Source organism: Nesoenas mayeri, assembly GCF_963082525.1.
Source record: "Nesoenas mayeri genome assembly, chromosome: 10".
NCBI classification, from domain to species: domain Eukaryota; kingdom Metazoa; phylum Chordata; class Aves; order Columbiformes; family Columbidae; genus Nesoenas; species Nesoenas mayeri.
The window spans coordinates 2551919-2770006 of record NC_137560.1 but is presented as its reverse complement, the minus strand read 5'-3'; the positions used below and the strand labels follow the sequence as shown (position 1 = coordinate 2770006).

General features: G+C 42.5%; 2 protein-coding genes and 1 long non-coding RNA gene across 4 annotated transcripts; 2 read left to right on the top strand and 1 right to left on the bottom strand.

Annotated features, from left to right (window-relative positions):
• The first annotated feature begins 26185 nt into the window (after nucleotides 1-26185).
• Nucleotides 26186-50123, top strand: TAMM41 (TAM41 mitochondrial translocator assembly and maintenance homolog). The gene is made up of 8 exons (XM_080350725.1): nucleotides 26186-26340; nucleotides 27525-27704; nucleotides 29425-29517; nucleotides 34333-34483; nucleotides 36726-36871; nucleotides 39439-39604; nucleotides 41724-41786; nucleotides 49009-50123. Exons 1-8 carry the CDS (start codon nucleotides 26203-26205, stop codon nucleotides 49083-49085), a joined length of 1014 nt encoding a protein of 337 aa, XP_080206851.1. The 5' UTR covers nucleotides 26186-26202; the 3' UTR covers nucleotides 49086-50123.
• A 12426-nt stretch (nucleotides 50124-62549) lies between these two features.
• VGLL4 (vestigial like family member 4) lies at nucleotides 62550-152072 on the top strand. Of its 2 annotated transcripts, XM_080350481.1 has the most exons (6): nucleotides 62550-62646; nucleotides 70487-70563; nucleotides 126268-126457; nucleotides 143778-144000; nucleotides 147117-147234; nucleotides 149045-152072. In XM_080350481.1, exons 2-6 carry the CDS (start codon nucleotides 70500-70502, stop codon nucleotides 149311-149313), a joined length of 864 nt encoding a protein of 287 aa, XP_080206607.1. In that variant the 5' UTR covers nucleotides 62550-62646; nucleotides 70487-70499; the 3' UTR covers nucleotides 149314-152072. The 2 variants fall into 2 exon arrangements, with proteins under 2 accessions (XP_080206607.1, XP_080206606.1); XM_080350480.1 differs by lacking the exons at nucleotides 62550-62646; nucleotides 70487-70563 and adding an exon at nucleotides 104575-105066 and having other exon boundaries at nucleotides 149045-152071.
• An 8415-nt stretch (nucleotides 152073-160487) lies between these two features.
• Nucleotides 160488-188599, bottom strand: LOC308044145. The gene is made up of 3 exons (XR_013922560.1): nucleotides 188527-188599; nucleotides 170649-170807; nucleotides 160488-160541 (listed from the first exon to the last, which is right to left on the bottom strand). It is a non-coding gene; the product is annotated as an uncharacterized lncRNA (long non-coding RNA).
• Nucleotides 188600-218088: the final 29489 nt, after the last annotated feature.

Here is a 218088-nt window from a genome sequence, read left to right as displayed (position 1 = left end):
CACCAGAGAGTTATGAAATAGATGCTGTTCTCTAAGGGCTTGTGCAGGGAAAGTGGGAGAAGGTTGCGACTCACAAACTATCATAAATTTCATCATCCCTCCTTCTGGAAAACAGATAAGTGGGTTGTTTCTCCTTTAATTAGAATGTAAAGGGCAGAACTGAGAAACTGTGGCACATTTATCACTCCATATGCCACTATAAAAGAATGCCAAAGAGACTCAAGCATTTTAGAAGATAAAAGTATCGTACAAGTGTTTAGACCAAGCTAAACAAATACTTTCAGCCTATTTCAAATCAAAACATCTATGATCATAAAAAAGTGGTTTTCTCCCTGTTGCTTTTCACCCTCGTTAATTTTGACCACTATGTTTTAACGTAATTTTAGCCTGATTTTTTTTTCTACCCATACAGAGACGATTGTGTCTTAACAATATTCCCTTGATTTATTTTTTTAATTAATGGTCTGTATGACTCACCATTTTGCAAATGTTTTTAGCAGTCTGTCCAGGCAGTCTTTTTTTCAGCTCTCAATGTTTTCCAGCAGCTGGCCTATTATAGCAGGCTTAGGATCCTCTTGAAAACAACTTCTACAATTTCCAAAAGATGTCTGTGTAGACATGGGTGGTATAACTACTTTTTAGCACAGAAAGGGGAAATGTAATAGTCTCTGTTTACCGAACAGCTCTGACTCACCCTGCCCAAGCTGTCTCAGCGAGGTGGAGAAGAAAAAAGTGCGTGAGAGAGCAAGAGAAAGCAAGTGCGATCATGTCATTAGACTGTGTTCCAAATTATACACGAGGAGCTGAATTAAGATCTTAAATCCCCAGTGTTAAGTGTTATATTTTCCACGTTCAAAGAGCAAAACCATGTGCTGACATCCTAATTGGTACTTTATAAAGGAAAAACAGCATCACTTAGGAAGTAAAATACTCATTCTGCATCTTCTCCCAGGCCTGTCTCCAAGCAGCATATTTATGTTTCGAAAGATGGCATACAAAAAATCATAGCTACTTATGTCACACTTTTGTTTTGCTTGAAATTATGATAGAATTTAATTTGATTATATCTGGCAGGTAAAAATGTAAATGCTTGATTTTACTGCTGTTATTACCCCAAATCCAAATACATAACTACATCCTTCACAAAAGTCAGTAAACCTACATAGGAACTTGGCTAAAAATAATTTGCAATACTTTACTTCAGAAGTGCGGCTGGTCCCTCAAAAAGTAACAGGGATTTGTCTTCCAAGGTTTAGCTGCTATAAACAATTCTGTAACACTCCTGCAAACAGCTCAGCCCTGCACGTGGTGTTGGCTCAGCATTCAGAACTCACTCTTCACTGTCAGTCACACGGCTTGGCAGATGAAAGTGAAAATATAGTTTCTTTCCCATCTTGCCCAGTTCATCACAAAATGCTGCCGTTTAGTTTCTTTTCAGTACTGTAGATGATGGATGGACAGAAGATTATTCAGATCACACAACAGCTGAGTCCTGAATATACACTATCAAGAAAATTTTCCATACGCTATTTCAGACAAGACATCAACCTGGTGGAGCGAGGACAGTGACCCAGGATCCAAGAAACAGCCTTCCTAATTTCAGCAATACTAAGTCATTAAGTAGCATTTCAATTTACAAATCCCATGTTTGTTTTTTTTAACAGAGTATGCTAACTTTGAGCCACAAACAAATTCTGGCTAATGAATAATATCAGCACTTCAATTAAATAACCCTCTTAATTTCTAACTGCCGTGATAAGGATTTCTGGAAAAGGTCACACAGTCTTTTTATTGACTGGTTTTATCCAGCACTTTTCAAAGCCACCCTATGGGAATACTTTAGAATTCTTCACCCTTAAAGACTTAGAGAAATGCTGTGACTTAGCACAACACTGTCACTCCCATGTTACTACTCATGGAAATGGTGGAGTAGCAAAGCTTGTATTTCTGAGTCCAGTTCAATCATTTGCCCAGATTTCTTACACTATGGCTATATGGTGCTCTCCACCTGCACTCCAGCTCGTGGAAGCTCTGAAATTGCAGTTTGTGTAGTGATGAGTCCAAGGTAAGTTCTCCAAAAGCAGGTGCACAATGTCTTGTCTCCTGCCAGCCCAGAGGGAGCAGCACAGCCCCTTGGGAAGGTCTCTTGGGCTTTATGTGGTAAAAATGTGACAGTGCAAGTCAGGCCACGCAACATTATTTTTTAAAGTCTCTACTTACATATGGGTCAGGCAGCAAAGTCCTTCAGTCACTGCAAGAGACGTCTCCTCCATCCATGGAGAACCAGCCTTTTTTAACGAGTATCCCTCTAGAAATGCATGCTTGTTTTCTTCATTCTAGGTAAGAAAAAAATTCCGTTTGTGGGTTGAGGTCAAGGCAAAATTGCTGCATTCATTCATTCTAAAGTGGATCTATTTGTTCATCATCTAAGGTGCCCATATACTTTGCTGAAAGAGAATATTAGCTGTGACTCAGCATAGCGATAGGCACCTTCCCAGCTCCTGCTCAAGGTACTAGCAGTGCCTGTGCATGCCCTTAAATGTCACTTCCAGAGGCACAAAAGGCCAGCAGTAATTTGGCAAAAGAACTGGGCTCTATAGAACCATTTTCAAGCTTGTTTGGAACTATTTTTTAACAGTTTTCTCAGCTTTCTTGCTGCCATTTGCTATCCCACTCCCTGAGGTAACAGGCTAATATAGACCTGCAGACATGATGCCTAAATAACTCAAGCATATTAGAACTTTCAGTGGAGTGACTGAGGGAACGCTGGCTTAGCACTGCATCTCACCTCTTTGCCAGACCATCCCTGATAACAACAACTACCTTCAGAGTCGTGGCAAGATATCCATCCCATATAGCTACACTTCCTCTCTAAAAATCTGCAGTATGTTCTCAAAAAAACAGTTAAATAAGTGATCAATCTAGGAGGATCATTTTAATCCATATGAAGTTTCTCCATTGCATCACCTTAGTAAAAAGAAACTTTCAGAAGTAACAATGAAATTGTCAAAACTGATTTGTTACAAATCCTGCTGTATTAGCTGTGCCAAGCTCTTTATTCTTTCCCCTTATGCACAAATCCTCTTCTCTCCAAAATATATTTGCTTGCAGGAAAAGAGAAGTTCTGTAGGTCTGCTGGGAAAACCCTTGATGTTCAGCTATCAAGTGACTAACAAAAGCTTTCCAAATATTTTTATAAATACATTATTATGAGTTATTTCCACAGCAGGTTTTTAGAGTGCCCTGTGAAGGAGACTGATTTTAAAATTAGAGATCCAATACCTTGTTAGATCCCATTTAGTTTTTCATAGAGCACAAGACCGACCCAGAGCTCTGTTTTCCTCCGTCTCTTGATGAGTCACTGCTTGTGACACTGAGACACTGTGCAGACTTCATGTCTTTATGAAGATTAAGGAGTCTCTGGAAATGCAATTAGAATGAATTTGTACTTGTCAATTGGAAATTGCATTCAGAACAAACTTTACATTAACAGCAAAATTAGAATCTAGCAATAGAGAAATGCAGTCTGCCAGGTTATATCTGTCCAGTTCATTTCCTAATAGCCATGGGCAGAGATTTCAGAAGAGAGCATTCCTTTCTGATTTCAGCAGGAATCAGTTCATGCCCTGAAGCACAAACTGGTAGCACGCAGCCAGGTACTAGGGCTGTCTCCAAAAATACAGAGATATCTGGCTCACGGCTACCAAATCAGATGCATTTCACTGGCTCCACTGAAGGGTGTTTCTGGGTAATCCAGTTAGCAAAAGAGGTCTGAAGGGCACGAGCTCTGGGAATAGCAAAATGGAGCTTGTTCATTAGATGAGAAAAGAAACATGTTTATGGAAGAGCTGAGGTTTGGGTACGAACCTGCAAAACACACTGCTCAGGCCAGGATGGACAAGCAGTCCACCCAGCCCTCCACACATAGCTTGCTTGTAAATTCATAGTAAATATCTAGACTGTGATTTAATTTTACTATTTCATAGTACCTCTTGTACCTCAAGTCAACTAAACTCTTAGCATTCATACCTAATTTTCTCTGGAAAGCTAAAAAGCATAACTATTAGAGTCAACACGAGGTACCACTACTTTCATTGCCACTTCCTCTACTTTTTTACTTGATTATGTCCACCACTTGGGCAAAAAGATACATGGATTTCTTTAGACGTTCCTCAAAGGAAAAGTTCTCACTAGAAAGCTCCATCTTGACTGTATGTTTCTACAGGACACACTGCTACAGGATTGCAAATGCTTACAACTGTGCTTCTAGCACAGGTTAGACATACAGTCAAAATACAATATGACTTCAGTTCTCTAAAACAGGTGACCCAGTCCTAAAAGAAGCATTCAAAACACACTGTTTTGTCTGGTATTTAACTATACAGAAATAATGAATGCTAATTACTATGCCCAGTACACTGTGTTTTAAGGTAAATTAAGGTAAATTAAATTAAGTTTTAAGGTAAATTATTTAATTACAACTCTTCCTCTGGAGCTCTGCGCCGCACCTTAATTCAACAGTCACATACACATGTATGCAGTAAAACACATGGCATTTTGCACATCAAAGTCTCAGTTTTGACATACAGAGAAAAATATTCAATGTTTCCACATGGGTACATTCACTATTCACTATTACTACACCCACTATGTAAAAAGTGCATTATGACAATGAACCAGCACTGGGCCCTTGTGGCCAGGAAGCCAGTGGTACCTGGGGTGGGTTAGAAGGGGGTGGTCAGTAGGTCAGAGAGGTTCTCCTGCCCCTCTGCTCTGCCCTGGGGAGACCACACCTGGAATCTTGTGTCCAGCTGTGGCCCCTCAGTTCCAGCAGGACAGGGAACTGCTGCAGAGAGTCCAGCGCAGCCACCAAGATGCTGCAGGGAGTGGAGCATCTCCCGTGTGAGGAAAGGCTGAGGGAGCTGGGGCTCTGGAGCTGGACAAGAGGACACTGAGGGGGGACTCATTCCTGGGGATCAATATGGAAAGGGGCAGTGTCAGGAGGATGGAGCCAGGCTCTGCTGGTGACAACCAGTGACAGGACAAGGGGCAATGGGTGCAAACTGGAACACAGGAGGTTCCACTGAAATTTGAGAAGAATCTTCTTCCCGGTGAGGGTGGCAGAGCCTGGCCCAGGCTGCCCAGGGGGTTGTGGAGTCTCCTTCTGTGCAGACATTCCAACCTGCCTGGACACCTTCCTGTGTAACCTCATCTGGGTGTTCCTGCTCCATGGGGGGATTGCACTGGATGAGCTTTCCAGGTCCCTTCCCATCCCTGACATTCTGGGATTTTGTGATGTGAAACGAGCCACCTGTGGTGGGGATGGGCAAACAGGCAGCAGCGCTGCAGGCAGAGAACTCGCTGGGGAGGGCACACCAGCTCTGAGCACCTCCGGGAGGAGAAAATTCAATGCTCTTGTTCCTGCAGATCAGTGACCCAGCAGATGCTGCATTCATCAACTGAAACAAGAAGAGGGTTGTCAGTCACTTGGAAACGCACATGAGGAAACTTTTAAAGCTATTTAATTTATACCAGCAATGGCATTCAAAGAACAGCAGTGGAAGAGCATTTCAGGACTGTTCAGAGAAGTTTTAATTACGTGTGATCTGGAATTTGCTAAAACAAACTCATTAGCCTGTTGGCTGTGAGAATTGGCTACAGTGTGAAACCCACCGCTTTAAATTCTTGTTCTGCCGTTCTCCCAAATCCCAAGGCGGAGGACGAGACAGCGGCCAGCTCTGTGCATGTATTCCTTCTTGTACAAATACTCACCATTCAGAGAGAGACCTTCTATGCATTGATTTCGGGCACATAGAATTGCAGCAATACAAATTCATGTACAGAGTTACACAGCTCCAAAAAGGACAGCTGTATGGAACCCTCTCTCAAAACTAGAGAAGATCTCAGCCATAAAGGCACACATTTTTTAACATGGGAGGCCACTGTTTCTGGGGAGAACATGGGTCTTAATCTAAATTTACTGTATTTTTACTCTTCTCAAAAAAAGTTTTTGTATTATTTAAATGAAGGGATTTTTTTCCTAAAATTCTGTAGAATAAGCATTTCTCTGACCAGCTTCTAATATGCAAAATCTGTGGTTATGCACCTGCTAGAGACTTTTGTTGGCTCATACCTATATGTGGTAAGGAGAAAATTACAACTGCTAAAAGCTACTGACAGTATTAAGTAAGAATGAAAGATACTCCTGAACTTACCTAAACATAACCAATCCCAATACGTGAACTCATTATCTTCAATTGTAATGCCTCAGACTTTGGAAATGATGCAAGTTCTTTTCCAACACAGCTATTTTAACTGTGTTTCATGCGTCTAGAAGGAGCAGACAGAGAGATCAGTCTCTTATTTCACTCAGAAAAAGCTCAGGCAAACAGACCTTCCTTTCCCTCATTATCTTGCCATAGTTTGTAGTCTATTCTGATCTTCCCCAAAGAAACTATCATGTTTATCTAGAGCTTGTACCAAGTACACAAAATGCTTTTTCTATTAAATTGTCTGTTTATTGACAGAAACTTACAGTGTGCTTATCTTCAAACACTCACTTTTACATTCACATCCATTTAAGTGTCACTATACCCTGTTCCAACACCTAATGATTAAAGTTTCCCAGGTATAGCCTTTAGGGTCTTGTGCCTTGGATTTTCGAAAGCAGCCAGAGTTCTGCTTGAATTTCTACAGCATTGTGTTTTGTTTCGCACTAATTATAAGCAGTTGAATATCACACATATACCAAAACACTTACTCTTGCTTTCTGATCTCTGCAGTTTGAGATACAGGTTTGCAAATCTGTATAGGAAACCACAAAACAAAATTAATGCAGGAGTGCAAGTTACTTGAAACATTTCAAGAAAACGCTGTTCTTTTTTCCTTACAGGACTCTCTTGTCAGAGTATACATGGGAAAAAAATTAAAGCGTTGCACAATGAAAGACACATTTACTCTAGCACGCAAGACATTTTTAATGCTTTTACCATCTGACACATCAAACGTGATGAATTTATTACGGGCCAAACATCAGGAGAAAAATGCATGAGTGACAAACACAGAAGAGGAGGATGGGAAAAGCACTGGTGTTCCAAGGATGGGGTCGTGGGCTTTCAGACACGATGCTCCCGTGACAAATTCCTTAAGCCAAGATCTCTGTTCACACTGAGTAGTCCCTAAGTACAAACTCCTTGGTGGAACCTGTATGAGGCCAAACCTTCCGGTACCAGACCAGGCAGACATAAGCGCTGCTTACAGGCCAGTTTGGCATCCATCGAGTTAGAGAACATGTTCTCTAATGAGAGGGGATTTATTGCAACACCTTGTTTGGAGTAATGACACAGGTAAGTAAAGCCACGAGTTCCACTGCCCTTTATGAACTTCTTGTTCAAGACCACATATTAGGAGTTTTACAAGCCAAGTTCTAATAGTTACTCAAAACCAGGCAAATCATCCCGCTGCACACACCAGAATTCCTAGTAAGCAATGGCTGGGGAAGAACAACCTTCTCCAAAAAAAACCCATACTCCTGTCTTATTTAAACCCCATTTACCCACTCTTAAATGGAACAAATACTTTCAAACAATGGCTGAGAAGATTTACCAACATAGTATAATACAACCAGCACGCCTCTGTGTTGGCACAGGATTGAGTGTTGTCTGAAGCTTGTACACTGAAATCAAGGAAAAAGCAAACTTGCAGGGTTTAATATACAGTAACATTTGTCCTATTTAGAGGAAACTACATGCTAGTAACTTAATGTTGTAGATAAGTTATTCATAGTAAATTTGAGATCTCCTGACCCGAGTGACTTTATACTCTAACCATGACGCGTATTCTGTAACACACACAGGTTTCTAGTTCTTAAAAAGAAAACTAGGCTTTACAGTTTGGCTTTGTGTTCAGGCTTTTCCTTCCTGGAAACCTCTAGTGTGGACAGAGAAGTGTTGATAGACCCATACAAGACGGATATGATACCAGGATGCATTACCAGAAAGCACACGTCAAATATTTTTGAAAAGATATTATAGCCTTGTCTGTTGATAATAGAATTCCAATACGATTAAAATACAAATAAAAGATTGAAAGTTCCATTTTTCATATAAAAATCTGCTTTAATTTTGCGTTCTAAGAAGAGACAGAGAAACAGAAATTCTGGATTACCAAAAAAGGGACAGATTATTTCCCCTAAATTTAAACACATAATTTTAAAGTTGCACCATGATTTTTTTAATTGCATTTTTAAAACCTAAAAATTCAAGGTAAAATTAAGTGTTTTAAGACAGCACTAGTTTTATTCTCAAAGTACTGAGTTAGCTGAAACACAAAGTCCATTAAAACACAGATGGCTGTCCAGTCAGCGAAAACAAGATATACAAGGTAATGGAAGTAAAATGGAGACAGAAGAACAAGCTGTACTATAACAAATAGGATTTTATACTTCTGTTATCTGAAGTACTCTATGCTCACCAATCAAAAATGGTAAGGAGCATCAAAATAAAGTCTGTTTTAGCATTAAAATGTTATTCAGCTACTGCAGGTAGGCAGCATTTATGGCCCTTATAAATCGCATGCACAAACAAAGAATTTAACTGTCGGGACCACATCACAAGCAGTCACAAACATCTCCAACTCTGAGGAATTCTTCTGTATGATTTAAGATATTAGAGAGCTATGCAGGAGCTCAGAAAAAAACAGCAGTTTTTTAGCGAATTATACTAATCCATAGATATGATTTTTAATGTTCTATGTGAGAAAGTATCCAAACATTTGTAAATGTCAGCATCTTCATAAGATCAAGACTGTTACAGACATAAGTGAAACCTGAGACTGAGATGTAGTTCTCTCCTCCTAGAGCAAGCAAACCCCTCCTTGCTGCCCTGGAAGAGGAAGAACTTTAGTTTTGTCTCCCATCTCTGGAGCACAGCCAGCCATCGCCTGCCCCAGGGCTGGCGGGTCCTGGCTGGTGGCACTGGGGACAGCCAGACAAGAGCAGGGGAGACAGCTGAACAGGTTAGTATTAAACTTCTGCTTTTTCCTCATACAAATTTCCTCAAAGTGTATCCTGTTATAATTTATGTCATGTGTACATATCAAACTGGAGATTAAGATATGAGACCGCACCTGGAATATTGTGTCCAGTTGTGGCCCCTCGGTTCCAGAAGGACAGGGAACTGCTGCAGAGAGTCCAGCGCAGCCACAAGAGCCCCAGCTCCCTCAGCCTTTCCTCACACGGGAGATGCTCCACTCCCTTAATCATCTTTGTTGCCCTACGCTGGACTCTCTGCAGCAGTTCCCTGTCCTGCTGGAACTGAGGGGCCACAACTGGACACAAGATTCCAGGTGTGGTCTCCCCAGGGCAGAGCAGAGGGGCAGGAGAACCTCTCTGACCTACTGACCACCCCCTTCTAACCCACCCCAGGTACCATTGGCTTCCTGGCCACAAGGGCCCAGTGCTGGCTCATGGTCACCCTGCTGTCCCCAGGACCCCCAGGTCCCTTTCCCCTACACTGCTCTCCAACAGGTGATTCCCCAACTTACACTGGAACCTGGGGTTGTTCCTGCCCAGATTCAAGACTCTACACTTGCCCTTGTTCTATTTCATTACATTTTTCCCTGCCCAGCTCTCAGCCTGTCCAGGTCTCTGATGGCAGCACAGCTTCCAGTGTCAGCCGCTCCTCCCAGCTTGGTGTCATCAGCAAACTTGCTGACAGTCACTCTGTTCCCTCATCCAAGTCACTGATGAATATATTGAACAGTACTGGCCCCAGCACTGCCCCTGAGGCACTGCACTGGATACAGTGGACTCTGCCCCATTGACCACGACTCTCTGGCTTCTTCCCTTCAGCCGGTTCACAGTCCACCTCACTTTTCTCAAATAAAAAAGCTGAGGGTAAGAAGAAAACAAAGTGAGCACCTTACTCTTCATTTGGACTTCAAGGCTTAGTCTCCAACAAATAAATGGAAAGGGTAAGTCTGAATTGTTGAAAAATACAAACACCCAACACACAACCAGATACACTTTTTCTAACTCCCTGCAAAAACCCTCGTGCCAACACCTCACTGTTTGATATACGGCTGGTGCTGTAAGCCTGTAGAGTCAGGCACGCTGGCACTGCCGTCACCGCGAGGACAGACAGGCTCTGCCGCTCCAGAAACTCCTGCCAACACGCAAGGGCACCTTCGCAACACCTAACAGGAGGTATGTCCTCCTAGTGCTGATATACACGGGCTGTCTCAGAACCCGTATTCTTCACATCTGTTCATTTTTACTTTTTTTTTTTTTTTAAATCTTGCCTCTTGTTTTTAACTTGTATTTGTTTTTAAGGATTCAATATAATTTATACATCATGGAACCTCTTCCAGACTATATATGTTGCTATAGGAACAGATTATTTCACTTACAAAGCTCTTAAATGGCCAAATTGTGTAAATACAGAAATCAACAACTGCAAAACTGAACCGATTACTCTTTTCAAGTTCATTTTGAGCACACCACATTTTAAGAGAAATGAATCAGCAGGACATTTGGCAACTGAAGTCAAAAAACAGATCTGAAGACAACTCTAAGGGCATCTTAAATAAGATCTTTAAGTAAACAATGTAACAGTCACTTGACATAGAAATCTGCTTGCTACTTATTTCTGGAGTGATTTCTTCACAGAAAATAACCGTGCAGGACAAGGTTATGTTTTGCCGTTATTGAAGAAAAATTCATAGTATTTCAGGAACAATATACAATACATAAGCTTGAGAAGAAATAGTCTGTTTTCATCTCAGTAAAGATAAATTGAAGGAATGCATATATGTAAGTCCTGTGGTGCTGCCCTCAGTGCAGGCACAGCAGCACAAAGCCCATTATGTGCTCACATTGAACTCCAGGCCATAAAGCCACTTCCACATGGGTTACACGGATCAGTGAAGAATATGTTCTTAGGCAGTAGAAATATGGTTTTGATGAAGGTACACAATATTCTTTTGAATAAAAGGAAATAAATGCAATTCAGAATAATATCAGATTCTGAATCTAAACAGTTTGGGTTTTTCATTGTTTTGTTTTTAAAAAAACAAAGGGTAAGACTTTTTACACAAAGCTAGACTGAAATAATATACATTTATCACAAATTCTTAGTGCTTAACATATTGGGTCACCATCAATTTCCTGTCAAAATTAGGTGAGGAAGGAAAATTTAGGAGGAGAACCATTTTAATTATTAAATCATATGCTGTACGAAGGGCTACATGGACTGGCCACAAGGAAAAAGGCCAAAATGATATTTCTGTCATGGTTAAAAACACTTCAGGTAGTCATCAGATGTGATATTGTTCAAATACAGAAAATAGAGTATTGACATTTAAGCTGGGGGAAGGAAGAATTGCTGTCATTATTCCATGGCCAGAAAATTACAGCGAGCTGGAACTCCACAGAAAACTTCACAATCTGAAAGCAAATTGCTTTTTGCAGTTTGGGGATGTTAAATATTATAGACATTGTTTCATGGATAAGATCTATAGAGTCAGGATAATAACCTGTAACCAAAAACCACCCAGAAATAAAACCACTGTGTTTCAGTAACATAACGCACAGACAATAACCACACCTTAACCATCCTCCTGCATTTAAAATATTTTATGCTATCAATAGTGTCGCCAGATAACACCATGGTTTGTTATATTGTATACGGACATTGCTAAAACTCTGCACTGCAGGAGGTGGGAGGGAGAGGCCAGGCTGGATTTGTCAGAGCTTGGAGCAAATGGAAGGGAGGAAAAATGAAAAAATGAGTGTTATATTCTGAAGGGGAAACTGAAGTTTGCAATAAACTAGAGATGATGGATAGGTGATGGTACATTGCACGAAAAACATGAGAAAAGGGGAAAACATAAAGGCATGTGCTGAAATAAAACACTGGCAACATGATGGAATGAAAAGTACACCAAGAAACACTGTATATGAACAACCTCGGACATCTGATTGAATTAAACATTGACATTCTTCCATGAGTAAATTGTACAGGAATACTGTTTATGTCTGTCCAAATCCAAAATCGGTTTTTGCTACCTGCGGAATACACAAAACTTGAATTTTTGATGCTTGAATAAAAAGGGAATCTGTGACTGCATTTTAAATTCCTGTTATGCTGCAGGTGCTCAAGTTCCTCTGCAGCACTTTGACTAATTCACTTCACTTCAGTATAATGAGTATTCTTCCTTACACATTATTATTCTTCATCCTAGAGCTGCATTAAGGATATGATTCACTTAATAATGAGCTGTTTCTCACATTTTAGTAATTTTCTAGCAAGTTAGATTTTAACTTCATGCCCACAGGGTACGTTACAGGCAGAAAATAGTTTTCTTTGCACAACTAGCAGCACTGTAAACACAAACTCACATTCTGCTCCTCAGGAGGTCTTATTATTGCAGGCAGGACAAGTTCTGGTCTACATGGAACCACTGGGCCGCATCTGCTCCGAGCAGCCCGAGCGCAGCCGCGCTGCAGGCCAGCAGGAACTGCACCAGACACCCAGAGTCTCCTGCTGAATAAGACCCTCATCTACTTTCCTCTGAGAAACATCTTTTGGTATTTTGCAGCTCTGTTTTCCCCCAATGGTCTCTGTAAACGAAAAAAGCAATTTGCTTCGTGATTCATTTTAGTCTGAGAATCTCCGCACATGTCACCATGCGAAGAAAGCACTCAGTGCCAAGCCATGACGCATCCTGCACTGCCAATGTGCTTTTGTTGTTGGGTTACTTAAGCTATGTACTATTTTTTAAATCTGAAAATGAAGTCTTTGCAAGTCAGAGGGCTTTGAAACCCACCTCTAAGATAGTCATAAGTATCCGTCTATTACTATTAGTGAACAGTATTTTTTTTTTTTTTTTAATAGTTCCCAGAAAATCAACAGGAACACTTGACATTGATTCCAGCTCTGGAATAGAGGAGTCTTAAAGAAGTGAGATCTGAGCAGGCTTAATTGGCTTGAATTCTTTACAAATCTGGCTTAAAGTGGGTGAACTACTCAGTCAACACAGTATTTCAGGAGGCTGTGCATTTTATTCTGAAAGCGTGAGTTCTAAGCAATGACATTTCATTTCTCTTGGAAGACAGCAGAAACACAGAGCTGAGAATTAAGCCTCCTACGTGGCCAGAGCCCAGCAAGAGAATGCACGAAGGAGCTGAACCAACTTCTGTGCTTCTGCCAATGAACCGCAGCGTTCACCTTCAGAAAGGCCTCCCAATATGACTTATCAGACAATTTTAATTATTCTGACTGATAACAATAATAAAAGCATACACATTTGATAGGAATACTCTTTCTGTGGGTGTACACAAACACCAAGAACTAGTAATGACCTGGACAGACGTGACATAGCCAAACTCTGTCACCTCCCATGCAAAATGTGTTCCAGTCATTGGACAAATGGTAACACTGACAGTTCCCTTTAATGATCCAGTATGCACATATGTGCAGGATTCCCCTTGTTCTACTTTTTAAATTCAGGTATCTGTAAAAATGAAACATGTCTTAATTAATACAGGAATCCTTTTCTTCTATAATATGTAATTAAGCTTGCAAAGCTAGCTATCCTATAGACTTGTTAGCAGCATATTGAAATACAAACCTTAAAAGCACTTACCCCCAAGCAGCCTAAAATAGGTAAAATGGAGAAAGGAACACAGTCTTGACCAGATTGTCAAAAACTGCTCTCCAAAATTCAAGAACATCAAAATATAACATCAAATTTGGGCATACATTGGCTATATAATCACTTATTATGAAAAAGAGGTTAACAGCAACTCCCCACATGTTGAACTCAAAGTATCAAATGTTTGTGGCCCACACATGCATGGAATAATTAGGTCACACAGTGTTAATGAAGCCCCACACAGTTGAATTCTGTGGTAAAGAGTTAGCAGAGCTGTACATCCCTTCTCGAAGGCTACAGGAGCCTCAGTTTCCTAAAGACCAACACACATCTCTAACCTGACACCACTAGAGCACAGAGTGACCCTTTTCAGTGTTTTTAGCTTTGCAGGAGCTGACCTACATCAGCAGAACAGACTGTTTCTAACTGGGAAACCAAATACCTGTGTTCTTCTAACAAGAAACTTTTGTTATTCTCATTTACTATGAAGATAAACAGCTACTGCAGGAATCATTTGAATTTTAACTGTGTTTCAAGACATCACTAATTAGAACCCAAGCAAAGCACTTAAAATCCTCAGCCATGCAGCTGACATCTCTCAGATTCAACGCGGGAACTGTCTGTGCTCACCGTGAGGCCCGGACTAACACAACTGCTTTCTGTGGTGCTTATGGAGGAGCACACAGCATGTACAAAACCTATTGTTTTCCTAAATAAGATGCATAACCAAGGTGAGTAGACTCCCCACCCTAACAAAAAAAACCAAAACAACAAAAAAAACAACACACACCAAAACGGACCCAAACCCAAGTCATTGCCAGGTCATGCAGGAATCCAGTGAACAGAGCAAACATCCAAAACCTAATACATCCAGCAAGCACTAGTTTCACACTGCTGGGAAAACAACTCTTCTGATCTGTATTCCAGGTCCAGCACTGCAAATTATACATATTTTTTTTTTTTTTTAATTTTTTTTTTAATAAGCAGACGCTTTCTTGCATTTCCAGGCTTCTGGTAAAAGTCTGTATTTTGGCTCTGACAGAACAGCAAATGAAGGAAGCAATAGTTCAAGAAGCAAATAAATTCAGGAACACTACCAAGTCCGAAAGAATGAAACCTTTTGCTCTGTACATCATACAACTTTTTAATGTTGTTACTTCAGATTAAACTGAAACATGATCTCAACACTAAGAAGGTTTCACTTGACACAGGATTCACATCCATGTATTAATCAATTACTCTTTGTTTTCTCTGGTTCTACAACTACCTCCAGTCAGACAATAGCCAAAAACCTCCATCTAGAGAAAACTCTGGAGGAATTAAACTATACTACCAGTAAACTATCCCTTTTTATTTCCAGCTGTGAGATCTGTTAGAATGTTACGACACTATTTTTACAGGTTTTATTAACACGAGAAAATACCCACCTGTTGAACAATTTTCAGACACTCAAATATGTAGTTAGAGCAAAGAGATACATTGAAGTAGAGAATTAGTTAAAAATTACTGGGGAAAATACTATTGAAAGCAAAGCAAGGTACCACTCTAGTAGGAAAAGGTGCCTAATAATATATATATATATATATATATATATATATATATATATATAAAAATATTCTAAATCTATTACTTGTTTAGTTAAGAGTTGTCTTAGGAAAGAACCAAACACGAATGGATCATATAAAGTACACACAGGACGAAAAAGTCTAAATAATCCAGTTTATTTTTTAATTATCATTTTTTTAATAACCTGCATATAAAGTAAGTATGAATTATGTTTCAGAAAATGTCAGAAAGAATGTTTTCTGTGCATCTGAATAGATCAAGGTGATGTACATCCTGATTCTTCACACAGTTTTCAAAGTTTCTCGTTCTCTGATAAGTTTAGTTTCCTCCCAATCCTAAACATCAGGGCAGGTAAAGCATCACACAGTGGTACTAGAACTCTGACAACTAGCCATTACTTTTCTCAGTTTTAGCAACTGAAAAAGGACACATTTAGTGTTTCTTTCTCCATAGCTGCATATTTGCATTCAGACAAGTTAACCCCAGGAAAACTGGACAGTTTCCTAGTTCCCTTCCTAGTTTTACAGGACCAATCCCGGATCCGGTTGCAGAAGGTGTACTTCTCTCCCAGTGACACTCTGCTCCCTGCTGTACATCATGTACTGCTTCGGCTAAGATCATTCTAAATGTGTGAAGCAATATTCCTTAGACCGTTCCCTTGAGGAAGCAAGCATGCTTGTAATTAAATAACTTATCCTGGAATGCATATTCAGCTCTTCATTTCTTAATTTCATCACTCACTGCTAAAACAACCAGTCACCTACTTTAATTAAAATCATATCTGTCCATACTGTTACATACCATTTCCCTCATAAAACACAAACAAGACTCTGTGAAACATTCTGATTTTAAAACATTGTTCCAGATAACACTCCCAACTAGAGCATCTCGAAGATGAGGGATGAATTATTAAAATTAACATGACTAGGAAATTAGTATTTTTAATGCAACGAAAAGGTTTCTTCAGATTTAAGAATCTGTTTTCACTATAACACTGGGTGTAACACTAACATTTAAGAAGAAAGGTTTTACAGATTATACTATTTCTTGCTTTAGCATTTCACATCTGTGGAAGAGTTTGGTTTTGTAAGCTTACCACAAGTTCTTCAAGGAAATTCAACAGTAGCAACCTATTTTATTTTGAAACACAAGAAAGACTCAAAATCCAAAGGATATTTTACACAACAGATACACATAAACAAGGATAGCAAAGCTGTTATTGAGCATCTCGAAGTGATAACAATGCCAAACCCAAGAACATCTAATAATTTAGCCTCTGGCACAACAAATCTTACACGTACATAAAACCAATACTGTGTTATTCACCACACTGGAAGGTTTAGCGCTCTATAACCAGAAACTACTGTTTCTGCACCAAAGTATTTAAAGGTAAATAAACTCCAGTAATTCACAGAAACATAATACTCTGCAACAGTCTGATTCAACTTTTGTAAACATGAGCAAATACTGACATGGGTGAGTGTTTCAGCACTGGAGTATCACCTGCTCCCAGAGTTAACCAGCTGGAGTGAATGATGAGCAAGCCCAGGTTCAGATACTGATACACCTGGATAAAAAAAAGACTATCGTACACAGGTCAAGGAGAGGGTGTGTTTGCACAGCAGTCAAACTCCGTGCTCTTAAATACACCTAGCTTCAAAGGAATAAGAATGAAATACACCTAGCTTCAAAGGAATAAGAACGCCAGGTAGTGAAGAGAAGCATTTCCAATAAGAGTTTGAAGGCAGTCAGAACCCTGCCGGCACCACTGCCTCGGCTTCTTCCAGCCCGGCTTCTGTACAGGGTATTTGGAAAAGATGGACCCAGTTTGAAATCACTGTATCTTTTAAGCTGGGCCCATCTTTTTGAAACACCCTGTATTTATCTGTGTTGAACTTCATGCAATTCTTGTAGGACCCATCATCCAATTAATTGAGATCTCAGTGATCGATTTTCATTCTGGTACATCTACCCCTTGTCCACTTTAGAGTAAGCTGTGAACTGCTTAACTACACATTCAGTGCAGTCACCCAGACTGTTGGTAAAGCTAGCGAAGGATACTGGACTGGGTTTTATCCCTGACGACCTGTACCTGTGACCAGCTGCCGGTTCAACTTTGAACCACAAGCTCCGGCCCCCCGAGCTGGGCAGGTCAGAGTTTTCCGTCTCTGCTCCAGCGCAGCTCTTCCCAGTTTGTCAGCAAGGACCTCGTGGCAGCCAAAGTGAACGCATCCATTCGCAACACAGAAAATATACAAAACATTTATGAGTGACTACGTTCATTCTATATCACACTTTTTATAAGACAAATTACTTTGAAGTTTTGAACTTTAAGAGAAACTCTCGTTTAACTGAAATTAAACGTCAACTGTTTCTTTTTTCTATTTATCCAATTATGGGTGCACTGAAGTGTAAGATACTGTGTTCTACAAACTTCTTCAAAGATTATGTAAATACAAGAGACCAAAAGGAAAATATTGACCATGAAAAAGATCTGGCTTATAATTACTACTCTGCGAAGCAGCTCATGTCCTCTGAGGTTCTTCTAAATGAGGAAAACAAGGCCTTATGGAATTAAATGCAGAATAAGAAAGTGAATACAACCACTGCTGAGGTGAACTGCAAATGTGGACTGGAGATATTTCAGACATCTACTTGGGCACTTCAAGAAGCAGCATTTATGGTAAAATAAATGAAACATTAACCCTATAGGACTAACTAGCTACATGAAAATGCCCTTTTAAATATTTTTCTGTCCCAACTATAGACATCCAAGTCTATGTGAAATACAGATAAGCATAGTTATTTCTAAATTAGTATACAAAATGTCAAGAGATACGTTCTCAGTTTTTAACAACCTGATGCATTAATTCATATTGCCATGACATCATAAACTAATCATCATAAGACATCAGTTTTTCACAGAATATTAATTCCACTGATTGTATCTCCCACTATAACAATTCCAAAGAAGTCAGCTTAAGCAATGCAAAAAAAGCTAGGGTTCCAGCAATAGCAACAATACAATGCAAGTGAATATTTTCAAAAACAAGAAACTACAATGACACTTTCATACATGGAATGAAGAAGGACAATCTAGAGTCTCCATTTGGACTAGAACCTAGAAAAGACAAAGAGCATAAATTAAGACTATACAGGGGACAAATGATTCCTCCTGATTGAGATCAACCTTCATGAAAATGAAATAAACTGTCTTAAAATGACACTTCTGAAGACACTGTCATTAATGGTGTGTCAGTCGTTTTCTAGGTTAACACCTTCCCTCATCGCTCTCCCATTTTCAGCCTCGCTGCCTTGCTCTCCTCTCTGGCTTCAGAACACGAAAGGCCTTACCAAGCCCCGTCAGATAGAGGAAAGCAGCATAAACTGCTTGTTTGGTAGCAGAATTGCAAAAAAGGATTGTAGGAGATAAGTTCTTTGTGCTTTCACACAGCCCACACAAGCATTAGCTTAAAATATCACTGTAATGTATTTTTCAGTGTCACTTGCTGTTTATTCTGTTTAATGATCCTTTTTGGTTTTTCTGCATGCACAGAATTTTAACACTGCTTTAGTAATAGATGAACAGAATATGTAGTTTAGTGGCTACAATTATTAAACTAATAAATAATGTCCTGTATTGAAGCTATAACTTTATTGCTTACAAATAGATTCAAAAGATATTAGTAATACTTTAGGCAGTTAAATATACTTTAATTCAAGCTGTTGTACAATGAAGTTCCCGCAACACAGAGATTGCACAAGCAAACTACAAAAATCTCACTCACTTTTACAAACTACAACGTAACGAAATGCAGCTAAGCCATAGCTGAGAGCTGATCAACTGAAATACTTAGAAATAGTAAGGCAGCACCCCAGAGGACATGGTGGGCCTTCAGAACCTCAAATCATCACACACTTAGCCCAACACTTCATCTGGCTTCACACCATCTACATGGATCACAGGAAAAAAGACAAGTCTTTAATAGGTGTTGTGGTTAATCATGCCATACTCTTTCAACTAGAAACACTCACAAAATGAAATTAAAAATAAGAATGGTAAGAAAACATCCTACTACAGTAACCACCCCAAAAGTATTATTACCAGTGTAATGACTTGTTACTGAAGTCACCTTCAGGCAGCATTTCATTGCTTGACTCAATAATTCCCACAAACAGAGGCACTGGTGAGCCAGCGGCTGGTGTTGCTCTGGGCTGGGAATACAGCCTGAACTCTGTTCCCTCTCCAGAGCCAAGGCTGTTAATAATTCAGGAGTGCGGAGCTGAAATAAGAAGTCACAAACCAGGGATAACCTACAACTCCTATTTGTTCCATCCAATAATGGCACAGGGGAATACCCTAATTTGTTGCTGTTTGATGTTTCCATAGGGGCCATGGAAAAAAAGTGGCTTTTTGCTTATCACTCCTATCCAAATACAGAAAATAAGGTGCAAATTCCGCAAAAGCTTTAAGGTGGGACACCAGTTCAGAGCATTCAGCAAGAAGACTGACAGTGCTATCATCACAAACCAGCAGCTCCCAGCTCCCCAGGACTTCCACTGGAAATCTGTGACCCCTGGTCTCACGCGGAGGCCAGTTCCCCACAGCTCAGAAGCTGCGGGGACACAGCAAGTCTTGTCCTGGGTGAGCAGCCTGCAGCACACCCCTGCATGAACACAGCACCGGGCTTGTCTGTCAGGGTTTTGCTGCATCCCACAGAACCATGAGCCTTGCTGAGTAAAAATATGTTCTCTCACACGTTGCCAGTCTGTCACAAAAATCCCTTCCCAACTAGAACAAGTAAGCACACAGAAACAAGGTGAGAAAACACAAATTTCAGTATTTAACCAGCTGTTATACTAAGCCTTGTTTCTATTATCTTGACTGTTATTGTTGCCTGGTAAAATTAATTTTGTGATTGATTGTAGCTGTTGCCTGGTAATAATCTCTCAGCAGGAGAAGGGTCAGGCTTTGTGTGGCAATGACTGAGCTCATTTCAGCAGCAGGTCTGGAGGAGACACCTGTCAATATCCAGCTATTTCTTTGTCCTTGTTGAAAACAATCCCTTGGATAGCAATGAGTCACAAATAAGCTTGTGAGGGTGGGGTGGAAGCTTTACTAGCAAAATGTAACGAAGAGCACACACCCCCTTACACTTCCAAGTGGCTTCACAGGTCAGCCTCTTCAAAGCTAAGCAAAAAGGTTTGTGTTATCCCCCCTCTTCAGTTTGTTTAGAATCAGTATTTTCAGTTAGAACCCAGCAGAGGATCTCTAGCAGATAAACCAGATCTGATACAGAAGCAGGGGACACCTGTTGGTGTTTAGCTGTTGGTGCACCAACAGCAAGCCAGTTCACACCTGTGCACAGCGGCACCAATGATTACTGTAATCCATGCTTTAAATAAAAACAAACGAGTCATGGAGAATGTAAAGTAATGTAATTGCAGAAACAGACACCGAGTAAAATCAGCATCTGCAAGACTCCTCAACTCCAGGGACCTAGAGAACACAATAGCAAGAAACAGAAACTACACCTGCAGATAAGCTTTCTATTTATGTGTGAGCTATTCAACGTATGCATGTAATTGTCAATGGCAAAAAGCAAAATAAAGGCTCAAGCTCAGATTTCTGTCATGCTCTCTCATAAGAAATACACCGTTTTATTAGAACTTGCTTGACTTGCTTCTCTTGCTTAACTTGCTTCTCCATCATCTTTGCCATGTCTTGGGAAACGGGAGAGGTGCCCGAGGATTGGAGGAAAGCAAATGTCACTCCAGTCTTCAAAAAGGGCAAGAAGGAGGACCCAGGTAATTATAGACCGGTCAGCCTCACCTCTGTCCCTGGGAAAGTAATGGAACAGCTTATCCTTGGTGCCATCTCAAGGCATATCAGGGATAAGAGGGTTATTAGGGGCAGGCAGCATGGCTTTACCAAGGGTAAGTCATGCTTGACCAACCTCATAGCCTTTTATGAGAATGTAACAAGGTGGATGGATGATGGCAGAGCTGTGGATGAGGTCTACCTTGACTTCAGTAAAGCCTTTGAGAAAGTCTCCCACAGCATCCTGGTTGCTAAGTTGAGGAGGTGTGGTCTAGACAATAGAGTAGTGAGGTTGTAGTCAATGGTGCGGAGTCTAGTTGGAGGCCAGTATCTAGTGGAGTGCCTCAGCGGTCTGTACTGGGGCCAATATTATTCAATATATTCATTAACAATTTAGACAAGGGAATAGAGTGTACTATCAGCAAGTTTGCTGATGACACTAAGCTGGGAGGAGTGGCTGACACGCCAGAAGGCTGTGCTGCCATCCAGCGAGACCTGGACAGGCTGGAGAGTTGGGCGGGGAATAACCTAATGAAATTTAACAAGGAAAAGTGTAGAGTCCTGCATCTGGGCAGGAACAACCCCAGGTTCCAGTACAGGTTGGGAAATTACATATTAGAGAGCAGCGTAGGGGAAAGGGACCTGGGGGTCCTGGTGGACAACAGGATGACCATGAGCCAGCACTGTGCCCCTGTGGCCAGGAAGGCCAATGACATCCTGGGGTGTATTAGAAGGGGGGTGGTTAGTAGATCAAGAGAGGTCCTCCTTCCCCTCTACTCTGCCCTGGTGAGACCACATCTGGAATATTGTGTCCAGTTCTGGGCCCCTCAGTTCAAGAAGGACAGGGAACTGCTGGAGAGGGTCCAGCGTAGGGCAACAAAGATGATTAAGGGAGTGGAGCACCTCCCTTATGAGGAAAGGCTGAGGGAGCTGGGGCTCTTTAGTTTGGAGAAGAGGAGGCTGAGGGGTGACCTTATTAATGTTTATAAATATATAAAGGGTGAGTGCCATGAGGATGGAGCCAGGCTCTTCTTGTTGGCAAACAATGACAGGACAAGGGGTAATGGGATCAAGCTGGAACACAAGAGGTTCCACTTAAATTTGAGAAAAAACTTCTTCTCAGTAAGGGTGACAGAGCACTGGCCCAGGCTGCCCAGGGAGGTTGTGGAGTCTCCTTCTCTGGAGACATTCAAGACCCACTTGGACATGTTCCTGTGCGACCTCACCTAGCCATTTCTGCTCCAGCAGGGGGATTGGACTAGATGATCTTTTGAGGTCCCTTCCAATCCCAAACATACTGTGATACTGTGACTGAAAAAGAATGAAAATAAAAAACAAGTGTGCAACATACAGAATATTGTATTCTTCCTTACATGACTTCAATGCATAGAATCAATCACAGCCAAGATCCTAAGTGAGAAGATATTATTACCAAAAAACACAAGCACTTGTATCTTTTGAACCAGCACTGTCAAAAGAAGAAAAAAAACCCCACTTATCTCTCTTGCTTGCACCAGTACAAACATGTGTGGTAAAGCACATTGGTGACCTGGTTAAAACTAGACTAAAAAAAAGAGAAAAACCAAACCACAGTTGGTTTTAACCCACATCAATTCCCCAATCTGTTCTGATACGCAGCCACGCAAACACCTACACTGATACAAGCAGCTAGAAAAAAATGCTCCCTTCAACAGCAGCGCCTGCTGGAAGTGCAAATGAAACTTAAGACCTTCTGGTGTTTGCAGATTTTTCTTACCAAAGTTAGCAAAGCAAAAGTTAGACTGAAAAACAAATTAGAGGCCAAGATCAAAAATCAGTATGAGACATAAGATAGTTTTACACAAACTTCCATGTAAGCTCTTCATAGACTCTCCAAATTTTGTCCCAGATCAGAAGTTATTAGTCTCAAAACTATTTGTGCTATTGGAAACAAGACCCATTTAAAAGTCAGTAATAGATACAAGGAAAAACCCTTTAGATTTAGCCTAAAATACATAAAAAACAGTTAAATAAATACAGCAAAGAACACAGTTATAGGAAAGTTAGAAAACAAGGCCTTAAGTTACATGAGCAAAATCCACCTTGGAGACATCAAGGAGATGTTTTGAACTGGTAAGATAGAGATAAAAAAAACCTCTACAGTTAACAACTTAGTTACTCAGATTTCCTCTAATATACAAATATTCAAACAAAACCACTCCAGATAACATATTGCCCTCAATAATTTGCTTTCTCACCTTCATTTTAAATGTGAGACAACTGCATAATAACTGCCTTCTGAAAGGTTACCAGGCTGCTTATCTTCAAACAAGCTTTTTTCTTTTTTTACTTATTTATTAGCACAAGTACATTCTAGGTCAACACTAGCCATAAAAATATATTTAATTTTTTTTTTGGTTTTTTTTGTTTTTTTAAAGTTTCATCAATTTAGACTTACCCTAAAAAAATAAGAGCCACCTGTTTTTCAGAGCTATGGATTTATAACTTCCAAACCAAGAGGCATCATAAGTTCAGCACAGTGAATTCGAAGAAGCATAACATCCTTCCCCCAAGCTACTGGCAGCTTAGTAAAGCTCCTGAATGGAATACAAAGGCAGGCTGGAATAGGAGGTCTTCCTTATTAGCTAATCATTTTCATTCATAACACCTTGTCTTAACTGAACATTTTTGTACCTTCTCCTGATTCCTGCTTTCCTCCAGGTAGTTCTAATGGTGAGGTAGTGTTGTCCAACTCTCTTCCAATCATTTTTTTAATCAAATTAATTATGGAGAATTACGGATCTCTTATTTTCTTGACTTTGCAGGTAGCTAGAAAGCAGGTGAGTTGAGTTTAGAAAATAAACTTGACCAACAAGTGAGCATAGACATTGGAAAGCTTTCTGATTAAGCTTTCTGTGGTGACAAGTTGAGCAATACCAGATACTTACACCACGTTTCTTTGTCAGCTGATTTAAATTCTTAAGTAATCAAACTAATTGTTTACTAACCGAAGAGGAGTTACCATTTATAGCAGCATGCAACAAACACAGTCCCATGTGGTGACTCTCAAGTTTTAGCCAATATACTAAAAAATTGAACATTTAGTAAATGTATTCACACTGGTGCTTGAGAATGTGTCAAATTAGTACAACTATTTTTAAAAACTATATCAAGCCAATATTTAAATGGGTAAACTATCATCTAGTATAATTTGCACCCCAACATTTTAGTCAGGATGAAAAATATCAGATAGTGCCCCAAAAACTTTTCATTGGATACTTACATAAATTGTGCTTTAGTATTAGATCCTCCTCTCCAAAGTATATGCAAAATCTTTTGCTAACCTGAGCAGCAGGGATTTTGAATTTGAGCTCAACAAATCTATTGCTCTTGATGTTGTGTGCTATGAAGTATTTAATTCATAAATATTACTTATAATCAATATGGATTAATATATCAATAGATTATTAATACCATTAATAATTATAATGCAAACAAGGTCTATGATCTGACTTAGGACCAGTTAAATCAGTGCAAAGACACTACCAGGTACTGAATCACAATCTTGGTGGAAAACACAAGATTCCAAACTCCAGCTACAGCTGGACCTTTGAGACTTTACTATTCAGAATAGTAAATATTCGGTTAGTTAAAATGTGATTATATCTAACGTAAACTATGATTTCTCCTCTGAAAGTGAGTATTTAGAGCGGAGGCGTCAGAAGGAAGGGTCCGGCCGAGCCATTTGATGGAGAAAAGCTCAGAAGAGCAGAGCTCTGCTGCAGTTCTGTGACAGCACCTGCCCTCAGAGTTTTACATCACCTGCCAACAGTAACCAGGGTTGTTCTCTCACCTCAGGTGCTCCTTTGTGATGGGCAGGAGTCACAAAAACAATTGTATAAATGGTGATGTAATGATATACATCAAACTGTGTTTTCTGTAATAGCTACAGATCCATTCATGTGTTTGTTTTAAGCAGACATTGAGTCCAGTGATGTCTAAGGATCTAATGAAGTTGGAAATTTAGCGCAAGTATGAAATTTAGCTTGGCAGCGCCTCAGACGGGACGTGAGCTGCCAGCGCTCCCTCAGAACAGCACACGGCATAAATAGGGCGTTTTGAAAGATGTAAAAACAAGGAAGATAAAACGTGATCTTTGAGAAGACAGATGCAGGGAAGCATAAAATCGTGAGGAAACAAGGCACGCTTCAATCTCATGAGTCATTTTTATAGATTTAGTACTTGGAGTCCAGATAAGTTTGTCATGTGGGACTTGAAAATTAAAACCAAGCGGGGCTCAGCACCAGTGTGAGACCCCTGTGCGCGCCGGCACGATGTGAACACTGAGGGGTGTTCGCTGGCCCACTGTTCTCCGGGAGGCCTCAAATCAGCATAAATTATGGAAAAAAAAGGAGGAAAAACAATTGAAAAAGGGGAACAGACACACAGACCTAGAATCATAGAATGTTCTGAGCTGGATGGACCCACACGAATCATGGAGTCCAGCTCCTGTCCCCGCACAGGACACCCCACAGGTCACCCCGTGTGTCTGAGGGTGTTGTCCAGTCTCTTCTTGAACACCGTCAGGTTGGGGCCGTGACACCTCCTTGGGAGCCTGTTCAGTGTCCAGCCCCTCTGGGTGAAGAACCTTTTCCTCATGTCCCACTGTCCCTCCCTGGCACATCTGCTGCCGATCCCTGGGCTCTGTCCCTGTCACAGAGCAGAGCTCACCCCGCCCTCCTGCTCCTGCTGAGGAACCTGCAGCCGCCACGAGGTCCCGTCTCAGTGTCCTCCTCTCCAAGATGAACAAACCTGCGATGACCTAAAAAAGTTAAAATAAAACTGGGACGGGGGGAAGGCTGGAAAATTAAACTCGTCTGCTGAACATCACGACCGCCGGAGCCGCTCAGCTCCACGGGCCCCCTGAGCGGGAACTCGGCCTGAAGCGCCCCGGGTCCCGCTCCCTCACCCCGCAGCGGGCCCCACCGGCCGGAACGCGGTGGCGGAGCGGCGGGGCTCGGGGCGGCCTCAGGGACCCCTCAGCGCCGCCCCGCACGGACCCGCTGCGCCGGGCGGGAACGAGCCGCTCCCCGCCGGGCGGCAGGGGGAGCTGTGCCAGGCCCCGCCCCGTCCCCTCAGCCGGTGGGCGGGACGGGGCGGGGCGGGGCGGTGGCGCCGCCGCCATGGCGCTGCCCGTGCTCTCCAGTTCGGGCGTCAAGTTCCGGCGGGTCCTGGCGCATTTCCCTCAGGAGCTCAGCCTGGCCTTCGCCTACGGGTCCGGAGTGTTCCGGCAGGCGGGCGCCTCGGCCGGGCACGGCGAGGTGAGCGCGGCGGCCTCCGCCGGCCCGGCCCCCCGGGTCCCGCGGTGTGTGGCGGGGCCGGCGGGACGGCCTCTCCGGGCCGCGTGTGCCGGCGGGAACCCCCCGCGTGCCGGCGGGGCCGTGCGGGGCGGAGCGGGGTCCCGGGAGGGCCGGTCCTGACGGTCCTTTTATAACCGTGTCTGGTGCAGGTGTCCCCGGGCCGTGTGTCCGCGGCCTGTGCCCGGTTCCCACGAGTCACAGCGTGTCCCCCTGCTCGCTCGCTGTGCCCCGCGTGGGGGCGACTTCAGCAAAGCACTTGACACATTTGAGGGGCATCCTTGGCCATTCCTCATCGTTTGGGGGCCAAGCTGCTTAGAAAATAATCATGTGTGTTTGACCGTTTAAAAATTGTTCATAGTCAGTATCATCATGGCTTGCCTTCTGAGCGTTCCTCACCAGTGTGACTTTAAATATGTCTCTGTTGTCCTTCCTGAAAAGAGAAAAAAGAGGATGATAATAATTTCAGAGTTCTAACAGCATCTCATCCTCACACAAAATAATGGAGAAAAAATCTAGCAGACAGACCGTCTTACAGTGTGAACTGATGAGCTGAGCTGCAGCCCAGAGCGAGTGAGCCACAGGAACAGGTCGGCCCCGTGAATTTGAAGCAATGTCACTGCAAGTATTAGTGTGTTGTAGGTATGAATTGTAAACTGCGAGCTCATCTGTGGGCTGTTTTTTCCAGACAAGCAGGGAATGCATTGTACGTTATAAATCTTTGGAGTTTGGATTGTTTTGTTGACCATAGCAAGTGAATATACTACCAGTGGAGTTTCTTGCTGCCAGCTCTGAACTGACTTTATCTGCTCACCTTTCCCAATTCATGCCCTCGTGTATTAGCAACAGCTGTAAACCTGAATGATGGAGAACTGCTCATGTGCTCCCCTGTGTTGGAGAGTTGAAGGTCGGTCACTTCACCAGGAAAATTTTGGACCATCTCTGCTAGACTGAGCAGAAAACTTACAATTTTGTCAGAACCTCTAAACTTAATTTAACACGAATGCTTGTGCTTTGGATTTATTTTTTTTCCTTGTGAAAAATGAGTAAGCAGGCAGTTCAATACTGTGTGTATCTTAGATTGATATGATTCACAGTGGTTGCTTCCTGACGTATAAAAACCCTAATTCTTTTTTCTTCGTCCACAGGACAATATGCTGGACTTCGTGTTTGCCGTTGATGATTCTGTGACCTGGCATATGATGAACTTGCAAAAGAACAGGAGTCATTATTCCTTCCTAAAAGTTTTTGGGCCAAAACAGATAAGTAGTATACAGAGCTACGGAGCAGGGATTTACTACAATACCTTAGTGCCGTGTAACGGTAGGGTAAGTACAAATAGTTTGAGTAAATAAAGTCAAATGTTTGTGTGTGAAGTATTGATATGCCTAAAGCAGATTTCTGTGTGGGAAGCAAGTTTTGTAGATTGTAACTGATTTTAACTTGTGGTATCTTCAGTGATTATGTCTCAAACTTTCACAAGCAGCATATTAATTAAAAAGCAAGCACAGCAGCTGCTCTTGAGCTTTAGAAGTGCGAGCAAGGCTGGCAGTTACAATTAAGCACTTCAGAAACTGGATTGGTGTTTCTCATTACTTGCTGTCTGCCAGTTTTGGTGGTTGTGGAATGTAGCATGTGGGCAAATGACCTTAATTTCAGCAGTTGACCATGTAGTTAACAGCAAAGTGGATTCTTACAGTTTGTTTGATGCAAATAGTTAACATAGCAAGTAGGAATTGACAGCTGTGTTGTTTAATGGCTAACATCCTGAGCCGCGAAGTTTGGGTATAATTAATACTTAATTAATTTAATGCAAGTCCTACCCCTGTACCTCTATGTAGGCTGTGTTTGGTAAGGGGGAGAGCTGACAAGACACAGGGGAGGGAAACACTGTGTCCGTCTTGGTGTTAATTTTGAGTAACTTTTGTCATGTGGGAACAAACTGTACCTAGGGAAAGCAAGTTATTTTAGGAAGGATGGGAAAATAAAGACAGTTGTGGAGAAATGCCATGTGAGCAATATATACCTCACCAAAATTTCTCAGAGCATCCACGACTGCAATAATGACAGGTACGTGTCAGAATTGTTCCTAGAAAGTTGGAGAGGTAGATAAAGCGGTCTGTTACGTACTTGCTGTTTTGTTTAGAGGCATCTGTATGAAGAAAGAATTTGGGGTTTAAACCTTGTTCTCTTCATGTAAAAAGGGATTTTGGATTTTATTTTAAGGACCAGTCATCTTTGCTATGAAATTCTGTTCTTGTCTCTTCATGCCTTTATCTGTTGTAATGACTCAAATCACAGTCTGTGGTCTCTTGTCACCCAGAAATCCTGGAGTTAGCTGCCTTGCTGTGGTGATAATCTTTGGAAACTCGGGAGGTGCAAATGCATAACAAATGGTTGAAGGTTCATATTTTTTCCAGTTACGTTAAATGAACTACAAAATCACAATTTGTTTTCTAACATCAAAGAGCAAAAGAAAAAGCCCCCTGATGCACCCCAATAACAGGACACGTAAATGTCTAGTTTTATTTATTTTAGATCTCTAACAAACCTATTTCTTGAGTGTTTTCAATATCATAAAGGATACTGTGGATTATTCCAGCTACTGTAGTGTTTGACTGGTACAAAAGCAATCGTAACCTTTCCAAAATCTTTTAATGAGTGTTTGTATTTTAATGTTCAGGTCTCTTCAATGGCAATATCTGTCTAGGCCACGTTTCTTTGGGATTTAAAGTCTTTTGCTTTACTGACTGAGCCTGAGGTGATTTATTGTATCTTTGATTATAGAAAGATTCTTTGAGGGTTCTGTGCATCTTCCTATTCCACCTTTTTTTTTTTTCTCAGAAGTTTGCCTGTAAATAGGATTTTTTTTTTTTCTGCTTGTGTTCATTTAATCATTAAAAAATGTTTTAATATTTTGCATCCTTTTTTTTAATTGGAGGTGTGTGTTCCTTGGAATTAACAGTTATAGTCAGTAGTGAAGTTTAATGTAGTGAAAATGATGCAGGTATATGGTTTTTCAACAGCCTTTATTTTGCTTTTTTCCAGATTATAAAATATGGTGTAATTAGCACCGATACCCTGATTGATGATTTACTCCACTGGAAAACCCTTTATGTTGCTGGACGCCTACAAAAACCGGTAAGCGTTAGTCTGTTCAGTTATCCATCTTGAAACGCAGGAAATTACTGGGCTGGAAAATTCTTGGTTGTAGGTTTCCCTGTTGAGGATCTGTGTGTCAGTACTGAACAGGTGATCTGCCCTGGTGTAGGGGTCTAGTCCTAGAGGGGTGATCTCCCAGAAAGGAGGTGAAGTGTAGTCCTTAATGATATCCTGAGTTATGTGAAACAAACTAAAGGTAGGTACATTAATCAGTTTTCTGCCTGTAGTAAATCTTGAATAACTGGACTGTATTAACTCGCAGTCCTCTTAATGTTAAATGTAACATTTACCTTTTATAGCAAATTATGGGAGTCACCAAAATTTAACCCACTTAAATAATGGAAATCTTGAAAGATGAAAGCTACTTTGCTGTGCAGTTACTGTCTAGTTCATTGTATTGTTAGAATACCTATTAATGACTGAACCATATGTTAAGCAAGTTGTTTTTTCACCTCCGTGTTTGTATCATGAAAACCCGAGGTTGTTGCTTTTCCCTGCATGCCCAATTCAGCGTGCTTTCAGCAGATGGCAGCAACGCTAAGATAAAGTTGCTGAAGAGGAGAGCGGGAAAGGAAAGAACTCTGTTCAAGGCTTTGAACAGAAGTTAATTATGCTTTTAACTAAAATTTTGAGGTGAAAGCTCTAATAGGTTATCTCAGCGCTGCTGCCTCTGGGGACATATAATAGCATGGTACAGCTTAGAACAGCTGTTATCTTTGTAAAGAATGAAACTTAATATATTGGGGAAAATAACTGAAGGGCAGAATTCTGAATTTCACATTAACAGTGATTAGGGAGTGTTTTCAGTGTAGCTGATTTGCTGCTGCTTTGATTTCTGAGTATATATAGTGCTTCATAACTTCAATTAAATTCAGTGGGAGTACATACTTGCACAAGAAGGAAGAATTTGGTATTTTGTTTGGTTGTTAACAAGACAGTGTGTTAACAGTGCATATGTGTTTACTTGATTAAAGAAGAAATCAGTCCAGATTACTTTCATAAGGCTCACAGGAATTTGCGTTGAGTAAAGACTGCAAGACTTAAACTAGGATTGGACCAAAAGATTACATGGTGAATGTTTAAGCTGTCTGTTCTTGTAGAATATATAAAATCACTGACTGGGATTTTAGTGTTACACAGTGTTGAACAAAAATGACTAGGTAATTGTTTAGATCTGTTGTACGAGTTTCACATATCTGCTGGTCCTGGCCTCACAGCCAGTCTGATGCTTTGATACATACAGAAAGCTTTTTTTACCTCCTTAAAATGTACAAATCTCTTTTGGAAGGGAGACAGGGTTAAGTTTGTTTTCTTATACACTATAATCTCTTGCTTGCCGGTTGCGCGAGCTCTGGACGCAGTTGTCTGAAGCCAGATTAATATTGTTGAACAGTTCGGGAATTTCCTCCTCACACTCATACAGACGAGGAAGAGCCCAATGCCTTCTGGTGTTCATTCCAGAGCCGTCACTGCGAGTGAAAGCCATCCAAACTATTCTAGCACATGAGCTAAAACATTTGCTCTGGCTTGGAAATCTTGGCTTAATTTTCACTGGAGGTTTTGTTTCTGTTATGAGCTGCTTGCCTTGACCGAGTAATCTTTCCAGAATGTTTGGCAGAGTAGATGGAGTTTGGAATTGCCACTTAGAAATGCTGACCTCTCTTCCCAGGCTCTTTTGTGTCAAATGTTTATTGGCTTTTCATCCTACGTGAAATTTATAGCCCTAGTTAGCTAAATTCCCATTTAACTGTATTGAAAAATTGAATAAACTTCACTGTAATTTTTGTCCATAACTGATGGGTCTCCTGAAAAAAAAATGCTGCTGGACCTAAAAAGTAAAATAAATAAGCACAGATGACGCATAATTACTTGTCAGAGGAAGAAGATTTTTGAAAGCATGTGAAGTATTACTGATTTTTTTGTTGAACATAGAGTATAAGTAATTGCTTTAGTATAAGAAGCTGTGTTTACTGTTGTTCTGGAGGAACTATTAAGAGAAGGAAGTGTTTAATAAATTGAAGTGAGGTGAGAGTGGCATATGAATAGTGTGTAGCAATATCTTGTGCTTTTTAGAGAGGTCTGGGGAGTTGTAGTTTTTCTGTATTATAAAAATTCCCATGAAGGGGAATGACAGAGCATATACTTGTTTACAGAATTTCTCCGTTTTACAAATCTGTAAAAACTTTTTTTGAAAGGCAATGGGAAAATCCTCTCATCGTGTTATATAGCGGAATGTTGATGTGGCTAACTAAATGGCGAACAGGAACAGTGCTTTTGATGCCTTTCATTCTACAATGAGATTATCTTTGTTTACTTTGTGTACACTTGCCTGCAGTGTCTTGTGTATTAATTTCCTAGAAGTGAGGTAGTACATTTCCCAGTTTCAGCTGTTCTGATGGCTGAGAGTCATGCTTATTTATAAAATTGAATATATCCCTCATTTAAAATATTTGTAGTTTATAGGTCTCAACTGTGATGTTAGTTAACTGAATTTCTGTATACTGGATTTCTGTATACAGGATTTTTCTCTCCTTCTGTGATCAGAACTGTTGTTCCCCATACTGTGAAAAAGCCTTCCTTAACTTTGCTCTTCTTTCAGTTTTACCCCAAGAATCAACATTCGTCCTTGTCGTACCTGGGTGATAACTGTTGCATTCTGTCTTTCTGGGAGATTTCTATCTATCTGAACTGTTTAAAATTTGTTCATAAGTGCTGTCGCTGCTGCAGTGTTTCATGCATTTAAATTTTGAAGCCTAGCATATTATTTCCCTTTGAAAAAATTATAGTTTGTGTTAGGGAGTATTTTTAGCAAAGGAGATTATTCCTTTTACTTCACTAAAGCGAATCCGTGGTTTCCCATGAGGAGGAACAGCGTCTCTGTGCAGTTTCACCTTTTGAAAAACTGTGATATTCTTCAAACGTGCCCATAACTTGCTGCTGTGTCCAGGGCCAGCCCAATGTCTGAGCAGTTTGCGTGGCTGCTTGGGCTGCCACAGACTCCTTTGCTGTCTGTGCTTGGGGTTTTCATGCAGCAGCAAGTTATGAAAGTACTTAGAAGCAAATAGTTGATGAGATTTTAAATATTAGTTTGTGCTCATGGCCAGCCTGTCTTGTCTATTGGATCTTATTGAGCAAGTCTGTATGCATTCAGTAAACTTCTGTATGCATTCAGTGAACTTCTCCCATGGTTTTCAAGGAAATAAAATTTACTCTGGGCTTCTTGGCAGATGAATGTTTTGTATTTTAATGTGTTTTATCACTGTCTTTTATTTTAATGCTAAAAATTACAAAGTAATTTGCAGGAGAAGTCAGGAGGAGTTCTGGAATGTTTGCTTGTACAGTGAACTCTTGGTTTTAAAATGAAAAAGAAGGGAAAACGTCCTTCAAGAATCCACCTTGGACCAATTCCAGACTATTGTATAGATTTGATGTTGTGCAAACTCATCCTTTAGTGTGGAATGATCGAAACAAGCAGCCTGTATACTGTTGCATTCACTACCATATCAGAATGAGATATCGTTCGAGTTTTATCCTTCTGAAAGATGTTGGCATCATTAAAACGTCTGCTCTGAATCTAGTATTGACCAGCCCTGACATTGCTTTGTCAATGGCCTTTGTATCAGAAGTTTTGTGTAGCAGATATGTCTGATTCTCTTTTCTTGTTTATGTGTTGGTTTGGGGTTTCTTGTTTGGTTTTTTTTCCTCACCTTCAGTAACAAAGTATCTACATTGCTAAAGGAAAATATTTGCTTGAAGGGATACCTGAGGTGTTTCAGGTTATATTTGGAGGCAGAATTTCAGGTAATACTGCAACTCATTTGCGTGTGAATGGACTTTTGGGGAGAAAAAGCAAGTTGGATACATTTGTTTATAACTGCCAGTCAGTTTGCAATTTTTAAGAGTAAACAAATACAAAGAAGCTGCCATTTATAAGGAAGACAGCATTGCTTAACTGGAAACAGACTCACAACAGGCAGGTGTTCTGGGGAGAGTTGTTTCTGAAGAGCATAGTTTGCCATCTTGTAAACCAGGCTGGCTGCTTCTGTCTCTTGTTCTCTAATAATATGTGTCTATATTCAGTCCTTACTGAAGATCTGCTCTTTATTTCAGTGTATTTCCATATCCTAGGTAAGCAGATTCTGTAGTGTGTCTCAAAACAGTTTGAATGTTTCCTGAAAATAAACTTGTATTTGTGGCACTTGGAAGCACTCAACTTCAGTGATGTGTTCAGCGTGTGTATGTGAAGTTCACATTCTGCTCATACAAAGTGCAAAATAAAGCCCCGCTTCTTCTAGAAGGACAGCTGATGTCTAAGAAACTGCTTGAAGCATATGACAGGAGTCCTCTGTTAAAAAAAAAAAAAAAGATAGAATGAAGACAAATAGGACAACTTACCTCTTTCCATTGTCTTTTTATGTGGCAGTAGTCTTTTTTTTGTTGTTGTTGTATAATCACATATGAAGTATTTCTGCTAGTGTGTTCTTACCGTTTGGATGAATCCTGAATTCATCAACATGAAAAGGTGAATAGCTCTTCAGAGATGAGTTACGGCTGTTGCTTATAGCAGTTCTGAACGTGTTTGTTAAAACATCCTTTTGTACCAGGCTGCTAAAAATGTTCCTCTCTCTCCCACTGTGTAAACAAAGCAGGACACTCTAGTCTTTATTGTACCATAATAATAGGGTCTAATCTTAAATAAATTTGTTATTTTTCATGTTGGCTTGAGTAACATTTCTAGCTCCATCTTCAGTAGCACTTTCCTGAAGTCTTGTTGCCTGTGACTTGGCTTTTCAGGTGAAAATCCTGACGCAGAATGAGAACAGCAAGCTGCAAGCTGCCCTTGTGAGCAATCTGAAGAGTGCGGTCACAGCCGCCTTCCTCATGTTACCAGAGAGCTTCTCTGAAGAAGATCTCTACATGCAGATCGCAGGACTCTCCTATTCCGGTTAGTGTACGGTGAGGAGCAAAGCTGTAGTTGGAGCTGTTGTACTACAGTCTGACATATAACAAGTCACCTGCTTTTTTGCTTTGTGCATATGCTGTTGCATGCTCCAATAACTGTGTTTTAATGCTGTGTTACGCAGCAGCTTGGCAAGGCTAATAGTGCTTATTCATAGAAAATAGGTATAGGTACATCAGCAAAACTTCTTAGACATGCTTGATTTATTAATAGCTAAGGATGGGTGATTGAATACGGTGAAATGTTGGGTTTTGTCTGTTTATATGGATTTTATTTTGGTTTTAATGGTTTGAAACATTTGGAAAACTTTTTCTTTCCAGTCTCAGTGTAATGATTCATCTGATAGTCTGACTCATGCTTCGTTATCTCTTTTTGAATGTGCTGTGTTGAAGGTTCTTATTTAGTTAAAGATCCAGATTATGTTTCTTCAGCGTACATTTAACACTCACCTCCTGGCTGGTATCTTCTAACCTTTCTTCAGTAAGAGAATTTCTTCCTTTCTTCAGTAATTAAATTGGTATGAATGGATATGGGAAAAAAAAGAAATTACTCCAAATGGCTCTTCAATACAAGACTCGATTGTTACAACTTAATCCAGGATTGCAGTTTCAATTTTGGTCTCCTTAATTAAATCACTGTGAACAAGTTTGGTTGGAGTTGGACTTTACATATCACTTGCTTTGCTCATATAGAAACGCAAGTTTGGCTTTGAAATGAAAGCACAGGTGGGCTGGCAGGGTTCATGAGCTGCCCCTTGGTTCTCCCGAGGAGCGTTCCTGTTCCTCACGCGGTGCTTCTCTGGTCAGCCAAGACTGCAACTTGTGCAGCTTCTCCGTGCCAGTTTTTTCTGAATAATTTTGTGTTTGAAAGCGACAGTCAGAGGGTGCTGGCAGCTCAGGGTTGCTAACCAGGGCGGTTTGCTGCAGCGCTGTGTTCCTGCCCACCTGAAACCTGTCCAGGAATGTCATTAGGTTCTTGGTGAGCACTAGTGACCAAGATACTATTTTACAGATCCTTTGAAACAATGCAGTTAACTGAAAACATGGGAGATCAGCTCCCATGCTGTAAGAAGTTTGACGTTGGTTTCACTGTGTGAACAAAGTAAACCAATAAGACTCCTAGTCCGGAATGTTCAAGAAAAAGGCTGTCAATGACATGTTTGTGGTTATTTTATTTTGCTACCATTTTGTTAAGTCTTAAACTCTTCAGAGGACAAAATTGGTCAAAATGGACAAAATCGATTTTATGTGTTACTCCTACCAGTCTCCTTGGAGACCAACAAAAACAGTTGTTCATGTTTTAATTTAGAAAATGTTTATCCTTTTATTTTTTTATGCATTTTTTGGGAGCGGTGAGTCAGTTCCATTTATAGGTGAAGTGTTTGTTTTGCAGCTTGGCATAAATTGAAATAAAGCAAGTCATGCTAGCGAGTTGCCGCCTTGCAACAACATTTGTCTCCTGAACGTGGGCAGTGGGCAAATGAATTGATTCAGGATCTCGTGTGTTGGTGTGTGCTGCACTGAGCCTCCAACTCCTGGCTGCTTATCCTGGAAGCCACCAGGTAGTACCTGACAGAGGTGGCTGAGCGCTCTGTTACAGACTGACTTCATTTTTACTTATTCTCCTTGAACTTGTCATGTATCATAAAATAAAGTGAAAAAGTCAGTAATGTAACAGTGGTGTTAAAAGTAGCTGGTTTTTGAAACTACTAATGAACTATGTGGCTAAGAGGAAAAGGCAATGCTGTGGTCTTATCGTGCCATTAGCTGAACTCCAGGCACGTCCCTTGAAGTGCAGAGACAATGGAAATTGTTTTCTTTCAATACTGGAAAATTGAAGGTTCTTTGTTTCTGGATACAAAGTATTGGGGCTGGTCAATCTGTTTAGTAGTCTCTGAACTGATGTATTGTTGTAAAGAATATTACTGTGTTACTGCTGCTTTCCAGGCTGACCTTGACAGCTGGAATTTTTTTGTTAGTCCATGTGAAAATGTGGGCAAGTGGGTTGATAACATGACAACGCATCAGAGGCCACACAACAATTCTGAATCTGATTTTTCCATGCTTGAAGGTATTTAAATAGTAAGCCTTATTATGGATTATAGACACATTGGTAGAATGGGAGAAGAAAGTTTTAGGTGACAGCTTTGTACTATGTTAGTTTCCATTATATTATTGAGTTTTGAGTTTTTTCCTGATGAATTAACTGCTTTTCTTTTCTTCACTAGGTGATTTCAGAATGGTAATAGGAGAAGACAGATGGAAAGTGCAGAACATAGTGAAACCCAATGTTCCCCATTTTCAGAAGCTGTACAGCAACATATTGCGGGACTCCCCTCAAGTGGTGTATAAGCACCATCTGGGAAGGCTAGAGGCAAGTTTTCTTCTTCCAAACATTTTTAAAACAAGCAAGTGGAAGTGCTTTATCACATTAACAGAAGGCAAGAATTATGCCATACACTAAGGCGAGCATTTGTAGTCATTGTACTTGCTATTTGTTATTTTTCTGTTGTTTAGTTAATTCTGCAACCAGAAGACTTGCCTTAAATACCCGGCTCTGCATATGTAGTGACTACTGCTCATTTGCTTTGAGTATGGGCACAGAACTAGAGCCCTAGCAAGGGAACAAGGGAAGATCGTTTTAAAACGTATGGTCTAATGACTACCATATGGAAACAACATTTCAGGAAGTGGTGAATAAACATATGGTTTGTGTTAAAAAGATTGGACCATAACTTAGAGGTGCAACTTTCTGTAGTCAAAACCTGCATCTCACAAACAAACCCTGCAGTGCTAGTTACGAAGATTAGTTGACTAAACCCAAAGAAAATTCTGCCATTATCTTTAAATACCCATACTAAAACATTTTTTTTCCTAGATTTGGGAAACAAGTATCCAAAATGAGCAGTATCTTGAATTTTGTCTTTCTGACATGAGATGTAAGTGTAACATTGCAATTAGGGGAGAGATGCCACAATCAGGGCTCCCATAGCAATTTTTCCTCTTGGATTGTACATGTCTGTGTGTGAGTGTTCAAGTGCAAATCACATTTCGACATGAAGTTGCAAATAGCAAACTCATGGGCATGGGTATCTATCTGCGAGTCACCTTGGTAATTATCTCATGAATGTCTCATTTTAGAATGTATCTTTGTTAGAAACTGAAGTACATATATAAGCGAACTTGAGTACAGTAAACAATTTTACTGCAGTGCTTTGGAGTACAGTGTAGGCAGATCTGCATTATACTGCAGCTGTCCCCATGTTTCCTCATCAGTGTGCTTTTGAACAGTTTGGTGGAAGAAGTATTTACATTAATTTTGAAAAGAATCACTAATGCTTCCTCCAAGAAAATGCCTGGTTAGAATAATACTCCCAGTTGTGTTACCTTTAAACAAATCCTGGTAGCAGACTACTACTTTATTCCTCACACCTTGGTCTGGTTATTGGCAGTTATTGCCCAGACCAAAGAGGGTAACTGCTCTCAGAGTGCTGTTTAATGCAGAGCAGAAACCCCTTCTCCAAGTATGCGTCTTCAGAGTTAGAGAAAATTATTTCTTAAAAGATTCCTCGAAAACAATTGAAGGCAGACCCTAGTTTGTATAGTTCTGGTAAAGGCCTGGATATGAAGAGCTGTGTGTTGTCGGCTCCCTCTGTAGTCAGTGGGTGATTCATCTGGATGTCATTTTCTCCCCATTGACTAAAGAGAGTGCATAGGGCAGCTGGTCTCCTGTCTGATGTCTTCAGGAACTGTCTAAAATCTTGTGTGGGAGGAATTGAACTCTTCACATTTTTTGAGAGATCTGCTCCATTATGCATTTTTCAGGACTTGTGCTTACATTTTGTATAAATGAATTACAGAACCCCAGAATGTCAGGGGTTGGAAGGGCCCTGGAAAGCTCATCCAGTGCAATATCCCCATGGAGCAGGAACACCCAGATGAGGTTACACGGGAAGGTGTCCAGGCGGGTTGGAATGTCTGCAGAGAAGGAGACTCCACAACCTCCCTGGGCAGCCTGGGCCAGGCTCTGCCACCCTCACCCCCAACAAGTTGCTTCTCAGATTTAAGTGGAACCTCCTGTGTTCCAGTTTGCACCCGTTCCTCCTTGTCCTATCACTGGTTGTCACTGAGAAGAGCCTGGCTCCATCCTCCTGGCACTCCTCCTTTCCATATTGAGCCACATGAATGAGTCCCCCCTCAGTGTCCTCTTGTCCAGCTCCAGAGCCCCAGCTCCCTCAGCCTTTCCTCACACGGGAGATGCTCCACTCCCTTCAGCATCTTGGTGGCTGCGCTGGACTCTCTCCAGCAGTTCCCTGTCCTGCTGGAACTGAGGGGCCACAACTGGACACAAGATTCCAGGTGTGGTCTCAAGTGTGTACAGGTTTGCATGCTAGTATCATTCTATTCGAAAAGGGTCCTTGAATTTCTGATTTAGACTGGAAAATGTGGAATGGATGTTTCCTTCAAATTACACAAACCAGATGTGGTTTGAGTTTAAAACAGAGAAAGCGTTTTTTTCAAACTAAACTTGAAATGTGTGTATATAGTTTGAACTGAGCTAAGTGGTCTTTTGGGAACTTTTTTTTTCATTGTAGTGTGCTTATGTTTCCAAAGGAAATTGTGTAGAGCAGAAATGATCCAGTTTCAATGAAATGTTGCTTGCAAAGGCAGCAAGATCATGTGTGTACATTAGTCTTCCCTTGGATAAAAATTAGCACCTTTGCATTGAGTGAGTTTCAGAACTGAGATTCTGCATCTCCCAGTGCTTGGGAAGTTTTCATTAGCATTATCTACAATTTTTATAAGTGAAAACAATCATGTTCTTTAACCTCTGACAAATATCAGAAAGATAACCGGAACACTTTACTGACTTCTTTGAAAAAGCGAACTTATTTTATTAACACTGAATGTTTTTACGGTCTTATTTTTTATAACATTCAGATTGATAAAAGTCCAGAAGGTCAATTTACACAACTAATGACTTTGCCAAGGACTCTGCAACAAAAGATAACTTCTCTGGTAGGCCCTCCTGGAAAAAACAGAGACGTGGAAGAAATTTTATTGCAAGTTGCCCATGACCCTGACTGCGGACTTGTGGTGCATCAAGGTAAGCCTAGGTCAGCGTCTGTCATCTCCTTAAAGACATTATAGGTATACAGACTGATACATGTTCCTTGAGTTCAGAAGGATGATTTAGAGAGAAGGGAGAAAACCCAAGAGATTAGTGTTGAGATACATTCTTAAAGTACACTTTTGTATTTGTTTCATTGCAAACAGGTTCTCTCAAATACTAGCAAATAGCATTCCTGCTGATATAGAAATATATGTTTTGGTTTGGATTCTGAAAGGAGTAATCTTTAGGAATTTGTGCCTAATTTAGGCCTGCTTAGAATATGTAAGTCTGTTTGGGATCCTTACACCTTCAGGATTTAACTTCATCTTAATAAGCTGCTTTTCTAGCTTGCTGATGTTATCTTTCCCAATTCTGATGGTCCAAGTATGTGAGCTCTGGTGGAGAACTCAGGCTCTGAGGAAAAAGGTTGAGGTGTTTCTCCTCATCACAGCCTCTCTGAGGCATGATAATGCTCATACAACAACTTAAAGCTTATGCAGCAGACATCAATATTTTATTATTCTGCAGAAAAATGAAAACATTTAGTGCTTGAAGAGTCATTTATATCTTTAAAGAACTTGACATGTTTTAGTTCCAGGTGGCCAGTTTTGCAAGCTCCTTGGGCACAGCAGAAGCTGCCTAGATGCCTGAGAGCCAGTAGACACTAGCCAGCTGCTAAGGGAACTCTCAACACTCATTTCTGTTGTGGGAAATAAAGCTCCTGAGAGTTGCAGTTCTCCATTGACAGTATGGGATAAATTGCACCTGGACATCAAGATGTCCTCCTGTCCTGTCGGTGCCTGTGCTGCTGCGGCTGGACTGCAGAGATGTGACAACAGCTGCATGTGGGGACAGGAGCCACAGCGGTTGCAGCTCCATCTGGCTGTAGAGCTTGGAGCTGTGCCCCCCTCAAGCGAGTGGTGCCCCCAAAGCAAGCTGTGCCCCCCAAGCGAGCGGTGCTCCCGTTCTGTTCACAGGGGGCCTTGCAGCCGTGGCCCGTGGGCAGCCAGGCACTGTCAAAGCATCTTCTCACGCCAAGCAGTTCATACTCTTAGGAGAACAAATCAAAACCCCTTTTTTACTTTTGTGACCAAAAGATTTTCCTAGTTCAAGAATCTGGGTGAAGGACAAGGCAACCCATGCGATAATCCTACAAGACAAGGCTGATTGCTCAAGTTGGATTGCCTTGTCCCTGGGGATTTTACTAGCTCAACATGATTTGTTCCCTTCCTGCCCCACCCCTACTCCTGCAGATTTTATTCCTGTGGAATATTGTACCTTCTTACTAATTAATGGATTTAATGGATTTCCCTAAGCTTTCTTCTTCATTATAGAAGTAACTTTGAAAGAAGAATTTTAAAATATTTGAAATTATATTCTACATTCTGGTTAATGCAGAAGAATAACTTTCAGTTTGGAAGAATAACTCTAGGACTGCTGCATGTCTACATTTTTAAGTATTTAGTAATACACAGTGGTTTTGTTCTGCACATATCACCATGCTTTTATATGTATGTGTTAAAACAGATAAAACAATACTTTTCAAAAAAATGTTTTATCTACTATTCCATTAATCCCTAAGAACCACTGTACAATGAGAACTGAATGTGGCAAACAAGCCCTGTCTACAAAAGCTGATGATTTTAAAAAGGCAAACAAGCCCTGCCCGAGATGAGCATCTCTACTTGATCAGAAAAGTGCAAATTCCCATTTCATCTTGAAGTAAACAATGAGTATAACTTGTTCTGCTATAGGAAGTTAATGTGCCGGCACTTAAGTGAAACAACTCTGAATGGTTTGTGACAAGTCATCTTAGTAGATAAATAATGGGAACACTAAATGAGTTAATTTGATCAATTCCTACTGGTTGTTTTCTGTTTTAATATTGATTTTGGGTTTGTTTTTTTTGTATGTTATATAAAATAGCTTAGAGAGTATTTTCAATTAGTATGACAAAGCAGAACAGAAACAAACATTCTCAGCTTAAGTGTATGTTGCAGTCTGGCTTGATTGTATAACTGGAAAAATGTTTAACTTTGTGTGTGTTGGAGGATAAAAAAGCCCCCACAAAACTGCGAAGATGGGTAACATCTGTGTGCTTTTCTATCTGCAGGCATTTCGGGAATTGTGAGATCTTCCAGTATAGTGCAGAGCGCTAAAACCATCCTGACAGCTGGTAAGAATGTGTGGGATTTCTATCAATAGAGGCCTTCTGATTTCACAAAGTGGAAACTACAGGGCCCCAAGACTGTCTTGTTACAGGAGTTTAAAGAATAAACTTTTTGGGTGTTTAATTGAAAACCCCTGCAAATAGAAGTAATACTTAAAGCAGAAGCTTTATATGACTATTGAGAAATTGTAAAATGCCAAAAGGAATTGGAGTCTATGTGGCTCTTAAACAAAATCCCCCAACAACTAAAAAGTAACAAAAACACAACTCCTGATTTCAATTTAATTTTATACGTGGGCCAGACTTGGCTCATGTGCACTAATTCTGCTCTTTTTGTTTTTTAAAAAATGGAAAGAAATACTTTATACTTCACTCTGGCTTTCCACATGTGAGCGAATCCCTAAATGATCAGTACATAGTATTTGTATCTTATGTAGAGTATGAGATTATTTCATCATACAATAAAGGAGGGGATGAGTGTTGAGGGAGAGAACTCTGACAGGATCCAACGTTTCTGTTGGGCTTGGCAGGCAGATGTGTATTTGAAGACATCCCATATTCCAAACTGAACATATATTTGGTGAGGATTGGATATTGCTGCCACTCTCATACTGCAAAATTAATTACTTTACAAAAAGCGCTGAGTATTACAAAGTCAACACGAGAGAAGGTATAGAAGGGAAAAAAAGGACTTGGTTGTGTAGAAACATAAAAAAACTAGGGATGCTCTTCAGCTATCAAAGTCTTCCAAACTGAATGAAATTCACTACCAGTTACACAGCTGGAGCTTCAGCCTGTTTTCTGAGTTCTGCAGTAAATCTAATTTTAAGGTGCCCTAATTGTTACATTTTACAAAGCTGAGAGCACTACAGCTCAGTTAAAAGACAGGCTTAAGACCTGAGCATTCATTTACTTAAAATTCCAGTTAAGAGATAGTCTTCATTCCTGCTAAGTGAAAAATCCTCCCTGCTAGCATGATGTTGCTCAAATGATTTTCTGAACTCATTCATGTATATTCCTAATTGTTCCACAAAAGCCATTCTATACAAATGATGCCATCACTGGTTTTAAAGGCAGCTGTGTAGTTTCCCGCTGGGCAATCCCTATCCAGACTTGAGCTGCTTTTCCCATGTAGTGTTAGAGTTGGTGACTCCACGTGACACTTTGTACCTCCTTGTAAAGAAATGCAAGTTATAGAGCTCAAGACCATTGGTGATCTGCTGAGTCAAATAAGCAGGAACAGTTGTAGTTTTTATATGCTTCTGTTAATAGTCTGATTTTATTAACGGGAAGAATCATAACAGAACTATTGCTTAATGTTGTTTAGTGGCTGGAGGAGACTAAGAACATGACTCCAACTGAGAAAAGCAAATTCTTTGTTTCGTATGAGTTAGGCATATGGCAGGGATGAGTTTCTAGTGGAAGGTTTCCAACCAAATAGGTGAGGCTTTTCTTTTAGGATTTGTTGTCAAAATTACCTCTTAGTGGCCAAGACTTCTTGTATTGCAACATGTCTGTTTTACAAATGTCATGTTGTAACCCAGCTGTTTCTGCGTCCATGGGGAGCAGATTCTGTAGAGCAAACTAATAGGAGAGGAGGGGTCGGAGGCACTGTTATGACCTGGAGGTGGGTGCTGGTCCGAGTCAGCAGCCCGGCCGCCCGCAGAGCCAGGCGCGTGTGCCTGCCGGAGTGCGCAGCAAAGCGGGCCCGCTCAGTTCTGATGGACAGAAAATCACCTCTGGGAATCATTAGCTCCTTCGGTGTGTCATGTGGTAAATCACTAAAGCCTGTACTGTTAACAGGGCTTTTGGGAGGTCCTAATCCATCTTTTAGTAGGACTTGTAGTTTTTACCATGTTCTCTGTTTTGTGCCCCCAAAACTAGATATCTATGAAATGCTATTTCTTACCTTTCTCTTAACTGCTTTTTGGCTTATATATAGTGTGATTTTTGTAGTTTTGTGTGTTGTTGTTGTTTTGTTTTGTTTTAATTTTAAAGCAAACTTCAGTTGTCTTCTAACCAACTATTTACATAGACCAACACTTAAGCTTAAAAACGCGTATTTTCTACCAGTGCTTTTGGTGTTGAAGACGCAGTTTCATTCAGAGCAAAGCTACTGTGATCCTTTGCCTCAAATGCAACCCAGATTTGAGTGAGGCTTGGGAGATTTTAGTTTTCTTTTAGCATAATGTATTTTGTTTTGTTTGAACTGTATTTATGCACTTCTGCCAGAATCATCTGGCCAAAACCATTAGCAGCAGAATTCAGCATTGATCTTTTGGGGTTACTTACAGGTTATGCACTGAGGGAAATCATTAGTAGGAGCCTTGGAATAAAAACCTACATTGCAGTTCGTACTAAAGAAGGAATTAAATTTACCTGATGAGGCCTGTGACCTCAGTATTTCTCAGATGCGGTGATTGTGTGTGCTACAGTGATCTACCCTGCAGTTGAGGAGCTATTTAGGAGAAGCCTTTTGCCCGTTTTTTGGTTTTGTGTTTTGTTTTTTAATACTTCTCTCCAAACATTTATGATTGAGTTTACGCTAAATCTTGCTGTATCTTCTAATGAAGATTTTCTCCCAATCTCGGTTTCTTTATTTAAAAAATCCGTCACTAGGGGTCAGGCACCATTGCTGTTCACCTGGCTTTGCCTTTCCTTGGGGCTCTTCTCAGCTCATGTTTTTGTAGGTGCACACTCCACACAGACAGAAACATTGTGGCTCCTACATAGAAAGTGTTTGCTTGACTTGTGCACAGAATGTGTATTACAGGAACGGCTTGAGCTTTTAAACTGAATCCCTAAGGACGTTGTATTTCTTTCTTCATTCTTTAACAGAATCTCGTCGGATGTTCTGTTCCCCCGACATCTCTTTTCACGCTTTCTAGTACAGACTTTAGGAAAAGTGTTATGGCTCTGTCTGCAGTGTTTAGTTAAGAATAGTAGTGAAAACAAGAGAATTATGAAAGAGATTTATTAAATCAGTGGCTCCATTAAATAATCTCTGGGGTTTTTTTCCTTCCTTTTTTCTTGCTTTTCTTGTTTCTTCTTTGCTTGCCTAGTAACTGCACAAGTACTCTTGTCTCATGGCTGCTCACAAAATAATTCATCTTCATGACATGGCCATCATTGTTTTTGAAGTGTAATGGGGGACACAAAATGATTTCCTTAGCTGATTGTTTTACCTTAACAACACCACCACAAAGTGAAGTCACTACGTTGGTCTGTAGCAGGGTAGTCCAATGGAGAGCATGTTTCTAAATGAAATGTTAAATCAGGGCTAGTCATTGCTGAGACGGCATGCTGTGTATTAACATTACTGGCAAGGAGAACAAGCAAAATAAAGCAATTCAACCCATTTAAGAGAACCTTTTTCATCCTCCTCTGCCAGTGTGGTTTTGAAGTTGAGCTCAAGCTCTGTGTTTTTGTTTGTTGTTAGCTGCCCTATTTAGTTTTTGAAATGTGCCTGTGTATTTCTTTGAGCCTGTGGTGAGGTTGCCTCTCTGTTTCCCATTAGGGATGGCACCAGCGTTTGATTTATTTTCCCACATAGCCAGAGTCTGTGTGGTGTTTGGGAACCAGCTCTGATGTTCTTATATTTAGCTCCTCTGAAGGAGATGTTGATACTTCTTTAGCTTAGATTCCTCCTTTATATCTTACTAGAAGAATGCTGCAAGCCTTGAAAATTTCTTATAAATAAAATAGTATGGATTAAATAATCAGTTGAAGGAGTTGTTCAAGAGACGTTTAAGTTAGCACAAATGCTTGGAGCTGCTCTGAATAACATTTGTTATTGGGAATTCGGATATTTGTATAGTATGTCTTCAGGGATTTTTTTTTTTTTTCCCTTTAACTATAAGGAACAGCTTTACATATACAATATTCTATAGATGTGTGGTAACTGCTCTCCTCATCAGCTGCCCAAGCAGATACTGCATACCACTGCACTTCACTGTGAATGTATAAAGTGTTGGCATGGGTATGCGTGATACACCAATAATATAGAACTGTTTGCCTCCACATGGCAGCTCTTCAGAAGTATATGCATTAGTCTTTCTTTTCAGAAGGAAATAAAGAATACTGCAGCCAGGCGTATCTGCTGGGGAACTTATAGCCAAATTACTATCTTATCACACTAACACTTCCAAAAACCCAACGTGGGACTGTTAAGTAAAAGCAGATACAATATATGTTTACACTGAAATGTTCTGGTCTTGATTCCATGTGCATCAGGTCTTTGTTCTGTATCACATAGTGGAAAATCTAAAGGGGAGGTTGAACCACCAAGTCATAGTTTCATAGCTGAAGTAGAAAGATGTTTTCATGTGGTCCAACTGCTTCAGATTCTGAGACTGAGCCATAATTACAGCCATCAACTTTTACTACAGATGTGACTCATCACCCTGAGGGCTGCTTTAGGAAACCAGCTGGATGTGTTAACCTGTATTTTGCTCCGTAGTGCGATGTGCCGGGGCAGAAACGCAAGTGCCTGATTGCATAAGGCTGCGGTGGGTGGAGTTCCGCGGTGCTCCCTGCGGGGAAACAGGAGAAAACCCTCCGAGTGCGAGAGGCGCTTGACGAGCGGGGGAAGGAGCGAGGACAGCCCTGCAGGGCTGGCCGTGTGTCCGTGTGCCCGTGAAGCAGAGCAACCTCTGTTCGGGGCTGTCCCCTGGAAGAGCAGCACCTGGGAGATCAGACAGTCCTTTCAAAACAGTACAGTTACATAGATTTAACTTTGGAACCGCTTCTTTCACTTGTGTGCTCTGCTGAGCTCAGCTTGGCCGTGTTCTGCAGCTGCAGTTCTGACACTCTGTGTGATTTTAATGCAGATGTGTGAGGCGCTTCAGAATTTACATGATTATTTACTTGTTATTTGAGATGCTGCAAAGAAAATCTTGTCATGACTTCATTAGTGTGCTTGCTTTTAGGAAAAACCTATTAAATACAGAAAAGTTTGAGCTTACATATGGGATGCACGTGGCTTTGTATTTGAAAATATATGTATGGATGATTCCTTACAAAAGGCAAAGTTGAGTTTATTTAAATTTCAATTAGAGACACAAGAAGTGCAAAACGGATTATTCACAGTATATTTGTTGTGATAGGCATTTTATTCTTGATCACATTCCTTTAAAAATAGAACATGCACTTCTCCTTATTACTGCCTACTCATTCAACTTGTGACTCTAGACTGCTAATCCTGAATGCATCTTTCATTTAAAGTATTTTATCTTCATTTGATTACTTTCTAAGGTCTTTTCAAAATCAATTTTTATCATACCTTTTTTTCCCCCCAAAAAAAGTCCAGCGCACTAGATGGCTAAACATGGGTCTAAGTTGCTTGTTTGTTCCAGAAGATCTTTCCTTGTGTTCTGGTGTGTCATAGTGTGTGACTTTTTGTTAAATTGCTTCTGTCTGCTTCTCATCAGTCTTGTCAGGTAAATCATGTTCTATTAAATAAGAAAGATTGTACTAAGTATAATCTACCATACTTTTTAACCTGTGTGTATAAGTGTCAAAATTAAAGCTTTCAGTGCAGCATTAACAACTTGCCTTTTCAGTTTTGAATGTGTAAGGGTATGATTAGACTGCGCTGTAATCTGAAAAGTCACTCTGTCTTTTATGTTGGGGTTTTTTTGGTGTGTGTTTTGGGGTGTTTTTTGGATCAAAACAAGCTGGAAGGAGGACAAACAAGTAGCTCCACTGACTGGGATCTCAGAACCCCACTGAACTTCCCAGACTAACGATATTTTGTTTTCATGTTTCCAAATACTTGCTGACTGACCCCAGCAAAAGGATGTATCTCTTTTACTCTAGGTCTGTAGGTGAAGGCTCATGCCCGGTAGAACATCAGGAGGTGTTTTAACAGGGTACACTTTAGAAATCGGGTGGGAGTCATCCTCAGTCCCTTTGTATCTAAAACATGTGAAAGCTCAGAGGCAATGACTGCTGCAAAATCCTTCTGCATCTTTGTGAAAGTGGAGAAGCTCCTTCCTTGGTTGTCGGCCTGGAGGCCTGGTGGGATTTACCAAAGCTGAGTTTACGTGGGCTGCTGCGGGATGGTGCTGGAGTCCGGCAGCCCTTCTGCCTTCCTGTGAGGTTTATTATAAACAGGTGGCACGCACGTTACTCTGAAGCAAAATATGTCCATACAACATCCCTGTGACAGGGTGTTCACACTGGCGTCCATGGGTACTTCTGATATCGGCAGTGTTGCCAAATTACAGCTCTTTGTCATCACCTTGTTACTTCTGCTTCTTTTGGTTCACCTGGGTATATTCCTTATTAATCTGGTTTTTGGTACCCATCATTGGTTCGGTATTGTCTTTTTTCACCTAAGGGCACAGATGTCATTTCATTATGCAAGTCGAGCAGTTTTATTCTCTTGCGGATGTGCTATTCTCTCAGTTTTCAAATGGTAGCTGCCATTAGTTAGGATGAGGGAATAGCAAATTATTCAAGGTGGTTATAATATACTTTACAGCTTGTTGATACCAGGACGCATTTCTACCTCAACAGCCAGCGGCACATTTCATATGAAAAAAACCAATTATCTTGTTTTCATTTTGAATTCCCAAGCCTTTGCATAGCCATGCTCTAGGCTGCTTGTCCAAGGAAGCCGCAGGCGGGGTGCAGGGTCTGATGACAGTTAATCAAGATGGGCATCAGCATGATGCTTCTCAGTTCTAACTGCGTAGAATTGCTCTGCAACAAGGCAACCAAGTGTCTGAGGTACAGCACCAGGCAAGGCTCGCTAAACTCGGGGCAGCAGAAGAAATTGGGAGGATAGTTTGTTGTCTGCTAGCTGTGCATCGTTTATTGGCTTGGGGAGGGTCTGCAGGAGACACGGGTGCTTTAAAGCCTTCCTGTATTTAGCATTTAGGGGCAATGATGTAAAGTTTCCCTCTCTACCAGTTCAGAGCTTTGCTACACTGTGGTCGTTGTCTACATAATGTGCTTGTATGCAACGTCGTCAGGCCTTCAGAATGAACCAGTTCTATTTTGCATGCTTTGATATTATTACAAGTATTTTTTATGTCATTATTTACTGTGTTATGAATGTGACAAGAAAGTTGTTTGCATGTCTGCCTGATGAATTAGGTTGTCATTCTTCTAGAGAAATAATGTAGTATGAAGCTAGTATTTGAGTGTTTGAGTTAGCCTTCCTAAATGTTGATGTTTTCTGGGTTTTGTTTTTCTCTTTTTTTTTTTTTTTTCTTTTTTTTAGGAGCAAAGAAATCTATAACTTACAGTATGAGGAAATTATATAAAATGACAAAGGGATGGTTAAGGAGGACATCTTGAGTCTTGACATACTCTGTATGGGTAAATAAATGGTACTTTTTTATCCAAATATTTTGCAGGTGTTGCTTTGTCCACTTGAGAAGATTAAAGTGTATTTAAGAAGTCTGTTCTAATAATTTACATGCCCAATTTTACTGTTAAATAGGAACTTTTGTTAGTAGTGGAAGGTTCGATGGCAACAGGGCAAAGGAATTATACTCTGTAAATACCAAAATGAATTTTCCTGTATAACATAGCCTGGATTTTCAGAAACCCTGAGTGAAAAGGAATGATTGTACATATGAATTAAAAACCAAAGCCACTAATTTTCTATGTATTGCTAACTTTATTTTCCAGAATACCCACAGGCTCTTTCAAAATATTCACTGTCCCATTTTAGTTCTGCCAGAGACTTATGGTACTGGAAAGTCCATTGAGTTTTCAGTAGATATGAAACTGTCCTCTTGAAACACGTTATTTCTGCGCTTCCAGGTTCACCCTTAGGATTGTGCTGAGGGTGCGTGCTGGCTGCTTCTGCACGGCACACTTGAGGAAAGGTCAATTTTTTCTCAGATGTGTGACATTCTGAATCCAAAAACTTCCAGCGATGGCTTTCAGTGTGGGGAAGTGCGGTGATTAGACAGGACGCACAGCGGGACGCAGACAGATCTTGTTCAGGAAGGAGTGCCGAGCAGAGAGCTGAGCCGGGCTGAGCCCTTCTTTATCAGTTACTGACAATGTATAGGATTTACAGATGCGGGCCTGGACTAAGATGTTACATAAGATGTTTTTCCAATAATTGTTATTAAAAGCACACCACACTCATGTTGTGTTTGTTTCAATTACGTTCTCACTCACAGACCAGGCCCGAGGACATTCACACATCCCATGCCCTTGGGGATGGTCATCCAGCCCGAGATACCATTCTCACGAGTCTGGGCTCTCCCTCTTTGCAATTATGAGAAACGTACTTCAACACAGTCTGTCCAAGGCCCTTTATATTTTGCCATGATCTAATTATGTTAGTATTATTTCTTTGACCGTCCAGATGGTCATGTTAGTATTGATCTTCCTTTATCATCCAGGTGGCTGGAACCGCACATCTTGCTTTCCCACAGGGAAGTGTTTGAAATGAGAGCCTTGTCAGGTGTCAGACCCTCTCATCTAACTGGCGTGTACCTCACACCACTGGGAGCACAACTCTTGGAGTGTTGTCCCAGTGTCGGGGTTGGGAGGAAAGTCATCCTGTCACTGACCTTCAGGATCTGCTTGTGCAGATGTCTGAAATGCCTGTTCTTTGGCGGAGGATTCAATTGAAGTGCTTTGAAATTGGGAATTTTATGAACAAAAGTACCTGTTGTTTGATTCTTTTATTATTATGTTTTCCTGAGAGTACTGTCCACAAAGATAAAACTTGTTCTCCCTTGCTTAATTGAATTAGGTAAACTAAAGAAAATTGGACTTGTGCATAGCATGTTACATTAATCGTGCCATTAAAGAATGGACATTTCTGGCAGTATTAATGTGTGATGCAGTAAATTTGGAGCATCTGTTGTAAATAGAATGTTTTCCGCACTGAATCAGGTGGGTTTGCCAACTTCTGATGTTTTTCTTAATAGAAAAACTTGAGAGAACACTTCATTTTATTTGTGAGTGTCAATGGTAAAAATAATTTACAGTAAAAAAACTGGAAATAAAGTGTATCTTTCCTGATTAATATGTATTTGCTTCTTGTCTCTTACGTGATCAGCATGGCCATCTCTCAAGCTACATTTGATTTAGTGATCTCACTTAAATATATATATATATATATGTATATATATATACACATACACATACATACATACATACATATTGGAATGAAGGTGGCTGCTAATTATTTCCAGGGAGCAGTTCAAAGCATGAACTTAAGAAGACAGAAAATATATTGTATGTAATGTGACGTGTCCCTTTTTTGTTGTTTTATTGGAAAATATTATTACAGTGAAATAGTAACTTGCTAAGGTCATGGGTAGATTTCTAGCATTTTGCATTATCTGTTGATGATAGCTTTAGAATTTTTAAGACAAATCCCCTCAAATGTCCCTTTCCTGAGGCCGACTATGGTTTCTAAGGTGGCACATTCTGTAAAAGAAGTGACTTGAACCAGCAAATGTTTGTATGTCTGGTACTAGCAGCCTCTGTCCCTATTAGTAAGAGGCCAAAGTCCACAATTTGAAAAGTTTATATTATAAGAATGAGGGAATTTAAGCTAGTGCTTAAATTAAATTAACCGTGTTTTTTGGCTGGATTTTTTTGTTTGCATGAAGAGGTTCCTTTCTGGACAGTCTAGAAGTCTTTTATACAAAATATACGCTATCCACCTTAAAATTAACCACATCTATAGTGAAGACTTGAAACAGCCATCCATTTTTTTTTTTACATTTCAGCATAAGCCCTAGTAAAAAGGAATCTGAAGTGAGATATTGACTTATTTAAGTTTGGAAAGTTGTTTCGAACAGAGAATACTGATCCCAGTGGTCGAAACAGGGCCTGACAGATACAAAGCCCTTGGACAGTTGAACAGCACGAGGAAGGATTCAGGATGGAGTCACGGCCTTCAGAATGAAATAGTTCCCAGGTAAGAGGCGCATCGCTGGCAGAACTGCCTGCGTCAGTCATCGAAAGAGGTAACACGTGGGATTTTTGGTCCCAAATGAAGTGCGCTGTAGGGGAAACTGCCTGTGGGCAGGAACATCAACAGAAGACTGATTTTCTTTTACACCAGCAATTGGTGTTAGCAAATTTTTAGTAGGGACCACTGTATTACTTAGGGGGAAAGAAAAATAAAAAGTCCTCATATGTGAAAGTCTTAGGGCACAAAAATAATTTGGAAACTGAAGCTGACACACTTATCAACTCCTTGGAGGAAATGGGACAATTTCAGAAATAACCCTCTGCATGAATAGTCAGCAGGTTTCATTTATTTATGTATGTTTAATGTAACCAAACCTTTTCTGTTCTGGGCTTGCTTTAGTAGGTGTGTTTATTGTCTTTCCAGGGCGTGTGGGAAGGGTCCGAGCGAGCCTGAACCCGTGCGCAGGGGATGCTGGCTGCTGGGGGCTTCTCCTCCACACATCCAGCGCAGTCACTGCTACTGAAACTGTGTATTTTTCTCTGTGCGTTCGTGAATTCTGTTCCTGTAGTCAAACTTCTGGAAAATTAATACTGTAAGCAGAAAAATATAGTCGTTTTTGTGTTTAAAAAAATGCCAATTGCTGCACACTGGGTTGTTAGAAAACTATTCCATGTGCTGAATATATTACCAGATAACTAAGGCTAATAACTAAAATATTATTCCAAATTTTGCCTCATTTATTTCCTCTTTGTCCCTACACGAAACTGTAACTATTGCATTTTGGTAATTCCCTCAAGGATGCAGGCTTTCCTAGGTGTTGTATAGAAATGTACAAGCTCAAAGGGTCAAAAAAGAGACATCTGTGGTGCACAGACGGAGCAAAAACTTATCCACAGAATAAGCAATACGACCCAATATAAAAAAAAAAAAGTAGGCAGTGTCAAAAGTAGACACTTTTGCCTTTTAAAGAGCTCATTGCTTCCTCCTGTAACAGTGCAATTAAGTGAACTTTCACATCATGGCCCATACTGGGAAGTAACATCATTCACCAAAACCACCCTGGCCAACCTGTGCTACTCTTATTTATTTTTTTTTTTTTAATGAAAAGATGAAGATGGGCCTTTTAAAACCTGGTTAAATAACAGCACCACAGGACGTGAAACCACTGGGTCATAAAACTGTTTCAAGCACTGGTTGAGACAGATGTGTGTCGTAAGGTTGCCCAACATCTGATTGAGAATTCTTAACAGCAAAGCATGTAATCCCATGCTTGGCTTAACACGCACACATCGCTCCCGTGGCTGAGCAGGTACGGAACTCCTTGTTGAGACGTACAACATACAGCTTGGGCTTGAATGTCCCAGCGGCAAACCGCCGGTGCGCTGTCTCGCTGCAGTGAGCCCAACAGCTCCGTCCTTCTGGTGGTTTGGTTTGGGGTTTTTTGTTACTTTGAGGTTGTGGCTGTTTTCCCTTCTATTAAGAGGGTACCTTGGAGGTGTGTGTGTACCAGAGCTTTAAACAGAGTATCCCATGAGGCTTTCTCATCCTTAGAGGCTCAGTGCTTCTCCTTCTCTGCAGTTCCTCACTGCTGCTCGCTGCGGGGACAAGCCGCACTTAAATCTAGAATTTAAATGATGAAATGCAGTTGTAACTCTGGGGAAGCATTTAAAAGAGCAGCTTTCTTTTAAAAGCCATTATCAATACAGTTAAAGGTAAGATCCTGAATCCTAAAGTAAGACACATTTAGAAGTGGTTTTGGTGTTTTGCTACTGAAATGGTGGTTCAAAACCTTGGAAGTCAGCGACGAGTCAGCCTGATGTGTGAGGACAAGCTGAGCTCAGCTCCCACACTGGAACAGCCGGCTCCATCCGAACCTTGCTAGCTAAGCAAGGGCATTTGTTCAAGAAATAATGTTCTTGTAGGAAAAACAAGAACATCCTGCTTGCTGTTTAGCAGCTAATTGAACATTTTTATGTGCAGCAGATGCTGTCGGGTGTCAGACCCTCCCGACCGCCAGCCCGGCTGTCCCGCTGCCCATGCCTGGCCGTTCCGTCCCAGGTGTGACTTTCCTGCCGTCTGAGCCGGCCCGGTTCGTCTTACGTGGCTGAAATACCCACTGCATATCTTGATTTGGCTTCACGGGCTTGCTTTGTGTATAGTAATGTAATGGGTCATTTCTTGTTCTTCGGAGAGAGTTTTGCAAATCCCAGTTTAATAGTTCCTAGTTTACTCCATCTGCTGATACATTGCCAGTATCCAAGTCTGTGCAGTAAATCTTTGTGAGACAAGAAGGCCCTTCCTCATCATCCATATAGGCTGAAATCTTAAACTGAACTCTGTTCTGTAAATCATTTATCACTGTGCTTTTTAGAAAGTGGCCTACCTTTCCCCTTGAGGCCATTGGTCTTGAATGTATTTATGTTTTTGGCCGAGGGCCATGGATGAATCATAGCCCAGCGCAGCTACAGTCTGAACTCCTCTCTGTTGTTACTGTGAAGTACTTTATGCAGTTGTTACAATGTTTTGCTGTGTAAAACTTTTAAGAGAAGGGAGATTGATTTCTGGCTTGTTAGTTGCTTTTGAAGTTCCTCAACAGTATGTGGAAAAGATTTCTTGTGGTCATTCAGCTATAATCCACTAAAATAACTGGGGATGGTTGCACGGGAAGTTAGGACGTGGGAATATGTTACTAACTCTTTGTTGTAATGAGGTGTGTTTGTTCTTTCACGAAAAATAGTCGCTTTAGCTTTTTTATTCCATTTGTAACTTTCCTGTTTATACCTTCCTGCTCCATTTCCGTACTGCTTTGTTTTATTTTTTCTACTCGCAATTCTCAAGTCTTTTCATTTCTGTTCTTCAGACATCCCTCTTTGCTGGTTTGGCTGTTCCACCGTCAATATTCCTTCATGCTCCATTCTCTTTTTTCCTGTGTAACAGTGCTTTCATTAAAGGCAACCAGGCAGATGATTTATTTCTTGATGTCCTGAAAGGTTCCTCTGCAATGTTAGAGCCTGGAGGCAATCAAACTGCTCAGGGTTTCCATGGGTGAGTCAGCAGCAAGGGCCTGGCTGGCTCTGGGTGCCCTGCAGTCCGTAACTCTGTCTCACGCTTCACTGGGAATAGACAAGATGACACAGGGAGAATGGGAAATCAGAATATGACTGCATACATAACCTCGATTCTGGCTTCCACTTTTCCTTCCAGTCTTTAATCTCAGTATTGTGTCCCTTTATTACCTTGCCTGCTGTTGTGAGCAGCCCCTTTGGCTAACAGTATGATGTATGGCTGCTCCTGAACCTGGATCTGGGGAGTGCTGTGTCACACAGGATGCTGACTCCTTCCACCCGCATGTGTAAGATGTGTTCTGCGTCACTTGCTCAGTTTCCCGTTTTCCAAGTATTTTGAGTTGTGATTCTGCCAGGTGGCTGGCGACACGACCCTCCAGGTACTGCCTGTATCGCATGCACCTTTGTTTCAACTGCAGAGACGCTGTTTTTCACCTGTGCTTCAGTGAGGTTTCTCTTTCGGTTTGCTTGACCTTTGCTGGCCATGGATGTGACTAACGGATGGAGTACCCACTGCAGCCTTTCAAAACCGAGGTGCAGCACACAGCTCAACAGGTGTAATTCATTCTGGCAGAGAGCAGGACCTGATAGCGTCCCCCGACAAACATATCTGCCAAACCGGGAAGATAAAGTGGGATGCAGAGGCCAGTAATCCTGGGTGGCTTAGGGAATGGAACTGTAAGGTCTACGTTCTTTCAGTTGATGGAGGAGGTAACACTAGAGCCTGTTCCGACTTGGGAAACTTTAGAATAAACATAGCACTTGGGGAGCGTCCAGCAGAGGGGGATCCAAGCAGGGTTGTGACTCATGCCTTTTCCCAGCAATTAATTTAAAAATAGAATTGAGATTGAAATATGCCTTGAAGGTCAGATTGCCAGGTCAGCGTGTGTCTGATAGCTTGTCATGGGTAAGGTGTTCACAGAGCACAAAGCATTCTTTGTTTTCAAATTCACCTCTGCTGGACCTATATTCTGAATACGTAGAAAATGAATGTTGTATTATCTACTGCAGGAAGAAGAGGCGTTACCTTTGTAGAGCTATTTTCTGGTATCTTTTTGAGTGAACAGCTGCTCTTTTACTTTTGATACTGTGGTTTCATAAAATTTTGCCGTGACCTTGTTTACCTGTTTTTCTAGATAAAAATCTACAGCACAGTTGCTAACTGATCCTGAACTTAATGACTGCTTTAGGGAGATGCTGGAATCCTCCTGCCCTTGCATGTTTTAACCTCGTACTCAGGCTTGTTAAATCAGAAATGTTAAGAAATCGATTAAGTTTTAGTACATGAACAGGAAGCTTCAGCTTCATTCTGAAATTATTCATAAAAACTCCAAATACTTGGGTTACATCTTTAGTCTAAGAACTTACTTGTCATTTTCGGTTTCAGAATCCAGTGTTCTGCCAAACCTTTTCATTAATGGTGCACGGCTATTTTGACAGTTATGCACATTTTTTCTGAGGAAATGAAGGTCACGCAGCTGCAAAGACCAATATTCTGATGTGTCTGAAACTCCATGCAAGTGTAATGGCTATAGAGGGTTCTTCCTGATTTTAGATTTGATTAGAATTTGATTCTAAGGAGTTCGCAGCCATAAGGGACTGTCTTTAGAGAAAAAAGTCGTACCACTCTGTCTTTGATTCCTTCACTTGCCTTTGTTGGACCATAAGACCTTCTTTGGAAGACTTGAGCCTGATGCTTAAGATATTTCCCTTACTCAGTTCAACAAGCTAGGTAAATATTTAACTTAAATATCTCATTTTGGCTTTATTGAATTAATTTGTATTACCTCTCTTACGTGGAATCTATCTAGCTCTATGGTGTACTTGGTAAATTTGAAAGGTTGTGTTCCCTCCTGCCAAAGTTTCTCCAAACCTCCCATTTTCAAATGAGTAGTGCAGCATGAGAAGGGGCCATTCAGTGTTGTTTTGTTTGTGGTTGTGTGTTTTTTCTGTTCATCTCGCCACGCTCAGGCTGTCCTGCTCTCCCGCGGTGATGCAATGTGTGCCTCGCTCCCTGTACAAGACAACAGTGAGAGCTGAGAACTCGGTACCTTCTTCGAGCGCGCAGCGGGGGAAGAGCTGACTCGAGTCTGGGGCACCTGTGGCAGATGTTGAGACTGCAGGTTCCACACACCATGGCCAACTCTGACTCCGCATCCTGGGGGGAGGAAACTGCCCAGAAGACAGTCAGTAGCAATTCCACCGTTTGAAAGAGAGTTTGTACAGACAACAGCAGATGATGAAACCACATCACTGTTCTTTAAATTCTTACGACATTCTTAAGTGGATTATATTTAAAGGTTGTACTTGCATAGGTGCTTTTATAGTGAAGCATCTGTTTTCTTCTGCTCTGGTTTTTGTTGTTTAAAGAATGTGTCTCCTCTGTTTCTTGTATAGTTTGTGACTAATCTCAGCAGGATTCCCTTTCCAATATAAAATTGAAAATGTGTGTGTAATTGTATTAAAAACAACAGGAAAAAAAACCCCAGAACCCCAAACCTTTCTACCTCCTGAGTTCCGACTAAAACACTGTGATGTGCCGGCTGATATGCCCGAGCAGTCCAGCCGGGTCCCGTCCCCAGGAAATGCAGCGGTGAGGGCACAGCTGGACCTGGGGAGAAAACCCACTTGTTCTGATGAGGTAACTGACGTTCGTCTGGAAACTGCTATAGTCAGGAAGAACTGAAAGTGCTCAGTGATTGTCCAGATCAGACTCCAGGAGCTATAAAGTTGGCACGCAGAAACAGTATGAAAGTTGGTGCAGGTATTCTCATCCAATAGATGTGACTAAACTTGATTCTTCCGGTGTGATTCCCTGGTGCATCTTTGAGCTGACGGGTGGGACATCCAGAGGGGCTTTAGACAAGTCTTTTGGTGTCCAGTTCCTTTAGGGCAGGCATGTTACTTTTGTCCAGTGACCTACTGCTGGTTTCTTTGGTTTAGAAGACATTCTGGTGACTAAATAACCTTTTCTTACAGCCTTGAAATGAATGTAAATTATGTAGTTTACAAGGAGTTAGTATGTAAACTCTTCAAATAATTTCACGTCTAATCATGAACTGCAACATGTTAATGATTTTAATGATCCCAGTTGCACTAAAGTTTCTCTTGTCCTCTGTGAAAGTTAGGACACAAATCTAAGAGGGAGTTATATCTATTATATGTATGTGTTTGCTGCACAAGAGGAGGGGCAGAATCAGAAAACAAGCGTATAATAAATAGATTACTCTGAATATTTACCGACATCTGTGTATCACTGATTATACTGACCTTTCATTTACACCAAGTTTGCTCTTCAGAGTTTTGCAGTGAACCAGTTGTGGTCATTTTATTGGTGCTTAACAAAACTTGAACAAATTAAAACCAGTGGGTTATAGCCAAAGACAGCTTTTAATTTGTTAATCTGACGCTTCTTTTTTTTTGCTCAGCTATCTTGTCTGTCTTCTATGGGAACCTCCATAGGGTGGAATCTTCCTCTTCTCTAGAACAAAGCAAGCAGAAAGTACCTGTGGTTAAATGTTCTGACAGAACAGAGTTAGTGGTGTTCATATTTCTGTATCTCATTGTTTGCTTGAAGATTACGCTGCTTTTAAGACCCTGCTCCAGCTGAAATTATCCTGTCTCTTTTCATCTGCCTTTGGCTGGTGGGGCAGACAATTACGAAGAGGGCAAGCTTTGTCTTGAAGCGGGTCATAAATAACCATCTCCATCAGCTCCCCGTTTGGATCAACTTGCCTGTCTGGAATTACTGCAATTTAACACATTATGGTCTAATGAAATAATAAGCAAATTTAAAGTGTCTTTTTAAACCTTATGTGCTCCAGTGTTTTGAATTTGGGCGTGTTTTTATATAAGGCAGCTTTGAGGTGCAGTGCCAATGAACAGATTTTTGCAGGGAAGAGTTTTATATTCAGAGTTTAGCAGTGTTAACATTGAAGAAAAGATTTTTGCTTCTGAGGCTACATAATTAGTTTGTGACAAAACATATTTTGAGATACGATTTAAAAGCTGCTATCATTTGGTGTGAGATTAACCTGTTGTATTGAAAGATGTGGACAGATGGAGCTATGTGTTGTAGCTGTACTGACAGATATTGTGAAGCTTTCAACAATAATGGTGTTTTGTGATAGCTTTGGAAAAGGCGTTTGCTTTTGGCACAAAAAACAACATTGTGCAGAGTTTAGTGTATCTTGGGCTTCTCTTTAGACTTAAGGTAACTTCATGTGTTCCTGTCTGTTGCAGCAGAAGTATCTGTATTGCCACTGTTTGGAAAACGTAAGTAAAATTGCAGTAAGAAATTGGAAGAACTCAGGAAAATTCCTCTTTTACGTGCAGTGAGTGCCAGCTGGGAAATCACTTCCTTAGAGGGGCACCTAGAGACACAAGAACCATCTCTTTGTGGCCTCACACTCGCGGTGTTGATGTGCCCCTGCTGCTGGTCTGACAAGCTGAAATCACTTGAAAATATCTTAATAAAACAAGATTGAGCCCCTTTCCACATTGATTATCCCTGTCCTGTTAACACTGGAGTGCTTCACAATAGTAAAGCATATCGCTTCTGTGGCCCATGTGTAGGGAGATACTTGCCTGAGGCATTTTTAACCAACTGTTATTACAGTGGAAATGTTTTATTTTCTTAGTTGGCCATGGAACACGTCAGGCTTAATTTCAATAGTAATTACAAGATTAATGGTCGAGTAGGATCTGTAGAACTAGGCCCATAGACTGCAGCTGCACTTGATATAATACCTGATTTTTCAGTGATTAATATCCATATGGAACAGGAGCGGCAACTGGAGCCTGTCCTGGCACTTGAGCCATCCCTTGGGTGCCCGAGTTTGGGCCGAGCACGACTTGTGTTTCAGTTCAGGTACAAACCCTCAGCCATCTCGGCCAGGTTTTGTGTTTCGGCAATGTTTTTGATGGGTCTGAGTCAACAAAGACCCTTTGATATCATTCAGTTATAAAGTACATGCAACACAGAAAGCAGATTTTAACACCCAAGCAACCCAAAAGATGGTTCATTGAACAAGGTTGGTTTTGCTTTATGGATTCGTGAATTTTTTTTTGGACAGCTTGGCCCAAGCGTAAGCATGTGTTGAGTTCAGCACCTTCAGCCAGGTTTCCTTATGGTATGTTAGCTCTTCAGATTTGTTTGCAAAGATTTCCAACATTGGACGACTTGCAGTTCATTTTGTTGTTTGTTTCAACACCTGACTTCAGCCTGTCTGCGGGAGCACGGTTCGCAGGGAACGCACGGGTCACCCTTCCCAGAGAGCTCATGTGCCCGCAGACTCTTCAGATGTTTAATAAATATCCTGTTCTCGAACTTGCTGGGAGCGGTAACAGCACATCCAAAGGATCAAAAGCTGTTTTGGCCTCTCCTTTTCCAAGCTCCTCCTTGTCCCAGGAGCTCGCTTTCTGTCTTTGAACAAAGAAACCCTTCCTACCTCTTCCCCTCCAGCAGTTATAAACAGGAGTGGCAGATTTTTTTCTTGAAGATACATATTAATAAGGTTTGTAATTAGTCTGTGGCAATTTATTCTCATGATACATACGAATGTCTATTTCAGGTCTTTTCTCAGTGCCTGTGGATTTGTTTTCCAGATTTCGTAGTATTTTTATTGTCGGGTACTTTATTTTTTTTCTCAAATAATTTTTACATTACTATTTTGACTACCATTTTCCCAAATATTAGATCATCAAACTCCTGTTCTGCTTGCTGGTAATGAAAATATTTTCCAGTAGTCTATTAAAACAATATCAGCTTCTATAAAAATATAAATATTACTATGTACTGTTATAAATGTTATAGATTAAGAGTTTAAGAAATGTATAAAATAATGTTTATGGTTGTTAATTGACAATATGCCTTTCTGTTTTTTAGCAACTGAAATCTCTCTCTTAGACTAAGTGTGTTGAGTCTAAATCTGGATCTCATTTAGCGTTTGGAACACGTTTTGGCTGGCTGCTGATGGCCCCGAGATCTCATGACCTGTCCTTGCAAGGATATGAAAATACTTCGGCATCAGCAATTCTTGCATGATTTTGATAGATCTCTTTTTCTAGTTGGAGCTGGACAGCACAGCCCCGCCGTGGACTCCGAATCTTCCACAGAACCAAACCCGGGGTGTGTGGGTTTGTCCCGACCCTTCCCTTTGGCTCTGGCTGCAGCCCCGGTAGGTGCGGGAGCTGCGCTGCCTCCACCGTTTCATATGGAAATCACAGTTTCAGGCTCTAAAATAAACCTGGCAGCGCCTTGCTGCTTTTTTCCTTGATGAAACAGACAGTTGTGCTGCTGTTTGTATACCGATGCATTTATTATGTCAGCCTATAGGTCTGTCCCATGGAGAGGAGCTGAATAGGAGAAATTCCACGAGCAGAATTGTGCTGAGGTGCTTTGTGCTTGTGTTCCCCTGCACTCTTTTCAGGTTCCACCACAAATCTGCAGCCCTAAGGCTTTATGGTGGGGCTCGGCTTGACTCCTTGTCCTTTTTCCCTTTGCAATGGAAGCCAAGAGCTGCCTGAAGCAACCTCAGTTCCTTGTGGCATTTGCCAGGGAAAATGCAGAATTATGGGGCCTGACTCTAGAAGGTGAGTCATGTTCCATGTGGACAACAATACAAACACAGAACTTTTTCCCCCGCATCTCCTCCTGCTCCTTAATTAATCTACGCAAGCTAAAGTACCTGTTGGAGAAAATGGAATTGCAGAGTTCTTCGGAGTACATCGGTAAAGTCTCAGCTCAGCTTCGGAGAAGTGGTTCTTTCACGTGTACAAGCTATTGTGTCAGTTTAATTTCATGAAATTATTCAAAGTGGGCAAAGTATTTTAGCAGGACCTGCTCCTCAGCTGCTTGGGTGTTGCCGACGTTGAAGTCGGGCTGAGCTGCGCTGCGAGCGCTGGCCCGAGGGAACGGTCTGCAGGGAACCGGGCGGTTCTGGCTCCTGGCCCGTTCAGGTGTGTGTAACTGTAGATGGGGGCTCGCGTGCCGGGAGGGGCAGGAGGGCTCTTTGGTGACTGCGGCGATCGCTCGGCTCTAGTTTCACACCAGCCTGACTTTTGGCAATTTCCCCGGCTGGCTGGGCGAGTCATATCAAATACGACAGGGATTCGGTAAAAATACGCGTCAGGAGCGCCAGCAGCCACGGGGAACTACACAAACTGCTGGATCTTCCCCTTGTATCAGCTCCATGGCTGTAACGCCCTGTGCTGTACCCGAGCACCTGCACACCTTGGCGCTGTCCCTGTGCGCGCTCTGAGCGCGTGTGCTCACCGCTGCTGGGCGGCGGGGCGGTTCCCTTGGAAATGCGCGCGTTTCTGCTTTAACAGCTGCTTTGCTTTGTTCTGTTGTGCAGCGACCCTTTTTTCTTGTTTGCCCTCAGTTCCAGAAGCGCTTTTTAGCACCCAGCTCGGAGTCAGGGAGGCGCTGCGCCAGCGTCCCCCGCAGGGCCCGTGTCTGCCTGTGCGTTCCCTGGGCGGGCTCGGCCCCGCCGCCGCCCCCACAGGCCCGTTACCGAGCGGGGGCGGGGCCTGGCGGGAGGGGCGGGGCCTGGCGGGGCTCCGTCTTCCTGCCGGCCCCCCGCGCTCCCTACCTGCGAGGATGTGATGTCAGCGCCTCATTACCCTAATTATGCTGACCTCATAGCCGGGCCCAGCCAATGGGGCCGCGCCGCTGTGCCCACCTGCTAGGAGCAGGATTCCATCATTCCTGGGATTCCTCCCCGGGCCCGTGCAGCGAGCGGCGCCGGGGCCAGCGGCGCCTGCTCCGCCCCGCTCCCGGGCTCGCCGCGGCCCTGGCCCGGGAGTAAACAGCCGGCCCCCGGCCCGCGCCCCCGCCGCTCCTCCCCCGGCCCGGCCGCCCCAGCCCCGCTGCCGCCGCCCGCCCGGGAGCACGCTGGTGAGTGAGCCCGCGGGCCGGGAGCGGCCTCGGCCGGGGCGAAAGTTGGAGGCGGGAGGACGGGGACAGGTGCCCGCGGGAGGCCCGAGGCAGCGGCCCCGCTGTCCGGCGCTCAGCGCGCCCCTGCTCCCGCGGCCGGGCCCGGGGCGCTGGGCGGAGTGGCGGGGGAGCGGGAGCGTCGCCCCGGAGGCGCTGGCGGGCGGGACCGGGCGGCCCTGGCGGGACCGGGCGGCCCCCGGCTCGAGCTCCGCGCCGCGGGACTTTCCCCGGAGCGGGCGGCGGAGCTGAGCCTGCGCTGCCGGGGGGGGCGGCCGGGCGGAACCACCCCGGGCCCGCCGCGGGGCTGTGCGGACGGGGGCACCGAGCCGCCCCGCCGCCGGGGCTCTCCGCGCTCTCCGGCGCCGTCCCACCGCTGCCGGGGCCCGCCCGGGCCCGTCTGCTGGGCGGGAGCGGGGCTGGTGCCGCCGCGGGCGGGGGAGTTTTCCCGGGTGAGCGCAGCCGCTGCTGCCCCGCTGCCGTGGGTCCCCCCGCTTCCCGCTGCCGTGGGTCCCCCCGCTTCCCGCTGCCGTGGGTCCCCCCGCTTCCCGCTGCCGTGGGTCCCCCCGCTTCCCGCTGCCGTGGGTCCCCCCGCTTCCCGCTGCCGTGGGTCCCCCCGCTTCCCGCTGCCGTGGGTCCCCCCGCTTCCCGCTGCCGTGGGTCCCCCCGCTTCCCGCTGCCGTGGGTCCCCCCGCCGCCCGCTCGGGCCGCTGCGCGGGTTCCAGCAGAGATGTGGAAGTTCAGCGTTAGGAAACGTCCTGCTCTAAGTTCTATCTGGAAAGTTAGTGCAGGGCAACAGGAGCAAGCAGGGAGTGTTTGAGTTCTACCTTAGATTCACGCCGTGACTCCGAGAGGCTGCGCGTCGGGCTGTGCTCTTCTCACAGAGAAATTCCATCAGGAGCGGAGGGTCCCGTGGGGAACACCCGCAGTGAGACCGACGGCACTGTTCAGGCTTCTGATTCTGCCACTGGTATATTCCATTTGTAGAGGTGTTTAAACTTGATCTTTAGCAGTGCAGTTTCAGTCTGTTCAGTCACGCTTATTACCTAGAGGTAATCAGAAGTAATTGATTTTCTCAGTCAAGCTGACCGCACATGATACTGGTGCACCCCTTTTCTGAAAGTGCCATGAATGGGAGTTTAACCACCGTTTCTACTGATCTTTGAGAAACCATGAAGCCAATTCACTCTCTTTTACACTTTTTGTGCTTTAGGACTATCAGGAACTAGAAACAACAGATATATCTTAATTAAACCAAAGAAGAAAATACAAATAAGGGCTAAGATGTCTGGAGAAGGGCCTTAAAGATAGTTTATGTATATTAAGCCAAAGAAGACTAATTGATCGAAAGCTCCAGGACTCCCACAGGACAGTTTTTCTGACTAGCTTTTCTCTAGGGTAGGGAGGTGTTCAAAGAACATTCCTCAGGAACAAACTGCAGGCTGTGAAACCTCAGTGAAATTCTCTTTGCAGACAGTGATATTCAGAACCCTTAGATCCAAAACTGTGTAAAATCTGGCAGCGATCTGCCTCTCCTGCCTCAATAATACACAAACTTTTCTTAAAGCTCTTCTTTCCTGTCTGCCTGCTTGTGGGGGTGTTTCTAGTGCAGAGTGTGTTTTGCTTAAATTCCCGACTTCTCTCTTTCTTCTTGTTGATACACCAGTTTTGATCTCAATATCTGGCGTCAGGCCACGAGGCTTTTTGGGATCAGTTACAAGACCAGCTTTCAGTCACAAATAACGCACAGGTCTCCTGATAGAACGCAGGTGTGTCTGCGCTGTACGTTCGCGTTGAATTTGGAAGCGAGCAGTCGTTGCTGAACGGCCGGCGCCCGCGCCGTGGGGAGCGGGGTGTTTGGGTGCAGGGCGCTGTGCTGCCAGCGCCTTGTCTCTGCTCCGCGGCTCCTGAGGTGAGCGCTGCCCGTGCTGCCACCCAGGCGCCCGCGCCCGCCTCACCGCAGGAATTAGAAGCGCCGAGCACCCAGAAGTGCTGCTGAAAGGGGTAGATCTGACAGTCTGGTTGTATAGAAAATAATGGGTCCAGACCTTTGGGGCATCTGAACTGGAGAAGCACGTTATGTTATAAGGTTTTGGGAGGTTCTTGTTTAAATATATGTAGCTGTGGTAACTAAACAGTTTGGAGACACCAAGGTTAATTTGTTTGTTTTCGGATACATTTGAATGATTTGTTATAAAAGATAATTTTGGTTCAGTTCCTTTTACTATGGTTGGCTATCGCATGAGGTGTTTGCAACAGAATATATAACGTATGCTGGACTGAGCGAACTTGTCGATACAAGACACAGTCAGGCTAGACTTTTCTACCTTTAATTTCTTACATTTGTTAGATTTTAATTCAAAACCCATTAATAATAGTTTTCTTTTTATAAAGTGAACTTGTTAAGGAGGATTTACACAACAAGAAAACAAAAAGCACAAAGTAAAATGCCAGAGCTTTGCTTTAAGCTTATAATTTTCTGTATGATGACTGAAATCGTTGTTTCTATTTGAAGATTTACTTGTTCAAACACATTTTCCACATGCAAAACAAGAATGGTAAGAAGAAACAAAGTACTGAATAAGTACATTAAAAAGGCATTATTTTGATGATTCCTTTGGCCTGAACTCCCTCTGAAGACTGAGTTGAATATGCAGAAGGATGCTCATTGCTACGTGGTAATCAGACTAAACTGAGCACTTCCGGTTCCCGTTTCACAGGAATATCTCAACACAGATTTACGTATTCACAAGTAGAAGTTCTGCTCTAGGTGCAGTTGAAGGAACTTGAAAGTAATGTGGCTATTGAGGACACATTGAGTAAATACAATGTGCTTATCATTCTCATTCACAGTACAAATACACTTCAATCTCTTCTATCTTAAAAAGAAAAGATGTTGACCTGTTTTGCATCAAACTGTTGCTTTAGCTTCCTTCCCCTTGTGGACTTATTGGTTGTGCTGATAAGTTTAGCCTGGATTTCCTCCTCAGTTCAGCTTTCTGCCATTGACACCAGCCGGAGTTTCTTGGTCCTTCTGGCGATGAATATGACTGGGCAGTATCGTGCCTGCATCTGCCTTGGGTGCAAACTGGAACACAGGAGGTTCCACTGAAAGATGAGAAGAAACTTGTTTGGGGTGAGGGTGTCAGAGCCTGGCCCAGGCTGCCCAGGGGGTTGTGGAGTCTCCTTCTGTGCAGACATTCCAACCTGCCTGGACACCTTCCTGTGTAACCTCATCTGGGTGTTCCTGCTCCATGGGGGGATTGCACTGGATGAGCTTTCCAGGGCCCTTCAACCCCTGACATTCTGGGACTCTGTGTGCTTCCTACGTGTCAGCTGCTTTTGACCTATTTGACCATCCTCTTCAATTAATCTTGTTTTCCTTATGTATGTTTATGCTTACTTGACTGTAGTCCTCACTCTTGATTGTTTCTTCAGTGTCTTTTTTTGTTGTTATAATGGGCTTTGTTTAGTAGTCCCCTTTTTCTCCCTCCAACCTTTTCTCTGTAATTTCAGCAGACACATGAATTCAAGCACCCAGTTTTTTTCTGCGTCATTGAAACGTTCAGCGTTTCTCTCTCCTTGGTACCGTGTAGCCGTGTGTCTGTAGTTCACATTCCACAGGTTTAGGAGACACGTCCCGCTGGTGTCTGCATTCGCGTCGTTCTTGTGCAGGTATTTGCAGTATCTGTTGGTCGTGCTGCTGTTCCTCATGTCCATCGGAGCTGTCATGTGAGCATCCCAATGACTGTGACCTCTCTTCAGATCGTCATGTCCCAGCTATATGTAAAGTCTCCTGATTTTTTTCCTATCTGCACAACATGTCTTTTGCACAGGCCTCTTGTTCTCATCACCCAACTTTTTCTTGCTTCTGTCATCTAACTTGTTACTTTGGTTACTAGTTAAGGTCAATTCTGCACAGAAGAATGGAGATGACTGCCACAGACGTGGAATCTCTCATGTTGCTCATTCCAGTCTGTACCTTCGCTATTCACCCATTTTTAAAAGTTAAACATAAAGTTCTTCTCTTTACTTCGAATCTCCCCCAACATGCCTCGCTGTGATTAATACTGGGATAGAATGAATGTCCCATTGTTCAGTCTGCACTTGGTGCTGCGTTCTCTCCTGCCTGTTTGCTTAAGCTTCAAACCAGCGACTTCAGGGTTTTTCCCCGCGTGCTTTCCCTGGTGCTTGGAAGGTGCTGTGTAAGTCCATTAAATCACTTGACTGTTCATTTTCAAAAGCTTTAATTTCTCTATAATTAAAAAAAAAAACATGAACAGGCATTTGCAAACCCGAGAGTACTCTGTGTGCACAGAATTTGCAAAAGCTTGAAAAAGACAGGGGAAGATAATGTGCTATTTCATCACACTAACGGGTCTTGTGTTCTTCAAGTGTTGCAGAACAAACTTACTGGTGGATCAGCGCTAATTTGTCTTTCAGACATTGTATCTATATGATTTTATATTCCGTGTCTTCAGTTTTTCAGAATGTTTCTTTGCTGCTGTATAGGTGAGATGGCGGAGTAGGGGAATGTTGAGTGGGAGCAGTCACTGATAAATGAAAGCACCGAGTAGGATATTAAACTAATGTTTGAAATTATGGTAGACAGAAATATCCTGAACTCTTGTAAAAAAGCTTTTGGCTTGTGTCTTTTTAAATCCAACAGTTAGGATTTTGTAACAACTAAGATCCTTATAGAACTGATTCCATAGTGTTTAAATCAGATCTGTCCAGAGGAAGTTGAGAGAGGTTCTCCTGCCCCTCTGCTCTGCCCTGGGGAGACCACACCTGGAATCTTGTGTCCAGCTGTGGCCCCTCAGTTCCAGCAGGACAGGGAACTGCTGGAGAGAGTCCAGCGCAGCCACCAAGATGCTGCAGGGAGTGGAGCATCTCCCGTGTGAGGAAAGGCTGAGGGAGCTGGGGCTCTGGAGCTGGACAAGAGGAGACTGAGGGGGGACTCATTCATGGGGATCAATATGGAAAGGGGCAGTGTCAGGAGGATGGAGCCAGGCTCTGCTGGGTGACAACCAGTGATAGAACAAGGGGCAATGGGTGCAATCTGGAACACAGGAGGTTCCACTGAAATTTAAGAAGAAACTTGTTGGGGGTGAGGGTGTCAGAGCCTGGCCCAGGCTGCCCAGGGGGTTGTGGAGTCTCCTTCTGTGCAGACATTCCAACCCGCCTGGACACCTTCCTGTGTAACCTCATCTGGGTGTTCCTGCTCCATGGGGGATTGCACTGGATGAGCTTTCCAGGGCCCTCCAACCCCTGACACTCTGGGATTCTGTGAAGTTTGTGCACTTGTGTTTCACTGGTCTTTGTTTAGCCGGGACAGATCTGGTGCTGTGATGTGCCGTGCGTGCACACAGTGCTTCTCGATGTGGGTATTTATAAAAATTCAGCTTTGATCCAGGGTGGTTTTTGCTGCGTGGGCAGGTTTCTGTGTGGCACAGAGAACTAGCTGCCTTTATCAGAAGTCTCCTTTGTAAGTGCCTTTTTTTTCTGTCTTGTCAGAACCCCGCAAATGGGCCTTTTCTCGCATTTCCGAAGCGCAACGGCTGCGGGCGATGCTGTTCTCGTGGGCCTGCAGCACTCGCCATGCTTGCCCAGGTGGAGTTAGGCTTTTAGGCTTTGAACTCTTTAAGAGAAGGTTCCTTCTCCCTCATTCTGGCAGGCAAACTTTATTTCTTTCTTGAACCGTTATCCTTGGCTTGTTGTTTAATTTAGGGTTAGAGGGATATTTCGTATTATTTGAAAAAACAATCTGGATGTTTATAGCTCCTTAAAGGTAATTTTCATAACTGCGTGTGCAGCGTGTATTGCACTCTGGAGTGCGCATGTCTCTTTTAACAAGCATCCCTTCAAAGAAACTCTTGAATGGACCAACATTCTCCATAAGACCTTGACTGTTAGAGAAACACTTCTGCAGCTCTCTCATGATATGAACTTAAATAATATGCAAAGCTACAAACCTGTATTGAGGCCGGTTTTAGTGAAGTTGTTTTTAAAGTGTCTAATTTCCTGAATAGAATTAGGACTTGGTTCCTGTTTCCTTCTCGCAATGTGGACTCTGTCACCAGCTCATTCTCTTACTAGGAGAGTGTTCCGGAAAGGACTGGGCATCTGCTGCTCCCATTATTGGAAAATTACTGATAACTTGAAGAAAATAGAGATTTCTTTTCAATAAAAGACATCTTAGTATCCTTTGTGTTGTTCTTATTCAAGAGGCTTTCTCTAAAGAGTTAACCAAAAGGCTTTGTATGACTGTCTTTGAAGTTTAGCACTAACCAAAGCTGGTTCGTGCTAAATCATGTGTCACCTTTGGTTTGCTGTAGCTGCATCATCTCAGCACACAGGTTTCAATATTATTTTTTCCAAATGAATTTTCACTCTGTTGGAGGAGTTTGTGTGAGAGAGTCAGGAGTCAACGGTTTGAGGAGAAATAAAGTGGTGTCATTTTAAACTCCAAGAAGGGATAAAGCAGGAAAGAAACCAAGAGTCCAGGTGTAAGCGATGGAAGTGGAACGATGCTGGATGCATCTATAGTGAATGCTCTTCCCAGTCTTTGCTCTGATTTTGAAGAGTGTGGCCAAACATGATACAGAGAAGTACATAGTGAAGACAGACTTAGAAACCAAGATCTTAGATTCTTATTTTACTTAAACCTCTTGCCTACATGTACTGTCTTTAAATGGTAGAGTTAACCAATGTTATAATTTGAGTTACCATAGTGTTCCTGAGCAAAAGCCGGTTGTGATGGGGCGGGCGGATCGTGTGTTTGTCCTCACCGCCGTACTCAGTTATTTCAAACGGGTCTCTTCTCCTTGCACAGTTCTGTGGAAACAAGACTAGGCATAATTCTTTATTGAAAACACATATAAGTATATATATTTTTAACTTAAAAACACTTTAAAAATTCTTTCACTTATGCTTTAAAAATCTTTGACTAGGTTTAAAGACTTTGGCATTATTTAGGCAGAGGGCGGGAGGATAGCGAGGTTTATTATTTCTAGTGCTAAGTCAAGGAAATTGCTTCCCAAACATATGCTTGTTGTTAAGTCGATCTACATGTGTTTGAGATTTCTGTAGTTGCCGCTACCTTTTTCCGCAGAAGTTCACACTGTAAGGTTAGTTACAGTAACAGCTCTTATGGCAGGCTGGCATGCTAGTTTTATGAGGGGAAAAAAAACGCGACAAAATTGTTAGCAGTCCTGAGTTTTTTCCCTTTCTCCATTTGTTCTCATAACAGTTCTGTCTATGCCGTTGCTCGCTTGTTTAAAAACACATATGAGTTGCTGGCCTTTTAACAAAGCATCTTGACAACATGTTGTTCTCTTCCCTCCTTCCCCTTTCATAACTTTTGGAATTTCATATTGGAAATTCTTTTTTAGTTTTGAAGCTATGCATGTGAATCTTTGAGAGGCTTATGTAAGCTGTAATACATACCTTTTTTTTTTTTTTAATGGGAGGGTCAGTTTTTAGTATAGTACTGAAATGTGTGTTTTTATGTAATGGGGTTAATTTTTCATATGTGGGAATTAAGTGTTATCAGGGGAGAAAAATGGGGAAAAGCAGCTGCTGAAGTGTGATGGTGATTATACAAGTGACAGTTTTCTGTCTGTTGTTATCTATACACGTGGCCGGTGTTCAACTATATGTTCACAAGCAAGAAAATGTCATAATGGCTTCTAAGCTCTGGATAATTCCGATTTGTGTGTAGGAGAGCAGCGAGTACAAGTTTATTGACTCCTCTGGATCAAAGCAATCTCTGAGGTTACTGTTTGAACTTTGACTTTTGCAGGATCCGGAGAGGAATGGAGACTCCACTGGATGTTCTGTCGAGAGCGGCGTCTCTAGTGCATGCTGATGACGAGAAACGTAAGTCGGAAACCCAGTTCTCTGCTTTGTTGGATCCAGATGCTTTGTGCTGTATGTCAGCCTAGATGCTGGCTTTACCAGTCTTTGCATTTCACTGAAACTAAGACGTGTGGAAAAAATGCCCTCAGAAGCCCTTGAAAGGTCGTCTTCCTCAGGTGCAAACCCAATGTGTTGCATTTGGATTGGTTAGTATGCAGGAGAGAATCATTCCTGTCATTTAGAAAAGGTACTTACCCATTCATATGAAGGTGCCCCTCTTTTTCCCCAATTACATTTGCCTTTTTAATAGCGAAAAAGTTGTAATGGAGCTGCTGTCAAACCAAGGACAGTTTGGGAACTCGCACTCTCTAATCGTATCACTTAGACTTGTTCTTGTTTAGGAATATGTAACTGGGTGGGCATGACAGGGTTGCAAAGACTCCTTTTCAGTGCTAAGAAGCAAAGAGGTAGACTGCTGTCATTAGTAACGAGTGCTTCGTTTTCCCTTCAGTACCGCTAAAAGGTGAGTACAGGATGTCAACATTGCAGTGACGCCCATTGCAGCAACAGAGCCTTGTGCTGCCCGTCGTTTGGGTAATACTTTTGCTTTTAACATTCACAAAAAGTGTTTAAGATAGGCTAACTACTGTTAGAGTAATATTTTAAGTTCTAGTAATTTGCAGCGCTGCTTTGTAGGTCGGGTTGTTACCTGCATGCTTAGGAAGAAATGTCTTTGTCTTTTTCTGAGTAGTGTGAGCGCTCAGAAGTGTCTGGATCTTGGGTACTAACTTGAATAGGTGCTAACTAGAAAAATGGTATTTTTGATTTCAAACTGCTTTTGTGTGTAGCTGCTGTGTGTAAAATCACCTTTTCAGCTGAATTCAGCTTTTCTTTTTTTTGTCTTTGTTCCTTTATTCTGTATATATTTTTTGAAAAATAATTGCCTTATATGTTGAATAAAATAATTGGTTTACTGCTGTTGCTAATAGACTTAGTAAAGTAATTGCAAAGTAAATAAACACAGTGTATCGGGCAAGCCCCGGAATTTCTGTGTGTGTTCAAGTAGTCAAGATAGCAGTAGCTTGCTCTTTCAGCAGTTGGTACAGTGAAGGTTCCATACCCTTGCGAGCTCCTCTGTTACTGGCTCTTAGCTTTATAATGAACATCGGTTTTGTTGCTGGATCACGTTCACCTTGCTGCCAGCTGAGTACCAAGCTTCTACCGAGCCCGCGGTGGTGGGGTTGGGTTGATTGCTCCAGTTACTCACAGGTTTTGGTGAAACGAACAGCCATGGAAGTCCTTGAGGACATAATTTCAACTGTGATTTTGGCCTGAGGGATTTCTCTTGTAAACTAAGATTTCGTAGAAAATGCAAAAGCTAAACCTGTTTTCTTTTGACTGCAGTTTTTAAAATATATTTTGAATACGTATTCTCAGTTTTCTCAAGCTAAATGCATTCTGTTTGATTAACTGTTGCCTAAGACTCTAGTTTGAGTTCCACAGGATAGGAATGTTGGGCTGATTTAGAGAATGCAGAGGAAGTCTGATTCAGTGCAGCTTGCATGTGAGGAAGCTGATCTGTATCTGGTTCTAATTTACATTCCTTTAGTCTTGCCACTTAGATTTAATTAGATTTATGCCGCTCTGCAGCTTCTAACTTCTGCTGCCTCTGAGTCTGTGCTGTTGTTGTGCTGTTGCGCACCCAGAGTGGGAGAAGCTGCTCAAAGGAAGAGCTGAGCAGCCCAGCCCAGCCGCTGAACTTGCGCTTTCAGTGTCAGCTTTGGGGCAGCGGCACCAGCCAGGCTTCTCTCTGTGTTAGACTGGGTACTAACAGCTCGAACTTAGTCTGGAGTTTAGCACTTAGGCTGGGATTTGCCGCGCAGTGCCGAGTGTGCTCGCGGGCTCCCGCCTCTGTTTCTGTATCCACGATTCATTTGCTCTGACATGTAGGATTCTATACAGAGTTTCTAATACTCCAGTCATGACCAGGAATGAAATCACAGTATCACAGTATGTTCTGGATTGGAAGGGACCTCAAAAGATCATCTAGTCCAATCCTCCTGCTGGAGCAGGAACACCCAGGTGAGGTTGCACAGGAACATGTCCAGGTGGGTCTTGAATGTCTCCAGAGAAGGAGACTCCACCACCTCCCTGGGCAGCCTGTTCCAGTGCTCTGTCACCCTTACTGAGAAGAAGTTTCTTCTCAAATTTAAGTGGAACCTCTTGTGTTCCAGCTTGATCCCATTGCCCCTTGTCCTATCATTGTTTGCCACCGAGAAGAGCCTGGCTCCATCCTCATGGCACTCACCCTTTATATATTTATAAACATTAATAAGGTCACCCCTCAGTCTCCTCTTCTCCATACTAAAGAGACCCAGCTCCCTCAGCCTTTCCTCATAAGGGAGGTGCTCCACTCCCTTAATCATCTTGGTTCCCCTACGCTGGACCCTCTCCAGCAGTTCCTTGTCCTTCTTGAACTGAGGGGCCCAGAACTGGACACAATATTCCAGATGTGGTCTCACCAGGGCAGAGTAGAGGGGAAGGAGGACCTCTCTTGATCTACTAACCACCCCCCTTCTAATACACCCCAGGATGCCATTGGCCTTCCTGGCCACAGGGGCACAGTGCTGGCTCATGGTCATCCTGTTGTCCACCAGGATCCCCAGGTCCCTTTCCCCTACACTGCTCTCTAATATGTAATTTCCCAACCGATACTGAAACCTGGGGTTGTTCCTGCCCAGATTATTTTTCTGTAAATCAGATTACTTTCAGATACTCAGTATCTGAACGAACTATTGGATTTAGTTCAGTGATGTTTCTTGTATTTAAGTGATACATACAGGCAATTTTATTGTTGATCCATTGGGAAGAAAAATCCCAACAGGTTCTTTTTGACATTTCTGATGACACGTGAAGCTGCCTGCTTCCGAAGTTTTGAGTAAGGATTTCAGATGAATTTAGGTTCGGAAACTTTTCTGTCTTACCCTGAGTCTGTTGTTTCTGTGCTGGAATAGGAATTTGTCAAATGTAACTCCTGACGCATTTTACGCATTTCATGATCAACGTTTTATCCCATTTTTTGAATGGAGAGCACAGGAATGTGGCTTTATGCCGTCCTGACGTGACGGGGCTACCAGTTAACTACTGGGTAGATTCTGTTAGTGAAAAAATAAATCTGCTTGTCAAGATGGTTGAACTCACCTCAGATATTCTCATCGAAGCTATATGCAAGTTTTGGTATTATTTGTATACAAACCCTCGATCCTCTTGCAGACATCTTAAATTGCAAACTTTCGCACCCTGACACGCTTTAATCCCGTCTCAGACTGATGATTTCTATACATCAGCAGCCCAGCAGCGCAATTACCTGTTCTAGGTAAAAACCACGGTTTATATCTGAAAACTGGAGGGTATGTAATTTTATTCTTGTTTGCCTGGCTGTATGTAGCGGGGATATTACCAGTATTTATGAATTCAGCTTGTTCTAACATGAAGGATACTCTTATCTCTGTTGGCACTCGCTGCAATGCCAGGTAATATAGAAGCATCTTGGTGTATATACAAACCAAACTTTGTTTAAAACAAATATGTTTAAACTTAGCAGCACTTGAAGAAATGAGAGCGATGTATGGCTATATAGATTTCCCTGAATGGTTATTGGTTTCTTAAATGAATATGAGTGGGTTGTTTGTTTGTTTGTTTCTTTTTTTTGGTCTTTTTTTTCCTTTTATTTTTTTTTTCCCAGCTGCACCTATATCAATAAGGTTGACCTTCCGTGCTGCATTTGCACTAGATGTTGTTTTCAGCTGCACCTCTGTTATATTTAATGAACTATACTGCATACTATATTTCAACAACTCCCCAGTTAAAGTCCCTCTGCACTTGTTATCAAAGACAATTTATGAAACACGCTTGGTTAACTGCTGTGTCGTAGGGAAGATTAATTATGGAGAAGAAATGAATACTGTCATTTTGCATTTGTCACCGTACAACTGTGGTGTAAACAACTGTTTAAGCTTGTGGTGTAGTGGATCTGTACTAACAACAGCAACAGAAGGCTGAACCGAAGAAGACTTGTGTGTGGGCTTCACGTGAAGTGACCACCAGTCAGATCTGTGGGTGTCACTGTCCTTTTAATGCCAATGGCTGGAAAGCTCGTCACATGCGGGTTATTGTGCAGTTGCAGTAATCAAGTGTATAATGAGGTGCTTGATACTCCTCGTGACTCTCCTGTTCCTCTTCTCTCCCTACACTGTCCTTCCTGGCCTTGTGCTGCTTTCTCAACCCTTCAGGATCTGAATTTTCAGGAGACCACAGTATAAGCGGGTAGCATTTAATTAAATACAAAGAATTACTGAAGGTACAGTTTTTCTTCCCACAATTGTGTTGAACAGCAAGTGTCCAAATATTAAGAAGGATTATTATTTTGTATTTGTCTCGTATAAAAAGAAAGAGTTTGGGAACGGATCTTTCTGTTATAAACAGAGTTTTTTAAAGCATAATCTTGTTATTGAGAAACCAGCGCAGCAGATGCAGACGAGGACGGGCAGAACGTGCAGTCGGCACCTGCGCTTCCCCCGGTCCCGTTCAAGAACACGGGAATGAATGAGAAAAAACCATGTTGTTTGTTATTCTCTCAGGATAGTGTAGTGAAAAGCCTGTTGCTGGCAAAGAGGAGGAAATAAACTTCCACGAGGAAATGAAAGGTTTGGAGACAGCTAATAAATGGCACAATAAAGTCCTGAGGAATAGCTTTGCGTTCTAATACTAAATCCATCCCTGATGAGTCTTGATTTACGTTTTCAAAAACTGATAAAGGGCTCATTTTAAAACAACGCGGTGTCTGCTCAAGCCGTGTTTCTTGCACATGGACCATCAGTCGGATGTGTCCGTGGCACGGCTGTTCCACGCTGTGAGTGCTGCCATTGTCTGGAAACTGTTTATTTCATGTACTCTAGTTTAATCCGCTTCAAATAATTAAGCTAGACCATGCAGTTGATATTTCTAGTGCAGGGGAATGATTGTGCTTAAAAATCCCTGCCCTAATCCGCTTTGTAATAAAATCTTCATGTAAACAAGGCCCACAAATCGAGAGAATGAATTTCATCTGGCTACCATCTTATAATTAATAAATATGCAGGGATTTGTTATTTGGGATAGCTGATCCTAAAAAAGTTATTACTTGGAGGCTGAGTTGAGTATTATTTGTTATTTTTACATACTGCTGACAAGGATGATGACTCTGTAGTCTTAATATCTTTAAATACAAAACAAGCAATATGTACCATAGAATTAGACTTGAATTGTTGCTATTTGTGCTGAAGATACTAACGATGAAATAGTTCTCACGTCACCAAATTATGGGCAATGAGCCAAAGGCACATGTTTAATATTAATGTTAGCAGAAGTTTAAATACCTTCCATCCTACTGTATGGACACTTAGATCAGCGCTGAAAATATTTCAGATCCTGAAGGCTTTTTGACTGCCTATAAGTAGAGCAGTTGTGTGGAACTGTCTGGTATGAAAACAAGGGGAATGTCTATAGGGATGTTTGTTTCTTCTTCTATGGTAAATTAAAATATTGATTTTTGTCGTCATTCTGCCTGGTTGGTGATTGGATAAATATGCCTGTTGGTTCAGAGAAGAGGCAGATATTGGGTGAGACAAAGAGTTTGGTCTTCAAAATCAGAGGTATTGGTGTTCTGCAACCCAGTTGGTAGGTCAGAGAGGTTCTCCTGCCCCTCTGCTCTGCCCTGGGGAGACCACACCTGGAATCTTGTGTCCAGCTGTGGCCCCTCAGTTCCAGCAGGACAGGGAACCGCTGGAGAGAGTCCAGCGCAGCCACCAAGATGCTGAAGGGAGTGGAGCATCTCCCGTGTGAGGAAAGGCTGAGGGAGCTGGGGCTCTGGAGCTGGACAAGAGGACACTGAGGGGTGACTCATTCATGGGGATCAATATGGAAAGGGGCAGTGTCAGGAGGATGGAGCCAGGCTCTGCTGGTGACAACCAGTGATGGGACAAGGGGCAATGGGTTCAAACTGGAACACAGGAGGTTCCACTGAAAGATGAGTAGAAACTTGTTGGGGGTGAGGGTGTCAGAGCCTGGCCCAGGCTGCCCAGGGGGGTTGTGGAATCTCCTTCTGTGCAGACATTCCAACCCGCCTGGACACCTTCCTGTGTAACCTCATCTGGGTGTTCCTGCTCCATGGGGGGATTGCACTGGATGAGCTTTCCAGGGCCCTTCAACCCCTGACACTCTGGGATTCTGTGATACTGAATTCTCCAATTTTAGAAAATAATCCACCATTAAGTGATTGAATAGCTTGTATGAATTAGCAACTGTACTTGTTTATCTGTGATGTCTAGCGAAAGAGAAACTCAAGTTTTCTGGAGGAAAAGCTGATTTTGAAGCAGCAGGATCAGCAGAACTCTGCACTTGGGTCCCCCGGCAGCTCTGGAGGTGTTAGAGGTGGATTTGTCAGCTGGTCGTTTCCGTCACGTTTAGTCAGTGGGGGGGAAGAGTGGGGTCCCGGTAGTTTTGGAGTGGAATTTGTGGCATAAATCATCTTTTTTTACTGAGAGGGGGAAAAGTATAGAAGTGTGATGTTTTGGTGTAGTAATGTGATGGAAAAACATATGTGGTTCAATCATTGAGATGCAGCCTGAATCATCTGCTGTTATTGTATGAAAACCAAAGCTTTAAATAATAACACTCTATGAGTACAGCATGCATAGTGTTTGGCTTTTAAATTTATGAACCATACAGACCAGAAAATACTAATATCTTCTGTTTTAAAGATCAGTTAATCTATTTTTTTAGTAAAATACCTGAATAGCTGAATTCCTGACCTCCTGCTTTTTGTCATTCAGAACCCCTCGGCTGTTGGTGTCCCTCGGTGTTTCACAGGGCAGCTTCCCCTAAATGGTGTCAGGGCCATTTCCTCATTTTTAGGGTTTTCTTGGAAGCAGGAGTGTTCAATAGAATAGCTGTTTGTGTGCTTCTGTGTGTGTGTTTTGCGGTGATTTATTTTTGTAACTTACTGTTACCTCCAGAAAACTTTGCCCTTTTTTTTCCCCCGAAGTTTCTTGCAGCAAGGAGATAAAGAATGAGTAGAGTTATGTTTTCAGCTTGTTAAATAGGCTGGAAAATGGGCCAGTTGTCTGCTTGGCGCCTGGATGTGTTTTGATGGCAGTAGCACACCATTAGCACAGTTGGTGCAGTGATGGTAATGCCTTAGCGAACAAAAGTGTCTAAACATTTATTTTTTCAAATTAATTGTAACAAACATTCGCAGGAGGTTCAGCTGCCTGCAGTTTGTAAACAGGTTGGAGCATCATTTGACATACCAGATGTTTCTGCCCAAGCTGTGCCAGCTGAGGACATTTCCTGAGCAATGGCAACCAGACAAATGCCTTTTCTTTCTGAATCCTTTTTAGCTCATGGGTGCTAAAATATTTGCAGTGATTGGTGGCATTACCTCCAAGTAAATGGTGTTTACAGAAACATTATCTCTTTACGTGTTGGTTGGCAAATGGAGGGGAAGGAATCTTCCTCCTCGAATGGCATTTGTCATCAGATACCAACCATTGCTCTGAAAACTGCAGCTGACTGAATTCCAGATCGGGAATACATACCAAACCGAACGGAGCTTGTCAATGCATGTGCTTCTGAATGGTGGTAGTTTCTGAAGTGCTATCCTTGGAACTTTGCGCTCAATTTGTCTATTTTACAACAATGCATATTTGTCATCCTGGACTTTGAAACAACGCAGGGAATTTAGTCAGTCGTTTGGTTAAGTTTTCTGGCCATGACTGAAGCTACATAAACGGACTGGGTTTTATAGCTGGGCAGAATATGCTAGCATGTCAAAACCTGGCTGTTTGTCATGTGGTGAATGTTATTTAACTTCTTAGTTATTTAGCAAGGCTGCAGGTTGCTGGTGCCAGAGGTGGAGAATCGGGACCAGCTGGGGAATGTCTGTGTTGCAGAATTAGTGAGAGGAAAGGAGTTAACAAATCTCAGAAATACTTTGGATCCGGTCTATTTACTATAGTTTATCTACTTTTCCTTATTTAATTGTTTTGTAGGCACTTGTTTCAACCCTCGGTGGAGCGGGGCGTGTTCCCGCCCCCGTGCTGCGGGGGCACTGGGATGTTGTCCTGATGGCCAAGTGGGGCTTTGGGCAAGGAGGAGGTGGTTGCTGCAGTGGGAATGTTCTTTGCTTTGTTTGTGCAGCCAGACCTGGAGGTACCTTTGCTTGTAAGCAAATGAAAAGATTATATTTAAGAAAGGAGGACTGAGTAAACTTTGTGTTCAGTTAAGGTTTTAAAGCCGTATGCTGAAGGAAAGGCGACTTTTGCTTACATATGTGGCTTTTATACACACACACTATGTTAAAGTAGTGTTAATGTTGTAAAGTCAATTCTTTTAGCAGCAGCGTGGTGTTAAAATTGAAGTGGTCTTACACAATCTTTACTCCTTTTTCTGTTATGCAGCCTTTAGTGAAATGATCATAGATTGTTTACAATATTCTGTTAGTATATCTGCAATATCCTGTTGCAGATAGAGAGATGCAAGTTCTCAGTTAATGAGCACGTTTGGTACTTTCTTTTCCCTCGCTGGGAGCCCAGACTTTATTTATGGTGTGCCGTTCAGATCCCCACCTGAAGGAGGATGGATCTGAACATGGGTTTTTCCAGCGCAAGATGAGTGTCCTGATTCATGGTTTATCAGATAAAAGGAGGATACAGTCAAGTATCACCCTCTGATTTACTAACTCAGGCCTTTTGTTCTCTTGTTTAATAAAAAAACTGGAGAAAAAACCAACCAGCCAGCAACACTTTGTTTCTTTTTTCCCCAAGACACAAACACTTAAATTACTTGCTTTTAATTTTTCCTCTCTTCTGCTGAACCAAAAACCAATTACTTGTGTGAGCAGAATTCTGGCTACAAATCTGCTACATAGCTATAAACAATGTCAGTATAGAAACTTCTGTCATCCATAAGCTTAAAAGGAGAAATGGTTCTTATTTAGGAAATTGAAGAGTGAGGAGTGATTTATTACTCTCCTCTGATATTTTTTTTCCCTTCTGTTCTGATTTTAAACTTAATGACACATTCATTGGAAGGTCCCCCAAAACACTGCGCTGCATTTCAAGAGTATTTTTGTCCGTCCAGTACAACAGTGTTGTATTAGTTGATAATAGCTTCGTAACACTGGAATTAAGTTTGCTTTAGATCTACATTTATTGCATTGTAAGGGAGAAATTATAAACAGTTAAACAGATGCAATCTTTTGTTCTTGTTTTAAATAAAATAATATTGGTACATGCACTAGGCTTAATTTTCCTGCAGCTGCGGCAATAGCAGTAACCGCTTGTATTTTCTGGGTCATGCCCGTGTTGTCTGTTTGGTTCATGGGAAAACATCCGTGTGTTACAGTTGTAACTTTAAGACTGTAAATCTCTGGCCTTTATTTGCTTTCTTTAGAGCTGGATATATCTGGCTTACCGTGGCCAAAGAGTGACAGCTCATCCGTGGCTCCATCTGTCTCTTCTCCCAATGTTTGTGTCCTAATGCCCTTTTTGCTGAGCCTGGCCTGGAAAGCATCGGATTAAATAAAAACGCAAAAATGTAACTTTTCCCTTGAACTCGCCTCCAAATGATGAGCTGTGTTAAGGAGTGTTTCTCTTTCAGGAGTGTTTATCCTCTGTTATTGGTACAAAACACAGTGGTTTTCAAGTAGCGGTCTAGATTTCAAATACATTCAAGTTCAGCGGCGTTGGCCTCTGATTGAGATGCGTGGTCTTGCTGTGCGTGGCCCCAGCCCCGTGAGAGTGGCGGAATGCACTGATTGCACAGTGCTGGCACCTCACCATAATCATGTTGTTTGATGTGGTGTCATATTTACCCACTCAACCTATTCATTTATTTCAAAATGAAGAGCTCCATTTCTAGAAGTAGAAGTGAATAGTTTATTAGCTTTAAGTGTGTTAACATTTATAGTAGTCCTTAATAAAATTGTTATAAGCAGATAATAATCTTCTCTTAAATATGTGAGAAATTTAGGCTTTAGAATGTCATATTTCAATGTCTGCATGGGAAGGAAAGTACTGGGCTTTCCGCTGTCTTTTTTCTATGGAAAGGAAAGGCAATTTGGAAATTTTCGATCTGTCCTGTATATAAAAATTAAGGCAGGTGGCCAGTAGAGAAATCAGCAATGTCTGTGGAACCTGGGAGCTGCCGGGCCGTTCTGCCCACCGCCCATGTCAGGTCCCCCGGTGGCTCGGCTGCCCTCATCCCCTCGCCGAGCTTCCGGGGCTCCAGCAGATGTTCTGCCTTTAAAGGTCAGTTCAACTTTCCGAGCAGAGCGGCTCCTGGCTTCCCCAGCCAGCACAGTCAGCAGCTGCAGTGCAGGCTGACATCAGGAAAGTGGATTGCTCTCTCACTTCCTTAGTTATTAAATCTCATGATACCTGCTTTTGTAACAACTGGCAGAGGGTGTTTGAAGAGGGTAATAGAATGTCAGAGGAAAAAGATTATATGAAGAATTAGAATGTGTTGGTATTCTGAATAGTTTAAGGCAGAACCATTGCAGTTCCAAGCAGTGTATTTTAGCAATGCTTACTTGTATCGCAATAGTAGATAGAAGCGTGGGCTTGAAGGTCTTTTCCAATGTAAGTGTTTCTATGATCCCGTGGTTGTGCTAGGCACTGAAAAACATGCATAATTAAATTGCCTCCAAAATGTGTGGCGTGCATGTCTGCAATGCTAAAAGCAGCCACGGCAGATGGGCCAAGGAATGGAATCAAACACCATTCTTGAAAATGGAGGGGGCAAGAAAACTTTGCCCCTGGGAAGCCCAGCGAAAGGCGTGAAGTCTCAGCAAGTTGTGAGCTCTCGGGAGGAACTGTCAGCTCTTAAAATCAGAAACACTTGTATTGGAATGAATCTTCAGGCTGCAGGCGGCATCTCGGGATGGTGAATCTCTGCGGGAGTCCTGCGAGTATCTTGTGACTTGTTCCATTGATTGACTGTGGATTATGTGAAAGAACTCGCATGTGGGAATTACTACTGTGCTTGTTATGGTGCTCCATGGTGTAATTTACCGTGTCATTCGGTACATGTGTATACATTTTGTCAATCTACTGTATAAAAATTTCAGTATTTTATCGCCACTAATAATCGTTAGTAAAATAATCTTGCATAATATTGGCTTCTCAACCAGTAGCTGCGCTGGAGTATTCAAGAACTCTACTGCATTTGGGAGAGGGAGAAATTGCCATGTTTCTTCATTTGATTCTCCCTTCCAAACTCAATATCGCAATTTCTGTAGGTAGAGAAGGAGCCAACAAATCGGTACATACACATGACAACTACAGTGTCATGCTGACATAACAACCCGAATCTTATTTAGCTGTCTTTATTCTTATGCACTTCCAGTATAGATCTCCCTAGATAGTCTATTTTTTTTTTTTATGGTGATGTAATAATATTTGCATGTATATCTGATCTTTTGATAATCTGGCAGGTCTATTTTAAAATTAATTTTCTTTTTAATTCCTAGAAGTGGGGCACAGTGGTATTATGAGCTGTTCCACTGACCTTAATGCAGTCACATTAATCCTACGGTGTTTCTGCTTTCAATCATAAACAAATATTAATTAGTAATGAGAGGAAGATTGTGACAATAGCAAAACGTAGGTCTCCACTACTACGTCTGGCTATTCACTTCTAACAAGTCACTGATTTGTTGGAGCGTGTGCACTTCTGTTCTCTTCTCCTATTTTGGTTACTGATCAGAGTAGATTTGTATGTTCTGGTGGTGCTCAAGTCATTTCAAGTCACTTTTAAAACAAGACAGATATACAGAATCACAGAACCCCAGGCTGGCTGGGTTTCAGGAGCTCTGTAGATCCCCAGCCCCCCCTGCTCACGCAGGGTCACCGAGCAGATCACACAGGTGGGTCCAGGCGGTTTGAATGTCTCAGAGCAGGAGACTCCACACCCGCTCTGGGCAGCCTGGGCCAGGCTCTGGCACCTCCCAGCAAACAAGTTTCTCCTCGTGTTCACATGGAGCCTCCTGTGTTTCAGTCTGTGCCCGTTGCCCCTCACCCTGGCGTTGGGCACCACTGAACAGAGTCTGGTCCATCCTCTTAACAATGAGCTATTGATCCCGTTGATCAGATCCCTCTCAGCTTCTCTTCTCCAGCTCAACAGCTCCAGCTCTCTCAGTCTCTCCTCATAAGATGCTCCAGACCCCTCAGCATCTTTGTAGCCCACTGCTGGACTCTCTTCAGTAATTCCTTGTCCTTAAACTGGGGAGCCCAGAACTGGATGCAGAACTGCAGATGGGGCCTCCAGGGCAGAGCAGAGCAGGAGGATTCACCTCCCTGACCTGCTGGTCACACTCTTCCTAATGGACCCCAGGCTTTCTTGGCCACAAGGGCACATTGTTGACTCATGGTCACCCTGTTGTCCACCAGAACTCCCAGGTCCCTCTCTGCAGAGCTGCTTTCCAGCAGGTCCAGCCCAACCTGTACTGGAAACAAAACTAAGAGAGAAAAGGTCCAGGATGGGATGAATATGACCAGCCTGAAGAATTGTTTGTGGAGTGGCGGAGATGTATGTTCTGGCAGTGACCATGCGGGGAACCCCCGGTGGCGCTGTGACCCGCAGGGCAGCAGGTGAGCACTGCTCTCCAGGTTCCCAGGCAGGTGACGTGTCCTGGGCTGTGCTGGCCTCGGTGACGGGCACACGAAGCGGGCAGGTGACGTGTCCTGGGCTGTGCTGGCCCTGGTGACGGGCACACGAAGCGGGCAGGTGACGTGTCCTGGGCTGTGCTGGCCCTGGTGACGGGCACACGAAGCGGGCAGGTGACGTGTCCTGGGCTGTGCTGGCCCTGGTGACGGGCACACGAAGCGGGCAGGTGACGTGTCGTGGGCTGTGCTGGCCCCGGTGACGGGCACACGAAGCGGGCAGGTGACGTGTCGTGGGCTGTGCTGGCCCTGGTGACGGGCACACGAAGCGGGCAGGTGACGTATCCTGGGCTGTGCTGGCCCCGGTGACGGGCACACGAAGCGGGCAGGTGACGTGTCGTGGGCTGTGCTGGCCCCGGTGACGGGCACATGAAGCGGGCAGGTGACGTGTCGTGGGCTGTGCTGGCCCCGGTGACGGGCACACGAAGCGGGCAGGTGACGTGCCAGCGAGGCAGCGGCGGGTGGGCTGCAGTGGGGGCTCTGCTGGCCACTTCAGGAGACTGTATTTTCCCCCGTGGTGTGTAGTATGGGATTCCATGCGTGTTTAACAAACGTAATGAATGTGTGTAAAGTACTACAGACAGATTTTAGTGGAAGACCTTTTATATATTTCTCAATTTGGATGCTAAATATAGTTTTAAGTACCGTCTATTTCCTCTTCCCCTCTGGATCCCTGTTCCCTGTTAAGTGGGAAAGAGGTTATTTTCGTGTTATGGCTGGAATTGCATGTTCATTGCAGTAAGTGGAAAACATTTATACAAACAATGCTACTTTGTGACTTCTTTTCCTCTGACTGTTATTACACAAAAAATGATAACTAATTTCTCCAGAAAGTGTAGAATACCTGTTGTTTTCTATGTGAAATAGAGTCCGTGGCATAATTAAGAATCCTTTAAAAAAATCTCTTTCATGTGCTTACTATTTGTGATTACCTGTTGCAAGCTGCAGAAACTGCTCGTTACTGTTTGCTGCGTGAATTCAGCTCTGCGTGGCCTTGATTTGTTATGTCTGTTACCTTCTTTCAAGTGCTGTGGTCCTTTCCTTCCTGGTCACTTTTCCTATGGTTATGTGAGTTACTTCATGATGTACCAAAACCCCTGTAGAGCTGTGTCTTCTTTTAAAGAAACTTGGGATTCTCTTTGTCTCGCATATTGGAGAAAAATAAACAACAACAACTTAGTTGACTTTTTATTGCATTATTGTAAAATGCAGCATTTCAACATTTAAAGGCAAATGCATCTGGCCCAAATGTAAAATAAAAATAGTATTTCTTGGGAGACTGCTCTCTCTTGTGGATATGATAGCTTCCCGTCCCTAAGAGAGACAGAAGAACACATAAGTGCGGCTCCTGTGTTTGAATCTCTGGCGGTGAAGGCTGTGCAGGTACACAGGCCGGGCACTTAGTATTCCGCGTGTAGTTCTGGCAGAACTCACGGTTCTCTTTTCATGACACGATAAAGATGAATGAACCTACACTACGCACTGTGGTTTAAGCACAGTGGCTGTTCAGTGAAGACTCTGCCTTAGGAGAGGGGGAGGTGATTTTGAATTCTTTCCTCACGTGGTTGCACAGAATGATTACAAACAGTTTAAAAGGGAGTTGAAAGAAACACCCAAAAAGTGCAACCAAAAAGCATCCCTGAATGGTGTCACTGCAAGAAGTGAAGCCATCTGCAACCCCGGGAAGTACCAAATATTGTTTTAGACTGGGAGAACAAATAGTCCATGTGTTATGAACACCATTGTGGAGGTTCTGTCCCGCGCTGGGGAGGGACTGGCCGGGGCTCACACGCTCCCCCACTGCTGTGCTCACTGCCAGCTTCTCTAACACATCCTTTGCCTTGTCCTCGTTCTGGGGGATCTTATTTTCCAATTGCACTGGTAAGATTTCAAAGAAGTTTAATTTTTTTTTCTGTAGACCTTTATTTCCTTAACCATTATTTTCTGAAAAGATGTGGCAGATGTAGAAGCTTCAGGAAAAGCATATGCACTACTTCATAATGATTTCTTCTGTGTTTTTCTTAATTAGTTATGTGTAAGTTTTGGTCTGGATGGATAATTCAAAATTCAGTTAGCTTTCTGTGTGTATTCTCTATTTAAGCTTATGTCCCCAAGAGTAGAATTTTGGTTAGAGGCGTGCTTTATTTCTTGGGTTTTTTTAAGCCAATGCTTAAGTAGTAACATATGAAGGAAAATATTTACACACCTGTATTCATTAAAAAAACAAACAAACAAACAAACAAAAAAAAAAACCCAAAAAAACAAAACTGGAAGAGGTAAAACAGAGCAAAGAAAGTTTTGTTAGTCATAGTGCCCCAGGATCAGCTTTTCGAGGGTTCCGTTGTCTGTGTAAAGTGTGACAGTCCAATCTGTCTGCGCGTTCAGACTGAGCGTGAGAAAAATACCAGTCACGTCCTCATGTTTTGGGGCCGCTGCCAGCTGTTCCTAAACTAGAATTGTTGCGAATCCAGAAAAAGATGAGTGAATGTTGATAAATGAGTTATAAGAGTTGTAATGCTGAGAGGGGCTGGGGACACAGGTGTGGCATTGTTGCAGAATCCTTCACGTGGGGCCTGCACGTGTGAGACAGATGCCGCCATTGCCTATGACAATTGCTTTGTGCCCTGCAGAACGTGAAAGTAAAGTCTGTTATTTCGTGATAAACATATCGGCTCCTTTTTCACAATTAACCCTCTGCACTCTCTGAGGTCTTGCTTTCCATTTTCGTTCTACCTGCTGTTCCGGAGCCAGCCGTGTGTGGTTATTCTGTTTGCCCGTGTTGGGTAACAGATTGCAGGCTGAAAATGAATGTACAACTTATAGCTGGAATTAAGTTCGGTGGGCTAACTATTTCATTAAATGTTCAATGTGATTTGGTGTCTTTACACTTTGATGTTTATTTGGCTGCAAGGAAATCCACTTAATGTCATTTGTGCAGTAACAGAGATTATTTTAGTTTCCATAAATTGCACTGAAATTAATTTAATGTAATGAAATATTTAAACTATTGAATGCTTTTATCCAATAATTAAGCAATATTGCTAGTCTTGATTTGTTTTTACGTGAATTTCTTTTGCATTTTGCTGAAATAGCGAGAAATAATTTGAAGATACTTTGTTCCAGCTGAGAAGGTATTTCGAGAACGGTGGAGCAGGGGTTTGTGTTCAATGAAATGCCTCCCCGCAGTCTGATAGCTGCTCTTTTAGAGGTACGTTGCTAACAGGGAGTGGGACACGTGGTAAGAAATGTCATAGAAGGGGTGGAGGAATTGTTAGGCTGCCCTGTGTCAGTGCATTCTTACCACACTTAGCGCAGTTTCTTTGCAGTGGTGTGAGTTCTTTTAGCCTATAATTCATAAGAGTTTACGTATATAAATATTTTTATAAGGCATAATATCCAAGTAAATGTATGAGAAGAAAACTGGAAAAGCATAGGGAATCCTGGAGGGGATGAAGGTGGAGGTTGGGAGGTGGCGAGAAAGGAATTGATGACTTGACAGATCCTTTACGAGCCGCAACATTATTTCCTGAAGTCTGTAACAGTCATATTTTAGCTGATAAGGATTTTTTCAGACCGTAGGGTTTGGTTTTGCCACTATATTGTGAAGTGCGTGCTGAATCTGTTACGGTTTAAATCAATGGCAACAGAATGTATTGGTGTGATGTCAGACAAATCTGAGGAATAAAATTAACGCAATGCAACATGGTGACTGTTCAGTTTCTGCTGAATTCGAGATCTGGGCTGTGATTTCCTGGCTTTATAGATTACCAGACTCCAGGTTGTTTGGATCCAATATCTCCCTGTATTTAAGAGTTGTCACTGATTTCTTGGAGCCATTTTACACTGTTTGTGTAGCGCACACAAAGCCATTAATAGAACATCAAGCTTCATTCTAACTTTTAGCTTACAACTCTGCAGAAAAAACATGAAGTATGATGATAGTTTTAACAAGAACTTGGTGTTTCTGTTAGCTTTTGTATCTGCTCATTTATCTTGGGAGGCCTCACTGTCATCTCCCGACATGGTGCAGTTAGAGCTATTTCTCTAGAATCACTGTCTCGCTGAGTTTATCCTAAAAAATAAACCACAAGTTCTTGCACTGGCTTCCAGAGATACAGAATTTATTTTGAATGTCATGCAACACAGTTAATTGAGTTTAACATGTTTTTAATTGTAATGTTTTTCCTCACAACCTTGTAGATGATCAGGTATACAATAACCTCTGACAGCGCTCGGAGAGCCTGCTTGACATTTAATTCCAAGCCAGCTGGTGTGGCTAATGGGTTTCTTTGGGACTGTCTTCACTGCACAGACATTCCTGACACAAATTCCATCTCCAAGCAAGCAAAGGAAACCTAAATCAAGTGGGCTTTAACCTGAGCTGGCTGTCCTGTCCGGGAGATAGAATAAAGCCTAAATTAGCACAACTGCTGTAAACCGGAAACCGTGTTGCTCAAATATTATTCTATAATGTGATGTCTATCTCTTGTGTCAGTCTGACTGGAGTGAAGTTTCAATCAGTGTACAGAGTTTACTGAGAGCTTTAAGTGTTGAACACTCATTCTTAATTATTGAATATTTAGGAATGTGGAAGACCTCGGGAGAAAGTGGTATCTGGAACAGCAGCTGTTGGTCTGTTGGGTTACGCAGGTGGCTCAGCGGCTCTGTTGTTTCGTAGCATTGATAACATGAATTTACTTGTGGCGTATCTGCTGCAGTCAGACAAATTACAAAGAGCTTATTGGCTTTTGTGTGGGGAGGATTATTCGTTTAGGAAGATGAACAGGCCTGGCTTCGGCACCCTGTCTGTTCTTCAGGCTCCTGTGGAGGGGCTGCTCCCCAGGGTGGTGTGCTGGGGTGGGTATGGGGTACAGCTCTGGGGGGTTCCCTTGAGCCGCATCCTGCTGCTGAACTTTGATCTTGGGATCATCTGTACTGCACATTTTTTTATAGAGGCTGAAATCTTGCCACTGCTTATTTCCACAAGCAGTATTGTGAAATTCTGATTAATGTGATGTATGTGGATATGGAGGCCTCATTTTGATGAGGTTTCTTACATTTGACCTTGGCAGAGTCAGGCACGTCCCAATTTAAATGCAAAGAACCTCTGAAAGGATGTCTTTCTGAGACCAAAGCCAGCCTATGGTTTTTGTAGTTAAAGTCAGGAACAGCTTGTGCTCACCGGGACGTGTGAAGGTTCAGAAGCAGCTGGATGTGAGAAGATGTGCAGTTCAGCAGCTGCCCCGGGCTGTCTGCAGCACTGCGGATGGGGCAAGGGCTTGGGGCAAGGGCTTGGGGCAAGGGCTTGGGGCAAGGGCTTGGGGCAAGGCCGGGCTTGGGACCGGGAGCTCGGGCAGGAACGAGCTGCCTACGCTCCCTTGGTGGATCTGGCTGCTTTGCGGAGGTGAGAGCGAGCCGAGTGCCTTGTGAGGAGATCACATCTGCTCCCCTGTGGGCCCTGGAAGGATCTGAATTCCACCAGTATTTTTTTTTTTTTCCCTGGGAATTTCTGCCACTTTACAGGGGATTTTTTTTTTTTAATACGTTTCATTCTGCCTTGACCAGAGCAAGAAGAATAATGCAGTCCTCTATTTATTTATTTGTTTCCTGATGACTGAATTAATTTCTTTGTCTTCTTGTAAGCAATGCTTAGCGAAAGCATCTCCTCCCTAGAACAAGAATCTGGCACAATTTATATCCCCCATCATCCAAAACTAGAGTGACATGCAGAATGAACACAGTCTGGGGTACGGAAAAAGAGGTAGATATTCTACAAGAAACATTTATTACCAGGGTTCTTCTAATAAAGGTTCTTCACTGGCACTCTTGTGGCTTCTTCAATACGTTGTTGGTGAATTAACAGGTCAGACAGGTTCTGCCTGAAAAGAATATACAAGTCTTTCATTTTTAATGAGTAGAGCGGATGAAAGCAAGGTGTGGCGTTTGGCTGGCGGAGGGAGTCAGGACCCACCTGGCTCGTGTGCCCTCGGGGGGTCTCATCCTCCCGCCTCGGTTGCTCCAGCTGCCGCTCAGGTGCCACAGCTGCCTCGAGAGGAAACAGGATATGTTCGTGTTCGCAGGGTTCCTTGGAGACAGAAATTCTATACATGTAATATTTCTAATGCATTGTCCATATTAGATGTTAGAAATTAACCTTTTATATAAACACTTTAAAATAAAAACACTGATCAGTCTCGTTGCATTCTTTCTTCTCTTTGTGGAAAGTAACTGGAAAATGGCCTCTTAGGACATAATTTAATCATAAACATTTCTATATGATAATTTTTCAGTTTGTCCTGAGACAGAAGGTATCTAAATGATTAAATGGATTTGATGAGACACCTAAGAACAAAGCGTATTTTTACAGTATTTATCCCTTTACACTGTTTTTAAAGATACTGTATCTTACAAAGCCAAAACACTTTAGCCCTTCAAGACTGGCCTTGAAAACTGTTCAATTACAAAGTCTTCACTGCTTTCTAGTTTAGAGCTTTTGGGCTCACTTTGGGGCATAATTTACAGGATTCTTTGTTTATCTATTAGAATTAAAAGCTTAAAAATAAATTTTGTGCAATGTCTTCAGATGCCCTTGGGAAAAAATGAGACTTTAAGAAAAACATCAGTCTTGCAAAACTTTGCAGTATTGTGGAATTGCAACATAAAGCGCATGGGGGAAAAGGGGCCAGGTCACTGCTGGGTTTCAGTTTTGCAGTAGTGGTGTGTATTTCATTTACTTCACCCAGGCTGTCATCCTGTTTGGAAATGTGAAACTTAAATATTGTTCCAGGCCCATCAGGATTTTGTTCTGTTGAACCCAGCACTGCCATATCTTTGCTATACTTGATTTTTTTAAGACATATATATGAAATACTTGGAAATCGTCTTCATTCCCAGCACCGTGGGTTTAAATTGTTCTTTATTCACACCCATACGCTCTGTGGATGTCACGGGGTTTCGTACTTGCTGCGACAAACACATTCTGACTTGCAAGAGATGCAGCAAATTGCTTTGCTAATCCCTCCCACTGTAGCCTGTAGGATTAATTTTGGTGGCAATATTTGCTTTGCTTTCTTTGATACAGGATCTTAATGTGGTTTCATGGAGGATTTGCTTTATGTGTATTTAGATCAAAAATTGGATAATAATAATTTGGATTTTTCCTGCTACAAACAGTTTTACCATTTTTTAAACTCTTATTTCTCAGCATTGTCAAAACTGTATATTAAAATGCATTTGAGAACACAGAGGGATTTATTAGAGTATCTACTTGAATAAAGTGTGCGATAAATAGAAATAATAGAAATCAGCATTTCCAAAAAAAAAGGCAAACAGGTCATCAGCTCTCTTTAACTCAGCTGCATATCGCGAAAGTTGTATTTATTGGTTTATTTTTGATTCAGCCACTAGCATGCATGGGTAAATGTATTTCACATCAGTTCTGTTTTAATAAACTGAGGCAGAGAAAAATGAGGCTGTTTTTCAGAAGCTGTTACAGACACACACACGTGCACATGTACAGGTATGTACAAATGCACAGCCGGAATGGGTAGTACTGATTATTTTCATGTTTCCTGAGCGACTCGGCAGAGTCACGGGTGGTGTGTGTTGGCGCGCGGCCCCGCTGCGCCCCTGCAGGGACGCGTTCCCGCAGCAGGTCTCTGCGAGCCCGTCCATCCTGCCCCACCGCTGCTCTGAGCTGCTCCGCGCCCGCCGCCCTCCGGGAGAACCGCTTTGAAAAACCCTCATCTCCAGTAACTCTATATTCAGTGCACTCTAAGACTTCTGAGGTAATTTGTTTTCCTTGCTAAAGGTCTAGAGTAAGGTGTTGTGGCTTTTTTTTTTTTAAACATAAAACTCTTTTCCTGTAACTTCCTTGAGATTAAGTTACCCATTTCCAAAAGTAAGTTAAGAAATAGTGCAGGAAACAATAGGAGGAAAAAAAAAAAAGAAGAATTATTTTCTCCATATTCCCCCCCCAAGTTAATTCTGGTGACCTCATGTTCTGCGGAGGGATGTGCAGCCTGGTGCCTGCGCGTTCTGCTGCCCCGCGTGCGAGGGGCTGTCGGGGCACGGGGCCCTGGGGCACGTTGGCAGCACCGTACGGAACTGGGACAGGTCGGGCAAGAGTGTGGGCCAAGCAGGCACTGGCAAAAAGAAGCAGAGAGGGGGGAGGTGGGAGGCCGAGACCCGGGGAGCAGCTGCGGGAGGGAGCGGGGCCGGGGCGGGAGACGGGACGAGACAGAAGCTCTCTGTGTATTTGGTGGATATAACGTACTTTGGCCTCTCTGTTCATTCTTGTGGAGTAGTGGGGATAGTGCTGGGGGATGGCTGGTTCTTTTCTTTTTAACTTGCCCTGGTGGGAAGATCATTTATACTGAAACACTGTGTTGAAACAGAATTTTGAAGGTGGTGATTAAATTCAGCTTCTCTGTTAAAATTGCCAGTTATAAAGCACTCCTTACGATAAGCTACTTTATTATGTAAGGCCTTCATCTTGTTCAGCGAGACAGTGCTGGCTGAGGGAACTGTTGAATATTCGGGTGGGTTTTTTCCACATTGTGTAGTGTGGAGCCTGAACTGTATTTTCTGCCCACTATTCAAACAAAGCTCACCAGGAAGGACTGTGCAGCTGCTCACAGGTTTCTGTAAGGCTGTGCTGCCACAAAGCTTCATAAACCTTTAATTAATCTTCACAACACCTCTTTGATATGATTTAATTCAATCATTATTCAGCACCAGAGCCAGGAAATCTTTCTTTATACGAGATGAGGTGAGGTCCTGTGGGAATATATTCTGCAAGGTAATCCAACGTGGTTCTGCAGTACGACTGCGGAAGGATGCCCAAGCAGGGCCACCCCAAAACCACCTTTCCCTGGCGTTTCTTAACTTGCGAGTGTTTGATTTTTATGATGGTTGCGATACTCTTTCAACATTTTTCTATGTTAAAAGTCGTGCAACATTAGTTATCCTGAAAACATCTTCCTAACGTGTAATGGAAACAGTCGAACATTTCCAGCTCAGGATTTTTGGCTTTTTGATTTATTGTTATTTGTAACCTTTTTGCTACCTCTTCTTTTAAGACAAAGCCAAAGCAAACCAGCCCGGCTGAGGAAAGCGGCAAAGCTGAGGTTGTTTGCGGTGTGCGCGGTGCCGGGTGTTGGCAGCGGTGCAGGCCCGGCTGCCCACCCGTGGGGGGGTTCTGCTCCTGGACTGACCCCCAGCACCGACACGTATTCAGCATAACTGGGTTTTAAGATATTAAGGTTGAAGCTGAGAGCCTTTGATTTTGAGGATACAGAATCATACCTTTGTGCGTGGTTTAAATGCTTGTTGGTGCATGTTGTGTCTGTCTCTTCGTTTATCACCATTCAGCGAATCAGAAGCTCAGACCGCCGATATGACTCCTTATTTAACTGTCCTGACCCAGCCTGAGCAATCATTTCCATGTGACAGCTCCATTTCTCTGACTTCTGGAAACAGCAAGCCCAGAGTTTTTGTCAATAATATGACTTATGTAATTAGACTTTTGTGCTACTGTTGCCCTCCAAATGTGAATGGCTAAAAATGTCGTCTATCCTGAAACCACAGTAACCACAATTCCATGGCGTTCTCTGTCCTGAATCGTGAGAACCACTTCAAGAAAAGACTCCTGTTGTTCTTCTAAATGTAAAAATCACTTTTAATGGCTTTCTTCTTATTATTTATGGCTGAGTAAATTACTTTCATAAGTTAGTTAGAGAATTATAATATTGGCAATCTCAAAAGATGAGTTGATAAAGAGTATATATATATATATATTTTTTTTTTTTTAAGAATTGTCTGTAGGCAAATACTAATAATTTGTACAGTATATTAATTTGTATATTGTATTCTTATGTATGCTTGCTGTATTGAATGGTGTCATACTTATAGGATGTTTCTGCTGAAATAAAGTCTAGGAAAAGTTTAACCTTATTGTAAAACTTAGTAATTCTCCACTGCCTTATTTCACAATGGGGTTGGCTTGTTTTTGTTTCTAACCATGTCCCAAAATGGAATTTGATGCAGGGAGTGTGAGCCGCAATTTTACGCTGTGGGTGGACGGAAGAACTGAAGAGTTAAGTACAACGTCTCTTCCATCCCGCCAAGTTGCCGGGCTGTGAAAGGGCAGCGCGCGGTACTTTCTGTGCAGCAGATGCCTGGACAATTGAATTCCAGTTCCACACTGGTGTATGCTCATTACCTACGTCTTAATTAATACATTCATATTCTTAGTTAGATTTTGCTAATAAGGTTTGCAATATAGCAGCGTCAGTGATATTAGGATCCTTATTTAGCATTTGTGTGATGTAATTAGGAAAAAAACCCATAATTTGTTATGGAAATGAATCTTTTTCCAAGAAAAGGCGCTAACTGCAAATGTATTTTTTTTTTAAAAAAGTGATTTTTTAAAAGTTCCTGAATGCAGGCCTGACATAGGTAGATACTCACTTTGTATGAATACAACTAACAGTAAGAGAATATTTTTGCTCAAGACAGATATTGTTGTCTCTGTGCAATCTAGTCATTGCTTTATGGAGAATAAGGGGACCGCTGGGACCAGTCCTAATCACCGCAACCTTCCAGCATGCTGTGGTTGTATGTTGTCTCCTGATTTACAAGCCAAGTGTGGAAAATAAGTCGTTAACTGGTTTTTGCCTGTACAATTATTTCATTGTAAGGCACGCTGATAACCCTGGCATGTATAACATGCCTGGTGATGCTAATAAATTTCATGGTCAGCGTCTCTGAAAGAAAATGTTTGCTTCAGTAATGCATCATTTTTCTTGTGTGTTATATGCATAAAAAGAAAAGGAATGGTAATACTCAGGTATCAGAAGCTTCTCCAGCGGGTGGGATTCATCATTACACAACAATTGCTTTGTAGAATGTCCATCTAAAGTGTTATCAACCCACGCTGATGACCTGCATTCTGTAAGTTTAGACAGATTTAGGCAGCATTTTAAAAGCAAATGAGATTTATGCAACATCTCATTCTATTTTTGTAGGACAGTGGATCGTAGCTGTGGGTTTCCTCGAGCCTGTCAGTGCTGCTGTGCGTGCTGGAGTGACGCACTGCATTGTTGTATGCGGCTGGCCTAGAGCTGCCTTTTAAGAGTTATTTTTATTTCTCCTGCCCTCGAGGTACATAGCCCTGCAGATTTGTGATAAACATGGTTTATGCTGATATCTTTTAAATGCATGAGAGGGTGCCCTGGGCTGGTTTCTGCAGCATGAGCAGTGTGAGTAGCACAGGTTTGGTGACTAGAGCAGATGACACTGGCAGCTAATGGGTGAGCACTGAGGACAGTGCGTGGAATACATGCAGTAATTATATTAATAGGAAGTAACTGTTTGGATTCTGTTATAATACCATACCCAAAAATATACATTGTGATATTCTTCAGTCTATTGAGGAAGGAATATGCAGGGGCTGGATGGGCTTAGACAGTAAATCTCACCTCTGACAGCTGGGGTCTGTCTGCGGGGCAGTGTGACCTGCAGTGGGGTCTTCATCAGAAGATGCTGGGACCATTAGGACCTATTTCTCATTAGGGGTCCTGTCACAAAATAATGCCATTTTTTAGTCTCTCAAAGGCAATTCTGCCTTTTTTCATCACTTTGGGAAGACGATGGTATATTACCAGGTTATAGAAGCACATGTTGCTTATCTGGATTCCTTATTCCTCTGGCTGAGAGGACGTGTCGCTCAGAGAAAGGCAAAGGTTCAAGACAGAGAGGGATAAGGGGGTATAAAGCTAAAACTGGGACTTGCCCTTTCATTTGGGGGATATTGGCACCTCATGACTGTCTTTGTGCTTGGGCCTGTCCTATCGCTGCAGGATTGGCTGTGACCACAAGTAGAGCCACCGAGCAGCTGAGCCGGTGGAGGGTGAGGAGTGCGAGGGGGTGTCCAGGGCTGGGTGCTGAGGGGCTGCAGAGAGGCGGGAGGCTTGGGGACTGATGAGATGGAAGAGATGGATGGAATGTGGGGCAGCTGGAGAAAGTATCTTGATTAGGGGTGATGTTGAGGTTGTTGGAAGAAGCTTGTAGGTAAATGGAAGGGGAGGTTAAGATGGGCAGCACTTTAAAAGGCTGAGGAAATTTTGGGGTCATTGCAGAATATTTATATCTTTGGGAAGCACTGAATGTCAGGAATTAAGGAGGTGGTGGATATGAGTCTTGGGAAAAGACCTGACATCTGTCCAAACGTCTGTACACCCAGGTCCTTTTTTGTTGGAACGATAAAGGACTGAGCATTCCAATTCAATGTGAATCACTCAAAGCCATTTATTACAGAAACAATCCTCCTTATGTATGCAACTGTTCTCTGATCACACGTCCACGCTCCAAGCATGCATTCGCTAACTGGATATCATCTGTGTTCACGAGATGTCCACACACTGGAGTCTCACTGCTGGTAGGTCTGTTGATTTACGTCATGTTGAGGCCTTATTATCGTAGAAATGCCTCTCTCCCATGGCAGGTCCTGTTTTCAGCTTTTCGAAGTGGCCTTGAGATTTCTTTGGGCCTGGCTAGTTCCATAGCAAATCTCCATCTAATAGAAACCCATCCACACTTTTTGTCATTAAAATTTGGTAGTTCTGATCCTTTTCATAATGCTCTACCTTTCTTTTCCCTCCCCAGCGATGGGGTCAGCCAGCCTGGGTGTTCCTGCTGAGCCCTGGCAGTGCCAGCTGCCACCAGCCAGAAGGGACAAGCTGCTCTTCTCCTCCCGCGGGTGACACTACCTGCGGTCGGTCTTCCCGCAGTTTGCAGAGGGAGGACGGGGGCGCAGGGCCCTGTGAGGCTGAAGCTTGCCCACTATCGCAGGGTTTGGGGTCAGGAGAGTGACACGAGGTCTGGTTTATAACAAAGGTTTTCCTTAGAAACTGGATTTCAAACGAGCAGGTGATTAAAACCTGACAAAGCTTTGTGCTCTGCTCGCGTTCGCTCTCAAATAACTGCAGTCCGTGATTCCGGGTGAGTAAAATCTGTGGCATGGGCAGCGTGCATCAAAGGGAAACTTTGGCTTCTTTATGGTAAATCAAAAGCTGATGCTGGGTTTCAAAATGCCATTTTTAGCCCTGCATTTGGAAGCCCCGTGTCGCTGTTACATTTTCTGTGCTGTGCACCAGTTGCCTCTGTTACAGCCGGTGATGGTGCCCGCGGTGTTCCCGGAGGAAGGGGCGAGGACACGGGAGATACGTGCAAACAGAATTCCCGAGACGTTGCTGTTCTGTCAGAAAGCTGGAAGTCAGTAACAACTAAAAGAAGTGTCTTTTTAAACGTAAAACGTGAAATAATGATTTAAATCTTCTTGTTTCCATTTGTGGGGGCAAAAGAAGGCAAAAGCCCGGTAAGAAAAGCTAATGCTGTTTCCATTGAAAGAGAGTTTTGATGGAGACCTTCCAGCAGTCTCTAGGTTTGATTTTGAGACTAAAAATAGTCTTTCTGGAAGGAAAAATGTCTTACCTTGTGTACCTGTCGAATGAGAAATGCCAGCTGTGATCCGCTGGAGTGGCACCACAGCACCCCTGCCAGGGCCCAGCGTGCAACAGGGAGCACTGGCGGCTTCGAGAGCTTCTCCCTTCTGAAGGGGCTGATGGGGAAGATATATATAGAGTAGTATATTACATATTATTGTATATAATATATATTATATATTCTTATGTATATACGTGATATACTGTATATATATGCACATATATTTCTGAGGCCTGTAAATTTGTAGTTACAGACAGCGAAGGGTGTTCTCTGTAGTAGCCAGTGGAATTAATACAATTTTAAACATTTGACATGCGTGTAACATAATATCACACACATGCACATGTGTGTACCTATAAAACATATACAGTTAAAACGTGTTTGTTCTTTCTTGTGTTACTGCTTTAAGCAGTGCAGGGGTAACACTTCATAACCGAATGTGGTGATAATTTTTCCCTGTTTTCTTCTGTTCGATGCAGAGGACAATAGATCCATCAGCATCTCGAGCAAAGGCGCCGTTCTCTGGGTTTTGTGAGCACTGCAACTTGGGACGTGTATGTTTAGTTCGTTTTGTTGCATTTTTTTAGTGTGGTAAGATAATTTATGAAGGTCAAATACTTTTTATGTAGCAGAGAACGAGACCCTCATCTGGAAAGGAATAGTCTTAGAACTTGAATGAGATTTCATTTTCATTCAATGAAAGAGTAAGTTGCAAGTTACATAATTGAGTTCTGTAATAGGTACTTACTAACATTTTCATCCTGAAATCTAGGATAAGTAATTAACGTTTAAAAGCCAAAATGAATTTGTTTTGTAACAAAAGTTGCAATGGATTATACTGCCTGTTTCTTTGCATTGTTATTCATGGTTTTATCTCATTGATGAGGTTGTTACCGGTGTTGTGTGTAACTCTTGGTCTTTGCGGCACGTTTCCATGCGCTGACATCGGAGTTGAATTCAGCCCTGTGACCATGTCCGATGTCTCGCCAAGTGAGCTGTGCATGGGGAATCCTTCCAAAGACTTCAGCAGCCTTCGAGCTCTTTGCTTTATTTCTGAGCCCTGTGATTAGTGGTTTCTCGAAACTGGATTTTCTTCTTCCCAAAGCTGGGGATATGAACAGTCATTTTGAAATCCAACTGCTAAACATGGTCTGGCTCCTAAGTATTCTAAGTAAAAAAAGAGTTCTAGATGCCTGAACAGCAAGCTAAATTAAAATGGGCTTTTTTTCTTTAATACACTTCTTTCCCTACCCCTTTTTTTTTTCTTTCTTTTCTCATTTCTTAGACTGGAAAATGTATTTTCTTTGCCCTGTTAACACAATATTAGTGCATGGCAAGGTTAACACTTCACTGTTTGCGTCTGGAGGCTCTGCCACGTTCAAGACTCTTCGTAGTTCAAGATAAATTATGTTTGTGATTATCATCAACCCTTCAGAAATTTAAATTAGTATGCAAATAGCAGGGAGGATTATCAAGATTTTAATTAGCAAGTAACAATTTTTCAATGTAGATAAACTAGATTTATCTGCTACGTGTTCTTGCTGCATTTTCGAAGTGTTGTTAGCCCAGTTTAAGAGAATAAAAAGAGAAAACCAGCAGCATCTTGTGAATTGCAAGGTACTGCTGAGAAATGAAGAGTGTTCTTGGGAAGCCTGCTGTGCAGTTTGAGTAGGCAGGCGAAGGAGGAGATAAGGCAGGTGAGGAGCTCTTGAGCTCTGCTCCGTGTTTCACCTGAGAGCCTGCACCGCCCGCCGCACGGTGTCCTGCCCCGCAGTCCTCCTGGGAGCTGTTCCACTGTGGGCAGGGGAGCGTTCAGAGTGGTATGCTTTTAAAAATCTCTGTGCCTTCAGAGAAGTGAGTAATATAGAGTAACAACTGCGGAACAGCTCAGCGTTTAAAAACCCCGCAGTCCCGGCAAGCCATTGCTGCCTGCTCCTGGGGCCCAGAAGAGCCTGCAGCTCGAGGTATTCTCAGGCATTGGTGTGTTTGTGGATTCCCTGGCAGTTCTGTTCGCATTAGGCCAGTAGGGAACTGGAGCTGGGAGGGGATGGCTGCTGGCTTTGGTTCCTCAGGGGACGGGCGGCTGCAGAACGCGGGTTACCTGCAGGTCAGCGCTGCAGGTGCAGCTCAGTACACCTGTGGATCACACACACAGCGCCTTGCTAGGCAGCACTTCTGGAACAGGATGGCATAAGTGACGGTGGGACAAGAATGAAAGGAAATATACAAATGATTTTGCTACAACTTAATAGTAGGCATAAGTCTAATATTTCAAACTTGAGGAACTCCACTGATGAGAACAAAAGTATCTTTTGTGTTCCGTAATGTCTGACGTGTTGCCAAAACCTTTGGTTAATAAAGGACAGGTAAAACAAGAAGACGTGTGCTAGCTTTAGCTCAGAGATGCTCTACCTGCTGGGGCTCCTTTCCCTTTCCCTTTCCCTTTCCCTTTCCCTTTCCCTTTCCCTTTCGCTTTCCCTTTCCCTTTCCCTTTCCTTAGGCTGTGGAAGGGAGAAGGTGGTTTGATATCACTGAAATCTATTTGCAATGAATCTTTTTGTTTAAAAAAATAAATTGATCTGGAAGAACACATGCTTGGATATCTTTTGTTCTCTGGTGCAATCATTATTAATTAATGCTTCGTAAAAAGTACATAAAGTTGGCATATTTTGTGGTATCTCACTCGCTGAGTAAAGAGTTTAGTTACGCGTTATTCCATGTGGAACGGAGAGGCTCGGCTCTTGAGGTAGCTCTTTGCAAGAAACTTTAAATGTCATTTTCCTTATGCATCTCTGAGCTTCCTGCATGTTTAATGCATTGCAACTGTATTTCCGTATCACATCTGGAAGTATTTAAAAGCAAAAACCGCATCTTGCTTTAATAAGAATTTCTGTTTACTCATTTTTCCTGTGAAAGAATAAAACCAGAGGTGGTAAGTGCAAAAGTGGAAAAGGAAAAGCAGCATTTTTCCTTCAGGCACATCGCCACCTAGCAGCTATTCACTACAATTTGCTCAGTTTTTAGTTAAAGAAAAAAGGTAAAACCTGTATTTAAGTCCTCTTGCTTTATTCCTCCAGCTTCTCCTCGTAGCGTATTGAGTTATCAGCTCATAGGTGGTGCATCAGAAAGGCCCGTCTGACCTCAGGAGCTGCAGCAGATACTTTTGTCTGTTCAAAAATGGAATTACGCTGAGCAGCGCTGTACAGTGTTCGATATCAGAGAAATAGGCCCTCTTTGCTGATGGCCATCAAGGGTGAAATTGCAGGTTTCTCCAAGCGAATGGCTCACACGTTGTTCTTCTACCACCTCGATTTTCAGCCAGTGTCATGCATTTTCCCCCTAAAAGATGTTGAATGGCCCAGAGTGTAGACTAAGTTCGTACAACTGCACCCAAACCATTTTGGGAAGCAGAAAGGAGAAGCTCCGTGGTAGCTTACTCTAAAATATTTATTCGGAAGCAACTCAATATATATTTTTAAGTGCTGTAAATACCATATGAACTCTTACTGTCCAATCTCATATTATGGGCTTGATATATTAAGGAATTGCCATTTTTTTCCTACAAAAATTCAGGTAAACAAACAATACCTAGTTATAAGGATTTGTTTTTATATTATTGCTCAAACAAGCCAGGACTATATATTTTTATAGTAGCAAAACTTTATTGGCATTGAAGAGGCAGTGTATTGCGTTAATAGCATGCACTGGGACTCTTTGAAAACCAGGTTTTGAAAAATGCTCTTCTCACCACGCACGGGCACATCCGCACCGCGGCTTCGGCCGGGCAGATGTCTGCGCAGCTCCGGGGTCCCTGTGCTGAGCTGCACGCCAGGTGGTGATCAGGTGAGAGCGGCTGATAGAGCAGTGAGAGAGCTGCTGTGCCACAGTGAGCGCTGCTGTGCCACAGTGAGAGCTGCTGTGCCGCAGTGAGAGCTGCTGTGCCGCAGTGAGAGCTGCTGTGCCGCAGTGAGAGCTGCTGTGCTGCAGTGAGCGAGCTGCTGTGCTGCAGTGAGCGAGCTGCTGTGCCACAGTGAGAGCTGCTGTGCCGCAGTGAGAGAGCTGCTGTGCTGCAGTGAGCGAGCTGCTGTGCCACAGTGAGAGAGCTGCTGTGCCACAGTGAGCGCTCCTGTGCCGCAGTGAGAGCTGCTGTGCTGCAGTGAGAGCTGCTGTGCCACAGTGAGCGCTGCTGTGCTGCAGTGAGCGCTGCTGTGCTGCAGTGAGAGCGCTGCTGTGCTGCAGTGAGCGCGCTGCTGTGCCGCAGTGAGCGCGCTGCTGTGCCGCAGTGAGCGAGCTGCTGTGCTGCAGTGAGAGAGCTGCTGCGCTGCAGTGAGAGCTGCTGTGCCGCAGTGAGCGCTGCTGTGCTGCAGTGAGCGCTGCTGTGCTGCAGTGAGCGAGCTGCTGTGCCACAGTGAGCGCTGCTGTGCCGCAGTGAGAGAGCTGCTGTGCTGCAGTGAGCGCTGCTGTGCTGCAGCTGCCGAGATGCTGGTCCTGCTGCCCAGAGCAGCCCCTGCACTGCAGCACCAGTAACCTGGATGGTTGGGCCCATCACACCAGTTGCTTCCCACCACCTTTTTTATGTCTCGATTGCTTTCCTTGCCTCACAATACTTGTGTGATAAAACAGTCTTGTGTGCAGACTAAGTTTAGGTTGCTGTCCAATCAGATGATCATGAAGAGATTGAACCATCTCATCTGCTATGTGCTCTAATTGGAATAAAATCTAATGTACTTTGATGTTAAGTCCGCAGTTATTCAGAAAGACACGTGGATTTTCAGTTACCTCTAGGGGATGCTATTGTTCCAGTGTTTTAAACGCTTTTTATATGAGATACGGGTATTTATCTGCCTTACGGAATAAGTGTGTGCAATCCCATAGGAAGTAATCTAGTGAATATGACGCAGAGATGCCACAGCACATAATTGTATTTGCAACTATCAACACGCAGAAGAACAGAATGAACTAACAAAGGTCCTGGGGTGATGCTAGTAGCTTGTTTTGTTGTGTATTTCACACCTGGCCTGCGGATGCATTGATGATGAGTTCAGTTGGGTGTCGGGTACCTCAGACTGGGGAAGGTTTGATGAGCAGCAGCTTGAATCGAGCAGTTGGGAACTCTTGGCTGGCAGGAACAGAGTACTTGACAGTCAGCCTGTCAGTATTCGAGGTTAATGTCTGCTGGACTTGGATTTGTTGAGCTGTTTTCTTTCAAATAAAGTTTTCCTATCAATGGAGCTTGGTTTCAGAATGCTTGAGATACATTTACATTGATAATTTTCCCCCCTATTCATTCTTAGGCATTGCCTTACTTTCAGTATAGATATTTTAATTTAGAAATTCATAAAGGTCCCAGTGTTTGTTACCGGTTTATTATTATTTAATGTGAAGCATATTAAGATGTTCATTATGCAATGTTCGACAAGCGTTAATCATAGTGTATCCTGTACTGCTGAAAGCCATTCATATGAGAAAGTGATAATTACAGTCTAAAAACCTGTCAACCAGTGACTACTGGTCTAATAAAGAAATCTTTACTTCTTTATTGGGGTCTGGACAGCAGTACTGAGCAGTCAGTGATTTGTAGACAATACCCACCCTTGAATTTCCAAACAACTTGAAGAAACATGTATCTTTGAATACAGAGATGAATGTATAGAGGACTTTGAACTATACTGCCTTGCCCCATTATGTGCAAGGCATAAGAATATTGCTTACTTTACTTCCTCATCACCTGCATGTCCCACAAAAATATAAGTATTTTAAACTGGAAAGATTAAATACTTGTATGTTCTTATCCTTCCCAAGCATCTATAAAATGTGTTGTATTCCTGTAAATTCAGGGATGCTATCTATATTAAAAACTGTACATATCAGAAGTATTTTCCCCAAAAGCTTTGGCATAATTACGTAGTTTGTATCTTAAAGGGCTAAGACTTCCCTTGACGCCTTTGTTAAATGTCTGGTTCTGTCTGAAGCATTGGTATAGAATACCTTTGAATTTGAGTACACACACCGCGATCTGCTGTGTAAAATTCCTAGTCCCCTTGCTAAAAATGATAATGTTCTTTGTTCAAAAGATTTTTCTTTCTAGAAAATACCATGCACTATTTCAGTCTGGAGGTATGGGGTTGCACCTTTGATGGTAACAAATCCTGTGAGGCAAGAAAACAACTGCAGCACTTTTATTAGGTACCATCCACGAAATGTGCTGTTACCTCGGCATTAAGTGCTGGTGAGCTTTTACACCATGTTAAAGTCTTAAAGATGAATAGCGCTTCAATTAGGAGAGCGCCCTTTTTGCATATAAATAATCAATAAATGCTTCTTGACCTTCATCTTCCCAGCAATGCTGAATTCCTTGCAGGTAATTTGTTTCCTGCTGTGTTGAATTCAGCACTGTTAGTGGACATGGACATGTATAAGTAGACAACACACAAGGCTTTTTGTATTTGAAGTGAGGAGACACCTTATTTGGGTTCTGGGGAATCTTCCTTGCAGATAAATGTCCTATTCCTATTTCTGACTAATAACTTTAACTGGGTTACCTGGTCTCACTGAAACATCCCGAACATTCAAGCCGTACTTTTCAAAATGCCTGACAAAACGTTGCTGTGTGAGTTGCCTCTGTAATGGAATATCTTCCCCTTCTCTGACAGAGGAGAGACATTCTTAGCATGAAAATGGCAGTTTGTTCCTGGTTCTTGCAGTCTGCTTGTGTGCACCATTAAAATTCTCCGTCCCAGGATGGCAGGGATGAATTATGTTCCAAGCCACGGGGCAGAGGGAAGATTAGAACTCTGTTAGCATCTTTGTTTGTCCTAGGCCAAACTTCTCCAGTATTTATTTCTCTTGTTCTGTCAGATCAGACTTCAGGTGCTGATCAGCCCCAGGAAATGCAAACTGATGTCTCTGAGGTGAGTTACACCCATCCAGATGTTCTGCCCCCACATCTGTCTGAGCAGCACGAGGCATTGCGATGCCCACAGAAGGGCAGACCGCATCCAGCACACAGGATGTTCGACTGCTGGGAGCCCTTAGAAATCAGATGTGGTAGTACATAGGTGGAACTGGAGCTGTGTGAATACACAGTACCTGTCTCTATGCATACACACATACCCACTGTTCCTTCTTTCTTTAATGTTACTTTATTTATTTATTCTTATTCTTCCCAAGCATCCATAACCTGTGTTGCATGACTGTAAACTCAGGGATGCTATCTATATTAAAAACTGTACATATCAGAAGTATTTTCCCCAAAAGCTTTGGCATAATTACGTAAGAAACTTGCATCTCACACGGAATAAGCATGCCTCTCTTCTGTTGGTGTTGTAGGTATGGATCTTTATCGCCGTTTGTATCTTAAGGGGCTAAGACGTCTCTTGACGCCTTTTTAAACGTCTGGTTCTGTCTGAAGCATTGGTATAGAATACCTTTGAATTTGAGTACGCACACCGCGATCTGCTGTGTTTAGTTTAGTGTCCGGATGGAACTGTAGCACATCTACCCGCTCTGCCTCTGTTCTTTAATGTTATTGTGTGTCCCGTTACTGTAGAACAGCGTTGTTTCTCAGCGCAGCGGCCCTGCGCTGTGTCAGGGGATTGAGCGAAGGGCGGTTCAGCACTGGCTTTCAGCAGCCCGCCCGGGGCGCTCTGTGGGGCGCTTCCGCCGCGCTCGCGCCGCCCCGCCCCGCCCTGCGCTGGGCGCGTTTAGCGCCTGACCTTGTGCACAAAACATCCCCGACATCCCGGGCGCTCCGGGGATGCGCGGCGCATGCGCGCTGCCGGCGCGTGGCGTCACTGCTCGCGGCTGCTGTCAGCGCGGGCGCGCGGCGGCCGCGGCTCCGCGCGCTTTGTCCGCCCCCCGCCCCCCGCGCCGGGTGCTTTGCTCTTTCTCTTCTCTTTCTTTAATTTCGATTGAGCGGCGCCGTGAGCAGCTCCAGACAGGCCGCTCTGTAGCCAGGGGCGCCGCGGGCTGCAGTTCTGCGAAGTTCGGGCAGGCGAGTGCGTGTGTGTGAGTCCCCCCGACGGCCCTTTCGTCGCTTTGTTTTGATCACCCGGAGGCCGGGCCCGCGCCGGGGGAGCTGGGGCAGCCGGGAGCTGCTCGGCACCATTTGCTCGGCCTCCTGCTCCCGAGCCTGGGCGAACGCGAACGAGCTGGTCTCTTTGGCGAGCCCGATAAATGCTGTTTATGAGGATGGACCTGTTGAACTACCAGTACTTGGACAAGATGAACAACAATATCGGCATTCTCTGCTATGAAGGTAACGCTTTCATTTCACCGAGCGTCTTTTGTCGGCTGTGTTTTCTGTCCTGTGTGACAGTGATTTTTTTTCCCCTCTTGAAATCGGCGCTGTTGGTTGTGAGGCTTTGTAAAAAGGACGAGCTTTTTTAAATGTGATTTTTCTGGTTTTTTTTGTTGTTTTTTTTTTTTTTACAAGTAGTATTTTTAGTGTTAACGTATTATTTTTTCTTAAAGATAACTTCAGTTAGATTAGTCTAAAGGACCGTGTGGCTTTTATGGCAGGTAAGTTTTTTGTTGATCATTTCTGTAGCTGCAGAAGCACCAGTTTGTAAGATGGGCGTGAGAGTTAACGCACAGTTCTGCTCCGAATGCCGAGCAGCAGTTGGGCACGGCCGCTGCTGGACCCGGGAGGCGGCTTTAGGTGGCGAGGCTGCTTCGGCGGGACCCGGGCCCGTCCCCCCCGCTCCCCCCCGGGCCCGTCCCCCCCGCTCCCCCCCGGGCCCGTCCCCCCCGCTCCCCCCCCGGCCCGTCCCCCGTTCCCCCGTTCCCGTTCCCCCTGGCCCGTCCCCGCCCGCTCCCCGGTCCGCACAGAGCGGCCCATTGTCCGCCCCGCGGTGCCGCCCCCTCCTCCGCCCCGCACACCCCTCCTGCCCGACTCCCCCCACCTCCCGGCCCTGGGGAAAGAATTACACAACCCGTTGGAAAACGGGGCCTTTTTTTATCCTTTTTTTCCTCCTGTGCCGGGCTCTGGGTCTCGCCGGTGCCGCGTTCCGCTGCCCCCGTGTCCGGGCCCCACAGCCCGTTCTGAGGTGCCCGCGGTAACTGGGTAAAATCGTTTCTTAATCTGGTGGAGTTTTCTGTACGTGCAGTTTGAAGCAGTGGTTATGGCTTGACTTTGACTGGAAAGAAAGGCACCACTGAGCTAATTCGGCTTGGCAGGGGAGCCGTGTTTGCTGTAGCCACACACAAGCGTTGCAGGAACCTTTCTTCTGATTCAGCAGGAATGCTTTCCTTGTTCGTTTGGAAAATAAACTTGCTGTAGTTGTCAGGAAAGAAACAAAAAGGAGCGTACACAGGAGTAGGAGCTATCTGTTCACACTGTTCAGAAAAGGACTGGGCCGGAAGGCAGAGAGCTGGACTTCTCTTTGGCAAATACCCTCTTTTCTTCCATTAAATCGGCATGGCCACATTTCTTTCCTTCAGGAAGTGGAGGGGCTTCCTGTAGAACTGTTAATATCCCAGTTGCATTTCTTACTCTTTCCTACACAAATATGTATATATTTGTTCGAATGAAGTTATTTTACAGAAGGCTGAGCTTTGCCCAGCAGTACTAAATAATTATGGAGCTGGGATTCAATAGAGCGGAGTTTTCAAGATCTTTCTTATCCCATGCTTTCTTCATTACAGCAAGAAAACTAGTTTAAAAAAAAAAAAGAGAAAAAAGAAAAAAGAAAAACTGCTTGCAGGATCCCTGAGCATTTTAATTGCTCTCTGTAGTAACCAGGGATTTGCTTGGAAGCGATTGACAACTTCTGATGAAGACCATGAAGTTTTGCATAAAATGCTGCTTACATGGTACGTGTTCCTGAGTGTTTTGTTGACTGAGGCAAAAAAACCTGTAGTTTTGGCTCATTAATTCAGTTCTTTATAGTTATGCCTGATATTTACGGAAGATTCTTTCAAGCCCCCTTTTTCCCCACCCTCTTCTCCAATAATTGTTACTTAACCAGATCTTAGCTTTAGTAGTTCAAAAGCAGAAGAAGAGCCTAAGGGACACTTTCTACTATAGCAGTCTTTGTTTAGCTTAAACATCTGTTGCTATTTTCCTTATTGTGGGAGTTAACATTTGTAACACTAAAATAAACACACAAAATGAAGAAAAGAAAAGCAAAACTTCAGTGGTGTTTATAGTGAGGTGTTTATATCCCACTGGTTTAAAAAATATAAACACTGGCAACATCTGCACTGAGCTGGAAGGGGGTTTTGGAGATGCCTACGGATCTTCCATGCCTCTGCCATGGTCTTTATTTTAGAGGTGAGTTGTGTCACCAGTGGTGGATCTTGTCTTCTCAGAGACACTGTTGTGAGTAACTATATTGACAACAAAGTGCCCTTCCAAACTAAATCAGGATTTATTAAAGGTCATACTAGAACTACTTATAAATAGATGCCTTCCTGCAAAGTACTTTTGCAGATTTTGGATAAGATGCAAGTACATTATCTGGTGTGAAAATAGGTTTGAAATTTCATCGGAAAGAATTATGGACTTATATGCCACAGGAAATAAATGGAAATAAATTCCTTTAGATTCTCTTGGAATGCTCGTGTGCATTGTGATTGGTATGCTGGTGAAATGTGTCATTGTCATTTTATGAGATGTGCTGGTGGTTTTAATCTTTCACCCCTGGCGCAAGCCACTGGACCTCTGTGCCATTGATGTGTAGCTGCAGCTCACGGATAAGAGATGTATTGGTAAATAAGAAATAGGAAAAGTTCTTCCATCGTGTGCGTTTGGCAGCCCCTCAGCTTGACATGGAGCACATCCCAAGACAATCCCGCGTTCCCCTGCCCAGCAGGAGTTCCGGACGGCGGTTTGTGGGGTGAGGTTCGGTGCGGAGCGGTGCCCACGGTGTCCTCATGGAGTGGCAGGTGCGGGAAACCTCAGCTGGGGCTCCATCTCCTCCTGTTCCTCAGCAGTGTCATTCATCACGAGGATGGGAATGTTCATTGACAGAGTGCTGTTCACTTCCTAAAGCGTATTTCTGGTTTTGGTTTACTTGGTGGAGGTCTGGAGGAACAAGGTAGAATGGTGACTGATACAGATGGGCTCTGCTTTCTGGGCAGAGAAGTGTTCCTGTTGTTGCACTTGGGGGCAAATGGGAGATCTGGCAGTTCTGTTAACCATGAAGAAATAAAGTTGTGTTGCAGGTTTGGCTGACCGCTTCATAGTACGGAAACTGAACTGAAGGTGACTGTTTTCTCAAACATAAGATCTTTTTTTTTTTTCTGTGAGGTTGCTCTAACGCTGGCACAGGTTGCCCAGAGAGGTGGTGGTGTCTCTGTCTTTGGAGATACTCAGAACCCAGGTGGTCATGGCCCTGAGCAACCTGCCCCAGTTGAGCTTTTGAGCAGGAGGGTTGGACTGGCGAGGCTCCACACTTGTGTGACTCTGTGACATGATGGACAGTCCTGCACACTCATGTCATTGACACAGCCACAGCCAGCAAAAGGATTATAAGCAGAGATGAGGCAAGAGGGATTTTGAAAGGGGGTCCATAACTTTTAACCACAGGTTGGTTGTTTTATACTGATAATTTGCATCCTTTTGAGGGTTTCCTTAATATTACTACTAGCTTTGAGCTCCTTGTGATGCTCCATGATAATCTCAACTCTAATGCTTTTGGAGTAAAATCTTAATTTTAACAACATAGTGTTTCTCTTAACAATTTGCATGAAAGAGAGCATTTGAGTTTTGCCTTCCTCTCCAGTGAAATAAAACTCTTAAATCATTCAAATGAAAATGTTTAGTCTTTGCCAGTGGGAAAGTGACACTTAATGATCAACCATTTAAAGCAATTCATTGTCATATATTTCACAGAATCCCAGAATGTCAGGGGTTGAAGGGCCCTGGAAAGCTCATCCAGTGCAATCCCCCCATGGAGCAGGAACACCCAGATGAGGTTACACAGGAAGGTGTCCAGGCGGGTTGGAATGTCTGCAGAGAAGGAGACTCCACAACCCCCCTGGGCAGCCTGGGCCAGGCTCTGACACCCTCACCAGGGAGAAGTTTCTTCTCATCTTTCAGTGGAACCTCCTGTGTTCCAGTTTGCACCCATTGCCCCTTGTCCTGTCCCTGGTTGTCACCAGAAGAGCCTGGCTCCATCCTCCTGACACTCCCCCTTTCCATATTGATCCCCAGGAATGAGTCCCCCCTCAGTGTCCTCTTGTCCAGCTCCAGAGCCCCAGCTCCCTCAGCCTTTCCTCACACGGGAGATGCTCCACTCCCTTCAGCATCTTGGTGGCTGCGCTGGACTCTCTCCAGCAGTTCCCTGTCCTGCTGGAACTGAGGGGCCACAACTGGACACAAGATTCCAGGTGTGGTCTCCCCAGGGCAGAGCAGAGGGGCAGGAGAACCTCTCTGACCTACTGACCACCCCCTTCTAACCCACCCCAGGTCCCATTGGCTTCCTGGCCACAAGGGCCCAGTGCTGGCTCGTGGTCACCCTGCTGTCCCCGGGACCCCCAGGTCCCTTTCCCCTACACTGCTCTCCAACAGCTCGTTCCCCAACTTATACTAGAAAAGAAAAAACAGAGAATTGTTGCCTCAGCATCTGAATGCTGATGGCGTGAATACATCTGATACCCTCCTTTGCTGCCGGGGATCAACAATGGCCAGTTTAATGAGTAGTGCTTCATCTTCACATCATTGTTTTCTTCTTAACGAGCTCAGAGACATGGGGAAGCTCTTGGGAGGCTGTTGTCCTCGCCGAGGTGCCAAGGCCTCGAGGCAGAACCATTTTGTACCAGTCTCCATTCCCAGCGCTTCCCATCGAATGATGGGCGCTCGTTGCGGGCAGGGATTCAGAGGTGCAACATCTGCGTCTTGTTTTGTGGTGGAAACTCCCTTCACTTCAGCTGAATATTCTCCGTCTGTGGTTGGTGTGTGCGGCAGCGGCAGGAGGGCCTGGAGCTCAGCAGAACGCTTGGCAGGTGACCCAGCTCCGGGGTGGGTGCAGGGACAGCCCCGTGAGTTTTGGCTCCTCGTTTCCCATAGAATATGGATGAGAAGGTGCAGATTTGTTTCATTTCGTCGTTTGTCTAAGGGAGCATACAGATGGTTGTGTGTTGGAAGGCAGATTTGTGTCTTCCTTCCTTTCTCGCCCGTGTTCAAATGCTTTGTGTTATTACTGCATTCTCAAGGCTTGACCTGCTGTGCTGGGAAAGGTATAAAGAATTGCAATAAGATGCTAAGAAATCCCCCAGGCACGTTATGAGGCTTGGAGCACTCAGAATGGTTATACAGAGTTCTCTGGACTGTCCAGAAGGCTGGATTTTTTTTTTTTAATGAAGAAAATTGGATCCAGATTTGTAGAAAAACACCTCTTTTTGGTTTCAGGACAGCTTACATTTGTTAGTGGCATATTATGTAATTATTTCACAGCCTTCCTGTAGCAGTGAGGCCCGAGCTGGTGCCGCTCTGAGCTTGCACAGCCACACGGCTTCTGAGGGCACTGCAAGGCTTTTGGAAGAGATGCATTTCATCCCAAAAAGGCCACTTTAGATGTTTGATGTCAAAGAAGGCACCTGAGACAGATTCTGCTAACTTCATTTGCTTTCTGATGAGATGCAACGTGTTTTCCTAAGTTCTAAAGAGCAGCTGCCGTCCGTTTTCTTTGCTGACCTTGCGTTTTACTTTGGGTTCATAACATCGGTTTCTCCTGTTAACTGTGAATTTTGGTTTAGTTACTAAATACATAAAAAAGACTTCAATGCTATTCTTCTATTAAAAATTAGTGGAACAATAAAGGGGATAAAAATATCTTTAATGGTGAATTGAGTTTTCTTATTTGTAATGCAGTGTGAAATTTCTGGTCGAAGTCATGTAAATTAAGATGCACCTACAGAAAATTCCCCGTTTATAGAAAATTCTGTGGGATTTGCTTTATCAATATCTTTTGTCTTCAGGGAAAAACAAAAGAGCTCCAGCTTCACAGCTGGGCTTTTCTTACTCATTTCCTCTTAGCTGGAAGTTGGGAATAACCTTTTCAGTACTGACATCAAAATTCAGTTCATTTTCCTCACTCATCAAAGGCAGGATAGATGTAGGTCATACGTAAGCATTTTTTCCCTGAAGTTGTGTTGTTCTCCTCATCCTTGATGCTGGCTCAGCATTTGTACTGAGAACTCAAACAAGGAAATTGAAAAAAACCAAACAAATACAATAGTGGGTTATCCCACAACTTTTGGTAGATAAGATAGGCAGCATATTTTTTCTGAGATAAGAGGCAGTGAGGTTTGTAGCAGTAAGTTGAATTCTGTGCTAATGAGCAATTTGCTTAAAGGCTGTAACTTGTTACTCACAAGTCAAGTTTGTTACGGTGCCAGGTCTCTTTGGATATAAATCCAGGGATTTTTAGGAGACACTGAAAAACCTTAAATTGCTCTGGAGTTTGAACAATGCGCTGTATTGTATGGAGAACTGTGAGAGGAAAAAATAGAGCTCAAACAACAGTCTTCATTGTGGGGCATCTAAAATTATGAATGAAAAGTTCATCCATATGTATTGGGTTTGCCTTTTTAAAATATCTGCTTTACATGAAAATAGTTGTCTATTAATTTCTTCTTGAGGATTAATACAGATGGGCCTTTATATTTGATTTTGGCTGCATAGAGTGCAGAGCTTTAACATGCTGCATGCAGACGGTGTGCCAAGCAATTTAGCAAAGTTGTTTACACTGACAATAATCCAGCAGGACAGAGCCTATAATTTTTCACTGATAATAGCATGAGGTAGTGATGAATACAAGTTTCTGGAGGAGAGTTTACAAAAACGGTATTATACTTTTTCAGTGTTAAAGAATCATGAGTGTTTTTTGGTTTAATTTCCTTTTTGAAGCCAGCCAATTTTTTCCTCATCATCTCGTCTGTATCATCTCCCTGAGAATCACTTTACAAATGAGCGTGGAAGGATTGCTGTACACAGAGTTGTTGTTTCCCGTCCCGGTCAGTAAAAGCCGTGTATGTTAGAAAAAAGCTGGTGCGTGCTATAGGTACATGGTGCGTGCTATAGGTGGAGCTGGAGCGTGGCTGGTCTGTGAGCACCATGAGGGGCTGGAGCACAAGTGTGATGGAGCGGCTGAGGGACCTGGGGAGTTCAGCTGGAGAACAGGAGCTGAGGGGAGACCTTCTGATCTCTGAACTGCCTGAAAGGAGCTTGGAGCCGGGGGGGTCGGGCTCTGCTCCCCAGGAACAAGCGCCAGGAGCAGAGGAAACGGCCTCAAGTTGCCCAGGGGAGGTTGAGGTTGGATCTGGGAACAATTTCTTCCCCACAGGGCTGTGGGGCATTGGAACAGGCTGCCCAGGGCAATGCTGGAGTCACCAGCCCTGGAGGGGTTTAAAAGGTGCATAGATAAGGTTGTTAGGGCCAGGGTTAGGTTAGGTTATGGTTGGACTCGATGATCTTGAGGGTCTCTTCCAACCAAAATTATTCTGTGATTGTATGCCAAGACACTCAGTGCAGTAACATATAAGTCATGATGCACAGTTTTAATTTCCTGGAGGCAGATCTACTCTAGCAGCCTTTTTTTCTGGGGAAGCTGATGTTCTCATGCCCGTCCCCACAGGTGCATGGAGCTTGGGGTGTACAGGCACGTCTTCTGGGTCCTGGTGGGACAGAGAGAGCCCATGGGCCATCCAGCACAACAGACAGCTGAGCTCTTGATTAGGGTTATCTCTGTCAACTTGTGAACCTCATCTTACAGATGGCTGGAGTTGGAAGAGTTTTCTCATCAGTAGTAGTGTGGCGCTGCTTCTAAGGCGAGGAGAGCTGGGAGCGTTTGAGTTGTTAGGAAGGAGCTCCATGCAGCATTCTCTTGTAGCCTTGGTGAAGCTGAAGTGATGATGTTCAGGGACCACCACAGCGTTGGTGCCAGCCAAAGAAAAAGTCATCCAGAAACCTCAGTGAGGTGGTGAGGCTTCATCAAACGTCTTTAGGTATCTGGTTTTCATAGGAATCTAAGTGCTGATTAGCTTGGTTAAAAACTAATACAAGTGTAGGGGGTAAAAAAGTGTGAAATGGAGTTCAGAATGTTTTCCTAAAGGTAAACCTAAGTTTCATGGCACTGTTTGGTACCATGTTTTTTAAAAGTAACACCTTTTTTTCTTCAGTTTTTAAGTTGGTTGTTGTTAGCATTTAAAACAAGCACTTGTCAAACACAGTAACGCATGGTGCAGTCCAGCCTTCCCCGCCAAAAACGCTACCTGACACTTCATGCCTCGTCTTGGGTTTGTAGGAGAAGCTCGTCCATAACGTAGTGTATGTGGATGGAGTAGGTAATTTGGGGATGAAGTGGAATTTTATAGCCTTTTGTTGCAAGTATGCCTTTAGCAGCTAGGTGCAGCTTAGTTACTTTGAAAAAGATGTGGCTCCGTCTCTTTGTAATACACATTGTCTATCGTTGATTGTTCTAAGACTGGTTATTTTTTACTCCTCATCATTTTGGAGTGTTCCTTGTCCGCTGTGAGAGTCAGACACAGCAGTGTATAACTTTCCTCCTGTTCTTCCAAGCATGGCTGGCAGGTTCCAGGAAATATATTTGCTCTCCCAGGAAAAGTTTGGAACCAGTTGTGCTCAAAAAGCAGTAGTTTTCCTGGAAACCCATGTGACAGGCATGGAAACCACTCGACGTTACACCTCCCGGATTTGCAAGACTTAGTATTTATTCCTCAGCATGCAGAAATAGTTGTTTTGCCTTTAAAGATGGGTTATAGTTAGAAGCGAGATTCAGGAGAAGGGTAGGAATGGCACAGCTGTACAGGAATGGAAGCTGATATTGCAATGTTTCTTCTTATTATTTTTAACCAGAAATCCCAAAACAGCAGATTGTCGATAGCTCCTGTAGTCACCATTTCTGATGTTCCCAGCCCAGCAATCCTTTGCACAGTACGAGTGAAAACTGAAGCTGCTGAGGGGATCTTTTGGAATAGCTGTTGCCTTTTGAAGAATGACTGTATACTCATTTTACAGATGGCGTAAGTGCACGCTGGTGGCACTTCAGGGATGGTATTGTGACTTCCAGTTTTGTTACTTAATTGTTAATGTTTGGTATGTCTCACTTCCAGAAATAAATGTGGGTATTTGCAAAATTAGAAGGTTTTGTCACTTTCAGGGCGGAACCTTTCAGAAAATTATTGTTTCTTGGCTCCTGTTTACTAAATTGGAGTTGTTTTCTCTGTGTTACTTTGCTAATTGTAATTAAATGGCTGTATGAAGAAAATAAAAGTTGTCCAGTTAAAAAGAAACTATTTCTCTGAATGTAAATTGTCTAGGAGGGCCACTGAATGCCACGGAAGAGCTAGCCAAGGAAAATAAGGCTATTGAGTTGTTCTGTTTATATTCTTTGGAAAGCAATCTGTTCTAAAGCAGGAGCTCTACACAAAGTACTCTTAGCATATAGAAAAAAAAAGCTGACGTAACTATGGTACGTCCTTTGTGGTGGTTTTGTGCAGAACACATTAAATGAAGATGGGGTGAGGGAAGTGCTGTATGATTCATACAGAACAAGTTTGAACTCAGCCAGTTTCTTGGATTTAGTATAAATATTTATGGAATTGAAGGAGATTTTTTTTTAATGTGCTTCCCCGTGCTCTGGATCTTTTAGATGTCCTCTCAGACATCTGGAGTGGATCGCTGCTTGTGTAACCCCCACCCTGCAGTTCCTGCCGTGGCAGCACGGGAGCCGCGGTGCTCTGGTTGGCGCGGGTGGGGTCTCAGCGAGCCGGCCCGGGGACGCTGACGTGGGCGCTTTTCCTGCTGAATGCTCTGGAACCAGCGGCTCAGTTACAGTCCGGCACTGTGCTCCTGTCGTGCTGTAGGCATCACACCGAGCTGTTCACCAGAGGTGGCAGAAATAGCAACTCCCGCATTAGCAGTGATGTTTACAGATGCTTGACTAGTTTCTCGCTCTTAGAAAAAGCTTCCCTTATCAGTGGTTTATAATAAATGTGTCTAACTTAACTTCATTTTTTTCTGATGAGCTATCTTCCTTTAAAAATCCTTAAAACTCCTAATTTCTGTGGCTATAACTGCTCTGAGGTACACGATGCCTTCGCAGCACCTGGGGATGTACAAAGTTCATTGTAGTACAGTAAATGGAACACTACCATGTTTGGTTTCAGGTGTTTCTCAATGAGTCCATTTAGAAGCAAGTACGATAACAAGCATTTTAATACTCATTGCAATGTATTTGTGTGTGTATATATATATATACATATATATACATTTTTTAATCCACTCTGCACAATCCTAGTCCTCACAGAAGCCTATTTAATTCAACCTTCAGCTACCTCCAAGAAGTAAACAATGAACGCTATCCTTATTTACAGAGGGGAGAAATATCTGTAGTTGGTTACATTCACATTAGTCAGGGATAAAGCTGATGGTGACATTCAAAGTGCCTTGATTGTAATAATTCACCATAGCTGCAAAAGCTTACTGTGATCTGTTAGTAAACAAAGAGTGCTTTCACCTGTTCGAGATGTGCAAATAGAAATTGTAATTAGCTAAGCAGATAAAAGCCCTGATCTTTAAGACTTGGAGTGATGATACATAGATGCTTCAGTCCTGCTCAGCAGGCATGGGGGGGAAAGGAGCTTTTGGGCTGAAATCTCTTGTGCCTGCGGTTTATCAGCCCTTCCAAACTGGGTTGGCAAAATCTTTTGGTGGAAGAGGTTGGGTCTTGTTAGCTGGTCCAAGGGATGAGCTCTTACAGGAGCAGTGCGACGGAAGAACTGTAAGTTGACTTGTTTGAGCTGCGGGGCCTCTGCAGGGCTGCTCTTTTATGTTTGAGCCCTGTCGAGTTGCGTAAAGGAGCGTGCCCACTGGTGCTGATGGTTTGTTCTGTGCTCCCTTCAGCAGGTGAGTTGGGATGAGAAACTTCAGTCAAATAGCAGCCCAGCTGTGGTCACGCAATGCGGGGCTGGGCCACAGGCAAGCTCATCGCCCATTTCTGACCCAAAGCGGCGCTTCCAAAGCTTTCTAATCAAGGCAACCCTCAAAGTGGCTGTTTGCTCCTGTTAAAAAAGGTCACAGTGGTATTTGATAAAGTGCCCGCTTAATTATGGGGTGAAATGTCTTTATCGCGTGATGGAGGGTAGAGATCTGCAGAAGTGTTTGGGATGTATGTCATTCGGGTATAATGGGGAAGGGTTTAACAGATAATTGTCTGGGAAGTTATACCATAGTAATGGAGTGAGAGATTTAATTTCCGGATCCTGTGGAGCTTGTATCATGTGAGTGGTGGGGGACAGATACACAACTGACATTTTTTGTTACCTTTGCTTTATCAACCCCTCTGCTCCTCCTTGCCTTTTCTGTGGTGGTGGTGTTGGTTGTTTGCTTGTTTGTTTGTTTTCAGGAGTGAGTTATTTCTGCAACTTTGAAATAAACAAACAAGAAGCCTGGAGTTAAGTTAATCAAAAGGGAGATTCAGCTAAAGACTAGTAGGTATAGGGGGAGGAATACGAAGCCCTAATTAAAGGTCTTTGAAGCACAGTGTAGCTTTGGTACTGCTCACCTATTGCAATCCCATGACTGCCAAGATAACATAAAAAATACTAATTTCTGCTTGTTCCTTGCTTTTCCGAGAGTTCTGGAAAACCTGCCCTCAGTGCCCAGAGAAGTGTGAGAAAGGCTGTCGGGGCAGCGTGTGATCTGGTAGCAAACACAATCCCTCCCTCTGTCTTCCCTGCTGGAGCTTCTCCTTGGAGAGAACATTTATTTTAAGTGACCCTGCAACTTGGCCCCATAAACCACGCTCCTTCTTGTGAAATAAGCAGCCCAGCTCTGCTTCAGGCGCTCCCCGCTGTCCCCGAGCCCCATAGCGTCGTCTGCCCCACTATGATGCCCCTCTGGATCTGGCAGCCTCCGGCAGTCCCTGGAGCAGGGCTGGCTGCTGCAGTGGGGCGGTAGCAGCTTCGATTCAGATCTAGTATCTTCAGTCCTTTGGAGGAGGAATTAATAATGTTCTCTGGAACCACGTTTTTCACAGCTGAATCTTCAAGCGGAACAATGGTTTCCAAGCTCTTGTGCTCTGTGGTTACCTGATTTTTTTCTGTGGATCTCTTCATAGCAAGTTTTTGGTTTGTTTTTTTTTTTCCCCCACAGTAAAATTACTTAGTTGCATGTCATGAACCAAAGATTAAAAACTGCTATGTGAGAGGAACAAAATTAATTGTATTTTTTCCTCAGTGGTGGTATGTGCCTGTTTGTTTGTTTTGGAGACAATCCTTTCAGCAACAATGGTAATACTTTTGATTTTTTTTTAATGTTTCTTTATACCAGCACCTGTAACCCTGGAGAAATCATACAGCATCCTCTCCATCTTATGAAGCACGCTGTTCTCTGGGCTCTTCTAGAAGGTGTAGCTGTTGCAAGGTTTTGGTTATTAAAACACTGCTGAGGAGGACTGCTGGGTTCTCGCAATGATACCAGGCCAGTGGGTTGAAGGATCTAAATTATCCAGCCTCGCAGTGCTGCTGATGAGCTCAAATCCCTTCTCTTGTGGCTGGCTCATATCTCAGCCCACTGCCAGCAGTTACAGTAAAACCCTGCCCAGAAGGACTTGGCAGCTGACACGTCCTCCTAATTTTCAATGTAAATAGCATGATTAAAAGACTGTCTTGTTTTCATCTCAATGGCTCGTGTCGTTTCTGCTGGATTCAGTGCTGGGCCGCCCTGCGCAGTTGTCATTGCTCTCTTGCTTTCCCACTGGAGAAGGGATTTTGGAGCCCCTTTTGAAGGACAAAGAGATTTTGTTCTTCACAATGGATTCTTTGTGGGAGATGGGTTGGAATTGTTCTGACGCTCTGTGGGTTTAAGTCTTCGCTGTTCTGTCCAGCTCGGTTGAAGAGGCTCAGTGTTCCTTAAATACATGAGTCCCTTCCAGACAGGCTGCTATCAGGTACCAGAAAACCGAAACTGAAATGGAAGCTTTTCTGTGTTCATTAGGCCCAGTGTAATCTGGGTTTAGGAAGAGATGGTGGTGTTGGTGAGCGGGGAGCAGCTGCTGGTCGTGTCCGTGCGCACGGGTGGTCACGGCTGTGCTCCTGCCTGCCTCCTGCCCTCTGTGCTTGTATTTGCTTTTGTGTTTGTATTTTAAAAATAACAGCATTTGTATCCACTCTTGAGGGCCTTCTACTGTCCAGGTAGGAAATCTGGGGAAAAAGAAAATGGAAATAAAAGAAACATTGCTTGAAAGTGCAGTATTGGCTCTTTTGGACAGCTCATTTTTATTGGTGCTGTGAATTTTTCCACATGTAGCAAAGGAGAACAATGTGAGAAAAGGTGTTCAGAGCATGTTTATAGTAAACAACAGAAAACCTTGCAGTGTATCTAAAAACAGACTCTAGTTTAAGTAAGTGGAATATAGTGGGGGTTTTCTGTTGTTTTTTTTTTTGTTTTTTTTTTTTTTTTTTACCTTTGCGTAGCACCTTTTGTTTCAACTTATGAAAGAAACAGTGCACAGTTTGGATTTAATTTCAGTATGAACCCATTACAAGTAGGCATCTCAAATTTTTTTTGTAAGCACGGTGCCGTAGAACATGCTGGCTGCTGGCATCCACAAGGGCATTGGTTACGCGGCGCAGTGGTCTAGAGTGTGATTGGTGTCGCAGGATCGTATCCATGAAATCTCAGCCACTGGAGCAGAGGGTGCTGTTCCAGACCTCAGTGCTTGCGCTGCTGCTCACCAACAGAAACAGTAAAATAACCAACCAAGTGGAAAAACCCAACCAAAAAACAGAACCAGAGGGAGGGTCGCAAATGTCTTTGTCTACTTAGGAGGAATTATTCAAATTGGAGCTTTCACAAGTTGAATTTCCTATTTGTCTCCCTTTGCCTTTGTGTGAAAATACAGTCACAAGGTATTATTTAGTATGTTGAAATGCCCAATCTAACAATTTCTCTGTTGTGACCTTGCTGTGGTTTCTGTCCCGTCTTCCATCAGGGCAGTTTTCCTCTTTGGTGTCACACAGCCAGTCATTCCACTGGGTGGCAAATGCAAGAACAGCTGGATCTGGAAACCACCGTCTCTTTGGAGAGCAGCGTCTTCAACGTATTAACCTACAGTTATACTTCATTCATTTTTTTTGGTAATTGATAGTGTTTTTACATTTCTAATAAAATCACATTACCACACTGATAAAAGTAAATCTTTTAATCTGTCAACTTTTCAGATGTACTTATCAGAAATGTGACAGAATGCTGTATATTAAAGCTTTGCAAATAAACTAAAGGAAGCAGAGTTCTGATGATATCATTATTATTTAAACTTTGCATGGTGGTAGTTTTAATTACATATTCTGGAGTTAACTGCTATATTAGGAGGTGCTGTAACCTGCTTGGTCTTTGTCTCCTGTTTTCTCAAGCGTGTGTGCCCCATGAGCATTCATGGGTGAAATGAGTGTCTCACAGACCCTCACCTGGGACCTTCAGAGATTGCAGCTGCACAGAGGAGCAAACATTCCTACCATGTTTCAGTATTGGTGTATGTGGAGTGTGGTACTCACAGTGCAGTATGTTTCGCCAGGGAGTTAAATGGATCATGTATCTCTTGCTGACCAGTAAATACTAAAGTAATGTTTTCTAAGCCTATACAAGAACGTGAATTTTACTGTCTTCTGCTCAAAACGTAAATGATGCGTCTCCCTTTGCCTTTCCTTTCCGCTCCCTGTTGGGATGCTGTTGCCGGGCCGTGCTGTTGTGCACCAAACACAAGTGACGTGCAGCTGTCTGTATGGGATGTGCACTGAGGCTGAGGAGTCAGCAGAGTATCATTGTTGGTTTTGAAGTGTCTAACGCGGGGCTGCCTGTGCACTTCTGGCAGTTTCCTTTATGTACCAGTATATTGACTGTTGTGGCTTTCACCTGAAAGCTTTGCCTTTCTTTGTGGGAGCCTCTCCAGTGTGTCAAGCCAATGTACAACGATCACTTGTCTTCATTTTTAGTCCCTCTTGGTTGACTTCAAGCGTTGGAGACAAGTTTTCCCTGGGAGAGCCGGCGAAGAGGCTGAGAAAGGAGTGTTCTTCGGGAGCAGCAAAAATCCCGTCGCAGTCTTGGACTCAGGGAAATCCTTTTTGGACATGGATGTTAACAAGGACGATTTTTTAGACTTTCAGCCCAGAAGGGTGCCGCAAGAGTTAGCGAAGTGGCACGTTACCTTAAAGGGGGATCTGCAAATCTATGAAGTAGTCTCAGGCTCTGCAGTTAGACCTAAGCTTGAGTTCAGTGCTGGGCTGGAACTGAACGCAGCCCCACAGTCACCACTGTTGAGGTGCAAAAACTGAAATTTGTCAGGAAATATTAGCAGACCGGAGCACTACAGTTTATTCCATCCTGCTTTCTTTGTGCTGTATCAGCTGCTCTTCTTTCCATGCCATCAGTTTCTTGCCTACTTACCAATATCCTTTTTAAAGTTTGGGTTTTTTTACTCAACACCAAAACTGTGTTTAAAGGAGACTCGTTCAATTGGTACCTGGTTGGCAGAGTGAAGAGAATTTATTTCAATCCTAGTTTACATGGGTCGCAGGGACTTTTTACTTCCTTTCGTGAAGTGGCTTGTAGGACCAAAACAGTTATCCATGCAAGTCAGTTTATGTGGACAGAATATGCATGCGCTGTTTTGTACAGCTGTGCTTTTGCAATAAAATAAGAGAGAGAATATAAAATAACGATGTCAGTTTTTCGCAGTCCATTTGAAGGAGCAAACCCAGTCTCAGTTAGGTGTGGGGAGGCACTTTTCCTGATGCAATTTTTTGGAATATAATACAGCATTTTCAAGAGCTGTTAGGTTGAAATCTACTTTAGTGTGTGCCGCTCAGCTCTGGTGGTTTTTGGAGGGCTCCTCCAGTGCGCACGCCTGCACTCTGCGCCCAGCTGCTGCGCCTCGTTCTTTGTGCCGTCGTTTGGCCGGAAGAAGAGGAAAGAAGTGAGGGGAGGTGACGGAACACGGAGGTCACCGTTTTCTGTTCCTGCTCGCGGTGTCAAGCGTAATATGTCTCCCATTGGCAGGCATGGTCAGATGGAGGAGCCAGAACAGAATAGTCGATTTAATCACTGTATTTTGGTTTTGGCCATGGGTTTTCTGGCATCCATATCTCTGCACAGTGGTAGCCAGACCTTGGTTCCAGGAGTAAGTGCTTTTCATATGTTTTGTAAGCGGATGAGCACAGCTTCTGCCAGTTTTTCTGTACATGTGTATGTGGCTTTTTGGTTTCTACTAAATTAGCTTTTTGTCATATTACACGAAAGTCAGTAAAATATGTGTCAGATAAATGAATCAGTGAGTTGGCTGCTGAAATCTATCAATTATACTCAAAAATATTTCCAAGATCTCATTTCATAGCAGCATTTTATGATTAGGCTGTTCTCATTTATCCTTAGTTTTTTGTTTTTCCTGCAGTGTGCTGTTTCATTATGCTCTCCAGGTAGGCCTGGTTTATATACTGCAAAGGAAATACAGACTACTGGGACTGTTCACAGTGGTTGGCAGACTTCTTCCCAGGATTAAATCTTAAATAAGCTCAGTTTAAATCATCTTTTATAGAAACTGGAATTCGGAAATAAAGCGGTGGTGCAAAATTATGTTTTTACATAAGGGGTTTTTTTTGTTTGTTTGAGTGGGGGTTACAGAACTACTAAGCAATTACATAAATAAATATACTTTGTGACTGCTGCTTAAAATATTTTTTCCATGAACTGAAGATTTGGTACTCAGGAGTCTGAACGGATTAATTAATTTCATTTGGTCAAGCATGTGAAGCAAATCTGCCATAAATTACATACTTTTGTCTGTAGTCTAACTATTTCGCAGAGATTTAATTTCTGGGGAATGTCACAATTTTAAGGATATCCATCCTCCTGCAGTGTATAATGTGCTGTGCAGTAATACCCAGACCAGGCAGCTGGCAACATCTGCAGATCAGTTCTGCAGTACTGTATGGTGATTCTGCTGGTCTAATAACTTGTTTTGATGACTTGTTGAATTGAGTAATTTGCGGCAACTTCCCTACTTGGTATTTAATATCTCAGATCCTGTGATTTTTGTTCATGAATTGGAATTTTTATGCCATTTATCCCAATTTATGTTGGCACAGACTGACTTCTGGGATTGAGATAGTGGAAGAAAATGTACAATATTTTACAAAATCGTTCCAACCTACTTGTGATTTACTCTCGTGATTGTTACAATATATGAGAAGGAAATAAATGCTTCATATGTCATGAGGGCTGAGTTTTGATCTTGGATCAGGAGAGAGAACTGCTCTTGAAGATCTTCATATATGGGTGATTCCTGGGAACATCTGGCCCTAAGAACACGAGGCAACTCCTCCTACTAATGAGAGTTTCTCTGCATGGAGGTATTATTCGCAAAGGTAATTAAAGGTGTAATGCACAGTAATTAAAGTCCGGTAAACTCTTATGCCCATGACTTAATTAATTGAGTGGCCTGAGGTCACAGTAATTCAACCTTAAAGGTAAGGGCCCCGTTGACAGAAACTACAAGTGATGATTTTTTTTTAATTGTTTTTTGAAGTCAATAAACATGTCAGGAATTTACTCTCATGGAGAATCCTTTTGTCAGATGCAGAATGGAAGAGTAAAACGGGCAAGGGCAGTGCTGGAATTTTCTTTCAAGGTGTTTTATTTTAGTCTGTCTCAAGGCCTGTATCATGTCATTCTGCAGTTGGAAAGACAAAGCCTTTCATTTCTGGGTTTGTAACGAATGCTCAGATTTTGTGCATTAGTGGCAGCCAGCGGGAGGGAGGAAACGCGGAGGGAGGAGGGTCGGCACGCAGCGTGGCGCAGCCGCCCGGGGGTGCTGGGCAGGGAGGAAGGAAGCGAGCTGCCAAAACACTGTGTATTTGTTTTTCCAGTCTTTGGTTCTCAGACCTGGAGTTCTCAGACCTACTTGAAGACTTCTCTGGTGTCTTGCTATCAAACGCACCCTTGTAAAAACACAGCTTCTGCTGTTGTGCTGTTTGTGCTTCACGGACATTTTGGTGGGGATGCGGATTCTGCTGATGGGGCTGCCAGAGAAGCACAAACAGGGTTAAAGATCCACTGTTCACAGAGAGCTGTCCTGGTGGGGTACCTGGCTGGAAAGAGCCATGCTGGCTTTACAGACATTTAATTTGCATGTGTTAATTTGAATCACTTTCAGTTTAAGCTCGTAAGTGGTTAAGATAAAGAATATTCTCGCTGACTGCACAGACTGCAGAACTGCTCTATAGGCAGACGCTACGTCACGTTGTTATCACTCTCTAGCTTGTCTGTGCTTTATCACGTTGCTGAACAGTTTTAATAATAAGGAAAAAAAGGCAACTACTAAGTTGAACTATCAGAAAACAGATCTGGAGTGCCTTACCCCAGCTGCTTGCTGGAACAAAGAGCTGCATTATGAGCGGCACAATAAATGTGTTTGCTATCTCTGCTCTCAGTGATGGCGCAGACACAAGCCGTCACAGTAATGGATTTTGAGGGCTGGAGTTTGGACTGGGGGAATTTTCTGAAGCCCAGTTGTTGTATCGGCGCTGCCTCGCCAGCTGTGATGCGAGTCTGGTTGCCATGGAGCGCGGGCGGGCGGGGAGACAAATCTAGGCAGTCAAACAGCATTTGTGTGGGAGACTGCTGTGGTTTCTCCCTCACTGGTTAAATTCACGTTCAGTAAGAAGGAAAGTGGTGGGGGAAAAAGTCCCTTTTTTATTTAAATAAAATACAGTCTTATCCCAAATCAAATTGCAGGCCACAAGATAACTCCTGGTGCAGTACAGATATAGTACATGAATATGCAATTCATCCCTGTAAACAGTGTAGGGTAACTTGTGATCTTACCCAGTTATCTGGACTTCTTTGTCTGGTACCTGTGTCTGGCAAGGTGCTGAGCACCAGCCACTCGTGTCCCCTCCTGAGCTGCTTGGTGGCCTCCTTGAAGTCCTGTTGGTTTGACTAACTTTGGCCAAGGTGCCCTGTGGTGCTGCAGATCCACGGGACGGTTCTGGGATGTTTATCTGGAGGCCCTAGTGTCTCCTGCATAATTACCACAGAATTAGGAAAATGCATTACCCAATTTGACAGGCTTTAATCAGGAGCCATTCCTTTCTTTGATGAATTGTTTTAAAATGGGTTTCTTTAATTCCAACGTAAAATAGCAATACCATTTCTACCAGATTTTGCACTCAATCAGGATATTAATATACAAACACTGTTGTTACCTTACGTGTAATAAGATGAATCACAGAATGTAGGGATTGGAAGGGACCACGAAAGATCATCCAGTCCAGTCCCCCACTGAGGTAATTGCAGCGTATCAAGTTCCCAGCTGCTGTTTGGGAAAAAGTTTCTAACTTACTAAATTGGACAATGTCTAGAGATGTTGTGTTTTGCGAACACCAGCGTTAGCTTTACGTGGATGTTTGAACTGCCCGCGTTCCTGTCATTAGCTCTCAGGAGTCAGCAGGAGTGTGGGGCCTACACGGAGTTCATAATTCCTGCAGTGGAGTTTCGTGTCTGAGTCTCCAGAGGTGATCTGAGATCCTGCAGAGGAGAGGGATTGCACAGCAGGGGTGGAAGTAGTGCAGACCTTGGTTGGTGGAAGTTTTGTCTTTTGACATTGCTATTAGCTTATTTTTTTTCAAAGATAGAAGTGAGGGAGATTCCTCAGTGAGAGAAGCTGGTATGATGTGGTTCACTTCTAAAGTTTAGAATATGAACATCATGTAGGTGGAGGTTTCAACGGGCAGAATATAAAGGCTTAAGGAAAAATGCAGAAACTTGACTAATAGGAAGATGATTTCTTATGGGAGATCTTTTTGTTAAAAGCTTGTGTTGTGCAGGGCTTCCCAATGAGCGGGGCGGTTGTTTCCAGCAGGAGGGTCTCAGTGTCTGTCTCGGGGCATGTGCAGTACAGCACAGTTTTTACTGTTTAGAGCTGAGATGGAAAGTTCCTATTTAGATTCAGTGCCAGAGTCTTTAATAGAAATCATGACTTGTGGTATATTCTACTAGTTTATATTATGCTGACTAAATTGGCAAAATGCTTGTTTTTACTGGTAAACATTCAGGAGGTTTTCTCCTCACTCGTTCTTTTCCCAACAAAATAGCAGTTGTTGTGTGTGGAATTAGGGCAGCATTTTATAAATCATCTGCCTTGGTGATGATGTGAAAATGCGTGGTGGTGCACAAAGGTTTCCATTGTCAGGTACCTCAGGACTGGACATGGAGTTAACTTTATCCTAATTTTAGTTCTGGAAATTATGGCCATGTAGAAAACAAAATGCTTCTGGCAGTGTAGGAAAAGTACAAATTTTAAACTCTAGCAAAAGCGGCTATTTCAGGGCTATTACCAGAATAGGTAACCCTGGTTAATTTAGCTCCTTCCTCTCCAAGCCCCTTATGAATCCCCAAAAGCGTTTTTTGACATCTTTAAATCCCTGTGAGGTCTAAATATAACATGACCTGTGGCTGGAAGGATGTGAGTTCCAGTGAAGTCCGTAAGGGCTAGTGAAATGCAGCACTGTGCTCTGGGCTATACATTGAGTGAGACGTTTAATTGAAATGGGAAAAGTACTGTGGTCAGACTTTAGCGTGTGCTTAGTAACAATTCGTGAATGTGTTTATGTGCAAGCTAATTGTATCGTTCCTGGAATTATTTATACACAGCTCCCACCTGCTGTGACTGGCATTTTCTGATAAGTTTTAGATCATGTAAAGTGTATAATCTACTCAGTACTCTACCACCAGTCCACCTAATTGAAAATTAACATTCTTAAAATTGAAATTTTGCGATTCTTGCGCTGAAGAATCGTGCTATTTAGTTCATTGCTCCAAACATAGTTTAAAACTACAGAGAAGGACATTTAAGGACAAACCTAAAACGTGCATCAGCAAGTTCCAGGTTTTTCCCTAATTTTTACCTTGCATAGTTATACACCAGACAAGCTTGTTTTGGATAGCTTTTTATAACAGGAATAATTTGAGAATTTGAACATTTATTCAGCTTTAGATCTTGAATGTTTGGCATAGATGTGAACTGCAGCCCTGGAATTTATAACCACAACCATAAGAAAGAGGAACAAAGCATATTTCATTGCAAATAGTCATGCTCTGCAGAATGAGGTAATGAGAGCTCAGCGCTGGGATGGCAGCTCATGAGAAGGAATGCTTCTGAATAAAAATGCTGTTGGAAAGATGCATGAGCTCAGCCACTCAGATCATCTGCGGCGGGTTGACCCCTCTCGAATTACCTTTTTTCAACTGTTTATTTCAGCACAAAGCACTGAAGTATGGTTTATGCTGCCTTATTTATCTTACAGCCGTGTTGAATGTGCCTGTGAAGACCTGACATCTGTTGGGAAGTTTCTCTGCAGGAAGGTTGCTGCATCGTGCTGGTGATTTACCCTCCTGGCCCCACCGTGTTCATTCTCGCTTGTGCTTTTCCCGCAGGTGAAGCGGCTCTGAGGGGGGAGCCCCGAATGCAGCCCCTGCCCGTATCCCCGGCCCTGCCCAACCACCGCACCGGCCCCCCGCCCATCAGCCCCAGCAAGAGGAAGATCAGCATGGACCAGGGGGACGAGGAGCTTGACTGCGAGAACGACCACGTGTCCAAAATGAGTCGAATGTTCAACCCGCACCTGTAAGTGCCTCGCTTTCGTTACCTCTGGTTCATAGAGTTTGGTGCTGTCCTCTTAATCTCTGTGTGCGCTAAAGTCATTCTGTGCCTAGAACTTGGTGCTAGTTTTCTCCTTTGTTCCACTTTGTATGGAGGATCTGCACAAAGGCTGGTGTGATTAGATGGGTGACTTCTGGTTTTCTTTTGTTTTCATACCGCATGAAGTAACAGGAATTAGCTCAGCTTAACTATTTATAGTAAAGCATACGTATTCACCTTGCAATGTCTGAAGTATTGTTCGTTTGTTCTGTGTAATCCGCTCCTTTTGCTTCCCCTGGACAGGGCTGGTGGGGGTGGGGCAGCAGCAGGAGGAGGATCAGAGTGCTTTGCATTTTTCTGAGGCTGGGAGGTTGCGAGCCAGCTGCTCCCCAGCCTGCCTTGACAACTGGGCAAGCCGCAGTTGTTGCTAAACATGACTTAAAGGATTGCAGCACGGCTCTGACAGTCAGATGTGGAATTTTTCATGCAGGTAAGGCGTTGATGAGTTAGGTGCATGTGTTGGGTAAGCAGCAGATGCCATTCTGGCTGTGTGCTCGTTCGCGGGAGCGCAGGCCCGCGGGATTCCTGGCGTTCCGAGCGGAGGGCGGATGAGCACGGGGCCGTGGCTGTGCCGCTGCTCCCCCGGCCCCGCATTCCCCGCGTGCCGCGCTGCTCCGCGGGCACGGCACGCGGACACAGCTATTCACCCTCCAATAAATCACCGCAGCGTTAGTCAGACGCTGGGCCTGCAGTCTGCAGTCTTGGAATTTGTTACAAATCAGGAATCCGGCGCTGGAGCAATGCGAAACAGTGCAAGCTCACAAGCAGAGAGAGGCTTCTTGTTTACAACATACCGTGTGCTTTCTCCCGAAAACTTAACTATTTATGGCCTTGCCTTGGAGCTGAGAATGCTGGTACTGGAAAGAACCACATGGTGTATTTCCATGGCACACATGCTTGACACAACTGAATAAATTTATGGCATTTTTGAATTATTGTGTAACTTTGTGGGAAAAAGTGTGATTTTCTTTTTCTTTTTTAAACTCATTTGCTAGTAATGAAATAAAACACAGCTGGCAGTTACGGACATTATAGCACTTTATACAGTGAGAGGCCATAAAAGTAATGAAGTCTGAACCAACAGACTCGTGTGCAACCAGGGTTCAAAGCTAAAAGCTACAAGTAGTTATTCCATCTGATTCCTTAGAAATCTTTTAAAGCTATCTGATCTTTTCCTGTATGGTACATTTTTACTCAATTGATTCTTGAAGTATGCATCTTGTGATAAAAAGCACTGGTTTTCTACCTAGTGTCCATGTGATGGGACTTGATCTATTTCAATTAAACCATCTACTGCAGATGGATCATAATCTAAAATAGCATACACGAGGCCATCTTTCTTTCCACTTCATTTTATAAGTTTAATCTGGCCATATGAAAATATGCTTTCAAGTGAATATTACAAAACTCAGACTTTTGTGAAATATCTGAAATAGCTGAATATCCAGATATTTCAGAAATATCAAAAAAGTTCCCCAATGTTCTCTGAATTTTATTCCCATTGCACTGCCACCGCCACTAAGGAAGTTGTTTTTTCAAATGTTTTTTTCATATTTTCCATCTTTTTGGGATTATGATGTTCTGGTTTAACAATAGAAATGGATTAGTCAAACTTGGTGGAACTGTCCTCAAAATTTTCTTTTGGGGATGGGAAGTATGTTGTAGAAACTTGACTTGTTCACACTAAAGACAGTAGATTTGGGGAAAAGAAAACTTTATGGATCACAAGAATGCAGTCGCATTGTAGCGAGTTGGAGGTTCTAGAGGTGTTAATTTGACAGCATTCAGTTTAGAAAAGCAGATCCATCAGAGGTGCAGAGACTAGATGGCATGATATCTTTGGTGGTGGCAAAGACATTTTGGTGCTTTGGACTATAAAGTCTGTGTATTTTGACAAAGTCCCCTGAAAGCACAGGACGCAAGAGTTGACAATCCAAGGAGTGCTCCTGGGCACAGCCGCTCCCAGCTGTGTTCAGGGTACAGCCTGCACACCTCTGCCACGGAGCGCTGTTTACATCCATAGCACTCTGCCCAAATGTCTGCAGTTACTCTAAGTGTCCAGATGGGCAGATCTTTTTGATTTGGGGGTCGGTGCTTGAAGACAAGAAGTCCTTACGGCCACAAGCAGCTCTTGTTCAGACACTCGGGTCTTTGTGATTGTGTTGGTGGAACTGGGAAGCAGTTGTGTGTTCATCCTCTCGACACCGGCATATCACGGTTGGAAGTGTAATTAAGTAGGACAAGAATTGTGTGCTGTGGTTCATTATAAATGTTAGAACTCTTTTGTGGCAACTTGGTGTTAACTCTTGGGTACCAGCTCTCTGGCATTTCAGTCACTGTGGTTCAGTGGGAATGTATCTGTTTAAATGCTTTGGATATTTTATCAGAAATCCAGCGATGCCAGCCTTTGCAGCTGAAATTCAGTGCTTTGAGATGTTCCCTGCTCTGGTGTAACTCCCTTCATTGATTGGGTTCTTTGAGCTGTGCTCAGGTATATTTGCTTTTGTCATGGGAAAACACAACTACTGGTGCAGAGTGAATGCAATGCCCTGGCAATCCTGTGTTTCTAAAATATGTAATAGCTTCCTGTGCAAAACACAAGTTATAGAAGGCTCTGTTTTTCAGGGGAGGTAACTCTAAGCTTTAGGATAATAAAATATACGTGAGAATTTAAGGATTAGTTTTTAAAAATCAGCATGTGAACCTGCTAACCTTGCTGACGGCAGCACTGGACTGTATTTATACAGCTTCTGTGGTTTTGTGGACATAGAGATTACACCCATAAACTTCTCACTTGGGAAAAACTAATATTTCCACCCCAAATTAAAGCTGTGGCATTGTAATATGAAATTTTTTTATTTGTATTTCACACTTTCTTCTAGATCCCTCAAATGTTTTGCTTAAAATGCATTTGCTGAAGCAGACTTTTGCTTGAAGTAAAACGTGCCTTTTGTAGCATACTGTATTTTCTGGTGCTCTATAAAGGAGGGACGAGCCTATTTTAAGCCTCAAGTTGGAACATGCCTTTGTTTTCCTATGACTTCACCGAATTCACCTTGCTTTGCAGAATAGTCATTTATGTAAGAATTACAAGCACTTTAAGTATGGGTAAAGTGGCAGGAGAGCTACGCCAGGCTTTCTTAGGAAATGCAAGGTGTATTTAGCGTTTTGTGGCAACCCCTGTGTAAAGTGACCTCTTTCTGGGCGCTGTGCTGTAGGGGGTGCGGATGCGGCATGTTGTACCTTTAAGCGGAGGTCCGGGCTGACCTGTGTTCTGTGGGGCTCTTGTTTGTCAGGCTGGAGGCATTTTCTCATTTTCACAGTTGAGCTGGAAACAAAGGGCCCGTTCTCCTGGCAGCAGCTCTGGAGCTGAGAGCAGCCCCCGGCAGCCACCTCCTACCAAACCAACCACTAAAACAGAACAAACCCCTTTTTTAATAATAATAAATGACATTGAGCTGTTTTGGGTCTGCTGATTTTTGGTAGGAACTAGCACATATGCAACTGAACTGCTTTTGGGCAAGGGCAGTTATGGATAACAGTAGTCGTAGTGGAGCAATTTTCAAAAAGGTTTGTACACTAGCAAGGTGGGGTCAAATCACTGTATTGAAGTTAAAAGTGAATTGATGTCACTGATGTGTTCACAAGGATTCAGATTTTGTGTTACTGCTAAAAGTTACACGTGAAACTGGCCATTTGAATTTGTATTGGAAGGGACTGTTATTTTTGTTCGCTTGTCGAGTGCATCAGCCAGAAAGTTTGCATTTTTGGTGTGGGACAGGCAGGCTTGGGAATGGAATATTTTCCCCTCAATCTCTTTGTCACAGTTCCCATTTTGTTTGGTGGCATTAGGATCACAATGACAATTTCTGCATGAAAACCATCTTAGGGCAAATGTTTGCAGCTGTTAAGTAGATGTCTGAGGAATAATAATTTCTCAATTTGTGTGATACACTCTTTGGCTTTTCCTTGTAATAAAATAAAGGTCTGTGCATGAATTTCATGTGTATTCTGTAAGATGTTACTTAGTTTTGGACATAACCATACAGACCTGGACACTTCTGGTGCAGATTCTAGGTTGTCTCTTCACTTCTCTTGCAGTGAAGAATCATAGCAAACCTGACCCATAAAGCCAGGCTGGATTCCTGGAGTTTGGAAGGGGCCAAATACTATAAGCTTCTTGCCATGAATATCCACCGGACTTTGCTCACTTTAGTGACACTGTAATAGAAATGACCCTGGTATCCCTTTTTAAAAAATCTGCCTCCAACTGTCCTGAAAGTTACCTGGGTTCAAAGATCATGGAGTAATTTGGGTTAGAACAGGCTATAGGAGCCATTCCATCCAAGCTCCTGCTTCAGGCAGGGTCAGCCGTGGCTTCTTCTAGCTGGTAGTAGCTCCCAGCGAGGAGTTTGGAGCTGAAGCACTCAATGAACCACAGTCCTTGTTAGAGGAGGACTCCATCACCTCCCTCCTCACCCGGGCTGAGGGTGCGGTGCCATTAGGAAATGTTCCGCAGAAATTCAGGTGGTGACAGCTGGTTCCAGCTCCATTGGGGCTTGAAAAGGTTCGGAACTGGGTTGCAGAGATAGCGCGGGAGTTCTCAGAAACGTTCTTTGCTGCTAACTACTGCATTTTTGGTTCTGCATTTCATGTGGTATTAAGAAATATGTTTACGCTGTCATTTTACTGTGACAAATTGAAAAAATAACCCATCACACACAACTTGGAATACCCAAAATGTCCTTTGCTTGCAGCATCTTCAGCGGGTTCTCTTGGCATGGAGGGTTTTAGGATTGATTTGGTGTTTTCAGAGCAGGCCTGTTGAAGCTGAAAGTCTCTGTGTTGCCAGTGAGACTGTTACAATGTGGCTGTTTGGATTATAAAGCACAAAGGATTACAGAGCAGGTTTCAAACTGCTTTTCCTAATTATTTTTTTTCCTGTATGCATTCCTTGAATGATGGAATCGATATATTTTCTTATTTATTAATGGAGATCGCACACTACATAAAATTATTTTTATATATTTTCCAACAAATGTACATTAAATTGAACCTTCAGAGATGCACTTGACAGAGCTAATATTTAACTCAGAGTTAAATATTAACTCTTGAGTTTTGCAGAAGGGGGAATTTGAGAAAATACTCAGGACCCTTTGGGTTGAGGAGAGTGTAGCCAAGCACATGTGAAATGGTTGTTACATGCAGTTTCAGGGGTAAAAATTGATTGATAGCTTATCAGCCCTTGCAAAAAACCCAGCATCTGATCTGTCAAAATCTGGATATCCATTGAAGTACTTTAAGGTCAGGCAATGTTAGCTCAGGTGTTCCCACTTGCAAACAGAAAGGTTTTTTTAGCTAGCTTCAGAATTTCGGGTTGTTTTTCCATTTCATTTTCCTTCTATCGTAAAGGAGCGTGAGGCTCCCGCAGGATGATGGGGCTCCGGGCGGCCTGCGCAGCACCGGCTGTGTCAGCGTCACCCCGAGGTGACAGAGGAAGGGAACAGCATCCTTGGGCCCCGTGCTGGCTTTGTACCCAGGGGGCTGTTCCTCGGTTTATTGAAAGGGAAATTTTACATTACGTAAATTAGCATCTACATAGGGGTGAAATCCAACACCAGTCCAAAAGCCTGAGAGAAGAGCAAGAAAAGAACTGGTAACATTTACAAACACACTCTAGATGTATATCCCAACCATATGGAAACAAAGGTTTAATCTCACTTCTTTTCATTTAACCATTTTCCCAGATGTTTCCTGCAGTTTGACAGATGTACCATTTACTAGAAAGTTGTGCTCTTGAGAGTTAGAATGTTATGGACACGGTTGCTATAGACAATGACTCTGTAAGGGGAAGGTTTGGAATAAAATGTTACATTAATTTCTAGTTGAATAAGTAGTTTTTTTTCCCCAGACTGAGAGCACCGGACTGGCTGGTCTCCTTTCATTTTCTCTCATGCTGTAATGCACTACAGAAACACGCGAGCTGGCTTTAACTCATTCCTGCAAAATTGCTGAGTACTGACTCTGAGAAAATGGCATCATTTCTTAGTGTTGACAGGGGAAAAGTATTTCTCTGGCGAGTTCTAACCACGCGTGGCCGTATTTCCAGTTCAGTAAGTGCCTCGGCGGCCGGCGTTTCCCCTCTCCCCAGTTTTTGGTCTGGAGAAGCAGAGGGGGAGTGCGCGGCTTCTTGTGTTGTGGTGCTTCATGCTAATAAGCCCCAAAAGTGATTTGAGGGGAGGGAGCTGATTAATCTCGTGTCTGATCTCTCCGCCTTCCAGCCGCCCGGGGCGGGGACTCTTATCGTGACGAGGCGGCGGGGGCGGCGCGGGGACTCTTATCGTGACGAGGCGGCGGGGGCCGCGCTCTGCGCCTCAGCCGAGGCCGTGAGGCCCCGGGCGGGCCGGGGAGGCGGCCTGGGAGCGCCGAGCTTGAGCTTAGTGCTGGGCCTGCCTTTGCCCGCAGTGCTCAGCCTGAGCTTAGTTCTGGGCCTGCCCGTGCCCGCAGTGCTCAGCCTGAGCTTAGCGCCGGGCCTGCCCGTGCCCGCAGTGCTCAGCCTGAGCTTAGCGCCGGGCCTGCCCGGGGCCCAGCTCTGCTCATCCCGTGCTTAGTACCAGACCATGCCCGTGGCCACCGGCCCCAGGCTGCGAAGGGCTGGGTATGGTTTTCATTGAGGATTTATCGTGAAAGCAAACGACAAGGGAAATAAGCGGACTTTGCCGCCATTGAAGCCGGAAGGTTCTAAGCTCAGTTATTTGACCAGTTCCCCCAGTGGAAAAGGTCGCTGGAGTCCCGTGGACTTTGTCCTTGCACTGATGTTGACTTAATTAGATCCCCATGTCCAGATTGCTTGACTGAAATTGAGCTGTCCTTTAAATTTCTTACGTAGCTCAGCAGTTCTCCAAGATTTCTCGTTGGCGGTGTGAACGTTCCTGAGCCCCAGCGGGATGTGCCCACGAGGGCAGGCGCGAGCGCTGGCCCCTGCGGCCCCTGCGCGCGGAACCGGCTCGATGCACGGTGTCCCTGCTCGGAACGCGGGCCGTGACTTGGGTGAGCCATGGCAAAGTCCCTCCAGAACATCTGGGGAGAAGTCTCAGCACAGCCGTTGCTGCTGCGTTAGGCTGTAACGTGACACAGGTGTGCAGTTACTGTGGATCCTGGAGGAGCCGCACATTACAGTCAGGTCAAGGTTGATACGCGTGTCCCTGTCAAAATCCTGTCTTTAAAGTCCTTGTCTGTCAAAGTTGTTTGTATTATTTGTGTTTAAGCCGTGTGGCCGTGGCTGACTCACTGCTGTCCGAGTGATAAAGAATGACACTTCCTGAATCTTTTTGTCACATTTTTAATCAGTAAATCACTCTTTTAAAAAGGGAGTAAATAAAAACACCAAATGCTTTCACACGTGGTTTGCTTTTCTAACTGAAGTCTGCCTTAAACCAGAAATTTCTGTGAGAGGATGCTATTGATGGTAGAATCTGGTGTTTAATGGGGGTGCTTCAAACCACAGGACCCTTACAAGCACTTAACTGCTACTGCTGGTATCAGCTCTTCAAAGGAATACTTTTGCTGTATTATTATGAATACTTGTCCAAAATACAAAGAAGCTCTTATTGTACTTCTAGTGCTTCTGCTGGACATTTCAGTAATTCAGATTTTATTAGCAATTACGAACAGTTTCAATAAACTTCTAATGAAATGTTTATTGCTTTTATAAAACAGCCCATGAAAAAAACTGATTTCTTAAAACCAGTTACTTAAACACCATTCTCAGTCTGAAGCTTGGGGTTTTGTGAGAATTTTTGAAATTGCTGTCTGAAAGTTAATTAATGTACTTTCTCAGCTTTGTCTGCTTCCCATCAGTGAATGTTACACCGTATATCTGATGAATAGGTACGATCATTTGTGAGATTTAATAATGATCTGGGCTCTTTTCCCTCCTTCTCTTAAGAATTTTTGAAGTTTGAAAAGAAAGCACTATAGTCCCATGTCCTGACAGTTTGACACAGTTAATTCTAGCATTGTGACCTTATTCTCAGAGACTGGTTTGTGTTGTTAAAGCTCTTAATAAACAAACTTGCCATTCTCATGTTGTTGATAGCTTTTAATTCCCACGTCATCTGTTTGAAGAAAACTATTTCTTCTGCCATAAGAGTCTACCTGATGCAGTCTTTTATGTAATGGAACTAAATAAAATCCCATAAACTTTTGAGAATTTGGGGTTCACAGATTGACTTAAGCTGGCACTCACTTTTACCAAAAAATGGTTGCATGACAGGTATTAAGTGATGAATGAAAGTTTGTTGTTTTTTTTTTTTCCAAATAAAAAAGTAGAAAATATTGTGAGAACCAACCCAGAAAATATTATAAGAAAATGTAACTGCCATTTTTTATTTCCTCTAACAGTTCTGCACAGTTTCACCACTGAGTTTCAACACCACCAAGTTTTCCCAGAGCCTGCAGAGCAGCCTGATGTTCCCTGGCAGTATTGAGCACACATGTATGTGGCTGATCTCGTTGCAGTAGGACATGACCCACTGCTATGTCTATTTTATGTGCAAGCTTTCTCCTGACATTGGCCCAGAGCTTTCTCTGTGTGATCATAAATAGTTGTTACAGTATTTTCCAGTGACTCAGTATAAAAGATTTGTTGCATGTGCCAAGTTTAACTTCAAAAGGATGTTAACATGACTGACTTATAAAAGCTTTGTATGACCCAGCATATGAATTGGTAGAACATAAATGTCTGCCAGAGGTGTTTGGGTGGGCATTGCAGTTGGGTATAAATCAATCATTTTATAGCTGCCTCTGAGTCTTTCCAGTAACACCTCTTACCTGCTGGCTGTTTTCGTGGAAGCTTCTTTGCTTGTTCCTTATCCTGTCAGATTTTCCTTCTTGCTTGTTAGAAATTTTAGGGAAAGTTTGCAGTGTCCCTTTAACCTCATCTTTTGTAATTTGCTTTTCTGGATGTTTTTCCCCTCTTAGCAATTCAAAGTACCTCAAGGAGCTGAAACAGTTCAGACTTCTGCACGGATACTTTTAGTCTCCATTCCACCAGTGGTTGCCTTTGTGGACCATGTTTTGTTCTTCCCAGTACATGCAGTAGCCTGACTCTTTCCCCAGATGTGAACACTGGCAGGTTCCGCTCTGTCACCAGCTTCATTGGACTTTCTCAGAACAAGGTTATTGTACCTCGAGCACCCAGATGTTGTGCTGTATAGTTTACTTTTGCGTTAGAAACTAAATCTTAGTTCTGGTTCCTGACTGGCAACTGTAGCATTGAACTTCAGGTGTGTGTTGATAAGTCTGCATTTTGCAGTTCTACTAAAACTCTTCTGCAAGAAAGTGCTCTCTGTAACTGTAGTAGCAGTGTCTTCTAAACACATCCCACATCCTCTGCAGAGCCTTTTTCAGCTTCTGAATCATTCACGTCTTCTGTCCTTGGTCTTCATAGTTGGCAGAAATAGTTGTTTGCTTATGCATTTTTCTAGTGTTTTGTGCAGGCTTTTAAAGGCAGCGGGAGCTACTGACGTTCTTTGAAGAGAGAGTTATGGGGAGGTGGCTGAATCAGATAAATCTCAAACGTTTGGTTCCATCTCCCGCCTCCCAAGAAACACGCTGTTCTCTGACAGACCGCTAGACCATAGTTAGAACAGGGGAACCAGTGATGCCGTGTTGCAGGTGAGAGGACCAGAAAGTTTCTCCTCTGTGGCTAACAAGGTTGGCAGGAGCCTGAGTGGTTTTTGTCCTCAGTCCTAGGAAGCTCAGAGCTGATGAGAGTTGTACTCAGCTATGGGTTTCCACCTAGATATAGTTTAACAAAACATTGAAGAGCTGAAATGGGCTTATTTTTACACTACTGAAATCATGGTGCGTTTTAGAAAACTTTTTATGATGGCTGCACTGTCCAGTTATACCCAGACACTTGTTACTGTGGTAGTACTGAAATGCTGAAACTCTCTGCTGTTCCAGCTCCACTTTTTGAGCCGTTAGTAATTTTTTTTTTTCAATTTATTTACTTTTCCTGACAGGCTCATTCACATTTACAGTTAGCAGAATTAATTAGATCAATTACCAGTTCAGAATTTTTCCAGATATTTATTAGATGTTAAAATTCTGATATTTACAACTCAGGTGTGGCCTCACATCAGACCTTTTCAAAAAATGATGGTACTTTAAAGTGAGCCACCAGATATACCACACAAAGTGAGCAGCTACCTTTAGAAGTTTGGAGTTGAGCGAGCAGGCAGTGGAAGTGCAGAGCAGAGCAATTAGGGGGCGAGCAGAGTTCCTGTAGTAACTTCTTTTTTTTTGAAGTTGATTTATGGCTTTTGATTTTTAGAAGTAACCTGCAGTCTGTACCTATTGCAGTAAGGTAACTTTGTCACTCTGGATTGTCTCTGCATGCATGTGTTCCAGCAGTGATGTAATTTCTCATTTAATGAATCCCAGAGCTTTACCTACGTATGGAATGAATGATTGCCATTTTAAGTCAACCAGTGCTGCCTTTTAAAACTGTCCTTTGAGTGTTGAAGATGGCCAAACAAACAAAAATTCCTGTGAGAAAAATAAGTAGGATCTGAGATTGTGTTAATTTATTTTACTGTACATTAGATTTAGATTTCAGTTTTGTGGGTTTGGCTTCTGACTCAGGTCTTACATCATGTGGTTCTCTTGCATTCTTTCATACTAGTGAATATGAAGCCTTCAGGAAGGGAAGCTCTTCTGTACCTGAGTATTTTTGATTGGTGCAGCCAGTAATGGGACACTCTTTTTATGCATTTCACAGCTTACTATTTATTTCTTTTACTGTGAAATCTGTTCTTCTGGCTGATTACATTTGCAAGTAACTATCTGGTCTAAAGTTTGAACTCTGAAAGTCTTGTCTTAGTGAGAACAAGTATAGAAAGCCTGACCTATGTTGATTTATATGTAAGATTGTTCTATTTTGTGGGGTGTTTTTCTATCATTTTATTTTGAATTCCCATATCAAAGGTCTTTCCATGGGCTGTAGCACTAAGCTGCAAAAAAATATTTCATGAATTGAAATTTTTTTAAGGCAAGAAACTGCAGAATTCTGATTACAGAGGAGTGGAGAGAGCAGAGAAAAATAGGTACAGACTGTGCATGCGGAGTTCTGACTCTGAGAGAGCTCGTGTGAATATGGTGCTTAATTCTCCAAACTGGGCCCGATGATCAGGTTCAAAATTTCAAAAGAAGAAAAACTCCTTTATGGGAAGAGTTCAGTTTAATCCTTGGTGGCTGGAGAAGCTTTGAGGCAGTGCTTAAAATCCTGGCTGCCTTTGCTTTTGCCTTAGCTGTTTCTAGCCTGAGGCAGCAAGTGAAACCTCAGCCACTTGCCTCTTTCCTTGTTGCACACACGTGAATGGGGCAGAAGAACGGGAGGGTGCAGGAGCCGCTCTGTGGCCAGCGGGACAGCAAACTGCTGGTCCCAGGCCTCCAGAACCAGAGCAGAGGCAGGGCTGACAGCGGCCGCTTTGGGAATGTGCTGTGCAGAGGAGAATATACTGTACAAATCATGTTTACATAAAAACAATGGCAAAAAGGAGGGCATTCTTTATCTTTCTCAGGCAACCATATCCAATGTCTGGATTTTGTGATTCTTGCCAAAACAAGTTGCCTACTTGAAAACTTTTTGGGCTGGAGTACTAAGCCATAAAAGGAAAATGCTACTCCAAGTAACAAGGAAGCACACAGAATGGGCTGAAAAAGGGTTATGCATTTAGGTAGCAGCTGTTCAAAACAGACGTGGATTGTAGAGCATATTGGTCTGATTGCAGTACTTTTTCATGTTACAAATACTTCACATAATTTGCTGATGCTCAAAGAGCAAACTGTTAATACTTTCACATTTTGTTTGAGTTTCTTGAGGGAATTTGGATAGTTTAAAAAATTCTGAGTAAGTGAAACTTAGGCTTTTCTCCTCTGGATATATATCACTGTATTTTGAAATATCACCTTAAATTCTTGTTCTCCCATCTCCCAGTAACAGAATTAATGTATGCAAGTAGATACTTTTGCAGGAAATGATCCTCATCATGTGGAGAAGATACTTTATATCAGTGGATTATAAATCCTTAAGTAGTCTTTAGCAAAAGCAGCTGTCCTCTTCTAGATTTAAGAGTTCATGAATAAATACAATAAAAGATGCTAGAAAATGCTGAAAATACTAAAATAATATTTGAATTAGGTTACACAAATGAAAGTTTTAAGCAATATTGAGCATTGTGTTTATACAAAGAAAACATCTTGCATGATAATTAAAAAGCACTGTAAGTGGATACTTGTTCTTTCTGCAAGTGAAACACGCTCCTACAGTAGAACCATTTCAAGTTAGAGCTCTATTTCTGCCAAAGGGAGTGTGAAACGTCTGTGATTTCTTCACTGGGAGGTACAGTAATACTTTTGGCATCTGTTCCTGAAGGATCTGCAGGCTGGAAGTGAGTGTAGGCAAAACTGTCCCCTTTGGTGGGCCCCTTTTTTTTCCTTTTCCTTCAGCAGCTGGCAGGGTTTGTCTGTTCCCATAGGCTGAGCGTGAATTACTGCCACTCCGTGCCAGCGAACAGAACAGCCGCGTTTAAAGGTTGTACAACAAAAAATATTCAGGACAATGCATTTTAGCTACCTTTGAACTGGTTCCTGAGGAGGACTGAAACATTGCTTTCAATTAAGAGCCATTATTTAGCCCCAAAGTGCCGCAGACTTTGAGCCAGCAGTCAGGATGTGTGTGGTTTTGGTATGACATCCATCCGAGCACATGATGCTTGGTAAGTGCTGGAGCCTCCGTTATGATTCATTGGGGAGAAACATGGAAAACAATGTCTGTTTTTCAAGTGTTGGAGAAATGAATCGAAGGTTGGAATCCTGTATAATTTTGCTAAAATAACCCTGCAAGTAGCTGGAATACCTCTGTTAGCAGGGCAGGAAGGGTGATGGGACGGCTGATGGAACAGCGTCTCCCTGCCCTATGTTTGCTCGGCTTCTCACCAGTATTGGTTGTTTGCTGGTTTTTAAGCCAGGGCAGATGCGCTGGCACATTGGCCACTGGAGATGGCGTCCAGAGTCACATACACTGAGTTTTAAGTTAAAGCGGAACTGGGATGGTACAGCTGTTTGGACAGCTGGATTTATTTGTAGTGTATATTCTTAAATTATTTTTCAAACATGGTCAGAAATCCCTCTTTGTAATTTTCTGTCTTTATTTTTGAATTAAGAGATGCATCTCTGCCCTTTTTCAATGCATGTGGAAAATTTTAAGCTAACTCACTTTAATGGGCCACAATTATTTTCAAACACATACAGTTTTGATCACCCCTTCAGACAAAGCATCTGTTGAAACAAGAATGACTTCTCTCAATAATAATATAAAAATTGTAACAAACTTTTGGTTTCTAATAGAAAATTACTTTTGAAGTTACATTTTAAACTACAATTTTTTAATAATATGAAATTGGATACTCTAAAAATAATTTTATGTCTAATTGTTTTACAAGTGGAGTCAGATGTCTGCAGGATTTGCTATTTATATTTAAGCAGGAGGGACTCAGAAGTGCTAGTGTATTTTCACAAGGGCAGAGCTATCATGTTACTATTCTACATGGTGCTGTAAAATTTTCAGCTGGGCTCAGAAAAAACAATATCTGATATGGAAGTAGAAGCTTCAGGGGTTTTTCATTTTTTGCCAAGACTATATATTTGCAGGTAGATGAATTGAGGAGATTTTTGAGGAGTGAAGTATGAACTGTTCCCTGCTCGGAAGAGGAGTTGATCTCATTTTGGAAGAGGGAACTAACTATTTGTCTGCAGAAAGGGCTGGGGTGTGGTCTGCTGAGATCACTGAGATAACTCGGTAATTTTGGGTATCTTTAGGGAAGCTGTGCCTACTATGCTGTGCTTCCTGGCGTCAGACCGATCCCCTCTCCCAGCAGCTCGGCCCCTTCTTCCAAAAATCTTTGCACAAAACTTTTTTTGGCAGCAAAACTAGCAGTTTGCTGATATTTAGGGCTGTGATTTTTTTTGTTTGTTTGTTTAAAGTATAGGATGAGTGAAATAGGTGCTATTGTGTAAAATGGAAAATTTCTTCTGCCTGGGAATTTCAGTAGGTTGGTTCATCACGGGTCACTTGAAAGGCCTCTCTTCCCCCCCCAACCCCAAAACAGCACTAAGTTGTTGAAATCCCAGTTCTAAGAAAAAAACGCAGAGAACTGATGTAGCTACATTTTTTGTTTCGTTTTACAAGTATTTGTGGTGGAGGAAAAAAAGTTTTTTGTTTGAAAATCAGCTTGTGCTTATTGAAACAAAATATAATCGTTCTGAACAGGGATGATTTTTTTTGAGGCAGTGAAAAGTAGGAATCTACTGGAGCTTTATAGGATTTTGCAGCCTCCAAATGGTTATTTAAATCGTAGTAGACCAGATAATATTTACTTGAAAAGTAAGATTTTTGGCTTGCAGCCACCAAAAATACTGCATTGCAGCGAGAAGCATGAGCCATCTCTCCACTGCGTTGCCTTTAGCACTTGCACAATGATTTCAGCGATGTCGTGTGATTGTTTCCCAGGCTCTCTAGCGGCTGTTGTCTAGGTACCACAACGCTCTACAAAGGCATCCTGTGCATGCGGTTCCATCCTGCTGCCTGGGGGTGCTGAGGGGCTGGTTTGCTGCAGTCAGTAGCTGCTTTCAGGACGGCAGTTCAGGGTGAGGCTGCTGTGCTTCAGATACACAGTCTGTTGTAAGTCACGTGTTTGCATCTGTCCTTAGCTCTGCAATGCAGTTCTACTCCTCCCTTCTGAATGCGGGTGCAGAAGGGCAGCCTTGTGAATGGCAGCAGTACCAGAGCTGGCAGAAGGTGGAAATGCAGCATTGGGAGAGCGTGCTGGTCTGTGTGCTGCTTACTGTGTCCAAATCTGGCCTATAAAGCAGGATTCAAGAAACACAGGATTTGCAGAGACATCTTAAGCACCAGCTGTGAAGCCTTAAAGGTTACATTTTATGGTCGATTCTGCTAATCTGCAACTACTAATTTGTAATTAGTCAAAAGGAACAAGCGATAGGCATGGGGGTGGAGAGCAGGGATCTGAACAGTGTCAAATTGTCTTGTTATTCTGTTGGCTGTTCCTTCTGTTGGCACGTCGGGGGAATTTGGCACAGAGTCTAAGCCGTGTCCTGAGGTGCTTCAGTCACTGGTTGCCTGGTATCATATTAACCCTGGCTAGTACCATGAGACAGGAGTTGAGATTTAATTTGGGCAGTGATAGATTTCTAGCTTAGTGAACCAAGTGACTCTTGAGTGGGCCAAGGAACAGCACCGCAGACTTCTGAGGAGTTAGCAAAGGTCCTGTTCCCCAACGCAGCAGATTCTGCACCCCAATCTCAAGAAAGATGGCAGCGTTTCTAGCTCTTACATGAGGGGGCCACAAGGATGGCAAAGGTATGGGAGCAGCATTTGAAGAAAGTAGTACCCTGGAGAAAAAAAGCTGTTGAACAGAGGGTGGTCTGAGGATGCGAAGCAGGGAGTGGTAGCTTTCTATCTCTCTTAGTACAAGAACTAGGGCAATAGCAGACCAAGCTATCAGATTTTAGGTTGAAAAGAAACAAAAAGAGCCTGTGAAGAAAAGGTACTTAACAAAGCATGTAGTTTGAACTGTGGGATCCATTGCCACAGGACACAGTCGAGGCTGAAAGTTTACGTGGTCTCAGAAGACGCTGGAAAAGGTTGAGCAGCACAACGAACCCAGCTGCGGGGTGAGGGCAGCGGCCCTGGCCATGCACAGGCCTAGGGTTCTGCCCAAACCACGCACGGGGCGCGTGTGACAGTGTGAGGTGCTGCTGTGGTGCTGGGCATGCCTGTGACCACTGGTGATTTCTCCATTTTATATGATATAGAGAAATAACCTTCAAGGCAAAGTAATATTAATATTATTGTCTGATTTTAATTAACATAAAAGAAGTAACCTAAGCAATTATTTCATTTCTATAAACCTGCAAGGTTTTTCTATGGCATTTTGGAGTTCCTCGTTTTCCTCTGTTGGAAGGGCTTTTTTTTACCCTCCACTGTTAGCATTGCTTTTTGAGAGACTTCCTCAGACGTTTATATAGGCAGTAGCTTCTTGGAGTTGTAACTTATTTCAATGTTGAATATTATTTGTACATCTTAATTTCTAGTATTACAGAAGACAATTTCTATTCCTTTTCTATCTCTGCTTAATATTCATCCGAGCATTTTTAAAGCTTGCTCCTGCATACCAACTTGCTATGCTATGCTTAAAAAAGTGGAGGAGAAAACATCTTGGAATTTGTCCACTTACACACAGGGCATGTAGGACACTCCACTGTTACTGCAAGAATCTTCTGAAGGCAAAATGTATTTTCCACAGAACGAGGTCTCTCCTCTGGTGCTTCCCTGTGTGACAGACGGGCCGGGTTTGCCGTGTCCGCACAGCAGCGGCTGTTGCAGCGGTAACTCTGCCGTACCGGTGCGTTCAGAGCGCCCCCCGTCCCCACGCTCACCCGGAGACTGCCCGCCGCAGTGAGGATGAGGCACCTGTCCCTTTGGTGCACTGCTTTTGATGACAATGATCTTGCTGTGTGGAAACTGTCATACCTAAGTCCAAAATCAGTATTATTTAATGGCAGTGAATGCTAGGCTAATTATGTGAGTATATCTACTGAGATATACTGTGCAGTAGTTTTTTGAAATTACTCTTAAAGAACACTTGTTAAATTCTTCTGAGATAAGTGCAGTGTAGTTTGCTTTTCCTTAATTTTCTGCTCTGAAAATTTATCTTCCTGCCTTGACTCACTGCATTTTGCTGGTATCAGCCCATGTCTTTGGAGTAAAATGAGCTTTTCTTGGGCTTCAGCAACGCTTAGAGAATATTGCAGTGTTAGGAGACAGAGTGGGATTAATAGTACGTTAAACAAGGAGGAGTCTGATCTTAACAAAGCATGACCAGTTAGTTTAACTGGTGCCTTTAGGTGAGAATGTGAAGAAATTCTAGGCTGAGGAGAAATGTTGGTTGCCAGAGCTTGCGAACGTAAAGTGTTGGCTCCCTATGCAGGGAGGCAGCTGGACAGACGGGCACCTCGCTGTGGGATTCGGTGCCCTCCTCGCAACCAAGCAAAATGCATTGCTTCATGTTTCTTAAAGGGATTTAATGTTGCATATTTCTTTGTAGCTTGTAGCAGTAGTAAGTCCTTTAACCGTTTTTTTCCTTTCATGTATTAGAAACAAGACTGCCAATGGGGATTACCGGAAGGAGCACAGAGAGAGGAGTCGCAGCCCCATCGAGAGGGCTGCTGCCCCAACAATGAGCCTTCATGCCAATCACATGTACGCCTCAATCCCAAGCTTGACCATGGATCAACCTCTAGCACTGACCAAAAACAGCATGGATGCAACCCGAACAGCCAGCATCACCCCTACACTGACTTCTGTGGAGCGGCAGCAGGTACTGGCTTCTGGGTTGACAAGAAGCTCTGGGTGGTTGTAGGAATCCTTGACGGAGACACAGTGAGAGCTTCCCTGCTGTAAGCAGAACGTGCTATGTGTTCCAATAGGCAGGCGATGCAATGCTTCAGGCAAAATGTGTTTTAAACACGCACAATTAATGCCACAGCTCATTGTGTTTCATGTGAATAAATTGCCAGTGTTTAAATATATCTGTCACAGATTTCTGAGTCTTCCTGCTTTTTCTAGTGCTTTACTAAGTGTGTGGATGTGTGTGTTTTAATTGGGCGTGCAAAGTCTAAGTTGCTCTGTGGTTGAGTGGGCTCTGGTGCCTGCTTGGCAATAAGTGCTGCAGCACACGGTAAAGACTCCAGCCCTGCTCCTCTTGGCAGTCTGTGCTGCTTCCCTCCCGCTGCCCCGGCTCTCTCCTGCCAGGACTGCTGAGAGAGAGGTGCAAGGCAGAAAGGGCAGAAAGGAGAATTTTGCACTGAACTTTCCAGGTGAAGGAAGCTGGAATGACCTTAGTTGTTGTAGCAAACCAAAAGCATTCATTGAGTTGTTCAGAGCAGTGTTGTGTCACTGTTTCATAATAACTTTTCCTAAAGCAAAGTACAGATTTTTAATTATTTTATAGTTCTATTACCATATGCTGGAGTGGGATTTGGGGTTTGGTTTGGTTTTGACTGGTTGGTTGGTTTTTGGCTTGCCCTTTCGTACATTGCATTTGTTTTCCTTCAGAACTGCCATCTCTATGCAGTTTATACAATAACAGTATTCTTATATGTCAGACTTGCTTTTCTCTCTCTGACAAGTGGAGAGACAAAGACAAGGCAAGATAATGGAGCTGCGATGAGCTACAGTGTTGAGAAATGGAACTGGCCCGTGTACCCAAGCTCTTCTTCCCTTCTGTCCTCCTCCCTGCCCTGCTATGGTGCCCTGCGCCACCCGCTTGAAAGGAGGGTCTTTCGGAGCTTGGGATCTTTCATACGCAATTTCTAAAAGCCGCTTTTTGCTGGAGCCCTATGCTTTCCGTCGGTGTGTAGATTTTCACGGTGGTTGGCTATGTACGCTGGTCTTTTACATTTTGCTGTGCCAAAATGCCTGGCTCTGCACTAGTGCTGCTGCTATCTTGCATCATTTGGCAGGCAAATTGCGGAGTTATTGTTCAGTGCAGGGCGGCCCTTTGCTCTGGTCACGTGGTGATGGCGGAGGGGGAAGGGCCAGGCCTGCGCTGATGGCGCTGCTGCCTCTGGACAGTGTCACCACTGCCCTTGGACAGTGTCACTGCTGCTCACAGACACTTCTGGTTCGATCTGTTTGACTTGGACTGAGTCCTGGGGCTCGTTATCAGGTTCCTCTCCCTTTTGTTATCTTTGACATTTTGAGCTCGATTACAATCTATTTTCTTGGGAAATAGGATGTTGAGGTAAGACCTTGCTAAGAGCACAGGGTAGAAATATTGTTTTTAAAAAGTATATTGAAAATAGGAAACCCTAGTTTGATGATTTGTTGTTTGTCTGGTTTTGAACCTTAATGTGTCGAATGGAATATCTATCATCTCTCTTTCTAATAGAGAGGTGGGGAAAAATACCTCCTTCTTTTAGGAAGGATAGGGTTATTAATCTGCTCTGGTCTCAGCTTATCTCATTATTTTCATACAAACATGTATAGTCTGCTCAGTGTAGCTGTACCCACAGAACCATACCAGAGGATTCTATGAGATGCCTTGTCCGGCCACTCAGATCCTTGGTGGTGTTGAGACAAGCTTTTTATTACCTGCCTCTCTCTCTACTTCCTACCTCTTGTATGTCTAAAATACTCTTCTGAAGAGATATGGATGCATATACACTTCTCAAAAAACACTTCATAGATGCATAAAATCTTAGCCCCTGTAAAAAAGAAAATAAATACTTCCACATGTGAACTGTTTACAGAAAAAAAAATCAAAATAATTCACTTTTTTCTTAACTGCACTGACAGCAAAGTAAATAAGATGTAAATAGCATCATTGCCATTGTGTCTAGACAATTAGTGTTAAACCTTTCCTTGAAAACTCATCTCTTACTTTGGTTGAGACTAAAGTGGCACTAAACAATGAAAACTTTCCTTCTTGACTCTGTATGGTGGTAGGTAAAGTAGTGATTTATTTGTGGGATTGCTGCGCAGATCTGTAAAATGGGCGAGAAACTAAAACTGTCGATTACATCAGTTGTATGAATCTTTTGGATGCTTCACAATTCACTTGCATTGAGTATAGCAAAATGGACTCCTCGCATCATGAAATACACCACAGATGTAAAGCAAGCATAGTTCAACACCTGTGTTGCTTCCCTTCAGCCACTTGGAGAAACCGGGACATTTCTTTTCCTAAGGTGTTGTTTTGATGTAACATGTACATGGTAAACAACTATAAGAAGTTATATATATGTGTGCACTTTGTACAAAGTATACACTGTGGAACTGAGATGATGTGAATAGGCGTTTTGGGGATTTTGCATGTGTTGAGAAGGAAAAAGGATGATGTTTATTAAGTAGTGCTAGAAAGGCAGATCAGTTACAACAGGAACGTACTTGTGGTCAAGACTCACTCGTATTTTACATCTTATGGGTTTCTTGTTTTGTGACTGAAGTATAGAACACAGAATTAGGCTAGGAAAACCTCCAAATGTAAAATGGTGCCATTAAAACTTGACTAACTCTAAAAATACAAATACCTGTAAAATTTGTAAAGCCCTTCTGAGTCCTGGAATCACAAGGACATGTGGACATAGAATGAAACAAGTATTTAATGTGTTGACATTTAGTTCTGTGTATGTAATGCCTGTGAAGTTGAATCACTTGATACTTTTAATTATTTGCTTTTATGCTGCCCTTTTTATAAATGGCTGCTTGCCACTAAGAACTATTATGGAAATGCAGTGTGAGCTTTTCTTAAGCAAAGAAATGATAGCTGAATATTTTGGGGTGTAATATGCTTTACTGAATTTGACAGTTCATGGGTTACTTCACTGCAGTGTTTGCACATGTCAAGTGATTATGCAATGAACTGCTGCTCACATATATGGCTCTGGCTAATTGCCGTAGTGAGTGACGGTTTTCTTTTTTCTTGCATACCAGAACCGTCCATCCGTGATCACGTGTGCTTCAGCGAACAACCGCAACTGCAACCTCTCGCACTGCCCCATCGCGCACAGCGGCTGTGCCGCCGGGCCCGCCTACCGCCGACCCTCCAGCAGTAAGTCTCACTGGGGAGAACGGGAGAACAAATCTCGTGCACCATAACGTGTGGGCACTGATGTATTAACAGGAATAAAAGGAGGTGAAGCAATGGATACCGCTGTGTATCCTGCCTACCCAGGGACGCGTTTGCACAGATCCCCTCTGCAGCCTTTCTAACCACGGATCCTGCACCGCAGTAGAAAGAATCATTTCTAAAGTAGGGAGAGAGAGGTGTTCTTTTTTCTTCTTTGGAAAAGCTTCTTAAAAAAACCCAAACACCCCACAGAGACAAATAAGTCATTATGTTTATTTTAGTCTAAGTGACAAAGAGCAGACAGGGGCAGCAGATCCAACCATGCTCTTATTTTAGGAGCTGTAGTTTCCTCCGTCTTTCAGTAGTCAGTAGGCCTTTATGATGCAGCTGCAGTCACAAAACTCTTTTCCTGCAGATACAAACGCTCTTCCTAAACACAAAGCCTCCACCTCTCTCTGCATGGAGAACACAAGGAGCTTTGGAGGGCCGTTGCTATGGCAACCCAAGCAGGGAGCTTCAGCTTGCTACCTCTGTGCAGTTAGGACTTTTCATGGAGTCTCATCATGCAGGACTTGCTGGGAAACCTTGGCATGTGTCTCTTCACTTTCCCTCCCTGTGTGACTGGGGACACACAGCGCTCTGGTTGTGAGTGACAGCCGGGCCAGCGCAGAGCTGGGACACCAGCGTTCTGTACAGCTCACGGCAGCCACAACCCGTCAGTGCAACAACACAGGGGTGACGGAGGGAGGAACCTACAAGTCCACAGTAGGGTATTATCATTATTCTTTTTAAAAAAAAAGATAGCTGTATTGTTGAAGACTAGAATTAGAAGGTGAAGCGAGATCCTGAAGGTTATATTGCACTTTAAACAATAGCAAGGGACCTAAGATGTTAGAGGTTCTCTAGAAAACTGCTGTTACTTGTCTGGGGGAGCATCCTCTTCGTTGAGCCCCCAGCTGTATTTACATGGGCTTTGGAACAGCGGTAAATGTTTTCAGAAAACATTTGTCTCTTTTCACTTGGAGGTCTTTGTGCATGATACATTTATTTTAGGATCAATCAAGCCTTTCTGCAGCACGAAGGACAGTGGCATAGATCTTGACAGTTTTAAGTATTTTTGAAAGATAAATCTCCTTTAGACAACACAGATATTATTCTAAATTATGAAAGTGCAACTCCCTCATCTTTAGTCTGAGGAATTTTTACTATTCTCATTCAAAACCAGATTTTTAAGGTTCTTTGTTCCTCTGGTATTACACCATTTTAATGCTCGTAGTACCTAATGCAGAGACAATGATTCATTTAGTGTTCTGACTGGTTCCTAGCACAAGTGTGTCAGATGAAACCCTGACATCATCTTCTGGCATGCTGTGGTTTAGGATGGGGTCTCCTCACATCAGACTGGAGCAGCAGGCTTGGGAGCTGATTTTAAGGAACCATTTCCATCTTTACTTCTATTTAAGCCTAAATATAAGTTCTACGTGATTGTTTTGGGAGAGTTCCCCTGCGATCAGAGCTGTAGCTGTTACTAGCCTGAGGGAGAACTATAATTAGTTATAAAATGCTTACCTTTTGCAGGTCACAGAAATGCAAACATACGTAACTCCATTTATTACTTTTTTTTTAAAACTCTTTTTAAACATCTTCCTCCCCATCCCATTTGCTACCAGATCTATAATGATGTAAAGAAGTCTCGCTTTATGCTGAGATGGTAGAAAAACAGGAGAAAACCCAGGTTCTGAATGCAGTGCTGGCGCCAGGGCTCTGTGCTAACGTGTCCTCTCCCCGGCAGCCGCCCCTGCCTGCGACCCCGTGGTGGAGGAACACTTCCGCAGGAGCCTCGGCAAGAACTACAAGGAGCCCGAGCCCGTGGCAAACTCCGTGTCCATCACAGGATCGGTTGACGACCACTTCGCCAAAGCGCTCGGGGACACGTGGCTCCAGATCAAAGCTGCCAAGGACGGTGTGTCCAGCAGTCCCGAGTCGGCCTCTCGGCGGGGCCAGGCGTCCCCCTCCTCCCACATGGTCAATCACACTCACTCGCCCTCTGTCGTCTCATGAAGACTGGGACGTTTGTGAATTTGCATGGTTTGACTGAGCTTTGAAGAGTGCTTAAAATAGTGTTGGGAGAGGGGAGATTAGTTTTCAACACATGTTTTTGTGTACTCACTTTGTATTTGTAAAAGGGTGCCCTTAAAGACGATAGCAGGAACTATTTCATAAAGATTCATACGATGTAGCATCCTTTTTTCCTGCCTCAATTACCAAAGAAACCTCTGATGCAAATCTGCTCCCCCTTAAAAAAAACATAATGCACGCTAATACACAAAAGCCATTACGCTTAGTTGGTTGACCCAAACGCTTTTTGCCTTTATTAGCTTCTCGAGACTAGAATTTGTCTGATTTGCTTACATTGCCTTTTTTTTCCCTCTGTGAAGTAATTTTGTATGTATATACTTGAAAAGAACTGTCATGTATGATTTGCACTATTGAAGGAGGACTGAAGTTGCGTAGCGACTTTCTGGAAGATGGTAATATTTTGAGGGCAAACTGCTGAAAAAAGGGTTTAAGGATGACATTTCTATCAGTTTGATTTTTTCTTAAAGCAAAACAGCTTTGGAAGGGGAAGTCTCATACAGGTTATAGGTCTTTCTCTCTTTAGATTTCGGGTGCTTAGTGCTTGCAACTGGACTGCATAATTTACAGAACACGGGCATTTTTTCCTAAACACTGCAGTTTGTTAGAATAGAGCCGAGGTTGGAGGGTTCAATAGTGCTTAACAATGCATGTTTTATGAAAAATAGCTGGTATCTATTAATGTATAGACAGTAAGAATCATAATACTTATTAGCTTTTCTTCAGAATTAGTTTATTTTTGTCAGTAACAATCCTAGATATACTTACTGCTGGTACAGTTGTACTCTATGATGTTTGTATTTTATATTCACTTTAGTAGCAGCCGGCGAGCGGGGCCAGCGCAGGACGGGCCGCGCGGACAGGGCTGGTGCGGGACGGGACGCCGCAGTTTGTTCTGTCTGCAGCTCCGTCTGCTCATGGGAACTGGCTTCTGGAAACTTCCATCTCTGGAATCCCCCTGTAGCTGCAGAAACTGCCACCGTTACGTATCTTGGCTGGACAACAGATTGTTACAGTTTGTGAAATACGATCTTTAATTTTTTTAAGCTTATTCATAAACTTACGCCAAGTTGCAGCATACATTCCTCCATTAGAAAACTTTATACAGGTATTACTGCATTTATTATCATTTGCTATATTAATAGCTGCTAACTAGAAATTAGGCAGTAGAGGCAGGTGTAAAACCACAGCTGTGCTAGTACTAAGAGCTTCTCTTCTTGTACAGTGTAACTGCTCTCCCCCAGACATTCCATCTTCCCAGTACAGTTGCAACTAGGGCTTTTTTTTTTATACTGGGTTACCTGAAATGATTGGTTCAGTGTAGAAAGGTAGAACTAGTTGGAAGATGAACTACACGTGATGTATTATGGACTATGTTACAGTATTGGGTCCATTGTGGCTTTTATTTTATGGTTTTGGGTTCTTTTACGGTTAAGCTATTTAATTTGGTAAAGGTGCAGGGTAGAAAGAGATCAGGAGATTGGCTCTTACTCTTGTGGAGAAGGTGGCTGCTCGATTTTCTTTAAAAAAGAAGAAAAAAGAAAAAAAAACCACACCTAAGCCCCAGTTTTACACATTTCACTACCATCCGACTGGGTAGTCAACGCTTACTTGCTTTGGCATTCAGTACCCTACTCTGTAGGAGGATTGTTAAAAGAACACTTTTTTATATAGGTAACTTTAAGACCATCGTTACGCTGTGCGTAAAGAATGTACAGAGAAATTTGTAGGTATTTTTTGAGGAACAATTAATTTGTTAATGATATGTAGCTATTTAATTTTTCCCTTTCCTTTATTGTAATCATTCATTTTTTTTTTGTTTGGAGAAAAAAGTTGATCTTTTTTTGTTGTAGATTTGTCTGTAATACAGTAAAAGTGCAGGAACACAGTTATTCTATGAGAACACTGCATTAGCATTAATAGCCACTAGTTTGTTATTGCTACGGGCTACTGAGCATTATAACAGTAAAATACTAATACTGTAGATGGACTCTGTGGAAAATGTGACTCCTATATTTCTTTGTAAACACAAATAAGATAATGTTTTTAAAGCTAATATTTTCAATAAAAGCTGTTTTACAAGGTTACATTTACTTATCTGAGATAGGTAAATGGATTTGAGGGCAATAAAGATTTAATGTGATATGTCCAGTAGAACATATATTAAACACAATAATGTCACGAAAGCCAAAGGGTTGGGGGGAGGTGGAAGGAAACTAAACTGAACTCACCATCCTGAGATGTGGTGAAGTTTCTTCACAGAGCCAGGTCATCTACAGTTCAGTCTGAAAGATTCTCTCTGTGTTTGTAAATCTGTAATATACCATTCTTTTGTGGCCTTGTTTCACCTGCAAAAAGGAGAAAAAAAAAAAAGGTTTGGCAGGCCATCTTTTTTTTTGTACTTAAAAGTAGCCTTAAAGAACAATAAAGTGCTCTTAAATCACCGGTGTGTTCGTGCTCCTCTGTGTGGCTGCTGAGAGGCGGCCGCGCTCTGCACTGAGAGCTGGGAGCAGCAACGCGCGGCTGTGCAGCCCTGGTTCCTCCCGAGGATCCCCGTCGTTGGGACTGCCACCTGCACGAGGGGCCGCTGGAGCAGGAGCCTGTTGGGTTTGTTCCCTACACGTTCAGGGTTCATCAAGAAGCAGTCTTTACAACTGTAGCAAGAACCTGTTGCTGCCACGGGGGCCATGGGCAGGAGCGGCCGTGGTTCGGGACGTCCCTGGCTCCAGGTGCAGGTCCAGGGGGGCTGCTCCCCATGTGGCTTTGCCTTGGAAAGACTCAGCGACTCGGGCACTTCTGTGCTGTTCATGAGAAGACCCACGTCTTAGTTTTCTTTAGTTTCTAGAGAACAGAAGCTACTTTCTAGAGCAGAGAGCTGTATTTCAAATGCAGCGATCCATGGCCTTGTGTTGTGGGTGAGCAGCGTGTCAGTATGTCACTCAGTCATTGGACTGGAGACGGTTCATCCTTCACAAGTGTTCTGATTACCTGAGCGGCAAAGCTCAGTGAACCAGATGAGCCACCAGGAATCCAGAGGAATCTGAATGTGGTAGCGGTGTCTCCAAAACCCCCTAAAAACAATGAGATACAAATTACTATTGTATTAGAAGCACCAGAATGGTTTGAGAAACAAACCAGGTGTGACATGTGTGTGCATTGTTAAAATAAATGTCTGGGGTGTGGGTGATTCCATGAGCAGACACAGGGAATCATTAGTTCAACACATCTGTTGAACAGCCCTCAGTACCCGTGGAAAGAAGCCCAACTCGATGCTTTCAGAGAGTTTGGTGGGAGGCCAACTACAACACGGCTCAGGCTGATGCTGGAGGGAGCTGGTTTCCTTTCAGGAAAGAGCCATCCCTACAGCAACTAAGAGCAGGAGCAGCAGCACTGTTATCTTGCAGGTCAATAACTTCTTAGTCTTCTATTTTTCTACATGGTAAAAGGAAAAAAAAAAACAAAACACAGTAATTTATTTTCCTACCACATGATTTTTCTAATTAGCAACAAGCAGTAATTTTGCATTAAAAGGTAGTGCCATGGCCTAGAAAAACAACCAGACACACTTTTCATGTTATTAAGTACTATACTATTTGTAATGGTTTCTCTGTGAGGTAAATTAAAGGCAACTTCCAGCTATGTATTTGTAATCTCACCCCCCGCCTCCCATACGCAGACATTATTTTTGCTAACTTATGAGAATTTTCATTTTAGAAAACAGGCCTGACATCATAAATATACTCAGGATTGCGTCTGGATCTCTCCACACAGCTCAACAAGTGATCTCTCCTGAATACAGTTTCTAAGTATTTCAAGCTGCTTCAGTTGTGCTCATGAACTTCACATGAACTTCGCACACGGAGAGCTGGCCGGGCGGCGCTGCTCTGCCACACCGGGTGCAACAGCGCAGTACAGCGGGTGTAGGCGCACGGGCTGTACATCTGCTCACTTTTAGCCTGTACTAACAGTGTCCCTGCTCAGTGCCCACTGACCTGCCCTGCAGATTGTGCTCCGCTGGTAGGGCTGAAGGGCACAACATTTATCCCCGTTACACCAACAACCACCCGGAGCGGCACAGGGAGGTTGCGGAGGGGCCGGGCAGGGTCTGCGTGGCTGCCGGCACGCACACTCAGCTGCTGTGGCAGAGGAGGTGGCAGGGAACCCCTACAGCTGCTCAGCTGCTCATAAAACAGCTACATCACTGCACCGTGTAACTGAACTGCTAGAATTTAAAACTGGCACATGCACAAAACCTGAACTTGTAACCAGTTCACCATCATGGACTGGCACAGCAACTGCACAGGGGGAAGATGCTTCCCAAGCAGCAGCTGAGCTGTCGATGCAGCTGGGCTGAACGCTGCCCGGGTGCCAGGGACGGCTGGGGGTGGGAACAAATCCAGCTGTTCTAGGAGGACAGAGCAGTCAGCGGAGAAAAACATGTAAAATTGTCTTTGAGCATTGTTCAGAAGCCTTTCTGCAGCAGCAGCACTGGGAGAAGACACTGCATATGCTGGACTAACTACTTAAGTTACAGTGATCCATACTGGCTGTGTGAATGAAGACTTCTCCAGTATCCCAACACCACGCCAATACGTCATGCTGCTTAACGTGACAGCCTGGCAAAACACATCAATGTTATTTGTGTAACAGCTCTACTCAGCAGCATTAGCACACGTATGCTTGGCTAAGGGGAACATTCACCACTATCTTTAGCCACTTGATGAGCAGCGAAATCAGAAACCAGTCTGCACCTTCCTGAGGCACAGGGGCTTCTGTTCGTCTGGCGTGGATACAGAGCCCAGCGTCACACGCCATGTCTGCAGAGCGGCGCCGGCTCCCTGCCCCACCGTGCACAGCTGGGTTATGCGCTGTTGAAGCACACTTATCCCTGAAGGGCCCAGGACAGAAGATACACCAATTGAATAACTAAATTATTTTTTAACTTCCTATTTAATGGGCACATTCTGCCACTCTCTTGTAGAACAGCTCTCACAAGTACATTTCTTGGGTATAAGACAGCCAAGAGAGATAATGTAATGGGTTGTTTTTAAACTGTGGCTACATCGAGCCGTTCTCAGGCAGAGCTCTGCTGCTCTGGGTGCTCTCCTGCCGCTGCACACCAGCAACAGCGGCCGGTGCCTCCCAAGGTGCAGGAGCCTGTGTCTGGTCTCAGGAGCACGTTCCCCTCATGCCGAGAGCGGTGCGATGTGCTTTTACACTCAGCAGCGGGGCTGGGAGGCTGGCGGAGGCAGCACTTTGCACCAAGAGTGACATTTTAAACATGTGGTTTTGTCTCCATCAGCAGGGAACAAGCTGTGAGGGCCCAGCAGACCTGGGCAGGTCCTACTCACCTTTCCCTGTGCAGCAGAACCACATCAGTTCCCGGCCATCCCACTGCTGCTCAACCTTCAGTCCCAGAATCTTCTTCACTGCAGTGACGTTCCCAAGTGCCTTCACATCTAATCCTGCGGAGCCACCAGCCCAGGGACACCGTCCCGAAACAGTCACTTCTGTACAAAAGGTAAGGGGAGAGCAAGTCATTTCCTCCTCAGTCTAAAAGCCATAGACCCCACTTCTTTCTCCAGTTCTCTAATTCCAGATTTTTCTGTGCCATATTTAATAGTTTACAAACTCAGATGTCTTGATAGGCCGAAGAAAAGCTGCAGGAAAAGTCAATGTTCAGTGTAGAACAGCCACTGCAAATACAGAGGTTAAACTGTGAGACAGTAAACTCAACTTTAATTAAACCGCCAAGGACAAATCTGGTCCTGGTACTTTTAGATGGCAGGAGGAGCGCCGGGCACCAGCCGGCTCGCTGCTGCAGAGCTCTGGAGCTTTTAGTTCAGAACTACAGTTTGAAATCCTAAGTCGTCCTCTGCAAAATAATTCCAATCAATCAGGTGATGCACTTCCTTGGTGTTTCTCCATGTCTTCTCTAGACTAACTGCTGAGCTTGGCATCAGGTTTGATTCTTATTTGCAGAATAGATTCAAGTTTGCTGGTGTAATTCTGCTCAGCAAATCTGATAATCACGGTTACAGGAAACCACCAATATCCAAAGGCATGCTCTGGTGAGCAGAGCAGCTCAGGAGCCACTGGCCAGTGCGGATGGGACCCTCCGCAGGCACCAGCACCAGCAGGGACGGGAACCGGCACCGCCCCAACCTTGCCCTCAGGGTTGTCGCTCCCCTCAGGAACAGCCGCACCAGCACACACGGGCTGCAAAGGGGCCGCTTTGGTGGGCCCAGAGCGGCAGCACCACAGGGAGCCCGTGGCTGCCCCCAGACCAGCGCCCAAGGCTCCACATGGGTTTGTGCTGAACCAGTGACAGGAGCAGCTGTGGCCCAGGGACACCCCTGCGAACAGACCAACCGTGCGCAAGGGAGACGTGGCGGGTCCTGTGCCAGAGCGCCAGCTCCTCCAGCCCCACCAGCCCCACCGGCTCCTCCAGCCCCACCAGCTCCTCCAGCCCCACCAGCCCCACTGGCTCCTCCAGCCCCACCAGCTCCTCCAGCCCCACCAGCCCCACCGGCTCCTCCAGCCCCACCAGCTCCTCCAGCCCCACCAGCCCCACCGGCTCCTCCAGCCCCACCAGCTCCTCCAGCCCCACCAGCCCCACCGGCTCCTCCAGCCCCACCAGCTCCTCCAGCCCCACCAGCCCCACTGGCTCATCCAGCCCCTCCAGCCCCACCAGCCCCAACGGCTCCTCCAGCCTCCCGGCTCCTCCAGCCCCACCGGCCTCACTGGCTCCTCCAGCCCCACCAGCACCACCGGCTCATCCAGCCCCTCCAGCCCCACCAGTCTCCATCCCCCATCGTGCTCCAACCGCAGCAGCACAGGAGGAAATTCTGGTATTTTCCTTTGTGACACAAGCCGCCCAGTTCATCAGCCAACAATGCGCTAACCTGGGGCTTGTTAGAGCTGCTAATTGCTTTATCGCTTCGGCATTTATCCCAGTCACCGTGCTTCTCTCTGAAGAGCGGCTGGCATGGACAGTCAGACTGACACACATTTATATTTGAGCAGAGCTGGAAAAAAACCCAGCATTTCTTTTTCTATAGGCTGCTTTTAACTAATGACAAAGCGGCTCCTGCCTCCCAGTAACAATACACTTCATTGCATTCACAGGAGACTGTTCCAGTCCTTTTCTGCATGTAGGCTGGCCGGTTACACTGCTCACTGCGCCACTCTCCATTCTCATTTTACATGCCATTTTGCTAAGCAGCAGCTTTCTTAAACGCCAAGGAGAACATCTGTCTTCTCTCCATCACAAGACAGACACGACAGACAGCACGAAGCTGTGTCAGCCACATGCCTGCTATGGGTAATAGTCAGAAAGCTGCTTATCTGAGAACTGTTTATTCAGTTTGGGCAAACACTGTGTACACACAACACTCTTGACAACGTCCTGTGATTCACGGGGGGAATCAACGTTACTTTAATAAGCCAGGAAAACACAAAGCTCAAATCTATGGCTTCCTGAAATATTAAAATAACGTGGGTTTAGTTGTGTTAATGACATGGGGCTTATGTGTCAAAATATCCACAACGCAGCACTGCAGTGTTCTAGGTTAGAGAAAATCAAGTATAAAAAATGAGATTTGCTTTTACTTTCAGAGAAAAAAAAAATGCTTCATATAGTTTAAAAATAAAAAACCAAAGTCCTCACCCTAAAACCAAAGCTTTGCTCCTCGCTGACCCACCGTACTGTTCTGTCCTTGTTGTTGTTGTTTTGAGAGGGAATCGGGGATGAAAAGAATGGAAGAAACTAACAACGCTTAGACATTAAACCAAAAGCCTTTCCTTTTCCTTCCGAGTGACAGGTTCTTGTGCTCGTGCTGAGGCTACAGAAAATCTCAGAAGAAAACACAGGACAGGACCACGGGTAACACAGCGTTACGGGCTCACAGCAGCAGTGAAGCCCCTTCCCTCAGTTCATCAGCACACCTTTCTGTACCTTGGTATTACTTTTATGCATCACACATTTCTCCATGGCATCGACAGTCGCTGCCATTGCTCCGGCTGCCGCGGCCAACCTGACTTCCCCACCAGTGAAAATGCTGGAAATTCATTAACTGGAACTGATATCTAATTGAAGAAGATAACTCCTTCTCATTATTCAGAGTTGCTAAAAATAAAGTCATCCTCTGTTGTGAAAGTCTTTTTTAATCGTAATGGTAACCTTTGTCAGCTGTTCGTACCTCTCTCTTGCCCAGTGGCTCTCATACCTCCTCTAGGAATTTGAAAATTGATGTTAAAATAAGTAATTTCTTAACCTGCAGGGCCAATATAGAAAAGTAACAATTGAAACTAGTAAACCTATTTATTCAAAACTAAGCAATATTCTCATTTTGTCCCCTGAAATGCAAATCTACAAATGTACATAATTTACCTTTTGCTTTGAGAAAGCCTTAATGATTTATCAGGAAAGCAGAATTAGCTGGTCCAGGGGAAAAATAACATATAAGAGCACGCAAGACGTCTCATTTGTTGTAATAAAGACGTGGCTGTCAATGTAGAACAGGGTTCGGAAATGTAAAAAGCACTTCAACTTTCAAACACCACACTACAGACCTTGTCTAAAACGTACTGTTTCTGAGATCTCTGCTTTGAACCATTTCCTCCCCTGGCACCTCACACCTTTGGCATTCCCAACCCATACAATGGGATTTCATTTGCTCAAACGTTGAGTTTTCAGGTGGGAGAATGAGGAAAAACCCAAGGCCAGCAAAGCCACCACCACACACAACATGGTGTGATCCTAGGGCTCCTGTTTTAAAGACTTTTCATGGCAAGAACAGCTTTCTTCACCACAAACAACAGCGCTTTGCTGCTGCCAGGCCTGGCAGTGCAGTCAGTGAGCCAAGCGAGGGCCTTTCAGGAGGATGCAAAACCAGCAGTCTGGTGACTTTGCTGACACGTCTGCGACTTCAGTGATTAATCCAACAAATACATAAATACAGGAAAGGGGAGTGTGGGATTCTCCTCCCGCTCTGCCCTGTTACAGCTGAACTCTGGATGCAGTTTTGATCCTGCCAGTTCTCACAGGAAATGTGAGAAATGCCTGGGCAAAGGCTGAGGATTACAGTCAACAGCAGATCCACCCACAACACATCATTAACGAAGGAGAAGCTAATGAAGGCAAGAAGAAATATCCTCCTATTTGTACAAGTTTTTCTCCTTTTAACAGTTGCCCTGTGACAGATCCCATCTTCTTGCCATTCTATCCTTACGTGACATGCTCCCAGAGCAAATTACATGCATTTTCCCCTAAAAGAAGTGTTAAATTTACCAGCACAGCTAAATCTAGCTCACATCAATCCGCTGCCTTCCCCTCCTGGTATCTACTGCTCCCCCCTCCCCTCCCCTCCCCTCCCCTCCCCTCCTTTCCCCCTTCCCCCTTCCCTTCCCCCTTCCCTTCCCTCTTCCCTTCCCCCTTCCCTTCCCTTCCCCCTTCCCTTCCCCCTTCCCTCTTCCCTTCCCCCTTCCCTTCCCTTCCCTTCCCTTCCCTTCCCTTCCCTTCCCTTCCCTGGTGCCTCGGGGCTGCCCCAAAACCAGAGGAACTTGCCAGGGAACATGAAGGTCAAGTCTGCCCACAGCTCCAAAATCTGCAACGGTACAGATAATTCTTTTAATTGACTTTTTCTAAAGTATAAAATAAGTTCTTCCCTTGAGCTCTTAAGAGCATAGAAATCTATACTCAGAATGCTGATTTCCAAAGCCTGACAAAGGCAAGGGCGAGTGTATCCAATTCGATAGTAACATTCAATACAGGTACAGAGGAAATAAAGCATCAGAGCTGCCAAGTATGTCACCTCACTACTAGAGAATCAACAGGATTCAGACTTCAGGACTTCTTTACGCTGCTCCATAGCCATTCAAAAATTGGGTTTCTGCCTTTATAGTACTGAGGAAAGGACACAGACCATGGCTTTTATATCACTTGCACAAATCCCAACTGATTTGTCGGCTACTTGTTCTGCACAGTAGCAAGGCACAATGAACAGAACAACATCACAGTGTTTCAGTGACAAGAAAGTTTTTCTGCCATGCAGTTATTTTGGTTATACTTTAAGTGAACAACTGTAAGGTGGCAAGGTAGTAATACTGATACCTTACCCCAATTACATATTAATAAAATTCACTGAAATCACTGCACGAGAAAATATTTCACTTGAATTTTTCAGAAGCAAAATTAAAATCAGGTTATTATAAATGATTACATTTGGAATTAATTCTGTTCTCGAGCCATTTAGCTTCACATTTTCAAGTCTTTCTACACAGCCACAAAACAGATGTGTTCATTTTTAAATTTAAAAAAACCAAACCAGATTCTTGGGAACTGGAGGAACACAAAACAAAACAACTCAGTGTTGGGAGACCAGCATCAACATTCTGAGTGTTGAGAAAGCTATAATCTACCAAACTAGTCAGACTGATGAAAAGCAAATATCGTCTCCCCAGGAAACCTCCACTGCTTAGCTCTGCAGCCCTGGTGTGGGAATCAGCTACACTACAACCTCAAACCAAAACACTTCAAGACCTTCCACACAGGCCGGTGTTCAGGGAGCACAGGGAACATTCATTAAGGTATAGGATCACATCATGAAACTTCCAGGTATTCCTTTTTTTGTTTCGCTCGTGGGTGAGAAGTCTGCTTAAGCAAGTATATTTGCCTAATTCCTCTGTAGGCACAAATGAAGAATGTTCCTCTCCTCTCTTCATTTCTGCAACAGAGTGCAAGCTGGCTGGCTCACCTGTGCTCCCTATCATCCTCCAAAACCTCATAGACAAGCAACCCAAGAGGAAGCCCCCAAACAGCTGAAAACTGATGCTAAACCTGAGGAGAACTTCCCCTAGATAGACAGACCCTGACCAGAAAAAGGGACGTGTTAAAACCTGTCACTAGCCAGGGAAATGACCTGAAGCTCTCAGGAGGAATGGAATGGAATGGAATGGAATGGAATGGAATGGAATGGAATGGAATGGAATGGAATGGAATGGAATGAATGGAATGGCAGCTCCCAGCCTGGGCCATCCTTGACCCCACGCTCCCGAAACCTCGAGCAGGAGCCGATCTCATTCCAGTGTCTCTTCCAGGCTCCTCTGCTTCTGGCACTTCTGCTTTTCTTCTGCCCCTTCATATCCCCCATCTAGAATGGAAACCAAGGATGAAAAGGAAATATTAGTGTGGCAGGACAAAGGAACGACTGGAGCTTCATTATAATAGAGATCTGGGACAATGATTTCAAAGGATTTCAGTTTATTTGCTCTTCTCTCTTAATTGGAAGTTTCTTTGCCGTTTTTTAAGGTAAGTGATGGTACATATGAGACTAGATTTATTTTGTACTTCATTTGTGGGAAGTTTAACTGGGGAAAACGGTCAGTGACTACACTGTGAAAGTTCAGTAAAACACAAAAACGTCACTGACACCACTATACAGTCCAACAAATTACAGGTCATGGCAACTTATTTATGTCTTGTACTTGGTTCATGAACAGTTCTCTGTATTTCACTCAGGAAATGGACAAAAAAAAGTGGTGTTGTTGCTGTCATTTCTTTTTCTCCTCTGGAGTACATTTATAATATATGGGTCAGAACTAATCGAGAAATGTTTGTTAAGAAAGAAAATGAAAAAAATAAAAACCAAACAAACAGGAAAATGCCCAACAAACAAACAAACAAACAAACACCAAACCTAAACAGTCCAATTCTTACTCTGGATCTCCCTTTTTAGATCTGTTCTTGCTTCTTAATTCTTCCATTCTGCTACCAGAGTTGATGCACCCTTCCTTTTGCAAATGAATCCAAACCTTTAATTCCAGGGGATGGAAACTTCAAATAGCAGTGCCAGCCTCAGAGAACAGAACTGATGCTGTTTCCAGCCACTCGCAGGCTGGATTGCCGAGCCCAGCAGCCCCATTTCCAGCTGTGCCAACAACCTGAGCCGAACGTGGATGTTCGGCTTACCCTTGGGAGCAGCTGCACTTGCTGGGAAACAAATGGTTAAGATTCCAGCACTCAGACTGGTAGCAACACAAGCCTCAAAATCAGAAACTCTGTTTAAAAAAAGCACATTAAAACTTTTCTGTATTTCTTTTCCACAAGAAAAACAAATGTCTTTTGTGACTCCTCAATATTTTAGCTGATCTGTTACACAAAACCTCATGCTAAACCTGGTAAGCATATTTTCCTGTACATACATGTAAGAAAGAGCAAAACCAAGACAGCAAGGGTTTAAAAGTTAACAACAGATTTATTTAATCCTCTGTTACATATATAAAATTTTTGAAATACATGCTTAATGTAAGATTGTCTTTACATTTGAAATCAGACTCCTTTCAGAATTCTGAAACCCAGTTTAAGACATCACTATGGTCTGGCTTAGAGCATCCAGAGTTGGGCATCCAAAAATTGAGGCAAAAGAATTTCACTACACACTTCAGAACTCCTTGTCCAAAAAGATTAAATTAAAAGGCATCAACAGACGATGTTAGAGATGAGATGTACCTGCACCATCCCTAACACTCGCGCTCCTCTATTGCCTGACCCAGTCAAGACTGGTCTTGCTGTCCTGGGCATCCACGCAGCACTAAGAAAAGCTCAGCCCAGGGCCTGGCACTGGAGACGACGGGACTTTCTTTGGCTTCACTGCAGGTCTGCGGTACAGTCCACGTGTTCTGTTCAATTCAGCTTCCCATGTCTATGGCTACTATGGACAGGACAAAGTTGCTTTAAATAAATTGCACTAATTAATTACCTTAATCTCTGAGCTATGAAAGCTTGAACGTAACATTTTGGCTTAGAAAACTTCTGAAGCCACAATCACCTATCATCGTAGCAACAAAATGATTTAGAAACTAATTTGTTCATATTCTGAAACAATATACCGCTGGCTGACCTTGTAGCATGTCAGCCCCATCCTGAGACTCAAGTGACATTTAAGTTACATTCTCTTCTATTATTTTCCAGTATCTCACATCAACAGGTATGTTGCTATTCTCTGTTCCTAGCTGATTTTTAAGCACTGGGTATCTTTGTGTTATCTATCAGAATCTGTTAATGACATTTCCAAACCCTAACAACAGGAAGCTAAATTAAGTAACGGATACTATCATAGCTGGAAATGGGAGCGGAGGATCTCCAGGCACGGGGGAACGCTGGACACGCGCCCAGTGACCTGCTCCCTGTTTGTCCCCTGCAAACCAGAGTCTGGTTGCAAAGCAGCCGGTCTGGACTTTCTGATGCTGGACCGCTAAACACAACCGAATTCCTATTCAATCAACTGCAGTTAGCAAGTACTGAAATGTCTTACCCTGGAGTTCCTGTGAGTGCCCGGCACAGTAGCGCATCGGGCGGCTGGCGAGAAGGAGCCAGCTTGGCTGAGACACAGGGGAAAATCCCAAACGCTGCCCAAGTGCATGCCAGAGCGTACAACAGTAAACCTCTTCATCAGGGAAAATTGTCTTTGTGTCCGTGTGACATTCCCTACTCAGCACCAGGACCACCGCTACTGCTCTCACAGCCATCGGGGGCACGCAAGGAAGAGTCGCTCATTAAAAGCACGCTTGGCCCCTGCACAAGGGTCACGAAGAAAATGAAGGATCCGAAGGAAGTTGAACAGTAAGTTTATGAACGTAAGATGAAATAAATAAAAAAATTTTAAAAAGAAAACCAAAACAGATACAGAACTTTTTAACCTTTTTTTTAGGACTTTTAGTGTGTCATCTGAAAAATAACTTTAATCACATGATTCTTCACAGTGCCAAGCTTTGACATGGCTTGATATAACTGGAAGAAAGACCATTACCTGTGGTAGTCACTGATGCCACCTCCCTGCATACGTGGACTTTCTCGGAGCTTTCTTTAAAGTGCAGCCACAATGGCACTGCCTGCTCAGAGAGACCTCACACGGCCAAAGCACAACCAAAAGCACAAAGCCAGTACCTCCGCTGCACTAACCTCTACAGAGTCCCCACACTGCTGCTATTTAAATAAGAGGACAGGGATCCTTTGCTCATGACAATCACTGAATGCAACACTCTCATAGCCTGCCCACGAACAGGCGGACACCCAGCTCATCACATTCCCCCGGTGACAAGAATCCCCAGTGCTCTGACAGCTCCGGCACCGACATCTCGGGGGTCCTGACGTCCCCGCAGCCTGACCCCCGCTGCCACCCCCGCTGCCAGCCAGACGCTGCAAAGCAGCACGTTTACCCCAGCTCCTCCTGTTTCAACCATGTATTTATACAGCGTGGTCACTGACAAGTAGCAGTTGAGGATTCTATCAAGAATGTGCTGTGGTGCAAACAGAGAGCACTGGGAGCAGCCGGGGAGAGCCAATCAAACTGCCCGCGAGCAGGAAAACACGGTTCTTTTGTTTGTGTTACTTCCAAAAAAATAATGGAAAATTATGCTCATGCCTTTTCCTTCCTCGCTCCCCCTCCACAGAGCAGGAGTGAATTAAGAACGCTTTATAACAACACAACCTCTGCTAAGATCTGATTACAATTATTTCATTCATAAATAGCTTACATAGGAATGCGGATCTCCTGTTTTAAGTAGAGTTCAATATTGGTGATTTCAACAATTCAAAAGGATAAAACATGTGCCGTGTGGCTACTCATAATGGTGAGGCTAACTTAGATAATTAAAAGTCCTCATCCCCTCCCCCCCTCACAAAAAGAACCCAAAAGAAAGCTGCAAGTACTAAAAGAAAACCCGACCGTCCCTGTTTAGGAAACAGGCAATTCAAGCAGGAGCTGCCGGTGATGTCATTTCATTTACGTGCTGCCTGAGTCACAGGTTCCTGAGGAAGTGGCAACACCTACAGAATTACTGTACCAAAGTCAGACTTTGAAGCGTGGAATGAAAATAAAGACACTTAAAGACGAAGCAAAACCCCCAAGCAAAATCATACCTCCGTTATAGATTTTTTTGTCTCTTACACTAATTTGAAAGTCTATCACTAGAAATTAATTTGCTTGTTCATCTGTGTCCCTCCCTTGGCAGCGAGGCACCAAGCACTGGGGGTGAGGAAGAGGGAGAAAAGAGAGGGTGGGTGGGGGGACAGCCACCAAATTACCGGCTGCCAAGAACCTGAGTTCAAACACATTCAGAGAGGGCCAGACCTGGGAGCCCCACAGCTCTTGAGTTCTGCCAAGCCTGCTGACGTGACATGGAAACAATTTCAGCAGCATTTCTTCACAGCGTTTTCACTTTTAGAAAGTAAAACGATTGCAGAGATGAGATGCCCGCTTGCATTCTGGATGTCCCCGCAGCGCTGCCTCACGGGGTGCACGCGGTGGACCAGACCTGGAGGAAACCACTGCTGGCCTCTGCCAGGAGAACCAAACCTTATTTATGTACTGTGTAATAGTATTTCACTAGCAAATCAAACGATAAATCATTCTGCTGAGATCTTACAGAAATCAAATGTCCTGGTGCCAAAAAGTAAACTGAAGTTACACACAAGCCTAAATTTTTGGATGCTCAAAGATGACCGAAGCAGCAATCCATAGTTAAAGGATGTAAGAACAGAAAGTAACTGTTTGGGAGAGAAGCTACAAAGAATATGTTTTTTAAATTGTGCTTTTGATTTGCAGCAGTACAACACTAGATGGATGCTTCTGTCTTTTCCTGTTAGCTTACTAAAATCTTTCATTAAAAAGTATTTGAAATTTTTAGCATTTAAAATGAAATGCACGTGTGCATGTGACCTTCATTTCCAGAGGCAAAGTCCATTGTGCTTTCTATCAATGTCCTATATAAACATCTATTCAAAGAACAAGAGGAAACAGGCATTTAGGTTGCTACAGTAGATGGAAAGTGTGTGCTCTGTGCCAGCCAGGAAACATAACACGTTTGTTTTTAGAACTCCTGACTGCCCCTTTTTATCCCCAAGCCCAAGGAAGCGCCTGTAAGGAGCTGCAATGGCAGGGGAGTACCGGCACAATTAGGCAGAAAGAAACCAGGCAACTTCATCTGCAAAGTTCAGACAAACAGCTGCGGGTTCTGAAAATCTTTTCGGACAATGTCTTAAATAATTCCACCAGCTCTGAAAAAATGCTATGGCTCTGTTGCAACAGGCACATAGCATTGTCAACTATCGAGGGCAGCAATTAGAACTTGAGATTATAGCTGGTCAGAGTACTCATCTGCATCCTTATCTTAGGGCGAGATCATCTGAACTGGGAAATCAGGTGAAGAAATTGCTGCCCTAAGACACAGAATATCTTAAGGTACTTAACACCATTGCTACTCAAGTTTATTGCTATTGATCCTTTTGGGAGCAGGCTCAGTTTCCCTTCCGCACTGTCGGGGTGCTTCTGGCCAGGTTAAATAATCCTCAAGTGACTCACTCCAAAGTCTTCACTGAAGCCTGGACAGAACGCCCACCATCGCCGGGTGGAAGAACACAGGCTGCTGCATTTCGGATACTGCTCTTTAGAGAAAAGTGGCTACAAATTAACCCAAGCCACAGCCTATTTTGGTTAACACTACATGACTTCAAACAAAAGCCAACAATACTTCAACGAACAATGGGTCAGAACAACAGACCAGTTTATTTGACCTGGGATAACTAGGAAGGAAACACATAGATATTATTTGTCAAGTACATATATCCAATTTCCACACATTTTACAGCTGAGGAATTAAATGAAAGTCTAAGAAAAAAAAAAACCCGGGAGTGTTAACCTCTTTGTGACAACCTCGGAGAAGTGCTGCCACAACGCAAGGAGTCCTGCGGTCTGTCCTGCCGTCAGTCACTGCTCACTATGAAGGGTCACCATTGTCCATGGTAGCAAACAAAGGGGATCAATACAAGTAAAATGAGACTGAAAACACTGTTAACAAATCGTCAGGGCTTTTTAGTTCAAAACCTGTCCAGTGCTGCACAAATAAGAAAACAAACTTTTAAAAAATTATTGCACTCGATAGCCAAAATGATAATGGACAGGGCAAGTCTGCATGCATGTCACACCTAAAGCATGACCTGTGCGGTGGTGTTCTGGAGAAGGCCCAGGCAGCTGCAAGGGAAAGAGCTGGAGCTGAAATGAGACAGGTAGGTGGGTTTTTCATAGGTTAGGAATTCACACCCTGCCAGACTGGGGCCGTACAAAGTCCTTCCAGTGCGGTATTTCTGTCTTTTTACTACAGCTAACCCAGGTGCTCTAAAAGAGAAAAGGTGCACAACACGCTCTTGAAGGAGAGTTTCATTTTGGCGGGATATGCATGAGCACAACAGCTGCACTGAAAATTAAAACAAAAAAAAAGTAGGAAAAAAGGAAAGCAATTAATGAAGCCGTGTCAAAAGATTTAGGGCAAAAAATGGTAACAGGCTCAGGACATCTTCCGGACCGTGTTTCTTAGGAAGTCTGCTGAAGTTTACCGTGTTGCCAATATTTCTTTAATGGCTCTCTTTGGACTAAAAATACTTATTTGTTTCTAAAGAAAATATTGAATTATTATCATTAAAAAAAAATCTAAACCAAATGAGGTATAAAATTTTTGAAAAGTATTAAGGGAAAATCCCACCATGTTGCTATTCATGCTCTCTTTGGCTTTTGTGTACTCTTAATGCAAAGTCACTGCCCAGCAAACCTGAGTCACCGGAGCGCAGTGTTTGCACTGCCAGGAAAGCGGTAGGGGGACAAGAGAGGCTGACTATGTGTTACCTGGCAACACATTAATTTTTGAAAGAATGTGAGCCATCCCTCCTATTCCCTTAAGAATAAAGAGTTAGGACTCTCCTTGAACTCTTAAGACACAGTTATACTCTGAAGAGAAACTATATAAAAATATGCACATGGATTCTCCCATGGCTCTTAATGATGTTGTCAGAACCAGGCAGAGTTGTTCCTCACCCACAGCCCAGCGGCTGCTCCCAGCAGCTCAGTGATCTCGTCCCACACCACTGGCGTTCACGGGAACCCTGCACAGCAACGTCTGTTCAGTCGCATCTCAGCAATCTCACTGCTTTTGTGATTTGACTTAAAAAAGAGGAAGAAAACTCCAAGGAGCACGGGGAGCTGGGTGAACTCTTCAGCAGCCTTGGCAGTGCCAGGGTTATGGTGGGACTCAATGACCTTCAGGAGCTTTTCTAACCTACGTGATTCTATGATTCTATTAGCAGTTCCAATTAGACCGGGTAACATACACTTAGAAGGAATTTGCTCAGTAAAAAGGGAGAAACAAGTGCTATATGATTCTACTGTGCATATTGAAAAGCTCAGAAATACATAAAATGCATTTCAGTCATTTTCTATGAAAGTGCAAGTAAGAAATTAAAATAAAATGCTTTTATATGCAAAAATTACTAATTTTCGCTAATATTTCTGTTGCATATATTTAAGGTGAGTAGCTAAATATAAAAAGAAATAGAATTAGAAAGAACATTGCACAGGAGGTGGAATAAGAATACTAAAGATGACAAAAATGAAATTTTAGTTTATGTCACCGGGCTTCTCTGAGGACACAAAACCCAACAGAACACAGGGAAGGGAAGAGTATTTTTCCAGGCTCAAGCTCAATGATTTTAAGGGGTGGAGCAATCACTACGGTTACCTTTGATGTGCCACAACACTATTGTGCTGTTGATTTCTACTGAGGCAAAATCTTCCTTTAGTTCTTGAGAGTCTGCAGCTTCCTAGGAATAGAAATCCTACAGTTTCATTCCTTGGTGATTTTCTCTACCAACCTGCCTGGCCCATCACGAATCTTTCTTCATGGATCTAGGTCTAATTCTCAAATTTGTGCCCTTTCTTTGAAGGCTTAAGACTCAAACTAGTGCCATACTCTGTGGAATAGATCCTCATGTGGGCTGACCCACCTACTGGTGGCTCTAACAGTACTAAGACAATTTAACGTGATATGAAGGGCATGCCCGAAGCAGCAGGACACAGGTGAAGAGGACCTAACCGCAGCTTACAAAGGTTGTTCGTGCCTCTTCCCAACAGATCGGGTCTGTCCCTGCAAAGCCAGCATAGCTGTTGGGTTCTACAACAAATGTACGAGTTTGGGCTCTTCCCTGATGCCCAGAAGGTCATGGCAGCACAAATAAAATTGAAATCCTACCTCCTTCATGAAGAAAGGCCAAAGTTTAGCTTCTTCCATTAAACAGCAATAACTGGAACTGAGGACTGTGCCAAAATCCCGATGTTAAGTACACACAAACCAGTACATAAATGTGCTTATCTGCGAGCAGTATTTGGAATGTGCATTCAGTCAGTTGAATGAATTCTCATGATTTCTCACTTAGTAAATGCCTAGAAATTGAGTAAAAGTGAAATAAGAACAATTCTGGTCCGCAAGGAGAAAGAAAACAACATTATAGTTAGACAACGGAAGTTATTCCAAGTCAAACTGAAATGTTTCTGAGCATCAGAGACATCTGGGAAGCATATGTACAGGAAACAGCTTGGCCTGGGAGAGTTGTACGTTACTGAAATTACAGAGGTAAGGAAACATTATATTAACCCTGAGTTTCGAACCTTTCCATCTTGTATACTTCTGCAGTTAAAAAGATGCTTTCGATGTGAACCTACAATGTAAGTTTACCAGGATAAGCAGAGTTTCAGCTATTTAAAAGAACTCTTAATATTGATCAGATTTCAGAAAGACATCTAGTTTACAAGTTTTACACAATCAAAAACTGCAAAGATACTTTTACACTTCACGGTCAGCAGCTCCCAAAGACAGAAACGCAGATCCTCCCTGTGAACTCCCCTGGCACTGCTCCGTGGTTCTGGATGGAACAGCACGGCAGGATATGGAACACATTGGAGCTCATAAGTAATTAATGATGTACATTAACAAACTGCTTTACAATGGACCTGGCATGTTATCAGTCCTATTGTTCACTACCTGACCACCAAATGATCAGTTCCTAATCTACTGAAAGACACATTTGATTCATATATATTCTATATTACAATGAAGTTAGCTAAATAAGGCTACTTAAGAAATCATGTAAATATAATGAATATGACAGTTAAAATAAATAGAAATAATAGCTATTTTAGATACTTGATGCAAACCTCAGCATGTTCCAATAAATCTTCTTTTATGATCAGAATATGGGAGTTGCAGATATCCTTCTTTTTAGGCTGATTTGACTAGACAGAACATCTTATGTGGCGTAAGAGAGAAGCTGTGAAATTATCTACACCACATATTCAGAGCTTACGTTAAGGAAGGAACTAAAATAATTGGATTGACCAAATAATTTTCATAATATACAGAGGAAATAAAGACTGCTTGTCAGGTAAAGTTCTTTGCATTTTTTCTGAATAAGTCCATAATCCCCACAATGTAGAGCCATAAAAGAGATTCCAAATATACTTCTAAAACCTGCCCCAAGATAAAAACCAATAGATTCACTCTCAATTTTGTAGCAATGCACTTTGATATTTTACAAATCCTTTTTTCTCCAGTTCTCTTTTAAACCCAGCCACGATCTCTGACACCACGCCTGAAGCTGCCAAAATGGGAAAACTTAAAATCCAACCAAAATGAACATCACAACTGCTCTTTTTAACACCTGCAAAGTGCTGCATGACAGCACCCTAGAGCAGCGGAGCCAGAGACCCAACTTCTTATTTCAGCTCAGTGCTTCTCTACAAGTTTTGACTGAATCAATGATCCACCCACCCGCCCTGAAATTCTTACTATAGAACAGAGACCTCTCTAAACGTCAGAGGAGCCTAACCATGGTACCAACGCATTTTGGTATTTCCTGTGTAAAAATAAGCCAAACCACATTTTTTCCATAGCATGAAATGATGAAATCTTTACAGGGAATAACGTCTCCATTGACACAGGCAAGAATAAAAAATGGTACTACAAATCCGTACTTTGACAGAGCAAGCAATGTGGTGCCGGCACTAGGTGTAGGTTCTCACCCACTCCTGCTCCCCTTAATAGTGCAGTTTAACTTCTAGTAGCAGAATATTCTTAATCTTACCAATAAATAGCAAATAAAGGGGCATAAATCTGCGAGAGATGAAAAAAAGACAATCAGACATGCTGCTTGGACATGTCCATTGACAAGTATAAATAAAAACTGGCACAAATAAAACACCAAAGTTTACTTAAGCAGCACATTTTATATGTAAGCCATAGTTAGAAGCACAGAAAAGGAAGATGAGGTTTAAATGTAACCACATTGCTTTAGTTATTTACTTGATAAAAATGAAAATGTGGAGAGTTATATCCATAACAGACTGCTTTTAAGGTGAAGTTATTAATGTCAAAACCTGGACTGTATTTGTCTGTATCTGTAGCAGTCAGAGTGAGTAAGCAATCATTAACTCGTCAGAGCAGAGATGCAGGGCAGCGCTGCAGTCCCAAGCAGGACATCTCCCACCTTCTTCTGCACATTTTCAGACTGTTTCATCATCGCTCATGTCCCAGATCTGCAGCAAAAAAGAAAATATCATTTCAGTTTATGCAGTTCAAATATGCCTTTACTGTACCTTTACTATTTAAAAGGAAGAACAAATAACATTTATGGACTCTTCACTAGCACTAATGGAACATTACATAGAATTCAGTATTCTTCTCTTCTGTTAAGAACCTAGACACCACTCATTATTTGTAGTTTTGGGGGTATTTTCAGCATTTCTTCCTTTGGTTGTTTGCTATTTATTATCATTTACAGTCAGCCATTGACCAAAACCCAGAAGTGTTGTTTTGGTCTGCTGACTCATTGGCATATACTTAATGTGGACAACCATCTGTAATAAACAGCACTTTACTAAACACTGCAGAAAATTTTCAAGACATTTATAAAGAACTAATTGTTCTCCAAAACTTCAATTCATGCTCAAATATTAGGTCTCATAAATAGCAGCATAAAGCTGGAAAGTTATATGAAAATATATACTTTCCTATTGTTTAAAGACATTTTAAAACTACACAGATTTGTTCTGCAGTACAATACTTTGCTATTTGCTCATGTTCAGTAAGTGTTTGTAGACTGGGCAAAATATCAGTATTTTCAGAGGACACTGAGTAATCTGGTAGCAGTATGAACACACTGAGGTGAGTGTCACAAATTCACACCAGTTACCAGGGAGCAGAACGCACGACATGAGGAAAGGCACAGGGACCTGCCAGTACCGCTATTCAGTGGGGAACGGGGAGAGAATGTATTCTGAATAGGGGCTACAAGCTTTTTCTTCCAGAGAAATGTGGGTGCTCTTAAAAGCCTTTAAATGATTTTTTAGAGGTTTAGCTCCTGGCAAATAGCCTCTTTTCATTGAGCAGGGCTGGCAGTGGCTTGGGATCAGGACTACCAAGGGTACTCAGCTTTGAGCTGGATTTATTAACATCATCATATCAATTTTATAATATATAAAACTTCATATCTGACTTGGAGCATTTCAAACTCGTGTAAATTAGCAGCGACACTGCTGGAGTACCATGACAAAACACCATTTCTCCGGCACACGGCACTCAAAGTCCCTCGCTACAAATGGCCTGACGAAACAGGAGCAGCGTCAGTCCTTTGTCCCTGCACAAAATGAAATTCGGTTCCTTTGTTCCAAAACATAATTTGTGTGTTGGCATAAAGCACCCCACGAAGTTATTCTCTCATTTTACATCCTGACCACTAAAATAAATCTATGCAAGGAAATATGGAGCATGAACAGTTATTGAGGCTGTAAGTTCTCCGAGGCACAGTTTGCCGTGGGCACGGTGTCTGTCACAGTGGGGCTGCGTTCACACCGGCACCGACACACATGTGTTAACGTTAGACAAATAAAATATACAAACTACCCCATTTCTGGACAGGCAACAACGAATATTGACCTATAGCTTTAATAATCCCCTTCAAGACAAAATGAAGTATTTCTGGAATTTGAAAATATTCTGAAAAAAGCTCTTCAGAGCCAACCTCAGAAAACATATAAACCCAAATGTTTCTGTGCAGTGCTGCAAGCTGTGTAAAATGAAAAACTCTGAATGGCAAGACTTTATCAATTCCTAGAAGCATTGCAAAATGGTGGTGTAAATCCTTATGGAAAATACTGGAGGAACAGTTTGTTTACAAAAGAAAAAAAGCGTTTTCATCCTGCCCTAGATGAGCAGCTTGGAGCTTGCCAAGGCAAACACAATGTCCAGCTCACCAGTCAGGGTCAAGGATGTGGAAAATAAATACAAAAACCAAACTCTTTAAATAGAATTTATGGTATGATTCAAGCTGGCAAAAAGCAAGAAATCCAAAGTTCAGACTGATAGTCCATCTTTGTCTGGCCCACTCTCGTTTTTGCAGACGAAGCCCATAGACTGTAGCCCTCGGAAGCACACCGCTCTGTCAAAGCAGCACAAGAAATGCTTTTAAAAACACACCATGAGGCGATTCAAAGGCAGAAGTGAATGAAGCCAGCGGACAGCCCTAAACCAGCCGCGTCTGTCTGCCACCCGCCCGCAGCAGCGCGGCGGCTGCTCCGCTCTCTGCGCGCCCGGCACCGCTCGGGCCCCAGGGCGCGGGTCTGGGGTCTGCCCAGCGCACCGGCCGCGCTGGGAGATGGGAATCCTGCTGTGCAGGAGCCAGCTGGGCCAAGGTTCCCTCAGGCTCATAGCTCTGCGCTCTCCGCGTCCCACGAGCGAGGCTTGCGCGGGGCTCAGAGGCATTGAACCACTGTGCAAACAGCCTGCATTGAGGAGAATTATTTTTAGACGTTTGAAAGGTACTCTATTATTTTCCTTCCAGGAGAACAGATTATAAGACAGTTTACACTTCACCTAACTATCAGGGCAGTCACAACCTCAGCATTGTGTGTGGACTCTTATAAGGAACAAAGTAGTAGCACCTTAATAAATGACATGCAGAGGGGAGAGGAAAACACGAAACAAAGACGAAAATTCAATACAAAAGTTAAGAATTGCGTGTTAACCTAATGAAAACAAGCTACGCAATATGTGGAAAAGAAGTTGTGTTAAATGTCGATATTGACACCCAAATTATAATACATCACAGGCTCTTCGTTAAAAGCAACACTCCTTTCCACAGAAAGACATTTAAGCTACATAGACTATGACTATGCAACTCTGGAAACTCTGGTTATTATTTCAAAAGAGTGAAACTTTTAAGAATAGAAATAATGAAATACAGAAACCCATCAAAGAAAACATCTAAAACAACTGTCACACCAAGAATCTGATATCCAGATCGAGCTGTGAGTTTGGAATTTGTTTCCACTGCTCACCTGGCTGAGCGGAACCCCAGCGCAGCCACAGGCAATGCAGGAGAGCTCACAACAGAGAGACTCCGGCCGGCAGAATCAGCCCAGGACACATCTGGACAGGTTACCTGAATGCGCCTGTTTCTTCACATACATGCCTTTATATTCAAACTTCTTTGTAGAGGTTCTTAATTTTCAGGTGCAAATTATGTCTGTTCACGATAAGAGAAGAATTCCTGCACCTGTTCTCTTGAAATTACAAGTATTATTTTCTTGCACAAAAGGAAGAGTGGGGAAAAAACCCACCCTGTGAATTAACTGAACTGTTCACAAGTTCCCAGTGACTGATTTTACACAGTTCCAGATTGCATGTTCAAGAACTCCTGCTGAATAGCGAGTTTTGCATTTCCTTCATACTGTGCAATAACATCTGGTACCTGGAATTTAACTTCCATGATGACGTTTCTAAAATTGGTGTTCACTTACTGAAGCAGGTTGTGGCTTTACATCTTAGAATTAATGCATGTAATTCAAATAGATAACTACCATTTATGTTATAAATAACTTGCAGGAATATAAATGTACCCTTACGGGATTGTTATGTTTCTTGCCAGCATGGGTCTAGCAGGATTTGCCACAAAAACGGCTGCCTCATTCTGAGAGACAAACCAAACAATCGACCCCCGCAAATACTATTTTCTACACGCAACTGAGACAAATTTACATACACATGCACCAAAACCCTCTGCTTAGAAAAACCTGGAATAGTTATACTATGCAAGGCACTTTATTTACTGTCTTATAAATGCTCCAAATACAGTGAAAAGAGTAAAATTCTGCAGGCAGAGGCAAGGGCTGAAAATGAGAGGCTGCAAACAACAAACAGCAGAGCTGAGTGCCACCTGGGAACGTACAGCTCCCCACATCGGTTAAGGTTCATCATCTCTTTGGCTTTGATTTAGAAATGTACGCTTACTCAGGAAATATAAGCAAATGAAAAACAAATATTCAAGCATATGTTTAACTTTAAAGCAACTCAATTATTTTATAGCTATAAAGTGTGAGCTTCTTGCTAGATACTAAGTTAAACATGTTTTTATTCTATGCTTTCCCAGAAAGACAGCATATCAGAACGTTTGGCAGCCTAAATTACTTTACAAAGTATGTGTGTATGTGTCTAAATATACTTGTCCTAGGAATGAACTAGACATGGCGGCTGCATTAACACGCTGGTGTGACTGGATCAGTATTCTTGGCCCACTGGCTGTATCTTTCAGCAATGGCAACAGAAATGAAACTGCAACTTGAAATTCATTAACTGCCCGCAAGTTCTAACACGCAACATTTTCAGGCTTCACAGTATAGACTGAGGGATAATTACAAAGTTCAGCACCCTCCTTTCATCTCGGATACCTGATGCACAGTGAGCACCGCCCTTCATCTTACCGAAACCAGCAGCACTTCAAGCGTTTTGCATTATCGACAGTTTCTTCCCCATCCCCCTTTCTGCCACGAAAAAGAGCCATAGACGAACAACCCGCAGGAGCAGCACTGTGCGCTGACGGGAGCACTCAGCGTTGTGCAGGGTTCACACCGAGGCGCGGCACAGGGTGAGGGCTTTGGTTACCCCACTGCTCCTGCACCGCCCGGTGGGGACAGGTTTTCTTTGTGGTCTCGGGAACCCTCGCTTACATGCCCTGAAACAAGCACCCACTCCCCCTGCTCGGCCACACAAGGCTCTAGTTCTGCAGCAGCCTTCACAGCCTTTCCTGTCTGAATGGTTTACTATCTTGCAATAAAGTTGAAGTCCATCAACTTTGTACTTTTTTTCAGTGACAGTGTCCCTGGCTGATGCTATTTTCCCTTTGTAGCCTCTCCAAAATTCTGTATTTTCAGCCCATAACCACAGCTTCAAAGGTCAAGGTCATGAGACATTTCCTTTTTGATCTCAACCAACAGCAACCATTATTCTTCATGTTCCTCTCGCATGCAGTTCTCTTGAATACACATGTAATACTTCTCACAAAGGGCCTCAATTTTGATACAACAACTGCATAATAGGGTTTTCTTGGTATAAGAATGCTTCAGACACATTTCCTTCCATTGTTTCTAGTTTTACAAGGTGAACAAACAAAGCAGAGAAGCAAGCAAATACAAACCCAGCTTCTCACCCCCTCCAAAAGCGCCTTGGAACCGAACAGGCCATTCTTTCAGGGCACAACACCTGAGCTCCTGCAATGACGTGTTGTCAAGAGCATCCTCAGGCTCTTAAAAAGTGAGAACAAACAAGTGTGAAAAGAACCAACCAACCCCCCTGCCCAAGCAGTTTTGACGATTGCCTCTGTCCTGTTTTGTGGGGAATTTTAAACTTCATTTTACTACCACCAAAAGGCAACTATCCAAACAGAATGTGTGTTTGAATGAAGCCACAATTAGTGTAAATACTGTCATAGTGACGATTAGATCTGATACTAAACCTTTGACTGAAATGAAAACATTACAGTAGATAAAAGTATACATTCAAATTCTTCTATCACCTTCCTCCTTTGATGTGTCTAGATTTTACATTAGAAATAAAAATATGTGTAATTCTATACAAATTCCATTTCTAAATCCTGCAAAAAATTCACAATGTAGATGAAACACACATTTACTTTCAAGGGTTTCACAGCCTTCCACAGGAAATCTTGATCCTATAAACAAATGGATTTCTCAGAATAATTATCAGCACTTATACATCTTATTCTATGCCATTCCAACCACACGGACCTTATTTGTTTTGCTGTATATCAATAGCTCGCCATGTTTTGCTACATCTGATTAATGCACAGGTGATACATACCTGCTGCCTAAGACCTGTAAATCAGCCTTCAGGTCATGCAGAACCAAACGTTTGATAGTTACTGATTTAAACAGAGCAGCAGTTCAGCTATGCAAGCTGCTTGACTGAATGTCAGAAATAAATTCAACCCAATCAAGAAATGATAACACACTACACTGAGGGTACCCTCAGAGTTCCAGCCTGAGGAATCCCTGGAAATGGGTCTGTCCCTTCCTATCAGAGCCAATGAGCTGAGGCTGCTCAGGGCCTTGTCCAGCTGAGTTTTCAATAGTTCTGAGGCTTCACAGCCTTTTTAAGAATCCTGCTCCAGTGTTTGACTTGACCTCCAAACGTAAGATTAGATCATGTCTTGAAACAAGGATCTTCTTTGTCAGATTAGCCCATACCCATCACATTTCCATTGATAGGCCCTGGAAGAAATCTCGCTCTTATTTAAAAACAAACCAACAAACCTGGCTTTTACAAGTAAAAAAGAGGCCCACAGAAATCCTTGAAATTGTACTGACTGATTAGAATGCACAGACCATTTTCAGATTTGACAAAGAATCCCATCCCAATGAAAAGTATTACTGGAAGGGCACCTAACTCAGACACACCACGTTTCAATCCTGCGCCTACAGTATTTTCTTGTTTAATCAACCACATCCCATCTTTACAAAGTGTAGCTGGCAAAGACAAACAAAATATGCATTATTCTAAATAATTCTGAAATTAATAATACAGATCCTTTTCAGCTCCATTCCCATTATCAGAAAATAATACTTGGCAGAAAAAAGTAACACAGATTTCCCACATGCACTTATGTCATCTTAGATGCACATTTTGTACCCATCTTTGGTAGAAACCTATATCCTTTATTGTACCTGTAAACGACACATAAATAACAGAAAACTTAAAAAGCAATCAAAATATTAACTTGTTAAAATGTTGCTTTATTCAGTGAGCTCACTAATCTTATCATTGCTTCCCCAGAGATACATGTGTTGTATTCACAACATCGAGAAGTCACAGGGAACTTTCTCTTCTGCTGCAGAAAAAATGTTCTTCATACAGTAAGAAACTACAGTAATTTCTGAAGACACCTGCTGAAACTAAATGAATACCAGAATATGGCTTCCAGTATTAAATGCATAAATGATACTGCAATAATCAGATTTATTTCACAGTACTTAGTTCGAAAACAGAGAAAAAAAAGTATTAAAATCTTACATGCTAGTTTTCCTCATCAATTAAATTAAATTAATATTAATTAATAATTAATTCAAATTCTACATATAACTTTTCCCACTCTGTTTATCAAGTAGGATAAAAATAAAAATTCCCCAGAAAACTGCAAGCATTGGTACAACTAGCAAAATATTTCGATATTGAAGGTACAGATGTTCTAGAAACAGATCAGGTTGATGGGTTAGCTCTGCTAAACCCCTGTTGTTTCAAATGAACAAAATATTAACAAAAGCGAGCAGGAGGTGCTCACAGCATCTGCTGCGCCCGCACGGCACATCCATTTCGAGCTAATGGAGCAGCCTTGAGCCCACAAAAAAACCTTGGCAGTGACTCAGGAAGCAGTTCGGAAACTACACGGCCAGCCCAGAGTCAGCTGAAAACTTACATGAGTGCCAGGTTTAGTTTTCTGACACTCGTATGAATACAGAAACAACTGAACAGACAAGAATTTTGACAGAGGTGTTGTGCTAGGAGGGCCTTGCCTGATTCTTAGGATTGGTTTTGATTTTCTGACCACATAATTTCAACACTTGTTGGACCACCAGATCATTGGTGAATACTCATGTCCTAGCTGCCAAATCTTCTTATTTAACACTGATTTTTCCCTTTCATTGCCTGTCCTGCCAAACCTGGTATAAGACACTGGTACCCAACATGGTCCTGGTTGTTTTTCCATTCCCAGGACGCAGTCAGGAAGCCACATTTTCACGGTCACAAAGCCACGTTTTCACGGCCACAAAGCCACGTTTTCACGGTCACGAAGCCACATTTTCGGCAGCTCCTGCGGCAGGAGAGCCCCGTCAAGCCCGTTTCAGCCCAAGGGCTCAGGGCTGGGCCAGGCCAAGTAATTTGTTTCTTGGAGCACAGCAAATCCCATCTCCACCAATTCAAAATCAAACCCACCCTCTTGCACTTCATTATTGGGAAGCCAGCGCTCTGAGAAAGAGGAGAACCAAACGCAGCGTCTCCAATGGCCTCTGTCTGTACAAGCCAACCTTTCCATGCGCTGTGTTCGGTGGAGCCCAGCAGAGCGCGGCTCATTCTGTTCCGTGCCGCTGCACATGTGCCGCAGCAAAGGCTTCGCAGCGCTGACAAGCCAAGCAGCTTGTTTTGGCTCAGAAAGCACTCTTCCCCCCATGTGGGGCTACTTTGATCTTTTTGCCTATTTTATGATTGCAATTAAACTGAGTTTATGGAATCAACGGGGATCAGAGAAAGAACATGTCAATCCAACTGCGAACGACAGAGTGAGAAGCTACTTTGGAAAGTCTGATTGCAGGGCAGGAGATAAAGTCAGTATGTTTTCAAACGGGAGTGTAAACAAGGGCTGTTAAATTAATTTTCCATAAAATTAATCTGAAAAGAAGCAACAGACCTCCTGCACTATGAAAACGTAGTTTACTTCTTTGTGGCACTAAATTTACATTATCTTAAACATCCCTTTTCTTTCACTTCATCACCTCCTCCCGGCAAAGAAAGACCTGGGATATATTTATGAGGTTGTTCTACATAATTTTGAACAATGAAGGAACATTTGTGTGTGATTCTCTGCAGCGATGTGAGGCTACAACAGTGTTAACCGAGACATCAGCCCAGCAGGGGCTGCGCTCGTCCCCTTGTGCCACCAGGAGCTGGTGACAGCGGCACTTCCACAATATGCTGAGAGTGACAACAACCTGTTCAGACAACATTAAAAACCAAGGACATACTCAGTTATAACTATCTAAGATCATATTGCACTTCAAAAAACGTCTGGTTTTCAGTAGTGAGTGATTCATTTTACGCAGTTTATAAAGCTCTTCAATTCCCTACGGAACTGATAACAAATAGAAATTAAAAGGAACAGGTGAATATAAATATGGCATAGGGGAAAACTGACCACTTGGTATAAAACAAAACACAGAAGCTAATCTATCAATTATTGAAACATTAAGCTACTGTTTGAAATGCCTCTTTTTAAACTGAAAAAAAAAAAAGATCTGAGGAGCACTCTCATAATGTTAATTTAAATGTTCAGGTCTGATTTTGAGAAACAGAAGATCATCCTGAATAATGACAATGTGGGTATCAGGCAGGCAAATAATTGTATCCAAAATAAACACCTTACGAGAACTATTTTGATCTCCTCTTTACTTTGGCAACATGTGACCCCGCTCCCCAAATACGGATCTTGTTCTGTGTAAACCGGGGAACTTCTGCTTGCCAGCGCTCGCTAAGAGCCTGCGTTCTGGATCGCGGCTCCAGGTATCAGCAGCTCATCCTTATCTGTTCTGACTTAACAGCAAATTTTTCGTGACACTTTTGGGTCAATGGAATATTTATACATAATGTCAGTGCTGCATTCACTATTATGTAATGGAAAAGACTTAAAAACCAAAACCCAAAAGCCAATACAGCAAAAACATGAACACAAATGGTTTACCTGGGAGTGCTATTCTTCCAAATTGCCCTCACTGGGAGCTCAGAAAAGTGATATAATTCTGTATTTTCTATAAATCTGACCACATCTCTTTGATAAACCTTTCCAATGCATGCTGCCTTATCACAACATTTAGGTAAAAGCTCATATGTATTTCCAATATCTCTCTTCTAGTGTGACAACAAATCACCATTCGGTTGAAACTGTTCTTTCTCCTCATAACAATATTAAAAAAACTCTTTCATAACCAAGAGCTGAGGTTTTGATTTCCTCCACAGCAGAGATGGATGCTTTTCCCCCATTTTGTTTTTTATTATGGGCAACGGGAAATACTTTCTAAGGAGCTAAATCAGAATTAGAGCCATATCATGCCCAGGTTGTGGTCTATGACACTACAAAAATAACAACGCTAGAGAAAAGGAGTTTCGAAAGACGTGAGTGAAGGTTAGTTTCTTCATAGCTGTAATCAGGGAAGCATCAGCCAAGCACCAGTCATCTCTGCCTTTGAAATCCTCTCCGTTTTTCTCCTCTCAGGAATTCAAACCATCCTAAGATACTAGATTCTGCCTTTCTTTGTGCTACACATCAAGACGATATGAAATCATGTCAGAACATTTTTAACATTGTCCTGCTTGTCCAGAGGTCCCTGCTAAAGCCCATGTCACCTTCTGCCCTCAAGCTTCCCTGGCCACTCAGCAGTTACTCATCAGTTACTCTGATAGTACTAACTACTTACAAACTTATCAGTTACTCTGGGGCTTTCTCCCACACTGACCTATCCACAGGGAACAAATTCGCAACCAAAATTGTATGGTAACAAGTGAATTAACTTGTTCTTTGATATTCCTCAAAACTAAATCGATCCCATTCAGGAATCAAAGAAAAAAATGACAGGCTACGATGAAATTTTGCTGTTGATGTAGAATTTGCGAGTACAGCTTCAAACTACTAAAGACAGCAATTTCATTAAAAGCAGGAACTATTTTCTTCACTGTCCTTCTGCACAACACTTAATATAATGATCTACCATCTAGTTTTGCTGTAAAGATGAAGCAAAGTTTTCCTTCATCCATCGATAAGAACATGTAGCCAACCAAACTTGGCATAGCCAACCTTTATAAATTATTTCGGATATAAGCAGAATAAACTGGTTTAGAATTGTGATTTTGAGATGTCAGTGCTCTGTCAGTGAACTGTTCACACAGACAAGCCTTGAAAAAATAAGAAGAATCTCCCTAGTCCATATATTTCACCTAAATGAACAATTGTCTTTAAAAAAGCAATTCTTTCTTTCTAGAAGGCAAGACATCAACTCAATAACTCCCTCCAGTACTCTATCCAACAGTGAAGTACAGGAAAAGACGCTCATGAAAATACAATTTAAAATTTATTTTGGTCAACTTTGATTTAAACCAGCTTGTAGAATTGAAAATAAAGGATTATCAACAAATTCAGAGAGTAAATAGCAGGTAAAGTTCACCACATTAGATACTTCTGTATCTTCTTAGTAAAGTGTGTCCTCTCTCTGTTCATGGCATCAGGTAACAGGCTTCTCAGAGGAGCACGTACAGAGAGACAAAAAGGCAACAGGCACGAGAGGCAAGAAGAGAAATTCTGTCTGGACATAAAGAAGATCTGTGAGGAGACAGTGGTGAAGGGACAAGCTACCCACAGGTTTAGCCCTGCACTGAGGAAGATGCTGGACGTGAGAGCTCCAGAGCTCCCTTCCAGCCTCAATTTCCTTGAATTCTGTAAAGTATTGAGTAACTGGTACTTTGGTGCTGGAACTCAAGTTGTATCAACATTATTACATCACCCAGATGACTTTTAGTTATATTCATCATGAACAATTAAATCCTCTAGTGGGGTTAGTATCTGAACTGAGCCTTATTTAAAGGCTCATTTGTTGGCAGGGGCAAGAGGACCACTAAAGGAACGCGGGGACAGCATGACAGGTGCTCCTCTACGTGCACCACGGTGAAGTTCCATCCCCAGCTGAAAAATCTAGGTAGCCAAGTTTTAGCCAAATAGATGCTTTATAATTATTCTTCTGAAAGTCAGGGAACTGTTTTCTAGTTCAAAATGTTTCTGAAAGACGAAATGATTAGCTCCCAGAGACTGATGGAGTAATTTCCTGCTAATCCGATATCTAAATATTGTTGCTCTGGGTGACTTTGGTGATGTAAGGAAACTTGGGTATTCCTTTGTCTTTGTAACAATATAGCTCAATTAAACTTTCAATAATGAAAAAAGTGCCAACCATATGTTAACCAACATACTGAGGGATTGAAAAAACCCCAACATCAGCAATGATATCTCAGGTTTGGATCCATTCACCTCATTTTCTACGGCAGTTTCTTTGAAGAGCATCCATTACTTTAAACCCATTAGCTTCAGAAAATTTCTCTAGTTACCAAATAAACATGTGACAGATAAGAGAGCAGCAAACCTAAAGGAAAAGACTGTATGTACCCGGCTGTCAGTGACCCCAGCAGAGAATTGGCTCTTCAGCCGCCCTCGGGACAGCACAACCTGATCCCACTGGAAGCCAAACCCTCAGAGCCAGCAGAGAGTCCAGTCCCACAGCTCTGATAACTCATCACTAACCTGCTCCCACAGTGATCACACTATTCTGCATGACAAACTTCACCTTATTTCTCTCAGAGTTTTTGTTAGTGATTTCCCTGCTCCCTGTCTTAAAATGCAATTCCTAGCAAAAAGGTGCGCGCGACATGAGTTCCCTTTGCACCCTGTGGACATGACTTGAGAGCCTCCACGTTAAAGCAAAACTGGTGTGGTCATGAATAAACATCACTGGGTTTTCTTACTTTGTTTTCATACAAAGCAAAGCTCTTTTTTTTTTTGGCTGTGTAAGTAATGGTAATCAGAAGAACCAGAAAAATCCAAAGACTTGAAGAGTTTTTATTTATGCAAAGACTAAGGTGTTCCTTGAAAAGTTACAGTTCTCGAGTAAACTCTAAACTGAAGAGAACGTGAACAGCTAAAAGATTTTTGCACAAACTGAAAAACTCGTTTACCAGTTGGGAACAAGCTGGAACTCGCACGGGGCCCTGCAGGCACTGGCAAACATCTTAATTGTTGGGAGCAGACAAAGTCTGTTTAGTTGTGTCTGCTGAAGTGGGAAGGAGATCACAACACATCTGTGCAGCCTGTTTCCACATGGGTCCTTCAGTTCTCGAAGCTCCTTTTTAAACCACTTAACCCCGCACGGACACCATCCCACAGGCTGCCCGTACACCTGGCGAGTGGACAAGTGATCTTGTAATAGAAGCTCACAATCAAAGGAACAACCTCTGAGTCCTTCTTGATGTGCAGTGCCAACACACACTCATGTCTGGGAGGAATTTTGTAAGAGTCTAAGTATGGCTCAGTGAAATTTCCAAACCAGCACAATCAAAGTTGTGGTGCCCTTCTGAGGACAGCAATAACTTCTCTAAAACAGACAGGGAACCACAGCACGGCAAGGAGAAGGGGCAGCAGCTCAAACTGGGAGATGAATTCAAATCGGTTTCTTCCTTTCCAAAGGATGGGGTGGGTTAACACCGCATCCTTCCCAAGATACTCTAGCAAGTTTTTTAATCCCTGCTCCAAAATAGCCAAAAGCTATGCACCCACAGAACATGTTGCATGACACAAAAACCTATTTAGAACCAGCATTGAGGTGGATCTCATGTGAATGAACTACACAAGGAGTAAGGGCAGCTTTGTGCACTACAAACACCCAAACATGGTTTTCCTGCCTTAGCAGTGGTACCTTGATTTTCAACACACACCCTCTCCTTATCCTATACCGCGTTACTGGAAGGAAAAGAGTTTTAAGGTGCATCTATACACTGCTTACGAAGTTATATGTGAAGTGCCCTCTTTGCAGAGAGCAGCTTCACAGTGACCTTTGCAATGTGGGTCAGTCTTGCCCCACAAGACGCTATTAAGGTTCAGACAACCAGCAAAATATGATACAAATCCATATACAAATCAGCATACAAATCTTATACCATTTGGATCTGTCTGTCTCATCCAGGGTGTGGCGTGGCCCACAGAGCCCAAAGGGACATTGGTCCTGTTGTGTACAGGAAGAGCCTGTGTGGAACCAGGAGGAAATGTTCCCTTTGTATGGGAATATATACTCTTCCCCTCAGCTTGATTTTGCATTCCGGGCAATTTTCAGCCTTGCAGGTGAGAAAGATACAGTATCAGGTGGCAGCTTAAGTTATTTTTATGTATTTTAACAAATTCTGAATTAAAGTATACAAAATAAATTTAATACATAGTTTAAACTTATTTTAAATTCCAAATCTTCAGAACAGAAAACTACGGCTAGGCTCCATGTCCCATGAAAGAACTGAGTAAGATTTAGTTTTAACAAGGAAAAAACCTCAAAAGATCAGGTTCAATCAAAGGAATGATATCTCTCCCTTCATGTCTCCAAACTGCAGTCAAGTTCTGATCTGGGGCAGTGATAACATCAGTGATATTAGCTTAGAAACAATTGCTGTTTGCTTTATTTAGGGCAGCCAATCAAAAAGGGATTTATCTCTAGACTAGTACTTTTCCCACACCAAGGAAAAATGAAATTCAGATGGAGACTGAGTATAAAACTGGGCAGACGTACCACATGATTTGATTTATGGGAAATTTTTTAAAATTATGGAATTAAAGTTAACAAGAAGAAAGACGTCAATAAACAACAAATCATTCAAAAGGCAGAACAAGTTCTAAGCTATTCCAATCTTAAAAGTTCATGCACAAAGATTAGAAGCCCCATAAAAACTTACAGGAAATGACGCAGTGAGTCGAGGTTTATTGAAAGACCACGGGGAACGGGATAATTATTGTATTTCCACATGCTTGTGAACTGGACTCAAGGAATATTAGATGAGCAGGGCAACGCAGCAAAGGTGATGTAGTTACGTTCCCTGACTTATATGGTATGGTATGCTTACATTAACAACGGTAATCTTTTGTTACTTTGGGAAAATGGTGGTGTCATCTTGATTTACAATCCACACCAGAAAGGCAAATTAGATGCATCTAAAGAAAGGGCAGCACCTGAACTGATGAAATCAAGCCGCAATGAGACTGAAGAACAAAATCATTTAGGTTGCCTGATTATTGCTGATGGCTCTATGCAAAATTAGTTAAAGGGGATTTATTAGAATTGTTTCATAGAAACTGAGATTAAAAAGGTGTTGACTGGGGTTCTAATATCACTACAGAGTAGGAGCATTTTGCAGTAAAAGAAACATCAGAAAGGTGACAGCAGCTATGAGAGTCCAAAAGAAGTTACATGTCAAGTTAAATGATTTTTGAGACAAGCTGGAAGTTAGGTCACAAGATGTGTGGATGGGGGGAACAACACAAAGCGTACGGTGACTGCTAACATAAAGGACAAAGAGGCGCTAGAATGAAAACAAAAATCCTTAAGCCAAAACGTAAGTAAGACAGTGGAGAAAGCAGACATGGTCTGCAGGGACAATGCCTGTGGGACTTAGCAGAAGAGAGAACCCCAGAGATGAAAACACATTGCAAAGACACCAGCGGCACACAAAGATACTCCTGAGATCAGTATTGATGGTACTTTTGCCTGAAGCACTAAGTTCTTCTTTGGAAGTGTCCCAACAGTGATCCAGCCAAACTTTCTTAATACATGTGAAATAGAAGAGATTTTTTTTGAACTTTAAGCAGCAGATGTAACAACATAGGTGTCTCCTGACAGCTCTGTTCATAGCCATCCTATTTTTCTGAAGGGTGGCAAGGGGCTGGTCACCCCAGGCAGCGTGGGCTCGGCTGGCGGAGCAGCGACTCATGTTCCCAGCGGCTGCACAAAGGGAACCGCAGCCTCCTCCTGAAGCCAATCGCTTTGGCTGTTTTGGCCCTTGGCTGCATATTAGAAATGATAAAAGTAGTTCTTTCATACTCAAAGCAAGACAGTTCGATTGCCAGTGTCAACACGACACTGATGGCGACGGGAGTGGGGGCTGGGACTAGTTAACGCCAGACAAGTGGGAACAGAACTTATCCCCCCAGTGGAAGCCTGGACTTATCCCACCATATTTTTTACCCTGTGTTGACTAGACTCAGAATTGTTGCTCTGGCAGTAAGTACAAATCAAATTCTTTATAATTGTTCTTACAACATAAAGATGAAGAAATGTCCCTGGAAACAATTCTGTGTCTTTGACATACACTCAATGCTTATTTAATCAGTTAATCAGTGTTTCCTTTTCAGGGACAGACAGACGTACAACTGCAAGAGGCTGTAGTGGCTCATCACAGTAACTAAGAATATACAAATTACACCCAAATAAGACTTTTCAAATATAATAATTAAAATCATGACCGAGATGCACCAAAGTGTTCACCAACAGCCAGAATGGAAACTCTAAGCAGTAACTTCTTGAATCTTGAAGAATTATTCCACCAGAAAAGAAGAAATATTTATAATTGGAGACATTATAAGGTCTGTAGAGAGTGTGTTTCAGGAATTTGCAGAATTCAAAGGCAGTTCATAAGACTGCAAGGTCACTTGGAATTTTTAAATGTTTTGACTTGTGCTGTCATTTTTTTTTTAATGAACAGAAAATGCTCTAAGGAACATTGTAAAAATATCCTCAAGAAAAATCCTGGTAAAATTCCATTTAAAATTTTGTATTGTACATTTACACGATGTGCATACACTTACTGAATATGGCAGAAATTGTCTGTCATAGTAAAAACCCTGAATCAAGACTCTGAATGCAAAAACAACGAGGTAGCTTGATGATCCCTTTAAGATGCTACAGAGCAAGCAGTAACCTTAAATTTTATTTTAGTTTATGTACAGTAAGCTTTCACGTACTTTATTTATAATATCTTTTTTGGCCATTTTAATTATTTTATTCCCTAGCGATTCTCCTTTTTGGACATCTGTTTCTTCCCACATGTGCCCCAAGGCAGATCAGCTGTCTTCACAGCCGAATGAAATTCCCTTCTCTGGCTCAAAGGAAACCATTGTTTGTTTGTTTGTTTAACTAGAAAGAAGCCAGCCATGGAAAAGCACAAACCCTCACCTATCATCTGGGATGATAAGAACATTCTTCCCACAAAGATCTGTATACTCTGACTTCGAAATACAAGAAAATAAGCTTGTCTGCTACAGGTTATTGAGTCTGTCTTAATTATCTTTACTAATATTAGGCCTTCTCCTTCTCCTTTTTGTAACAAAAAGGTAACTACTGAAGTTCTGTCATGCAAATAGTTTTCAACCAACTATATGGAGGTATCTGAAAAAAACAGGAACGTCCTTAAATCCTGACTATGACTTCTAACAGTAAGATGGTACCACCCAAGATGCAGTAACAAGCTTTAAGGTCAGCCTTGGTTAGCACAGCCTAACATTAAGCTGCAGGTTGGGTTCATGTTCCATGTTACTGCAAATACGAGACAGTCCTCAAAAGCCACCATCCTCCTCCCGTCTTGTGCCCCATATCTGGTGATCAGGGAACTACACGTGAATTGTCAGCAGAAAGGAAAATTATTAAAATTGGCATTACACGTAACTATTTTTGTTCAGTGCTCATTGGTAAGTAACTACGTTATAGAAGCACTGCAGGACTCTGGTCGTGTTGTCATCATCTGCTAAGACACGTTCAAGCTGATCAGAAATCTGTTTGTTGAGCTTTGGCACAGCCCAAGCCCTGGGTCCTGCCTATGGATGGGCTCAGCACACCCGGCAGAGCCCCATGGGTTTCCCCACACCCTCTTTGCTGCCCATCCTCCCACAAACAGAATATTCTGGCCTATTTATCGATACATCTCTTCATACCAAGTATTTTGAGTAGAGTATCAACCCAAGTGTCAGCTATCTGTGATTTCAAGCCATGATTCTTAAATGGATAATCTTTTACAAGTAGCATATATCAATTGAGTTGCAAACAGTAACATGAAGAAGCAAAAATAATTACGTTCTAAATCACTGCAACTAAAATCCTGGAGCATGGCCTGGAATAGTGCAGGAAAATTATGTTTAAACTAGAAAATGATAAATAGCTATAGCTGCAATCCATTGATCCAGGAGAGGGAGCGGGACACAGGAAGGGATGGGAGAGGCAGAGAATTTGGAAGGAGGAAGTTAATAAAGAGCTATATTTTTAGGTAGGTTTTTTCATCTCAAATTTTTCAGCCAATGTATCACAGCCAATAGTTTTAAGTCAAATGAAAAGTACCCAAAGCCATCTGGAATATGATAAGCATCCCGTTATCAACAACAAAATGGTTTTCATAAAATCATCCATCTCTTTCCATCAAATCCAACCATCTTTGAGCTCCCATTCCTCACTTAGGCCTGACTTCTGCATTCTCTCCTGTCATCTGATAAACTCGAACTCAGGCGGTGCCCAGGCGAGACGTGGGCTGGGCAGAGCTCGGCCCTGATGAGCTCTCTGCTCGACCACTCACCCGTGGAGCGATGGCCAACACAGCTGCTGGAGAACCTGCGCTCTGAAACCACTCAGGAAAGTGACCCCCCTTTGAAGAACAAAATCCCAACACGATCTAAAAACAGTTCCTGAAAGAAAAAAAAATGGAAATGGAAAGGACTGGATGACAGTGAAGCTATGGAGGAACTCTACTATTCAGTCTCAGAGCAAATAATTTGGTTTCAGCCAGCCTAAATTTTATGGCTTTTCCTTCGCACGCAAATGTTGTATGTCAAAAAACCCTCTAGCTTTCCCAACTGCATCAGTGCATCTATATACAACATATCACCTCCTCTACAAACTTTGCTGTGCTCATTCCCTCAACTGCCACAGCTACATCACCACTAGTGAACTGGTCCACATCACAAACTCAAGACTGAGAATCACTGCAACGACTTAAAAAGACAGAAACAATTGATAATTTGGACAACTGGAGCACCAAAAGAGTTTCCTTGCTAAGTGCCAGCTGCGAGAACTTGATGGCTTAACAAGACGTCTCATGAGAAACAACAAGTTCAGCATCAGGCTTCCCGCCTCAAGCAAACCAAGACTCGCTGACCCAACTGCCCAGCCCTGCAGGTACTTGCTTTTGTCTTTCAGACAAACTATCACGCACGACCCTCCTGTTCAAGAGATTAAATCAGAACGTGGCTTCTGGTGACTAGGAACTGAACGCTGCTGTCTTTGAAGTCAGTTGGAATTTTGCCATTTATTCAAATGATGAAGGATCAGATCCCATAGTGTTTGTTCAGCAGTTTTGGAAGAATGCCAGTCTTCGTAAAAATCAATTAAAACACATTTTAAAGACATGGCCAATCAAAATATTCTTTTCAGACTCACGGACTCATCTCAGTACTTGGCGTAACTTTCCAGCTGAAAGGGAACACAGCTCTGCAACATGTTCTCAGACCTCATTACACCTTCTTCTTGCTAATGCAAGCAGCTCAATCAGAAGCTTGTAAAGACTTAGCAGGACTGAAATGCTATTCGCGTTTTGTTTCTCATCTTCACTAATGAAATGATATCTCAGATAAATTGGGCATATCAAGATCTTAACCCTACTCTTAGGAGAAGCTCATGAACTTACCAAGGTTTTCCCCTCGAGACACCAAATATTCCATGCTGAGATATCAACAATATAGGTATGTTAAAATTTCTACATAATTTTGGAATGGATTTTTATGTCTACTTCTAACAACACTATGTATATGCATATTTTAATTGGTTTTAAAAGTTGAATATGTCTATTATAAAAAATCATACTACAGTTTTTGTGGAGAGCAAAAGAACTTCTGGTTTTAATTACTGTATCACAATTAAATTACCTAATGTACATAAGATCTGCAAGGTCTTGGAAACAATAGTGGGTGGTGTTTCCTGGAATAGGGTGATATGCCTCATGACTGGGAAGAAACACACACCACCTCATTTTCATGGTAAGTCACACAATTCAATTCACACCGTCAGGCAAGAATTAAGAACAGGAAACAGAGAGACTTCTTGTCAGGGTAACTATTCAGAGATTGGGAAAGTTAATTTACTTGCCCGAGGCAAATACTTAAAAGTATAATAGCTGAAGTCAATTATATTTGTTTCTACTTTGTATCTATTGCTAGGTTAAGCAAGACCATGGAAAACACACAGAACTGATTCTGACACTGGTTTTAAGATTTACAGTTTTCAAGACTACACAACACAATGCTGAAAATCAGTTTAGAAAATAAAGCTCTTCCACCATTTTTCTTGGATATAAAATTTACCGTACAAACATTAATGTGTGCGTACGTCCTGCATTTAAATACACAAATTGAGCACCAAATGCAAAAATTCCGAGTAAACTGAAAGTCATTTCATACTGAGACACAAAAAACTTAATGTACTAGGACACAATATCCACACTTCCCTTACTGTCTTGTGTATGATTTTAAATACTACAGCTTAAACAAGTATTTCATAGGCCACACCCACTTGGATTTTTTAAAGCTTCATTCCCAGTTAATCCAGAAAAAGTAATCTAATTGATATTCTATTTCCAGCAGGCGTAGCTAGAACCAAGTTTCAATTATTCATATTGTAAGACTCTGAAAGAGAAACTCAAAAATGTCCCCAAAGCATTCATGAATTCAATACATTGTTTAGCACTGCATAACACCATACTAAACTTAAAAACAATGTCGTACCTCAGTAACTTCAGAGGGTAAATCTAAATGGTCACTGCTGCAATCACTGCACTAATTAGCACCGTTAATTCAGAGTGCGCAGCTCATGCGGTGCATTAGGACCGTCCCCCTTCACAACACTCAGAAGGGTATATTATAGACTGTTGCTGTTTTTACTGCAGCTGTAGATATTAAATTATGAATTTTATCAGTTTCTCAACACGGCTTAATATTTATTTGTTTTGACTTCTCCTGCACACGATTTGTGCAAAAAGCAGGTTATGTGGACCACAATGGAGCTTGTGAAATGAGGCAACTACTGAGTTCACCAAAATGGTTGCCTTTCATTCAAGACACTTGTCTTAGTTTATCTTAAAAATCACAAAAAGTGAGTCAGTTTTCAAATTGACCAAGGAAGGCCTGAACCTTATTACTTTATATGCAAGTCAACAGCAGAACTTCCTTTGGCTTCATTGTAAGATTTTCAATGGGTGAAAAACTAGTTTTGCATGGTTATTATTAAACGTGGTTTCAAGAGAGTTTACACTTGTTCAACAGTTACAAGCCGCGTTCTGTCTAAGGACAGAGCAGCGACATGTGAACAAGCTGCCTAAATCCAGCAATGTTGTCTAGCACAATTATTTTTAAGGTAGATTTTTGCAAATCCTAGGTTTATGGTAGGTAGTTACTAACTTACAAAAAAATTGATGACAAGCATGAACAGAAGGGCCACAGTCAGCTCTGCTTCCAGAGACCGAGGTGCTGGGCAGGCCTACCATGTCCGACAGAGGCCTCAGTTTGACGCATCATATATTCTATATTAATGAGTAAATGCAAGAATTATAAGAATTCTTTGTCTTCTCATAGCAGTAGAAACCACTAGAACTGTGAGCATAAATTACCTCTTCAAACAGGAAGACAGACACGGGAATAACATTGTCTAGTAGGACATTTTGTTAAAAAAAAAAAAAATTGTATGAGCAATTAGTTTGCAAAATTATTTGTGCTGACAAAACAGCACGAGCACCTTTGGTACAGGGTGAACCAGCAGGTCTGTCAGAGCAGAGAGCTCTGAAACTCATCAAGCGGAACTTCAGAAAAAAGGAGCTTTTTAATTTTGCATGTGTCAACACAGTTCCCCATTTCAGAAGCAGCATCCATTAGTAACTGATGTAGATGATAACACTTCTAATATCATGTCCAATATTTAAAAGAACAACCAAGTCAGAAAGTTTCGGAATGTTCAGCTTTCTGCAAAAATAGCTTGTTTCTAGTGTAGCAAACCGCTTACTCTTCCATGCCATCAAGTCCATTCAAATCCATGAAATGAAAAGTTTGCAATAAATTTTTATAAAAACGATATTAACAAATTTAATTAAGCCATACAATTGATGGCAACTCTTCTTAGCCCTGCTAACTCGCAATCATGGCTGAACAGTTAGGCTCAGTAAGAAACTTCAGTGTAGTTCAAATGCGATGAAAACTTTCAGAAGTGCAGGCTTGGCAAAATCCGAGAGCACAAGGACAGATCTATGCGTGACAGACAACGCCTCCATGTTCTTCCCCAGGGATTATTAGACTTTTACTTACGATTAGAGAAAAACACTAAGTTGGTGACACCTGGAGGTCATTTGCTGTGACTGCCCAGCGAGCAGGGCCAACGAAACCTCCCAGGTCTCATTTTCTCTTGGGGTCTCATTTACTGAAATATCACTAAAATAGTTTGCAAGAACTGTCAAGGAAACTCCTCCCATTTTAAACCTTCAGCAATGTCACTGGCTCCACTCCCTAAAGAATTACTCCAGCTCTTAAGGAACCAGTTGCAAGCTCTGTAACTTCTTTTGACACATCAAGAAACAAATCAAGGCTGAAGGAACATTTACCTTTTGCATATGAGTAACCAGTAGCTCCTCGATGTCAGCTGTAAAATCACATGGGACTTTGTGTCCCATTGCTTAAATTCACCCTTTTGCTTTCCCACATTTGACAGCATTGCACATTTAGAAAGACAGAAATTTTGTGTTCCAAGTGTAGCATCCTTATTAGGTTTGGGGGGACTATTTTTTAAAAACTTTTAAATTAGATACAGGTGTGAAAGTGTGGAACACAATCACTTTTAAACCCAAACCTACTTCCCGGGATTCTATGAGAAGTTCGCTTAGATTGAAGATGAGGACCTCTCTGTTTCCACTGCAACGCTTCACCGCGTTCCTGTTGAACAGACACCAATCACGACTACTGCTTTGTAAAATTACAAATTGCTATGGCTCAAAGGTTTTTCTTCACACCAACAGAATAGTTTTTGTTCAGCTTCATACAAATGAAGCCTGTATCGCTTAGAGTCAGAGCTGGGTTGCAACGTGCCCCTTTTCTTTAAATTAGAAACCAGATTTCAATACCTATTTAAAGATGTGACTTCCCTATAAACAATAGCATAACAAACACTATAGTAAATCAAACAATGGACAGGTATAATCTTACTTTTCTGACTACAATGAAAAATTCAGTCAAAACAAACAGTTAAGAGGTTGTTTTATTTAGTTGAGACCAAGTCCAAACAAGTATAGACACTCTCCAAGCAGGAAAAAGAGTATCTGTAAAACACATATGATTTTTCCTCCAAATATTAAAATAACCAACACATTTCATGAGGAACATCCCCCAAAAGACAACTTGCACACAGTAAACTACTATCTTCTGGTGGATAAATATTATTCTATTTAAGACAGTTAAAACAAAGACAGCACGAAAGCATTAATATTGCCAAAATTCAGCACCTAATAAGCCTTTTCAAAGAAGGCTTAACCTCTTAATTTTCAAAACACTACGTGCAATAGAGGCTTGAGTTTCCATGTGCAAATAAGTTCTAATATACTAGATTTTGCTCAGCATCTCCTATACTCAGAGGTTTGCATTAGCAAACAAGCAGAGAAGCCTGGATGCAAAAAACCCCCAACCCCTTCAACAAAGAACTCCCATTTTGTATGGCGTTCACAAGGGTCACGGCCACCGTTCTGATCCGCAGGCTGTTGGCCAATTAACTAACGAGCCACCACAGAGCAGAACAAGCCTTGGCCGTGGCCTGACAGTCCAGAGTGGCACGGGAGGGACCCGCGGAGGAGGAGGAAGCCTCGTCGTCACCTCCGCTTGGCCACCGGGGGGGCACGGCGGCTTCCCGGGAGCACTGGCCACACACAGCGGGCAACAGCTTCTGTGACTTCAATGCAAGTACGTTTGCTGCTCAGTTTTATGTCTTCACTTGGCTGATTTTCTTCAGTTGCTTTCTTGTGACTCTCATGCACCCACGGAAACAAAGACAAGCAAGGGCTACTGTTTTGTTAAAGGGCTGGAAGACATCTGTGAAGGCAGAAACTCCTGAAATTCAAGCCAAATCCCTCCTCTCTTTTTGTCTTAGTCAAATATTTGATGAATAATAACAGCAGAACTCAGAAAATGCCAAGTCCCTTGTATCAGCCAGCTACTCAGAGGGCAAGATAACCTGCTTCTTCCAGGCTTAGTTTATTTGCCTAACATTTCCAAAGACTCACAATACATTGTTTAAATCATGATAGAACACTGGATAAACACGAAATGTATCAGTTTGGCTGACGCATTAATAACAAAACCTCCCTTCAAGTAATAGCAGCAAAACCGTCACACACAGCTCTGCTGGCAGCACATGGTGAGGCTCCGCACACACAAAGCCACGGTCCAAATTTGCACTTAGCGTTATTTTTATCCCACGGTTCGAATATCTGAAGATGAGTATTTTAATACGTTGGAATGAAATTTGACCGTTACACAGAAGAAAAAAATAAATTTAAGCCACTTCCAATGCAACTTTGATATTTTCATCTTTTAAATCCCTTCCTTAGCAACAAAACATAACAAAGTGTAAATACAAAGTTAATTTATTACCTACATCTTCCTTGCTTAAGTTTCTTCTTTTCTCTCCTAGCCAGCTAAATGCGACAGAGCTCCACAAGAAACAGCATCAGCCAGTGGCCTAAAGCAGACGCGGCACCGTGGGGCTCCCGTTGGCTGAAGGCACAATTTTTCTTACTTATTTCCTCCTCTGAGGGGAATGGGAGAACACAATTACACTTGACACACAATCACTGAACTGCTAAGTGTAAGACAACGCAATTAGGAATCAAATTTTTTAATACCTGCACACTTGTTTACTAATCTTGAGTTTATTTTCCCAAGAGAAGTTACTGAAGAGAGCTGGGGAAAGTCTGCTGCATGAGCAAGAGCTTTCAAGAAGTGAATATGTGAATTCCCGTCAAAATTCAATTGTGTTAATTACAAACTAATTTATAACCTGAAGATGCTGATTGGTATCGAGTAACTTCAAGGAGTTTAAGATCTCGGGGAAGATCACCGTATATGAAAATCCTGATAGATATTGAGAAACACCCCAGAGGCTTCACCTCTCAAATTAATCTTTCATCTGCCAAAACACATGATAGTACAATAAGCATCATATGAATACTTCTGATGTAATGTACTCCAATTCCCTTCTCATTTCAACAGAGCAAATCACATGGAGCTGTATTTTGTGAGGATATCTGAAAAAAAAAAGTATATTTTCTAAAATTATTAGAAACACAGCTCTTAAAATGGGATAACAACTGCAGAGTGAAGACACTAACTGTAACGTATGACATAAATCAGGCACACCACTAAATAATGTTAAATTCTAATTTAGGCATTTGGATGTTAATACAAATACCCATATTAAAGACAAATAACACGAAGAAGGAAACCCTGTCTGCACTATGGAAAGAACTGCAGGAATAAATTACCATCATGGTCATGGAAAGACGACGACTTTATTATCAATGCACCACAACAGGAAAGCTTGAACGAACGTTCATGAGATAGTCACGGTCCCTCAGGAATTCCTTGTAAGAGAAAAGGGCTCGTGGTAGAAGTCTTTGTGCAAAAGACCCTCCAAAACTACATCATATTTGCACAGGATTGACCTGAACATAACAACCCCTGCTATCTCCTAAAATGATAGACTGACGTACACATTTGAGAATGAAAACGAACCAAAATATCGTTTAATTCACCGTGAATTTTCTCTGATGTTATTGTCAGAATGTAACTGCCCGTGTCAAATCAAGTACATATGCATTTATAATCAGACACAGAAAACACAGAAATACTGAAATAGAGGGTAAAAAAGCTCATGGGAAAAATACATCTCTTTTTGCTAGACCGCAGAAATAAATGTTTAAAGAATGCATCCCTAGCTAAGAATATGCAGTGTTAATGTCAGCAGCTTTGTTTTGTAAATAGAACTGTCACAGAGGAAATAAAAATCCACATTCAGTTTTTAATAGATTTTGCTTGCTTTCTAGCCTCCCCCTCCCTTCTCCCTATTAGCACATCATCTAATAACACTAGCAATCTAAACCAATGTGTCTCAGTTATTGTGTGAAGGTGGTCAGGCAAATACCTGATTAAAATATCTTTAACTGTGTCCTGTGGGTAAAATAATTGGGGGAGAAATAAAAAATAAAAAGGAAGAGTTGATTTGAGCCTTGCAGCAGTGAAATGGTATCCCAGGAAACCAAAGTACAGAATCAATGAACACTGCGTGACAGCAAAAAAAATCAGATATAGGACACAGAAACAGGCTGAAAAGGTACAAACTGTTGCTTACTTTTCCACTTCAAATTGCCCTTCAATTATGCCACAACACATCTATTAATTAGTAAAGAGTTTTGGTACATGCTATATTAAAATTACTTGTAATGCAAAAATCCACCCCCAGACATGGCACAGAGAATATTGGCGGGCACAGGAGAGCAGTGAAGTCCCATCTAAACCAGTGGCCAGGATCATGTTGTTGCTGGTCAACAGGACATCACAGGCACACCTGCTATAACAGGGAACACCTGAGAATGTGTGTGTGTGGCAGATAAATACTCTGGGGACACTTCTGGATTCAGTTTGTATTCAATATAATAGGAAAAATAAAATCAGGTGTGGGGTCCAATTTTTAAAGAGTTCAAAAAGATAAAAACTCAGCAAGTTCACTTACACGTTCATCAATCGCACTAGTTAACTAGCTAAGACAAGGAAAACCTTTTATTTTTGAAATCATAATCTACTAAAAGATGAGAAGTATAACAAGACAGAAAACAAGAGTTTGAATAATCTCCAGGGAAAACTGACCAAACAGAACCCATGCAAGTCAAAGACTCAAATCCAAATACACTAAGAGCACAGCATTCCACCACCAAGGTGAATGCCAATGACAAAATAAATCACCTTGTAGAAAATAGTCTCCAAGGAAAGCAAAGGCACTGATTAAACCATTTCTTTTATGTTTACTTCACTGCCTATAAATAGTTACGATGTAATAAACTGTACACAAGGAAAACAAGAAAAAAATGAAAATAACTGAACTAAATTTGATTTTTGCATATAATTCACAAAAATTATATAAAGTATATAAAATGAGTGCTGAAATTATTAAGTATCATAACTGGTTTTAAAAGTACACATTAACATGCAATAGTTGAGTCCCAGTGCCTTTACATTTATGAATAACATTCACTTGCATCTTGTGAGCTATAAATAAATGTCAGTAATTGATACAGCACTTAATAACACCAGATATTTGGAGATAAACCAGAGTCAGCTAAAGTAACGCTTGTTCAGTTGGGTGCAAGAACTTGCATTAACAAAGCATTTTGGCAGACTAGAGACTTTGTTTCCAACTCTACTTCTTTTGCATGGCCTTGTCAACCGGGCAGCCAGGAGCGGTTCCCCTGCCCCAGCCTGTGCTGTTGGGCATAGGTGCTAAACCCAGTTCTTTTGGGAGCCCTGGCTGTGCTGCCTCCCGCCAGCGGCAGGGACCTCGTGCCACTGGGACCTCTGGAAAAATCCAGCACAGCCCTGTAGTGCGGCTCACCTGCTTCTCATGTGTTCTTCATCTTCCCTTGGAATCACTGTTTTCCATTTTACTCCCAATTGTGTAATAGTCGAAATTGAATAACCGTGGAAGCGTGTCAGGGCTTAAGGCAAGGCAGCAACAAACTGTGGCAGACGCTCCCTGTTATCCCCTTTACCTCCCACCACCCCTTCCTTTAGATTGGAAAGATGATAAGAAAGTTAAGGGCAAAGGAAGAGAGACTTAGACTTCAAGTTGGAGAGTTTTAAAGGGTTTTACTAATACTACTAATAAATGGAGAACATGTACAAAATATACAAACGCAATCTGCAGTGCTGGGTGTGGAGCTGCGTCCCTCAGCAGCAGAGCTGGGGGTGCGGGGCTGGCGGCTCCAGCAGCTGCAGCTCCGGCCCCAGAAGTCACGGGCGGGACTGCACAGCAAAGCGGAACCTGGGTGCGGGATGCAGGGCCTGAGGGCTGTTGGTCACAGACAGACAGACAGACGGGGCCTCTCCGGATGCCGGCCGTGGGTGAAGAGAGAGTGACCCTCGTGATCACTCTCTTATACAGGGGGTATGACGATTATGGGATGGAATACTTCCGTTGGTCAGTTCTAGTCACCTGTGCCATCCACCCCTCTTCAAACACGCCCCTCTCACAACGGAATGGGGGAAAACTTATCAGTCTTTCTTAGCTACCATAGTAATAAATCTAAACACGAGCTTCTTCAGCATTCCATTGATCTCTTATCAGCACCGAGTGCAACATCCTAGGAAAAATGTGCAGGCTAAAACTCAGAAAAGTACAGCCACCTAAAGAATTGAGCTGAAAGAAAAACCCCTAAAAGAGAACTGGTCTTGTTTTTAACAAAACCAGGACAAAGCGTTATGAATTTTCACTACCTGTGCTGAGTTAGCCTGGCACTCCAATTTGATCAAGACCTACCCATTTTAAACAGTGTGTGCTTGAAACAAAGCCCTCTCACTAAAGTCGCTGCCATGATGTGGACTCTGAGCAATCCACGTTCACATCAACATGTTTTCAGAGCTTTGCTACCTGGGGGTCCCATCAGAACCTGGTTTCTCCCCTTAACAACAGCTCTTTTCACATATGTCTACCAAGGGACTTGTCATTCTCTGAGAAATTTCTCTTCTAAGAAGGTTTAACTCTAGGGAACATGTATCGAGAAGAGGTTAGTTTGGGGTTTTTTGGTTGGGTGCGTTTTGTTGTTTGTTTGTTTGTTTGAACCAGTTTGGCTGCATCCTAAGTCTTGTTTCAGAAAGACCGGAATTCCATTCTGCTGCTCACAGAACAATAACGAACCGAAACAGAACGTGGTCTGGGGGACGGTGTCCCTGTCCACAGCAGGGGGTGCAACGAGATGATCGGTAAGGTCCCTTCCGACCCAAACCATCCTGTGATTCTGCGATCTGCTCCAAAATGCTTAGCTAAGAGACATATGGGCAAAAATTAGGAAGACATAAGAAACAGAGGTAATTTGCCCAGTGTCACAGTACGGACTCAACCAGTGGGCTCTCTGCCCGCGCTCTTTTCTTCTTGGGAGAATTTAATTCACGTCTTTGCTGTATATTTTAACTACGGCCTTAAAGAAAAGGAATCTCCTTCTGTCCACTACCGCTAACACCTCTCACAAATCCTGCCGAGTGAAGAGCGTTAGGACAGAGAGGGGCAGTCTTGTCACCATCGCTCTCGATACTAAAGGTGCACTAGTGCTCCATGTGCAGGAGTCACAAAGCCTCGCACGGGCGAACCAAAGCCGTGCCAAATACTGAGACAGAAATACTTCCGGTTGGTTTTTCTCACAGTTCCAACGGGTAATGCTCTCATTATAATGTATAATCATATAAACAATTTTATTTCTTCAAAAGTAGCTCTTTGATGGGTCATCCAGGGTGCTCAGTCACTCTGTGTGAAAACAGCCTGGGAAGTCGCACTGGAGTTCCAGGCAACAAACATTCAATAGGAACCTTTCTTCCCTTCCATAAGAGGAAACTGATAAACATCTGGTTTTGGAAATGACTTTGTGATGTTTGGATTTTGTACCAGCAAACTACTCTCACACGCTGTGGTGTATCATCACATGGTACTGTACTTTTCCAAGAAAAACCCAGTAAAATGAAAACACTTCATTACCATGAACCCTTGTTTCTTAAAAGCTACATAATTACTCTGCAATCTCTTATAAGATCTTATTTACTTTAACTTTAATTATTCACTTCAATGCAAGGATTATTTCATAAAATAAATATTTTCACTTTAAAAAACACAAGCCTTTTTTCTTCACTGTATATATTTTGTTTACCACTTGCCAATCTGTTATTTCACATATGTGAAAAGAAAACTGGACTGAATACATGCGAAATAAACTACTGGCAAAGGAAGTGCAGAGGCTTGCCACTGAGAAGATCAGAGTCACAAGAAACACCTTTTACATTTTCCAAAATCAACTAACCTATTAAAAAAAAAAAAAGTAATAAAAAGGAATACTAAAGGAGAAGTGATTTTTCAGGTAACTCTGAATTCCAAAGTTATTTAAATTATCCTCAAAAGACTTACATGTTTCAATTGTATGTTCACTAGAACACTGCGGTTCACTACTGAAAATTATTAATCACTGTTTTTATTCAAGTCCGTATTCCTCACTTGTTTAGCAGGATTAAAAACTCCTGATTACATCCATCAACAATTCCAATTAGGTTTTGTGGAAAGAGCACTTAAATTCTGCAGCTTTCATTAACTTGTACTCCATCTTGCTTAGTCCATACCTACATATAATCTACTTCAGTCAATAAGGAACATTGTATTTCCTTAATTTGAGAGATCAAGAGAAATAATACATTCAAAAGAAAAGTTGTGACATCCTGTATGGATGATTCACTGCAAACTAATAGTTAATTTCAAGACAGGAATTGGTTGCACATTGGTTTGCATCCCAAACTATTCTATGATCTCTGTCGTTTTCAGCTGCGGTAGAAAATTCTTTTCATCCGAATACATGCTTGTAAAATTTTAAATGAAATTATTTCATTAAGCAGTTTCATCTCACAAAGTTCCCACAGATTCAGTTCCCAGAAAAGTTTTGTAGATGCAGGTTTTCTAAGAGGAATCTCCAAGGTGGAGCGTGAGCAGGTTCAGACACAAGTTGGGGAAAAGTATTGGAAAGCTGCTACATCACTGTTCCAAAGAAATATTTTCTAAAGTTTTTAATGATGTAAATACTTTAGATTACCAGTAACACACTATTAAGTATCATATGAAGCTATACCATCAGCTTTTTCATGCTATTCCTTGTCCATAACAAATATGCAGCTAAGACAAGTTTATATCTTTCAACTCCGCAAAAGCCAAAATACAAAAGTAAACGACACGCACCTCCCTATGAAATGCTCACTTAAAAAATCATTTTAAAGCTACTGATTTTCTCACAATTTCCCAAAACTTTACAGGTGGAGGAACAACGAAAGTAAATTGAATCCCTCGAGAAAACCATACAGGAGCAGAAACAAAACCTGGATTGGCCTCCAGGATCCCCAGTTGTTCCTGTTCTGTTAGAAATGCGTATTCCTTTCTAAATCCAAAACAAAAATAAAAGATGTGAAAAGTTTTATGACAAATTAAACTGTCGTTTTATCACTGTCACCACCACAAATTTTGGTTCAAACTTAGTTTTATGCAGAAAGTCCCACTTCCACAGCACACAATACTGTCCGATTAGAATGCTTAAATGTCTTATTAGCAGAAATTGCTGCCTTTCAACTCTGGTTTTTCCTCACCCTTAGTAGCTCTGGGAAGATCCTAGAGCAGGTACCAACCTGCTCTCTTGTAATTACAGCACTGGATTACTGTTGTAACTGATTCCCAGTTCAGGCAAATTATAATCACGTACCTATTGTGCATAACAATCCCCTAATGGCCGAAAAACCATAAGAAAGAAAGCTTTAATGAAGAACGTTGGAAACTAGCCAGAATTTTATGGCAGTGCACTCAAAAAGAAAGAGTTACAATCTGTATTTAAGATGAAGAGAACCTTTTAATCCAGATAGCCAAAATTAAACAAAGCAGTGCAGGGAAATTTTGATCAAGAGCGAGCACAACATGAAAGAACCAAAATTCCCCCAGTAAACCACTGCTAATTATTTCAAACGAACGCTGCATGTTCATTTTGTACTGTGAAGAACTCTGGGGAAAATACAATACGAACGTGTTAGCTTTCACTAATCCGCTAACATTTTTGACAAAAGTGCAGACAGTTTAGCAGGAAGAAATCTGCTTGACGGCATTTATTTGGGGAAATGCTCGGATAGTTCCATAATAAAATTTTAAAAGAATTTGCAAAATTAATCGTAGAATATTTCAGATTAGTATACACACAGTTTTAAGATACAGCTGGGTAAACTACAGCTGCTGCAACAGTATTGTATTATTAACATAGACGACATCCAGGTTTCAATTTACCCTCATCTCCCATGGTTCACTCGGCACTGCTGACCCGCTCCTTGGCAAGACGACCTTCCCCCAGTTCAGCCCCGGGCAGCGCAGAGGACGGGAGGTCCCCATCGTGCAGAATCTGGTTGTCATGACGGTCTCGTCATGGGACGTGTGTGAACACGACGCTCCGGCAGTCGGAACTGCATCACCTGATGTCTAGGGCATTTATAGCCGGTACATTGGTGAGTGGTTCAAAATCCCTAAAACTAAAATTCTTCCTTGGCAACTAAAAACTAAAAATATCCATTTTTAATTGAACAAGATAGCAGTAACAGATTTGGGGGTTTAAGGGCCCTTTTTCAGCTTTTGTGCGGTTTAGACAAACATCAGAGTAGAGAAGTACATATAACATGACTTCTCAGCTCCCCTAGAATAAAAATTCTTATATTTTACAAAGGTTTTTTATGTTAATGAAGTAAAACCTCTGTAATATTCATTAATGAATTAGAAATCACAGAGCCCAGTCAAGCCTGAACTTACACAAAACTAGCAACATTTTACCCTCCTAAAAGCACCTAAACAAGAACCCAGTTTGTACACCTAATTATTCTTATTCTGACACTTACACCCTTGTCTTTGATCTTTTTTGCTGATGCCAAACCATGATATTAATCACTCCTTCACAGTTAGGAGTTAGGAATACTGCGTCAAACAAACAAAGGAATTACTGTGCTGATCTCTGTCCCAGAGCCAGGGGCAGAGCCCCATGTGCCGCACACGGCGTCGCTGCCACCGGTCCCTCCGCAGCCGCAGCCCAGGACGCGAGCAGCGTCACTCTGGTGCCAGCCCTGCAGAACAAGAACTGACCTGGCTTTTGACTGAGTGACTTTTTGCTCTTACTTAAGACTGTTTTAGCTTGAAGGAGACTCCTGCCCCTCTGCTCTGCCCTGGGGAGACCACACCTGGAATCTTGTGTCCAGCTGTGGCCCCTCAGTTCCAGCAGGACAGGGAACTGCTGCAGAGAGTCCAGCGCAGCCACCAAGATGCTGCAGAGAGTGGAGCATCTCCCGTGTGAGGAAAGGCTGAGGGAGCTGGGGCTCTGGAGCTGGACAAGAGGACACTGAGGGGGGACTCATTCATGGGGATCAATATGGAAAGGGGGAGTGTCAGGAGGATGGAGCCAGGCTCTTCTGAGTGGCAACCAGTGATAGAACAAGGGGCAATGGGTGCAATCTGGAACACAGGAGGTTCCACTTAAATTTAAGAAGAAACTTGTTGGGGGTGAGGGTGTCAGAGCCTGGCCCAGGCTGCCCAGGGAGGTTGTGGAGTCTCCTTCTGTGCAGACATTCCAACCCGCCTGGACACCTTCCTGTGTAACCTCATCTGGGTGTTCCTGCTCCATGGGGGGATTGCACTGGGTGAGCTTTCCAGGGCCCTTCAGATCCCTGACATTCTGGGATTCTGGGATTCTGTGAGATCACTGTATCTTTGATTTACATCTCTGTGCTTCTTGATTCCACCTCGCAGATCAAAGGGGCTAAGAAAAACTTGGTGAGAACCCAAGGGATCTACAGAGCTTTGACAGAAGAGTGGAAATTGAGGCTGAAATGTCTGAAACCCGAGGCAATAGGTTCATACTGGCCACAGAACATTCTTCCATCTCTAAATGCTATAATATTCCCTGTGAGCTCATGCAGGGTTAACAAAATATTATTGACATGAATGAAAATCAGACAAAATATTACAGCAACCAAACATGATCTGAGTTAAAAGCTGTACCTGTGATGATAACAGAATCTCATGGATTATTTGCAGATTGAGCAGTAGGAAGTAAATTCTGTCCAAAAGTAACAAGAGCTTTTCATGGGCACGCAACTGCCGCCCCTGTGTGGCAATGAGCAATCCAGTAATCTTAATTCCCCTGATTTTTCAAACAAAACTCCGCTGCAATATGAACAACATGAGAGTTTGTGCTGTACCAAGAACTGCTGCCATCGCGCTACCGCTGCATGGGCTCCTTGTGCCACTAAAGTCAGAACCATCACGTGCAATAATGTACACACAAGGCAGGAAAAGCTGAAATCAATGTGACTATTATTATGGCCGGCTGTTCATCAAAACCCGCCTTCAAAGAAGCAAGAAGAACAAAACAAAGCAAAATCACTATGAAATTTATTAATTAAAAATACGGAAGGAAAAACTAGTTGGGGAAAAAAGATCAAAAGTGCCAAAATAATTGCAAAATGCAAACGTCAGTAGAAGGAGAGCAGCTAGCCTGTGTAACGGAACTATCTGACTCTGCGTCCAGAACCCATAGAAATCAATGAAATGACATCGAACTTGTCCCTGTATCTGCACTCGCTAATTGGAATTGCATTGACTCATGCTGCACAGCTCAACTCTCTCTGCTGCTACAAGGGAATTCTTAGCATAACTAAGTTAAAAATTACAAAATACCATATTCTCCATAAATACTGGAGAATAAATTATTATAAAATGCTCATAAAAACGTCCCCCCAAATCAATGTATTGTTTATTTGTGGAATGCTTGCAATTGTTTTTTAAGGGAGTCATAAAAATTCCTCACTCACCAGGAGCCCATTCATGAGTGCAATGAATCTCCAAAGGACCTGATTTTTTGTAAGAGAAATTTGGATACAAACTTAACAAAAATGTTTTTAAACTAATAGCTTTAATCCTTAAAATGAGCAAAGACTTGCCTACAATGTAAACAATGACAATTAAAACAAAATAAAGAACACAAGGCTCGTAACCTAAATACAATACCCATTGTGTGGACTTCCCTATTTCCATGAAAAACATCTGATTTTCATTTTGGATTAGAACATTCTGCTGAAGTTACTCATATACTGGGATTTAATTTAATTGCAAAATTTCAAGATGAACAACTTCAGCTCTGATCTGATCAGTGTTCCATAGCCGAGAATTTACATTCTAACTCTGGAGACAACAAATAAAATTGGATGTTGAATCCTAGCTGGAACAGGTTTTTATGGCCCCAGTGCAAACAGTAGTTCTCCTCAGAAGGAACTGCACCGAAAACTCAGATCGCCTGGCAGCTCAGCCAGGGAAAATCTGGCGAGCGACTTGATATGTTTGCAATTCCAAGAATTTCCAGTATTCTTCTGTGAAGAGATACACAACTGCCAGAGATCAAAAAATAGACTTAAAATGTGCTTAAGTCAATGATGAGAACAATAATGACAAATTTCCCTCGGGAATTTCACTTACTTGGCTATTCTGTTCCGTTCTCTAAAGTTGTAGAGAGATAGGAGTTGGACATACAAACAGTCAGGAACTGTGTGTGGGGGGGTGAAAATATACATGGGAATTGTTAGTAATGTCAACATGCTCCGGCTTGTAACAAAAGAAGGCCATGAAGTTTTAATACGAAAGACTCCGTAACTGCAATACAACAGATTTAGTCCAGCTTTTTCATGTGCTCCACTCTTTTCACGGAATTCTGGTGAAATGATACCATTATTTAGGAGACATACACTAAATAAAGTCTAATAAATAAATAATAGTAATAATAAAAAATAGAACAAAACCAAAACCCCAAACCAATGAACCAACAACAAAACCATACATGCACCCCCACCCCCGCAACCAGCCAACCAACCCACCCAACACAACAAACAAAGTCCTAATACAAAAGCTTGACAGAAAATGTCTGGGGCAGAAACAGACAGATTGACTGACACAGACCGACCGACTCATGTCTGAACTCAGCAGTAAGTATCCTCACGTATATAGCCTTAATTTTCCTTAGGAACCCATGAAATGACATTAGATCAAATACTAGTCCTGGGCAGGAAAAAGCAAGATAAGGAAAAACAAAAAAAAAGCAAGCTTTGTCTATGTAAATGTTAGTGTTTAAAATGTAACTTTTGATGTTTAATTGTCAAATCTAGGAAGCAACAGGCCTTGGCAACAGATGTGTGTTAGAATAATACTCTGCTGTGTATTAGAATAATGCTCTGGGCACAAACTGTCCCAGGGGAGGACGGTGCTGACATGGCAACGCACTCACAGAATATTTCCCCAACGTGACTCTTCAATTACACCTGATACTGAACAGTCAAGAAAGACAGGTCCTGACAATGTGTTCTTGCTCCAGGGGAATACAGCCACTGGGAGATGCGTGTTGGTACAGGAAGAATGGAAAATCAACCAAGCTGCTCAACTGACTGGACAGGTAAAAAGGATAAAGCCAGAAGCAGCCGTGCTGTGGACGCAGAGCCCAGCAGACGTGCCGTCCCACAGCACACAAAGCCCCGCACCGCTTCAGCCCTCGCCTGAGTGCCTGTCCGTGCAAAGAGCCAATGTGAATAGTTAAAGACAACCCCCAAATCAAGTTAAATACAAGGCGGTGAACAGCTTCGTGGTAACTGCTGATGTAATTCATTTACGTAGTCAAGTGGTTGTTACTCGAATTATTGTGAAACAAAGAAAGATGGAAAAAATTCTGATTTTTTTTAACATGACAATCTGCTCAGGAAAAGTGCAACAAAGGACCACTTATGAACATCATTTTTGTACTTTATGCTAACAGAAAAACAAGTCTATCACTGAAAAGTAAATTGTTTAGAAGCATTCCCGTGTCAGCTTACTACTACTACTATTACAATAAAAGAACAGAAATACAATAGGAATCTAGAACTGTTTAATCAGAGAGTTTACCATTAAATAACACAAAGTAAGTTCAATAATCTGGAAGTTGAGAAGTTTAACATTTTTACTTCGAATCATGTAGACGCACACTTAAAATACAACACACAGATGATACAAAGCAGACATTCAAAGCTGGTGCAAAAAGGTGTGAATCAAACTGAGAAATTACGGGTGACACAGCACACAAGAGAAAAAGTGTTAAGATGTAGTTAAACAGAAAGTAAACTCCAGATTGGATTGAAGCACGTGAACGATACAGCAGAGTTTCATTGCTGAAATGACAGCGATGATACACCTTGGAGAACTAAAGCAATGCCGAGAAGATTGAAAACAAAAAATAGGAACAGAAAGTTTAAATAAAACTATATTGGAATGGGACTGGAGCACTTTACAGTAAACTGAAAAAACGCAATAGAAGGACAAGACCTTTCAAATGCTTTATGACAGAAAAATATTTGTGGCCCGTGAATGAAATAGTTCCATGTCCTAACAACAGCAAAGAAATTGTCACAGCAAAAAGGAAACCAGGAAAATGTTTAAGAAGAAAAATAATAATGGTGGTTTGCATAGTAATGACATCTGTGACTATGTCAATATAAGCACAAGGGAGAGAATAAGAGCTGTTTTTGCCCAAAGAGTTTTAAAAATACCTTTAAGAGGGATACAGTGAGAAAAATCAGCTGAAAGCTTGCAAGACAAGATGAATTCCAAGTGTTATTTTTTGTGAACTAAAGATTTTTCCTAATTCCCACTAATAGACAATATCGGTAGGAGATCGTCTCCATTCTTGCCTTCTGTCCTCCATCTCTGCAGACACACAGACAGAATGGACCAGTGGAATTTTAAGATTTTGATTCTGTGATGCCCAGTATAGCATGCAACAAGAAATTAAAAGTGGATCTATTACAACGCAGTGTGGAATGTGGCAGGCAGCAGCAGTGCTGCGAGCAGAGCACGCTCCCCACGGGGGCCCTGCACACGCTTCCTGACCCTCCACACAATCACACGCACAATCTCCAACACGACGCGCTCAGGCCGGGCAGGTGGGTGGGGCTGGTTTTTAAACAGGGCCCGTGCAGCTCTGAATGAACTCCCCCTGTGCTTTCCTACGTACTTACGCTTATGGTGAGTATGAATACTCAATGCATTGCACCGCATCGTGTATGCGACTTCTGAAAAAAACAGCCACTTGGGCAGGTTGTGACAGAAACCACACTTGACTTTTCATTACATAAAAAATAACCCAAATAGCATACTGTGCAAAGGAGCTAATACATCATTTTCAAGTATTCTGGCATATGTTAAGCATGTCACCCTAAGAAACTCTACAATGTGCACCTGGATTCCTTTTCACTCTCTGCTGTGCCTACCCAGAGATTCACTCCACAGCCCTAAGAGCTGCACTTCAAAAGGTACAAACGACAACATATGCGAAAAATTATAGGTTTTATTCTGCGGAGGAATGATTTATTAATGCTGAGAGCTTAATTTAGTAATCAGATACTATTTGAAGAGGGGAAAAAAAAATAAGAAAACCTAATCATGGAACAGTGAGATGAGAACCTATTTCAGCTTTTGATGTAGTTTTGACCCAAATTCAAAGTTAAAGACTGGGAAAGAACTTTTCCAATTTACTGAAATCCAATTTCAGACTGGATTTCGTCCAGGTCTGTACCTCAAAGGCAAAAGGGGCTAAGTCATATTTTTACATAACTAAATTCCTGAGTCACATTACAGAGGGAGAGTCAAATGAAACTCACTAACAATTTCTGCCATTAACTATTTTCTTTTTATAGTATTGCTTGTAAGAAACAAATATTGTAAGACTATTTCAAAACTTAAAAGCCTTTCATCATCAGCTATTGCTCACTTCGCATTCAGATTTACTAACACATTAATACATATAACACTAATTCTGCATCATGGTAACGAGAGCAAATGATGATTGCTCAGCTAACTCTAACAACTCAATAAATAACCCGTAATTAACTAGCTGTTAAAACAGTAACTGTTTTGAAACATCTTTGTAGTACTATGCACTTTCATACTATGGAATGGAATGCAGCTCTCTAGAAAAAGTTACTGGATGTCACACAAGTCTCTGAGCCGGGTTCATGAAGCAATGTTAAAATGCAGCCAATTTTATACAGCTGAGATCAATGGAATGATCAAATCGACGTGATATGCATTCGCTGAGCTCTTAAATCACATGGAAAAGAGACCTTACAGCAGCTCAGCACACTGCAGTGCTGTTACGAATTTATATTTCATCATGCCTTCTAATTACAGTAACCGTGACTAAATTTTGGAGATGGTGCAAAAGAAAGCCAAATGTAAGCCCTGTGTTCCCACAGCCACATTTCCCCGCTTCCTCTTTGCCTGAGGCTGCAACCTCAGCTCTTCTCAACTCCTCCATGTCCCTCTGAAACTCAGAACACTTAGAACTAACCCCCCCGCCTCCCCAGCAGTTCACCCCGCTCCGGAGCCCCTGCAGAGCGCAGCAGACGCGAAGGCCGGGACAGCAGGGCCGGGCTGCCCGGGAGCAGAGCGCCGGGATAGCAGGGCCGGGCTGCCCGGGAGCAGAGCGCCGGGACAGCAGGGCCGGGCTGCCCGGGAGCAGAGCGCCAGCGTCGCCCTCGCTGGCCCTGCAGACAGCGGCTCCCCAGTCCTCGTCTCCCCCTCCACACCAGACACCTCCACAGCCCACTTTCTCTCTCACATGCATGCAAACAATAAGTCATTTAAGAAACAGGCTTAATTTGTCTCGATCATGTCAGTTCTGATGCACGTCACTCCAGTTATAAAGATACTAGTTTCATTTCTCAGTGCAAATGCTCCATTTATTACATTCTGTAAATTATCTAGCAATTTTGAGACTTAAAGAATACCAGGAGAAAATTCATTGTTCGCTCAGCGTCTGCTAAAAGCTGTCAAAAGCTGCTGATTCATCTCATCAGCATTCATTGTATTTCATTAATTTTAGATTAAAACATTTTCAACAAAATAATGAAGTTACATATAACTCAAAGTAGCAACACCTATAAATCTTTCAAGTCTTTGGCAACTTCTTTAACCCAAAGCAATCACGTTTCCTTGTAGAACAAGTCTTGTGACTGCCGTAATAGCATCTTTCTATAGTAAGAGCAGCCTTCATGTTATAGCTCTCCTGCATGCCTGAAGTATTAATCAGATCCCATATTTAAATAGGAAATTAGAGTACTCTTGATACCCCTCCTGAAACAGATACGCTCATCAGTGCCCCTCAGAAAAAGTGTTTAAAAGTACAATAAGGATCAAGACTGTGCACTTGTTTTGGAGTCGAACATCGCAGCTTTCTGGTTATCACTTTATCACATCAGCCCTTCACCTTACAGCAACGTTTCTGAACGGTCTGTTCTGTAAGCAATTTGCTTTGCCACAAGTTCTTTCCTTTTGCTTTTAAGCAGAAGAGAGTAAAGACAAATCCCTCTTTACAATCAGAATGAAGGACAGCAGACTTTATGCTAGATATGGGAACGGCATTCTCCCTCCAAAGCAAAAGGCTCCATTATCACAATCCTAATTCTTCAATTTAGAAATTTCTTTATGAAAACAAAATTTCTCCCTTTTATAATTGAGCTTCAATCCCAGCAGTTTTCCAAATACACTACTATTTTTCAGTGTTGTCCTGAAAACTCATGTACTATCCTCCACCAGTTATTACTAACAAGATAAGGCTGTTACTAATGCTACATTATAAAAAGTGTTATTTTTTTATGACCTTGCTTGAGTTTAACCTCACTTAGTGAAAAAAACATGTTTGTGACCTTTACACCTCAGTTTAACTAAAAACATATTTAACAGCAAGTACTACCTCCTTGTCTCAAATCTCTCATATCTATCTCTAATTTCCTCTGTCTAAAAAGAAAATTCACAGTCAGCTCCTTGAACTTCACCAACAGGTTTCAGCTACAACCAACATCTTACTTTGTTGAGTAATCCAAATGTAATCTGCAAGCATAAATCAACATATTAACCACACATGAATCAATATCAAATACATTTAAAAATTTGATCTACATTCTAAACTCTAGATTAAATCCAGATAGCAGAAATATCAAAAAAGCAGCCCCCACCAGCACAAAGCCTGCAGTTCCAAGAAAGGCAGGGTTTAAAGTATTTTGTTACCCATTGAGAAGCGTGAGCTGCGTTTTCCAGCTTGGACCCCAGCCACGGGCTGTCCCAGTCAATCTCCCCTCTCTCTGGGGAACCGGGGGCAGCTGAGTATCGACAATGTTCGTACGGACACCCACACGTGCTGCTGGACGAGTATGAGCTGGCAAAGTGGGACAAACCCACAGAGGATATGGAGCTCAGTACAGAATTCCTTCCTGGGAGCTTGCCTGTTCCTTTGTAGCATCAGAGAAGAACTGAAATGTTGTGAAAGCAGCAAGAAAACCTACAGCCAGGGCTGTTCTTCAGGCCACAACTGTCTATAACGATAAAATTACAATAGACTGTGAGCAGCCATCCACATACGAAAGCTACAACAGATGCTCTTTAATTCTTTATCTGAACGAATCTCCATCATTTAGCTTCCACAATTCTTTTTAGTGTTGCTTATAGTGAGCCAAACTCATGCAAAGAGGCTTGATCTAGTAAATGGACTGGAGCTGGACCTTGGCTTGGACTGGAGTTGGACTTGTTGATCTCTGAGGTCTTTTCCAACCCAGCTGATTCTGTGATTCTGTGATTCTTTTGGAGGCCAGAAATAACATCTTATTTTGCACTTGCCCCTTCGTTGTCCATTATCTTTTAAAATTCCACTAAGAATTAAAACCGAACCACAATTTCCTAACTGTCTGTCCCTGCAAACATGTACAAGCGATCAGAATTTCTCAGACACAAGACTGTTGCCTGTGGAGGAGACTAAACGTGTTGCAGCGATGGGTATGCAGTGCCAGCCTGCTTGGTGAGCAGAGGTGCAGCAGCAGCACCCTGGGCTGGGACGCACCGTGTGTGGCGGAGGCAGATGCAGAGACTGGAACACTTAAATCACTCACCCAGGAAGAAAAAAGAGCCTACGCAATTGCCAGCTAAGACAACTAATATGAAATGCATGTTTTCACAAGGGCTATTCAAAGAAAACGTATTTGTGGGAAGAATGAGTCATAGGAGAGCAAGCCTCATATACTACAGTTACTCCAAGTGAGAAGACAAAGGGAATTAGAACTTAGATGATGGGTATTTTTTTAAACAACTGAGAAACATTAGCAAAACCAGCTGTTGCACTGTAATAATTTTAAATAGCTTTGTTATGCTTTCATATTCTTTCCCGGTAGTACTTTTCTCTTTTTCTTTTTAACTTGCATTTTGGGTTTGCTATTGTTGGCACATTGTCTCAGTAGACACTAGATAAACAAATGTTTCAACAACATAAACCTGTATCTGGTAACCCCTGTTCCCTTCTTTGAGAGGCTGGAAAGTAATTACTCAATTGTTTACAGGTTTACTTGCGCATCCCTTCTCTATCCGTGACTTTTCTTTCTACTTCAGTTATAACAAAATAAGCATCTTAGTAATTATCCCTACCTAAATCACAGTTTGTATCTTTTCCTTAACCATGCATTTTTTGTATTTATTGATTAACTTACATAATTTCACACAACTGCCAGGGGATCAAATCCATTGTCAAGTAGGCTTCAGTCAGTACTTTAGAGTTACAGAAATTCGCTTCATGTATAGTAACCACTTAACCCATATTTTAAGATGACAAAGTACTAATGTGCCAGCACATACAGAATATTTCTTCAAAATTATTTCTATAATCTCACTACTTTAAGGCAATTCCAAATGGACTAGTTTTATTATGTCTACTTTTGTGTTTTAACTGGAAGAGAGTCAATTCACTTGTCTTAATTTGCTATGAAAGAGTCATGTGCCATTAAATAATCATTTTGCCACATTTCACACTTCAATAACAAGACAAGCCCTGCACGTCCACCTGCACCCACAGAGATGTGAGCAGAGCTGCTCCACGCAGGCCAGGAGCCCCTGAAACACCCGCCGCTGCACGGTGCTCCAGCTGAGGCCAATGCTGATGTGTGTACCTGAGATCACTTGGAAAAGGACTTTCAGAGGTAAGGACTACTTTTAATAAATTTATTTTATGAAAATTGTCTGAGTCTGATTTTGTTTGCTTTTCATACATTTCTTTTACCTTACAAGAACCTCTCAGATGTCGTTCTCAGGGTTTCTTTCCCCAGCACATCGACACGTGCTGCTGGCACAGACCTATATGCTCTTCTTCCCCCTGGGGGCTGAGGAGCGATTTCTCCAGTCCCGTTTTTTAGATGTAATAATAATTGTTCCTTCCAAATCTCTGGAAGCTGGTATAGCCGCTTATTTTGACCACTGTATTTGTTTGAAGAGCAAGCACTTGGCTCTGTGAGACCAACAACGGGCACCTCGCAGAGTCCCAGAAGGACTGAGGGCCTGGCTCAGGTCACCAGAGCTCTGCAGAGTGCTCAGCCCCCTGGGCAACCTCGGAATTAACCTCGAGCCTCAGACAGGTTACTGTTCTCCATTGCAAACCAGTGACCATGCGTGAAATCTGATTTTCATTTTTCACATTCTCAAAGAGTATTAAAACTACCAACAAGGTCTAAGGACTTGCATTTGGCCTTCCTGCCTGGAGTGACAAAGTGCTAATGAGTTGAGCAAATTAAAGACAAAACTAGTAATATTGCTTCATATATATTCTTATATTTTAGCCATGATTTTTACTTGATACTAAGGCTTGCAGCACAAGCTATCCTTTCGAAAAGTGTGCTGTTAGAGTTCAAAGTGTAGCACTTTTCCACTTATCAAAGCCATTCATATTTATCCAGTAAAACTACATTATTTTAGAGTTGATGCATAACAATTAAATGACTTCAAAAATCATCATCACACCTGCAGAATGACAAAAGATTTCCTGTATATGAAAATAACATAAACTGAGTAACTCACGAGCTGCTCTTGCTTCATGAAATATTACACGTCAAGTATAGCTGCCGTGTCCCAGACCCGATAGCTAGAGAATGCCACAGCACATCGCTAATTTGAAGCATGTTAACTAATATCTAGAGTAGGGTTTTTAAAACATCAAGAAAACAGAAACTCAATCTAAAACTTTTTAAACTGTTATTTTTTCCAAACATAAAAATGAAACCTTTTTTTTCTCTGGGCACAATTTTTATGGTGTACATAACACTACTGAATTTTAATGTCTCCTCATGAGGTCAGACGCAACTTTCATTTACAAGACTTTTTTCCAACAGTTTGCATTTAAGTCAACTATGAAGTCACTGCTAAGGGAAACTTATCACTGAAGACAATCCTTATCTTCTCAGGCACAGATGGACTTATCTTGGAATCAAATCTGGGTTTTAACTATGGAATTGGTCATTAATTTTTATTACTCCTAAGCTATCAGGTGGGCTCTCCAGGACTACAGCCAGCCTCATAAAAACAAGTATGTTGCATAGCAGATTTCAGCTACAAGCGAAGTTTTAATGTGTTCAAGAAAAAGACGATGTAAAACAGGAAACTTCAAGAAAATCTGAACTAGAATACGGCAAAGAAAATACCAGCACTTTGTAGAGACGTTCACTGAAATGTAAATACCAGGAAAATACTCAGAATCAAACAGAAAGAAATTCAAGCCAGTAGGAGCTAGGTTAGTACTGATTTTAAAGGCTATTCAAATTTGCCTATTTTTGTGTCAACTTTAGCCAACTACATTTGCAGTAGAGTAGCAATATGGATGTAAATCTTTAAACAAGCATGCTGCTAAAAATATTCCATACTTAATGAAGAAACAAACCCTAAGACATTGTGAAAATTTAAATTGAGAAGTAGTTTACAAAGGGTTTTCTGTATGAGATTTCTACACAGGAGTAGCTCTTAATGTTGATGTTTTGTTATTAACATTTGTGGTGCTTAATTTCCTCTGAATGGCATGTGGATGTGAATAAGCAATCACTGGCATGAAAGAGAAGTAGTGGTAAATAGGCGTTATTTTTTAACAACTCTTTGCATTGTAATGAACTTCACTTATTACCACTTACTAGTTTCACATATATTTACAGGAAAATGAGTAGTTTACAAAGTTTTGGGAAAAAAAACTACTACTGTTTGCAGAGAAAGGTCTTGTAGGTGAAATTACATGTTGACAAAAATAAAATGCTAATGCACCTGGTATGTGTGACACCTGACAGCACAAGTTCTCTTGCACAACTCCAACATGCCTTAAGAGAAGTCTGAGAGGCATTTGCAGAGAAAACATAGATTGGCAGAAGAATGCAGACACGGTTAACAATTAAATACCCTTGCGGACAACATTTAAGGGTCTACGAGATGAACTGGGTACATTAAGAACAGAGGACGGGGTGTATTCGTACATAACACAGTAACTCCATCACCGTTGGAACCCTGAGCAGTTCAGTGCGTGCAGCGGCCGCCTGGCCTCAGGAAATTCACAGCACCTTTGGGTAAGGCTACAACAGGACGTGTTTATGGAAATCTGCGCCTGGGAGTGATTTGTCAGGCAGCAAACTTTTTTTCCTTTTTACTCAAATGATCTACAGGGGCCCATATAATCTGCAACTGCTCACTTGCACTGAGATGCACATTGTCTAATTTATGTTCTTAATTACAAAACAAAGTTTATCAGCATGTTTGTCTGTGTTGTGTAATTTCTTATTCTTCACATGAGAATAACAAAATGCATCTTGGACAGGCTATTCATTCTCCATTGTAACAAAATATATTGGAATGGAAGAGATTTAATCCCTAAATTATTTTACTTCTCTCTTCTTTACTGCATATTTTTCCTCTAGAGAAAAAGGAGTCAGAGTTTGAAAATCTTTCTGGAAGACAATTACTCCCCTTCCCTCCAAAAAAGAGGATCCCTGTTTTGTCTGCAGATCTGCACTTGCTCCCTCTCAATATTTTGAGCTCTAATTCACAAACTTTGGTTTCCTGCTTACCGACACTCCTGTCTTGGTTAGAATTCCAGTGGAGAGACTGTGCTCTTACAATCACTGCAGTTTTCTGAGGCTACTTCAGGAATTATTGACTTTTTTTTCCTGTTATTACTCAAACGGATACAGTTCTGGGCTTCCACCAGGCATTAGGTTAGCAGAAGAGTTCAAATATACTGCAATTTTAAGAGCACTTAGTCCTCGTAAGGTGTGACCCATGTAGATGTACCGTCTGGCTGGGGCTCAGTTGTAAAGGAGACGTGGGAGGTTTTGCACCCTGTGCCAAAAGGGACAGGGACAGCTGACAATTCCATAATCTCTGTTCCCACAAGGGGGAAGTGCAAGAGGACTTGTAAGAAATGAATTTTTGGGGCAGAGAGATTCACCGTTCATCTGCCTTAACTTTTCCCCTGCCCTCCCTTTCATATAACTTGTATTTTAAGAAGCTTGTATCTCTTTACTTTTTTAATTTGTGGCATAACAAAAGCCCTATTTCAGTAACACTGGCATTTGGAGCACCAGACAAAGCAGCTGAGAGCAGAGGGACACATTAAGACGTTCTTTCAACAGGATCGTAATCACTTGATAACTCTCCTTTTGTTTATCACTACCAAGTTAGTGCTGCAGCTATAAAGAAAATCAGATCCAAATCACAGTTAAACAATTACTGTGATAGAACCAGAAAATGAACTCTAATCAGTGCAGACTTCCAAAACAGTTATTCCCCCAAAGTTTACTCCAGGGACTTCTGAACCCAATTACTGTGAGACACAGAGTACTCTGATAAGGTTTTTATCTATATGTTGTTATTATTACTGTCTTCACTGAACAAGGTGATGTCAGTGGCATTTAATTTCATTCAGTCCTACCAGGATCACAGCCAGGTCATGCTCATTCACCCTGCAGAGTAGGCACTGACACAACAGGCCCAGGCACAGCACGGCCCATCCATCAGCTTGCTGTTGCCTCAGCCCTGGGAGCCACAGAAATCCCCAATCCATCGAAAATACCAAGTACTATGGCAGTATTCCAAAGAAAAATATACAGTATCTTGATTTAAAATAAGAGGGATGTGAGGATTTGACAGCAGCACTATTCAAAGGCCATATGAACCAGCTAAAATATTCTCTTTCAGACAGATGCAGGGGGACAACAAAGGCAGGTGACGGGAAGATAGGTTTGAGCGAACAACTAAATAAAACAAACAGAAAATCCAGAAAGCATTTTCTATATCAAGGCAGATAGATATCTCAACATTAGGATAGTATGATTAAATACATATACTGTAGAATAACATTGACAAATCACAATATATATTATGACCTCTTTTTCTTCATCTACATGAAGGTACTCTCTTCCGCATACACGCAGGAATGCAGGAGTGAGAGGTAGACTTGCACGCTATTATTGTTGCTGTTACTGTCACCATATTTTTGATACTTTTTTCCCCCTATTATAAACTTTGATCCTGTTTTAAATACAAAGCTCATGGGCAGCAGTCCTTTTAACTCAGTGAGACACTGCTGGAGTGCAGAGCTGAGAACATGGATAAGTTCTTTTCTCAGTTTAAGCAAGACAAGAAGATGGAGCATTACGTGTTTAGAGTTCTTGGTGCCTCTCACGAGTCAGGTAACAAATCCCTCTCTGAAACATGGGGTTAGTGTTGTACAGTACTAGTCCTCTTCTGGGTAAAGTGGAAACAGAGTACAAGGAGAGAAAATTGGGCAAGAGTTTATAGGAATGTCACGTCCATAACTCAACTGATTCGAAGCGACACCACATCAGTTTTTAAGTATGGCTGTACAGCATCGCTTTACCTTAAAACTCTGGATCAGCATTAGGGAGATGTAGGAAAAGCACTTTGTAAAATTATCTCCATGGGCAACCTACTTGATTTTTTAACTTTTTTGATCACCTTTCTTTACCATTAGATTATAAAGGATTACATTTTGTGTCTGGATTAATAGATTTTGTGTCTATTCCTGCTGATGGAACAGTCAAAACACTCAAGATAGTGTTTCCTTACCAATATAAGGGACAGGTGAAATGAAAATATGGAAAATTACACAGTAATCTATTATACTGTTAATAAATAATGTCATAAAAATTACATTATTCAATAGGGATGTGCAGCACTTCTATCTCAGTCAAGTATCAGAAGAGTGGGAATGTTCCCGGAGAAAAAGTTTCACCTGGTTACATAGGGAAAAATGCACTTCCTGTCCAAAGCAGAAAAAAAAGAGGAGGAATAGGGAATATGTAACGTGATGATCGTGTTTTGTCTTGCATTTGCACACAATTCATGCCCTGTCTCCAGTTAACTC

What these genes read in the sequence shown, in the direction of transcription:
- TAMM41 (XM_080350725.1), top strand. Translation starts at nt 26,203, where the DNA reads ATGGCGCTGCCCGTGCTCTCCAGTTCGGGCGTCAAGTTCCGGCGGGTC. An exon ending in TAGTGCCGTGTAACGGTAGG is followed by an intron (nt 27,705 to 29,424) that starts GTAAGTACAAAT and finishes GCTTTTTTCCAG; the next exon opens with ATTATAAAATATGGTGTAAT. An exon ending in CTGGACGCCTACAAAAACCG is followed by an intron (nt 29,518 to 34,332) that starts GTAAGCGTTAGT and finishes TTGGCTTTTCAG; the next exon opens with GTGAAAATCCTGACGCAGAA.
- VGLL4 (XM_080350480.1), top strand. Translation starts at nt 104,985, where the DNA reads ATGCTGTTTATGAGGATGGACCTGTTGAACTACCAGTACTTGGACAAG. An exon ending in CGGCATTCTCTGCTATGAAG is followed by an intron (nt 105,067 to 126,267) that starts GTAACGCTTTCA and finishes CTTTTCCCGCAG; the next exon opens with GTGAAGCGGCTCTGAGGGGG. An exon ending in CTTCTGTGGAGCGGCAGCAG is followed by an intron (nt 144,001 to 147,116) that starts GTACTGGCTTCT and finishes CTTGCATACCAG; the next exon opens with AACCGTCCATCCGTGATCAC.